Consider the following 288,358-nt stretch of genomic DNA (forward strand, 5'->3'; position numbering starts at 1 on the left):
AACCCCTCTCAATAAATATGTGAAGGGAATACACGCTCATTTTCAGGGGCACTGCAGTAATTCAACAACAGTTTCTTTGGCCCACCATATATATATCCATATGTGTGCATGTGTATATGCATATATATATATATAGATGGGTGTGCATGCATATAAACATACACATAAAGAAATATCTGTAAGACTTCTTGGGAAACAGAAAGATAAGGAGGCAGCAAAACATGAGGACCCTAAAGCCAGTACATAAAATAATTGCTTCTCTGAGAGCCTCCCTACATTTTTCCACAATAAAGTCAACACCACCATGGGCAGAAGAACCAGCTCAAAGCAGCAGTGAAACCCGCAACAGTGGAGCAGAGACAAACAACCGCAGACAGGGAAGTGAAATGCATAAGGCAAGCAGCAAACTGGCTTGTACACACTGCCATCAGGTATAGTGCAGGAATCAGAGCTCAGCTCCTGGTGTGCCCCTCGGACACAGCGCAGAGAGACAGGGAGCCTGGCACGGGTGGGAGACAGGGAAACTTCCTCTTCAGCTTCCAAAGAGTTACTGCACTCACAGGCAGGACAAAATGGTTTCCAAGATCATACAACTTGTTTGCTGTGGAGAAGGGGCCTCCTTTTTTTGAAGGAACACTTCAGAGGTGTGAGAGCAAGAAAACCACCATTTTCAGGAAAAAGAAGGATAGAAATGCTAATTATTTCCATGCTCCCCTCTTTCTACAGCACCCTCATAACCATCAGCTCCTCTTTAGCATCCCACTCTCCCCAGCTCCAAAAAGGTAATTCCAAAAGGTTATTCCTAGAGACAGCACGGTGTGTGTACACTGAATGAAGGCAATGCTGCATTCCTCCTGGGCAGATAAGGAGGTGAGGGGAGGAATTCTTTCCCCTGCGTGTCTGTGCATGACCCAGACCCAAAGAGCAGCAGTGTGCAACTGGCAGCTCCCCAGTTTAAAGTGTTTGAATGCAAGTCAAGGTGGCAGAAATGATCAGCCAAAAAGCTTCCCTGCAGCCAGCCCGTTCAGACCTCTGGGGCACAGCGAGAGCCCAGGGCACAGCCCCGTCTGAGGGGTTCCTGCCTGCTTGGGGACCTGGGTTTTACAGAGAGCTCAGGCTTTGAGTGCTGAAATATCTGACTCTGGGGTGCTCTGAAGAAAAACCCCCAACCTCAAGGTGTGCTGGGGTATGGGAATGTGAGCACGGGCCCACAAACACATGCATACACTTCCCTGACACGCTCTGCTCCCAACGATGGGAAGCCCACCACACATTCCTGCTTCTAGGGATGAGCAGGGATCAGCCATGCCTTGCTCACAACACACTGGATACTGGCTTAGGGAGCAAACACCCTCACTCACCATATTCCTGAGCCAGCAGTGACTGAACAGGAGATGCAGTGTATTGGCTGCCAATCAATTGATACACATCCAGCTCTTGTCACCTGCCCTTAGCCAGTCTTGCTGGTGCAGCTATACTGGCAAAACTCCCCACCACAGCAAAATCTACCGGTGGAATCACCACATCAGACAAGCAAAATCAGCTTTGTTTACCCAGTGCTTTTATACTGGTATAACTGGAAGGGATTTTGCAGTGAAGCAGAATGATTAAAATCAAACAAAGAAACAAATCTTTGTCATCAATGTCCTGTGCTGTGCAGCTGTTGACAGGGTGAGGTGTCTGATTTGAGGTCCTCTGGAAAGCAGGCACAAAGGACTGTTTAATTACTGGTTAAAAACTCCCAACTCTGGGGTGAAGTATACGTGGATCTCACTGTTCTTTGGCTGGGGTAAGCAATCAAAAATACTGTAGGCAGCTGGAAATGGAGGCAGAAAAGCAGAAGAGGGCTCTTAGCATGAGGCTTCACCCACTGTTACTCTGGGACTGATGTGAGTGGCCTCTGGCCTGGCGACCCTCTGAGCTGGGGATACACCTGTGCAGGCATGTTTGGTGTCTAACAGCCAGGTCAGAGACAGGAATTTCCCCTGTTTGCACCATTGCTTGAAATACCTGTTACAAAACTAGAGCATAAGAATCACTTTAGATGAGAATAGGAGCCCACCTAACACAGCATTCCATCTCTGATGGCCCAGGGAAAGAGTTAACAGGGTAAGCACAAAGCTGTCACTCCGTAGCACAGCCTTATTTTGCTTTTTTTAATGGTTTCCATTTGCAAATTGCCTATATAGTGCCTGTATGTCGAAATCAGAATTAAGCAGGGCCAAAAAAATGAAGCTTGAGGAGAGCTGAATTTCAGAAAGCTGATGCTGAGGTTCCTATTTTAAGTCCAGTCAGATTTAGGGCTGCCAATCAAAGGGTCACATTTGCCTTCAAAGGCTGCTGTGCTGTGAGGGATTTCCTGATGCTAAGCACCCTGGCTTAGCTGCCCATTGCTGCGGCAGGCAGAGACCAATCACGCCGACATATCAAATACCCAGCAGCTCAGTGCTCTTGTCTGGGGGATACAAAAAAATATTTGCCCTAATCTCATTTTCCAAGGGATGGTGCAGCCTCACAGTGCGGGAGATGCTCTCCAGAAGGTCCTTTCCCTGGGGTCCCTTGCTGGTCTCTGCAGCAGCATCTCTCCAGAGGTACCTCTCCACCTCAGCAGCCCACACATGAGGACACCGGAGGTGGTGAGGGACTGTGTTGTGTTTCCATGGTCCCACTCTCTCCAGGGAAGGTTTTTGATGAGCCAACACAGCTAAGGGGAAGGAGAAGGGTGAGTCCCTGCATGGGTGCCCCTGGGAAGGGGTGAGCCCAGCCTGGGGCAGCTGCAGCATCGAAGGAGCAAGTGGGGCAGAGATCTCCCCCATGCTTCCCCTCTCCTCCCATCACCTTGGCAAAGATTTTACAATTACTTTTATGAGTTGCCTCAAGGGAATAAAAAGATTAAGGCATGAGTAACAAAACCAGAGGCATGTGGAGTCTGGCTATGGCACTGGGACCAGCCCAGGCTCCCACCTGCACAAGGGGGGCTGCTTTGATGCCTGCAGCATGCAGGAACTCCCATTTGGATTACTGGAGACCATTTTCTCCAGGAATTTCGCCACACCTTATGCTCCCACCATGCTATCCTCCATTGCAAACCTGACCCCAGACAGGAGCACATCTCACCTTGTCTGCCCAGGGATTGCCAGCTTTTCTCAGCTCACAGTGTATGAGTAGCAGTGGCTACTCACAGGGAGAAAAAATGTTTTCAGAGGTGAGTTTTGGCACCCCACCCCTTCCCCAGTCGAGGGGAATTTTGGATTCTGATCTGGTTTCAAAGTCTGCACAACCAACCCCTTTACCAGAGCCAGCATTGCCCAGCTGCCTACAACAACACAGCCTGTGGGTGAAACCCACCTTTCTGGGTGGTATCAAATCCGTGTTAGAGGAACAGGCAGTCACAAAGAAGGAGATGAAATGTCTGTGGAGGAGATGTAGCACAGACAGGCCAGGGGAGGAGAAACTCCATGTTGGTCTCTTTGAAATACCTCATTTCACATGTAACTTTGGCATGGATGACCACCAAGCCTGCTTTGAGGAGCCAAAAATAATACGTGTATATCACACCTGTGAGAAAAACAGGCATCAACAAAGACTTCCCTGTACAGGTTGTGCTCCACTTGGGAACAACCTGTTCTGAGTGACTCCACATTCCAACCTCAGAAATCAGAAATTCCAGGTGCAGCTAGAACCTGCCCTTTCCAAACTGGGATTGGAGAGGTAAACCTGTCCACAGATCCTCCAGTCCAGCTCCCCATGCCTGCATGGATGGCCTGCTCGGAAGCATCAGTGTGGGCAGGGTGTGCAACACCTCCCTGCTGGTGTCTGAAATCAGAGTGCAGCAAGGGGCTCACCCACGGCCACAACTGGTGGGGAACAATCTGGTGGGGAGAGCATTCCAGGGTGCTGTGACAATCTATATTTATGGGAATACAATACCCACAGGAATACACTAGGGACTCTCCCAGCTGGCGGAAATGGGGCAGCTCCTGCAATTACACTTGACACAGGAGTGAGAGGATGCCAGCCAACACCTGCCCTGTGTTTGTACACCAGCACAATACAACAGCTGCTGTGTGCCCCCCACACCCCAGACCTCCTGGAAGGTAAATATACTGATATAGGATAACCCAAAATTCTCGGCAGATAGGGCACGCACTCAATGTCGTTGCTGGGCTCTGGAAATGACAGGCACAGGCACAGGGATTTGAAATAAGTTCCGTAGGATGGAGCTACCAAAACACTGATGCCCACAGGTATTTTCTTCTCTGAAAACTGCATCTCTTCTTTCTTTCCTTCAAGTGAGTGTTTTATTGCAAAAGCCTAGTGAAACTCTGAAATCCCACTTGAACGAACTCTAGGAAACAAAGCCACAACGTAGAAACAAACGCTAATTGCAAGAGCAGCGGAGGCATCTAACAAGCTGAGCAATGCCAAATTCCAGCCCAGGTGAGCTGCTCTGGGGCAGTGTGGGCACACACAACCCTGGCTGGTGCCTGTACAGGGCAGGAGCTGCTGTGGGTGGTGGAGGGGTTGCATGCAGATGTTATTCCAGTGTATGATCTGGAGAAATGAGACACACAGTAATTCAAGAACAGAGCAACCCTTTGGTATCCTAAGAGAGACCACACAGTCCCACACCGCCATGTAGGAGAGCTGGGCCCTGCCCTCAGCTCTGTGCTGGCTTTCTCTACAGTGCTGGCTCCCTCTGCTCATCTCCTGCACCACAGCCCCCTCCCCACCTCCCCAGCCCTGCCCCTCATCCCTCACCCCTGCTCCTGTGCCACAGTGTGTTAGGCAGGGAGGACTTTGCTCTCCTCAAAAGTGTGAGAGGTTATCTCACACAACCCCAAACAAAAGCTCACAAACTTTCACCTGAGTGTTTTTAATCACTGTTTTGATGATCAGTTTGTCCCCCATCCTCCTTTGCACCCTCCATCAGGTGTGAGAGGCAATCTTACCAAGCACCAGACCCTGTCCTGGTTTGAGATGATCAAGGGACCAGCTGCACAGTTATATTTAAAGAAAATGAGCAATAGAGAGAAATGGCCCAGGTTTCCTCTGAGCAGACGGATTCTGCCAAGTTACAGCACACGGCACTTAAACCACACAAAGCCCTGCTAAATTTAGTGAACTAGACTCAGTGAAAAGCCAGGTAAAACCACCAAAATACGTCCCCCTGTGAGGCATGACAGATACTGCCCAGATTTCCATGAGACAACAGCTAATTTAAAGCCAGAACTCATGCACAAAGATACCAAGATCTGCTGATTTCAGTGTGTACCTTCAGTGCAGTTTCAGGAGATGCATTTCACCAAGAAAAACTGGGATGAACTGAAAGAAAAAAACTCAACAAATGAAGGGTGAAACCATCAGGCATCCATGTCCTGCACCATGACGGCGTGGGAGTCCCTGCTGTTGGAACCGTGATATTGGTAGCAGAGCCCTGACCTGAGCACAGCAAAGCACCAAATGCTCCCACTTCAAAGCCAAGTTAAGAAACCAGCTCATTTGTTGGCTTTTATTGTGCTGCTATTACTTGTGTGGTGAATTCCAGGTAGGGAATGTAACAGCAGCCAGGCCAGGACTGCCTTGCTCATGTAAAGTTCAGGTGCAATGTGTAGCCCATAACGAAGAAGCCTGTGGAGTTCCACCCTGGGATCACTGCTGAGTCATGAGGGTTTGTGTGTGCAGACACAAGGTCAGACAACTGGCAGCGTTTGTCACCTTTGGGGAGAAGATGGATTTTTAGCCCAGATCTGGAGATGGTAAAAATACACCAGCCAAGTTTATTCCTGTTAGCAGCTGGCTTGGCTGTTGAAATCCTTGAATGGGGTGTTGGTTGCAAGTAGAGTGAGTTGTGCAGCTTTGTCTTCCAGATGGAACTCAGCAACCCAGATTCTCCATACCCATCCCCTCCCTGCCTCGCCCCAGAGGCTGGAAGGAAGAAAGAACAAGGGGAGGGGATGTACACAAAGGAATATCATGGAAGGAAAAGCACAGGAGCAGTGTACTTTGGTGGGTAGGGCACCAGCAGGGCTGGGTCGTTACTACATCTGCCAGCTGTCTGCCGTGTGACTTTGGGGGAAGTTGTGTCAATTCTGCACCTCACTCTTCCAGTCTGCACAAGTATTTAGATGACAGTATTTGCAAACTGAAGAACAAAAGTCCTATACACAACAGGCCTACTCAAGCCCGAGTAACTTGTGTGTATTCAGAAAATACACTGTTTTCTTTGGCTGCAGCTTTTAAACAAATGTAAAGCCCAAAGGTGTACACTGGTCTGTCAATCCTTGTAATGCTACACCACTGAAGTGTACAGTGGAGCGGAGAAGAGCATCCAAATACAATGGAGAGCCTAAAACTCCCCCACACTACACCAACCAGCAAGTGATCAGTGAGCAATCATGCAGCCTGGCTGTATGATTTGGGTCTGCTAGTATGCATCTATGAGAGAGTGACCTTAGGGGCAGGCATCTCTGAAGGTTTTTCAACAGCAGAGGCAGGCCCTGGCACAACAAATCAGTTACCAGCTCAGATTTGGCACTGTGGAGAAGATGGCAGCCGAGATACTACTAGGCAGGTGTACACATCTGCAGCAATGAACACAGGGAAGGCACTCAGACCCTGCCCTTCCTAAGACATGCTGTGCATTGCCTGGATCTCTTAGGGCACTGGTCCACCAAGACCAACACTACCTGCACTGACATACCCTCAAAAGAGCTGCAAATATGTCCCTGCTTTGCTGGAGTGAAGGCTGGGTAAAGGAGCAGCGAGTGCAGGGGTGCCCAAAGGCAGCCAGGAGTGAGCGTACGCTCAAGCAGCTCAGCCAAAACAGATCAATAGGCACTAAAACGGGAGAGCCGCAGTAAACAGAAAGCTGCTGAAAGGAATGGAATGTGCAAGTGAGCAGCTTTCCCCAAGATATGATCTGAATCAACCTGAAGCAGCCCCAGCCAGATGCACCATCTGCTCAGAGCATTCCACAAGGACATCGCGGTTGATGGTGTCAGAACCAGCAGACAGATCAAGAAGTGTTAATACAGAACATATCCCTGAGCCAGCTGGCAGGGAGAGATCATGGAAGACCTTCAAAAGGGCTGTCTAAGGAGTGTGCCTCCTGCTTGAGCCAGACTGGAATTTATCAGCGGCATCATATATGCAGAGGTGTGACTGTCACTATAATGCAATGGCTCTCCAGAGGGGAAAAAATGACAGGATGGACATCAGACAGCAGCTGAGAAGTCACCCAACAAAAGAGATGGCTGCTGTGAGACACAAGATGGGCCATCCCATTTCAGTGTTCTAACAAAGCCATCCAGCAGTACAAAATCCCTGGCAGAGGATATGGTTTCACAAGTATCATTGGTACACTTGCAAGCAGAAGGCCACTCAATCAGATGGTAAGGGTAGCAATGGATTCACATCACATTTCTAAAAGTTCACCTACTTGGTGTGATCTCCAGAGAATTCCCACGAGATGCAGGACATGGCCAATACAAACAGATGGCTCATGAGTAGTTCACAATCCAGGGGTGTTGTTCCATCTCACCATCTGCTGCCTCTCTCTGTAAGGCACAGGTTACCTCCACTTTTCTTTTCGTCTTCTCATCTCCTGCAACAACAGATGCCATTTCTGAGAGCTTGTGGGCAAACAATGCAGCTCCTCCTGGGCCTGTCACACAAAAGAGGCCATTGTGCTGCAGTGCCACAGCAACAAGGGCACACAGGACCAGCCAGCAGTGGGCTGGCACTGCCCACTCATCTGAGCCTCACCTCCCTGCACGCTGCTGCCAGCACAGGTTTGGACCATCACTCCCTTAGGAAACACCACACATGGAGCCCTGAGGATGGAATATAGAAGAGGCCTTGTCCTCACCCCAAGGACTGGGCAGTGTGTGTGACTCCCTCCCAGACACCCTCAGGTCGCTCAGCACTCTGTCCTCTGCCATTCCTCATGTGTCTGAGGTCCAGCAGACAGAAGAGCAGTCAGTACATCCCTACTGTTCACAGGGAAGGAATAGAGACCAGGGGATTTTCTCTTTGTACCTCAGCTCCTCTGCATGCTTCACACACCAGTGTGGTTGTCTGAGGTAAAGTGGGAAACGGGGAGCTGTATTACAAACCCAGTTCCTGAAGGATTTGGAAAGGGGACAGGCATGAATGGGGAAGGTCAGAATTAAATCTCTTTTCTTTATGGGATGGTTGTATCAGCAACAACATGGATAATGGCTGAAACAGGCAGCTCATGACATGTTTGCTGTATCTTAGGAGTAAGATGAGTCAGTGCAAGAAAAACAAACAAGCAAACAAACAAGCAAACAAACAAGCAAACAAAACAAGCAAACAAGCAAGGGCTGGAGGCCAACCAAGGGCTAATTAGCACTGTACAGCATTTGCCAGAAGAGCCCCCTGCTGAGCTACAGCTTCTCCTGGCAAAGGAAGCCATCAGTCTGTCCAGACAAATCACATCCCTCAGCAGCTCCCAAGCAGCAGAGGACCAAGAGGGCTCTCCCAGGGGTGCTCCTCTTGCTGCTCCCCAGGACACCCTCCACAGCACCCTGCAGGGCCAGGTGCCCTTTCTCCTTCACTCCCCTAAGACAAGGCCATGCTGTGAAAACACTTAGGCTGGAGAAACGCAGTTCACTGGAGGACAAACCTCTTGTGGCAATCTGGATTTTAAGAAAAAAATGTGGAAGTTTTACAGGTCTTCCTGGAAAAGTTGGAGTGTCATGAGCTGTTTGCAGCAGAGCCAGGGGACACCGAGGTGGCTCAGTGCCACCAAGTGCAGCCCTGCACAAGGGCTCAGCTGTACAACATCTTCATGCTTGGCTTGTTCAGCGGATCTCATTCATGTACAGAAACAAGGCAGGCCCTGGGAATACAGTGTATTTACTGTGTCTGAGGTGCGTTTTAAAAAGCTGGTTCCAACAGCATTAAAATTAAATAACTTGGCAGAGAGCCTATACTATTTCAAGACATAGCAAGACAGGAAGACGGTTCATACAATTATGTTGACAGTAAAATGCTGAACTGAATTATGACTTCAGCAATGATGACATATTTGTGATGATTAAATTAAAGATCTGCAGATAACAGGACATGGATAAACTGCTGGGTTCCCTGGACTCTCCCTCCTCTCCCCAAAGGAAAAAATCCTGCCACAAGCCTCAGTCAATCCTCTCCCAGTAATATTCAACTTCTCCACATAAATTTAACAAAGGAACAAGGAAGAAAAAAAAAATATGAGGAAATGAAGTTCATGTAAATTCTGTCAACATGGGCATCTTGGCCAAAGTGAGAGGTCCTGCAAGGGGGTGTTTTCCTTTTGCTGTGATGCAGAGCCACAAAGTATGGGCACAAAGGAGAGAGGATCCAACTAGACAACACAAAGCCACAGAGAATCAAGTGTCACCACTCCCAGAGAAGCTTGCTAGGTGACAAGTGCAGGAGGAGACTTTCTCCTGGAGGCTCACAGTACCTCACAAAATATATTAAATATAGTTTTGTGTCACCCCTCCTCTCTTTCACTGGCTACTTGTGTCGCACAAGTGCTAAGGACAGGCGTTGTTACTGCCCCAGGGTCTCCTGCACACATCGCTGCACACACTGCACCAGGCCTGCTCCTGCCCAGAAAACTTTGCCTTGCTTCTATTCCAAAATCCTAAGTGGGTTCACACAGAATTCCAGCCACCTTGGCCTGCTTTAATAGCTCCCTCCCCTCACACCCACCTCCTGGTCAGGGGGCAAAAGTGACTCTTTTCCACATCTATTCCCTTTCCTGGACCAATAATCTTCATTTGAGATCATATTGCCCTGGGAAACTGGAGCAGACAGCTTCCATCTAGATCTGGGTTACTGTGTCAGACAAAAACCACCAAGTATTTTGATCCAGAAGTTCTTGAAAACTCCGACAGCATGTTGGCAGTCTTACCAGAGTGAACAGAGTGACTGAAAAGCCTTTTGGAAGGGACCAATGGAGGTCTCTAGACCAAATCTCCTTGAAGCACGGCCACTGCCAACAGCAGATCAGGGTGTGTGTAGCTTCATCTAATTGAGCCTCAAAAGCCACCCTGGAGGGAGATTCCCTGACCTCTCTGGGCAACCTGTCCCAGTGCTGCACCAACCCTGTGGGAGAAGGGTTTCTCAATATCTAATCTGAACCTTGCAAGCTGCATTGTGTGACTCCTCGGTTTGTGAGCTGTCACTGATGGGAAGGAAGAGCCTGACTCCACCAACTCTGTAACTGCACTCCAGGAGCTATGGGATGTTGCTAGATTCCCCTCAGCCTCCTCTTGAACAGACTAAACAAGCCCCCTTTCCCCAGGTCCTGACCATATTGGTAGTTCCCTACTGGACCCCTTCCTCCTCCCCTCTCAACCCTCCCACGCTGGGGTCCCAGAACTGGATGTTACTGCAGTTATCATTGCACAGATCCTGAGTCCTGCCCATAGTCCAGCACTCAGCATTTCTGGAGCTGTGAAGCAGACTGATGCTGGGCAGTCTACCATGGAAAAATTCAGTCCAGCAGGACCATGGAAGAGGTGTTGCAGTGAACTACTGAGCAGTTCAGGGTGGAAAGAAACCATTCAATAACTTACAATAATGAGCATTAGTGAGCTGCCCAGTGTAAAACACGTGGGTCCAGGGTGCCAGCCCTGCTCAGGCTGCTGCACAGGGATGGCCATCTGCTACAATATTGAATGAAGTTTGTCCTGCCCTTCCCAGGGACTACCACACACCACCATGGGGCCCATCTTGCCTTGGGGAGCCTCAGGTAGTGCCTCTGTCTGGAGAAGGAGCAGGAAACTCTGATTTAGAAGCTTTCAAGATCGCTTCCTCCTTCAGATGAATTCTGTGCAAATGACATTATTGACACAACAAAGAGGCAGATCGCACTCGAGTAAATCATTCAGTTGCCCTCCCCACTTGGGCCTGAACACAAACATCGTAAAGCCTTTTCCTGGGACCCAACAAAAACAGAATAAAAGCAGCCTTGTAGTCAGGACACAAAACCACAGTTCCCCTCTCTTAAACCCTAACCCACAGTCCACATTCCCCTTCCCTCCTTACTTTCACAATCCCAAGAGGTGGGTTTGTCTGGCCTAAAAGGAAAAATTGAAAGCAAGTCTCTTACTTGATGCCAGACAGGGCTTGCCAAGAGACTACAATAGCAAGGGCAACCCCTATCATGGTGGAAGCAGTGCTACCCACGGGCCCTGTGTGTGCCCACCCTCGCAAGAAGGGTCTAGATCCAGGATGGATGAGTGCCTGTCTGAGGCCTTAGATCAGCTCCAGGGGTTAGGAGGGTTTCAGATACGCCCACACAATGTCTCCTGACAATTCCCACATGGCTTCTTGCTAAGCATAAGGGTTTCCTAGATCTCCCTTTCAAGAGACTTAACTCCCAGACACTATGGTTAGATGGTGGATGTTTAGGTTCCTTCTCAGAGCTCAACTCTTTCTCCTTGCAACTCTTCTATAAAAAGCCATAAGAAATAAATGAACACATAAAACCAAGAGAGTCATCATAATATAGGAACTTTACCTAGAAGAGAAAATCCTAGAAAACAGGAAGGATTCTAGGAGAGATGACTGTGTCAGCATAGCTGTGGGGAGATGCTGAAGGAAACCACACGCTCTAGCACTCGCAGGACCTGCTAAACACAACCCACATGAGCACCAAGAGAAACTCGTGACAGCTTCTTCCACTTGCACTTTGGACTACATTTATCACCAGAGAGTTTCCCCAACAAGCACCACACACTTTTGGCAGTATAGAATATTAAGGAATATGTGAGTGGCAGATGACTGAGGAAAAGCAGCAAAAGAGCAGGACTAGAACCTCTGTGCATCTGTCTGACCTGGCTCCAGAGGGTGAGAAGCTGTTTGGGAGAGATGGGAGGAAGAACGGTGAGAACCCAAAGACGTTCAGGATGCTGCAGGATACTACCAGGCAGAAACATGTTCAGAAGTCATCCACCATTACCACATGTCATCCCCTGCCCTCCTGGGCTGATTGCTCCTCACCAGAGGGACAAGAGGGCAGGCAGTGGGGCAGGCATACATCCCACTCCAACAAAAGGGCTCTTGTCTGGGGGAGTGCCACACCAGGACCAAAGGTCCTGTCTCCTTGCTCCATAAGGACCAGCATCAGCATCTGTGGGGACTCTCTCCCAGAGGATGCTGTGACCTGTTGATCTCTCCCAGCAGAAGCACACAGGGCCCTGCACTGGCCCAGTCCAGCCATGCTGTGTTCTGCTGTCCACGGGGGCTGGGCCCTGGCCCTGCAGTGGTCCCACTCCGCAGCCCCCATGCCCCAGGTCCCTGCCATGCCCACAGACAAGCCAGTCCTCCACTGTCAGCGAGGCGAGGCCCAGGCTGCTCCCAGGCTGCTGCAGGAGGCAGCTCAGCCCTACCTGCCCAGTCTGCGCTGGCTGAATGTCAAGCACTGGCAGGTAGGGACTTGCAGTGTTGCCTTTGCTTTCCATAATAAGAGTGCCCAGAGGATCTGTTTACACTGATGTCTAGGGTCAAGCCTGAGGGCTGACTCCACCCAGCTTAAGCCTACCTCAGAGCTTGTACTTGAAACCATCTGCTCTGTCCTTCCTGATCCTCCAGATGAGCTCTTCAAGGAATCAGTCCTGTTTCTCCTGGGCTTGTCTCTAATTACAGGTGTTAGAGACAGGAAGTGAGCTCTGCTCAAGACCAGGCAACTGGGGGTTTGGTGTTGGCCAACTGCTTAAGCCTACATCTTGTAGGGGGATGGTTTGATCCCAGGCATTCAGCATGGAGGTGTGGGATTAACAAGTTGATTTCTTCCCTGATCCTGAACTCTGTCCAGAAAGCCTCGAAGAGCAAAGCTCAGGGAGGTGTCAGAGTAGATGGCCAGCAGGGCAGGAGCTGGAGGTGTCTCTGAGGGCAAGCTTCACTGATTTCCCTTTACGGCCTGAAACAACATTCCTAACAAAGTTTGTACTACATACCCCTATAAGCCAGGGGTATTTTACAGACCACCTGGAGCAAGGGCCACCTTCTGCACCTTCTCCAGCATGTGCCTCTTGTGATACACTTAGGAAGCCACTGGTCACAACCCCAGAACTCTTGCTCCCCAACATCCAACTGAGGGCACAGCTGTCACATGAGCTTGCTGAGGGATCCAGGCAGCTCAGCAGCTCTGGGGACAAGCCACCCCACCCCTCACACAGCCCCAGCAGACTACACAGCACTCCTCTGAAAGGGCTGGAGGGAAGAAAACAAAGAACAGCCCGGGCAGAGTTGCCCACATTTTCAGTTGGTATGTTGTTTTTCAGACCTGCCCTCTAATTACAGTTTTAGGCCATGTATCATGGGGATTTTGATTTGACCCAGCAATGTGCACTAGGCTCTAGTGGATCTAGTCCTACCACTCTGCTCAGAACCCCCTGTATGTGCATGTGAGCAAACTTGGTGTTTGCTTTTCTATTAATTGCAAGGACACAGAAGCTACAGCTGTGCTCAGAAATTTTTACTGGAGTTTATGGAACATCGAGTAATCTCCAGAAGCCAATAAAATGGCTTCACCCCCAAAACTAGCCATTTCAGAGTCCAGTTAAACTGGATCCTGGAGTCTTCGCGTAAATGAACCCCTTCCCAACGTGCTCCATTAAACCAGCTGTGCTGCAGGGATACTGCTGCCCTTTCTCCAGACTTTAATAAAAACAAACCAACCCCCAAACCAGAATAAAGCACTTTTAATTCTCTATAAAAAATAACGTGGTTTAATATGAACTAGCATTTTTTCTCTTTTAAGTCACCCTGCAAAGCATAAATAGGAGCCTACATGGTGTTCCTGACTTACTCTGATTCCACTGTTCTTTCCTGAGCTTTTTTGCTTCTGTGATTTGTGACTAGTCAGGTGAGCTGGCTGCAGTGCCCTGTGCCTACTGACACAGGCAGAATCATGGGAGCAGCTGTCATTTCTTAACGATTTTGGAGGCACAGCACCTTCCCACCAGCTCTCAGCAGGTCCCTTCCATCGCCCTCCCGCAACAACTGAGAGGTGAGTGAAAGTACTGAGCAGCCTCACATGACCAAAAGTCAGCACATGGAAAACAGCAGGAAGACATTTTGCATTTTTCTGCAAACACCTCAGTCCCACTAAAGAAAAGACATGAAGAAAAATGACGATCTAAGCAGAGGAATTATGTTCTCCTCTGCAAGCTGTAATCCTGCATCATGTTCATGAGACTTGGGAACCCATCGAGCCTTTGGGAACAAGAAATCCAGACAGGTAACATTCGCTGGCCCTATCCAGACAGAATATGTCTACCCATCGTTTGCAGTATCTCTGAATGCGTTTGTTTCTGACACCCACAAGTAGCCCGAGTGACATTTACTGGGCCTGGCTTGCCAGCTCCACACTGGTCTCCCAGTGGAGCTGGAGGCAGCGTGTTCCCAGCCAGCTGCAGCCCCTTGCTCTGAGGCTGGCAGGGTTTAGCTGTGCACTGCCTGTGTCAGCAAGGTGTGAAGGAGCACCTTGTAGAGTTCATGCTTCTCTGTGCTCAAGTTCCAGAGCAATTTCTTAGTCCTAGTATTCAAAAATGTTATGCTCCTCTTAAACTGTGCTAAGCTTCTCCAGAAAGGACAAATACATCTGGAGAGGAGGAAATGATAGCACTCACCTGCTTGTTCAAATCTGCTTGCTAATCTTCCTTCACACAACCACCTATCAATGCCTTCCAGCACCACTTTAACGATGGCTCCTCACCAAAACGGATGCAAGGAGCTTTTGCAGAGGCTTAAGGGACTCAACCACAAGCATAAATTAAGTGAGCACTATGCCAAACAGATGAGCTGTGCAGCTCAGCAAGGCTAAAATCCACTACAAACTTAGAGTAGTTAAAAAACACCCTCTTCCATAGTACACAGCAGACCAAGCCCTCCGGTTCCTTTTTCCATACCACTAAAAGGACCCTGGGCTAGAGTGTCACCTCCTTGAAGAAACACCAGCCCAGAGCCAGAGTATGGCACAGTTAGGACAAGATCCACAAATATCTGTTGCTGTGGCCATGTCCCAGGTTGTTCATGGATACCTCCAGAAAACACATCTGTCCAATCTGAGGCATCCCCTGCAGCTGGATGAAACCCAGTACTTGTGCAAAACACAAAATGGGGTGCCAAGACTCTCAGTTGGTCTCTGCTTCTAAAATATTTCTCATTTTGACTTAGAAAAGACCAGCGTTTATCAAAATTGACCATAAAATATATTCTGTCATTGCTAAAAAGAATCTCACAAACTTCCCCTAGGGAACAGGACTTTTCCCCACCTACAGATACGTAATTTTTAATGTGAATGCAAACCTCTGAGGGACAGTGAAAGGGGGCATTTTCCAGAGCATTTCACAAAACACACAGGAGCAAAGTTCAGAGCCTGATTATGTACATGTTAATCTGATAAAAATAAAACCTGTGTCCTGTCAACAAACTTGGAGTGTCATTGCCAGAGGTACAGACTGGGAGTTACCCTGGGCACGCACTGCATGTCAGAAGAAATACTCTCTGAAGGGCACACACTTTAAAAGCTTTCAGCCCTGGTCAGGATTGTGTTTAAGGGGTTCAGTGCCTTCTCAAGCAAATGTACTTTAATGAGGATGCCTGTAAGGCATTTAGGAACTAATATAAATATCTTGCAGGGGAGGACTAGTGATACATGCATGCCTGTTACAAACATAGCATAAAGCCTATGATGAAGACAGCCCCACGATAAAGATAACTTTCAATTACCAAAAATATTAGAGAAATCAAATACAAGAGGCTTCCCTGGAAACACGATGAAACTGCTCCCTGAAGCACCACAGGCAGACTACTTTTTTTTATCCAACTGAAAAAAACCCCTCTATACTTGCTTCAGACAGTTATTCTCACCTCCCTGAAATAACTGCCACAAACGTAATGTGCCCAAGTGATGGTCTGTCTAACCTTGAAGGCACAGAATCCTGCCATAGTCACTGATGACAGAGCACAGGCTAAATGGCAGGAGCTGAAGCAGTTTGCAATGCTTTATGAGTTTAGGCATCTCTCTGTAGGAGCCCAACAGGTTGACAAGGTAAGAAATGTGGCACAGAAGGTTTTGCTGGGGCGATCCCCAGCATCACTCACTGTAAAGGAGAGGCTCTGCTCTCCTCTCTGCTTGCTCAGCACAGCCCCTCACCATTTGTTGCATTTGAAAATCACCGCCTCTGAAATGGCAGAAAGGCAAAGTACCTTTGACAGAAGGCTGGGCCCATCTTCTCAGGCAGAGGGGACCCCGAGCTTCCACAGGCAGCAAATGTAGTCTTGGGGCTCTTCAGTGAATGGACATAAGACCCTTTTGAATGCTACTCATTAGTGTTTTGGCTGGCATGAACTGTTCTTCTGTGCCCCAGCTGATGAACATTAGCACTGCTGCCAAGTCTGCTGATAAATAAATAAAGATAGGAAAAGCCTTATGGTTTTTGAAAAGGGCAGCAGGAACTCAGTGCTCAAGGCAGCAAACACAATTTGCAGTAAGAAACAGACTGGGGTCCAAGAGCAGCTCAGTGGTGATATTCAACCCTATTTTCCTCTTAAACATCAGCTATTAGCAGCAGAGAAATCGATGGCACTAAAGGGAGCTAGGATCAAGCTGATGTGGAATGCTGCAGACTTCTCCCAACTGCCTTCCTCATTTGCCTCATTTACCTACAGCCTCAGCTCTTCCAGCTCAAGCCTTGCTCCTCTCTTCCTCGGCTCTGCAAGCAGGACTAATTTTCATCAGTGACAAGGCAAGAGACTAATTACAGTACACATTTCATTTGTGAAGGGTCCCCAGGGAGAGGAGGAGGGGGAAGAAAGCTTTTTGCTTGCTCTGCCACCTAAACAGTTTGTATTTGTTAGTGTAGAAATAAGTATGATGACAGCGAGCTGATGCCTAAGGAGCAGCTCACCCATTAACCTCACATCCGCCACAGTTCACATCCACCACCATTTATATGCACCATTAATATTTATAAGGATGACGTGTCTTTTTGACAGGAACTTGTGCCTCCAGCGACAACAGATGTTATACCATTTATGAAAGAAACTACTCAAGCATTTCCAATGGACCTTGTGCATGCTCATCATGTCTTTATCCTGTGCCCTGATTATATTATCCATGCAGAGCCTGGGTCAGCTCCTGACTCCAGTCCAAGAACATGAATGGCAGCACATTTGCCTGTAGAGTACTCAAAAATGTTTTGAGTTTCATTATGTCTCTGTAAATGTTCTTCTGGGAGCCAGAGACTTTCCAAATGCACCTGACAACTCAAACACAAGTGTTTGAGGCCATTACGTGTCAGAAATGAGTATATGCCACTTACCTGGGCCTCCAAAACACATGGCACATAGCTGAGGCTGCAGGATGGCCTCCCACTGTTGCTTTTACCACTGTCATGGCAGCTGCATTAGTGATCATGCATCATCTAGAAAGAATTAAAGCCTGTTATTATACATTGTGTTATACTGCTCCACACACAGGCTTGCAGGAGAACATGTGCAGTGAGGCCCTGATGCCCTTACCTCTCCTGTAACTATGCTGTTCCTTGGCTAAACTGTAATTTATAGCTTGTATAGGAGCCTGTCTCTGGCAGGACAGAGCTCCCTGCTCTAGCAAAGGTTAAACTCCCACCCTTCAGGGAGGAGGAAGCAGTGTCCGTATACCTCCTCATCAGCAGGGAGCAGGATGGGCTTAACGTGGATAAAATACAGATAAGTTGAAGGGTTTAGTGAAATCTTCAGGAACCACCACTCATGGACAAGCACCGAGGTATTGGACAAGGTATCTAAGGAATGTTTTCTTTTACTAGATTGCAGTTGACATTTCCATTAAAATGCGTGAGGTTATCATGATTCGCTTCACCTGATGTGATGGAACTTGTTTAAAGTAGCACAAAAATGTCACATTGTCCCTGTGGGCTAGAGGAGATAGCCTGCAGTGACTTCCTCCTCCAGAATGGCAGCTCTAGCGATGCCCTGATATTTATGGCACATACATTTTTAATGCCCAGCACAAACAGCTCCAGCATTTGTCAACTCATTTGACCTGCAGCTTTTCAAAGAAAATACAAAAAGACATGGTGCAGAACAAGGGCCAGCAATGTGTACAATGCCTTGCCATCAGTACCCGCCCAGTCAGAACAGAAACCAGATGTTATAGCCATGGCCAACTCTCTCTGGCCTTTCTTAGCCAAGATTTGGTGCTGAATTCTCCTTGTGCATCCAGAAGTCCTCACCTTGTGCCTGCAGCTCCTCACTGCTCAAAACCTCAGATTGAGGCTTGTGAGAAATCATTGCTGTTCAGCAGCCACCACTTTCATCACCCAAGTCCCGACACATCTGAACCTTGACTGGGGTGAATTCGGGAGCTCCTTTGCTTCCCATTTTCCTACATTAACAATGCAGCATCTCTAACCCAAGTTAGCTCTGAAACACAACTGATACAAACACCTGCAGTAAAGAGGCCTGACAAGTTTGGGGACTGCACCTGCAGCCATGGCAGTGCAATGCCTCTTGTGTAAATGAGCAGGATTTACACCTGTGTTAACCCCACTGTTTGAGCACCTGAATACATGCGTGTTGTGGTTTTACCCCAGCCAGCAACCAGGCTCACCCACTTCCCCCCACCCCCATTCCAGGAAAAGCTGAAACAAGCTCACAAATGCTTGGAGTTCATCTTTTACCAACGATTACAGATATTGTGTGTTACTGCACATTTCACAAACGTGTGTGCATCTGTGTGTTTCTTTACACCTCTGACGACCTTATGTGCCTAGTTTTGGTTCAGAACAAAGACAGTTCCTTCAAAATTGTGACACCCATTATTTTGCTGCAGTTTGCACGCATACTATCCTGGTTTTCCCCTGCCAGTTAGGTAGGCTAAGTATGCATCAACCAGACGCAGAATGGTCACAGGTGTCTCTACTCGCTTAAATACAAAAATGTTCTGGCCTGGTCCAAACAGCATTTCTGCTTAGCCAGCATTAATTATATCATCAAAAAGAATGAGCTGGTTTCCACATTGTGTTACACAGAGAATTAGGCGCATCAAAAGTAGAAGGACAGATTTAGACACCCAGCCCCCAGTACATCCCACTCTGCTCCTGCCTGGTGCAGGGAAACTTGTCACCAACTGAACAGACTCTCTGACAAAACCCAAGCACTGATGCTTTAACATAAAAGGAAGAAACATACCAGAAACACCTTTCTGAAAATAACACTTCCTGTCCATTGCGATACAAAATGAAGAGTGGCCTGAGCTTTGGTCTCTAGCTAGAGATATCCCACGTACTGGCTCTATCCCTTATGCACTCCGTGATGGCCTTGGGAAGACAGTGCTGAATTTCTCTATCCCAGCTTGCTTTTCTGTCACACATGGATTAGCACAGTGCAGGCACGGAGGTTTATACGGCACTTTGAAGATGAAAAGGAGTGTTAAGCAACAGTGGGACTGCCAAAGTAAGAGCCACCCCGGCCTCTCCCAGAGCACGTGCCGGTACCCGCTGGGCCACGCGGGACTCACCAGGCACTGATCCAGGTGCGGATCCATAAAAACTAACGGAGTCCCGGGGCTCTGAGCAGCTGTGGGTGCTCCAACTCATGCCAGACCTCTCCGCAAAGAAAACCTCAGCGCCACCAAAGCCAGAGGGCTTTCCATGGCGAGACAAACGGCGAGGAAGCTGGGGCAAGAGGGGAACTATGCCGGACACGTAGAGGGAGGCGAGCGTGTGGCTCCGTGCCGGCAGTGCCGATTCAAGCGGGGGACGCGTCTCCCGTTTCTTCGGGCGGTAAAAATATGACATGCATTAGCGAGGAGAATAAAAGGAGGGAAACAAAGGAGCGGGAGCGAACACCTGTCGCTCTCCTCGGGGACGAGCCCTTAATGCTTTTATTTGCCTCAGTCTGCTGGGGGAACTGCAGCTGCCAACTGTCATCAGCATCAAGTTACCCGCACAAAGCTGGCCTGCCCGGCTCTTTCAGCCACGGGAGGCGGGCGGCTGCGGCGCGCCAGGGCCGGCACCGAGCACTCTGGGCCCAGCTGCCCGTGGCCACAAGGCAGGCAGCCCCCGGGGCACAGCTGCACCGGCGAGCAGCCATGGTACCTCGCACTGCCCTGCGACACGGCCAACACGAGCGCATCCTCCCGGGCTGGCATCCACACCCGGGCCCTGAGAGCCGCCCCATCCACTGGGATGGGGGCAGGACAAGCCCGGGTCCGTGGCCAGCCGTGCCTGCCTAGCCCCACGGGTTCTCGGTTACGGCTCAGACTGACTCTTTTTACGCCCAGGTCGGTGCTGACGCCCGGCTGTCCCCGCCGGCAGCTGGCCGGCCCCACTCTGCCCTCCGTTCCACGAACATCCCAGCCGCACACACGGGTATTCCAAGGCTCTGAACTCGTAGCGGGCGTTGGGGTTTGGGGTTCATGGGGGCTGAGTGACGTGCCCCACCGCCTCGGGGAGCCGCACGCTGCCGGCAGGGGCCCGTCCCGCTCCCAGCTCCCGGGCCGGGAGTCGCCGGGCGGTGGCGGGGCCGGGGCCGCTCCGCTCCAGCCGCCAGCGGCCCCGCCCCGCCGCAGACAAAGCGCGCGGCCGCCATTGGCCCGTTCGGCCAACGCTCGGCGCTGCCCGCGCGGCGCGGCCAATGGGCTCATTGACATGCAAATCGCGGGGTATAAAAAGGGCGGCGCGGGGCGGGAGTGGCGCGGAGCTGCCGGCGCGGAGCGGAACGAGCGGGGCAGCGCCGCGGCCATGGCGCCGGGCAAGGACCGCCCGCCGCGGGGCGAGGGCTGCGCGGAGCTCCGCGCTGACCGGAGGGTGAGCGGTGGGGGCGGCGGCGGGCGGGGCCGGGACGGGACGGGAGGGGTGGCGGGGCTGACGGCGCTGTTGTCCCCGCAGACGAGGAAGCCGCTGGTGGAGAAGAAGCGCCGGGCGCGCATCAACGAGAGCCTGCGGGAGCTGCGGCTGCTGCTGGCCGACAGCGAGGTGAGGCGGCGGCGAGGCGGGGCGGGGGCCGGCGGGGCCCGGGGCCGCGCTGACGGCCGCGGCGCCCCGGGTCAGTTTCAGGCGAAGCTGGAGAACGCGGAGGTGCTGGAGCGGACGGTGCGGCGGGTGCGGGCCGTGCTGGAGCGCCGCACCCGCGGTGAGTGCCGGCCCGGGGGGCGGCGGGGGGCGCCCGGCCCGGCCCGCGCCTCACCCGCGCCCCTCTCTGTCCCCCGCGGCGCAGGGGGCGGGCGGCGGCTCCTCGACGCCAGCGAGCGCTTCGCCGCTGGCTACATCCAGTGCATGCACGAGGTGCACACCTTCGTCTCCAGCTGCCCCGGCATCGACGCCACCACGGCCGCCGAGCTGCTTAACCACCTGCTGGAGTCCATGCCCCTCAACGAGGGCGGCTGCCCGGACTCGATCACGGACGTTTTGGGGGAGCCCGCCCTGGGCCCCTGGCCCGCCGGCGAGATGCTGGCCCTGCCGGCCGAAGCCCGCCCGGGCCTGGCTCTGCCTGCCCCGGCGCTCTCGCCCTCCCCCAGCGAAGAGACCTGCTCCGACTCGGACGAGGCGGAGGCCGAGCCGGGCCAGACCTCCACGGACGGACTGGACGCGTCCCAGACGCAGGGCCTGCCCTCGCCCGGCTCGCCCAAATCCATGTGGAGACCCTGGTAACAGAGGAGTGGAGGCAGACCTCGCACTGGGGGAGGGCAGGGTGCCCCCGCTGCAGCCGCACACGCGCGGCTGTGTGAGCGTGGCTGGGTGCTGTGTGTGCGTGCGCGGCTGGCAGCGCTCTGACTGGGGACTGCACCACGGGCACTCCGACGCTGTCACACCCTGACAGCCTAATAGCGAACGCGTTAACATTTCATCCGTGGGGGGGGCATTTTGTAACTTTAGGGGTTGTTTTTATGAGAGGATGGGGGGAGGAGGGAGTTGGTTTGTAGTAGCAAAGCTCTCTGGTGGAGGCATAGCAGTTATTTTATAACCCTGTCTCTTTCTTCTTGGCTCTTCGAAGTGGCCCAAATACCGCTACCCTTTTAAGAAAAAGCCCTTGTGCATTTTAAATCATGATGGTTAATTCCAGGAGAAGCTCAAGCTAAGTCTGCATGCACGGTTTTAAGTGTTCTAGTGATAGCACAAACCCCCCTGAAAGGTGGCGGTGGGGGTAGTATCTGTACCTGGTAGCAGTCTAAAGTCTCACTTTTAGGGGAGGGAAAGAAAACTAGAAAACTGGTGGAATTAGACAAATACTTTAAAAGATATTGGCGGCAGGGTGCCTCTTAGAAATGAGTGTCTTTATGCACATTTTGCTTTTAGCTCATTTGAGTTTATTGTGACTTTATGTATATTAGGGTGTCAAATGTTTTTTATTTTTAATCTTTAATAAAAAAACTGAATTCACAACATGGCATATACTGTGTAATGTGATGTGCTTCTAACTCATTTAAAAACATTAAAAATACAGCTCCTTCTTGTTGGCTCTTAACACCAGTGTCTGTATACCATGGAAACAAGGCTGGTAATTAAGCACTTAATGCTTGTACTAAGCATTGTTAACTTAAGTATTGGAATTCAAATATTTCTTTTGTTTAATTCTAGTAGACACTTAAGTTCATTGCATGAGCAAGGTCACACTCGTTAAGGTTGGTCTTAGGCCACAGATTTTGGGGCTGGTTGGTCTGGATGCCAGTCTCAAACCTACTCTACTTGATCTGCCATCTGAAGGCATTGCTCATACATGTACAGCCCTAGCATCAGAAGTGCTAGGCAAATCCTGTTCTGGGGCATAACTTCACAGGGGGGTGGCTTGGTTTTTGTTTTTTGTTGAGAGCAAAACAAGACTCCATTGAATAGAGTGTGCAGTGGATTTGGGAAGTGTTGTTTAATGTTTCTGGGGGCTTGGAGGGGGGACCCTCAGCATTCTTCTCCATGAGGTTTAACCCCTCCTGGTTCCTACTTTGGGGAGATGCCAGGTTATTTATGCTGCAATACAATACCTTTCAGAGAGCTGTCATTGTAAAGAGGAAAAAAAGGATTGTAAAGTGTCTTAATACATGGAAGTTCCCAAACCTAGAACAAGCAAGAAAGGAAGCAACCTAATTACCAAGGGACTGGACACGTACCTTTGTTAATAACCCCACAGATTAATAAAAATAGAAACTGAAGTACTGGCAAGGCCTTGCCTTTGTAATTTACTTTACCTGAGGTGTGTGTTCTTGCTCAAAGATGTCCATCAGAATGTTTGGTCCTCATCCCCTGTTGTGCTAAATTCCCTTTGAGCTGGGAGAAGAGGGGTAAAAACCAGCTGAGCAAGGGGAGGTGAGAGCTTCTGTAGTGACCTTTCTGCTTTAGGGAGGGAGGTTAGGGCTTTGAAGTGTAAATGAAGCTTGGGACACTTGCACTAAAACTAGCACCCCACACACCAGATGATCTCTTGGACTGAGGCTGCACTGCTCTAGCCCCAGCACAAGTCCAGGTTTATTTATATCGAGCTATTCCCCTCGGGTATCACATCTTGTTTGATACTTCACTCTCCCTGCTTAGCTCAGACCTCCTGTAACTCCAAGGTCAGTTCACGCACATCACCCTGTATTGTTACCCTGCTCAGCCAGAACCCCCCACTTTTAATGGCTGGAAAAGGCCCTTTCCATGAACGACCCTCTAGAGGGAGGTGAAGCCACAGCCCAGTTCCTTAACATGACCGAGCCTGTGGCTCACAACAGCACTCAGACACTGCCTTGAACTCACTGCCTTCAGCAGTGACATCCAGGGTTGATCCTGGGCCAGGGCAGCCGCTCTGGCCTCGCCACTGCTGCAGGAACACCAGAGGCAGCTTGGCTTGGCTTCATTTCCATGAGATGAAAGACCCTCGTGTTAGGGCTCCTGTGAAAGCAAGTGCAAATCCTGACACTTTGGTGACAGAAACAGAACCCAGCGTCAACATGAAAGTGCCAGCTTTGGTTACAGCAGGGACTGGGGGGGGGGGGGCAGCTTGAAGCAAAGTCATCTCTGCTCAGCACTGCAGGTATGGTGCTTACCTTGCCCTCTGCTGCCCTTGGAGAATGGCAGCCAAAGCTGGTCTTCCCAGGTACCTGCTGCCTCACCCATTCCTGCTTATGCTGCTGTCCTTCCCACACCCAGGGTAACCTTCCCAGGCTGGCTCCCTGCACATGGACCACACCGGCTGGAGACCTGGGCACACCCGTTCCCTCTGCTGCAGGAAGAATCAGGCAGCAGGGCTGTGAGGCCACCTGGACAGCTGCTTTCCCAAAGCTGAAATGGTTGGGAAGAGCAGAGGGAGTACAGGCCTTTCCCCTGAGCACTTACCAGTCCTCCACCGGCTGAAAAGAAAAGCCAGGTCAGAGAGTACTATTAGGAGTTTTTCAGTAGTGTCAAAAGCATTTTAGAAACGTGTTAGCAATATGCCTTTTTTTTCTAAATCCACAAATTAGGTTCACAGAAAGTTTACATCCTCTGATTAGGTGTTGCTGGATTTGTCCATTTGCATTTCTGTACCTTACTGCAAAGCTGTCAAATCTGACACTTCCCTGACAAAGGCAGGAAGAGGTGAGCATTTTGGGGGTGGGACTAGAGAAGGGGCAGTGTGGGGAAGGAAGGTTTCCAACAGCTCTGATGAAAAAACAGGGAAGCCTTTTCAAGTCCTTCTTTATAGAAACTGCCTTTATTCTTTTCCATTCCAAAGTAATACAAACAGACTGTCTGATCTGACAGTGCACTGCCTTGTAAAAGGAGAGAGAGGCAGCACTCTAACAGGACTCCTCTCGTTTGATATGCAGGTGAAGAATAATAGAAAGAAGGGCTCATTTTCCCCTCTCTTTGCATGTCAGTCACTCACACCTGTTACAGGGGGAAAATGCTCCTTGTTAGACCAGGTCAGCTGGGAGGACTTAGAGTTCAAATCTCCTCCCAGCCTCTTGGCAACGTGTACCAGGTCTTTCATCAGAGCCTCTAGCCAGGAGGCAAGATCAAGCTTTTAAAGCATACAAATCAACTTATATCTTCTTTCATCTCCCACTAGCAAGTATCCTGCAGCTCTCTGCAGTCTCCCTCTCCAAATAAATGTTTCAGTCTCTATTCCAATTAAAAGGACAGAAGAATAAAACCAGCCCAGGCCTCAGCAGCAGGTCTAGGGGATGCACAGACATCATGCAGCAAATCTCTGCTAAGCAGGCAGTTGGTTCCTGTGTGTAACACAGCTTACATTTCTTGCCACCCAAGATGCTGCTGTTAGCAGAACAGTATCAAACATCAAGGAGGATTTATTCCTATGAGAAGTGCTGGAATGAGTGTTGGTTAATCCTGGCACCCAGAGCCTTGCCATGTTATGGTAAACTCTGCCCAGAAAACAACCCTACATCCCCAAGGGGCCATCCACTCTTGACAGCTCCAGCTGTTGGAGCCCAGTTTCAGGATTTCCCGGTGTTTGGGCCCATGTCCAAGCACAGCTCTGCACACGCACAGAAGCAGCTCTCCAGTCCTGACTGCTCCTCTACCCTGCAGACACACAGGTTTTACAAATCCCGTGTTCAGCTGCTGGAACACACCCAAACTTGTGTCCAAGCCACTGCTCTTTTCTCTGGAGATGAAAACAACTGGGCTGAGCAGCACAACTCCTGTTCTCATCTTCCTCCACAGCAGAGCACAATGGTTTCACACACTAATCCAGCTCTCTTCACCAGAAGCCTACCCGTCCTCCTAAGAGATATTATCTTTTTTTTTTTTTTGCCTGAGATGCCTGGTTCCAAGTTGCATCCTCTAGCAACTTCCCGAGTCCACAGTTATCTAAATGGATAGTGTCACTAAATTGTCCACTTTGAGCTTCTCAGGCTTCTGCATGAGCTAAGCTAAAGAAAAAGCAAAGGGGGGAAAATTGTCTCTCTCCTTCCATGAGATTTTAGCTCCCTATACAACATTAGCATTTCATTATAGTTTTCAGCAAATGAAATTCATTGCACTGCATTTTAAGGAGGTTAAAAAAACCCCAAGCTGGTTCAGAAAACATTCAAACATGAAAATACACCTCACAGCCTGAGGCCTTAAGTTAATTTAGTTAAACAAGATGATGACTGAGGGTGATTTGATTAGTTATACTGCCTATGTTGCATTACACATGTTCTATAGCTCACTTACCAGGTGAGGAAGTCATGGCTTCAAAAAGTCTTTTAATCAAAACATAGAGCCTTAAGTGCCAAGACCCAGATGGTAGGTCAAGATTGTCTGAAATGAGAAGGAAAAAGATTGAAATTAGACACTAGAAGAAGTAATGTATTTCCTTTCTTTTAATGTCAAGTGAGACAGAATGTATTTCCAGAAGCAAATACAAGTTGCTTTGGTTACAAACAAAAACTACTTAGTAAAACAACAACATACAAGTAATTACATTAACTGATCCCTTCTGGCCTTAGATTTCTTAAGTGTAAAATTAACTCAATTTGCGGTTTTATAGTTTTTGCATTGGTCTCTGGCTAAAATATAAGTTAGAAAGCAAGGAGAGTTGTTTTCTTTGTATCTGAGAAAGCTCAGACCTAAGGCATCTTCAAACATGCATTCACGGGCCACTTCAGGAATTGCACAGATTCAGTCACCCCCAGCTGAACTCTGCAAAGCTCCTGCACCACTGAAGTACAAAGCAGAGGAGCCTAATTTAAAATCATCACCAGAGAGGCACAGCTTAAAGCATCCTTAAAATGATGTGCCTGTGCCCACTGAGTGGGAAGGGACATCGCTGGGCATCACCCAGAGCCAGTGTGCCCACTCAGGAGTTCCTGAATGGGTTTCAGCTTCTTGTGGCCCCTGTAGAAGCCTGGCTGTGTTTTGGGCTTTGCACCATCCATGACTGAGACACACACACAAATAAAACTTCAGCCTTCCAATCTTCCTAGCCTAAGCTAAGTTCACCAGAACCAGCCTGTGCTGAGCAAAGTCACTATGAAACCCCTTCCACGGTCACCACGCAACAGGTTTTGTAATCAATGTTCCACATACTGAGAAGGGGGGGAAGCCCAGAAGAGACACATCAACTCCATCAGCAGCCCCATCAAACTCTTCCACCAGTGAGGAGAGGTTGTTCACAGCCTCCACGTCTCATCAAGGACCGAATCACACAAGTTGAGCAAATTTGCCTCCTTTGGGCCTGCAAATGTTACTCGATGTTTACAACCACCCTTGGCAGCCTCATTACTCATGGCTGACCCCAACATTGATAATATCTACCTACACACTGCCACTTTCCAAAACAACATACTCAGATTCCTTTCCTGCTCATCAGATCCTCAGCAGATGCCAGCACAGTACCAGGAGCCTGAGACTACTTTACACCCATGAGCCTGGTCCAGATTCTCTCTGTCGTTCACAGGAGCAGATTAACTGGTCAGAAAAGGAGCATAATTGAATCCCCTCATCCATGCAGAGGGAGCACACAGCTTGTTACCAAAATCTAGGATTCTGGAGCAAATCTCTGCTGAGGAGCTGCTACTCCCCAAGCAGCTGCAAGCCTCCTACTCATTAATCCCTCAGTTGAACCAGCATTTCTTACTAAGCCAACACACGTTCTCATTGAAGTCCAAGACTCCTCAGGAGCCTTAGGGTACCTCTACAGAGTACCCAGGATGTCCTTTAGTTCCCAGTAAGCTTTATAGAAAGTGACACAGAATTTGGAAAGCTCCTGAATGCACTTAGTCTCAAAGAGAAGGTTTTAAGACCCAAAGGGCACAAGCACTCCCACACCACACCTGGTGGGCCTGGCACCCCCAGCAGGGCTGCACAGCTGCTGCTCTGCTATCTCACAGTGACCACAGTGGCTGCCACCAAGCACAGCCAGCCACGGTGACTCAGGAGCAGTGGGACACACTGCACTTTCAACTGCTGCAGGAAGCAGGAAAAATGATTCACATCCTTTCAGCCAGCGCCGAGCCGGAGCGTCGCTCCACAGCTACAAAACTCCAGTGGCAAAGGGAAAACACAGTGCAAAAACCCAAGTCCCTAATGCTGCTCTGTGCTTACTCAGGACTGAGTTCCTTCCCAGAAGCACCACTCCTCTCTCTATTGATGAAATTACAATCTACTCCCCGAACCCCTTTAAAAAAAAAGCAAACAAAAACCACCAACCAAATTCTTAATTGTCAGCTTTTTGCTAGAAGGTCTATTGGATGCATTTCCAGCAATATGTACCTGCTTGCTTTAACACCTTGGGATTTATTTATGTTTTTTAAAAGATGCAACAAAAACATCATGCTGATGTGCAAGTTGTTATAATCAGAGCCAATAACAGTTTGGTCTTGTTTAGTTCTATCGAGAGCTATACAAAGAAGGGAGAAATATTATCTCAGGGTTTCTTGAGGAGAAAGGTGATAAAACCAGAATTTACCAACAACTTCCATGTGTCTTTTATGGGTTTATACAGTCACACACCAATTTACAGCTGTTAAAATCAATAATTTCATAGTACAGAGAGGCAAAGGGCAAAGGAAAAAGGGAAGGGGACTAAAGAACTCTTATTTAGACTATGAGGGAGAATGAATCTGTAAGGCCAGAGCATCTGCTGACCTCTCAGAACTGTCAAATCTTCCCTAAAATCAAGCCTCTTACTGCCAGCCACAGGAATGACTGCTGTTGAATCAAGCCAATGTTTTCTTGCATTTAATTTGTATCGTACATTAAATTCAAGTAAGTACACTCAAAACAAGCAAAATCTTCTCAGTTTCCCAGGATGGAGTCTGCTGCCAGACACTCTTCCCTCCATTCTGTATTCAGGCAGTGTGACTTTAACCTCAGAATTACATTAATGGAGAACTGGTCACGTGTCTCTCAAGCTCGGAGTTTTACTGCCTAACTGGCCAATTCATCTGAAAAACCCTCCTCAAATTTTACATTCCCAAGTCTCCTATGACTTAAATATTATGAGACTCAGGTACTGGATGAATCACTAAGGTCTTACATGAAGAGCAAGTGTTGATGGGTGAATGACAGATGCATACACTCTACTTGTTCTCTTTGGTCACCCAAACAGATTAGTTAAATTCCACCCAACACTGAACATTTCAGAGAAGGGTTCTCCTTGGTCAGCCTAGCAATGACCACTCTGACTCAGCCACACAAATGCATTTAAAATTAATAGATGCAAATGACATAGGCCAGATGGAAAATGAAATATGCAAACAAACATAATCCATGTCATGCAAAATAAGTAGATCAGGAAAGAAAAAAAGTTACATATAGTCAAGCATTCTTTGGTTTGGTGTGGGTTTTCTGTTCTTCCCCTTCCCCTCCCAAACACAATGCTTGCATGCCTATTGCCTGCCCTAGGAAAATGGATCCCTGCAGCGCTGGCAATACCACGGGAATTCTCAGGTATTGGCTCCCTCCTTGAATACATTAGATTCCATGCCAGGTGCTCTTAGATCTTGTCTACACAAACAGGTGGACTCCCTGGTCTGGTAGTCCTGCTGTGACTTTTCCAGTGCAGCATTTGCACAGTCACTGAGCACATGGAGTGACACACAGGTCCTTGCCATGGGAACACAGCAATGGCTGGCCAAGCAAGAAGGGGTTTAGCCGTGGATCCCAGTTTGTTCCACCACTTCTGGGGAAACATACCAGTTTGTGAGAAAGTCTCCACCAAGTGTGCTGTCTTCACCTTTCCTTCATTTTTTGCTGGTGAGAAACCAAAACAAAACTGTTGCTCACACTACATCCCCCCCCTAGAAATGTAGCAGAATCCTACAGTGTAATGGGGAGATTTGGCTTTCTGGCCCAAATTAAAAGATTTTGACTTCTGGTCCTTTTTGATGCTGAAACACATGGGCCTTCAACCTTGCTCCATTTCCTGTTAGAATCTCAGTAATGGGCAGGGAAATGGGAACTGGTGGAGAACATGGAGAGAGCCTACCTGGTGCTTGGGGTTTGTTTTCTGCAGTGCTTGTAACCATGGCATCTGAGCAGCATGAAATCAAACACACCTTCAAAAGCGGAAGGGCTTCACTTCCCCTGTCCTTCCCCTGGAACAAAAGAGTATCATTTTATACATGTTTTGTACTTACTGGTGGTGTTGTCAGAGAACATTTGATATTAAGGAACCGTCTGGACAATGTTATTTTAGACATTTTTCTGAATAAATCTGCAAAGAGATTCAAGCAGCCCAATTACTTACTTGGGGGTTGGTTTTCAAAGCAACCAAATCTGAAGTGCCTGGACACACAGTTTTGATTTGACTCATGCTGCCTTAAAGTTCAGATCTGTACTGATCTGACAATGCAGCTTAGCACACAGCCCAGATGAACACAGCCCTTCGTGGGATTGGGTTCTGCAGCTGTAGCTTCTTTTACCAAAAGCTCTAAACTTTTCTCTGTCCTCCTTAAATTTTTTTGTTCTGATTTTTTGTCTAGACACAGGGCAATCCCAACTTTCCCTATTTTGACAGCTTTCTCATTTGTTATGGTCACAGATTATAGACACACACAGATTTAACCCTGTGTCCTTCTTTTCTGCCTGTACTTTAACAACTCCTCACTTCTATTCAATTAAACTGTTCCTGATGGTCCAAACATCCTCAGGCCTCAAGAGGGATTAATCTTTGTTTCTTTCTCAAATTCTCTCTGACAAGCACCCCTGTATCTCACCCAAAGAAAGAAAAATTGTATTTTGCTGTTGATAAAACCATTTTTTAAAAGGCAGCGTTAAGCAGTTTCAAAGAGGCAGTGCCCTTTGGAGCTGTGTTATTATCCTCTTCCTCCAATTCTTTCATGAAAGTCACAAACCAGAGTGCAACAACCCAAATGTTTCCAAGAGCAGCAAACTGCCACCTTCTATATATAGCCCAGGTGACACAGTTCAACCCCAGCCTTATCTAACAGCCTTAGCAGTACAGAAACACACAATGCTTGGAGGGCTGGGGATACATTTAATTACAGCAATTTACTCACAGTAAGTTTTGGCAACCAGCTTCAAGTCACCGCTATGTGTTGATAAAGCCTGCAGAATTTGGGGAAGGCTCTTGCATCCATACTCCTGGGAGTACCCCTGCAGAACAAATAGTACAGACCTCTCTCCCTCATACTCTCCTCTCAACTGAAAGACAAATTTTACATCTGAAAGTTTTATAAGTTTTCTTTGGAAATGCTTGAATAAGCAAGCTGGACTGTATAAATTATCGAGGTGACAAGTGCCACCTCCATTTATGGGCCCTTCTCAAACCAGATCAGTGCTGCACTTCCTGCCCCTGATTTACTGCCAGCTTATTCAGCCATGGAGTAGATTTACGGTGCCCAAGATACCCCAAACTCCCCTGCATGGCTGCAGTTTGTCCCCTCAGAAGGCACCGTGGGTAGCGTCAATGTTTGACAACTTCCTGAGCCTTTGGGCTCTTTGATCCTGTCAAATCCACCCAAACAGACTCTACCTGCAAAGCCACGCTTGTCAGTGTAATGAGTGAAAGGTAACACCATAAACTTCACAGGCCTATGAACACTAAATTAGGTGATAAAGGCAGTCATATATCACTTCATCAAACTAATTCTGTCAGTAAGTGAAACCTGTGAAACCATTTACAGTATGCAGTCTGCTTCAATTTATATCATTCTGCCATGAAATCGATGCGAGACTATAAATGGTTTTCTCAGATTGAGATATGGACACCTTTATCCTGGCTGTTAGCTAAGAGACTATCAGACCAAAAAAAAAAAAAAAAAAAAAAAAAGAAAAAGAAAAAAGAAAAAGCCAAACAAGCAAACAGATTTCCCTTAAAAATCCAAGCCAGAAATCCCTGAAAATTCTACTATTTAAATTTAAGACTTAAGCATCACCTCCTAATGGTAGAGCACACACAGGACAGGTATTTTAGGGAGACTGGTAAGACTAATAAAACAATGTTGTTCATATGCGTGTTCCTAATCAGGTCTTTATAGCTGAACTCCTTTAAATTCACTGCTCATGTAATGCAAGGTATTTATTGAAATATGAATATGAAATTCACTGCCTGACTACATCCAAAGCTTTAGAAGCCTTTATTGAAAAGAGTTTAGTAACCATCTTTTTGTATACTAAAAGACAATGGAAGCTAAAGACAACGGAAGAATTTCCTAGTTCTTTACATGATGTGGGAATCCTTCAGTATTGCCACGGGGCTTTGGCAGTTAAAAAATTTCAGCACAATTCTAAAATAAATGTATTTATACTTGGATTTGTCGCTAAAAGGAAGGGAGGCAAAAGAATTTCAAGGCAACCAAGAGTGAACAGAAGTTTTGCAGCCGTCAGCCGCCTGCAGGGATGTGGAGTTTAGGAAGAAGCGTGCATCTCCCTAGAAATCAGATCTGAACAGAAGGCTCTCCTGCCCGCCCCCCCCTCCCCTCCCGGCCCTGCTCTGAGCAGCTGGGACAAAGTCTTCCCTATTCACAGGCAGGCAGCAGCTCTTCAGAACACAAAAAAGGAGGAGGCTTGTAAAGACAACTGCGTATAGACACTGGAAATAACTCCCGATGGCCACATTCCTCCCATTGTCCCTGCTCCCCGCATTGTGTCACGCCATATGCTTTTTAAACGCACAAATTGCAATACAGAAGATGCTGCGTTTGGCCCCAGGCTGGGAACTGAGTCTCTGTACGAGGCCCTGAAGGCACAGGCAGAGCAGCATCAGAGCTGGGCTCCTTATTGAGCCCTCCACGACACTCTAAAGCTCTTCCTGCAGCCAGAGCCATTTCAGGTCATTCCTAGGTTTTCCATGCCCTGAGGCAGATATGTTTGGGGTTTTTTTAAACGCCATTATTTCCTGGAGAGATTTTTTTTTTTTTTTTAAAGTAAATTGAAACCCCATTTAGCCTAAACAGGAAGAGAAACTACACTAGAAGATAGCTATTCCATTGAACAATGAAAACTACAAAATGGTTCACTTACATACCATTTGATACTGAAATATACTGGTTGGTATAGTAAATTATACGTGTTCTCTCACCGCAAGAGAAAAATAACATGATTTTATTTCCTAGAATCCTGTACTGCTGCAGAAACAAACTATGTATTTTAGGACTCTAGAAGAAACAGTACCTCTGCATTGCAGGTACTGCTCAGCACGAAGTTACTACTCTGCAATCTAATTAACCATTTTCATCAGAAGCCTCTGGTTTTTTACCTAATTTAGAAATGCAACTAAACCATGAAAGAACAGTTTTCCAAAATATGTGAGGGCAGATCTGCCAGTATTCAAAATTGAGACTGAAAGTTAGAAGAGGTGAGAGAAGTTTATTAACACAAGCACAAAGAAAGTCCTGAGCCTAATTTATGCGTGCGTCAGCCTCAGTCTTTATATGCTCCCAACAAAACTGCAAACACTTAAAAGCTAGAGAGAGGCAGTCAGGAGGAACACGAGTCACAGCAAACAGAATGGACAGATGGCTCAGATTAAATCATTAGTGTAAATGCCTGTGTAACCCACACCACTTACCTGGAAGCTGAAAGAACCGAGTCCATCCCACCAGGCTCCACACAACTGAGCCGCTCCAGGCCCAGTGCTCCTCTACACCAGAGCAGGGGTAGGCACAGGCCACCCACCCAACCCTTCTTCTGCTTCCTACAGCTAAGCAAATTAAAGACTACAGCCAATTAGAGAAGTACATTTGCTAAATTTATCCAGTACCCTATGCAAAAAGGCCACAGATTTCCAAGGGAGTCATCTGGTGACAACAGAAGGGAAAGCAGTAGACCTCACCTTAGACAAGCATTAGTCAGATAGGTTCTTTAAAAAGGAAAAGCATAGCCAGTAAGTTCTTGGACAGAAGGAGAATTTTTGAAGCAGGCAGTGCAACAGCAACACAAGCAGTTTACTTTTAGACCACTGTAACAATTTAAAGAGAGTAATAAATTCAGTATATCCTGTTTTACTACAGACTGGAGAGCAAGAAGTACACCTTGACAAATCCTGGAATACCAGGAAATTTTAACCCACCCATGTATTTGTCTCCAAAACAAATGAAAACAAATGAAGTGCAAAGCAGTACATCCCCCTAAGGCTGAGGGTGTAGTGGCTGCCCCACCAAACCCTTCACCCCAGCTGCAGCAGGTGCTTGAGCTCTGGAGCACTGCTCATTTCCCCTTTCTGCACTACACAGACAGCATTGTACCCACCCCTGGACATCCATCAGCAATGCCACGGCACCTGCCTCAGGACACTGGGCCTCTTTCACAATGTGTCCTTCAGCTAAAAGGCATTTTCTCTCTAAGTGAGTGGCAAGTGTTTTCACACTTTGTATTATCCACTAAGGTTCAACACTATTCATGTGCTGCCACAGCAGCTTCTCTGTCTGCAACTACAGAGCCAGAAATACTGGAGAATGAAACTTCACCACACACACTGCTATTGCACAGAGCAGCCTGATGGAGCTCATGTTTTATCAGCAGATACCAAGAGAAATACCCATGATTAAGAGTTCAGCTGTCTCAGTTTCGACCCAGTCTTATGTTACTTTTCCACTTAGAAAGCCTGGAGAAGTTTGGTTTTAGTTTTTTGTTTGTTTGGTATTTTGTTTCAGGGAAGCACAGACAAAGCTGTTACACACCTTGTGTACCACCCCTAAAAATAAGGTCCTCTTCCACAGCCCCCAAGAAAAAGGAGCTTCTGAGCTGTTCATTGCCTTGTTCAATATACTGAATAAATTTCTTAAGCTCCTAAGCACTTGTGATCAATGAAACAGTGGAATTTCTGAAGTTACACCCACAAACCTTATTCTCCTTTAAGTCATCTGTTTGTTACTTTGCCACAAACATGCAACTCATTTCACCATGTTCTTTTTTGGGTCAGAGGCTTATCAATGCATTGGGTTCTTTCCACCCTTGCTAGAGACGAACTAAAAATCAAGGATCTTAATTCTCAGTAAGGACAGCACCTTTTTTCACCTCCAAATTCATGACAGCTGTTAAGTGGACTAAAATCTGATGCTTTCAGCAATCTGTTTCCCTTTTCCAAGGAGAGCTTATGTTTGCATTCACTGTCGTTGGGCCAACAGCTCTTCAGCATGAACTTTCTCATCATCTTATTTGAAATTCAAGCCACAGAGCTTTCACTTCACATCAAATAATGTCATAGCAAACTCAACAGCCCCAACATACAGGAAGCTGAATAAAGACAAACAGGGGTGGCAACGCTGCCAAAGATGATCCCAGGACACCAGTGACACCTAGGGGCTACTGAGGTGGGAGAAAACTCGGACAAAGGCTCCTCCCAAAAGCTCTGCAGTACAAGCCCTTGTCTCTGGGTGCAGAAGGCACCTCACCAGGGAGGAGTACCTGAATACCTGAAGTTACATTTAACTCGTACTCTTATTACATTTACAATTGAAATAAAAAATTACCAAAAGCAGAAGTACCTGGTAGTTTATCCCACCAGCAGCACCTCAGTTCTCCCAAGGTTCTGTATCAGTTACCAGAACTTGCATCCAAATGCCAGCACCTCCCAAGTGGCACAGGTACCCTGTTCACGTGGGTGACACTCAGGTTTGTAGTTCTGTCAAGAGCTTCATCAACACATCTCCCCTCCGCATGCTCACCTGAGCAAGGAACCGAGGTGCTGTTAGGACAAAAGTGTTCTCAGACATACACAGAACTGCCCACAAATTTAGGGTTAATTCAGAGGACTTCAAAGGCACTTGGATGATGTGTTGAACAAGCATGTTTTAAAATGCATGTCTTGGCAATTAAGTGCACACCACCACCATTCTCCCCTTGGTGTGAAGGCAATTCACCTGTGTGCCGACCTGTTTTGTGGCACCCAAACACCTTGATTTTGCAGCTTACAGAAGTATCTGGGTCTTTTATGACCAAATCAGGGCTCGTATTAGCTTGCTCTATTTAAAAATTCCACAAACCTCTCAAAACACAGCCATGGAGAAAAAGAGTTAATGAAGGTCTTATAACCCGAGTACCTTCTGAACAGGAGGAACAGTCCAACCCCTGAGCACCAGCACTGTTCCACTCACCAGAGAATTAAACATGAACAGGGAAGCACTCCAGCTTGAAAGGTTTCAGCAATCTTCAAAGACAACACCTCACACCTCAACAGAAGACTGATAATCACTGTACAGAGCAAATCCAAGGGCCATAACTGGAATTCTCTGCCCCTATGCTACCCCTGTAAAAGCTCAGGGGCTGCAGCTTTTTTTGTTCAGACACTGAACAAAGCAAAAAGGACAACAAAGGTGTCTTCTGGCAGATTTGAACAACACAGAGCTCAGCTGCACATGCTCTTCCAGGAAATTTGTACATGATTTCAGAACAACTTGTTAATATAAAGATTCAATCTTCCATGTGGCCACTAAACTTACAGGTCAGAAAAGCTGGCAGCAATTTCACTCCAGGACAGGAAGCCAGAGCTAACATCACTGCAAGCTCTAGAGTTTGAAATACCAGCTCACAAACCATCAAGTAAAGCACATATTCTGACTTCTTACTTGTAGTAGAAGCCTCAAGAAACAAAAAGGCAACTAAAAATATATCTGTTTTATTTACCAGTTTTCTAAAAAGCAAAGTCATAAAAATTAGTCACAAGTGGCAAAACCAAAATATATTGCACAGTGTACAGAAAACATTGTTGACATGTTGACAAAGTGTCATCACAAATAAATCATCTTACAACAGTTTGGAAAAATTACAGCTTCAGAATCTTATCTATAAATGGAGGCATGTAGATTTAAAGTTACAGGAAAATATTTTAATACCACCCTGTAAATGCAAACACTTTAAGGATGCAAGATTAAGTCCATAAGTAAGCACATCCACAAAATGCTCTAAATATACTTTTCTCTTCCTTTCACTAAGTTATGGTTACAAGATGGTCATTGAAAAAAAATAATAAAAGAAATTAGGACAATTTAAAAAAGACATGGGGAAAAAAGAAAGCATGCTAAAGCAAAGAAGTTCGAAGTGGTTGAGAAGTCTTTGAAAATTATTTGTATAATGATGATGCACTCCTTTTATATAAAGCTTTTATTTTTCCAAAACCCTGGTCCATGTTTGTGTTTCCATGTAAAAATGAAATATATTTAATATGTTGGTATAGCTGCACTGTTCCATTTATGATTAAAACACTTAATACATCGGACATGAACACCAACACTTGAAAATTTCTCATTCACTTTGTATTTACAAGTATTTACGTTTGACCTTGCTAAACTGTTAAAGACAGGCATCAGATCTTGCTGGGTAGTGCTTCACACTACATTTAAGATACTTACTTATTTTAAATTGTGATTCTGCTCGTTTCACAAGTTGACACACTTTGCTACCTGCAGAACCTGTCTCCAGTGCAAATTTCCTCCCGACTGTCCAATTAATAGCTAATTACTTGACACAAATTATTTCTTCTGCTAAGCGAATACCAGTCGCATTTGCGTGTTTTTGGTGTCAGATCTAACTTCACATCCTCTTTGTATACAAAGAGAAATATTTTTATAGAATGACAATAACCTTAAATTTCAGTGAATAGAAATGTTATCCTAATAAAAAAGGAAATGCTTCCCATGAAAAATATTTTACGACAAACATATCGAAGTTAACTGAATTAACTTTCGTCATTTTTCACCCCAAGACTTACAGCTGACATCTAGCAGTACAGCAACTAAATGTCCTTTAACTAACCAACGTATTAAAAGTTGTTCTCTCATGTTCTCTTCCCACATTCAACAGACATAAACAGCACAAGAACATAAAGTACACATATTCAAGTCAATACAATCTCAGAGGCGTTAAAATTAAATCTTCGACAGCAAAGGATTCCAGCCACACTAAATTTGAGATTATGTAATTCAAATAGAGTGAGTCAGCACTATTCTCAAAATCACTTCTTTTTTATAAGAACTATCTTCAAATGACAAGACACATCTAATCCTCCCTTGTCACATACAAATTTGATGTCTGTTTAGCCACACTGGAAAAACTGATGGCCAACCTCCTGACAGAACAAGTCAGAAATAAAGGTTAAAGCTACCCCAAGCTCTGTCTAACAGACACTGGAGCATATGCAGTCATCCTCTGTGACCTTGGTCTTTAAAATCTTTAAGCATAAGGATTTCTTGAGTACAAACCCTCAGAAATTACGCTTCAAGGTAATAAACAGTCCATCGTGTTGCAGTGTCCATTTAAATAAAAGGCTACAAAGTTGCCAGCACTCCTCTATACTTACACATCAACGTGTACTTTAACCCAAGACCATCTTACAAAATTAGCTCAATGTTTCTCTTAGAAAAAAAAAGTTCCTACATTCAAAACTAGAGGAGACAAACAAAGAGGATGGGATCAACTGGTATGAGAAGGGCAAGTGTGAATTGATTTCCTTGAAGGTTACTTCTTCTACTGTGCTGGACCACTTCAAATATTAAGAACAATGCTAAAGAGCCACTAAGCAAAATTGCTCAACAATTTATAATGCTGAATCATTACCAAAAGGAGATTTGAAGAACCGTATGCACGTAAGGATATTTTCAGCACTTATTAACCCACTCTACAAAAAACAGTAGGCATCAATGAAAGTTTCCATAGTTTGTAAAGAAATACTTGAGGCATATAAGTGCAAAATGAGTCTTTTAAAGAAAAGCTATACCATCTTCAACAATGTCCTTACTGGGAAGAGATTGCCACCATTTAAAAAGAGATTCATTCACAAATGACTCTTCTAGAGCAAGAAAAACACATTTGCTTTTATGAACTGTATTCATCTTGCTGGATAAAAGATTAAAACCTTTATGGATCCTTCACTGTCGTTTTGAAGCAACTGTCAAAACAACAGGCTCAAAGGCTATGTTTGTTCTTCACTGACTTGATTCAGGGAAACCAAGTTGTTTTCTCCACTATCTTCAATCATTTCATTAAGGTCCATTTCATGGATTTCTTCATCATATGATGTATAAAAATTGCTCTGTATATTGTCCTCACAAAAAATACATTCCTAAAAAGAAAAAAAAAACAAATAGAAGCACTCGTAAGTAAAATTTAAAAAAAGCTTTTCTAAGCAACAGTCCACCTGCAAGCAATCCTTGATTCCAAGAGAACCTTTCCACCTGTGCTGTAGCTATCAGATATATTTTAGTCCACAACTTTTCCACACACCATGATTTTATAAAGTGCAGTAAATCAGTGAAAGTACTTCAGGAACTCTGCTGGAAACAGTTGTGCCATAGATCACCAGGTGGGTGCTTGTAGGATCAGTGCTGCAGTAACATTAACATCACGATTAGGATTCCACTGCAATTCTGTCACACTGACTTTTGAAACACTCATGTGCAAAGAGAGCCTCTGTGTTTGACAGCTTTTGTGCAAAAAAGCCACAAATGACAGAAAGCTTAGGGATGAGAAAACACAGACAGGTATTTGGGTGTGAATAAGTAAAACACACAGACAACAAATAAAATTGCATGGATGCTTTTTTTGTTGGGTTTTTTCTTTTTTTTCCTTTCAAGCCATTAAACTACCTAGAAGAATCATGATCCTGAGAGAGAAGTCTGATAGGAAAAAGGACCAGTATATTGCCATTCATTTTGTACTTTGAAAACAACGGACATCCATTTCTGCACACAAACTAGAAATTTTTATGTAGTGAAGCTTCTGGCTGTGTTGCTAAAGCATTTCAAACAGATACACAGAAATTTAGAAAGAGGAAGGAAATTTCTTTCACTGTGTTCACCAGTACTTTAATTTCCTCCGTTGGAAAGAAGATTTATGCTAAATTGAATCAAGCTAGAAACCACCGCACAGAAGTTTGAATTTCCTTTTTTTCCTATGCATAATTAATTTCTTCTTTTTCCTATTCATAATTGACCAAGCTTTCACAGCAACAGGAAAGGAAGAGTCTAATATAGGCAGCTAATAATTTAAGCACTATTATACATGAAAAAGTAATTAACTCATTAAACTTACGGAATTAGCAACAGTTTTTGGCAGTCCACCTTGCTGGATCCATGGATGAACTTCAATAAGCTCTCTTTTTTGTTCTTCTGTAAATTTTGGCTGTAGTTTCTGCATTTGCTTTAATTTCTGCTTATCTTCTTTTAAAACTGTTTCCAAATCCCTAAAATAAAATGTATTTAGAAATTGAGCTTCAGCAGTTTCTGGGCTTCATGCCTATATGAGGTTACACAGTCAAATACTAACATTTTTAAAGACTATTTTTGTTCTAGAATGTTATGCTTAGAAATCTTATATTGGAAGAAAATTAAAAGTGATTATTCCAGCTGCTCTCTGCATTTGCAGACATCTCTGCTGGCTCACTGTCTTTTCAAATCCCTTTGGTGAGAACAGTTTTCTTAGAGCCACTCAGGCAGCACCACAAGTGAAACCAGCAAGAACTTTGGTTTCCCCCTGCTGCTGCAGGAAATTCCAAGTTCCCCTTCAGTGGGAGGACAGTGCAAAACAGACACTAGATGCACTGGAGATACTAAAGCAGGAGTAGTAAGATGTGTTTAAGAAGGTCACCAAGAATGAACTAAACTTTAGGAAACAGCTCTATTTCAGCAGCCAAAATTCTCTCTCTCTCCAAATGCCCTACCTCCACTCAGGAACTTAAAAAAACCCATCTCACAGCAACATTTATAGAGGAATGCAGCTTGTAAAAGATGACAATAGAAAGCAAGTTCCAAGAAATCTAAAATAATTTCTATTCCTTATAGGATACCCAAGAACAGGTTGGATTTACACTTCACTTCTTGGGGATCACACTCTGACAATGAGCTTCACTCTTCTTACCAAAATATCCTGTTCTTTGGCAGGCTTTGCTGCTTTTATGGGCTACTGGAATTCCTACCTATAGCTGTCAACACTTCAGACTACAAAAACTGAGAAATGTCAAAGTATTTTTAAAACTAAAAAAACCCCCTGAAGTTCTTACAGTGTATTCTCTCCTTTTCCCATCATGCCTGCACTTCTGTATTTTGAAAGCTTGTTTACCTTCCCTTTCAAAGGCTTTTTACTGAAACCTCCTATTCTTCTCAAAACACCATTCACTGCTCTCAAGAAATATAAACAAGTAGGTTGAAAAAAATAATCCACAGACTTGTCACCCCTTTTTCCCCTATATCTGCTCTTTGCTACTCAAGTAGCGAGTTTCTGATTTTTTAAAAAAGTTTATTTTATTAGAAGCCTTAGGATTTTTACCTTCTAATCCTTGTCCTAATTTATGAAGGAGAGTGAACATATGAAAGTTAACAACCCAGAAAAAAAATCCACAAGTCCAAGAGCAACATGTCACTGTATGTGGCACTCAAGGACAACAGCCAAGGACTAGAGATCTTCCAGGCCAGACCACACCTAGGTCTAAGCATATTCACCAGGGATTTCTAGGTAAGTAGTTACAAATCACTAGCTATGAAACAGCTTCCAAAAAATATGTACAGTTCATTTCAATTCAGGAAATTGACCTAAAAATACAGGTAATCCTAATTAAATGATTTTTCCTTCTTGAGAAGTTCCTGTGTAGTATATGAAACATATAAAGGAAGCAAGAATTTTTCTTGACACTGAGCTAAACATTAAAACCAGTTTACTTCTACTGAGAGAGATTCAGATACATCTTTCCTCCTGTACACTTTGGTTTCCCCAACATAAAGAATGTAGGAAGGACTGTGCCACTGAATTACCGTGAAGGGATCTGGTAAGTCATCATAACTGTGTCATCTGTGTTTGCCATCAACAGCCAGATTGGATCCTGCAGCACGTATTTGATGAAGTGCTCACTTTCTTCCATTTCTGTCTTCATTTTGGTTTTATGGTGATTCTCTGAGGAATCAATGCTCCCAAAGTATTTGCTGGTGTGACTAGTTTCACTGCTCCCTGTAAACAGAGATTTAACATTTCATTATAAATTGTCCAATACATAGATTATCTGAATGTTTTTGAGTACAGACAAGATTAAAGAGAACTGAATGTATAAATACAACCACTATTCTACTTTTTTTTAAACAGAGGGAACTTCCACCCTTGAGTAACTGCATTATCTTTTTAAAACTCAAATTCTCAAGTGAAGTCTCCATTAAATTTCAAGAGATAATTAGCTGACTTTAATTTAAAAGTTTTAAATGAACATGAAGGAGTATGGTCTTTTCATTATTCCTTCATACCTGCATAATATCTTAATGGCTGTTTTACATACACTTAGGAAAGGTTCTATTCTGTAAATCAAGCACAATAGCAAAACATTTGTGTAATGCAATAAGAAAGAAATTAAGAATAAACTATGCAATGAGGAGTAAAGAAAAAGATTTTCACTTGATGTTCATGGTGTTTGCAATACCTCACACTCCAACTCTTCTGAAAAGCCAGGAGAGTTCTGGCTGCCTGAGTTACCTGTTCTGCTCCCTGACATGCCACAGCCATTGGACCCAGAGCCCAGGGACTCAGCAGCTGCAGACACACCACTCCCTGAAGAGGCTGAGCCAGTGCCTGAACATGCATCTTCTTGGAGTAAAATGTCAAGCAGGACACTGGACATGGAGAGTTCATCACTATTTTGAGCATCCATTGGAGACTCAGCCTAGTGATAAGGAGAAAAAGTAAAATTAAAAAAACCCAAACACCAAAAATCAAAGCTATTTATTACTAAACGTAAATGATTAGTAATAAATCCATTTCATTTCATATTCTAATGTTTACATAGTTATTCAAAGACAGTCACCAATAACACATGCCAAGGAATAATGAAGTGGACTGACAGGCAGACAGGGGGTCCTTCAGCAAGACCAACTGAATTTCTCTTAAAAAAATTAATAATATAATTTCATGAGAAAGTAAGAAAGGTATTTTCTGTTCTCTTTTGACAGCACCTACTGTCCTGGACGAGTCAGATTTTACCCAAGCCACACACAACATACTAGCAATTGCTCCTACTATAATCTGCCTCAAAGAGATTTGCATCAACAGTCTCTCACTGTTCCACCTCTGTGAGATGAGAAGAAGAGAGTAGTAAGAAAATGTTCCCAGGTGCTTCCTAGGCAAGATCACTTATTTGTATATTTTTAAGAGAAGGAGCATTAACTACGGTAATTTTTAACCTAATCAAAACTTGACTGCAAGTCAGTTTGAAGATTAAATATTAGAAATTAAGGCTGACAGAACTTAGCAAAACATGTAATAATGAAAAGAATTTACTTTACCCTGAACACATTCCTGAATAATGGAAGGAGGCAGCCAAAAAAGATACGGAATGCAGCTCCATCCTATCAGTGACTGAGCATTTATAATGATACTCTATGGTGCCTTTAGAAAGCACAAATAATAGTTTACATATTTCTATCATGGAAACCTTTACAGACACATTACTCCATCTCAAGTTATTTGTTAAACTGATTTATCAAATTGAAATGAGCCAGGAAATAAAAAACTCCTGAAGTTACCAAATAGTTCAGCATAGCTTTAGTGCAACAAACAAAACAAAAATAAAGTTATGGTCTGCAAGAAATTATGAATTCTTCATTTACTTTAGTTGTTTGTTTGTAAACACAGATGTGATTTTAATTTAAATCAGCTTCTTTCAGACCATTTACAGATTGTTCTTCCCATGCACACAAATTCACTAGCACAAAAGTTTTTGCTAAATATAAAGTGCCCACATTATTTTACAGTTTATTTCAGTGGTTTTCAATGAGCTTATCCATATATTCTTACTTTTGTCAATGAAATGGAACAAAACTCTTTCAGGATATATTTCCAAGCTTCCTAGTGTAACTTGAGAAGAATGATGATGTAGATTTAATTTTTAAAGGTTAAGACAACTCTAATATTTGGACTTAATGTTTTTCTCAGTTTGCTGAAGTTTGCATTTACCAACTACAATTGCAAGTCCAGCTCCTGGCATTATATAACTTCTGTCTATCATTAACAAATAGGTCCTGGAAGTGAAAGGATTAAAAATGATGCAGCAGAGACAGGAGACGGGAGGTGTGATCCAGACTTACTGGTAAGGATTCCTTCCCGCTGCCGTTATCCGTTGTCATGATCTTGCCTATGCTTCCTTCCTCACTCAAAGCTCCGTGTAAACCCGCAGGAGCTCCACTCTCTGCAGTTTTTGTGGTTTCTTCCAGCTGTAGAAGATTCAGAGGAGAGCTGCACCTCGACTGAAACAGAGGTGGTGAAGCGTGGTCCTGAGGACCCACTGACTGTGGAGTGCAGGAACGGGAGGGGTCATTGCGTGGCTCTGCGACAGGAGCCTTTTCAGTCTCTGCTGGTGGATTGTAATGGAATGGCTGTGCTGGAAAAAACGCCTGTTGTGGGAAAGGGCTGGGTGCGGCAAAGGGGGGCTGCGCTGGAAACACCGTCTGTGAGGAGAACGCGGAATGGGCAGGGAAGCTGGGCTGACTGGGGTAAAGGGTTTGAGGTAAGTTATTGTTCATCTCTGGGTACACATAATTGGGGAGCACAAGAGCCACGACAGGGGTCATGAAGGGTGCAGAGAACTGGGATGGCTGCATAGGGCAAGTATTTCCAGAGTCCGGCAAGGGATTAAAACCAGAGAGTGAAGTTTCAGGAGCCGGTGGCACTGTCCCTGCTGCTGGAAAAACAGGAAGGGAATATGCAGGCATAACTGTGGGGAAAGACACTGCTGAGTAGCTTGCTTGGGACGTCTCTGATGGTGACCAAGCCGTAGCATTTAAACCTTGAAGAGGGAACCGATGGGGGAATTTAGCTCCAGAAGTTGTACTGTCTGAAGAATCCTGTGGTTTAATGCGCTTTGATTTCCTGTTCTTTCCACTTTTCTTCCAAGGCTGATCCATTCCAGAAGCGGCATTTCTTTGTCCACGGCCACCTGCAAAAGGAAAAGTTATAAGAAAGGTTATAAAAATATAGCTATACAGGACTTGTATAACCAATAAAATTAAAAAAATAAAGATAAAAATCTGAGAAAATGCTTAGCAGTGTCTGACTTCTGTTCCAAGTCAAGTCCAGACCGAAATGAGAACAAATTCAAATCATATCAAGCACTTCTGAAAATGTCACCCACAGCTCCTAGGCCCAATAAACAAAACAATCTCACTATTACTGCTAGTCTCTGCCATTTCCATCCTGCTGATCACATTATTAACTTAAAGGCACTCAGACCATTATCAAATTGTCTCACCAATTACACAACAGTGGAATGGGGAAAACTGGAAAACAAAGGAGCTCAAAACAAAACCACAAATCTGAACAAAAGACAAGATGGCAAGACAGAAGAAAAAGAAAAGTAAGGGAATATAAGCACAGATACAGTAAAGCAAATATGCTAAAGCAGGTTTTTTTGTCCCTTGAAAGAAGATGCATGACAGTAATAGTATAGAGAAAAGACAAAAATCAAAATATAAGTTACTAAAAGGTCCATTATGACACTAAAAGCAATATTCCACGTTAAATCTTCTAGCAAGATTTATCAGAAAATTTTTCTGTGGGTTTTGAAAATAGCATGCAACTATCACTGTTCACACTGGTCCCACAATACAACTAAAAATGGAAACGCCCTCCCAACAGGATTTACTTTCTATATAAATACAAGTCTTGTTGTGCAAACTATTGCCATACCACGTTCAGCAGGCCGTCCTTTTGGTTTATCTTGTAAGTAGTAATTGCAGTGTGATTGAAAAATATTAAATCTCTTGATTTCTTTAAACCTATTCAAGAAGCTCTGCTCCTCTTTTTGCGTATGCACTGCAAGGACCTCCTTTGTAAGTCCCAGTTTTTTAAATGGCTCCTTCTCTTGATTTATGTGTGCAGCGCTGGATGGAGGGGCAAGAAGTTGGCCATCTACGATTTCTGCTCCACTTGGACCATCTTCTATCATTTCTACAGGAATAGAAGGCAAAATACTCAAGATGAAGCAAAGAAAGCCCTATACATGCATTTTTAAGGTACTACAATTCTGCAATCATTTTGCTGCAAGTTTAAGATACACATTCCATCCCTATTTATTCCATTTCCCAAGACCATCTTAGCTGTAAGAAACTGCAAGTCACAAGCAGACATTAGCTGTTCACATGTCTGAAGTTTAAACTCGCTAGCAATTGCCATCTTGAAGAAAAAGTATTAGCAAAAGTCATACCTAATTCAGGCTGTGTTTTTTTGTCTCCAACGTGAACAATGGTACTACTGTAGCTGCACTGACTGGTGAGAGACACAACACTTTCAGGCTTGCCAGGTAAAGCCAAAGATGTTAAGTGAGCACCAACCACCGGGGGACCACTTGATTTACCAGATGCCTTCAGCACAGCAGGATCTGTTAAAAGAAATAAAGTTGCAGATTACTGAACATAAACAAGAGCAAATTCAAATTACATGCTGCTAGGGCTGCAAAACAGTAAAGGCCAAACTGTGCTTTACAAGACAAAAAAGTGAACTTTTTACTTTATACATTCCAGGAATAGAATGACTCTGGAGCAACCAAATGCAATCCTCTAAGCCCATGTACAGCCAAACCAAACCTTTTCAATGAAGGATATTTTCCCCTTTTTCTGGTTTTCACTCTTCTTTAATGGCACAGTTTTGGAAGAAATTTTCTAGCCTCTTCCAGTCCAAGAATAAGTTGCACCCAGCTCCCACAGTGTTGTACACAAATTTCTTTCATTAGCTGGTTACTCTAACAGCTTTGCTTTGAGCATCCACCTAAATTTAAAATTCTCTCCCCTGAAAGCTACACACAGTAATCCAGCAGAGGTCATACGAGTGCCTCACAAAACAGCATTAAAACATTCCACCTCTATAGGAATACTTCCATAACACATATTTAAAGATCTAAAATTTGCCTTTTTCCTGACTGGTGACTTCATCTTTCTCAGACAACAGGGCAACAAAGAGCTAGTGGCCCACATCATCTTCTGCCAACAAGAACCACAGAGACTCCAAATTACAGCATTTCAATCCCTTCTGCAGGACTCTTTGTTCCTGGTCTACTGATACCTTCTAATTTGATTCTAAAAGCTGCATTAGAACTTCTTTTTGAAGCTTGTCAAACCACCAAGATCATTCCCACAAGCAATTCTTGAGAAACTCCACTGGACACTCTCCCTTCAGCCTCATATAATGACAAGGTAGAATGAGCAAATCTCTCATTTGCATGCAGTTCTTTACCAATCTCACAATCCTTGTACTAACCAGTTACATTCTTCATTTAATTCCCCATCCAGACAAGGGACTATGTCGAATGCTACAACTAAGGCCTAAAAAATTACCTTTATGTTTCTGTCTGCAGCAGACTTTTTAGATAGCTTGCCTCAGTAATCCCCAGCTTTTTGTTTTCATAGATGAACACTGGGTTCTAACACCTCACAAAACACAGAACAGTCCAATGCTGCATTTTACCTTCTCTTCTTCATTTTTTTTTTAAACAGAAATGTAATATGCATATTTTTGTTGCAATTAATTAGCTGCTAGGTTCTTCAGCTGATTTTTCTTACAAGTCTTAACTGTGAAATAAACTTTCTACATTTGACAATGATTTGAGTACTGAAACTCAAAATCCTACTGTATTTTCTACAACAAAAATTAGTTCATTGCATCTACAATCCAGATATGCAATCAACTACTCAGTATTTTAATTGTAAGGAGGATATTAATGATGAAAGTTAAATCACCAACATCAAACACTGAGAAAGCAGCTATGAGGTCATGCCTAAGCTACACTTGTCATTGTTCTGCAAAGTAGCATCCAACTGCCTGCCAGCAAAACTCAGTCATGAAAAAGCTGTGATGTAGTTACCTCCCAATGGCTGGATAGCATTATCAGCTGCTTTTTGTTCATGAACTCCAGAACTCAGTGATGCAACACTTGTCGAAGGTTCACATTTTCTTTTTGCTGTACCAGGTACATTACAACTCTCCAAGTACCTAAAATACAATGATTTAAAAATATTAGACATACTAGTCTAATGTCCAAAGGTCAAGAGTAATTTACTCACTGGTTGCTTACCTGATGACACTGTCCAAACAGCTAATCTGTTGATAGGAATACACAGGTTGTTCTTTCCAAGCCAATTCTTCAGTAGTCACATTTTTTGGAGCAGCTGCTCCTGCAGTATCCTTTCCCCCTACATCTTTCACCTGACCACCAGGAGTATTTTGTTTTTCTGTGGAAAGAGATACTGCTATTATGCAATTAAGACATTAAATCCTTGCAAACTCCCCTAAAAGCAACAGTAGTAAAGGTTTTTCATTTCTACGTATTTAGCAGGTCACAAATTAACCACTGTAAAGCAAAAGATTTGTGCACTAATAGATGAATATTGTGCAAGTATTTTCCCGTCCTTATGGATTCTTGGAGTTAAAAGTTTAATTAGATTGCATATGGATCCAAAGGGAATAGACACTATGGCTGTATGAGAATATGTATCATTAAGGTTGAAACACACTCAGTATGAGGACAACTCTTGTGCCCACTTAAGACACTCGTGCCCACTTATTTCAAGACAACAGCTTTAGGCCATGCCTTAACTGTGTTACACCAATATTGATTCAGATATAGCCAAACACAATATTTTCCCAGGCACAGTAGAGAGACATGGGACAATATAATTTGAGTCGATAAAAATGCTGTCTTTATGCATTGATTAGAACTAAACTAGAAAAAGTCCTACTGTCACGTTATACAAGGCACCAGCACAAGAGACTAGTAACTGCTAATGTCTTACCTGCAAAAGACTCTTTCTTATAGTCCAGTTTTGCCTTACTGTCAGTGAAAATATGCTGTCCTTTATTTTTGACCTTACGGGCATACTGACAGACCTCCTGCAAGCAGTTTGGTAAGAACAGTTATTTCAAAGTTTTGACATAAAACATTATGCATAGTTGTTCCTCAGTAGACTAAATCTAACCTCAGTTAATCTCTATCTTGCAATTAGTTTGATCATAGGAGAAACATGAATGTATACAATTTTATTGTGCGGCTGCAAAAATTGGGAATTGGAAAGAGAAGAAATTTAAAGTATGTTTCTTGCAAACAGTTACTCTGTAGTTTGTTTAATCTGCTTGAATATCTTGGATAGGAGAATATAAAATATACATTACAAAGACAACTTAAAAAAAAACCTTAACCTATCACTTGGTAAAAAAATATTGGTGCTATGAAAGATAGTTTTTTTACTAGAAGTCTAACCAAGCACTGACAGGATGTTACAGAACTAGACTATAACAGCCTTCACTATCTGTGGAAGTAGTGAAGGAATGCCAGGCATCTATTTCCCTGTTCAATAAGAAATCCTGAGACCTCATCTGCTTATTCCACCAGTGTTTAAGAACAGAAAGCCAGGAAAGTGACCACCTTGGCAAGAGCAGGACTCTGCAAAGTCTGATCACAGAAGCACAAATCAGATTTGTGAGAATTAGCCTATAAGAAATACAACTTACCAAGTAAAATTTTTGGCTTTCAGAACTAAATCCAAAGTAGAGCTCTAAGCACAAACTAAAAAATTGGTTTATTCCATTCAATTTATTTCGTTCTATATACATGGTTTATTTTTGCAACATTAAAAGTGATCTGGGTCAAGCTATCCCCTGGTTATATAGGTATTACTGCATTTAATCTTCTTACTTTCATTTGGGAAAACAGGAATTACAGACTTTCCCCTCCCAAAACAAACTGCTCTCACATATCCAGCTGGTTTTCCCAGAAACACAGCATATAACATGTATCAGACATTAGATTAAGTAAACACACTACAGGTTTAAATTCTTCACAACACTGACTTTCATGCCTACAACTGTGCTTCAGTACCCTGAGGCTTCATCTACACCAGAAGTGTTTATTGCCTTAGACAAAAGGGTTTTTCTACGATCAATATAAAAGGAACATGGCATTTTCTTTATACTTTCTTCCATTTCCAATTTGAAACTGTTATTCTAAAAGTTAAAAATCCTCACTTTAACTAGTTTGTCTTGTGCCACACACTTGAACGAGAAAAACTCAAACCTACTGGTTTATCCTTATGAGTGTCTTCATTATTATTTCCTGTGCTGTCACTGGAGGATGCCACACTCATCAAGTGCTCATGTGAGCCATTGCTACCTAGACTTCCATAGCCACTGGATCCACTGTTGTGTACAGGCTGTGAAAACAACAACAAGAAAATACATATATATGTGTATACACACCACCCCCCCCGCCTCAGGACACCTGTAATTCCATATCAGGAAAAGAGATTTTATTTTACACTGGGTTTCTTGTTGCTTGGTTTTTTTGGGTTGTTTTTTGTTTGTTTCTCTGGAGTACTCCATAGCTACATGAAATTCTTAAGATTTCAACTGGAGCTTTAACATACTTCAGTAAGTCTTGTCTGGTAATCATGAGTGCAAGTAATTCCCAGGATTGTAGCCAAAAATTCCAGTACAGTAGAAGAAGCTAAGCAAAATGTCACACAAAGATAAACACCCTTTCCTCAGCAGGAAATGGAAAGGCTAACAGTAAAGCACTTGCAGTACCTGCAGTAAGAGCCGATAGATTTGCTCAGTGATCTCCTGAACACTGGGATGAAGGATTCTATCCTCTGTGTAGTTGGGAGCAGCAAAGACATCTTCATTTAAGGGACCCCTGCACAAACCAAACATAGACCAGCTCACTGCAAATGCAAGTGTTTCAATCCCAGAGAGATCACCACTTCAATTTACCACCTATATACCACAGAGAATCTAATGCTTATTCTGTCCCCTCCTGTCTTTCTTAAGGATCACTATGTAAACTTGAGGGAAGGGAAAACAAAAATATATTGACTTACGTCCTAACTTTGTGTCTTCCAATAATAAAAGAAACTTTTCGACTCCAAGGGTTGATGAAACTGGACCAGCTGGTGTCCATGGTGATATAATCTCCATTCCTAGTGCAAAACCTGATTGGTGAATAGTCAAAAGGCTGCCCTCCGTACTGAAGAACTGCAATGAAGGATTCAAACAGACATTTCACATTAATGGTTGCACAATTCTACTCAACAATTCAGGATTTTACAATGAACTGTACAGGAGGAAGATGCCACCTGAGGGATACACTGATACATTTAGAAATACTGAGCTATCAGAATAAGCCAATCTTCATAATTTACTGGACTATGGTCAAAAAAATCACCCTTAGAATACAACAAGCTAAAGAAGACTGAAGAAGCAGCTTCACAAACATTGCCAGAATGGCTCTTATTTTCTTCTCTATGAAATAAAAAATACTATAATTTAAGATATGACAACTTCTATCATGTCATTCTCAAGAAAATTTTCTTTATGTATGAAATATTAATTTATAGTCAATTTGTTTACAATAGATACATATGCTTCACAGAAGTTCAAAATTGAGTGATTTCTCATTTTCATGAATTTGCACTAAGAATCAAGTTGTGCAGTAAAAGATTCAGTATTTACTTGTGGAAAAAAAAATCAAAGTCACAATTAATTTTCTCCTACTACTTGTTGAGGTTTTTGTAGTCCTTATTATTAAGTTCTAGAAAAAAATTTGTATTTTTGCCACAATAAGAGGTTACATACTTTTTTTGTGAATTGCTAGCATTAAGGGTCTGTCATTTGGGTGAAGATGCACCAAGACTGGTGTTCCTATTAAATCCTGAGGTAGGTATCCCAACAGAGGTACTGCTCTGGAGAAAGAAAGACAAAGAAAAAATAATAAAAATCAAGTAGAATACATATGTATTTCATGTTTAAAACTTTTTCATTTTAAGTTAAGTTTTCTCTGCTGTTTTTCCTATAAAGAGAATGAATAATTTTAAGTTTACATTTGGTGAAAAAGCAGTGCCAACTTAACAACAGTAGTACACTTAGGGCAAGGGGGGCTTTGTTTGTTTCTGGGGTGGTGATTAGACCAAATCAAGGAGTCTGCTACAGCAGTTCTGTCTTTCCTTTGCTGTCTAACTTTAGAGGATAAATACTTACCCTAATTTTAAAAGAGCATTAATAAAGTTTAATCTTGTAAAACTCTCATGAAGGTAAATAGTACCCCAATCCCTTGGCTGTGAGCCATGGCTAAGGATCACAGGATTATTACAGCTGAACTAGCAACAGGGGAGCTGACCAGCACTCAAGACAACTTTCTCACAGGCAGGTTAAGAGTTCAACCCAGAGGAGCTGCATGGGAGCAAGCTTATTAACTAGAGAATTAAAAGCAATGTTACTGAATTCCTGCACGTTATCAATGACCACTTCTAGTGACGCATAAAACTAATTTATGTGACAAAATAATTTTTATTGATAGCTTCAAGCATTTGCATTAAGGATAAAGACTGAAAGTTCACAAAAGCCTCTTTGCACCTTACCATGCAGGTTAGCCACTGAAAAAAAACGTGCTTTGGAAAAAAATGTAGTAAGTCAATGCTAGTCAGTAATGTTTAAGTTGCCAGATGCCAGCAAGTCATCTTGTAAGCTCAAAACACTGTACACCTTCCCCCCAGCCCCACTCACTGACACAGCCCCGGGGTAGGGAGATACGCAGGTGTCTGAATAGCTTCAATGAAGAACTTAGCCCCAGTGCACCAGACAAGGGATCTGTGTCGTGTAGGAAGTCAAAAGCATTATGCAACAAATGCCTTCAACACTGCACTTCCAACAACCCACTGGAATTACATCAGCTCCCCAAAACATCAAACATACCCTTCCAGCAAAGAGGCTGAGAGGAGAAAGAGGATAGCAACTAATGCCTTATTATCAAAGCAATTAGTTTAATAATGAGTTTTAAAAGCTTGCAGATGAACTAAAGCAACAAAGCAGAAACTGGCATGAAACTCATACCAAATCATCTCACTTTGACACATTGACATTTAGAAGTGCTGCCAAGTTCAAAGCACATGAGAAAAGTTGTGCTGCTAGAGGACTTTACAATCTCAGTCAACTCCAAATGACTTCACTTAGGGCTTCATCAAGTAACATCATAAGAAGGTTTTGTTCAGCACTGTTCCTGTTCTTTGCCACCTGCTTTATGAAAGTCAGGGATCTAGAATGTGAGACTGAGCTGGGCTTGCCTGTTCTGATGAAAAGGAAACTAAAAGATGATCCAGGAGCTTCCCACACTGCTGGAAAGAGGAGTTACAAAAATGGAGTTAAATTTTCTTGATGGTGCCAGACAATAAAATTATGGGCAATGGTCCCAGACTGGAGTCTGGAAAGCTTATGCTGCATGCTACGAAAAGGTTTTTAACAGAGGAGTGCAAACACAGGAGGTTTCCCATACCAAGTCTCTGAAGGCTTTCAGGCATTATTGAGACAAGGCCAAAGCTGACCTTAGCCAGGACAAGGCAACAATTCTGTTTCAAGCAAAAGGATGGAACCAAGACCTCCCAGCAGTCCCTTCCAACCACCCTTTCTTTGCTCCTGTAATGCTGTATTTGAGAATGATGTCTCGGCATCATTATGCTTCCTCATAATGAGGAACTCATAAAAATTCAGAGGTTAAGCTAACAAATTAATTTTATGAATGCAAATGCATGTGTGGCATAAGAATGGCTAATGAGGAGATGCTGCAAGTTTAGTTTGTGTTTTATAGAATGACATTTAAAGTGCCAAAAAGACATGAATAAGAAATATCTTTATATTATTATTGTAAGTTACATACAAAACTGCTTTAAATTAATTTACAAAGATCACTCTGCTGTGAACTACTTACACCCATTATACACATGAAATATCAAATATATTAAAACAAATACATATGGGAATGACCCATTTAATTTCAAGAAAATATTTCTTTTTACTTAACATACTCTGTGCAGAGATCCACCTGCAGAGTTCAGACAAATAGGCATTTTTTCCAACCCGTGAACACGTACTGATTACAGAAATTAACTCTATTTTATGCAAGTCAAGCAACAGTTTCAGGGTTATATTATGAACAATGTGCAGTCAACAGCAGGTGCTCAGTTGCACATTTTTAAATATTAAGACTCTGCTTTCCCTAAGAATCTATTGCTTTGTGTATTCCACCAAACCCTGGAGAGCTTAAGAGCAATAAACTGCATATGCATGCCTTGGTAAACATTTATCTGGCTGCCAATGCTCTCAGGAGTTAAATAATTAAAAACAAAATCAACTACACAATCACGAGAACAGAAATAAATGACGCAAAGTCCTAACTTCAGACCAAGATGTAATCAACCCTCACTGGAAGTGTTAGAAAATGGTATTTGAGAACAAGTGGTAACATCAGACTGAGAGGAAAGAAGCTTCCACAGTATCCACAGGGAAGGTATTTACTGGAGTTGTTCCACTCAAGCCCAAGAATAAGGGCAAGGCTCTCCACTCAGTAATCTTGCCATTTCTGTGAAGTGACTACTGGAGATCACTGAGCTGTGGATGCACAGAGGAACAGAAGCTTTGCACTGCACCCTCAGCCTCTTTGAAAAGATAAACCCACTCTGCAGCTGGCTTGGAGCATGTGTGGGAATGAAAGAGAGAAAAATCCATGAAGAAGACAGAACTACAGTGGATTAAGCAGTTCTTTTATCAACTTCAGCTGTTTAGAGGGATTGTATAAATCACACCATGGAAAAACAGTTTGTCAGCATTGCACTGTCTATCCTACAGGAACTCAACTTAGCCACAACGTCTGCCTCTCCACAGATAAAACTGTCTCAGAAGTCAAACAGTATTCTTTTTACCTTGACTCCATCTTAGTTGAACATCCCAATAAACCTCCTTTCCCCAATCCCTTCTCTCTTCTGCTGCATTTAAAGGTTTTGCCAAGAATGAAATATTTTTTCTGAAACAAGATTTCCACACAAAAAATACCACAGAATCTCAAAATTGTCCATTATACTCCTACTCTGTCTGAAGACATCCCCCTCATCTCAACCTACAAAGGAAGTTTTAGCATTCTTAGAATGCTTAAAAACAAAGGGGAGAATCTCAGAAGTCAGATGTTACCATTGTAGCTATCTTAGTTTTTGCTAAGGAGGAAAAAAAATAAAATCAAAATGAAGTCCCATATATAGCCCAAATATCAGAAACCACCACAAAGAAAATACCAAGGAAAGAGGAAAAGAAAGGGGAAAGGCAGTGTTTTCAACTCAGGAGTAAGTGAATTCTCTTATCAAGTCTTCAAAATGCTACAATATTCCAAACTGCATCACTGTCCTTAAAAGCTTGTTGAGATTATCATCTTCCCCTCAGCCAAACATGCTCCTGACTCTGAAAGAGTAGCTTCTGTTCTTTCCACAGACCTTATGGCTCCATCACCTAAATATCCTTTGCAAGACTCCACCAAAAGCAGTCCAGAAGACTGACTGGCTGCTCATGGCTTGGACAGGTGCACACTTTCCTGGGTAAAAAACTGGCTGGATGGTCAGGCCCAGAGAGCGGGGGTGAAAGGAGTTACATTCAAGTGGTGGCTGCTACCAAGTGATGTTCCCCAGGGCTCAGGACTGGGTCCAGTTGTGTTTAATGTCTTTATCCATGATCTGGACAAGAGGATGGAGAGCACCCTCCATCAGTTTGCAGACAACAGCAAGTTGGGTGAGAGCATTGATTCTCCCAGGTAGTAAGTGATAGGACAAGAGGAAATGGCCTCAAATTACACCAGGGTAGGTTTAGACTGGGTATTAGGAAACACTTCTTCATAGAAAGGGTTGTCAAGGAACAGGCTGCCCACAGAAGTGGTGCAGTCACCATCCCCAGAGGTATTTAAAAAATGTGCAGATGAGGCATTTAGGGACAGGGTTGAGTGGTGGACTTGATCTCAGAAGTCTTTTGCAACCTAAATGATTCTATGAAAGCTTGGTTTAGACCTCAGCTCCTAAGTCTTTGTACATACATTAAGATCCCAGGTGATATTTCTGTTTCTAATTTAGAACGTAAATACTTACTCTAACCAGCTTTCATGACTGTCAAAGCAATGTGAAGTCTTCAGCCAGTGTAATTTGAACAGTTTTTATATACCTTTTTTTAAAAAAAAGATCTAATATTGCATTTAAAAGATGTACCTCTAGTTGTATCTGGGCCAGCGGAGAGTGACAGCAGCATACTTGTTGAATCACACTTAAAAACCCAAAACCTCACACCTAAGTGTCTCATACAGGTCATACTTGGCAGCACAGGAATTCTTTTGACCATGGGTTCATTGATTGAATTCATGTCCAGAATTTCCCCAGAGGGAAGGAAAGTGGAAGAACAAGTTGTTAGCAAGCACTTCAATACACTTAAATACTGGTGTAATGTGTTCTCATGCTTAGTTAAAATGGGGGGATGTACTTTTCTTAGGTTAAACACTCTTCAGCAGTTGCACAATTTTTTAACCCCACAAACACATCTTAAATACTACAAAGATATTGGATAGCTTGCTCAACAGAAAATTGAAAAATACTTTTTGTAAGTTACCTTTCATCTACATCCTGGAACAAACAGGTCGGTGTGTGTGTAGTCGTAAAAATTCTTTTGTCAGGAGGAATTCTGGGTGCTAAGAGAAAAATAAAAGCATATTAACTGGGGATTTTTCATATATAATACCTCAAGCTGCCAAAATTCTGGCCAAGAGCATACAGGAAAGCAGCTTGCTAGCTCACAGCATCTCAGCAAGGATAGAGAACAGAAACAATTCTCTTTCACTATAATAGAGCTTGAACAGCTCTTACTTTTAGGAAAGCAAACTAGTCTTTGTGCACTCAAGGATTACCTTCATAACCAGAATGGACTTTTTCTGCAAGCAACACACAGCAAAGCTGGTCTTCTGCTATTTCTGGATCTTGCACTTTGATAAGGTAAGGAGTCATCCGGAACGGGTGATAGCAAATCTCATTTTCACGCTCCTTGCCCGCACTAATAATTAAAGAGAGTTAATTATTTCAACAGATTCATCTTATGCTAAATAAAATTTTAATTTGTCCATTGTATTTCCCTCATGACACAAGAACTGCATATTAGCTACTAAAATAGCACCCAAGATCTTAGCTTTTTTTTTTTTTTTGTGGAAGAGAATCTAATTCTGATAATATCCTTTGCATACCAACTTCCATAAAGATTGTGCTGTCCTTTCTACTGCCCAAAACAAATATCCACAACAGCATTACATGGAAGTTTGATCGAAAAACCCAGCTCACGCAATAGATTAAGTTACTTTGTTGTCCTTCAGAGGGATGAATTTACAGGGCTTTTTTATGAAGACTGCTATATCCCCTCAGTTAACATAAAGATCATCTTTTTAATCAATATTTATTCCAGTTTAGAAGGAGTAAAGACTCAATATTTAATAACAGGTGTTTGCTTAACCAGAATGCAAACATAGTAATGAAAACAACCACCATTTACACAGTGACCAAAGAAAATCAGTTGTAATAAGTTTATAACAGCGGAGCTTTATAAAAGTAAAGCTTCTGAAACCAGTGTTAGTTGGATAAAAAAATGTCCAGTAACTCCAGGAGTACTTCTACAGTACATCCAATACAACACTCTGGAGCTCTGCATTACCTCCAATTCTTTTAAAGTTTATTCATACCTCAATAATAAGTATTCATTTATTCCAGAAGTAATTAAATAATTGGATCCGCTATTTTTGTTTCAGAAATGCTGCCAGAGAGGCAGTAAGCATCAAGAAATCAAATTGCACAAGAAAGAACATGAACTACGTTGCCAGCTTTGCCTAAATTAAAAAAAAAAAACAAACAACTAAAGATGAGTGATTGGGGGCAGGAAAAGAAGGAAGAAAACCAAACCCAAAGAATTGTGCCATTTATTAACTGCAAAAGAGACAAGTCAAGTTACCCTCAAGTATCTTCCCAGGGGATACTTGAGACAAATTTGAGACATTAATTTTTTAGAATGAAGGAGACTCTGAAGCAGGCGCCAAACAGAACAGCTCTATTTACATGAACCAAAGGCTTTCCAGAGCAGGAGGAGACACTGTATCACCTTCCTTTATGGCACAAAGGTCAATATTCACATGGATTAACTTCCAAGATGCAGCTTCCCAAAATGAGTTCAGTTTTCTCTGTAGCTCTACAGTTAATCAACTCAAGGATGTGCATATGTTTTGCTTTAAAATCACATTATGAAAAAGCATGAAACGTACATACCATATGGTTCTTATAAAAGTCTAATATTTATGTAATGCTTGGTTTCATAATGCAACACTAGGCTTTGTAATATTGTCTTACCTGATGCGACAGAAAAAAGATTTCTCTTCCATGCAATCCTGGGTGGAAGACTCTAGAAATATTAAGCATATTTCATACCAAGTTACAAACTACTAGAAGATTATGATATTTCGTACAAGAATTTTCCTTAGATAATAAAGGTTGAATTTTTTTAAGTTTATGTTCCCTGAAGTCTCCATATGTATTTGTTAAACAATGCACATCATAGGCAACTAAATCTGAACATCACTCAGATTCTGAGGCTGGCATGTGAGTCACAGCTCCTTTTATCACGTCTTTTTCCTAAACATATCTAAACAGCTCTCCAGTTTGAGCTGCTTACTCTTATCAACTCTTTCACAGTACTTTATACCAATGACCAAAAATGCTTGATTACCTATGACCCCAAAATTTGACCTTTTTCCTAGAAAGACACAAGGACAGTTCGATCACCAAATACACTTCCTACCATCCCTCTTCTCTCTTTTTTCTGAAGGCTTCTTCTCATGTTTTAAGCTTATTTCCCTCCTCTTCCAGAGTAGCCACTCACTGATTTCCAAGGGAAGCTCTGGCATTTCAAGGGCCTCCAGTGCACAATACCTTTGGATATTATATCGTAGGGCAGCTGATACACAAGAGAGTGTGCACAGTTCTACTTACTGCATTTCTTGAACTTGAAGCTATACACAAACATAATAGAGCTACAGAAAATGTTTCAAGAAAGTAAAACCAAAAAACCTCCTGCATAACTGAGTAATCAGGATTATATGGTCAGCATTTATCACTGACCCTTTTTTGAGCCAGAGGTTGCACTAGAGACCCCACAAGGTCCCTTTTGACCTGCTTTATGTATGCATTGCTTAGTACATGTTTATTGCTAATTGGTTTTTTTAGATTAAATATGGTTCACACCCTGGCTCAATGTCATAGATTTAGTATGCAATGGATTGGAATTTCAAACATTTAGAGCAGACTTGAATTTCAAGTGTTTATTTGAAATAGTTGGCAGATATTTCTCAATTACTAATGGCTGTAGGTACGTGAGTAAAACAATCCTACCACAAACAAATATCAAGTGCCCTGAGACATCTCATACTTCACCATTAATTATGCCTAATATAATTTTTCTAAGGCTGGAAGAAGAGAGCTATGATTACACTTGGTGAGTGCACAGTGATGGCAGCTGGAATACCTTTTTCTACACCGTAATCAAGGTGTCCAGTATTCAAATCATAACCATTTTAAAAGGAAGGAGACAGAGTAATGTCCCCTTTATACTTGAGGAAGAGAAAATGTGAAGAAAAATTGTTTTAATTTGATTGCTAGTAAAAGTGGAAAGTAAATTCACCATTCAGCATAAATTCCTACTTTGTTTTCTTTCACCAGCTGGCTGAAAGGGGCATGAGAACTGATAAACAATGACATTCAGAAGACTTTTGACCAACAGACAAATCCTGCTGATTTATAAAATAGATTTATACACCTAGTATTGTTCAGAGATGTTCTAATAATGCCCCTGTGTGCTATACCCTCAAAAAGTGATGGGGGGAAGGATGGAAGGACATTCCAAATCAGTGCAAGTATTTGCATTTGTATGACTGAAAGAAGGTCAGAGAAATATCTGCTGTTGAGACCACTCACCAGCTCTATTGCAAATATTCCATGATGGTAATCTGTATGGGGTGGTAGAAGTATAGAACACACTGACATCCTGAGGTGCCAAGAACTCCACAAATTTGGCATTTTTAAAATAACCCCTCTTGCAGCGGAGAATAGAAGCAGCTTGATCAGAGATGTACAAAATTTTCCCAGTTATCAAAGACACAGCTACAGCAAACATATCCTAAAAACAAAAATCTCAAATTATTTAGACAGTTTGAAACATTCTTCAGTGCAGCACATATTTCTGAGAAAAACATTTAAGATATAAAAACATTAGTAGGTTCAAAATGAGAATTAAGGAAATTTTATTTTATTACAGATGTAGTTCAACACAATGAATCTGCTTATGAAGTAGACACAGACAGAATACTTTCCAATTATGTAGTAAGAATAATACACTACTATTTATGGGTTACAAGCCCTAAATATCATTGTCTAAAGTTCCATGATGCAGAATGAATTTGCAAATTAAGAATTAATGACCTTCCAGCTATATAACTTCACCATTTTCCCTGTGCTTGTTACAGGTATGGTTTACATTCATGAAATTCAGCTGTTTGTAAGAGGTTGTGTTAGTTGGTCCATCCACTGAAACCACTTAGTAAAAAATAATGAGTACACAGGTGGGAAGAAGTCCCACACACTCCACTTGTATTGTTTCTCTTCCTGATGCAGAGGAGCTTCCTGCGTCACAACCCTTCGTGCTCCATTCACAAACCCTGTACAGGAACTTAAGAGCTGTCAGCAGAACACTGCTTTCACAAATGGATATTCAGATTAATTGAACAATGTTTATGATATTTGGCTGAATTTCTCAGTTGTACTCTACACTTCCTATTTATTTCACCTTGTGGGCAGCCTTTACTATTCATAGATTCAACAAAACCCACCTACTTCAACCTATGGAACATCCCCCACCATGCTCTTGTTTTAGAGAATTCAGAACTTCATACATTCAAACAGAGGTTTCAGTTTAAAAAAATAGTAGAAGGCAGTCTAATACACTTATATGCCATTATTTTTTGAAGGCTCCATAACTTATCCCTAAAATACTAGTAATATGGAAATAAATATAATTTAAAAAATCATTCAGATTATCATTTCACTGCTAGAACTACATTGATGGTCCTAGCTGTTCTTATCTCAATGAGAATACAGTATCACTGGATCCCACAGAAAGCCTTGGACCTGTTGCGAAGACCAGACAAATCCCACAGAAAAGGACAGAGTGATTCCAGTACTTTTGTCACTCTTCAGTCACACTAACACAAAGAACTGGTGAAACATCAAATAACCTCTAGTTATAAGAATAAGCTGAAGTGATTCACCATGTGCCTTGACTAAAATTTGGAAAAAGTTAACTCTCCAACTTTTGCAAGTGCACTAAAATGAAAACTAATGATATTTCACAGTGCTTTGTATCTCACGGATATTGGTATGTGTCACACCACGACCTCCAGGCACAAGGTACAATTCAGAGGATCAGGGAGTTCAAGACTACTTATTTCCCACCTAACTGACAGAAACAAATTGTATTTGTGAAGTCTGAAAAGGCTCAGTTTCTCCTCAACATCCCCTGGAAGGCAAAAGGCATTTTCTTCAGCTTTGTGGCCTAACTACCAACTCTTCCCTTGTAAAAAGAAGGCATGCCTGAAAATTCCAGTTCTAGAAAACATTTTCAATACACACTGCAGACTCAGGTCACCACACTCACCGCATTTTTCATGATGTATTCTGAAGTTATAGTCTCAACTTCTTCCACTGTGTAAGATGATACATTGAGACCAGCAGGTTGGGATTCATTAATCATCAACAACTGGTAATATTCTTCATTGGCTACATGAGAACAACAAACAATTTATAATCACGATTATCAATAAACACCCAGCCTAGAAGCAGTAAGCAGCAAAAACATTTTTTGGCATAAATGCAGAAGTTGGGAAGTCTAGGCACTATTCCACATACATCTTTTGCCTTGGTAGAGCTTCCTCATCAATAACTCAAATAAATGTGCACATCTTAGTATACCCATATATGAATGGTCACGAATTTCAGGCTGTTCGACAGTTCAAACAGTATGAAACTGTAAATTGTTTTCAAATTAATTTTCTAACTCAACCAAACAGTAGTAAAATATGAAGCCTCTAGAGAGCCGCTTTAACTCCCAAAGGAGCAAAAGTTAACAGAGCCAACAAGTAGGAATGACATGAAAATATCTGGTTAGAAAGGTTTTCAGACATAATACAGTTCTCTGTGTTATGCCAAGTTTATTTAAATTCCTGTTTTGAAAGTTTCACTTTAGCCAGGTTGGCATTAACTAGGCAGTATCACACTTGATTACCTTTAACTTGTTTAATGCTTTTAAGGGCATATTTCAATGTCGTTAGGACACTAGATTTGCCTTTGACTCTCTTCTCAGACGGAAGGTGAGCTTTCAGCTCCTGCAATGTTTTTAGCAATTCCTTTTGTGTTTTGGCTTTAGTGGACTGCTCACTACTGTAAGATGAAAAACAAAAAACAGAACATCACTTGAATGCCTGAAGTGACACATCATCCTCAAAGAAGCCCAAATGCACTCTGACACTTGTCATACACATCAATTTGTACCACTAGCCTCATTAACTTTTCCAGTACCCAGTAACAACTTTCAGAACTTATGGAAATTCTTACATTACCATTTAAAATGAAACATTTACCACCACCTGGAGTGTGATTGTAAAATGTACTCTTTATGTGCAACAGTACATATGCCCAAGCACCACAGAATTTCTTTTTTTCTCTTTGCCACAGTCTCCCTCCTCCCTTTTTAGTGGTATTTTCCTTAGTTCCTTTCAAAATGAAACTCAGAAATGTTCATGGACTTCAAAGGAGAGAAGCAGGAGGCCCATTCAAGTCTTCACCTCCTGTTCAAGCAGGTTCTCTTAAGAAAGGTCCCTGAAAAGGGAATGGCAGTGGGAGAGTATCAAGTTAACAAAACAAATGGAGAAATCCTTTGAATAACATATCCCAGCTAAGCATGGCAATACATTAAGTAAGATAAGGAAACTTTGACTAAATTTATAAGGAAAAGAATCAGAGGAGGCTGGAGACAGAAGCTGCATTCACAGTTCTCAGGTGCGTGTTCAGGAGAACTGTCTAAGTGTAGAAGGTGATACAGAGATTATCAGTGCCAATATCAGAAAGTTATCACCTTCCTTTACAGTTCCCGGTATCTCTCCCCATTATTGAGAGGTGCTGACACAATCCAAAAGGAAGACCAAAGGAGGTGAGGGAAGTGAGGGAGAGGATAGCAAAGATGGATGGCAGATGGGTAGGAAGGAGTTAAAATAATAAATCACCTTGGTTTTCACACTGGAGATTTTAAAAGCTGATCATTCACCATGATCAAGAGGATTACAGAGCTGTTCTTAAATCTTCCTGAAAATTTTTTCCCTTCCAAAGGGAGGTCTTCTCTTACCACCTGATTGTCATGGCTGGTAATCTGTAAGAAGTTACCCTAGGCACCACTGTAGAAACAATAATCTTGGCAACTGCACTGCCTGACTGAAGCGGTCAGTAAAGTGGCTTCAGCTTCCAAGTAATTTTCAAGAGGATTTCTGAACATTTTTCTGGGAAGTTTTAAGAGCTTGAAAAGGCAGATAAATCATCTGACAGGTGTTAGGTATATTTTACCAAAAATGGTTGCAAAGTGACAAAGCTGACTTGTACTAGAGAATACACATTGTTCTAGCTGACATCACAATGTACTATGAGAAACACAGTATTCATTTACTCACTGGTCATTTTGTACCAAGAAATAATGGCAAGGGATCAAACAAAAAGAGCATAGTACTCCCTTGGGAAACATTATGTTCATGCTGTATTAAAATCACGTGTACAATGTGGCTTGACAGTTTGGACAGCTGCAATCAAACAGGGCTTTGTTAACAGAGGTTCATAGAAGAACCCTCCATGCTGGCAGTAGGGAAAAAGAGAGAGAGGAAAGATTATGAAATAACTGAGCATATTGTTGGTTTGTACTCTCAGAGTACAGACTGCTCCATGAGAGTGGTCAGACTCTTCTGCAAGAAAAAAAACCTTTCCAAATTAGCCTACGGTAGCAGCAAATACAGAAGATGGACATTCTTGGAAAATAAGTTACTCAACTCCAAAATGTTTTTCCAGAGAGCAGTAGCATCAGGCACAGTAGGCAGCCACAGGGAAGGTGTGACTTGCAGAGGACAGAATAAGGAAGTTCTATAAAGATACGAGCTTTTCATCTTGCTTTTTGTGGACAGCAAACTGGAAAGGTACCTACAGATAGCAAACTAGAGCTGTTGGTTGGCACTGATACTGAATGCAAACCCCAGTAGTCTGAATCAAAGATTGAGCCTACAGAGATAAGTAGTTTATCAGACTACTTTAGTCTTCTCTTTAAAGAGCATTCTCTAGATATCTTCAGTCTCCCATTCCCAAAAGATTATCAGATTCTACCCTGTAACCCCCTAGCACTGTGCTTGATGGCTGGGGAGAACACTGTACCATCTGGATTCCTAATTATTTTGGAGCAGAGAGCTATTAATGAAATTTAAAACTGAAACGTCAAAAAAAATCCACTAAGTAACTCCCTCCGAGATCTTGCAAGTGAAGAGAAATGAATCAAGAGGAAACAAAGATTAAGAAATGCCTTTGGTTCACCCTTTCATACTAAGCAACATAAACTCTAGATCACAATTTCCAGTTGAAAATACAGCGTGGAACAAGCTCTCCAGGTGCCTGCAAGGCAGACACAGAAAATATGTTGAGCAAGCAACAAATGGTGCATAGGAGTAATTTTAATTTACTACTTTTCTAGGAACTGCATCAGGTAGAAACATGCTCAGGTAGGCAGGTCTCAGATATGGGTCTTAACATCACCATGCTCTAGCTAGATAGCCTTGATCTGCTCAGGACCAGGTTTTGATCTCCTGATCAGCTGACTTAAAAAAACAAGTACAGCAGGGCACTCCGAAGTATCTAAAGATGAGCCTTCAAGCTACCATGGTCCTCAAGGCTACCAGGGACAGAAGCAGAGTTCATACAGAGGGATTCCTGCAGCTGGTGTTTGTGTACCCTTTATCCTTACACCCTGGAGGCTTGAATCCCAGCAAATGGAACATAGGAGAGGCAGATGATACAGCTGCTGGACACCAGGAATAATCCAACTCAATGGTGAATTCTGATATTAACACACCACCAGGTTCAGATTAAATTCTGAAGAGTAAAAAATTTAAAAGCTACAAAACCCCACCATAACTGAAGCAACATTCAATGGGACTCACAAAAAAAAAATTACAGAGTTAAGCTACCAAATCAAAACAAAGTAACATGACTTTAAAGGTTACCACACAACTCACATGGAACAGCAACAAAAAGCTCTAATTTAATCAAGTGGTTAATACAACATGCTACTGATTATGGACAGGAAGAGAAGCAAAGACAGGATTTCTTGTGTAGTCATCCAGGTTGAGGCAAAACAAAACAAACAACCCAAAATATGACATTATCTCATTTTTAGCATTTAGCATACATGCAAATTACTGAAAAATATATGCCTATTCATTTACCTGCATCCACTGCTGGACTGATTGTGTTCAGAGTTTGCAATCATCAGACTAAACGCATTTGAGCTTGAACTAGAAAAAGGAAAGAAAAAAGATTAATATTTGGAAACCTAACAAACAACTTTTAGTTAATTTTAGCTTTTTATTTTCCTATTAATGACTGGCTACCTAAAAAAAACAAAACAAAACAAAACAAAACAACAAAAGACCTCAAAACCCCAACCTCAAATTTTAAAAGCTTCTGCATGGTACAACAAATGGGCACTAAAGCTGTAAACATTTGTCTAAGAAGCATAGAATACCTTCCTTGAGCTGGAAAGGACCCATAAGGATAACTGAGTCCTATCACTCTGGTCCTCACAGGACCACTAGGGAGGTGGCTCTTAATATAGCTTTGCTCTGTACAATAAACTATTATTTAAAAGATTAAAATAGCATGGTTGTATCGTCACACAAGAGTCAACTGACAGGTTTTGATATTCAACTACAGAAGTTGGTGTACAAGAAAATAAATAAATAAGGCAAGTTAAACACACAATGAGTAGAAAGATGCAAATGATGCTGACCATACAAACAGCAAAGACCTTTTCTTTATAAATTATATTACACAATTTGCATCACATGAGAGTACAACTTAAGTAGCACACCAGCTCTATGCTGAACAGGCTTTATATCTTAGTCATTATTCAGAAATATTGATTCAAATGAAAAAAGTCTTCAGGGGCAAAAATAAAAATGGAATGTATTTAATGATAGCTATTACCTTTTATGACAGTCTGAAGATTCCATGAGCATTGCTGAATCTTTCCCATTTTCATCAGATTCATGACCATGAGAGTCATGCCCACTTGAATAGTTTTCATTTGTGTCATTCCCACTGGAGTCATTTCCACTGGAATCATTTCCACTGGAATCATTTCCACTGGAGCCACTGCTCATTTCAATATCTTCCTGAAGAACTTCATGAGAGTGTTCAGGCTTTGCTTGAATTTCTGAATCTTCAGCAATCATCTGGCTATGGTTACTTGGAAGTCCAGAATAATCACTCATCTTCAGCTGCTCTTTTAAAGAGAATGACGGAGAAATGTTTCCACTGATACCAGGCTGCTGCTCAGGGTTCTGCTCCTCAGTGCTAGAGGAGAACCCCCAGAACTTGATAGAGTCCGTGGGACACTCATTAGAGACACTGTCAAGACCAAGAGCAAATCAAGCCATATTCAGAATTTTCCCTCTGTACAAGCTCTGTTTGGAAGTACAGATGCAAAAATCTGAGGAGGAAGGGAAGGAAGAAAAAAAATTACTTTCTTATTTGCCTTGCTGACAAACTGGAATTTGCACTGACTGAAGAAAGTAAAAATTGACATTCATGGTTAATATATTCAGCACTTAAATGGCGAAATGTTTCAGTTAAATTGAAAATCTCAAAATGTTTTATCATGAAAAGGGTGTTTCTTTTTTAGTAAAAACCCACACAAAAAGAAAGTTGCATAAACATGGAAAAACTCCTTAAAAGTTCACATATTCCCTTGTTTTCTATTTTCCTACTTAATACTTGACAGTATTGCTACCTAGATTTGGATAATATGATTTTCAGTGAAACCATTCCACTGCCTTTCAGTTTACCTTGATAAAGAAAATACTACATTCAGACATCTGGACGCTGCTTAATTGGTTTGGAGGAAATTTGGATTGTTTTTCTGTTTTATATTGGGGGTTTTTTAAATACACAGTTTTGGGGTTTTTTTTCTTTTAAGATCAGTTGGGAGGGAACACTGCTATACTCTTCATGTTTGTCTTCGTACAAAAGCCATGTAGGTAGGCAGACAGAACATACAGTAGGAACAGGGAAACTAAGAATACAAACACACTTACTTACCACCACCAAAAATTCTAAGGCATGAATAACCCCGAGAATAATTTTGTCTACTGATTACCACTAATTTGGGGGGGTATGATAAAAATTGCTTGGAAAAGTAAGGTTAAAACAAAAAAAAACCCCATATCCCTGCTTTTAAACCAAATTCTAATGCACCAGGCTCAAAAATCAAACTGTATACAGAGGTGAATCAAGGACAGACCAATACTGAAGTACCATCAAAAGAGAAGTACTGGAGAGCAGTTCAGCTTTATTTATTAAAAAATCGTATTTAATCTGAGTCACATCCTCATCCATTTCAGCAACTCTGAGACAACAATAGTGTAAAACTATGAACTAAGATTCTCTTTTGAGAATCTCTGTTGCTTTCAAGACAACAGAACAATGTGTGTTCCTTTCTCTTTGTTCCTTTAAAATATTCAAGATTACACTTATTAACTAATAAACCTCTGACTGGAATAACAGTCAATAAAAAAATTCACAACCAAGTTTTGTTAATATTAACTACAGCAGTTTTGTTTTAAACACAAATAAATAAATATTTATATTTTTAAGAAAGACTGTCATTGAAAACATTCACAATAGCAATTTAAAACACACTATGATTCAACTTCCCCCAAAGCAACACCACATGGAAGCTATTTTCTTACCCTCCTAACTGATGTTTTTCCAGATATTTTACTTTTTTTTTAGAGTTTTTCAGAAAACACTACTTGTCTCCTCATCAGGTCAAAATAATATGCAAGGTATCTGCTTTCATTTAAAAGTATAGTTTAAGGACATCCACTTAGGCTATCAGTAATGGTATAGAAATATAAATATTTTTTTTCCTTACGAGTTTATTCGCTAGTACTTTATTATAGGTGATAATAGAAAAACGCCTTTCAGTAGAGTAAAATATACTGACATTTCCCTCCCGCATGTATTCCCTTCAGGTACTTCAATCCAGATAAAACAGACATCCTGTTAGGCTGCTGTACTGAACACTACTATACAGGCACTGAATTACCCTTCAGTAGCTCTGACAGTTTTTTTCTGGACTAAGGTTAACCACTTTTGTCTTGAAAATTACATAACCAGACCATGCGATAAAAGAATATTTACTCTGAGACGAAACTGTAGGATTATGTCACAATGGCACATTCTCTGGTGGCCAATGATTAACTAGATCAGATAGCTCATCTCTAATTCAGTCTCTGCGATAGAGCAAGCTCACACTTCCCCTTGCCTTCCTTAGGAGACCTCTGAGTGGAGCTCCATCGGCTCTGGCCATGCACTGCCCACGAGCCTCAGTGCCCAGTGCTGCCCATGCCAGCGGCTGCAGAGGCATGGCCTGTGCTCAGCCACGCCTGGCTGGGTGTGAGAGGAACCAAAACCACCAAGGAGAGCCAAGATGGAATGTGGCACAGGGAATGCCTGCATGGGCAGCACATGAGACAAACCTCCTGTTACTGCACAGGTGAGGAGGGCTCTATAAATGTGTTGATCCATTTGCACCCAGGAGATGCTCTGAACACTACTGCAAGTGCTGTGTAAATCAGAGCATGTCTGGGTAAATAACTGAAGCCACTCTCAAAAGCCACTTCCCATGTGTCAGTTGTCTATTATTCCTCAGAGGACACTGTGGTTATAAAGCTCTATGGAGAATTAGTGAGTAAAGGTAATTAACCCCACCATGATTGAAATGAAGCTTTCAGAAAAAAGGCACTCACAGCATCACCTTAAAGGAGGTCTGAGGTGTACAAACTTAAGACAAGAGCTAAAATTTCTCATACTATATTCTGTGCCCAAGGTTGGAGTTTCTTCCTGTTTTCCTGACAAAATGCTACTTTGAAAGAGCTTTAGATACATGAGAAAAAATACTGCCCTGATCAAAACACCACTATCTGCTAGGAAATTATATGTTTTCTTTGGAGATAAGGGGAAAGAGCGCTCACAAAATAAAAAAAAAATTTAAAAATAACAACTTTGGGCTGCTGTATTTAATCCTATAAAGAAAACTATGTAAATCACTATTTATAGGTTTATAAACCTGAACTACCAGAAAACAGACTTTCAGCATAGCCCTAAGTTCTGTGAAGATAATTAGCCCAGTATATATCACAGTAATGTGGTTTTAGTAAAACTGTGCTATTTATAGGAAGAGCAATGACTGTGCCACAGCTTTCCTACTCTGATGTAAATATTTTGTGTTTTAGTCTTTAGGCACGAGAAACCTCTTCTCCTGAATTCTGAAGCCAGAGAGGATTACATGTGCTGTAGAATTTCCAGCTATGAGAGCTGTTCACAAACGTTTCTTTGACACAACCCTTCCTTATTTTCCCAAAGTCTTTTCTGCAATCCTTGGAAGTTTAAGGGGCAATGAAAATGTGCCATTGCTAGCATGTAGAGTCTTACAGTTTGAAATTCTGAGTTATTAAACCACTGGTGACTAATTTTCTCCACCTCCAAATATCATCTATTGTCTCATCTCCTCCCTTCTTTCCCTGACACCCAGGCTAGCTTCCGCCAAGTATTTGTAGGAAACTTCATCAGTGTTTCCTTAGATGGGAGACAATTGTTCCCTAAGTAAATAAATAAACAAATCTATATGCTATCCAATAACTTTTGAGGAATTTCTTGTAACTCCTGGAACAAGAGTTGATTGATTCAATGACAGTCAAGCTTTCAGGGTTTTAAAAAACATTTTTATTTTAAGCAGTGAGTACAGATTGAGAGAATTACCAACAGAAAAGAAAAAGATGCTGACCCTTAGGAGACACTACATGATTTTTTTTTTTTTTTCCTCTTGATACCTGGCAGAAATTTGTGTCAGGAAGCAATTCAGTCATGTCACTTCTGGTTCTAACTAACAACATGCCAGAGCTTCTGCAGCTTTGCCCACACCTAATAACTACATTAAAGTGACTACAATTTGGATCCCAAGTACAATCACACCACAAAAAAAAAAAAAAAAAAAAAAAAAAGAGTATTCAAGTAATGGAGAAAACACAAGCTTGTCATCTTTAAAGGTATGTTTCCAAATGAACTGGCTCAGCTTGAGCTGGAATGGGTTTTTTTGGCAAGACTGGAAGATTAACGTCACTGAAAGTCAGTCCTGCACAAAATTTCTTCTGTTTCAAAATCTCAAAAGCGTCAGTGCCAAAGGCACATACCAGAGTAAGGAATACAGAAGAGTAAAGAGGAAGGAACAAGAAAAATATTATGATAAACTTGCAAGAGCTTCTGAAGAAAAAGAAAGAGAGGCATTTCTAAAACAAGACTTTACTACTTTGGGGGAATCTTGGTGCTTTTTAAATTTATTATGCAATGTTAATATATGCCCTAACTTTGGAGACATTTTCTTAGAAGAAATTGGAATAACTGTGAAAAAAGCTCAGACTGGCAATAACCCTCCACCATGCTCTGCAATTTAGATAAGAAGTGATGCAGCTGGCTAGACTTCACTCTCAGCAGAGAAAGACCTTTAAGTGGAACATCTGCATGCAGGCACCAGCACTGTGCAAACACTTCAGGTGCACAGACGGTCAGACATCACAGAGAGATTAATTATCTTTGAAACTAATCTCAGGGAAAATAACATAATAAATTGCACATATTCATCCCACTCATATGCTTGAATAAATTCCCAATCACTAACCAAACAACACTGGAAGGCAAAAGCTTGCATGTTTTCCTTGTCTGAGGTTCTCTCCTGTTACCAGTTTGAGGAAGGCAATTACATCCCATCCCAAGTTCAGGAAGCGTCTGAACATGGAAACACAAAGAGCTCTTTTAGGTTTGATCTTGCAAGAAGCCAGGTTTTTCTTTATTTTTTTGTCCATCTTTCTAAACTTTTAACAGATATTGTCTATTTTGACTCTATAAATAAAAACTTTTAAAATATTAAATTGGCACCAGTTAAGCTTGATTTTAAGGGAACTGGCTCACAAAAAACCATTCTGTTCATTCTGGCAAAGACTAGAGCTTGCTAAGATCCTGATGCAGTGTGTGAAAGACACCATAATTCCACTGAGCACTAAAGACAAACATAGGCATTGACTTGCCAGGTTAGATATACAGCAAATGCCTTCTGGTTATTCATTACCCAGAGTTACTCCTTTATCCTGCAGTAAGACAAAGGAAACAGCCAGAATTTTAACACCACCAAAAAACCACACTAAAATATGTATAGACAAATGCTGAAAGAAGTAACTGAGCTTCTGCTTTTGAAAAACACCCTTAAGAAGGGTTGTAGAACACCAAGGAGGCAGATTTCTTCTGAAACCATAACTTTAAACCCAAAAATCTTGTTTCAGCAGAGATCTGGTTATATTCAGAGAATTGATTTTTCCAGATTTCTTTTCACACAAGAACTGTGTTTAGTACTGGCATATAAAGGATGAGAAACTAACAATCCAGAGTCAAAATCATCCAATTCAAGAACTGAGTAAGATCTAATGATTTGAGTCTAAATTTGCAACTACTATCAATTTACCAATATTCCCAACAAAGCAAGAGCCACAGTATAGTTTTTGACTACAGATACGTAAATATTCGGTACTATTAACTGTACTGGCACCTATGGGAGATGCTCCTAATGGTCAAGATTAAATTTTACTGAAGATCTCGTCAGCAAGAAGGGCTCCCACATGTCTTCTGGATTTTCGTTTTGCAAAATTACAAAAGTTTTCTTATTTAGATGACAAATAACTAGCAAGGGTTTATCATATCATGCAATTTCAGAGATAACTGAAAATTAATATCTACAATGAATGCATTCTCCCTGTGCAATTAGACAATAATTAAATGCTTGGTAGTCGAAAAATGTTACAAGAAAATGTTGGAAAACAAACAATAATCCAAAAAGTGACTTGTTCAACTGTGCAACTTCACCAACATTGAGAGCTTCATGTTTCCCTAGCACGAACAATTAACAGACTACCTTCACTAGGACATTTTCTAGGAAGAGGGGAAAGAAAAAGATGGCAATATTCTCAGACTATAAGAAACAATAACAAAGATGCTCAATAATTTCTTCCAAGATATTTTTACTAAAAAAAGAAAAGGAACTTTTCTACTAGATTACTTATCTCACTTCAAGTAATCATGAACAAGTTTTGCTCTTTTACTAAACAAGCAATGAGATGCAATTCAGTTTCCTACTTATGTCAATAAAATTATTAGTATACCACAAATGCTCCCATAAAATCTGAATTTCACAACTTTTTGATACAGATTCAACCTTCAGTTCGAGAAAACCCTGAACACAAGACTGTTATTTAGATAAGAGTTACTAATAGCTTTATACAGGTCATCCTCATTAACCACTGCTTTCAGCTGCCACTTTACAAAGGGAACTGATCAAGACACAGCCCTGTTCCAGAGCTGTCCAAGTGCCACCCTGAATTCACAGCAGCACCTATACAGGAGGAAGCTGGCATCAGATCAGGGCCCACAGTGACGATGCTTCCAACTAGATTGTTTCCTCACTGAGGAAACTCAAACCTGAATTTAAGAATAAGTATGGTTTTAGGCTAAAAATGTTTTAGCTTCAACTAAGGTAACTCCCACTTTATACCCAAAATATTGTTCAGAATTAATACATATATATGACTTTAAACTCCAGTTTAAAGATAACACAAACACAGAACAATATATTTTCTGCATAAGCTCTAGAGGGGCAGGAGGGGAATCATCTTTCTACTAGCATGAATCATAATAATTATGTGTGTTTCTTACCTGTTTTTTCTACGAAAAGGTGGCAAAAGTGTTTATCAAGCTCCCTCCCAGCTAGCATCAAAAGCATGAGGTGCCTAGGTCCAGAGTCTCCCACATGCATTTAATTCTTGTCTCATCCTCTTCTACTGGAAATCTTTGACCATTACAGAGTCCGGACACCTCTATAACTATAAAATATAAAAGAAATACCTGGGCCCCCCAACAGTGTCCTCTTCAAACAGATACCAGAGAGTTGCTCACAGCTATGTCACGCCTATGCAGATAAATGTTGGTTAAACATGAAACTGTCATACAGCAGAGAAACAAGACACAAATTTGCATTTTAAACACTTTTGCTCTGAAACAAGATCTTAAAGAGTTTAAAAGTAATAGCATCCTCTGGACTAGATAAAATAACCCTTCGGATTCACAATCAGAGTGGTATCATACTATGTACAGTCTGCATGGGCTGACACAGCCACTGAGAACACAGGGCTGGCCTCCCCAGTAGGGCACAGAGCCAAATGCCTGATGTGGTCAGCAGGAGCTCCAAGTGCTTATCAAGTTTGGTTACAATATCATTTTATGACCCTATATCACTTATAGGATTGGTAAGAGCATTAAAGATTTTACCTTTACAAAATTTCAGTTACAAAATTTCAATTCATATAATGGTTGAGATCAAAAGAGACTTCTGGAGGTACCTTGTCCAACTCTCTGTTCAGGCAGAGTCACCTAGAGCAGGCTGCTCAGGACCACCAACAGATGACTTTTGGGTATCTCCAAAAATGGATATTCCATAGTCTCTCTGGTCAATCTGTTCCAGTGCTCACTCACTCTCACAGTAAAAAAAGGTGGTTTTTTTTATGGTCAGAAGTCTGTACTAATGAAGTCCATTAACACTATTATTCTTCCTAATAAAAACAGTTTCTCAAGAGAGCCACTGGGAATTTTGATGAAAATTAAAAAAAACCTGAAAGTTCTTCTAGCAAGTCTAGGAAACTAAGTCTGTTGGTGCATGCCACTGCCATGTAGCACAAAGAAATGGTAGAATAGAAATCAGAAGTTCAGAAGACCAACATTTGTGTGGCAGACAATTACATCATTTTAAATGCTTCATCTGAATATGCAGAAGAAATGTTTGGAACAGTGTTCAAATCCCAAGCTAACCACTCTGGAAGACAGCCCATGCTAACATGCCTTAATTTAACATGCTGCACGTCTACCAACTGTTAAAAGTACATTTGTGTTGGCCAGACTAAAGGAAGAATTTATTCACAACATTCCATCCTGCATAACATTGTGAAGCCAATACAAGTTCTAAAATATTCGTATTATGATATAAATCTGTTTGTGTTGGCTCTTTAAATGTTTTGTTTCTGTTTTTATCATAAATTGATAATTCAGGATTTAAATTATAGGCTTTATCTCTGACCACAAGAAGCATTAGAAATTGCTGTATCCAGAACTACTTGCAGATTTCACAGTTTTTAGCCTGGACGTTGAAAATGTGGAATGTCTTTCAGCACCAGTTAAATCCTTGTTTAAAGACAGCTCTTGCAATTCCTTTACACTAACTCAACTCCCTGTAAAATTTTCAATTAAAAAAAGTAAAAGAGGTTTAAAAAAGTCTAGTATATATTTGAAGATATATTCACAGTAGCAGCATGTACCATTTTAATTGTGTATCATATTGGTTTCATATATTTAACACATTTAGGAAGACATTAAAACATTAAGTATAATCCTTGTAAACTACTAAAAATTCTCATGATAAGCTGTTCTACAATTTAAGGGAAAGTAAGACAAATTACACCAAAAGGATTTTTATCTGAAACAAAATGCCTGGTTTGAATGACTTGTATTTAAACAATCTGAACAGAATTAGGGGCAGCAAATTCTACTTGTTTTCGATTATTTTTCAGAGGAAATGTACAGGTGATTCAATATGCCCAAGACCCAAAGCACTAAAAGAGTTCATCTACAGCTGGCATCTCCAATAAGGTCTTTTCCACAGAAGAAAGTCTAATTTTTTCAGTTTACAAAGAAGACAGAACTTGTGACATTTCCTCATTTCCTCCCATACTGATATATATCTATTCTAAGCACAGAAGACTTCAAATATTATAAAAGAGTGAAAAACTTGCTGTAGGGAACACACCTGTGATACAGGATGCAAACCAAGTTGAACCAGGTTCACTTTCTGCAGAGAACTGAAGTCACACCTGCAGCATTGAAAAGAGAATGCCAGCTTTTAGAACCTATTCAGATCACATTTTCCAGCCATAGAAAACCAGGTTTGTTTGGGTTTTTTTCTCAATCATTTAGACTAAACAGACATTGTAGTGTTAATCCTCAAAATCTCAGTTACAATTCCATGGGTATTGCAATATTACAGTACTATCCAGATCAGCTATCTTTCCTGTCTAGGGCCAATACTGTCGCATCATCAGATCACATTTAATGAAAGCACATTATAAATTTTCATTGCATCACAGATTACATTCCTCCACCATTCTCTTTTAATTATGCTTCCTTTTTTTGCTCCAATAACCATCAACTTTTCTTCATTTTCAAAGCAGAGCACAACTGACCAAATAATACTGTTGGAAGCTATGACCTGCTTTTTTAAATTCAAGTTTAGGAGCACAATATTTTCCCTTTTCTTCCTGAGCTACCATCCTGATTATCTAAGTAACAGTAAGTACTTGGTTTTCTGGACCCCAAAATTTTCCTCATGATTGAAAGTTCCTTAACACCTGCAAGAGCAATCCAAAAAATGGAAGCTATTAATGAACATCTGCACAGCTCACAATGCAGACGCAGCACTTGATACTGACATTACACTAAATTTCAGTTCCATAAAGGTTTAGAGAAGCCACAGCATTTCCATGTACTTCATGATCTGTGCAACAGGTCTTCAGAAATGTAGAGCCCTGAAGATCTCTATTTTTGGGCATTCTGACACTACATCTCAAAGGAAGTACACAAAAGAGCAATAACAAAGTCACAGAGACACCTCCCACCCTCCCAAGTTCAGACTCATTAAGAAAGAACTGATATTACAAATCACTTTCTCAGGTACAGCATAAAACACTCACCTTAATGAATGTACTAATCATGATCTTTCCAAATCTCCAAGTGTCAACAACATATTCCTATTAAAAAAAAAAAAATCAAGTTTTATAAGCAAGAAAAAAATTATTGCAAAAGATAAATCAAGTCCATTTCATAATGCAATACAAGTCCAACCATGCAAAATATGTCTTCCACAGATGAAGAACAATTATAAAGACTACAATACAAGATGAGAGGAAATGCAAGAAATTTTACTGATAAAAGTATTTATTATTGTAATCTAACTTCTACATTGGTTCCTTGAGCAATGCACAGAATAACTATCCACTGAATTATCTTCCTTTTATAAACACAAGAAACCCCTCCAAATTCTCATTTCTGCCAGACCAGAAATAAAGTTTATTTTACCCTTTCAGGTAATTATGCCTCGTGCTATTAAACCCACCACCTGTGCTCAAGACTCCGTAGTGGATCTGAACTGATCATCCCGAAGAGCTAACAGAAACCACCTCTCAAATTCATTCTTTCACCTTGAACAAGAGACTTGGCCCACAGCCAAATTTAATTGCCAAGAGGTTGTGTATTTGCAATAAAAAAAAAGCAGCCTGTGCTGAGACATCTTGTAAAGACACTAAACACCATCTCCTTCACATGCCCCATGCTAATTTCTAGACATCCTTCCTTCCAGCTTCCAGTCTTTGAAAAAGTGCCTTCTTAAAGGTAAATAAAAATTACTTGTATGCAAGTGTGAATTTAAAAAAAACACCTTATTTTCTTTGTAACGAGAAAATGCTCTTCTCTTCCTGAGTGGAACTGGAGAGACAATTAAGCACAACATCCATAGCCAGAACTCTAATATTTGCATGTCAACTCTCACCCTTTTTGAAAAAAAGGACAAAAATTATACATTTGAGGTTGCCAAGTGTTGTCACAGAAGGGAGGGAAAAATTATCATGTCCCACCATGCAGTCATATATTTCACCTTTCTTATAGGTGAAACTGGATTTACAAGTATCTCAATACCATATATCAGCTTTAGTATTTGTTAACATCCTGTGGGATACACATCATAAGGTCACCCCAAGACACACCCCCATTAAGCAGTATATTTGTGTGTCTACTACTCCTCTCCTTTAAGAAAAAGGACACACTTTCACCATGGGGTATTACATTTACAGTAGCTCCAGGTTAATGCTACTCTTTAGACATTCCTGTTGTTCACATACAATTTGCTGTTCAAAATTTCAGTCAGAATGAAAGTCCCTTTCTGGAGAATACAGTGCCAAATAAATTCTTGTTCCCATCGCATCAATAATACACTCCAAAAAGCGCAGCAACCTAACAAACACGATGTACTTGTCCTAGGAGTTGGATGTATTACTGAAATAAGAGCTCAAGTCATGGAAGAACCCATGGCAGAGATGTAATTGAAATCAAGTAAGTGCTTTATATACTGAAGATATTTGTACAATTAAAGAAACTAAGCAGAAACATAAAAGTACATGTAATAAGGTCAAGCACAAAAACTGTACTAAAATACAAAAGCTGCAAGGAATAAGGAGGATAGGAAATGAAATCAAGAAAAAAGAAAAGTACTGGACATCCTCACCACTTCATCTTGTCTCCCTAAGCTTCAATTACAATAAATTGCAGGTGTTATTTAACAGTGAAGTGCCTCTGTTTCAGGACAGAATGTTAGAAAGGCAGTGTAGCTTTGGTTCTACTTTTTCAAAGTCAGTTCTACTTAAAAAAAGCCATCTATACAAGGAAATCTCAGCCCACCTCTAACTATTCCACCTATAAGAAAAATCAAGCATTAAGAATTACTGTGGTACCTCAAAAACAGGTGGACGCAAACTAAAGTCTTTCCCAGACATTTTAGCATACAGATGAGGTTTCTTTCCCAGCATCACATCCTGTCAGGATCAACACTGGTACTGCTTGCCCTGAACTTCCGCAGCCTGCTCACACCAGAATCCCCTCATCCTCTTGCCCCAAGAAATGTTTTCTGTGTATTTCAGTCCACTCGTGTAAACAGCATGTTGAGTCACTACCCCTTCAGCATCCTCAATAAAATTTTCCTTCCTATTGGCAGAAAATGAAGGAAAAATGAAAACCATATTCCATTATTATATATATTGAAGAAGGTACATTATGCTTCTGATTGTGTTCTACAAGCAAAGTTGTCTAAATCAGACTACCAAAAAACATCAGAGAAATCATAAGGCTCCTCTAGGACTACCACACACTACTTCAGCAGCAGTTCACCAGTAGCTGAGAACATCTGTACAAAAACTTCTTGACTTTACAAAACCTTTCACACACACAAATTCTCATAACATCCCTTATATAGGTGGATAAGCAGGAAAAACATGCACTTCAGAACCACTTCCTGTGCAACTTGCATGAAACTCAGTATATTGCTGCTGTCCCTTAGCAACTCCTCAAGAGGGACAGAGGACCAAGTAAGAGGATTCTGTACTGGTGCAAGTCCAGTGCAGGCATTCAGACAAAGACCCCATCTACACTTCAATGTAACCCTAGAAATACAAACCAGCGGCACAGAAGCCTGGCCTGCCCATGTCCCAGCACTGCTGGCAGGCAGAGTACAAGCAGGCTGCACAATCGTGCCTGGTGATGTACTAAGCCACTTTGCAGAGCATCAGATCACAGCATGGACACCCAGGCATGTGGAGTCCCATGTGTTCGGGTGCCTGCCTACTACACATGGCTGCTGGCTCCCTGGCAGCATGAACAGAACTGCTCAAAGAGTCACTTCAAAGCTCTCCACACGCTTTGCAGACATACTCAAATCATCTGACCCTTCTTCATTCTGGTCTTCCCTGCCATGCTGTTTCACAAAAGCAGCCCAGGGCCACAAGAAATCCCAGCAACAGGTAGCAAAACCATCACCCTCTGAAGTGTGGTTTTGACTGCTACCTTCTCATTTCCCATGTCCTTTAAACATACTTCACAGAAAGAAGGACGTTGCCTAAAACTAAAAAGAAACACCCTCATCCCCTCTCAAACAAAGCTCTAAGTGTCAGAAGGCAGAGCTGTTCTTCGCTAAGCAACAGTGTTACCAGTCTGACCCCGACAGCAGTGGTTAAGTTTAAGGCAGCAGTTCGAGCAGGAAAGCAGACGGACACTTTTTACACAGGACACAAAACAGCAGCTGCATTTCTTTCAAGACCAACATTTTCTGCATCCAACCTCATCCATAACCAAAAGAACAAGTAAGAGCCCTTTTGAGTAACACAATAGTATCACAAAGAATAATACAGGTATTGACTCCTTTGCTGTTCAGTGCTTGACAATCTAAGTTAACATAAAGAATATTTAAGCAGTTTCAAACTTGCACTACAGGGATATAACTGAATGTGGAAAGTATGAATGCAGTAAGACAATCCAGTTAAAAATCTCTATAATCCACCATCCTCACAGAGGAATTCTAGGCCATGCAATCAAAACCAGAGAAAAAAATTCCTTTTCAGAAACACCTGATTATCTAATAATTATGATGTGGTAATGTTAGGAGTACAATACAGTGTCTACAGGACATTCATGCCAACTATTACACAAGGCCTTGCTAAGAACATGACGTTCCTTTCAACACAGGCCAACCATAGCAACCCTATAGAAAACACTACAGTTGATCTAGACTAGTGATAATTTACTTGTTCTACTGGCTACTGGTAATCTTCTTGCTTTTAAACCACAAGAAATACACCTCATCCCATGGTAACTTGCTCATTTCCTTATACTTTGAGGGGTTAAAAAAAGATTTTCTGCTGTAAAGCATATTCTTATACTGTAAAGATGTTAGAGAAATAAGGGTGTGGCAAGAACCCAGGAAAAAGAAAACTGTTTATCAGTCTGTATCTAAGCCAAATACTTCCTGGTCATAATAAACGTCTGAAGTAGAAGAAACATCCAGAACTCTACTGCCAATCACTTTCGCCACTTCACTCTATTCTCATACTTTGAGACTAAACTCCATCAACATCTCAGTTTACTAAAGGCTTATTACTTTAAGAATGTATTGTTCAGGGAGAGGCTCGAGTAAGTTTATCAAATAAACTGTGCTGTTACAGACTTCAATCTTATGACTGGAGGAAGAAAAAGTAGAGAAGGTATTATGCCAAGAACATGCTGTCTCTTTAATGCCTCTCTGTGGAAATCCAAAATGAATAAGCGTAAACTGTAAAAATGAAGATCACTTAGATTTTCACAGACAGAATTTGTCTGCTAAAATAAATATAGGAAGTCTATAACAAGTCCCATCAACTGACAAATAAACAAAAATTCCAGCAAAACCATGCAGTCTTTGAATTATAAATTAAACCAAAAACTTGCCAAATCTGAAGATGTGCACAAAGGCCAAAAACCTGTTTTCCATGCCTTTGCCTTCTGAACTACATCAAGCCAAACCACTTCTTCACAGGACAGGCCATGTTCTTTCACAGCACAGTGTTTGACATTTATGACACCCAGCTAAAATATTTTCCTTTCACCTTGAAATGGCCAAAAACTCACCAAAACCTGAAGGGTATTACTTTTTTTCTTCTCTAGGCCAAAGGCCATCTCTTTTCCTCTATGCGTTACTAGTGAGGTAAGCAACCTCCACAGTCCAGAATCAGGACTCCACGCCTCAGGACAGTGTCGTCATCACAAGACTAACATCTAGCTTTGCATGGAGCGAGGACACAGTCCAGTTCTCCAGTGAAACTTCCTCACTTTGCAGAAATAATGCAAGTTTCAGAGACAAAGGCAAAACAGAAAGCTCACAAAAGCACACAAACATGTACAAGCATAAGCAAGAAGGAACTTGATGTTACAGTGCAACAATGTGGGCACTCTCCCTAACACCAATCAAACTGTGGCTGAAACAATACTGGCAACTCGGAAGGGTTTCTCACCATACTAATCAGGTTTTTACTGTACTTTTGACTTACTCTTACCACTAGAATCATTACAGAATTTCCACTTTTTTCCCTTTACTTGTGTTAACTGTTCAATCTCAGATGTCCAAGACAATAAATCTCAGACTCTTACATTTGGAAAAGATGCAAGCTTACAAGAAAGACGGACAAAGACTTTTTATCAGGGCATGTAGTGACAAGATGAGAGGCAATAGTTTGAAATTGCAAGAGGGTAGATGTAGATTGGACCTAGGCACGAAACAGTTGGACTTAATGATCTCAGAGGTCTTTTCCATACTTAATGAGTCTGTTTCTTCAAGATCCTTCAATGCACTGTCTCAGCCAAGTTACTTTTTCACTGGAATACACTTGCAAAGCACTATAGTTTCCAAGTACCTGAGACTTCATACCGACCTCCTGGGGGGCCTTTATAAGCTCCTATAGTGCACAGAGAAATGCTGTCCCTTATCCTACCCTATTATGAAAAGTCAAATGTAAAGCATCAGCCTGACTATTACTATGCTGCTCATCTATTTGCATGAAACTGTACTTACATAAAGTGTTTTGTAATCATGCATGTAATAGTATGCACCTATTGTGAATACATTGTGAACAGCAGTACAAGCACACCGTCTCAAGGAACAGAGTGTCCTTATAATTACAGGCAATACAAAAACCCAAACGGACAGCACCTGTTGCCTACTCTACCTGTAGCTCACGCATCTCAGTAGCGCTGAGATTCTGTTACTCACTGCCACACAGCTCCTCACGTAAAGCATCCCGCCCGGCCGGTGGGATCCAGCACTCTCCCCGCGCGGGGCGGGCGCGGAGTGGGGCCCGCGGTGCCGCTCACTGCCCCGGGACACGCGTGCTCTCCGTCGGTGTCCTCGGCTCCCTGTCCGCCCCCCACACTGACGTGGTCGCAGCCCGCGGCCAGCAGGGACGCCAGAGCAGAGCCCCGCCGGGGGACCGGTCCGGCCCCGCCGCCACCGGTGCCCGCCGCCTCCTCCTCCGCCCCGGGCCAGGGGCAGCGCCACCCCCTCTGCGCCCCAGCCCGTCCCCACGCGGCCGCCCCTCGGAGAGCCCAGCTGCCGTCCCAGCCCCCGTTGGGTGCGGGTGTGTGTCTGTACCCCCCACTCTCGGACGCTCTCCTGGTCCAAGGCGGGCGGGGGCCATGCCACACTCATCCCACACCCCGCCCCGGGGAGCGACTCACAGCCGGCCGCCGCTTCCCTCGCTGCGGTTTCACGGGGAGCGGGGGGGTGGGGGGGGCGTGTCACAGCCGCCGTTCAGAGGGAGCCCCATGCGCCCCCTCCCCAGCGGGCCGGGGGCGGCAGCCGGACGGACCCCGCGGCACAAGAGCGACCGGCGCGCCCATCGTCCTGGCAACGGGAGAGCCCCGCCGCGAGGGTTACGTAACCTCAGCCCGGCGGGCGGGGGAAGAGAGAAAGCCCCTGTGCCCCCCGCGGCCGCCGCTCGCCACCCTCTCCCGCCACTCCCCACCGGCCCCCCAGCCCCTTCTTGCCGCGGGGAGCGTGCCCGGCGGGCCCCGACTCACCGCGCACGACGCGTCCCACCAGCCCGGCGCGTCCCGGCTCGGGCTTCATACGGGCAGAAACGTGACCGGCCGTCGCGCGCCCGCCCCGCCCGCGCCCCCATTGGCCGCGCCTACGTGACGCCAGCGGGGCGCGCGGGCGGGGGCGGGGCGCGCGCCGCTCCCATTGGCCGCCCGGGCCGCCGCTCACTTTACATAAGCCTCACGTGTGGCACCATGTTTCCACCGACCGCCGCGGCCGCCTCCCGAGCCTGCCCCACCGCCGGCCCGCCCCTCCCCTCCCCCGCGCCGCCGCCAACGGAGCGCACTCACCGCCGGCCGCCGCGCTGCCTCCCGGCGAAGCCGCGGCAGCTCCGTTCTCCTCCACGCGCGCCCCCCGCCCGCTGCCACCACCGCTACGAGACCGCAGGGCCGGGGAGGATGGAGGGGGAGGGGCGGGGGGCAGAGGTCACGTGACGCCCCTGGGGAAGCGGCTCCTCCCCCGCCCGCTGGGAGCCGCGCGTGACGTGTCTCGCGCGCGCGCGCGAGGGGAGACCGTTGGCGGCCGGGCGCGCGTGCCGGGCCGGGCCGGGCGCGGCCCCCTCAGCGCGGCCCGGCGGCGGGAGAGCCCCGCGCTCCCGGACAGCGCCCGCGGAGGCGGCACCGCAGCCCTCGGGGGTGACTCTGCCGGCGCTGGGTTCGCTTACATAAGGCAGCAGCGCCCGTATCCCGTTTCCTGGTGCTGCCGCCCGCGCTGGGTGCACGCCCTGAAGTTTCGAAACTGACCCCGGGTACTGTTGAGGAGGCGCCGGGTCACAAAGCAAAGTGCAGCCGCATGAGAGCGTAAGGCTGGAGCTTTCTCCCGCACCGGCCGGCCAGCATCAGTCTGAATAACTACAACAATGATTAAGAATTTTTGAGCTCTTAAAGGTATGTTCTCAGGAACAGTAGATCCCGATACGGTAACATACGATTGCTTTCCATGCCAACTGTTTAAAGAAGTTTTTCATATTTATTAAAAATATTTGCTCCATCTGTTCAAGCAAAACATTCGGAGACCAGTGACGTTTCCCTCTTAGAGTAACAAAGGATTAAATAAATTCTTGTACATCAGTCACACAGGTTTTCACTCAGGCCCCTGCACCATCCATCCTACACTGGTGAGAGAAGCAGAGCTCTGAGTTGCTACTGTTCAGCAGTAGGATAACCCATTGCTAAACACTTCGGCTCTGGTCCAATCTCCACATCTTCCAAGGCTAAGCAGAGCAATCAGTAGCTGAGAATTTAATGTTACTTTATCCATATTCTGAGCTTTCTCTATCTGCACTATGGTATATGGCTTTGCAAAGAAGGAACTGAGAACGTGCGAAAGCACTTTCTGGTGCCAATGCCACATTCAGGCCTAACAGCATTTTACACTCACTGCATACATGCAGTTGCTCCATAGGATATAACACAGGACAGAGCCATCAGGGCTGCCACTGTTTATCTGCAAAATGAGGTTAATGCCGCTTCCCTCCCTCACTGTGGTGTTAAGGATAAGTCCATTAGGTACACAGATATTTATGCTCTGACTGTTACAGACACAGCCTGTGAGTGAAGGACTGTGGAGTATTTAACTGCTGGAGAGGGAAGGGGGTGGGCAGCGGAAGCATTAGGACCAGATTCTGCAACTGGATTTGTTGCAATGCACAAGTCAGCTTACCAGGATACCATTCTTAGTTTGCGCTCCTCTGAGGAGTCTAATTCTAAGATTAATCCTAATTAGGTAGTCTTTGTGTAGTTTGGTCAACTCGTTGTTAGGCTTTCACATCCAGAGTTTCATCATCTTTTTGTAAGTTCTCTGCTTTAGGGTTAAAGGGATGTAGAATAATATTCTTGGTTTCCATGGGATGTTGTTTTTCATGTTACGTGCCAAAAATATCCATCCCTGGCTGTGCGCTAAGGGCTGTGGTCTCTTACCACAGACTCAAACTAAGGCACTTCAAAGCAAAACCTTGAGGTCCACACTCTCCCCCCACCCCGTCAGAGTGCAGGCATGAGAAGGATGGCAAACTATTGCACTGTGTTAGAGCTGAATGAGTTTCCAGGACACACATTCCCCACTGCAGCAGAGCATGCCAGTCCTGGCAGGAAGAGAGCAGCCACTACCACCACCACAAATAACCAATACCTTTTCCACCCTAGTAACTACCAGAGGCGTTACTTGAGGTCTGCTTATTTTAAAGGATTACTAATCAGTTGTTTCAGTCAAGCTTATGGGAATAATTTTTAAGTTGTATTCGTACCACCTTTTAGCAGTTACAGCTTTATATTTAATGTACCAAAAACCAGGCTAAGCAGTGTTACTCAAAACGTGATTATGTACCCTGAGCAAGTTCAGTCCAAATTCTGCAGCTTCCAGAAAATTGGCTCAAGAGAAATCATGTGTGTAGATACAAATTAATCCAGACACCTCCAATTTGAAATAACAAGAACACAGGCACGTGGCTTCTAAAGCAGTGAATTTTGCTTTTGACTCATTGGCTCATCTGTTAAGGAACAAAGCAAAATAAAGTTGTTGCAAAATTTTACGGGTCCTACATGTTTGGCTTTAAGGTCACTCTGTCTGATAAGTAGTTATAGCATAAGAGTTTTTGTAGCAGCAGGAGTAAAATATGTATATGCACACACAAACAGTTCTAAAGAACACAAACATTGTAAGAAAAGCATTAAAATGGTTGTGGGTTTTTTCCCAGCTTTGTTTATTCTCTGTGTGTGTGTTCAGTTGTAACTCTTGGAGCATGGCGAGAACAAATCATTCATATATTAAGCAAGCCCTTTCTATGTGTGCCTCACGGTGTGACACACCAGGTCCCGCACTGGCACTCCTCCAAGGCGGCTCTGCCCTGGCGAGGTGGGGCACTGCTTTAAACGCTGCCCGGCTCCCTCGTGCGGTCTCGCCAGGAAAATGCTGCTCTTTGTGGGGTTTTTTTTATGGAATCCCTCTGCTTCTCAGACTTATATTAGTAGATTTTTAGCCACACATGTAAATGCCGAACCTTTTCGCAGCATACTTTAAAAAGTAGAATTTTTGCTTAACTGAAGCATTTCAGTCAATTCTCATAAGCAGCAACGTATTGATAGTATCTACCGTTTTGAGGGGGAAAAATCAAGTCTTTCAGTATGGAAAAATAATAATTTGAGACCATCTGAAAAACTACCTGAGTATTTCTTGCTTGGATTTGCTAAGGAAATAAGGCTTCTCTTTGTGAATAACTGTGCTTCCCTATCCACTTGTAGAAGTTGCCTCTTGCAAGTTATTCCACAGCACTGGCGGAACTGTATATTATTAAAAAGAAAAACAAAAATCAATACTTTACAGCTGGAGCCCACATCTAATTCTTCATTTCCTAGGTCTAATTACTCACCATTTACAGTGACGCTGACAGTCATTGATTCTTGCAAAGATCCGGAAAGGCTTTTTTTGCTAATGAGCAAAAGTCGTCACTCTTACTCTCTGTACAGACAAAGGAAAGGAAAAAACCCACTTTCCTCATTACCAGTAAATATATGAACAGGTTTTTCTAAAAGCATTGTAGACTGTAGGAACAAACACTAACAAATAGACAGCAATATCATACAGTTTTGAAAATGCTTTGATTAAAATGTTAAGGAATGTAAAAAACACGATAAAGAACTTAACTCAAGCAACAAGTTCCTGAAATGTGTTGCAGTTCAAAAGTCCTTTGCAGAAGTGTCTGCTTATCGCCAGACAGAAAACCTTCTCTAACAACTTCTGGAAAATGTAGTTTTTCATTCTGTCCCTATTCTTACTGTTTTCTAAGTATTCTTGTTAAATTCAGTTTCTGTTGGCAAATGCAGTGTAATTTTATATTCCAGATATCTTGAAAAGTGACACATGAAGGAGCCCTGAATTGTTCTTTTAGAAGAATACAAATGGAAGGGATGTATCTCACCACTGTACCTACATGTGCTTATCCTCAAGCCCATAGCATGATTTTAGAAGCAAACAGCTCAGAGCACTCCAGGTCTGAGATCTTGTTGTTTAGTGTGTATTAGCAACTCATTTACTGCAGTCAGCCTCACAGAAGGCTGACTGAAGAGAGCTTGAAATTGAATTCACAGTGCTGAAAAGGGTTTAAATCTTTCTGCATAACTCAGAGAGTGATAGTTTGTGATTTCACAGTCTACCTAAGGTGATCAAAGACCTTACACATCCACCAAAAGGAACAGTCCTACCACCTCCACTAAGTTAAAAATCAGTGATTATGCAACTGTACTGTTAGTCAGGTTAGGAAACCAATTTGACTGAAAATATCCCATGAAAGAAGTTTTCGATTGGATTACATCACAGCCGTGGGAGCACAAAAGCCAAACGAAAACAGGATCAAAGAACATATTTTGAGTTGGAGCGAGGATCCAAGACCAAGAGGAACATCAAATTACAGAGTTAGGCACTTAATATGAAATTGGCATGTCATTAGGTTAGCATAAGAGAGCTAATAAGAGATGCCAAGCAGAAAAGTGCATCCTCGTTCTTGCCTATTGTGTTGGATTTATACATCCTCTTCTGCCCTGAAAGAAAGCGATTACATCAGGTTGGGATTCACCATTCAAAACCATCCACACATTTATGCCAAAGACAGCTTTCACAGGGTTTCTGGGCTGATCTAACACTTCACTTTCATCAAGGGATTGGCACCACTGCCATCAAGTACTCATGTCTGTGTGGTCTTGACTATTCCTTTTCTCACTCTGCTACTTTCTTGTCCCCTCAGTGAGCCAGTTCAATTTGTTAATCTCTCAGAAAGCTCCCTGAGTTAGTTTCCTGCCTCTAAACTACTGAATCTGCTTCCTTGGTGAGAAAGTACATTCCCAAGTCCAGGTATGGCATGGACAGGGCATTGGAAAGCTCTTTTAAAGGTAATGAGACAGCAGAAAATATTCCCACAGCTTTTGATACCGGAAGCGCACTCCTTTCTGGATTAAATGTGCCCATATTTAGCAGGTGTTCTTGAGACATCCGAATTCCTCAACAGACATCTGAGCATCCAGGCCTGTGACATGGTGCTGGGCCTGTAACACGGTGTATTCCAACCCCTGACTCCCCTCTGGTTCCTAATGCATGCTCCTTGTATTGATTTAAACTCTGCATTTGCTGACCAGAGTCAGTTTACTGACCTCCATCACATTTATGATCTGGTTTTGGACTCACTGCTGTAGAGTGAAGTGTTACCGGTCTCTTACTAAGAGTGAGAGACACCTTCCTTTAAAAACAGAGTAGGGATAGGGAAACAAGATCTGGGTACTGACTTCCCCAGCAGTGAACATTTATGCAATTTTTATTAAGTAATCATTACATAAAATGTTGGATTACGTCTTGGCATGGGATTGGAGCTGGACTTGTTCATAGGTAAACCGACAATCACTGTGCAAGGGAGTCATGCTGCTGCTCTCAGCTACTGGGAATCTAGAGGCACCCTTCTTCCTTACTTTGTTTTCATTTTTAAGAAATATGATAACATTAACAGATTATAACAGAAACATTTGTAAGAAATTGGATGCTAAGTGGCAGAATCTGTTCCAGCACATCTACCGCCCTCCCTATCACAGTCACAGGCCTGACTTCAGCCAGACACTCAGCCATTCCTTCCACTAACAGTACTAATTATAGACCGGTGATTTGTAGTTGTTGAGGAAGGAAGAGCCAAATTTTAAATGGGAAAGAGTGTCTTTGTGTATAATTCTGGAGAGTGTCTCTTAATTAAAAACACTTCATTTTCAGATTGAGTTTCCCATTACTCCTCTGTGTCAATTAATTTTCCGGCTTTAGTTCACACTTGAGCTTTTGAACTGCTCATCGCTGCTACTGAAGTCAGTGGAAGCTTGGGTTTGTTTTCTGGAGAGGGTGTTTAGTGACTGGCTGAGTTTGCTTCAGGAAGAGAAGCCTAACGTACCTGGCCACACTACTGAAAACAAAGTAGGGATTTTAATAAGCCTTTCAGGCAGAAGTCCCTTGTACTAAGCCAATTCAAGAGACTTCAGTAAACAAAGTTTTACAGATGTGTCAATAAATAGAAGTTTCTGATAAGCAGTCAGAAAGTCTTTTGGTTTAATTCTAATAAATTAAAAGAGAAAGGACAGCTCGCTTTACACGCTGTCATTGAAACATAGAACCAGGGGGTGAAGGATTGATACAAAGTGTGTTTGGATAAATCCCTTTGATATAAACAGCTTTGGGAATTTGCACAAAAGAAGAGAGTAACTAAAGCAAAGAGGGCAGAAATCTTTCCTATCTTTGTGGATAATCTGGTATTTAATTGGTGTGAGCTTAGCTACAGTCTTTTACTAAGTGCAGCTCTAGGGAGAAAATCCTCAACTACCTTGTTTCCTAGGTATAACATTTCTTGAAAATTATGTGGCTGGAATATCCTTGGGATTTCTTTCCTATCTGTCAGTAGCCAATAAATTTAAAATTACTATGTGAATGGGGAGAGGCAAAACAAGCAGACAAAATCAAAACAATCACATGAGCCTTTTTACACAGAAACCCACTAAATATAGTACTCATTACCATAATGAGACATGTTCTATCCACTTGTAACATGTCATACTTCATTAGCAGTAGAAGAACTCTGGAAACTCAATGCTTCTGTTGTGTAACTACACAATTAAAAAAAAAAATAAATAAACAAGTAGTTTAAGCCAGTGAGTAGAAAAAAACCCAAACCAAACCCTTACATTTCTTAAAGGAGAGTGGTTAAAGGACATAAAAAGAAAGCAGGAATTAGTAATCCTAAGTAATATTAGCTAATTGTTGTTCATTAGAGGAAAGGCTGTGCTACAGGAAAGCAAAGGAACTATATTTGAGAAAAATGGAGTAGCTAGAACAAAACAGAAAGATGGAAGAGGTCTTACCTTGCCAAAAAAAGCAGAGCTGTGAGATATGCCTCCTATAGGCATTTATAAAAATGCTGTAGGGCTCATGGTTTCTTTGGGTCTGGATAGAAAACTAAGTGAGCATTGGGGTGTTTTTCTTTCTAGTGGGTCTAAAAAACATATCCAGCTGCCTTTCAGCCCTTTTATTGATATGGGTAATTTACAATTATCATTTAGTTTCCCCAGCCCTGCTCCCCTACTGTGCATTACTAACCAGCTGTTGTTGGTAACAATGCTGGTAGCTTTTGCTGCCTTCATTTAATGCTGAAGAAAGCAGTGCTTAGTTAGGAGACTGATTCCTCTCATGTAGCAATAGCAGTCTTGTTCTTTTTTAAATGAATACAGTGCAAGGAAGACAGTGACTTGAGGTAGCCTTGGAGTACACCTGCATTGTAGGGACAGCCTGTGAAGGCACATTCAAGCCAGCTTTAAAGTAGTGGCACTCCCTGGACAGGCACAGAGCTCAGTGGATGGAAAACCCACCCAAGGAGCCAAGTCAGTAGTGCTGAATTATTGAGCCTGTTCTGCTAGAGCCTTGCTCCAGCTGGGGAGCACACAGCAGTTTGGGCAGGCTGGGCTCCACTGCAGTCCTAACTCACGGTGCCTTACAGTTTGCTGAAGTGTTTCCTTGTGTGTTCCCCCACTCATGGGACTACTAGAAAGAGGAGAGTTTTCCTCTGCAGAAAGACTTTACACCTTTACTGTGTTTTAGTTTTCCTATGGTCCTATCTGAGATTCCCTATCAAGAGTTACCTAACTCTCGTTAAGAAGAGGGTTAAAAGCAGCGGGTGTTTTGACTAAACTTAACAGCTCCTATTTAAAGACTGGGCTAATCTACTTCAGCTGCATTTTGGCCTAGTAAGAGAGGATGTTGTGCTACTCTTCAAGGCACTTCAGAAAGCAAATCAGAAAAGATTTTAGATTTCACTGGAACCTAGTAACCAATGAATCAACTTTTCTTGTCATACACTGACTTACTACTGAGAAAACATTTCCTCAAGTTCTAAAATGCAATTAAAGTACATTATGTCCCTATCTATAAGCTATTACCTCACTACAAACTTGATCATTAGAACTTGGACTCGGGTCCCTCAGAAATACAAATCAGTGCCCAAGACCAGAGACATGGCACTTCCCACATCATGAGGCCGTTACACCACACCTCAAAATCTTGAGATGGAGAATCTTGCAATTCACACTGAGTTAATGTCAAATGTCAGTTACAGAAGCCAGCACTATTTGAACGATGTTTTTCCCAGCCATTTGTTGGATTACAGTACAATGACTTGTATAGGGAGACCATTAACAAAATATACTTGACAATTGCACTGAGCCCGTCCAAGAACAGCCGCTGCTACTGAAGTGAATGCATTTCATTGTTTCCAACTTGGGATGCTGCAGCAGTCAGGTAGTATGGGTCCACTACAATCAAAGTGAAACAATAGGAGAAGACCTAGTATGAGGACTTGTGTATTACATGTTCAAAAAGTACGTTACTATTTGCATACTTTAATAGCTTCATCTGAAACAAAGCCTCAGTTCCCCTTATATAGTCAAGATTCTTTCTTTGTTGTCAATGGCATTGGTGGAGTTAAGTTTTTATAATACCAAAAATACTTTACAAATAAAGCTCTAATTTTCAAAGTTTACCCTGATATATTGTAATTTCTATTGTCTACTTTGTCAAAAAGTTTTATCAAAGTGATAATTGATATAGTGCAAGGTGGAAAAGCAAAAACATACCAGGAATTAATTTCTTAGCCCATTGTTAAGAAAACTTGAGTGTCAAAGTTGAACACTCTTGTGTGTGAACTTACACAACCAAGCTTTGCTCATCAAACTAGACACAAATCTCCCTATTTTCAGAACCCTGTTCTCGTTTCAACACCATCATTATGATAATCATGGTTGATGGTCTCTGCAGCACACCAATATTTAGTATTTTTAAAGCTTTTTGGTTTTAAATCCAGGACATAGAACCGTTCATTCCTTAGTAATGGTATTAGTATTGTTAGTGTTGGCATGTCCGTATCTGCTGCTAGAGGTGATTACAGTGTGAGAGCTTGGACACCATCAGAGAAGATGAAATTGTTGTGGGGCTGTTGTTTCAAATGTGCTCCTGCAGCGCAGCAATGGGTGTGTGAGAACGCTGTGCAGAGCTCACTGAAGAACTCTTTGTTCTCCCTTCAGTTCTAGTTTACTGACTTTGGAGAAACCAGTTATTAAAAAGGAAGGTAGGGAATGTTCTTAAATGAGTCATGTTTGTTCTGTGACTGTCAGACTGCATCCATAACTGGTTCAGTAGCTCCATTCAACTGGTGAGGTCATTCCCATGCAGCACATGACACAGGGAGCCTTTGTACAGCTGCAGGCAACATGCTCCGGACTGGCTCGTGACTTTAGAGATCCCATGAAGGGATCAACAGGTATTTCTCCATGTTGATGCAGTATTTTATGATGCTTGCAAGAGCACAGGACGGGCCTAAAACACATAAGAAACTCACAGCCTTGTACTTGAAGACCAAGGTGCATTTATATTTTATACGTGTTTTTAAACAAGAATTGGAAGACTCTATTAATGATAAACAAGACAACATGATCAGTCAGCCTGAGCAACACCAAAACAGAGAATGTCAATGTTTAGGAAGCAGCCCTGGAAGCATCAGGATAATGCAAAGACCTTGATGGCTTAGTCCAAGTGTGCAACTTTTGTGGCTAGACACTAATCATGTGATTACTTTTTTCCATAGAGAAAGTGGGGAATTTAAGAATTAAATGAACTTACTTGAGAAGTAATAGCTATTGTAGACAGGAGGGAGAACAATATTTTGTTCAGCACCATGAAACAGAGAACAGGTGGGATGAAGCAGAGAGGAAGAATGAGACAAGGACAAACCCACAAAGAAAAATGCTGTTACGTTTGAAAACATTTGAGAAATTTGAAGCCTCGGCTGAAGAAACTGATGTACAAGAGGTGAAGAAGAGTTCTGAAAAACTATTAAAATGAATGCCAGTTACAGCAGAATGGCTGACCCAAGGGGTGGACATGATGCTTGGGGTGACCACCTAAAACAGAGACTAGACAAAATAAAAGAATAAAAGTAGGTATTTATTTGAAGGGCCTTCAGAGGTACACCCTGGGCAGTCAAAAGGCTACACCCAAGATGGACCTTGGGTCACGGGTTCTTCACACTTTTATAAGTTTGGTTCATTTGCATATCAGGGTTAATTCTCCAATTATAACCTCAGTTAATTATGTAATTACCCCAAGTTTGCCCCCTTTTTCAGAGGCTTTAGTTTGTACATTTTGGGGCCTGGTGTCCTTGAAGAGCAAACCTAGAGAGGCTTTGTTATGTCTAACCAGCATCAGAGAACAGCAGCTAACAGGCCACACAAAACTTCAGAGTTACACACTAAGCAGTACAGGATTTGAAAAATATAAAAGTTAAAACCTAAGGCATCATTCAGTGCAGTTTAATCCCATACAGACAAATTGTGACCAAATTTGTTTTGCATTTGAGATTGAGTCTGACCCTGTTAGCCTATGTTGGCATCATTTGTGAAATAAATTCACAAGAGCAGTAAGCGGTGACTGACAGTGCCCCTGCTGTCACAGGGCAGCGCTGCCTGCACTGGCTGCCACTGTTTGACATTCCCAGGCTGGGCACCATGGGGTGGTCGTGGCTCTGCTCACTGGATGCCTCCTGGGCCAGGCACAGAGTCACTTCAGGGAGCTGCAGCAGGCAGGTGGCTGCACTGCTGGACAGCTGAAACCAAAAAACATGGGGCTTTTGTTGTTTGGGGGTTTTTTTCCTCCATTAAGGCAGTTTTAAAAGCAAGACATTTCTTTTTAAATATTTACATATTTATCTATGGGAAAAGGAAGTTTAAAAGACAACCTGCTTTCTGGCATTGCAGATATATAGTGATGTGCCCATCCTTGTCAGCTTGTTTTAAGGGGCAGAGATAGTTCTGCAAATCTCTACAGAAAGCTTTCAGAGATTGTGCTATGGTCCACAAAGAGAAAACGATCAGGAATAGAAGCTGCTAGTTTGAGTGGATTGAATTTTGACTCCTCCCTCATGTCTGGGTCAAATAGGAGCAGACAGGTTATATGCTGAGGAACTCCTTTTTAATGATTATGTGCCTTTTGCTTCCTCTCTTTTTCAGGCATCACATCACATCACATATCACATCACATCACATCATCACATCATGATGTGTTGTACAAGGCTGAAGAAGTGTTCAGACTGAACTTAACTGTGTATTAATGATCTACCCAAAGGCCATTTTTAATAAAGTCCAGGCACAGGGATACCTTGTCTTAATGGCATCAGAAGACACTTCAATATCCTACATGAGAGCTGATAAATCTACATATAGGCAAGGGAAGCCCATAATGGGCACAGCACTACCACTTATACAGCCAAGCTTGGCTTTCTCACTCCGTACAGTTTCAAGTTCTAAGCTCAGCTGCAGAAAAAGATGTGGACTGGCTCTTTATCTATGTTAAAGGCAGGCCTTGAGGATACTTGTGCTTACAGCTATCCAAAGATGTCTTTTCTCCTTAACAAAGACTGTGATTTTTTTCATCTAGCTTCCAACCCTAGGCAGCCTGAAATAATAGTATTTTCAACAGGCATTCAAACAGAGCAGAGATACCTGAGTGGTCAAGAAATGCCTCAGCTGGTGAGTGCAGTAGGCAAGTTCTACTTTTAGTATAAAAAACCTCTGGGGGGAGAAAAAGTCATGCAAACCGTGAGATTTTGAGTAAAACAAAAGACTGAAATGAAACTGTTAGTTGATTTATAGGCAGTGTCTCAGGTCACCTAGCTGCCATCTGGCTGGGCACTGGATGTATCAATACGATTTGTTTTGGTGATAGAGGCAGGAGAATTCGGATCAAATTAATTCTTGAGGATATCGCTTGCTATTGATTCAACAATGATAATTTTGTTGGTCCTAAACTTGTAAAGATAAGAAAAAGAGATTAAAAAACCCAACAGGTGTAACAGGATGATTAGGATGACTGCCATGGGGGTTGGAGGGTAAAGGCACTTGTGAGAAATACTAATATGGTAGTAAGATATTTTCAGGTTGTCACAAACATTTGTGCCACCACATACAGCATTTGGCAAACCTTTACTTGGAGCAGAGAACTGAGAACTGCAATGGTCATAAGAGACAGAACTGGCAAGTGTGCATGGATGGACTGTCAGGATGACTAAGGAGGACATGGGCTAGTCAAACTGAAGAAAAACAGCAAACAGAAGAGTAAGAACTATACACTATGCCCAGATAGTAAGCAGAACAATAAAAAGATTTTTGAGCCAGCTCAGAAATTAAGCTCAGATAGAGCTTTCTAGAGGACTGAAGCAGGCCAAGAGCATGTGTGGTTATGAAATGATGACTGATAAGCAGGTAAAAGGATGGCAAAACTAATCCAGACAGTTCCTGGTGATAAAATGATTGAACTTTGTCACTGGAACTCATAGGTGTCTTCAAAGTGAGACATTAAAAGGAGATTAAAGTATTCTTTGCCAGTGCAATGTATGCATTGTAATTACTGGTTTACATTCCCAGATCCTCAATCACTATTAACCTCAGTGTTCCTTGGGGCATTACAGTTCCAGATGCTTGCTTTCTGCATCCTGTTCACAGCTGAACTGACTCACTGGATAGTCTGATCTGAGAAAAAAAAAATTCCTCGCTGTCTCCCTGGTCATTTGACTCAGACTAGTGAGAATTTTTGGTTTTCTCTCTTCTGTACCTTTCTTGAAACATTAGGAAGGAAGTTTAACAAAACCTGGATTGGTGCAGGGCTGTATGGTGCTGGCAACACCCCTGATCTAGCCAGCTCTTTCAGTGCACTGTCATTATGGATTACTACAGATTATATCACAGAAGCATGCACTGTATGGTATTGGGAAGCCTTTCCAGTTCCTGGTGAAACTGGACCATGGAGCAGGTGTTTTCTAGGCTAAGCCAGGGAAGATGTAAATAGCTTGATGTTGTATTGTACATTTCCTAATAAAAAGAACAACCTGCCAGTCATTAGGTAAGTACTAGAAGTCAAATTATCAAACCCACTGACTACATTCTGCAGAGTAAATCTGCTTTATGGCCAACAGAATGTAGAAACACCAGGCTTTACTTGCCTTTGTAAAGCAGTCAGCCAACAGCTGTTGAATTATAATTACACTGTTCAGATGATAAAGGAGAAGACAAGGGTGTTACTTCTGCAGAATCATTATAAAAACTGCCTTAAAAGTGTAATAAGTCTGTACCAGGAAATTCCCCTAGTAAAATGTTCTCTTCATGGTTACCTTGGCGCGGTAAGAGCTTTTGATTGGAGCTGCCCAACCACAGGCGGTGTTACAAGGTAATTTTCCCCTAGACTGAAAACTCCCGGGAAAGCAAAAAGAGCTGGCTTGGCTCTCTAGTAGTTACCACTGCCTTTCTTTCATATGGAACTCAAGCAGTTTGCCAACTTTTCTTCTCAGATTGCAGTTTTGACCATCTTTAGTCATGTGCGACTTTTTTTTAAATTTCAAAACTGTCAGGAGCACTTACAAGTATCGTATTCATTCACTTACCTTCAGGTACTTCAGCTTACAAAGCAAAGTGTGTAGGCAGTCACTTCAAGGATTGTTTTGTCTTTGAACTATCTGGTATTGACTTTCCAAAGCATGTGCATGTCCCAGGAGTTCGTCACCCCACATAGTTTAATAACCCCTAGGAAGCAGTTCTTCTTTCTGCTCCCTGAACTGTCATGAACTATGCAAATCTATCTGACCAGAATGAAAGATAGATTTTTCATATAATCTTACTGATTCTTCCATATCCATCTAAATATCTCCATTATTTTAAACATAACTTCATTTTCACTTGGTTTTGTCATTTTCTAGAATTCTGTGTAAGCTCAAAAGTCAGAAATTGGGATTTTTTTCAATAAAACTGAGCTAATTACGCAACCTTGCTGTAAGAGTGCTAGTGGAGCATCAGCCCATTGTGCTCTCTTAATAAGCCTCACTTTGGCTTTGATCAGCTTCCTGTGTTCTTTAATATCATGTTCACATGCACCAGTCAACATAATTCACTTTCTCACTTGGTCCTTATTTGCTATTTCACATAGACCAGAATGTGCAATGTATGAAATCAGTGATTGCTTTGTCCCAGCTCCTCCTTTTAGACTCAAAAGTGTCTTCAATTGATTGCCAGGTGCACTGAGTTACCAAGGACAAATCTATAGTTTTGCTAATAAAGAACCTTCATACAAAAAGGCATCTTGACATTACCTGGGTTTGGGGTGGGGAGAGACAATAATGTGCCTTTTATGTGTTCTGAGACCATTTGCAACAAAATTAGAGTTGTTGAATAATGCCCCAAGTGCATTGAAGGTGTGGAGCTACCTGGGAGTTACTGTGATGCTTATGCAATTTAAAATTTAGGTGTAGGCGCTAGGAAGGGGAGAAAAGCAGCTTCCAACTCTTGTCCCTTCAAAGGGCTTAATTGTTCATTAGGAATAACCATGGCAACAGTTACCATGCCCCATTAATCCATCACGCAAGTGGCCAGCACCAGCTGCTTCAAGTTAAGGCAGAAGAGGACCCTGCAAGAGAGTCTGTATTCCTCTCACTGAAAACCCTTCTTTCTTCATCTAAAAACTGTCCAACGTACACCAAATTGGTGAACTAAGAGTATATCATGGCATTGAGTTCCCCGAGTTAACCATGCCCTATTAAAGGAAAACCCATGTTACCATTAAGAAAATTAAGAATATGGTCAAATGCACTAAATACATTTTCTCATCTGCTCCTATTCACAATTTGTTAATGATTGTATATTTTTGTACAGGGTTCATTACTGTTTATACAACAGTGATGCTTTTTTTTTTTTCTATTACACTGAACATGTAAAAACTCAGTGTGAATTAGAAAATCTTCATTTCTAGAAGTCTCCCATACTTAACACAGAGAGGGAAAGCTGAAGCTGCTCAACTGTCCTTAAACTGTGTGTATTGGGAACAGAATGATACAAACCCAAACTTCTTAAAACAAGATTTATTGGCACAAACATACATGTTACAAATGTCTACGATATTCTTGGAAAATATGTTCACCACTTCAAAAAAATCACTGTTCACAAAAAAGTACAGTAATATCAAACTTTGTAAGTCATCACAATTTCAGCATCAAAATGCATGCATTCTATCATTTATAAATGAAATTCCACTGACCTCCAGGTAAAGCACTTTAAGAAATGTCCTGGTCTCCACAGCATTATTTTTCCTCTCCAGATGATAGTTCCAATAAGGTGCAAATGGATTGTTTTCTGTACAGGCACAAATCACAACTCCTTGCTCAGTACAGCTGAGTCTATGAGGTGGGAGATGCTATTCTCAGCACAGACTTTCAGGTCCTTTCTGAGTGTATTACTACATAGCTTAACACCACTGTGTGGCCCTTAAAAGAATGCAGTTAGACATTTGGTCTGGGGTTTGGGTTTTTAAAAGGGCAACTGAAAACTTACTTCTGATTATTCCGATCACAGGAAGTAAAGCTTGAAGAATTACAGGGAAAGAGGTAGAAGAAAGGTTTTTATTTTGCACTGCCATTCCATCAGCATTTGAATCAGGTGTGGTATTGCCAAGGTGACTTGTGAGGAGAAAGAGTAATCTCAGTAAATCCTCTTCTTTCTTTGGTGCCAGTCTAGTAACTGAATAGCCACTCAGGATTGTGTCACTGACCTCAGACAATACAGAACAAGACTTCACCAGATGTTCTGGACCTGATTCTATGCCTATTCCCAGTTTCACGGTCAGAGAAGTAGGCTTCACACACTCAGAGGAGAGAGAATGCATTGATATCCTCAGCATGATCACATCTGGCTTAGACCAATGGCAACAAGAAAGAAAAAATTTCTTGATGTCAGTGGAAGTCCTTTGAAAAAAGGGGGCTTGCACTTACTTCCACTAGATCTGAATTTTATTCTAATCAGATAAATGTACAACCAAAAAAAGGCAAAAACACAAACCACATGCACTTACAAAGGTGTTTCCTGCACTTTTATCAGCCTTGGCAGGGCATTGAACATACCCAATGACAGAATTTGTTGTGGAGTCACGGGCCTTGGAGATTTTCAGAACTCATCAAGACAATACCTGTACAACCTGATCCAACCTCAAAGGCAGCCCTACTTCGAGCAGGACATCAGACCCGGCAACCCCAGGGGTCCTTTTCTCCCTAATTTTTTTCTCATCCAGATGAAAGGTTTTTCCTCTTCTGAATTAGAACATATCAGGCCTGGATTTAGCAAGGACAAATGAGGGGTTTTTGTTGTGTTAAACAGAAAATAGAAATTCACTATATGCTTAGGTACATGTTGAAGTCACTTCCAGAACAGGGCACGCCTTGCTCCTCACTCCAGGCTGGCGAGTGTGAGATACTACAGTGCTGAAATGATTACATAAACACCTCCAGAGGCTGCTCTTCTGTGTTAAGACTCAAGCATAAGTCATTAAGGAAAATACTAATTAGCTGGCTATGAACTCATTTCCTGCAATGAGCATAACAAGTTTATAATAAGAGTTCATCTATTGCCACTTAGAGAACTTTTTATTTTGCAAAACAAACTAAAGGTTTGCTCACAGTAGATACTGGCTGTTTCATCTCTTTCATACTTGGAAGGAGAACATCTCACCTAAATGGCAAATGCCTGTCTACATATATAAGCACTTCCTTTGGAAAGGGGAAGGAAAAAAGAACAGGAGTTGTCAAATAAAAATTTAACCTCTACACAGTTGGTGCTTCCCCCTCAGAATGTATTTTTGCAACAGACAAAGCATGTTTTTAAGTCCCACTCTTGAGTAGGAGGTACTAATTTCTAATCTTTCAGTGATGCTGATAAACCTAATGTGAGTAATATTTTACCAGGTTTATGGCTGGGGGAGGGAGGACGTTTCATTTACAAGACATTTTCATGACAAGTAGTGTGCTATCTCTAACGTTTTATTGTGCAGACCTGTGAGTGTGTCATAGCAACATTAGCATTTTATTGTCTGGGGAAAAAGTAGATGGAACATAGATTGAAGCTAGCTTTTCTAATGAGAAAAAATATTATTTCATCTATAGTTAGGCTTTGAAAGCTAATTATTTCACAATTATTTTATAATTATTATTATATAATTACATTATTTGACTATTTTTATAGCTGGCAATTGCTTAAATAATACTTAAATGAGTAATGGTTAAACTCTATACCCATAGTCTTTACCGTACATTTCTACTTTTATTCAAAATATTTTTTCCCTTTGGGTTTCATGAAGGGTTGAACTTGCATTATTTGGTAGCTTGTTAGTGGCATGGTAGTCATGCTGATCACTGAAATTTGGTTCCAGCCAAGACTACTTTCATTAATAAAGAAATTTTAGCAAACTTTCAGATCAATACTATAAATATTAATAGCTAAACTTCTGAAAAAAATTATGCATTGTGTATCTATGAGTTTGTAGGTCCATTATATGCACTATCTCAATCCTTGATCTTACAAAGAAAATAATTGCAGCTGCCATTATTTAGTTTTACTTCAAACAAACCTGCAGTGTATCAGGGGGAGAAACTGATTTAATTCTTTTAAACTTTTCATTACAAAAAGCTCAAGCCACCACCATGTGTTCATATATATATATATATATATATGACAGGAATGTAATGGATTCAGGAAAGGGATTTTCCATCCTCACCTTAGACCATTTATAGGTGGAGAAGCACAGGTACTGGAGTGGATCAAGGGTAAACCAAATAATTATGCTGCATCATGAAGATTCCATTACTGAGACCAAACTGCTCTAGGACAAAGAGGACGTTCAGTCTTTATCTTTACTGCACCAGTCCTGATTTGTCTTAAGTCCTTGACCACTTCTGCAGCTGGCAGGAGCCCCATATCTTGGCATAGAATACCCCAAATGGTGCTCTCTGCAAAAAATGCTACACCAGCCTGCCTGCATATATCCGCCACATTGTCCAGGAAAAAAATCTACCATCTGTCATAGTTCATTTAAAGTATTTGAATTTAATAGACAAGCACTGCTTAATTTTAATATAAAAAAGGTGCTCTTAGGTAGAGCCACTTATAAAAAGGAGGTTACTGAATGTTAGTGATATTTCACTTGGACCATTTCCCAATTTACTATATTGTCATTAGCACAATATCCTTATTTGCTGTTTCTTCTCTTTCCAACAAAACTAATGGAATTACTGTTACAAGAACTGTTAAATAAGTTTAATTCAAATTCCAGTGTTACAATTTAAAGTCGTATAGCAAAAATGCTGTTGTTTAGCCTTCTTTTGGATCACATAATTTTGAACCAAATTAAGACCCAGGAGCCATATTCTGCCTCAGGTGTTCTCAACCACCTGCGAGAGTGGAGACTGGTTTGAGGAGAGCTGGGCATTATGGGGAGGAAGTTCTGCTTCACCCAAGGCCTGTCTGAGCTCTGGCTGAGGGCAACAGTAACACCATGGCAGGAGGCAGGGAGTCAACCGAGAGGGCAGAACAACGCTACCCCAATATACCGTGTTCCAAATACACTACCTCCAAAACCACAAAGGCTTTCTAAGAGAACAGAAAGAGACTTGAAGAATAATGGATAAGCCAGACACTGTGAGAAGAGCTAAAGAATGGAGAAGGTTTTTTCATAATTGTCTTTGTTGTTCTCTATGATATTTTCTCTTTGAGAACAAGTACTTTGCCCTTTTAAACTTATAGCACATGGCTTCTTTGGTTGAATAGAGTGTTACGTGCAAACCATGAGGCTGTATTCATGTTTGAAACCAGTGCAGGTTATGGTTTTTGCTTTGGAGAGTTAGCAGATGTGATACAGTCATGACAGAATGAGGTTACTGCAGGAATGACTCATTGTTGAATAATCAAGTGTTTGCTCCACCAAAACTGCATGTAACCAGACTGCCACAGTTCTTCTGCTTTATTCTAAGATGTAGCTTTTAAATGTCAGTGCACCAGGAAGGAAGGTAAACTCCTCGGGTGGCTGAGATCTCTTTTTATGCATGTGTTTAAAGGCAGAGAGTCTTCCAGTTCTCAATGGAGAAGAAAACTGCTGAGCACATCAATTGAGACATACATTAATGAACTAAGGAAGGGAAATTATCTGAAGAGGAAAACAAAATCCTTTCTTGAAGTGGAATAGAGAAGTATTTCTGAAGGAGACCAGACGGAGAAAGAACAACTGGTGTGAGGTTTGGTTGTTTCATACATCCTAATCTAGTATCCCTCCTGACAATAATGTTACCATTTGAGAAACCTTCAGGCAGTAATTTCTCTAGCTACAATTCTTTTTTTTCAAACTATTTTCTTCAGCCTTTTAAATTTTGCTTTTAAAGAAGCTAATTTGAGGGTGCTTTTGTTTTCTCTGGCTCAAATGTATCTTGTCTAGCAACAGGGACTTAAATGAGGTGAGGAAGAACTGGCTGGAAGAGCATCTCAGTCTTCTGACTACATAGAGGGCCCAAAGGTTATGATCTGTTAGAGATCTAAAGTTCAGGTCAGGATGCAAATCCAGATCATAGAGACTTTGAGACCTTTCTCATACTCACTGTGTACATTGGGAGGGACCCCAGTGCCTTACATGGCTGCTGGTTCAGCCCTCTTCCCTGTTTAAAGGGCAGGAGAAGCAGGGTTGAGATCTAAATCCTGGATCATACCCCAGTGCTCTTTAGGTTATTTGTGAAGGTCTCTCACCAACATGCAATCAAGGTGCTCTCATAAAAAAAATAATAGATCATACATATTCCCACTGTGTGGATAATCTGCCATGGAATAGAGAAAATTCACTCTGTAAAAGCATCAAAGAGCTGAGTAACATCGAGCTTCTAAAAGCTCCTGAAGTTTGAGTCTCCCATGGTAGTTGCACTTCTGAGAAGCAGACATCACCATTTTGCAGGTATGTTCTAATACCGATGCCAAGTCAAGAACTTGCTCTTAAGAGCTAAAATCCATTGTATTCAGACAAGAAGTAGTCCAGCTGCTCATAAAATTAAAGTTAGGTGAAGCCCTGTCAGAGGAGTAGTGACAGAGAAACAGTAGAATTTTAAAAGGTCTTGCTACTCAGACAAAAGCATAACAGATTTAGGCTGTTCTAATTCAATCCTTGCACAGACAATAATGTCCTGCTCTTCCATCACTGAGAGTGTTTAAGTCACTTATTGCAGATCACTATATAAAAAGAAAAAAGCCAAATATTTTACTTGCCTGAACTGTTCCCAGGGCTAACATCATGCAGGTTCCAACAAAAAGAAAGTGCCAGCTTTAAAAATCTACATTTCTAAATCATTCCTTGTCTTACAGACTCTAGGTTACATTCAGAATCTTGATCAAATTCTTCCATCCTCCTTCTAATAGTATTGGATCAGGTTTGACTATGTTGGATTGACTGTGCTGTTACATAATGTTGTCAACTGAAAATCAGGTCAAGTATGTCGTTAGGGCTTCCACACTAAGTTTTCCTGCCAAGTTATGTGCAACAATGTTTTCAGGTTTAAAGCCACATCTGTGTTACTGCAACGTGAGCTAAATTTGAGAGGAAGTGTAATGCCCAAGCAGGACCTCACTAGCCTGTTGATAGTGGGTGCAAATAACACTTGTTCAAGCTCAGAAGCTGATGTATGATCATTGACAAGCCAAGCAGCAGCTATGGTACAGGCACAGACCAGCTGTTAACCACTTCCTTTCAGCTATGCTCTGTGTGAAGGGCACCTCCTGCTATACAGCCTCTGAGAAGTACAGCTGTGGTCCAGAAAGCAGAGGAAGAGCTTCTTATAAGGATGGAATAGGCAGGTCTCAAACAACGTCTACTTCTGGATAAAGCTACCAAAAGCATTGTTTCCAGCCAGAAGAGTCTTCAGTTTGGTCCCCAAGGTGGCAGTCAGAAAGCAATGGCCTTGGAGTGCCCTGAGGATTTGCTACGGAGTCACTAAAGGGAAGCCCTTTTGTGATGTTTTACCAGCCCAAGGGAAGAGCCTAGGCAGCAGTCAGTGGTGCAAAGCAGGAGCTGAAATTCTAATCAGTGGTGACTGAACAAGAATGGCTTAACCTCTTCATGGACAATTTACAGGCAGGCAGTTGTAACTGTACGGACATTTAAAATGTAGAAGCAGCGAGTTGAATGCAATCAATCCTGGCTTCAACACAAATAAGATCTCCAACTGTGTTTATACAGATTGTCCTCTGCACCAGTCTGCACATATGTGATGCTGTTGCACAATCTATGACCCTGAACAGTTCGATATTACCATACTCTCCTTGCTGAAGATTTAACCCTCTGCAAGAGCAGTTGAGCTCTGGGTCTGTGCATCAGGGAAAGACACACTTGTTCATGCTTCCTGGGCTGAATTAGAAAAGTCACATGGTTTATCTTACCAATTACAACCAACTACCATGGCACAAGCAGGAGCAAACATTCAGCATTCACAAGCACACTGTGGGCAAACAACTTTGAAAAGTTAAGCATATTAATTTATCATATTTCATTACCACACAGGAGGAAATAGTCTCTTCACAAACATTCTACAACCCACTAGAAGGTAGATTTCTTAACTCTTCCTTGCAAAGTCTCACTAACATTTAGCAGTCACCCCCCCATTAGTTACAGTTTTGAGAGAGAATGGGTCCACATTCCACAAAGAACAATTTCTATTCTCCACTCTCACCTAAAGGTCCCACTTTGATTATTAACTTGCTTGAACTACATTAGCTGGGAGGATGTAAGCTTTGCATCCTCACAGCACTTTCACTACAGTTTCATTTGGGAGCTTTGCATGGTTGTAGCTAGAGGATTCAAACGATTTAATGTGTATTTGCAGTCCTATCAGCTGAGTACTCAGTTCAGCCTCTCAGAGGAGAAGGAACATCTACATTAAGGCTCAGTATCAGCATATCACCTTACTGATTGCACCACCTCCAGCGAAAGCTATCTTCATCTCATCAGTCTTTTCAGTCGAGAAGCTCTGTGAGGACACCACGCTCAACATGGGTGTGGGTGGCAGGGTCCCAATCTTAGGAGATAATTCTTTCATATCAGCTATCTAATTATCTTAGCAGTTTAAAAGGGTCCTGAAGATGGATGGCTTGTTCCTCTACCAGTGAAAGCTCCATTATACTTAGCACTCAGGTGTGTCACCTCATGGAGTCAGGCCTTTCATCATCCCTATGATTTTTGTCTGACCCATGAGGATTTCAGAATTGTTTATGTTCTCACCCAGCTGAAGGACTGAAGTGAACAGGGCATACCAGGGAGTCCAGGATCAAATTAGTAACTTTGAATATTCAGCTTCATTAAGACTGGAGCCACTTATGACTTAATGATATGAAGCAGTACGCATGACTATAAAGTAATAAATATTTAGGGGAGAATGTAACTGGAACCTTTCAATTGATCATTACTTATTCTCTCTGCAAAATTCTACTTCAGCACAATTTATATATAGATTCACAGCAACAAACTGGTCAGGGTATCCATTTTTTTAAATCTAAAACCATGTCAAGAGAGATACTCCACAGTGGGAATATTTACACTACTATTACCACTGTTTCTATTCCCTAATTAAATTGCAGACAAAAAACCCCAACCCACCAAATTATTATTTTTTAAATTCTATGAATTCTTTTTAGGAATTCTGAAGGAGTTATCCTAAAAAGATCCTTTTCTGAATTTCCTGGTTCAAAATGTGATTAATTCATTTTTAGTTTGGTTAAGGATGATTAAACTATTCACTGCTTTAAAAAGAAAGAAACAAGAAATTCGCAAGACCATACAAGAACTTTCTCTCAAGCCACAATATATAATTTCTTTTAATTACATCAAATGTTAGTCTAAATTAATTGAGTATAATAGGTATCTCAGCTGAGCACTTTATAAAGCTGACACTTTAGTTTATGAACTATCCACATGCACAAATTAAAATATATATTTTTAAAGCTTTTTAACACCACTACTTTGAACAGTGTTTCTCTTCCTTCCTCTTCTTCAGGAAAGCTTTGCTAGGCACCCTTCCGTTTCTCAGCCTCTCTCCACTGTTCCCCCCTACCTTCTTCCTGATTTTTGAATGATCCTCACAGCAGGGACCATTTCTGCAAACTGGTGCAGAGGCAGCTTCCTACAACAGAGCTGGAAAGCCGCAGACAGCACCAGTGCTGCTCATGTGCTTTAAGTTTGGGCCTAACTATTGTGGATTAGTATTCAAGAGATGTCCCATGAAACGTGACAAACAGTGTCTTGAGGTTTTAGCAAGAAACTGTTTCTGAGTAATTTGTGATGCCTGTATTACCACTTCTGCATTTCACCTGGCTTTTTCAGGACTGTGCTAGCTAATGCTTTTTGGTTGTCATACAACTTTTTTTCTTTCTGGCTTTTGTATTGAGGCCATCTTGGTTGTTCCAAACACCATTAGGTGTTTTCCATAAGGAAAAAATTAAATCCATAAAAGATGATAAACCAGTCTTATTTATTTTCTGTAGACAATGTTTTTAGACTTGGATTCTACATCTAATCTCAAAAAAATCTGTGTTTGGTTGGCTAAATGGAAATGTGATATCTTACATGAATACTTGTAGGTATCACTCTCTTCCTTCAATGGGAATAAGAGATACATCTGACAATGGATTTTGCCATCCAACTTTAGGAGCTCAGATTGAGAATTTTGGTCCTAATGTTTGCTGCAACCTTCGATTTGAGTCCAATCCACCTGACAGTGTCCCTTTAAACAGGAGCTTCCCCACAGCTGCATTCTCTGATTCGGAGATGTTTTAGGATGCTTTTCATATACTACAGTTTCTGAAGGTCAGTGCATACACATTTTAAGACACAGTGATTAGACAGTGTATGGAACTACTTGGCAGTATTTAGCTGGTACAGTTTCTTGTGGAAACAACAGAATTCCAAAATACACCACACTGAATGCTTATGGGTTATTACAAGCAAAAATCCCAAGACACCGGGAATTAAAAAGCGGAGTTCAACAAAGGAACACTGATATCGTCGGTTGATATGAACAAAGTTGTGCCAAGTCTTCCTTCTTTGCTTTTTCAAGTGGAGAAATAAACTGGGAAATGAAGCAGAAGGAAAGAAAGATTAAAAAAAGACAAAAACCAACAGTTATTACAGAGTTACTGTTGTGCTTTATCTTACAGAAGCGTGTGATGTCAGAGAATTGCAAACATCTTTAGCACATCTTAGCTGAAGGAGCATGACATGTCTTGCACACAGTATTCCTTTCTAGCAGACATGAGGATGGGTCCTCCTGTGTCAAATGGAATTTGGAGGGGAAACTGGAGTAGAAAGCAGGGGAGACTGTGGCTCAAATGAGAGAAAGGGCAAGGACTGACAGTGATGTTATCTGCTTTCCCCAGCTCCAGCAACACCTGCAAAGCCATGTGTTGTATTGCTTCCTCCAGCAGGCAGCTTGGGCCATTTCACCACCCATGGTAGCTTGCTGCTGTGAGGAATGGCTCAGCTTATCTGCATCTATAGCCACCCCTCATGGAGGGTATGATCTTGTTCCCATTCAAATCCCGGACTGGAAAAGTCATGCAGGCCTTGTGTCTAACAGCACTTGGATGCTTGATGTCTATAGGATTTAAACATATACTTGAGAGCTACTGTGAATAAATACAGCATTGAGATAAATACACAGGGTCCTTCCTGAAGCTGCAACCTTTAGGCACTTACTACAGAAGAATCAGCCTGAAAAAATTACTTGAACAACAGGTACACTTAAATCTCACTGACCTGGTACTAGATCTCACTATGGTGAGCCACGACCTGGGTTGAACAATATGGCACTCAAGTTTGTGATTAAATACCCTAAACTCAACCTAACCCGTGTCAAACTTGCAGTGTCTTTTTTTTTTAAACTTACCAGGACAGGCATTCAACACTTTAAACCACGAGTGAAACAATGTTCTACTTATATATGGTTCAGCCTTAACTTCTATGGAGGAGTTACAAACTATCTTGACCGCTTTTTACTTTCTTGTTAAGATCACATAATGCTCAATGAGGCGTATATACACAGCAATTAGTTCAATGGCTGCACATCTTCTTTTGTCTGGTTGCTGCAGAAGAAGGGCCGGTCTTTCTCTTGAAGCCCGTTGCCTTGAGTACCCAGTTAATATAGTTAATTAATATCTAACCATTTCCCATTCTTGCCGTCTCAGTGTTACGAAACCCTGGAATTATTCTGGGTCACGCTGGTGCCATGGTTCATAAGGCTAATAAACTGTCACATGTATCTCATTCCATTTAGTCATTTTTACAGGTGATCCTGTAAGCCTCCTTTACAGGAGCAACAGAGGAAAATGGAAACATGTTTAATATGAGGCATGTAATTTGAGAGCTGGGAATTAACTCACATCCATGGTCTAGCCTTCTGGTGAATCTCTTCTGGGTTACTACCTGGATTGCCCATCTGAAGAAATCTCCCTTTTAGGAGTTAATGCCATATTACAGTTATGTCACATAACAGCTGTTGCTAACATAGGGTTACATAAATGAAATGTTCAATTCCTGTCATTACAAGATCCCTGAGTCCCAAGCAGCACGACTGCTATTATTCATTCATAGCTAACTTTCCTACAACAACTGCATGGAATGAGATGATCTTCTGAGAAAAGAAATCAGTGAGACTTTGGGCCATCTTTTAACAACATTTGTGCATTCGAGATGCCAGAGGATCTTCAGAAACACTGACATCTCAAATTCTAGCTGATATGGTAGCAACTAGGCACCTACATGCTTTTAAAAATTCATCAGATGCCTGTTTGCCTGTGTGCCTTCACCCTCTTTTTATAGGCATGAGGTATTTCAAGAATTACTGTTCTTAGTAGAAAACACCAGGACTATGGCACTCATCATAATGAAAGGAAGATCTCTGAGACTGCATAAAAACTTACTTTAAACATAAAAAGGGAGAGTTTTTAATCCTAGGGAAAGTTATGTAACATGCTAATGTAAAAAACATTAAATGTCAACAAATTCTGCCAATATGTGTCCAGGGAGTTTGCAGTAATTCTCACTATAAAAGCATAACACTAGAAGGGAAATTTCACAAATTAATCAGTTCAAATATTTTATATCCTTTTTTTGTTGTTTTGGCTTTTAATATAGCAGCCATTCTTAAGTCACAAGCTATTGAGATTATAGATAAAAGAGAAAACGAATTACTCACTTATAATTATAATGAGAATGACTGCGCATACTACACCAAGGATGATCATCATCTATAAAAAGAAAGTTATAAGAAAGAAAAAGAGAAAGTCAGGTTTTCACATGAAAGACATTAACCCCTCAATTTTTTTGCTTTTACTTAGTGACTCATTCCTCATACTTTTAACTCTTGTAAAGACTCACTGCAACAGACTTGTTAAGGCCCCAAATTTAGTGTCAATTTTAAAACCAGCTGACCACCAACAATGGACATAGCCTCTTGTCAAAGCTAGCCAGTTCTTGCCTGTCAGCTAAAGATGCAGTGACCAACCTCAACCATTTCTAGCAATAAAGAAATAGTTAATTTCCAAAGTAAAACAACTCCAGTGGCTGGGGTCACCCATGGCCATGTACCACTTTATACCAGAGTCACTTGATCCCTTTTCCCCATGTTCCTGACGTCAGTGAAGAGGCAGCTAGAGATGTCTAAAGCCCAGCAGCTATTTGTGCTGCTTTGTATGCTTGCGTTGTTGGGAGAAGCAGCCCATGCTAGCCAGAACAGTTTCCAGCATGTTCTCCTGGAAATAGCTCATTGCAAAGCAGGAGTCTGCTCCCCCAGGAACAGGTAGAGCAGAGGCAGCTGTGCACAGATCACAGCAGCACTGAGCTGTGTGGCTCAGAGCCCCCACTTGAGACTCACTGAAAGCTAACGAGCCCTCCAGGGATGCTGCAGTCCAGTTGCCATTATTACCCCAGCGAGTAGTAAGACTGAAAAACAACAAACATGGGCATGTCAAATCAAGGCCTTCATTCCTCCTAACATGTGTCTGGAGGACAGAGCCAACCACTGGCTTGCAGGAGATTTTTTTTTTTTAATTTCTACCCTCTCTTTCCAGAGACTGGGAGCCAGAGGAAGGATGGGGAGATTGTTTGTCAGGATAAAGCAGGAAGGGACAATGAGGAAAGGAGAATGAGGGTAGGTTTGAAGGTCTAGTGTAGTGCAGATCATTCTGATGACTGCAGTCACATGGGTGAACGTAACTCAAAATCTGTGCTTGTAGCTCCCAAAAGTCCTGCTGCCTGCACTTCTAGGCATAAAAGAGGCCCAGAGGACCTACTCAGTTGAATTTCTAACCTAGATGCTTTTATTTCTGGAGTGTTTGTACATGTGGTTTACCCAGAATATTTTTTCTTGCTTTACATTTCATAGCACTGTGGATTGAAGAGACAAAGCAGACAACAGGCTAGCGAGGGATATATGTGGCATTCTCCCTTAGGAACAGGTGGTTTTATTTTGGGTGGACATAAGTAGTCAGCAGGAAAGTCGGTATTGAGAAATGGAAATGAAGCTGAACTTTTGGCATAGGGTTCATGTTGGCGGTGCATGAGTAGAAAGAAGCAAAGACGTGAGTCTTAGAAGAGTAAGAGGAAATGAAGTTTCTGGGTCCAAAATCCACAAATACTGGAGAAAGTCTGAAAAAGCAAAGGAGAGTGAGATTCCCTCTGCTCTTGGGAAAGGATTAGACTTTGAAGACAGCAGAGAAGGCAGCTGGTCAGTGAAAGTCCTGCTCTATCCTAACCAGCCCCTCTTTATAAAAGACTGTAATTTCCTCCCTTCTCACAGCAATTTGTGGAATCCAGTTTGGGGTATTTTTTATAGTTTACCATCCTGAAGGAAAATCAAAAGGCTGATGATCCCCACAAGAAAAAAGCTTCTTTTCTCCCATTGCTAGAGTTCACTGCACCTGACCAGGTTTTGCGATTCACACAGAGAACTGACATGAATCGACATGGAATGCCTTCCCATCCCTATTTGAAGGCACTGGTGAAGCACCAAAAATTGTATCGACATTTTACATGCTGCACAAATTATGGGTTCTGGTAAAGATCAAAGTTGCTTGACCTATGGAGTCTCAAGGTCAAGGCACCTCTTTCTTGCCTTGACAAGAAGAGATGACTCAGAGGTGCCATCCTGCAGGCAAAGTCCCACTAAATGCAAGTGAAAGCAATTCCTGCCATGAAGTGATTCTCAACAAGAATTTATATTCCTTACCTTGCAATTTTTCCACCAGTATTTCCTCTTCAGTTTGGCTGCACTGGTCTCAAACTGTGAGGCACCTGCTTGCAATGCATCTGCCCGGTTGTCAAGCTCCGACAGCTTCTGGTCTCTTTCCAGCACCTTATCCACGTTCATTCTAATGATGTCAACCACCTACAAAGGCACAGACGCATGTGAGACTCCTCACACAGGAAAGCTGAAGGACACCTGTCTGTTCACACCCTGAAATACCACACATCATCCTAAACTCAGCCATTTGCCATTATGATGTGTGATGGCATTACCTGGACTGTGCCTCAAAATCCCAGCCTATGGAAACACACCCAGTGAAAACAAGGTGAGCACAGCTGCACTGTGCTCAGGTGCTCTTAAAGGTAGAAAATAAAAAGACATCATGAAATACCATAGTTAGTTTTATTAAAGTTTTTGATTTCTTTTACATAGATACAAAAACCTGATGAAGATCTCTATACCACAATTTGATTGACATCACTAAGAACAAGCCATTATTTTCCTTATACTTTTAATATCTTCCTTACTTGAACTAGAGAAATTATCTTGATAAAGGCCACTCTAAAGGGAACTGTATGCATTTCCTCACCAAAGAATTTTCTCATTCTGCAGATCTTTTGGGCAAGATGACTTCTCAGCCATAATTTGAAGTCCTGCTTGAAACTGGAGGAGGAGAATGTTTTACCTGAGCAAATTCAGCCTGAAGAGTAGCAAAGTGTTCATGCCACCTTACTGCACAGCCAGTACACCACAGGTAAGGGCTGTTCATATATATATTTTATACATTGGGTAAGATGAAAATCCTCTCCCAGCAAGCCAATAACTAAATGGAAATCCTGTAGCAATTCACCTCTAACGCAAATGTCAGACAGTGTAACTACTTCAGTAATGCTGTGTCCAAGTTTTCTAGCAGTGAATGAGGCTGATGGTCTGTAAATTCTCATACTCTATAAAAAGGAATTCCATGTTATACATATTTAATAAGATTTAACTATTACCTGCAAAAATCCAGAATTATTTAAAAGATACATTATTCAAATACAGTGAGATAAAATTGGTAGTGAAAGAATCTTTAAAAGGACTGGTCTCAAAAGGTCAGAAGGTCTCAAAAGATTTGTTCCACTTGTCTACCAAACCTAAACCAAAATGAAATGTTTTGGTCGATTCAAATTTCTTACTTGCTTTTCCAACCCAAAACCTTCCAAGCATTTAACTTCATATAAAATAATAATAATTTTTAACAGTATTAATTTCTCAGCTACTATTTAATTGAGTTTTAACATGGTACAATGATTTGTAGTGAAAATTTTAAACTATTTGAAAATGCTGAAGCAAAATACTCTACTATTTCCTACCCATTCAGTTAAATTTTTATGGTTTTTTCCCCTCCAGAACTACTTACTGAATCTAACCTGGCTGCAGTGAACACTTGTTCCAGATGAGATTTCATTTTTGTCAAATAAATAAATGTTTTCCTGGGCCTTAGAAAATAAGCTCTACGACGTCTGGAGGAATCAGATGAGAAAACCCAATAGAGGTATACCTGAAATGCTATATGGACATTAGTCTAGCATTAAAAAGATCAGTGGTTTCATGCAGACCCAAGGCTTCCTGCGAAGCCGGGCTGGGGAGCGGCGCTGCCCGTGGCTCTGCTGCCACCTACGGGTGACTTCCCCGCACGGCACGGAAGGAAAACAGCCGGAAAAGGTCTGGGAGAAAGGTCAAAGCCACGCTCCCAGCCCGGATCCTTCGGTATTGCAAACCAGCGTCACCCCAGTGACCGCACAGTGCTGGAAGGGCCGGTTTGCCTCCCTCGGCCATTCTTATAATTGTGATTTCCCTGTTAAAAAGGACCTGCCGACCACGTGCTATCAACTCCAAACCCGTATCAACTGCAGCCTCTCTCTCAAATGGAAGGCAAACCCCCCACGAACCCTGAATTTCACCCACATAGTCCTCAAATCCAAGAGCTACTCATTGCCCCCTCACACTGGGCAAGAGTTCCTGCCAAACTTATGTCATCATCTTCACGAAAAGACAGATTTTCAAGTGTCCGAGTGAAAAGTGTCAGAATACAGAGTATCTTAAACACAAAGGAGGGCTTCACTATCCTCACTGATGCCATCTCTACTGATCTACTTGAAGAGCCCTATGTATCTGACAGGCATCGCTCATTTTTAGATCATAAAAAGCAATTATTTTTCATCTTTTAGGGACAGTTACTTTTGCTATCACTCACATAAACAATTACAGGACCACCATGATGTAACATGTTCAGGACAAGAAGGTTATTTCATTATTCTGACCCAAGACAAAAGCTAAAATGTAACATTTCTTTCCCCACTGGAAGAAATACTCCACTAATGTCAGTAAAGTTAGTGGGATGTGAAAATCAGAGATAAAGAGAGAACGTGGTCTAGACATTTCTGCAACCAGAGGATGTTGTGAACACATCCAAGCACCAACAATGGGGAAGACCAGAAAGTCACTGTTCCAGATTTTCAGCAAAGAAAAGGTTCTCAAAAAGACAAAGCCTATTTTGACAGGTGCATTTAACTCATCTTAAGAAATTCATGTGAGTTGGATATTTTGAGGTCTTCTCTACTGTCTTTAAAGCATGCCTGAAGCTTTTGAAAATAGAGGCCTTTATGCATGTAAGAACATATTTTCTAATGTGTATTTTATCAAATTGGCATTTAAGAATCACACAAGCTCTGCACACTTCACCATAGACAGTAAGCAATTAGTTACTTAAGTCTTTGGAGGGGTTTAACAATATTCTTTCCTTAATACCCAGCACACAAGTGCACACAGCAGGTGTGTAAGGACGCTACAGCTGCTACTGTCCTTCTGGTGTACTCAGGGACCGCACCCATGAGCAGTGGTGTGCTCACTACTACCATTCCCAAAACAGGTAGATGGACACTGGCATTACAGCCAAGGTGCAACAAGATTTTAAGGATCCAAGCTGGAACAGGCACCTGGTCCTCCAAGATCAAGAAAAGAAGTGGGGATTTGTTAAAGATGCTGTTATGACGTCATGTGTGGGAATAAGTTGTGATGATTAATCAATAGAGCTCTTGCTAATGAACACAGCCCTCAGCTGCTTAATTCTGATGGTTTTAATCTATCTATGAGAAGCTGATGGCCTGTCTCTGTGAAACAGTCTGCAAAATTAGCATCTAACCTTTAGGAGTGCAGGAACACACTAGAAAAGCTGCTTCCACTATGATATTTCCTCCTAACCAGACTGACTGGGAGGAATTCCTCAATTGGCACCAATGCCCACATTTAATCTGCCAAACTGTTACTGGTACAGGGATGTTTATATTCAGAATCCCTCTTGTACTGTCTGCCTCCTCATAACTGCCGTCCTTTGATAAATCTCATTTCCCAGATCCACGGCCTTCAGATGAGCAGGTGGGAACCTGGGGGAGGAAACCAACCACAGCAGCACCATTGTGGTGCACAACAGATCACTTGGAGCCACTTACCTCGTCCACCTGGGCTTGTGTCTGCTGCAGCCGCTTGTTGCTGGACACACTGGTAGCAGGAGGAGGCCCTGCAGCCGCTGCAGCACCGGTGGGACCTTGGGTAGAAGCTGGAACAGACCTAGATCAAAACCAGAGAACGTAAGTGACTGAAACTATCTTTATTTGCTCACTACCCCTTCTCTGGAACTAGTAGAAAGTACCTATCTCTTCAAAGAACTTTTCCATTGTTTCAACCCATGTTTTCCATTCCTGGATCACAACCCTACTATTCCATACCACAATCAGTTTTCACACTGTTTCTTGATAGGACTTTATCAAACTCTTCCACCTCCCTTGCTGCCTTTCTAAACAGCAAACAATTCAGATTATCTACCCTAAGTTAGGCCAATGGCCAAACGGATCACAGGCCTGACTAGCAGGGCAGAGCTTATGTCCCACTAAGGAAACACATTCTGCTCTGGGTACTCTGTGTTAACACAGTAAGAGCCAGGGCCGTGACCCTGTCTTCCTTCTCAGTGTGCTGAGTAAAGCACTGCCCTGCTCCTTGGTGTTTGGACTTAACCAAGTAAAGATAAACAGAAGGAGAGGAGAAAGACATGGAGGAGGAAGTGGGGGTGAGAATTGCACACAGCATGGGGTTAGTCATCGCTGGCATTCAGCAATGCTGAACCTCCCCACTGGTGGTCACCAAATGCCCCACCAGAGCAGCTTAAGCATCTGCCACAGACCCTAGATGAGTATTTGCAGCAATGCTGTAAATAGAGCCCTGATCTTCTGCACAGTAGTTCTTAAACTTCAACACTGGCTTTCTCCAGTTTGCTCTATAACAAAGGACAAAAGAAAGCGTCCTGAAAATCCAAGAACAGAGCTGGTCTGTCTCACAGTATGAGTTTGCACAGACAATCACCCTGCCAGCCTGAACAGGGTCCTTTAACCTTAGCCACTGATCCTTCACACCCATGCTTTAACCTGTGAAACCTCACCTTTTCTTTCAAGGGACCCCTCTCACTTATTCCCACAGGGAAATAAAACCCTTCCTGAAGCTGCAGAGGAAATCCCTAAGCATGTGAACTGAAAAATATCACAAATCCCACTCATGCATTACCAATGCCTTCCCACAGTGACAGACTGAGAGAACACAGTGTTTCTCTGTGAATCATTCCCTTCTACATCCTGGGGTCTGATTAATGCTGCTGGAATTATGGCCTCATTAATACACTGTCAAAACGCCTGGGGGCACTCAAGTTAGTTCCCCAAAGGTACCTTAAGCTGCAAAATTCAGTTTGACAGTATTGCCTGAGGGCTGAGATCCCTGTGGATAACACTGGCCCTCAGAAGCTCCCAGAGATGGAGCAGCTGTTTGCAGACCTGCAGCACTGCTGTAACTTACACTTCACTTTTTAACTGTGGGTGAGAATGTCATTAGCAAGCTTTAGCTGAAAGAAAAGAAACTGAGCCATGCACTGCTTGGTCATCCTTTGAGGACCTCACAGCCACAACTAACAACATAGAAAAACAGATGCTGCTGCCACCTGCAATGGAATCACTCCATCAATGGCCATGGGCCAGCATCCCAACAGGATTTATTCTGAGTTGTCACAAAGGATAAAAATCTGACTATAATGCACATCACACTCACACAACACAAAACAAGATCTCCCTGGAGCATCAACAGCTTCAAAGGGAGATCCTGGTACAACAACAGAGCCAAAATTGAAACTGTAAAATGTCTTTGCAGTTAAGGAAGTAAATAGGCATTTTCCCAATAGAGACAAGCAGAATTTTTTCTGTGGAAACACTGTGTTACTACTACAAACATTAAGAGAGTTTCTCTCTTGAGTTACACACTGTTAGAATCCCAGAGACTGCAGAAGGGGAGTATGTGAGAAGAGTTTTTCCCTGCCACATGTTTTGCTGTAAGCGTATCTTATAAATGCAGTGATGTTCTTGGTCAGAGCTACGAGAGAACTCCACAGTTTGGAGCTCTGCCATGTACCTTTCCTGCCTAGTAATTCTCATCTTTTTTTTGCACCTCCCAAGCTGTCCTTAAAATGACTTGACATACAGTAGACACTTTCAAGGTTGTTCTCTTCCAGCATTCTTGCTGCCATCTCATTTGGTTTCAGCTGCATTTTCTGGGGCTTCTCTGCTCCCTGTATAGGGGAGGAAAGGATGGGAAGAACAGGTGCTTTTACAGCTGCCCTGACCGTCCAGCAGGAGTTACTGCAACCACCAAAGAGAGATGACAATCTTTATGCTAAGGCACAGCAAGCTTGTAATTAACATACCCATCTTAATTTAATTACCTAAAATCTAATTCCAGAGTAACCAGAGCTGGGTGCTGCCTGCAGTGCAGAGCTACTCTTTCCAAACCTTTTGTCTCTGGAACTGTGCACTCCTTACACAGTTAGAGCAGCAGCCTCGGTCACGGCCTCGACAGTCAGATCACTGAGCTGCCCCAAGCAGAAGAACACTCACCCAAAGAGAGAGGGACAGCACAAGCTCCCAGACAGGCTCAACAAAGGCAGCCCCGAAGCTCATGGCTTTAATGCCACCAGCAGCCCTTGCAGGTTACCAAGGCAAGAGCCCTCTCCCATCATGAGGCAACACACAATATCAAAAACAAATACACAAGATACCTGCATCCCCTCCTGGCCTCCCAGGGCACTACAGAACAGGACAGAGGGGTCCCAGTGCTTCTGGCTCTGCCCTACCAGTGTGTGAGCCCTGTAGAAAGCATCCTGGCTGGGAAGAAGACAGCACCTCAGTGTGCTAATGTGGCTCCAGTCCCACAGAGCAGCCAGTAAGAGTTTGGTTTTGAACCTAAGATTTCTGGGAAAGAAGGGAACTGAAGGCCTGCATCACTTGAAAGCACAGACATTCTCTGTGGTATCATAGTGCAAAAATCCTAGAATTGAAGTCCATCCTCCATTTACATAATTCTTCCTGCATTTACATAATTCTTCCATTATTGCCTCTGTACCATGTCGTATCAGTTTATAATTTCTCAGAAGCGTTATTCAAAGAAATTTATGCAAAAATATTAGCACTATGTTGGAGAAGCCTCCTTTTGAAATACATGAAGCATCACAACTTTAAAATATAATTTTTCATGGTCTGGCATGATTTTGTGGAGCTACAAAAGAGTGAAAAATCCATATAAAAGCTCCACCACTAGGCCCCTAGCCATCAGACTTGTGTACTTTTTTTAGGAAAAGGAAAACAATTACCACTGGTGCTGAGAACCTCCATTCCCAAGAACAAGTCAAATTAATTCTGAAAGAGGAACAAAATTCTATTATTGCTGGTGAAAAAGGATATGAATCCCTAGCAAATACTCTTAAATGGAACCACTCTGTGACATCAGAGCACTGGAGTACACTCTGGGAGAGTGATGAGTACACTTACTTCGGGACAACTACACCACTTGCTTAGAGTGTCAGCAGCCAGGTCAGTCTTTATGTAACATCAGTTTCATCCCCACTCCCCACAAGCCAGATTTGGATCAGTTAGCACATGAGCAACCCAACAGACTGAAAGCACTGCAGGGTCTGTGTATGCAGCCACCTTGGAAGAAACATTCAGGGACTATCTGAGTGATTCAGCAAAATGGTCTCAACTGACTCAGACATCCTCAGTTCTTCTAGTTGGGCCTGAAACTGGTAGGTCAAATTCATGACTAAGAGATTTGTCATCTTGCTTAGATGTTTTGCAAGCAACTTGCAAAAGTTAGATCTGACAGTTAAAGGGAGCTGCAACTCTTAATTGAAAGAGAATTGGAGATATCCAGTGTTACTGTTTTGCATTTCAGCACTGGCTGAAGGAACACTAAGGATGATTGTGTATCTAATATTTTGGGAAACCATCTGACACACACTTTCATTTTTGTTCATATGTGTGAGCTACACAGCAGAATTTTTTCACTTTGTCAGGCTAGGGAAGGGAGATTCATGATGCAAATTCCAGGAGGACACCAGGCCACCACTGTGACTTGGTACAGTTTACATTAGAACCTCCAAGGCTGCTTTCAGCATCTTCTTTTATCCATCCAAAGTGCTTTTTAAAGCCTCCAACTATAGGACCTAATCCCTTCAAAGTCTTTATCCTAACAACACTGCAATAAGCTAAGGAAAAGCTATTATCCCCACATATGGCTGGGAAACAGGTACAGGGAGGTTAAGTGACTTGCTCCATGGTACAGAAAGCCTGTGGCAGAGCAGCCCAGCCCTCTTCATTGTCATCCTTCTGCTCCTCTCCAACTACTGACTCAAGTCAAAGCTCACAACCTATTTCTAATAGCAGGAGTTATTTTCTACCCCTCAGACTTAAACAGTGAGAAACACAGCTAAAGCTGACAGCACAAGGAAAGTGAGAATCACATCAGACAGCTTTAGGGGGTGTCAGCTGGCAGAGCTCAGGGGAGGGGCAGTGAACGTGCAGCAATGCAGCAGATTTGACTAATGATCCCTACCAAAAATGAAATGAAGCAGGCAACTTTTTAAGAACCCCAATCGGAGTCCTCTTTCCTCAAACCCTTTCCCTGTTGTTCAAATAAAACAAAATTGCACTGCCTCTCTTCCTACTTTTTTTTTTAACTGTTCAGGTATCATATTCGTGTAGTACATATTTACTGTTGTAACTTATGTATATTTAAGACACTCTTTTTCCATATGGACCCCTTCAAAAGGCACCTATCCATTTGGGTTTTGCTGTGTAAGTAGAGTCTGACAGTCTGTGATTTCAAAGGCATTTGAAAAATACACCAATTCCCTGCCCCCCCCCCCCTTAACTGTAAAATAAATCTGAACACTTCCATAGCTTTGTACTCTTGAGATTTAACTCTAAAACAATTATTAAAATTAGCTACAAATGCAAATTTATACACTACTTTAGTGGCTATGCATGTCAGTGAAGATTCTGGCCCAAAGAGTAACTGCAGAAACAAACCTATCTCACGTTGTTCCCAGTGCAGAGAATGTCCATCTGTGAATTGAGATGCACTGGAAAGCTTTGAGGCACGGAGGATCTCTAAGGAAATAAAGGAGCTCTATAGCCCTGGGGGGTTGCTGTTTCGGACTTGCTTTGTCTATTCCTATGCAGTAACAGCTAAACCAATTTTTCCACTGATAGTTTGCAGAGAGGGACTTTTACTGACAATACTTTGAGTCTTCTGCATTCTGGAGGAATTTGGAGGTTTCCAGCTTACTGTTAATCAGATGCTACCACATGGGATTTTTTTTCTGCAGGAGGTCAGTTTAGCCAACACTCACAAAAAAAGCTTTCTTACCAATCAGTGTGGCTATATGAGGTTTGACACAATCCTAACAAAATCCAGTCTAATAAATAGAGCAGACTAAAATTCTGTGCTTGTCTATTCACGTGTCATCTCTCAAAGAAATATATTTTTAAACTCCTTAAGATTTGAGCCTTCCAGACTCAAGTTCTTAGCTGTACAGACTTAACAACAGCATGGGCCTACCACAGTTGTGTGTGGACAGTCATGTTTCTCTTTGTGTCCAGGAAAGAGACATTAGTTATCCATCCCAGCACCTCCTACCGAGTTATTTGGTTTTGCCATAGTGAAATGGGATAGTGTCAAATGGCAGGTCCTGTTACTCTTTGAAAACCACACACTAATTCTGTCACGAGAGGTGTAGAGAAACTTAGAGCACCCCCATAAAATTAAGTGTTCTTCAGGTTCTCATTCTTCTTACAAGTAGACAGTGATGTTCTCTGCCTGCAAAAACTCTCCAGAAAGACAACCGTGGCTAGAGACTGTGACCTCCCACTTCTGAGATAATGCTCTCAGTAGGGTAATTTGCTTTTCAGTTCAGTTGCCCACTAATTATACGTATTTCAGATTTCTAGCTCATCTTCCCCCCTCCAGTTATTAACTAGCCTATTTTAATAGGCTACATTTATCCTTGTTTTCATTCTACTAATGTCACTTTCGCAGGGGAACAAAAAAAAGCTGCTCAATGGGAGTAAAGAAAGCCATGATATCATAAAACTGGTTAGGCTGAGGAGATAATTAGCTGATTGATGGAGGAGTATCACTGCTGGGCTGGTGGACATTTGCAGACTGTGGCTGGAGGGATTTTCAGACTACAGAAAAATGTAGAAAAATTAGCCCTCTGAGGTCTCACAGAGGGAGCAGATTTAGCTCTCAACAAGAGCAAACAGGCTTCCTTCACTTACAAGGCAAGCATCACTGCTTGAACAGAGATGTTGTTCTTAACTGTCCTTTTTCGTATCTGAGCCCTTCAGTATTCAGTAAAAATGTGACTATTGACAAGTAAATGGCTACAGACTTAAACTTAGACTCATTCCATTCTATGACTATCAAATTTCAAGTTATTCCTCATGCTATTTGTAATAACTGTGTAATGAGTAATAGTGAATCGGTGGTAGAATAAAACCCCACATATAAAAGAAATTAGCATTTGAGATGTCTTCATTTTGTGAAGAAAGTTCTGCTTTGAACACAGTTCTGTTCTCAAATGTGCTTTTCATGTATTACCAACAATATTCTACATGGACTCTCCCTTATTACCAAATATTTACTCTGATCACCAGCCAAAGGATAATACTCTGCATTTAATGTCCTGGGAACACATTTAATTAAATATTCCCACTAGTTTATTATGACTGCATTAACCATCTGGTGTGCTAAATATGCACACAGAGGAAAAGGAGAGGAACCCTAAGACATCATCTTTAATTTGATCAACACTTGTTAAGTTAGTAATGACCAACTGATTTATCTCTTCCAGTATCTTCTATTCAAGCCAAATAAATGTTGCTTACAAAACCACCAGCACCTGAATTCTAAATCCCGCCAGTTAGTCCAGCCAAATGATTTTTGTGACAAGCACAAGAATTTTCCAGAAAGAGTTACATTATTTCCATAATTTCCTCTAAATTATGGCCTTCACAACAACTAGTAGTGGTGACTCAGGTGGAGTTTCTGTTAGTCAGAAAAGTAACAGAAGGCAGGATTCCTCTTCCAAACTATCAACACCACAGAATTTTTTAGATCCTTCTTTCCTCTGGCTGTCATCTTTTGCAAAGTCCGTGGCTTAAGATAAAGTCAGCTCAATGCAGGGATGTTGCTTCATGTGTTAAGCTCTGCTCATGCTTTGCAGAGTAGTCCATGGATTTGCTTGAAGGACAATTAAGGGTTAGATGACTCAGGGTGTCAGCATTCACATTCTATATTCGCAAGTTAAAAACTCAGAACTACAGTATGGAAGCTAACCATCTAACATATCCTAGTCTTAAGTGGTCATTAATCCAAAAAAGCACCTGCACATACAAACCAGTTCTGCCATGCCTTTAGATCCCACTGGACTAGCCTCATCTTGACATTTAACCAGGCAAAAGTAGGGTTTAACAAAATTGTAGGGAACTAATGAGGCAGACAACCAAGCAGACAGTCGCCATTATAACCTGTAACCTATCTGACCCACTGAAAAGAGTTCAGTGTGCTACTTAAACTGCAATTAGGAACTGCACTGACCCAGACTAGACTAGCCAAGTCTCAGCTCTAACACACCGCGATGTGGGGTTTCATTTTTACACCACAGCACTTGCCTCTCCAAAAGCAGGGGCAGTGGAGAGAGTTCAAATCAGGTCACTGTGGGAAAAACTACCAGAGGGGAAGGCAGAGGTCCCTCGTTGTGAGCTGGCTGGCTCGTGGGGCAGCCCCAGGCACCTCGCTGCTGCTGGTGGTGAGACCTCTGCTCCCCTGCTGCCAACACGGCACCGGCACAGGAGCAGCGGGGACTTTGCCCTGACAAACCTCTGCATGAGACTGCCCAGATCTGAAGCTAATCTCAGACCAAACTACAGATATTGTTTCACAGCTACAAGGACTGCAAATTTATATACTTACATACAGAGCACTGAAGAAAACCCCAAACCAACTCTAAAGTAAATCTCCTTTTGAGGTAATTTCCATAGACTGACCTGTGACTTCAGCCAACTTTAGCCCCATACTGTGTGTTTTTTCTTAGAAAAGGGTTAATTCTCATTTGCTGGTATGAAACTAATTGTAATCTTTATACTACATAAGATTTTTTTTCATTAGAGAATGGAAGCAAATACAGGTGTAAGCAATAATAAAAAACCTTTCTCTTAATATTTATATGAACATTATATTATAAAAAGAAATGTAATTTATTGTTTTCTACATTTTGGTGTTTAAATTCATAATTTGCTTAATTTGCATCAGGCTGCTTTCAGATAGAAATTAATTTAGTAAAACATATGGAAATAATTTATGTGATATCTTCATAATAGTTAATAACTAAAATCTATCTTCAGTGCAATGTCTACACAGAAGAATACCAAAACACCGTATTGCACTAACATCAATTTTTAGAAGGACATGTTCCTAGGTAGTATTGATTGCACATTCTATTAATTCTTACAAGATTTCATAATTGGCAGGTTTCAGGCTCTTGAAATAATTTCTCTTCACTAGCTAAAAGAACACAAACTTCTTTTTTTCCTTTTTTAATTTTTTTGATGCTTTTCAACCTGTTAACCTTGAGTATCTGGGTTATGATGTGGGCTAAAGGCAATAAAACTGGCACAAAGATCAGGTCTGTGATCTAATTTTGTCTCAAAATGGTTACTATTTCAAGCCAGTTCAATATAGATTAAATCTTGTGTATGTAAATGAACACACTGTTACAAAAAAAATACCAGAATTTTCTTTTACAAAAGTTCTTTATGCTCCATTAGCCGCATATGTTCTTATGTTAATGTGGTTCATTTGAGCTGAAGTGGTCTTTAAATCCCTGAGAGCTCTTGACTTTGCAAGCTGCAATGGTAGCAACCTTTGCCACTTCAGTAACTTCAGTTACTTCAGTTCTGTCCTGCACACTGAGGTTACGCACCTGGAAAAATAACACAGACACTGACCATCACAGGAAGAGTTGCACTTTTCTCCCTAGAAAACTTTATTAAAGGAATTTTAGTTTATAAATGGGAAAGTGCTTTTACTGGGCATAAGAAGACACATCCCCCCCCAACTACAAAATGCCAACAAACCGAAGCAAAGAAGAGATTCAGCAGAGAAGTCAAATCCTGGATAACACAAAGCCTTTATTTTTCTTGCCCTAAGTTACTGATGGGAAATTAGGGAAAGAAAAAGCTGATAGCAAACAAACAACACTGGACTAAAGCATAAATCACTGCAGTATACCAGGCTGTGAGAGAGAGGAAGCCTAACGGAACAACGCTTTACTCAGTGCCTTGGTGAGATACATCTGAAACAACGCAAGAATAAAACAATGAATAGACTGAAAATGACTCAGTATCATTGCTGCCATTTCTTACTGGAAGATAAGAACTGCAATCTGCCTTGATAACAAACTGTAGGGCAAAGAGATAAATAGCAAACATATTGCTAGAGAAATGTTTCCAAAACTCAGGACTCTAAAGCTTGAGTACATTTAAAGAAGCCCAGTGATGTTAAATACCCTGGTCTGCCAGACCTTCCAGATTCACAACCCTGTTCTTTGAAGCTTCAGAGCAATCCCTAAGGACACAGTTTAATGGAAATGGCCAGCTCTATGCAAAGTCCCTATTTCTGAAGAGGTGCTGATGTGTTACATCATAGTTGGACATCGCCTGTGCTTCTCAAGCACAGGAGTAAGAGCATCCACTATTTCTAACTTTCTGTGTAGGCTTCCAGTTTCGTGGGATATACCCTAAGGAGTAAACAGGCAGCAGCTGGGCAGGGAGTGGGAGGGAAGGATCAGGGTAGAGTTTGACTCAGCTATCCCCTACTCACTGACTCATGTGCTGGTGCAGAAGAGACTGCTGTCATTTGCTGCTGGTTGTAGTCAGTTAAAAGTTAACTCTGAAACAGAGAAGCAAGGAGGGCTCTCAAAGGAGTAGTAAGACTGATAAGCTTTCCTTGCTTTTAAGTAATATTTACTTAAGAGTGAAGGATGTTTTTTGTGCCTGTCTTTTAAGAGACTCCAATTAATACCTAGGAGGCTTTGGGGCTTCCCATTTGCCTATACATTACTTCCCAGAATTGCTGATGCATTTTATAAGTAAATCAACTCTTAACATGTTTGTTTGTTTTTAAAGTCCCAGGAACAAGAAAACAGCTGAAAGAAAGTCACATTTCCACCAGCAGTGTTTTTGTAGCCTATCTATATATATGCCATTGCTGTTCAGTGACAGTTTCATCACAGCTAAACTTTATAGGGTAATTACCATCTCTACTTATATTAAAGCTTAATTACCAGGAGGCTTGTTAAGTTTAAATCTTGTCTAACTACTTGGCCAAGAAAAGTGCAGTGAATTATTTTATCTCACCTATTCAATACTTAAATAACAGTATGTGCAAGTGTTAGAGAACAGCAAAGGTATCTGCACAGAGAGCCAAACTTCCACCGTTATTTCTCCCAAATTGTCACGTTCAGTCCCTGAAGAGCTTCCATGAAGCGCAGCTATCATTCACAAGTGACAGTGTCCTATCACAGGCACTCCACCTTCCCACAGTGTTATGATTCACACACAATGTACCGTCTTCCCAGTTTCAACATCCATCAATTGCTAAAACTGCATTCCATTTAACCAATCAAATACATTAAAGCAATAAAGGGAAAGTTCTCATTTCAAGTTCTCATTGAATTAAAAAAAACGCCAAAAACACAGAACATTTTGAATACAACAAAACCAGATATTTAAAGACCTTTTAAAGAAGATTTTTGAGATTGTTTTGCCAAATAAATTGCTTGGTAAACTAATGTAAATTCAGTGAATACTTCCTAACAGAAAATTATGAACTATATTGAAACTTAAAATGTATAAAGTAAGATTGGTCTGTAAGATAACAGCCACCTCTCCTAAACTCCCTATGGATCCTCATGGGATCACCGAGAGCCTTGTAGTTTCTCCTTAGGCTAAGCTCCCACCTTTATTTTACCACCGATTTTTTTAATGACCATCTTTGCTTTACACAGAGACCTATGTTTAAATCACATTTCCAGAACCCCTAGTGTGATTTCTGAAGCTCGCAGGCATGCTCTGTGGATCAACCTGTACATTTGAAAAATGCTACAATCCAGAAATTGAACTTCAGTTTTGCTTTTTCTTCCCCCAATAAATCCATAAACATCTACTAATTCAGTAAAGACCAGCTTACTCTGGTTGTGCCTTTCAGTTTTGTAACATTCAAGAGACTGCCTTTTGCTATTTGTGAAAATGCCTGAACATTTTCATGCCTGAAAATCTACAGTGAGTTGCATCACTATAAGCAGTCCTTGGGGTTCTCTGGGTAAATGGAAACATTCTCCTCCATGTCTGCTGAAGGAGTATTTCTATTTTGCTTCCCATTCATCTGAAACTTGGAAGTTAATTACTTTTACAATACTTCAAAAGTAACCACTTGTTTCTCATCTCCTTCAGAAATAAAAAGTCATTGGAATTGTGAAGGAACATTTGGGATTTAAATTTATACTTTAAAAGTCAAAGACTTCATCAAAATTTGAATTGTCCATATGTTATTCAAGTGACAAGAAGAACTGCTGAGAGTCATACTTGGGACAAAACAACACATTTACAATCAACCATAAACTCCTGTTTTTATAAATAAAGAAGTCAGATGACTGAAGCATTCCCATAGTTAGCATTCCCTGCCCTCAAAACTACCCTTCAAGCTCTTTCAGTCTTTCCATCTGTGTTATATCCCTTGAAGGGCAAAGTATCCTGCTACTACAATTCTGATACAGATACATACTTCAGAAGCAAATGTTATTCATGCATTTTATTTCCATAAAAAAACTAAATAACTTCTACTATCTCAACTAAATATTGGGAATTACATCCACCTGTCCACAACAAATTCACCCTACCTACAGCAAGATTCAATGCACTGATAGAGTTATTACTTTTTTATTACTATTCCTTTTTGGCCTCTGTATCCTTGTGCAGCGGAGTCATCCCTCTGGGGCAGTGCTGTGGTGCACTGGCACAGCAGGTCTCAGACTCCCAGTTCTCCCAGCATTACTGGGAGCCCTGTGTATGGCACACCTGATGACAGGCAAACAGGGGAAGGAATGTGCAGGGCTGGAGCCAGTTCCCTAGGTAACCAAGCGATGTTTTAAAAGGGAAAGTGGTACCACTGATAAGTAAATAAATGCACACAATGAAGGCCCACACACATGACTAACTTTCCTAGATACCACGGACAATAGAGAATGGCAGAACGTGGAAATTCATGGATCTTGCACCTGTGAGGAAACAGACAAATTTCTCCCCAATGAGATGGTTAAGTAACACCCTCATTCACAAGTTCCTTGTAGGCAGCCAGAAGCACTCTGCCTCCCAGCCCTTTTCCTCTTACCTCACCATGACTTTCCCAACTCTCTTCCACATTACAAACAGCTCCTAAGCAACAGGAGGTTTGCAGAGAATGAGTCACTCTCCTGTGGCTGACAGGCTGAGTGCAGGATGGAGATTAGTGACCTGTCAATGCACAGCCCAGAGCCACTGTGCTTCCAGAAAGCCAGCATGGTCACTGCAGCAAAACTTGAAAAATGAGAAGTGCTTTAGAAGGATACAGTTGTAAGCCATGCCTTATAACTCTCACAGATCGTGTTGGCTTAGAAAGGAGACTGCTCTATGCTAGATGCACAGCTGACATGTCAGAAACCATTTCAGACCAATAAGGTACCTTAAAGTTAATTAAACAATAGTTAAATTAGATTTTATTTAGATGGTAATAGGAAATCATTAGGCTTTGGACTGACAGTAAAAATTTTGGGAACTAACCATGCAAGGTCAGTCAGCTCCCAATGTAAGCAACTGATTCTGACATAACTGGGAGTGTTTCTGGCAGAAAATTTCCTTCTGAATGAGGTTCTACTTTTCTTTCCCCAAACAGAACAATGGAAAAGAGAAAATTTATCTAAAAAAGGACTCAAGAGGTCATCTTGACCACTCCCTTATCTCCAGGGATGACTGACTGGTAATTCAGACCTGATACAGGTTTGTCTGCCTCAGCCTTGTCTGTTCTTTCCCCAGCAGTGTTTGTATCAGACATTTTGAGGCTCATTTAGCACTTTTAACTCATCCAAGCTCCTAAGGCACCAGACAGAGACATTAATCCTTGCAAGCATGCTTTGCAGTACTTAGTGCTAGGGCCCCTACTGAGGGTGCCCAAAGTGTATCTGCAGCACAGGCCCTTCAATCAGGAATCAGCTGAGAGACCACAGCATCCAGAAAAGAAAGAATTGTGACTTGTGAAGAGGAGGAATCTTGGTGCCTGCATGAAAGCCTTAAAATCAAGCTCTTTATTTTATCCATGAAGTCCTAGAGTGGCTGAATGTCCATAGAGAAATTCAATACAGAAATGAATATAAGTAATTTTCCTTGCTAGAGTATGGTAGAAACCACACCTGTTCTGGAGAAGTGTCCATGAAATCATTGGGAAAATACATTTTAACCTGTTCTAGGCTTATTCTCTTTATAACTGGGTTGATTCGATTCCCTAGTCTTAACTAAAACTAACTTGTTAAAAATAATTTAATAATATACTCATAAAAATCTTGACATTTGCAGTCTGTGACCTGCTGTCCATGAATATTTAAATTATTTAACTGAAACAAGTATTATCAGAAAGACAAACTACAGTGTTACTGGGAAAATAGATTTTGAAGTCAGATTCCAGCATTCAAATGGAGGAGAAAATTACAGAACTAGTCCAGCCTAGATGAACAGACCACATTTCCATTTTTTCCATGAGATTTTAAATAAAAACCATCAACATCTTATGAGTAATCCACTGAACAGAAGTTCTCAGAAATTACTTTCAAATGATTTTTAAAAAAAAAATTTAGATGATCAGACTTCTCATAGGCAATTCTGAATTGAAAAGTTAAATAAAAAACTGTGAAGTATTGATTCACTTCAAAATCATAGAAGTTACTATCACAAGACCTAGTTATGCTATTTAAGAACCTGAAGTAATTCCACAAATATGTAAGCATGAATATATGTGCATGTATATCTCAAAACCAGTAACCATCAGAGCTCAGGGAGATGTTAGACATTAGATTATTCTCCAATCTAGCAAACAAAACCATAATGATCTAGGATTAGTGGGTTATCAATTTAAATGGTTAACTGAAGGCTAAATTTCAATTTTAAAAACTTGAACATCAACACGCTAGTCCCTGCTATAATTCGAAAAACTTGTAATGCCTTAAAAAACTAAACTGTGAAATAATATATCTACACAGCACAATAAATCAGGATTTAATGCATTTTGGCCTTAGTCTGTGTTCCAAGCTGCAGTTCATTTGAAAAAAAAATCAATTTCTAGCTGAATTAATTTGATTTTTATCAATGGCTGCTAAATGAAATTCAGATGAAGTATATATTTGGTGATTATGCTAATCTCTCCACACACTAAATCCAGGTTATTCAAGTAAATGAAATGTAATCTGTAACTTGCAGAAAAAAACAATTCTGTTAACAATCTCACCTTCTGGATTGTTGCTAATTTTAAATGTTTTATTTTGCTCATACACTGTTTATATAGTCACTAAACACTAAGAGATTCTCAAATCCGTTAGGAGTTAAAAGAACAGCATTCAGTTTCCAGTAATGAACCAATAATTACCACAGTCTCACCAACATCATCCAACCAAGCAGGGTTAAAGCAAGTTATGTTTTACTTTGTGCTCACACAGGGGAGCAAACATGATGAAAAAATTTGATCCAACTTCTTTTATCAATGGAGCAACTGAATAGTTTCTTACTCCTCTCGTACTCTGCTATAATCTTCTCTGGATAAAGTTGCACCAAATTCACAGTTTCCCTCCAGTCAGTTTCCTGAGGAATCAGGACCTCACAAATATTAGAACAGTTGCAATAATTTTGTTGCATTCACATGCATTCCAGCAGCCACCAGATGTGATGCACCCCTGTGCCTATGTGGATTAATAGCAATACTTCCAGAAGCTTCAAACTAGCATAAAAGAACAGTTTCTAACTGGTTATTGATATCTTGACACCCCATAACCACATTCTATGGCAACTTTCCAGAGAACCTGCAGCTTACTTCCATATAGAACCTTCCTAAACCATACAAGAGCGATAAAGAACCTTCTAACACCATTTGTTAAACATTTTTTCTTATTAAGATTTTGACTAACATTTCATGGGATTCAAGAGATTTGAAGGGCCTGATTGTCTGAAAAGGACTCTTTTTCAGAAGTTTACAGTACTGCTTTGTACTGGGATTTTTGTTGTTGTTTTGGGGTTGGGGTTTGTTTTTTGTTTGGTTATTTTTTTGGTTGATTTGTTTTGTTTTGAAAGAACTTCAACTGGGCCTTCAATCTTAAACATGCAGAGTTTTACATCTGGGACTAATTACAGACATTATGTTACTCCCTACCTGATGGTTTGTGCAGGTAGTTCAGAGATTTTGCTTGAATTCAGTAATATTACTGTCCTACCATTGTAAAGGAAAAATGGCTCATCTGACACAGGTGTTTTCCTGGTGAGAAATGCCTTGATGAATTGCTTTTAATCTGAAGAACTTTCTAATCATGTAAATTCAGAGCATTCTGTCAGTGAGTAGCTCTGAATCACACATCTTTGGTTTAACTCATACAGAATAAGTGACAGCAACTTCAGCACCCTGTCATCACCTTAAGAAAGCAATTACAGTAAAATATTACTGTTACAACTCCACAGTGTATCAGGCAATGTCCAAGGGGATTTTAATAGTGGGGTACAGCTCCATCTTACCACTTTAGATATCCTCTGGTGCAACTGGAGACAACAGTCGATGTCCAAAAGGAAAGAATATTTTCATTTTATTATCATTTGTACGTTAGTTTGCTTAGAAATGAAATGCATCAAAGCAGGACAAATACTCAATCTACTGGCTTATTTATTTATAGAACAAACTCTCACGATATATTATCATACGTCTTCACTTTGTATACATTTCTGCCTTTTTTTGTGGTTAAGGTCCCCCAGGAGTTGTTACTGATACTGAGCCTTATCCCTTCTACTGGTCTAAAACATCAGCACTATTCAGAACTACTCCATTTATTCCCTGCTTTATGATGTTATAATTGTCAGCAAAAAGCAGCCTTTGCAGGCTATGTTATGAACTGTTCCATGCAGAACTAAACCAATAAACCCTTCATATCCAAAATTGCTACATCCCTCCCCGGTCACCAAAATACCTCCAGCTTACCTCCATTACCATCTTTCAAGACTTGCTAACATGAAATACTTCCAGTTCCTGCCACATTCACCAGCTCTCCTCCAGCCTTTCCCCCTCCAGGGCGCATCAGCACAGTTGGTGTGGTGAGGTCCCACCATCCCTGCACACAGCCAACCACAGCAACAAAAGGCTCCTGAGCTGCTTCTCCTCAGCTGGCAACAGTAACTGGGGCCTCAACTCCACCTCGCTACTGATTTTCCACAGCTTTTAAGGATTTGCATCTATGAGGTCTTTACCGCTCCATCAAGTTTAGCAAAATGGTAAAAAGGCAATCACACAAACTGTATTTCCTTGGAAAGGCTGGCCAAAGCCACTACCATTTAAAAGCCTTGCGTGCATCTCTTTTTAGCCTCTGCTCCTGCCTTTGTTACTCAGTTTTACGCCTTAGTCGTGCCAGTGTGCTCTCCAGTGGAGGACACTGTTCATTTTATGGAGAAGCAGCATAAGACATAAGTAGGCAATCATTCAGCTTCCAAAGAAGGTTGTGGCTTTGCTTTTCTACTGCATTCAGTCACTCAACTGCCCTGAATGGAATAACAACGTGAAAAGTGTGGGCTGTTTTGAAGGTACAAGTAAAGAATCCACCACAAATGTTTGTATTGATTTCAGTTCAGAAGAAAATTTAAAACACTTGCCTGAAAATCCAGATGTATGGCCACTGAATATGTAGTCCAAACACATTTCCATTAAAAAAAAAAAAAATCCTACTGGAAAAGCATGATGGAACAGTTCAATTCTAAATACACCAAGTATTTTGAATCTTCTTATAGAAGTCAATGCCAATTGACTTCCATTTCCACTACAGACTCACACAGTAAAACAGTAGCCAAAGAATATTTATTGGTTAATATGTAGGCAAGTACATACTCTTATGCTCAGTTTGATGATACGTTTTAAGGATTTAATTTTGAATTAATTTTCTAACACCTCTTTCGAAATCATACACTTGGGGGTACACAGGAAAACATGTAAAGACACCAACGGATTAACATGATTGATGTTTAGTTTCTGTAACTTAGCATTTAACGAGCCACTGATAACTTACTGTCTCCCAACCTTATGCATATCAGTCACTATTGTACTTGCTTCCTTCAGTTTTTAAAATCTTTTAAGCATTTTAAAATCCCTGGGGAAAACAGAAGTGGGTAGCTCATACACAAGAGATCTTTAATTAGAAAGAAAAGAAGGTTGGGGCTTCAGAGTCACTTCTCTTTGTAGCAGCTGAAGATCTGCCTCAGAACTTACACAGCAAACATACCAATCTTCAAGCACTGTTAGGAAGAGCTTTGCAATTTCTTAGGTCAGAGTAAGTGGTGTGAGGAAAAAGAGAAGCTGACAGAATGGAAAGAAATAGTGGAGAGAAAAAGAATCCTGAGCAATACCTTACTTGTAACATCATTTCTCCAGTTTCACCCCCCACAAACTCTTCTGTAGAAAACAAAGAGTGAGAACTAGTGACGGTTCACTTCATTCTTACCTGCAGATCCACCCAAAGAGAATTTCTTTAGGACAGCAGTTCAAAGCTAACCCACCTGCAGGCCCACACTGACTCAGTGCCACATCAGACTTCCCAGCCAGGCAAACGTGGAAGCTGAAGGTGGGTAGTTGTGCAACATGTTATATATGCTGTGCTGTGAGATGGGGACTCCTTGACTAAGAAACCTACACATAACTGACACAAACAGGCTCTAGAGGCAGACCAGGACACAAAACCCATAGCAAAAAAAAGCTACACAGATGTTTAAGAGCTTGTAATTGGGTGAAAGATAAGTAACATGAGCCTTTTGCGACAAGTTAAGAGGTTTACAGAAGAGTAAATTAGCTTAAAAAAATCAATTCATGATTTCCTTTAAATTTCATCTGTTACTGCCTGCTTGAGTTTGTTGTCTAAATTGAACAAATATTTCTGAGTTCTTTATTACAAAGAGTATTGGCTATGACGTCTGCCCCTTATTCAGTGCTTGAGTATTTTACACACTGCATTTTCTCCTGTTACATTCATGATACAGGCAGCCCAAATTTCAACCAACAGTTCATTTATTATTAGGGGAAATCCCTCACCCTCAGGCTTGTATGTTACATTTTTGAACTTGTGAATGTCTACTTCTCAACAAGATCAACCAGAGAGTAAATGTGCTTCTGCAATTAGTTCTTTATAGTGAGATTTACAGTGAGATTCTCAGTATTTCTTCGTTTGTAATCTTTGGAATTACTTAATTCCCATCCAATTAGGCACAAGTTCTGAACAATGAGACACCCTGACTCACAGTACCTAGAATGCAGATAAGCACCTCTTGTTTGTTTAGCTTGTTAGCTGTAGGGACAGGGAGCATCTCCTGCAATATTTGTACATGATCAAGTAGAGCAGAGACTCTGAACTCTACTGTTATACCAAACACTAACAGTTTTAATGTGGATCTGATGTTCCTTTCAAGCAAATATGGAAATTAAAGGAACACCCAAAGCTCTATCTCAGCCACACTAATCCTGTGAAAGCAGTGACTCACCTAGTAATGGCTTTCCATAAATTAGGCAGCTAAAAATGGGTAGGAAGCGTGAAACCATTAACAGTTCCTGTAGTGTAAATTCTCTCACTGCATGTGAAGAAAATCCATGGCAGTAAAAATAAGAGATGAAGGTGTCAGCACCCGTCATGTTTAGATATGCTGTTAATAATTCAAATCTTCCTCCCTTGGAGCGTATGGTTTCAGAATGAATCACTCTATTTCCTTTCTCTAATGAAAACTGAGGTTCTGTTACTTACTAATCCCATATGTTTTCTTCCCAACTATGAAAAGAGAAGAAGTCAATGTGGCCAGTTGCCTGTGTTGCCAGCACCCTGCCACAGTGGAACCCTCCGGCAGCAGTGTTGTGTATGCTGTCATCTTCCACCCCTCCACACTGCCAGGGAAATGATTGATGGTAAAATTGACAATACACAAAAGAAAAGCCACATAGAGCTGTGCAAAACAGGAAGAGATGGAAGAGAAGGAGTCACTGCACCTTTGGGAGTAGCACTCCTTTCTACCACACAGAGCAGCCCAGTTGCTCTGGGCCTGGCAGGAACAGTGTGCCAAAAGGCTGCCACTGTGATTGCTGCTTTGTACAAGTGCACCATGGTATAATAAAGGTTGAAAACTGAAATTTTAGGACTGGTATCTAAACTTCGCTGCTGAACTAAGATGACATGGTTATACAAAAAGCAAAAAAAAAAACCAAAAACCCAACCAAAAAACCCTAAAGTGGTGCCAGACATAACAAAGTGCACAATTTTCTCATGACACAGAAGACTATAACAGAACATTCTAGAAAAGGTGGGAACAGCATGGTCTCATACTGAGAGCTGGCAATAGCCTCAATACTGTAACAGTTCTTGACATATCGCCTCAGTCACTCAGTGGCAGCTGTCCAATTACTCCTGTCCAATTACTCGCTTGAAATTCTGTTGGCATCCTACTATCAAGAACTCTGAATATCAAATATTCAGCTCAAGGTATCTTATCTTCTCATTTCTAGAGTAACAATACTTTTCATCAAAACCATTTGTTCTATCCAATCCAGTGTTGCTGCATCTACTTCCCATAACTTCTTGGGTTTTGTCTATACTTTGCCAAACTAAACAAGATCTTAAGAGAATAGAAGATAGCAGTGCTTTGCTATTAATAGCTGAATTTTGCACACATGTTGCTCCATTCCTTCTGGACTACGCACCCACTGAGATCCATTCCTTTATGTAATTCCTTCTTGTCATAGGAATAGATGAGAGATTGCTCTTGCAGTTGCTCTTGCTTTAAAACAAGGAAAAATTTCTAGTTTAAAGTAACACTGTCTAACCAAAAGAAAGGCTTCCGATTTTATTTTTAACTAAGTTAATTTTATTTCATTTGAAGTTGCCTGCGAGCTGGAAGCAACACAAATCTTACATCAGTTTAGCCACTTCTTAGAACAGCAGAGGAGCACACACAAGGCACAGGCAGTATTAATGAGGAGCAAGGGCTGGGAGACCAGGATTTACCTGGGCCTTAATCTCTCTCTCACCCCATCCAGTAATAACACCCCTCCCACAGCATATGGTCCACAGGCAAAGCACTAAATGGGATGTGCTGATGAAGTGCACCCCAGTATTGTTCAGCTCTCCATCAGATTGTCCCTACAGAGGTGACCCACAGATATAAACATTCCTTCCTTACGGTCACTATACAAATCTACTGCCTTTATCAAAATAAACTTCTGGAGACAGAAAGACGAGAGATGCAGGTTGTTTCTTAAAAACTGAAAAGGCAAATGAGAAACTGACCCAAGACAGAGGGCAAGCAGGTGTTGCTAAGAAGCAGTAAACGTTGTTTAGACATGACTGTCAATAAAGGAAACAACCGGCAGGTTTGTGGAGATGCAACTGCTCCAACATTTGGAGCAATAAACCTGAGGGGCAAGCAGCAACACCTACAGATGGCTCTGTGTGGCTGAGTATCTCTCAGTAGATCCAGTGCTTTGTAGTTAGTGCAGGTGAACCTCCTCGTTCAGGTAAAGCACTGGCACAAACCCTTGGGACTTGTCCTTTGTGGTGAGACTCAGGGAAGGATGGGGGTCTAAATGGGAGAACTGAGGTGCAGCTTCTGCTCTGCCACAGAAGCCCAGCACAGCCTTGGACAAAGTCACTTGATCTCAGCTTCCTGAGGCATTTCAAAGGTCCGATTCCCACTGATGTGCCACTGAGAGGGAGATCTTTGAGGATCTGTCTTTGCTGCTCAGCGTTGCTTCCTGTTTCTGTATGACTGTGACACACCGAACGCTGCGGGGGTGAAGAAGGGCCATGGACACCTACAGCAGTGCAGATGATCTTTGCTAACAATAACCTGAACAAAAGTTTTTTTCCAGAGCTTTTCACCCATGAACATCTCCTATTTCACCATATGGGTTTCTGCCTTTTTTTCTGTGATAAGCTCCATATATTTTTGACCCTAGCAGGACCTACTCAGACTATTAAAGTGACTTTAAGAGTTATTACAGTTACATCAGTCTCTTGTCAGTCTGAGGGGATCTGTTTGCAGTACAAGGTGCATTAGGCTGTAGTCACCAGCACAGAGCACTGCAATAGAGCAGGAATTTAAGACTGCAGCTCCAAGGCTACCTTGACACCACATAAGTGGGGGCTGCAACAGACAGGAAAAAAGTCCCTATTCCCACTAATAACCCTTTAGCTACAACATATAATCTCAAGTACTTAGCAAGCCATCTAACTATCTTTTATCTCCAACAAAAAGCCCCACTCCTTCCTATTCCCCTCTTTTGTTTGAGCTTACTATTTTCTCCAGGTATTTTTTTACCTTGTCATAATCCATTAAATTCATATGCTTTGATCTTTCCATAGGAAATTTATTTTCTCTCTTCAAAGATCTTTTCTAGTCAGAAGGTATGTTCCCCAGTACACAGACTCTGTTCCATTCAGATGTCACAGCAAAATGCTTTTTTTTCCTGCCTTTTTTTCTTTTTTTTTTTTTAATTTTATGAACACTTAAGAAATCGAATTTCAAATTAGAACCAAGCCAGGCAAGTTTATTCCTGATGACACAAGATGTGGCCTCTGATGAAAAACCTAAAAGACACACATTGTGCACACACTGCTGGAGCAAATTCACTCCACCAGAAGGTTTTGTGAGGCGAAATAATTACAGGAAAGCAAAGATATTCAAAGGTCAGTCATAGATCAAAGGTGAGGAAAGGCAAAACAAGGAGCAGGGCAGAGATGATTATGATTTACCACAGTAACACCCTTTACATGTATCTCACTGGACCAGAACATCTTTCCTTATCCCAGTGTCATGTTATTAAAATGTGTTGCTCCCCTATTTCGCTCACCACTTCTCTGGTACTCAATATCATGTGTATCACAAACACCAGCACACTTGCAGGGCGGAAAATGAACTGCAGAAGCCACCACCCCGAAGCCACGTTCCCAGCCAAACAGTGGGTAAGGATTCTTGTAGGCTGGGTTTTATCCCAGCACTTTGGGAGAACAAACATTCAGGAAGAGGACCAGAGTCCTAACATCTTTCAAAACCTTGATTTCTGGAGCATTGCGATGGAGACACGATCCCACACTAACTCAGTTCTGCAAGATACTTTTGAAGGACATCAGCAAAGGGAAGACATTCATTAAAGCTCTGAGACAATCATTAGCACACAGGAGAACTACATAAATCATTTTTACTCATCTATGCTACTCAGCATAAACCAGGATGCTCTACTCTCTTAATTCCCATTGGCAGTTGTTCGTTCTGAGGGAAAATAATCCATAAAATATATTCTATACGGCTATATTTGCCTTAGTTTTCCAAGAAGATTTTAATTCTTCTTTGGTTCATTTGTCAGTGTTCATATTGTGTAAATCTGCACAGTGCTGAGGTTGCCAGTATTCCAAGAATCAATTTGCTTTACTTACATGTATATTACAGACTGGGGACAAGAAGGAAAGAGAAAGATGCTGGATGCATCCTCTTCTACCTAGTACAATATTATACAGCCTGTGACCTTCTTCTTTTATGAACAGGGCCAGTTCCTGTGCAGTCAGTAGCCACCCACTGTCCTTCTATGAAATATATTCTCAATTTCTCTGATGCTATAGACACAGAATAATTGTTCCTGGTTTGTTGCAATTAAACTTGCTACAAATGATACCTCCACATAGAGAGGATGAGCACCAGCAGCACATCCTGTGCAAAGCAAAGTACTCCTGACAAGAAACAAGTACTCTTCAAAGACAGATACCCAAACTGGGACAAGAGCCAATCCAGTGGACTGCAGATGAGGCCCCAAAAACAAGATGTTGAATTCCAGCATTTAAATTTGTCAAGCAACTTCTCCATTTTAGATATTCTAAACAATAAACAAAACAAATTGCCTATCCCAAAACAACCCATCTAAGGCACACACATAGAAAAACAACCAGCCTCTCAGGGCTTTATTTCTAAAGACAGAACAAAACACTGAATTGTCAAACAGAACATGCTTGAAATCATAATGCTCATATGTAAAATAGCTCTTGCACAGTATCATGGAAACTTCTAAATTGCGCTTTCTTTACATTTACACAAAGCAACTGTCATAAACATCAGCAATTTGAAAACAACATCTGCATGCTCCTGGGCAGAGGTTTTGTTCCTGTGCTGAACACCTTCTCACCTAAAATCTCACACTTCTTGTGGAGTGTTAACATCTTCTCTCCTAATCCTTGTCAGGTCAACTTGTCTTTTTGATCTCTGAGCTACACATCCTGAACCTTTATCTGGACATGCCCAAGAGCAAGTGCTGTGTAAAATCTGTTGTCCTTGGAAATACAAAATAAACCACATTCTGGAAAAGCAAAGGCTTCTCAAGAAGATCCCTGCTTTGGTTATATACAGTACCTGTAATATATAATTAAAGAAGTTTGGAGAGAAATAAAGCTTTGCTTAAAATTTCAAGTCTCCATTCTGAGACAGAATTGTGCTGTTAGGCCTGATGAAAGGTCACACCATCTCCCACATGCCTTGTACAAATGCTGAGGCACCTATGATGCTCTCATTTGAGATGTGAGGTTAAAGTAAAAGAAGTCTTGTCCATCATGACAATTCTCAGTTTTCTGTGCTGCTCCCCAGAAAAGGATTTACCAGGTTGGAGCTTGGAAGAACAGAACATGCAAAGGCTTTTCAGAAATTCGAATGTTCCATAAGAAAGAGTCAAGGCCCTCACCTCAATTCCTCACATATTCTAAATTAATTTTCTTCTGACCCCAGCCTACATCCAGTCTGTTCTGTGATGAAAGAATGAGCAGAGTTTGCCTAGTTTATTCCCTCAAAGAGACAACCAAGAAGAATAAATGCAGATTATTCTACTTTGACCAAATTAAAGGAAACTGTAGCTCAGAGCAGAGGGATTCCCTTTGTTTACCTGACAACACAAAGGAATTACTGCAATCCTGTCTCCTGTCACCACTGACAGGCTGTTGGATATGCTTCTGTTGCTACTCCCAAAATGCATGCTACCAACCCAGCAGAAATTCAAAGGAAGGCCATTTCCACAGGCTGGGAGCTGTCATTGATGCTTGCTGGTTGATGAATCTACAATCAACCTGTAATCAAGCCACCTCAGGAAGGGAAAAGTCTCAAATACAGACAGACAAGTCCCATTCAGCAGGGAAGTGGCAGGAGAAGGCAGGTTTTGAGACAGACCATCTGCAGGGACCCGTGACACAACAGAGAAGGGTGTTCAGCGTGTGAGTCACCGCCCAAGGCACCTGGCCACGGGGATTCTCTGTGTCTGTGCTGTCAAGAGACTGAAAGCTGCCTTGGAGTAGCAGCCTGCAAGAATAAACACCTAGATTTGTCTCCTTCATATACTCATCAAGCTGCTACCTCCTCTCTGTTACTCACAATACTTCCCCATGCCTTCCAAATAAGAAGAGATTCTCATTTTGCAGCCTAAATCCTAGATGATAATTTTTTTAAAAAGAGGATGCAATCTTTATGAAGTACCTTCCCTTGTCATTTACACGCAAAATCCCATCAGCAACCTGCACAATCAATTTCAGAGCAAAACAAAGATAACAGAAATAAACGTAAGCCATTGAGAAAAGTCCTTCCCAGTAGATGAGTTTTACAAATGGTTACATGTATCCAAACAGTGAAGCACACATACTCTGCTCCGCTTTGAGGAAACAGCTGCCTTTGCTGTAAATAGACAAGAAGTACTAGAACAGACCCAGAGACAAGCACCACCACCAAAGTACAAAAACAAAAAAGAAAAAAAGAAAAAAAAGAAAGAAAGAAAGAAAGAAAAAAAAAAAAAAGGTGAAGTTTTAAATTAAATGAACATTTGGCTAGTCACTATTTAGGTTTTGTTGAATGTTTAATATTTTGCAATATTTGGGGATTTTTCATGTTCACTCAGCAAAGTAAGTAATGCTTAATTCATTGGGAGTTACCTTCTGAACTACTCTTTGCTACTTTTTTGAACGTTTCCCTTCACGTTATGCAATGCTACTGCAGCATCTCAGAGTGAAAGTACCTTGCACAGAATGATTTAGCTCTGAGCTGAGCCTGATCCAGAGTCAGTAGCCATGTTGCCTCTGAGGACTTTGGATTTAACTTCCTACACAGATAGGACCCCTCTGGACCCCTGTCCCCTTGCTACATAGCACTTAATCTTCTAAGGGACTTAAGTACTAGCACCCATTCAGTGCAACCAAATGTATGATTTCTGGAGTTCTTTCACTTGATACAAGACCTACAGATTCCTCCAAGACTACAGCAAGTTACTCAGAAATCCTGGTACCCCTTGTTCACCGGCAGCACACAGGAACAAGGGTATTCTAGAGAGGAACTCTGCTCTGTGGGTTTCTTGTTTCCTTCTCCAAGGTGCAGGCCCTCTCTTGATTCTTAGACACAAACATTCTGAGTTGTTCTTTCTTCTGCCCAAATATATAGTGTTTGACTCTAACTGTTATGTTTTTCTCTAAGTGCCTCCTTTCTGCATGATGAGTTTCACCATCCAGGCTGCTCATGAAAGAGAAAGGGCTGGGAGAGGCAGATCAGGATTGAACAGGCTTTATTTCTAAAGCTGTGGTGGTGAAGGAGCTCTTGAGCAAACAGCTGCCTGGGAGTCAGCAACAAAAAAAATACCAACTTGCATAGTGCATAACTGGCTTTGCCAGGTGGGGGTTAAACAAGAAAAGCACCTGTCAGCTGTGATTTCTGTTAGGAGATCATCCTAATGCTAAGACATCTCGGTCTGCACAGAACTTAATCAAATCTGCTCATTCTCCCCTAGAGTCAAGTGCATAAAACTGATTGTCACTACAAGGGCAATGAACATGCTGATGGAAAGGTCTTTGCTTTAACGCTGCTGCTGCTGCTGAAGCCACGTATCAGTTACAAGGATGAAATACAAGAGACCATGTTGCTTCATGTACATGAAGCAGTAGAGACTGAGATGAAAAATGTGGCTCCTGTCAACATGCCAAGACATGTGGAGCATATTCTGCCTTTCCACTCCCTCTCCCCTGTCTCCCTAAAATGTTCAATGCAAAGAAAAAAGCATCAAGGTGTTAAGTGACTTGAAATATTTTTGTATTTATATCATCTAGTAAACAAAGTTGCTGAAAAATGTCACTGTTTGATCTTCATATGTGTGGGAGACAGTATCTCAGCTGTCAGGGAATGACTGTACAGCTCCCTGCTGGAAAGAAGAAGTCAAGCATTTCACAAGCAGACTTTTATAGCCTGGTGGGATCTCTGCTAAACACTTGGGATATCCAGACTGTCAATTGCTTCCAGGAAGATATCTGCTGATTCATCCTGGCAGTACCCACTCCCAAGCTGAGCTGTCCCCAGATCCCAATCAGCAGAAAGGCTCTCAACCGCAGCGCTGACACCAGCTCAGTGAATTCTGCCTTCATATCCTTGGGTGAGCTGATGGGCTGGAAGTCATCATCAAATCCCAGTCACCTTTTGAAGTGCAGGAAACAACCCAGTACCCAAAGCCTTCTGGAAGGACTGTTTTGTTACTCAGTGCACTTGTGATGGTTTTGGTGCCATTGATTAAAGCTCTTTATTCCTTTGCTTCCCTTCCCCTTTCCCCATCTGAATTGTCACCACGGGTGACAGCTGCTGGGTGCAGGTATTGTTTCTGTGCACACGCTGGAAGTGGATACTACTGGAGATTTGTGAAGGAAAGAGAAGGGGGAACCATTCTCTGTCACAGCTATCAGGAAACCTAGCTGCAGTTCAGAAAGCCTTCCCACAAGTCAGCCTAAAAGAGTGAGGGGGAGAGAGGGGGTGAGAGAGTTTTGTCTCTTCTTTTTAATGTTGTTCAGGATCACTGACAGCAGTAAGGAATGTATAGGCTTAGAATTCCCCTCTAAACTCCAAAATAAAGTACAAAACACTAGCCCATACATTAGTTGGTGGGTGCCAGCAGACCAGGTTTATCCTTTCAAGCAGCAGTGCCCTTTGCCTTACTGCAGCACACTGTAATTAAGGCCCTGCACAGGACCAGTCACTAGCATGATAAAGATGAGCTATTTTTGTATGTGAATTCAAATGAACAAATGCAATTTCTAACCATTAACCTCCTGAAGCAGATAACAAGTGGGTTTCGGGATAATTAATGATTTTCATAGTTTCTAGAAAAGCTTTATCAGGATCCTTATATCTCTAAAATGCTGACATTGCATGATCTGGGACCTCAGTTCTAAAAAGGCAACGAGTACAACACCCCCACCTCCTAGAGCCAGCACCCCTGACTTTCTGTGTGTGCTGGGGAGATGCTGAGAAGCCTAGGGAGCCAGTTCCCAAGACCTTTCCCTCATGGATGCACACCTGCTCTTACACAGGCTCCATACTTCAGCAAAGCTGAGTACTTTGGGTGGATCACTCACTGTGAAGGTTCAGAGATCGATTCCAGCAAGAAATGCAGTTTGCATGGCTCACTGGGAAAACTCACTCCTCACCTCTCCTCCAGAGGTACATGAAATCTAGTATGAGGAAGGAGATCTGGAGAGGCAGGGAAGGTGCTGGGCTAGGGATCCACCCTGCTTCTGACACCCAGAAACAAGAGGTGGCCAGCACGGGTATAAAGAGCCTGCTCTGCAGAGTGTGCCCACAGAGCTCCTGCACAGCTCCACAGACAGGGATCCACCTCCTCAGCCATGTGCTGACACACACAGCCCTTCGTGCCACTCCAACAGCCACCAGCTGGTAGACAAGCCAGGGATTAAACTCACCATTTCCAGAAGTTACAAACCCAGCTGCTAAAGCCACAGCTCTGTAGCAGTGGGTCACAACTCCTGCCTCGGCCAGCACACCACTCCTTGTCTGCTAAGGGCGACTCCTGCTGTGTGCTGCATGTGGCAGTGAGATTTCCATCTCCTCTGTTACAGATCTGAATGCTCTAACTGGATATAAGCACATACGGTTTTATTAAATTGATCACTCTGCACTACTGAGGCAGCATTTACAGGGGAACAGCACAATGGCTTTTTCCAGACTATCAAGGTCTTGTGAGACATGGTGTAGAGAGCTGGGAGCTGACACCAAGCTAGAGAAGATTGCACTGAAGATGAAAGATGAGAAAGCTCACTTGCAGAGAACCTGGGTTTTGTTCTCTGTGGGAGGAACAAGAACTTTTGCATTCAAGCCAAATTTAATAATGCATTCCAGTGATCTGCATTTTTCCAAGCTCCTGCATTCCCTTCCTGAATACCATATGTTTTCCCATTCTTTTAGAGGTATTTCTGTGGCATCCACTGCCAATGGGTTGAAAATCAAAGTGCTACCAAGTTATCTGGATGAAACATCAAGATCTTGAATGTTTGGGAAACAGCCAAATGTTAGTTTAATTAACTCGAACATATTCAATTTTGACTGACCTTTTCAAACAGAATCAGAGAAGCACTGAGGTTGGAAGCAACCTCTGGAGATCATCTAGTGCAACCATCTGTTCAAAGCAGAGCCCATTAGATGGGCTTGCTCAGGACACCATCCAGTCAGATCTTTTATTATCTCCCACAACAATTTTCAAAACATCTCTCCTGAAGACAGGCACTGCAGTCCTTCAAGAAGTTATTTCAACCCAAATTTTGCAACTTCATTTCCTAGAATGCAAAGATATCTTTTGATAATTTTGTAACAACACATTGTCCAGAATAGGAAGTAGGAAAAACCTTTTTGCTACAATGACTTCACTTTTAATACTGCTCACTTTTCAAATTTCAATGACCAATTAAAAATTTAAAATTTCAATATATAAATTCCCATCTGGACCTTGTGTAAGCATTTTAAAAGAAAATCAGCACCTATCCAGATCAAGCACTAAGAAGAGTTCAATACAACACTTATCACTGTGTATTTCTTCTCTTCAACTCTTTTCCAGATCACATAAGGAGTTTTGGAAACTCTATGGACACTTGCTTGCCTTGTCAGACTCCAGCACATGGAGATCATTTGATGAGACAGGACCCATCACAGTCTCTGGGGTGTTCCTACCACCCAGCAGTTCTGTTTCTGTCTCCAGCTACTTGCAAAGGCTGTTGCAATTGTGTGGTATCGACAGGTTTCAAAATAATGAAACCTCCAGTGAAGTTCACAGCATAGTCTCCTCACAAACACAAACTTTCAGCTCTCTGGTGCTTCCAAACAGGCAGTGACCACACACTGGAAACCATTCCAATACATTTACTGGTTTACACTGAAAGTGCACTGCAATAGATGAGAATGTACTTTAAAAAAACCCCAACAAATAACTGAACAAAGCACAAATCCTGAAACATTATGGGGTTTTTCTTCTAAAAGGTAATAATAGGAGAATCTCTATTTTCCAGAAGAGTTCTCTTTTGATGCTGTGATACTGAGTCCAGGTATAAGTTAAGACACCTGAAAAATTCAATTTTTCTCTCATTTATTCCAAAATATAAATACTTTTATTTTTCTTATTAAATTTTTCATCCAAAAAGGTCAAGGAACTGGATCACGTAATTCAGATCATTTGGTCAGGAACTTCCATTCTAATTATATCACCCAGTACAGAACCAACAAAACACTTGCAAAGGTACAGGCAGTTCTATTTCAATGAGTTACTTACTAATCTACACTGAAAAAACATAAGGTTGTTGTAGCTGAGCAGTTAAAAAAACCCTACCTTGCAATCATTTGATGGTTCTTCACTGAATAATGGAAAAGGGTTTAGAGTGCTCAACCACAGACACCAGGAAAAAAAAGGAATTGCACCATTAAAGAAACCCAGGCCAGTTAATTGCAGGTAATCGCTATGAATAATGACAGCAGAGAGTGCTGAATGATGTAGGAGAGAGAATATTCTGTCTCTGAGTTGTAATTGCTTAAAACAAACAGTTTGGTCAATCTGAACTTATTCGTGTCTGTGCTGCTCCCTCCGGAACTGTAAACATTTGGCTAAAGCTGTCAGGGAGCAGCTTCCATGTGTTCTGCATCCTACCAATGGTGGCAGAGGAGCCGTGCAAGGAGAGAGAGAACAGTGAATACATTGCTCTCCTCTCCTCAGCCCTGCCTGTTCATCCCCCCACCCAGGAACATTCTGTACACACGTGCACACAAACATGGCTTTGCCTGGTGCTCCACAGCCTAATCACTGATTCTTCAGGAAGACATTAATTATGTAAATAGCTCCTAAAAAAGGAGAAATGTTCCTTTGCCAGACCAATTCATCTTCGACTGCAGCCACCCTCAGTGTCCTGTGAGTCACTCCACAGCTGGAGCTACCTGTGCAAAATGCCTGGAAGTCAACTGGAACAAGTTATGGCTGATGCACAGCAGAATGAATGAGAGCTAAGAGACAGGGAAAGGGACCACCAAACTAAATGTATTTGGGTTTCATCTACTTCATATTAGCCTTTTTGGAAGAATGTTTATTAGGACACATAATCTTTGTCTGTACTTGTCATATATCATTCCCAGTAGCTCCCTTTCTGAGATTACTTTCTTAGCTGAGGCCCTCAAGACACCATGCAGTTTGATCTCTACACTTTCAAATACTCATCACCCAAATATCCAAAAGATTCATTACCTACTTGGGCCACCCTTTCTTCAAATGGCAAGTTGAGTGTATGAGGAATAACACTTCATGTGAGCTGGAAGCATTTATTTATACCACATTACATGAAGCTGATCTGTGCAGAATGCCACAAGAGAGCAAGTCGAGGGAAGCAAACAATGAATGAAACACGTATATCCCTCTGGTGGTGTCTCCAGGCAGCAGATGAAACAGCAGCTCTTAGTCCTAACGCCCTTACTAAGAGCTGTGAGCCTTAGAACCAGCAAACGAGTCAGCATAGAACTATGCTGAAAATGGGGTGTTTTCTACTTCTCAGCATCCTCTTCTCATGTACACAGCCCTGCTCCTCTGAGAACAGCCTGGTTATTTTCACTACAAGCTCCATTACATCCCTTAAATGAGAAGAGTGACCCACTCCTGCACAGCCCTGGTTGCAGGAAACAAGTACTACAAGAGTCTCAGACCATCAGTCCCTCTGGCTGACTGCAGGGAGGAGGAAGAATGTCAGCAAATGTCAATCCTGGCCTTGGCTTGTCTGGGTCTGAGGCAGCAGGCCACCAGGTATAAAATCCTGAGAGCTCCAGTGGACTCACATCTCCCTGCACAATGCTCTTGTGGAACATACTTCTAAGGGAACACAGACACTTACAGCATGGAACAGCTGCACCACTTAGAAAGTGTATCCCTCCATTTCATGCTTGTTGTACTTTCCTAGGACATGCACTAGCTGTATGCACTTTTGTAAGCCACTAAACTCCCTGAAAGCAGTGGATAAGGACTGTGAAGAGGATTATACTGAATCGTTTGTCTCTGCTGATCAGTACAAGAGAAGGGCAGGAAGATTTTGACAAGTTTTATAAAATTATGCCCACAAAAGCAGGGCTAAGTACTGCTCTACAAACAACAGGAGACAATAGTCACGACATTCTCCTCAGAGAAACTGAATAGACATTCAACCAGAACAGACTCATTACTACTGCTGGAACCATTTTAATCCCACCTGCCCCCTCCAGGATGGACTCCTTGCTGCTCTAAAACAGGCAGAAGGATATTTTTTTTAGGAAGCTCTAACTGCTACCCAAGGAATGAGATTCCAATTTTGCCCCAGGGAGAGCCAGGTGCTTTGCTTTGGTGCTTGTCTCACAAAAGTTGTCCCCTGCAATAGAGCACATTTGTATTGGATTAATGTAATCAAAGGCACCCTGCTGTCTGGTCACCGACCTGTCTGTAAACAACAGATGACGTGATGCCTTGAGCTGCTATTGTATATAATTACCTATTGAGTTGTGACCATTGTAAACTAAACAAATCCATAACTTCACCTGCTGCTGTTGGCCTGTTTTCCAGCAAGGAACAAAGCCTATAAGTGCCTCAACTTTGAGCACCATTTTGTCCTTCACTGCTTCTCACATCTCCTCCAAATGAGTTTGTGTGCTCTCCCTCACACCCAGAACAATTTTCCTAGCTGCACTGGCAAGGTCTAACCTTTCTCTGTTCTTGCTTTAAATCCCTTTTATATCCTTCTCCTTTCATCCAACCTTTTGATGTTACGGCTTCCTCTCCTCTGCCTGCATAAAGGTGAAAGTTGCCTGTTACCTGAATGTATCTCACCTGCCCTAGATTGTGCTCACTGTGATAGAGGCCACAGGGACAGATTCCCACCTGATGTGAATCATGCAGGTCTGCTGGGGAGATACACAAACATGGATCACAGAAAACACGGTGAATAAGAACACTGTTCTCTGGTTTCCAATACAAGAGTAAGATCAGGTGGAACCTGCTACCTGTCAGCTCAAAACCAACAGGAAGCTGCTTCCACGTGCTGTATTGTCCAGCTGCAGGGCTCCTCACCCCAGGACACTAAAAACTGAGCTACTGGACACCTTACTGAAAGAACAAAACCCCCTGGGAGCCATGAAATACAAAGAACTCTCCCCAGGTGTCTTCCTAAGTTGGAAACTGGAAAAGTATTCTGGGAATACCTCGGCATACCCACTGTACTCTTCCCTGAGCAAACCCTGCAAGCTGCTGTTGGGGACAGCACACTGGGGTAGGTGGAGCTGGCATCTGGCCCAGTGCTGATTTTTATCACAGCAGTTCACACCAGGGAAGACGCAGCACTGTGTGCGTGTCAGTGCGGGTCTGGACAGGCACGAGAGGAGCCTGATACTCCTGCAGGTGTAACAGCAGGAGAAGCGACCTCCAGAGAGTGTTTGGTGCTCACTAGCAAATGGCTCTGATAGCCAGTCAACTGCTGCAAGTCAGTAGCTAATAAACACTTACCTCTGTTGTTCATCAGTAACTCAGAAGTTACTGGGACATGACATTCATGGAGACTTTCAAAGAAAAGGTTCCATTACAATACCTGGCAATGAAACAGAAGCCAACTGACACTGCCAATGACAAGCTGCTTATTTGTTTTGGTTTTCTTTCGATTATCAAACTGAAAGTCTATTTGGCCAAATTAGACAAAACCTGCTTTCCCTTTTTCCTCTAATTTTTGTCAGAAGTCTGATGTAAAGCCTCTACAGAAGAAGTATAACCAAGTTATATTAATATCACCCTTTCTACTTCATTTACAAATGAAAACCTATATACGCCGACTGAAACACACACAGGTTATGTTAAACATTATCTGATTACTGCTTAGTGTCAGAACAGCTCAGATTGTATAAAACTGCAGCAGCAAGCTCATATTAATCATTGAAGAACAGCTCACAAACAAATAAAAATATTTGATGTAATCATCTGTTTCAATATAAACACAGCTAGGCAACAGGAGCCTTCAATGCACTGACTTTAAGTGATAGACTTCAGTGTTTGCATAAGGAATCTTCTTTTAGAAAGTTGTTTTTTTGACTTCCAAAGAGTTCCTTGCTTTGGAAATATTTTTGACGACATGAACAAAAGCTTCTTGTCTGAGATACTATATAAGAAATAGCACTGAAGACAAAAGCTAACATTTCAGAATATGTGATTGTAGACTCTATTTTGAAAATGCCTCCTGAAGAACAGTTAGTTATTGGAAATATTTTAAAAGTAATTTAATCACAGATTTCCAGGATAGTTTGCACTCCTCATGTTCTCTGAATCAACCAAGCTCCAGTTCTTACAAGATCACCCAGTACCAGCACCGATGACTGTTTTCAACATCTCCTTAGGCTCTCCCTTAAGGGTCACGGGGAATGAGCAATGAATTGAGGCAATAGTAAAATGATGCATTTAGCTGCCTGAATCCTTTTGTGAATGAAAAGGGGTGTGATCAATTCCTATTTACCTCAGCACACTTCTGGTTTCAGAATGGGCTTTGGGGGTTTCATCATTGCCTAGCAGAGAACGTTAATGCTTCCCTTAATGCTACATGCAAAAACTTGGATAGGTTTTAGGAGAGATGGGAACAGGAAGGAACAGATTACTATCAAGCACTGCTGACAGGAAGCCATTGGTACTGGAGAAGGTGAGGCTGGACTGATCAGACGGCAATCATCTGAGAGAGAACATTTCATCAAACAGCGAAAACAAGCAGGACCCATTTGCTGTGGAGCAGCAGCGCTGAGTGACTCATGCTATTGAACAATCCTGACTCGAACCTGTTGAAGATCTTGGCCCAGCCTTCCCTTTTCAGTATTAATCCGACTAGATACGTGTCAATAACCCCCTGGGCTGCTGCCTGGCAGCTGGATAACCAGCAGAGCAAGCCCATCTGGGCGCTCAGGTGCCCGGCAGCAGCAGCCCGGTCAGACCGGGCGGTGCTGCCGCAGGCTCCGAGCGCGGCACCTGCCGAGCCCCACGCCCTGCGAGCCGCCCCTCGGAGCCGCCCCGCGTCCATCCCCGCACCCCCGGGCGGCACAAGTTAAACCCCTGGGCTGCGGGAGCAACAGGGTGCCCGCGGTCCCCTGCGAGCCCGCAGCACTCCCGGGCCGGTACTCACATGGCGAGGGGCCGAGCGGGGTGCGCTGCCTCCCTCTCCAGCAAAGATGGCTTTCGGCTCCGCGCCTGCTGCCACCAGTCTCCTACTGTTGTAGGCACTGTTGTTGGGAGAGGAGGGGTAGGCACCGGCTACTGAGCATGCCTGCGCCTCACATCAGAGTAGGAAGCAGAGGCGAGGCACGGAGGTACCCCCTCCACACCCTCATGCCAGGCGGGAGCGAGTCCTGGTGTGACAGACGGGAAGGCAGCCTCCGGGTCCTGCCCGCATCCCGCCCCGCACCGAGCAGGGAAAGCCTGGGTGTGGTCACCGGAGCGGGCTCATTGCGGCTAGCAGGCTGGGAGGGGATTTAGGTGAAAACCATTGTCTGTTTCTCTAACCACCTTCTTTCTCCCTCTCCTCTCTAGAAAGAAAAAAATTTTAGAAGGGAGAGAATGGCGAAAGGTGCCGCTGTTTAGCCCCTGCTGTCATGGGTGAGTGCTTGTGAATGAAAACCTATAGCACAGAGCAAATCTAGAGACAGATAAGCTACTAGATCAACCACTGATTCTGGAAAGGTTGTGTCTCTCAGATGAAGTACAGCTCTTGCTTCTGGCTTAGATATCACCTCACACTCAACCTAAATCCAGGTATCCAACCTCACCCTTCATGAACATTAGCACTTCCCTTTCATGCCCCATCCCCCAGTACAGAACAAAACTTATTCTGAAGCAACACATGTTCCCTTGCATTCAAACCAAGGCCTTCACATACTCTAAACAGAGGTGAAGGAATAAGAAAGTCTGCATGGTTTTCCAAGAAGTGGCATTTAACATTGCTGTCCCAAATGATACCTTTTTCACTTGTAAGAAGATACTTCACCTGTCGCTGCCTTCACTAATTTTCCATGGATGTCAGTGGCAGCTAGCACTAGCCATTCAAACCAAGTATTTGGGTGAGGCAAGTAGCTTTTCTGAGTATCTAGACCTCAAATCTTGGGGTGCCTGTTGGAAATAAAGTGCAACAGTGTCAACAGACCAAATCTGTGTTTTCTGACGTGGAAATCTAAGAAAAGGTGAATTGTTCCTCAAAGCAACAGGCACCACAGTTACTGGGGGAGAGCAATGCATCAATCCTAATTTCTAAACTTGTTATCAGCCAGTTGAGTATTTTCATGGAGAATGTAGCCAGGGAATGTGACAACACCCAGAGCCCAGACATTAGGACACTCAGTTACTGCCCAAATACAGGCTCAGGTGTTATCACAGCCTGATTCAGATATAAGCCAGGGCCTGTCAGCTCTGAAGGGATCCAGCTCCTTGGGGAACTATGGAACTCCTCAGAGTGACTTAGTCACAAGAACCTCTCTCCCTTCTCCCTCTGCTGCCTGAGAGCTTGCTCACGGCATTAAAGACTCCTCATACCTCCTGCCACTGGAGGGTGATTCTGTCTCTTCTGCTGAAGCTAATTACCTGCATGAATGAATAAATGTCACTTAGGGCAGCACTTTAAGCCTGAGTTTTTTTGCTCACATATCACACTCATAAGACCCTTGCTCTGAGAAACTTTTCCTGATGGAAGCAGAAAACACTTCAAACTGTATTTTCTCTATGAAAAGATGGAGTTTCAAACAATTGGTATGCCCTCATGATAATTAGGAGATTCCCAACTACCTTTAAGCTTTATCCATCCACAGATTACTTAGCTCAGCACTTCTAATCTGGAATTCCTCCATAGCTCTTCCCTCCTGAGGGGAGTTTACTTTTCAGATGTCCTAGACAAAGATACATTTATATGATACCCTTACAGCACACAGCCACATCAGCACCCACACACAGGCTTGCACCAAACACAGGTATCACCTGCTACCATTATCACCTTAATCTTCAAACTCAAGCCTCATCTGAATACTGAGAAAGTGAGAAGTCATGCCTGGCTTGTGAGGCCAGGAGCTTCTAGGAGAGAGAGACCTTCTGCTAGATCTTTCTGCCCTTTCTGTGGTCTCACTTCAAGTCATTACTACAACTACATGGAGGGTGGAACAAGTACTGACTCTAGACCAAAGCTCACAAGACTCAAAAAAACCCCCCACAAGCCTGGAAGACTCCAAGCCCAGCATATTAAAATGTTTTATTATACAAACTATCCAGACCAAATGATACAGTGTTTGTGCTGACTCCATGGCAGCTTTATCCTGAGTGAAGGGGAACAGAAAATGCCCACACGAGCATAAAGGTGAAATGGCAGTCAGAAAAATTAGAGATCAGAAATTAGCAGAAGCGCTCCACTGCAGGGAAAATACCTCAGACCTTGTGAGCGTAGTGCAGAATGAGCTGAAGCTACATCAGTGCCCCACATCATATAGCCGTGGCTTCTTCCGGTGTGGTACCAGAGAGTTCTCAAAACCAAATTAAACATCACTGCAATATAGCTGCTAAAAAAATAATTTCCTACCAGCTAATGAGAGCATCACCATTCCAATCCAAGAAGGCTCATGATCCTGAAGAAAATCCACAGCTCACCTGGGGGACATTTTCCTTTAGCCCTACATTCCCTGGAGCTTGCAGACTATCATTAAAGGCTACCAGAGCCTTTGGTGTTGGAAGAGATGCAGAGACACCCTGTGGTGGCAAAAATAATACAACCAGAATTAGTTCAAACAGCTTAATTTCATTTAAGTCACAGAACTGAATCAGAAAATCTGCATCCCAGGGACACAGAAAAATTGTCCCCCAGTTGCTATTCAGGTACTTTCCTCTCTCCAGCTCTCCTTTCCTGTCTGGCATCTTTTGCTCTGTGTGTTTGCACAAAGATTTTACCTCTTACTCTGTTTGGTATAATAGTAACAGCTGAATCAGGGCTGGTGCAATTGGAGGAATGCCATAGAAATGCTCCATTTTTGGAAAATAGCTTCCTGCACCTTTAGCCTGCCCATCTTGGGTATGGAAAACAATCAGTCTGCTTTGTAAAATGGTGGTGGTGGTTTTTTACCCCATCCATAATTTGTATTTTGTACTGAAGCAAAATTTTGTATATGAAGGCAGTTTCAGAGCCACCAATACACTGCTTAGGATGTTCAAGAATGAAAGCCATCAACAACCATCATCAGTGGAAATCAATTCTGGCATCTGGAGTCTTGCAGGTACTAGACCTTGCTTATAATTAACTAGGGACAACCTGTAGATAGAACACCGAGGCCCCTGAAAATGTTATGTACTGCTGTTACATGATCTTCATCTGAAGGAAATGTATTTTCTCACAGATCTGCAAGTAGGATCCCCATTTGAAGAGTCATCATGTAATCTATAGGTTTATAAACTGCCCATATAATAGAGTAAATCTCAGGGCTAGCCACAATAACACTGGTATTGGTTATTTCGGCTCACAAAACAAAACACAGTGCTAAATAAGAAAGGTGAGAACAGTTAATTGGTTTACAGAAAGCAGTTGTAATTAAGTTTCACAAGATTTAAGCAGAAAAGAAATGCAAGCTAAATAAATCAATTATTCAAATGCTGTGTTTTCAAATCTTCTGATCTGGCAATGCATTTAAACAAAGTATAGGAGGAATTCCCCCCTAAATCATCAGAACTTATGACACTGGAAATTCAGCATAGCCAGACAAATTCATCTTTAAAAGAGAAGTTAAATACTATACATGTCCAAAGTACAAGTTTTCAAAAACTATGGTCTAAAAGGATTAAGAAAAGATCTATTCTAAGTATCTTCAATCCTTTGTCACCAAGTCTTACATGTTTATTTTCAATGCTTCATTTTCTTCTCTTGACTTTTTAGACAAGTGGAATTGGTAAGAACCTACCTTTGCAGCTCCCTCCTCAGAAGTAAGGCAGATGCCTGCCTGCCCAGCTGCTGATTTTATTAGCCACAGGTGGTCTGTTCTGCAGAGCTTCACCTCAGAACCACTGCATGCCTAAAATGGGTCTTGAATTTGCAGATTCTTTTGCCACAAATTAAAACATCAAGTCTGTAACTGTGGGGTGTGTAATTTTCTTTCACTCACAACTTCTCTTCATTCCTTCATAACATATTAGCTGCTTTAGTGATAGTTTACTTTTACAGGTCAGTGAACTGTTTGTAATTCCTTTTATAAATTGTCTTTTCTGCCATTTCAGTGAGAGATACAGGTCCAACATAGCTGGGTTCTGTTAAAACCCTAGGTGTCTCATTTCCAAGCCTGAGTAGCAAGGTGTGACACTCTGCGCTCCTTCAAGGTATTTACATTCCTCATTAATGGTATTAATGTATAATTTTGGTAAACATTTATAACACAATGAAAAACTTTGCAGGCGTGATCCTGCAAAGCATTTGCATAGTGAGGCCCAGTCCCTCCTGCCTGTGTGTATCCCTATGGTAAGAACTGGGTGTAGGAAACTCTACTTAAAAGGCTGTGAGGGGCTGAGGAGAGAGGAGGTACAAGGAGGGAAGAGAAGAGTAAAAGCAGAAGAGTTAAAAATGGTTGCCAGTTCTGTTTTTAAGCCTACAAACTTCCTGTGATTTGTTTTAGAAGATTTGTGGAAAATATTTGTAATGGGCAGGAACAAGACAACAGGGGAGGGGGTGAACATGACCCTCCAAGTCAAGCAACCAAAAGTTAATGCAATTACCAAATATCAAATGTAGAGCAGAGGGACTAATTTGATCAGAGAGGCCAAGAGGATAATTCTTGGAGACAAAGCATTGCAACGCGGAAATGCAGGCTAATCAACTGCTTTATCAAAAGAAAAAGGAAACAATTTCCAAGCCTTAACTAAAATCTGCAGTTGGTTCTTCATCTTTTTGGGGGTCTGGTTTTTGCCTAGCAGAGTTTGTTCCATCTCACATTTATTTCACTGCTTCTGTTCCCAGCACAAAGCTGTTTCCCTGGCTCCTGGCTCTTTGCTTGTATCAAACAAGCCGCCTCTACTCTTGGTTTAAGGAACCACTTAATCATGAAAGAGAGCATGCAAAGGGAAATATTCATTATATTTAATGTCCAAGCCTACTTTCCATAATTACATGGAAAAGAGCAAGAGTATCCAGAGTCACTTTGTGCCTGCAGGATTTTTCAGAGCAGGTATTTGCTTCATCTGATGGAAAGCGGCTGCTCACTGATCTCCACTGAACTCCTGCATGACCAGGACCCTCACACGTTTGTAGAGTAGCAGATCCGGACTTCACCAGGTACAACACAGCAAAGCAGAGGCTTTCAAACAGCTACTCAGACTTCTGTTTTCAGCTAAGCAGGTGCTGTTGTTATGACAGATAAAATGAGCTGGCACAAAGGGAAGAAGGAACTCACAGAAGAAAGCACAGGAGATGGGAAGCACGGCCGAAAAAAGCGAGACCGGCTGTTTAAGAAGAGATTTTCTCGACTGAGCCTCTTCTCTGGGTCTCCTAAGACTAAATTGTAAGTACATCCAAGGTTATATTTTGCATGCATTTTCAAATGTAGAAATTTTGTGCGTATTTCCAGAGCAGCTTTGGAAGAGCCACAGACACCTTGTTACCCTGCTGTATTAACTGTTTCACAAACAAGGAAACAGCCTCTAACAACTTGAGCTAAAAACTAGTCAGTCACTGGCAGCACTAGAGACGAAATTAACTTCTCTAAGTCTTGTGTGTCTGTGTGTTTGTCTTATATCCATTTCCCTATGCTTCCAGCAAGAGATTAGCAGGAGTAGCATCTCTGTTTTTCCAGGTACACACCAGCACTGCCAAGGGGACAACCCAGGACAGTTTCCAGCAATAACTTTGCTGCAGTTTTGGTTGCACCAAAGCTGTAACTCCAGGGTGCAGTGGAAAATGTCAGTGTATGGGCAGCAGCAAAAATCACTGTTCAACAAAGTTAATGATACTACATTTCTGAGAATTCATAATTAATGCTTGTGTTCCTGCAATAGTGCCTTTATACTTACTCTTTTCAGTTAGAAGGAGAAAAAGGGAAACAAAACAAAAAGACAAGCAAATAATAACTATTTTTTTTTTTAACCAAAGTAAGCAGAGGCAAAAGTGATTTTGAGCTTACTGCTTTGTGAATGTATAAGTTTTGAGTTATTGTAATCATTCTTATGGGATTTAAAATTCTCCTCTTGGGTCTTTCTCCTTGGTATTATTCTTCCTAAACATGAAGTAAATGGAGTGTATGCAACATGCTAAAATCAGGAGGGGTTTCCAAAAAGTGTCTTTTCTCATCCAAGAGCTGTTTTCCCTACAGATCTCCTAAAAGGAGTCTGTCTTTGGTAATTATCATGAAATTACCGTCTTAGCAGGAAGTGCACGCAAATCTCCACAATTACTCAGCTAACTGCATTAGGCTTGATATCCACAGCAGCTGGTTACAGGCTCCACAGGAGATTAAAATACACTAACAAGAAATGAACCTGAGAGCCAGATTTTTGATCTAATTGCAGCATAACTAATACCAAGGGCTTGGTTTGGGGATTTTTCTTGCTGTACTGCTGAGGAACTGGACTAGAAACATAGTCAAACATCCAAGAAGTAAATTACTGCTGTGAATGTTCTCTGTTGTTCATAATTTCACTGAAGAATGCATTCAGGAGGCAAACAAATACAACGGAAGCAGTAAAATCATGTTTTCTGAACATTGATCCTTATTTGTATGTGATAAATATGAATTTTCCTCAGTTTGAGCTAAAAGAAAAAAAAAAATTGAACAGTAATCTAGTAACCTCCCAAGGTACTCCCACATTAATGGGGAGAGAGTCAGCCTTCAGACTTTACTGGACGTATTTCTACAGACACACTGCATGGCAGTGGTTTTTAAATACATTCAAGCCAGCAGGGCTTGCAGAACTTTCACAGTGGTGTAGCCAAATCAGATCATCTCTACAATTCAGCACTGATTCGTGAGCTCTTGTAAGGGATTATGTAGGTAAAATAGAAGGGTATTTAATTTGATCAGGAGAGCTTTCCTTGCAGCTCTTCCATCTCTGTTCAAGGCCAGTGTAACACAGGGCTTATCTACTGGCCAGCATTAGTGTGCATTGCTAGTGCACACAAGTGGGAAAAGAACCTTTATGATGGTATAGGGAAGCACTAGGTCAGATACACAGAGCTGCATGGAATTTGTCTTCATGCAAACACGTGAGGCTCATGCCACAATCACGCACAGAAGAGTTGCATATTAAAGCTCCTACCCCGTTAGCTGACATCACTCTTTTACGGTTTTGTTTAAATGATGAAAATCCTTTAATAATTTTGTGTTCTAAAACTAATGGCTTGTCACTGCCACCACAGTACCAGAGCCAGACTCTCCTTTTTGCTCTCCATTCCTGTTTTTTTCAGGTGATCACACACGGGCACCCACTCCTAGTGTGTCACAGGTACAGCCTGTGGAAGAGTTCATAAATCACACACTAATTGCTTCTGCTGCCCTCATCCATCTAGGAAGTGCACGGGCTGAACTTGTCACCTCTCTTTGTGACTGTTCCAGCCCTCAGGGAAGAAGCCAGCTTTCTGAAGACAAGCGGAGGAGTTTACACAGGAAAGGTTCCAAGAGGCTGAAGCCAGCGCGGGAGGAAATGTGTTCCCTGAGGCAGCCGCACTCCGGGAAGATGTGTCCGAAATGCGAGATCCTCCTGTGCCGGAAATGCGGCACCCTGCACTCGCAGAGCGGCTTCATCGCCCACAGCCTGCTCGACCACTACGACACGGGAGGGGTCGCAGCCCTGCTCTGGTGACGGCTTTGGTGTGGGGGCCCTGCCAGTGCCTGACCACATCCCAAAGGCCAGAGCTGGGATCCATCAGCGTGACTGGATCCTGGGCCTGCGCAAGCTCTGCGCAGCCTCAGCCGCTCTGTAGTTCAGTCTGTATGTAGCAGATGCACTCATTTAACCAGCATAAACCTGGCAAACAAAGATCTGTAACCTAAACATTTCTCAGCTGTTAAGGACAGGGAATTGTTTCAGAAATATTCTCCAGAGCTTTCCTTTTCCTCTCAAGGAAACAAAGATTATCCCATTTAGCTGCAAAAGCAAGCATGACTCTTACATGCAGAGCCACTGGGTCTGCTTGCAATGCTTTTGTTTGCTTCAGTGTTGTTTGTGTTCTGGAATATTAAACGTTTTATTTTTAAATTAACTAGCTCAGAGATATGACTTTATGGGGGAGAGGGGCTTCTAAAAGCTGTCCTGGCCATAAGGATTGCAGATCACATCCAAATTCCCTCCTGGAATTTCCAAACTTTCACAGGATTTCAACATCTCACTTGTGATCCTGCACCTTGCCTTAAAAGGAGCAACAAAAATCACAATTCACAAAGTATTTAAGCCTTCTTTGTGTTCTTAAACCCAAACCTGTATTTTTAAGTAGTTCTTAAAACAGTGTAGTACAGCTCCAGATAAGGCCAAGGCTCTATGGTAGGGGTGGGTGGCATTAAGGTCCAGGCATATATAAGACACTTTACCACTGTGGAATTCCCAAGTACAGGTGAAGGGTGGAAGTAGCCTTTGGAACAGATTATCCCAAGTCTAGCAGCGTGCATCTTCTCCTCCCATGCCAACAGGCACAAATCTATACGCAGGATTAATTCCTTGCTCTTTTGTAGGGAACAGGCTAAACAGACTTAGTCTCCCACAGCCATTAATATTAAGGGTTCTTTTATTTAGCCAAGCAGAAGAACACAGGCTGGGACATTTGGACCTTTGTTTCATCTCTCCTTTTCCTAAATTCGAAAATAACAAGTCCTTAGGGAAAAGGGCTCTCTGTCCTTCCCACTCCTCTTTTGGAACTGTTCCATTTTTGTTCGAATTAATGTTTGGTAAGGTGACTGGAATCCAGATTTTTTTTTTCTATCCCTAGGGAATACTTTGACTGAGCTATGACATCTATTCTCATGCTTTTTTTCCACACCCCCCCCCCCCGGAAAAGAGTTCCAACAGGAAGAATTCAGAGCCACATGTACAACATTCCAGAGTATCCTGAACAGCAGTGCTCAGCTCCCTTTGTGGAATGTCAAACACTCCATGCTCCTCATGCAAGAGGTACAGAGACTATTTCAGAAACTAGACTGAGCTGCTGACAGCTCCCAGGGCAAAACCCATTAGGAATCTTATGTAGGAGGAAGTTTTAGGCAGGATTAACAAACTGGAATGAACTGCTACCAGGTTCCTCCCTTCTGCCCAGACTTCACTGGTTCTGCACACTGCTAGCAAGTACCCAGACTTCCTGCCCAAATTGAGACTTCTAAAGCCAAAAATTAGATCTTACGAACATCCTTGTGCTACAAGGGCCTTAATCCCTCCAAAACCACATTTCCATGGTGCTTGATTGCCACTTCCATTCATTTTAAAAAGCCAATTAGTGCCTGGCAAGCCAGAATTAACCTTTCACATTTCTCTGGGACTGCTGTTCCTAAACTGGGACCCTTCACAGCTTTCCCAAGAGTAAGCCACTCTTTAAGAAATACATATTCAACCCCATTCCTCTTCATCAAGCAATCCAGAGGACACTTCTCCAAATAATCACCTGAGGAAGAGCAAGGTGACAGACTGAAAGGATGAAGGACTAGCTCATCACAACAGCATTATTTTAAATGCTACAGTCCCATACAGTGAAATCAGTTCCAATAGGTCACATGACTGAGCCTTTATCTAAGTGTTCCAGAGGGGACAGAACAAGGAAAGTTCTATCAGCATCTGCTTGGTAGGGTTTCCTTTGTGGCTTGCTAAAGGACACAACAAGCTCCTCATGTGGGCTATTAGGCTGGAAAGGCACCCAAGTATCAGCAGTGTGCAAACCCAGCTCATTGAAGAGAAGCTCACTCTTGTCCTCGATGAATGCTGTTGTGCTGTGCTGTTTGAAGGACAGCTGCTAACACGGGCAGGGCGAATCAATGCCCTGCTCAGCACTGGCGCCAACACCTCCCCTCTTCTCTATCAGGCATGAAGTTGTATTTGGGGAGAATAACTACAACATTTTTGTTATGCACGTAGGTAGCATGAACAGTTTTGTACTTTTTTTCTCAGCAGCTGTTAAATTACTGCACCTTTCCTGCACTGGCTACCAAAATGTGCTGCAGTGATCTGCTTGGTACGGCGTTTGTTCCTACCATACCCAGGTTAATGTATGTGGCATTGAGGTCAGGCGATAGCACCACTACCTTGAGCTTAACCTGGCTTTTATCTCATCAGCCACTCCACAATGAGGCCCTTTTGTCTCTAAAAACCCCAGAGCTCCATGCAAACAGCGAGGCCCAACAGCAACAGGAAACTGTCCTCTCATACAGCAGCACCTATTGACACTCGTCCACCAGAACAGCTCACTCCCTCAGCTCTTGGCAGTGTCATGCCAGACAAGTCATTTTTAAAATTATGTTAGCAGAGGATTTCAGTCTTAGATTTTAAAGCTGGCTCAGACATATAATTACATTAATACACTATATTGTGAAAGAATAATAATAGAAATACTGATTACACATTTAAAAGATTTAGGCTTGAAACCATCCTACAGAATAAAGCTATGATATAGCCTGACATACCAATTATTAAGAGCCTCTACTATTTAATTATCTGATTCCAATAGCTTTGGGAGATTAAAGAGGAATATTGGACTCTATTATATTAAATACAGGAATGGGCTCTGTCCAAGGCATTTGCTAGAATGTGAGTGACTTGACAATCAACAACACCCCACTGCCAAAACCACCAATACAAGCATGAGAGGGAAAGGAAGCAACTCCACAGCTGAGGGGCAAATCCATGGGAGCACTTTCCCTGGAAATCCAAGACAGGACAAGCAGGAGTGTAAAAGCAGCAACTGTCACCATTTGTCACAAATGATTCAAGGTACAGAAAGCAAACCCATCAAGTAATCATGCGATCAATAATAAACCAGAACAAATAAAGATCATTTACACACTGCATATACCCAATTTCAGCTGTGGTTTTTAAAGCAGCCTAGGCAGCTTTCCCTTCTGCCAGATACAATGAAGGCCTTGAGAAAGAAAAGTCATTTTTCCAGTGGACAAAGAAAGGTAATTAACATGAAACCATGTGAACTGAAGGTTCAACACAATCTTTAAAGTCTCTTATTATAATCTGACCATTTGATGACTTCTGAATTCAGAAAATCGTCTAAAATAATGTTCCAAATCAGCTCAAATTAACCTGCCAATTTATTACTATAGCTGGATATTGGGAGGAAAGTACAGAAATAATCAATGGACTGATGTGCCAAATTCCAGTCTTCTCCTGGATGACAAACTGTCTCTCCTTTTACTTTTCACAAAGCAGTTTATTTATTTATTTATGTGTTTTCTGAATCAAAGTCTGTATGCCACAGGCTGTAGCAAGTATGATGAAAACCAGGGAAAGTGGTGATCTATTTACTAATATAATTCAGCAAACCAGGACTGTGCTCAAAACTTAACATGAAGGTATCACAATATCAGCTTTGGTGATGTGGTAAATGCTGCTTCCAGTCAGGTTCAGCCCTGAGAGGTCAGCCTGGAAAGCATCCCTGGGATCTCTTCTCAGCTATTTGAAGACCAAGATCAATTCACATGAGGAAAATGCATCGTCTTTGCTGCCAAACACCGAAAATAGACCATCTAACACTCTTTCTTTCCCCATTCTTGTTAATTAATTGCCAAGAGTAAACATAAAGAAAGACAACCAAACACAACACAGCCATTGAAGGGCTATTAACCAACACAAATACTGAGCAGAAGTAGCTTTTCCTAATAATCTCTAAGTATTCCTCCAAGAAGGGAGGCAATGGGATTTTCTCACCATCTCAAGTGCTTTTATAACCTGCATTAAAGTCGCACACAAAAAACCATCAAACACCACAAAACCTCTTTACTCTGTGCAGTAACCCTGGTGGTACTGAAGGCAGGGAAGGTGTTCCTGCATCTGGAGGTCACAGCTCTCACCTGCAGTTCTGCAGAGGGGAGCCTGAGGCACAGACTTGAACCACCTGTTCCAAGTCTCACAGGAAGCCTGGGGTGGAACACGGAACCAAGCTGCCATTTAGCTAAGGAAATAAAGATACCATCATGCTCCCTCCTATCAGATTCCACACACACCAGCCTCAGGCAGCCAAGGTGCACTTGCCAACTTCATCTCAAAGCTCTGGGAAAGCTGATGTCTCCCTCAACAAGACCAGAGATGTCCAAGTGCTCTGTCTCACAGAAAAATAAAATGTGTCCAGGAACAGTTCCTTATGCAGATTCACATGCTGTGAATTACCTGAGGATGAAATTACTTTTTTCAGAGCTATCACCTTCAACATAGTTTCTTTTTAACTTTCCTGCCATCTGCTATAGAAATAATAATAATAAAAAAAAAAGACATGGCACACTTCAAATGCTACTATATTGTATATAGAAAAACCAACCCTAAACCCACCAAAACCAACCCACATACCACTTGTTACTTTTAGAATATTCTAGAAGCACAAGTCTTTTCAGACAGATAAGCCCAAAGGGTGAGGACAAGAGAATCAATGCCCTCCACAGAATGCCACCCAGACTCCAGGTAAGTTCTAAATCTCTAAAAGAAACCAACAAAAATAAAACTCTCTCAACAAAGTAAAACCAACTTTAATTAAATTCCTACATAATCCAACATTTCTATGCAGAACAACTGTTTAGTCAAAAAGTAAATATATATGTTTAATTCTCTTTCAAATGTCCACAAGAATCAAGAGCTACCAGTGTTCCTTGGAGAACAAGCAGTAGTCAAAACCTCTCTTGCTGATGTTCAGGAACAGTTCGTTACATCTTTTAACCAGCAGTTCCCTATTGCACGTAACAAATTTGCTCTCCATTTAAGCACCTAAAAGCCTGATACCTCACTAAATAAATTAAAACAAATCCAGTTTCTTCAGCAACCATCTTCAACATATATATCTTGGTAAAGCAACATTACTGCAAGCTTTTAATAAATACAGAGAGAAGATCAATGACTTCGCATTGGTGTTCCGTGGAATGATCTTTTCCCATCAACACCTGCTTCTCCAAACAGTTGGGGTTTTTGGTATGTATGCTCTAAAAATCACTTTGTGTAGTATATTTAATAAAAACATCCCTTACATAAGTCAGTACATTTTGCAGGGAAGGACTCATCTGAGATATGAATTTCAGTGTAAGGCTGGCAAGAGCTTCTTGCTGAAACCAAACCAAATTGTGCCTCTCTGGGAGCTGAAGGCAAAGCCCCAGAGGCGGAGTGGAGACTGTAACCAACGAGGGATTCTCAGGCATGTTTGGAATTGACCTAACCTTCCTCATTCTGAAGGGCTTGTTCTGTGAGTTAAGTCAGAGGAACAAAATGGTGCAACCCTGAACATCTGGATGCTGCATCACTCTCAGAGGTCTCCCCAACCCTCCAAACACCCACCCTTTCCTTCGGCAGCAGCACGAGACATGAAGCAGCTCCCTGCAGTACAGTGATACCATGGTTGCTATTTACAGTAGAATTAATGCATCTGTGCCAGTAGGGCGGAGGTCATATGAAAAATATACACAATGCGCTCATTTTTAGCCAGATTAGGATATAAAAAAAAAATTTACTCTTCAAGTCCTAACTTTAAACAAAGAACAATTCTGTCAGAGGTCTTCAAACCTCCTGAGGATATGTTAGAGCACATTACCCTAACGTATAAAAACAAATATTTACACCTCCATAAAGTACCAAAGAATTTTTAAAAATGCCTAGTAGCTCTCAGCGTGCAAAGTCAGCAGGAACTGATTATCCAGGATGTTCACAAATTGTAGAGACAGTCTTGGAATCAAGCATTCAGAAGCAGAGTGCAAAAGACTCAGGAATTATTTCAGTCCGTTTGTTTTCATTGTTGTTTCCTTTCTTGTTTTGAATCAGTTCATAGAATCACAGAATGTGCTGAGTTGGAAGGGACCCATCAGGATCAGAGTCCATCTCCTGACCCTGTGTGGGGCCAAGAGAACCACCATGTGCCTGAGAGTGCTGTCCCAACGCTTCCTGAAGTTTTGTTGGTCCATATGACAGAAACCCTTCACAAACACTTATCAAGGTAACCTTCAGCTTAGTGCAAATGCCACAATCTTCTAGGACCTGTAATCTTTTCTAACAGTGTGAGCCATCCAGTTCACTTTAGTAGTCCAACTTTCCCGCAGAGCTTCATCAAACTTTTGCTTAAACTGTTTTAGTGCTTCTTCCTCACTCTTCCCTAAGGCAAGGGAGTCCTAAGACAACAGGAAAACAAGTACTGTTAGGAATTTTAAAAAACACAGTTAAAGCCTCCTTCACCTTTCAACACAAGCCACAGTCTGTTTTGTTCTGCTTTGACACTTTTTCACTTACTATTCATTGAGCAATACATCAGTTGGTTTAAATAATACATCTTTCTGGGTCTAAAGATAAAACTGAAAAAGAATGAAGCAAATAATTTTCACCTTTACAGGTCTATGCTTGTGCATGAGCCAAGATGTAAAATACCCCTGAGATGACCCCATTTAAGATGCAGAAATCCTGAACTCAGCCTTTGAGCACTAGGACTGACTACAGACCTTGTACTATAGAGCTGAAAAAGAAAGCTTTGAGGACCGTGTGGAAATCTTGACAGAAATGTTGTTTTCACAACTAAAATGTATTAATCTTGGAAGCAAAAATTCACATCCTGGAAAAATGCTGAGTCCTGCTGAGCCATAGATCTTACTTTACCTTGAGATACTGGATGTCCTTGACAGAGGTTAGCTCTGGCAGCCCTGCAGTCAGCATCAGTGCAAAGAGGGTAATAAATAGGTTCCCGTGCTTGCGCAGGATCAGGTAGGCTTCCTCACAATACTGCCGGAACCTGCGTCCAGCCCAGGCACATGCAAAGAGCACAACATGGGAGAGCTTACACAGATGGAAATGCGTGCTAGCACTGCCAGAATTTGTTATCAAAGACAGACTGTAGGAACACAGTAACAGAAAGGACAGAGATGTCTGCAGAACCTCCAGTGCATTCTCACAAATACATCCCATGTCTCCCCAACAAGCCCTTGGTACAAAACATCACAAGCTGTTCTTCAGAAAGAACAAAAGTGCCAGAGGTCATGGCAGTGTCCCATCTCCCTGAGAACTTAAGTGAAATGCTCTGATGATCCTATCGGGTGGGCTACAGTGGAACAGCCAAAGCTCTGTTGCAGTCCCTCTGCACCAATTCAGCCTTTCTCTAACCTCTGTCGTCTCTAATTCCTTCCATGGTCAAAACTGAACCCACTGCCAGGGCTGGTGGATCACAAGCATGTGGCTCCTTATGCCCAAGCATCCAAGCAAGGCCAGAATGGAGCAGCACAATGAATGTGCCCTGATGGACAGGAAGGGCAGAAAGGGAGCCTGTTCCTAAAGGCAGTGCTGCATCTTGCTTGAACAAGAGTCTGGCAGCCCTGCCTGGAGCCTAGAGCTGCTGAAGGCAGAGCTGAGCCCAGCAGAACCTGCTACCTCCTGCTGTGGGAGATCAAAAGCAACTGCAGAGCTGCAGCTTCTGGTTCTGAAATAATCTGTGGACATTAGAGCTCAGGGAGAGCAGCAGATAGTCCTGAAAATGCGTGTTGGCACACTTCCACACAAGTGCAAATGAGCAAACCAACCCCAGATAGGTTCTGGTATCCTGGAAATTATCATCTCAATTACCAATAGATCAAAATAACACTCACCGGCCAAATTTTTCAGTGTTCCCTGTTTTTCCTTGTTGAATAACATGAATGAAATCATAGGTGAGTATGAAAGGTACCCGTTCCCTTTTAATTCCAAACTTGGACTTAAAGTTTCCAAGAATATGACCAAAATCTATGTGAAAGAGCTAAAAAAAAAAAAAAAAAACCCAAAACAAGAGAAAATTAATTTCTGCAGCAAAATGTGTCACTTGTCTAATATTTCTACAGGATGCTGGTATCAAGAACAGTTAACTCCTAATGCAACTCTCTACAGCCTGTGCTTCCAACCCTTTGGGAGTATCTAATTCTAAAACATTTTAAGATTTAAAGTCAATGATAACATCCATGCTCTTATGAGTGACCACTGCAGCAAATCAATATGTGAAAGATTCTCTCAAGTCTAAGCTGCTGCTGCCATGAGACATCTTGTTGGCAGTATCAGACAAAAATGAGCCCAATGATGAGCCCACAAGGCTCAACATCATCATATCCAAGGCCTTCCTACACAAGGACAGAGCCAAAGGTAGCAGAGCTGAGTTAATCTGAAGGAGCCTATGGCCATTCCCCCTGTTAGAACTGAAGAGATAAGGGCATTCCAGCTTTCTTCCAGGAGGTACAAACTTAAAAGAATATTGCAAATATCTGTAAAACTCTCAATTTTATAACCCTTGCTAGTTTTCCAGGCAGAATAATTTCAGTTAAATCAGACAAGTTACAGTACAAAGTAACAATTAAGAAATTTATGTCTAAGAGCTCACCCAGGTTCTGAGTGCACAGCATGGTGCTGGTCCTGGGTTCCACACTGAGCATTTCTGCAGGGCTGAGTTGTAGAGACTCACTTCAGGGAAACCACACTGCTCCAAAATGCAATTCATGAATTTTTAAGGGCAGTCTTTTGTAAGATACTCTAAGACCACTTTTATTCAATAAATCTGAACCATTAAAAGGCTTCTTGGATATTCTGTAAAAACTCTACAGAACAGCCTCTCTCAGTACAGAATTGCTGATGGACCAGGCTTTGCTCTGCCCTTCCACCAGCATTGCATTCCCTTTCCTTGACGCTCTGCCCAACTCTCAGTGAACCCCAGACATCAGTTCTGACCATGTGCGGCTTTCATTTCACCAAGGCACTAAAGAAATTACAAGTTCTCAAGAGAACTCTTGTACACCAGAGATACCAAAGGCATTCTGCCTACGGAAGGGATTTTTACCTGCCCATTTTTCCTGACCATGATGTTGTCACTGTGTCTGTCACCAATTCCCAGTACATACGTAGCTACACAGTAGCCAGCACAAGACAGAGTAAATTCTTCAATGGCTCGATCCAAGTCCTCTCTGTAACCACGAAGAAAATTATATTAGTGCACACTGTTAGAATTCATGTCATGCCTTGGCCTCAAAAAGGATTTTTGCTTGTTTAAACCAGAAGCCCATTAGGATGCTGTAAAACCAGAATTATTTGAGAAACAAATACTGTAAAGGTAGCTATGGAGAATAAGCAATATGAAAGGCAACATCAAGGCTTGAAACTCACGTAGTTTTCTTGGGTTTGTTTGTGTTGCCAAATTTAATATAACTTACTCAACAGCACACAGCCAAAATGCTGCAAATGCTAGGCCCAAGGGCACCATGAATCTCAGTCAGAATTTGACACACTAGAAAAATAATTAGCAACAAACCACATCTTCCTCAACACTGAAAGAGAAACTTAAGAGGAATTTTGTAGCTTATACTATAGCTGAGAGAATAACTGTAGAAATTACCCTAAATTGTATTCCTTCAGCCAGTTCAAGAGCGCGTCCTTGTTGAAGGCAGCAGCTGCAGCAACATTGCTGCTGTTTAACTGAATGTCAGCAATGGTTTCTGAACTAGAAACAGCCTCTATAAGGCCAGAGTGATCTCCAGTTGCTAAACAGCCATATGGCAATATCCTGAAACAAAATACAGAATCATGTTAGAACTTAAAACAGCAAAATGTTTCTTTAGCGTATTCATTTTTTGGAGAAGCTGAATACTCATTTGAACAGGAAACTCTCTAAGGTTAATATACAGGAATTGCTTGTAAAGGCAAAAGACCAGCAATACATTTAAAGCATTCATTTTTCCAATTATGTACATATATGCAAACAAAGGAGACATTTTAAAAAGCCAAATTTTTCCTTTTTACTGGAACCCTGTTTCTTGTAATTTCCCAGGATGAGCCGCAGAGGGAGCCCTGTGCCTGCATTTGTGAATTCCTGCCCAGACAGACACTGACCTACTCCAGTTCTTTCCCGATAAATTATTGCTGGAAATGGAAAAGAGGATCTTATCCTTTTTCACTGTCTTCCTGCTTCAAATGAAAACGCTAGAAATCCTTCTAAATAGTAACATAAAGAATGCTTTCTGGCTTTTACTAAATTGAAGCATAGAAACCCAATGAAAAACAGGAATCTACCTCTTAACTTGCTTCGTATCTCAGAACACACCCGTGCATCTACATACTGTGGCCAGTGAAAATACCTCTTACCATCACTGCATTACAGTAAGACACAGTTAAAGACGTAAATTAAGGAGAGATGTGTCTAAATAGGTAAGTGTATTTTTTTCCAATACATTTCCTCACTCCACATGCTTAAAAAGCTAAACAGAATGGCAACATCCCATGAGATGGGAGCTCAGCATGTGCAATGGAAACTTACAGCAAACTTTTCAAAGTTTTCAAAGGCAATGCATCACAAATTGAGGTGTCTGTTCTTGTGCCAGGCAGCTCAGGCCAAGAATATTATCCCAATTGTGGTCATGGTCCATGTATAAGGAAATGGATACCCACAAAAATCTACACTGCAGTACACAAGGTATAGACCAGCACTCGCTGACTTACAGAGCTGTATAAAACAATTGCAGCACATATTAAAAATTTATGTGTGTGCCTTCAGACATACATATATATATACACACACACGTATATACATATAAAATACTGCTGGTGAAGCTGTCATTAGTATTAATATATAAAACAGATATTAAGTTTGATTGCTACAAAGCATAACCACATCTCTTAACTGACACAGCCTATTATCCCAAGCCATGGAATAAAAATAAATAAAATTCCATACAAAATTAAACACAACTTTTTGGCCTTAGAGCTATCAGGGAATGGAGCAGTTTCTCCACCTAAGGGATAACACAACTGAAGTGGTGCAAGTTAATATAGTCTGGGATTCTTCCCTACTGGCAACAAAGTGAACTGAAACCCAGATTCAACAGGGTATTTCAAGAGTGCTCAACTTCAAAACAACAACAGAAGTGCAGGCTTGGAACGCTCTTCCCGTTTCTATTCTGATCCCTTCCTAGTCCCAGCCCCGGTCCCTGGAGCAGCGGCTCTCCCAAGGAGCAGGAGGGTGCCTGGAATTGCCGCACACCAGCGCCCACGGCACGAGGAAGCTCTGCCCATCCTTATCACGACACCGCAAATGGGAGCCAAATCTCGCCAGGTTAAAGTGCACGCTGGCCTCCTTCCATGGCATTTCAACCCACTCCTCTCGCAGCTGAACTGGGCAAACGGCCAACAACTTCCCCTTCAAAAGCAAGCAATGATGAAAGCCTTCAGCCCCTTGAGGGCTGTGTGCTTACAACTGGAGGAAAAAACATCCTTGTCAGAGAGACAGTTTGACAGGAGTCAAGTTAGGGACAAATCCTCTGGGCCCTTTCCATCTCATCCTGGTCCTTCTGACTTCAACATCTGTCAGCAGGATATGTTCCCTGCTTTTTAAAGCCAGCAAAAGCCATGGACAGATCAATGCTGAAATCCTGGGCAGGACAGAAAATTCTCTTCACTCATTTTAAACTGTTCTTTATTTCTAGTGTTTAATTCTCCAAAGCAGTGCCCTTCCAAACACACAAGAAATACTGGTAATTTATCAACACACTCTCTGTAACTTCAGGTCCAATAGTTTAAAAATGATGACATTCTTAAGAGTTGTAACAAATACATTTTTCAGTATGTGTGTGAACTCTGAATTCATTCATACACAGCCATATAACCTCAGATCTCACACATGTAAGGGTGATGAAAATGAAAACCTACTACAGACAGGCACTGAAAAAAGTGTTTTGGAGAATGTCCTGCATCTGGTCAAAAAAGTAACCAAGTCTTAAATACTTTAATGACAATTTGCCACAGCAAAGGTGACTTGACATAGATCAAACTCCTCAAACTCATGATTTTCTGTTGCTGTTACTTTACTCCTTTCTCCACTAACGCAACTTTGATGCTGTAACACAGGTAAAGCAGCTCAAACACTTTCTGATGCAAGGTTTTTCCTGAGAGGTGCAGCACCACAGACCCCACAGCATCCTTGGGAAGACAGATGTTATGCTCCTCTGCTGTGACACGTATTTGTAATAGGCCATCTATTTCCTGCTCAATGTTCAGGTAAAAATTTGTCTTAGAAATTAAGGTGTGGGGATTAACTACATAATACACTTTTTGCTTTGGTCATTTCTCTCTGCTACTTGACTGATGTTTGAGGTGAACTGACCCACGGCAGACTCCTCTAAACGTCAGTGTTTGGGTGCTGGCCCTTGGTGCTCATGGCTGGCTCTGTTCTGGGAAGCAGATCCAACCTACACCCCAGGCTTTCCTCAGCTGTGCGCATACAGGGAGAGCCCAGGATGAAGGACCTACAGGAGCACATGGTTCCATCCCCCTGCACACACCCTCTGCCCTGTTTGTCACCCACATGACAAATTAGTTGACAGTTAAACAAACAAACAAACATTTCTCCTCCTTCAGCTCTCAAAATCAATATATATTTGGCGCTCCTCTCTAGAGCTGAGAAATCCCACTGGGAATATCGTGCTTGCTTTAGACACAGACTGAGCTAAGATTTCATTTTCAATCACTGCTAAAGAACTGAGTGTGGATTGCAGTGCAATTAGAAGGGAACTGATCCTGTCCCCAGCTCCTCAGCAGCGGTGCATTGGCTGCCATTTGATCCACGCCTCATGCAAGCTGTACAATCTGCTTGTGGCAAAACATGACTGATGGAGAGAGGCAACAGCAAGAACTTCTACCCTGACACTGCTGGCACAAGTGAGATGCCTTGCTTTTACCTGGGTGGAGTTACCAGGCTCTCTGTAGTGGAAAAAAGTTGAAAAGTGCAAAATCCATTGTGGATCCACAAATGGAAATAACTTCAGGGAAACTAAGGATGATACAGGGCAAGAAGCAAAGACTGCACTCATTGGTATGGGCATATGACACTTATTTTTCAGGAAAGCAGCTCTTTGACACTGCTTTTCCAGCAGAGACCATGCCTCTCACCCAAGCAAAAAGTAACCAGTGAGTCCTGACTCATGAACATCGCAGAGAACTCATCCCCACCACTGCTAGCTCATAGATTCTGGAGTTGTCTTTTCTTGAGAGATATACAGGCTATAAACATGGACATGACAAAGCCTCACCCTCATGGCTGTGCCCTCCTGCTCTGGGTGTTCAGAGTGCTGTTTTGTCCAATTCTGTTCCCAAGAAAGGTCATTTCAGAGCCTTCTCTTCGCAAGTGCCTGATTAATCTCTTTGACAGACATGGAATTGTAACCCTGCCTCAATCCCAGGATTTTATTTTATCATGGTAACTATGAGAGGATGAATGGAAGGAAGATGCTCCCAGTTAAGCAAATAAATGGAAAAGGCCAAATATAGAACTTCAATTCTCACTAGGAACTTCCCCTTTCTACTTTTTTCCTTCGCGGAGTTTTAAGAAAAATCTTGGACATCAGAGCTAATTTTTGGTTTTCCTTCGTTGCGTTTACAAAAAATGGCTTAGTCAGGAAAAGCATATTTGATGACTCTAATCACTATTCCTGTTTGCTAGGCACGGTGTGTGGCCCAGGCTGGAACCACAAACAGCTTCTGGGAAGGCAGCTACTAAAGAATGCCTCATCTGGGATTCCACAGCTGCCAGAGGCTGTCCTTGCCCCCAAATGCTGCATCAGTCTCCTCACAGACAATTTATAATGGCATAAATTACGTAAGGTTTCCTCAAGTCAGTGTTCAACTTCACACACACTCAACCACCTCATCGCAAATGTACATTTCCAGAAACAATTTGTAATTCATATTCCCACCTTTCCTTAAGCACTCAAAGTAACAAGTTGATATATTTACTTACCTGTGTTGATGTTACATGTCTTATGTAGTTCCCACTACTATGCTTGAACCATAAAAAATTTTTAAAGAGCTCCAAGAATCTAAATGAAGTATTTCAGTAATATTTAAATATAAGTACTTCTAGACTTGTAAACAACACTTAAAATTAAACAATGAGGATTACAGCTCTTGCACAGGCATACAAAATTTAATTTATGGCTAAAAATGCTTTATAATAATGACACACCCAGTACCTCCTTTAGGACTACCTTCCTAAAGTGCAACTAGAATTTGAGAATTGTATTACCTAAAACTGGTTCATAAATTTGGGTGGAAAAGGTTCCCATGTACTAGAGGGTTGTGCAATAACGCTGATACTGTTTCTCTTTGGAAAGCTCTAGTATTCCTTCAAAGATGTCATGTTTACCTTATGGAGCATATGAAGGTAAGAAAGCTGCTTTGCAAGAGACTTTGGAAGATACAAAGATATTTCTGGTTGGAAAAATGCATTCTAGCATTCCAACAGTGTTTTACCAACAAGAGAAAGTGACCTCAGAGCTGAAGATGTTCACAGTGGCTGGAAGTGCTGGTGTGAACAGCAATGAGAGCTCTGCTCACAGCAGGAAGGAAAGAAGGTAACGCTTCCCACACCCTGTTCACCTTGGCTGTGACAGCTGAAACCTCTAGGCACCTGGATAGATGTGTAGAAAGGGGACAGTAGGGAAGGCGCCTAAAAACAGGAAAGCTTTACTTCTAAAAGTAGCCCCTCCATCCAAACAAACCAGCCCTTGAGAGATCCTTACCGGAGATCCAGGCCAGCCTCTTTCCAAAGAACGTCCATCAAGCGCAGAATCTGGAGTGTCAACATGTCCTGTCGGAGATCTGCAATGAAAGGTGAAACCACTGCTTCAATTCCTCACAAACTTCCTCAAGTTTCCAAGGCCTTCAGAAAAAGGGATCTAAAAATACTCACCCAGCCTAAGGGTTAAAGTGGTATTAATCATAACTACACCATCCTGACTGGCAATGTCTGTGCTGTGAAACACAGTCAGAAGATGCCTAATTTGTTCACTGATGTCAGAGCAATCCATGTTTACATTATGGCAATACAGAATGATACAGCTTAAATGCAAGACTGAAGAAATGAAATGAAGAAAGAAAAGGAAAAATTTCAACTTTCTAGCATTGCTTACCATCACCATTTTTAAAAATGATCCCTACGAGATCTCCTCCAAACATCTTGTTGTTGTACACTATCCAGAGAGGCTTCATTTTAGAATCCATATATCTACACTTCTCAACACTAGAGGAAAACACAACAGAAGTTGTAGTCAAATAGGAATAATTCAACTGAAAAGATCTAAACATGGTTCGGAACATAAGAGAACATGTAGACTTCCAGTCTGGAAGTACTTAAATGCTCTCTCTGCTTTCATGCTGCTGCTGTGCCATGAGCACTCACCAAGCTATGAACACATTTGTTACATGTGGAATGTACTTGATATTGACTGGTGAATGTATCTCTATGTAAATCAAGCACCCTCATTTTCAGAGAAATTCGTTTTCTTTATATCCTTTCCCATCAATTTTTATACTTTATATTTAAGTGCTGTGAAAAGTTTTAGTGGCCTTTGTGCTTTTTGTTATAAACAGAAGCCAGGAATGCAGTCTAGTTCACTTTTAGGCTTACACTTAAATATATTTAGCCATGGTAATGCATTGACTAAGAGAGTATTAAGTTTCATGGTGGATCACAAAAATCTTCTAATTTAACTGATCTCTTAGCCTCAGGAAGATGCCCAGCAGACTCTGTCACTATAGGAAAAGTTCCCTGCGGCAGCACATGCGCTGAACAATGCAGCAAGAGGAAGTTCAGACACGGATGTGTTTCTGCTCTACTGTTTCCATGCAAAGCTACAGTGAAATTGTGCTCATTCTTCACTTACTGCAGTTCTGAAAGTATAACAGAAGGATTCAGAGGAGACTGGAGGTCAGAAAGGGCTTCTCTGTAAGCATTTTGTTTCAAACACGTATGCATTGCATCTTTTCCTTTTGCTTTGCTTTGCTTCATGGCATTCAGCTTAATTAGACTATTTAAAGTCTTCATTTTATTGAGGGCTTCCACCTAAAAGAGATATGTTATCATTAAGAGTTATTGCTCAGAGGTAATATAATGCAAAATCCCTTTTCACAACAAAACCAGGTATTAAATAATTTTGCAGCTTTTTAAAAATGGAAATAATGGATGGAAATTAAGTCACTCATGTTTCAGAAATATCATTTTCATAATTAACAGAGACACTGATGAGATGAAAGCTCCTAAGCTTTAAGTCACTTTTAAAAGCATGACTTAAAATTTCAAAAAAAAAAATGAATGAGGTATTTTAATGTATGACACATTAACACAAATTCTTTCTTCAAAGTACAGCTTTTAGTTCCCTATTTCAACAAAGCACATGAAAAAGGTGCCCCTAGGCATGTTGAAGGTAATAGAAATACTGATTATTTAGAGTTATATACTCTAATAAACTGAGACATTACTTGAGATGAGCTGTGGATGCAGATACTTCATTGTTCACATTAAGTTGCATCCAACAAGGCACGGCCATGTGACGACTTGCAGACAATTTTCACAGAGCAAAGTCTTACATGTTTGTCATTAAAATCCTGCTGAAGTCAGGCAGAAGACAGAAGCTGTAATTGACTAAGGTGTTCGAAATCATAGCATCTCAACTAAGCAAAAATCTTTACCTTAGAAATGTGTAAAAAGTCAAGGCAATTATTTGCAATAGTACAGGTGGGTTTAACACCTTTTCCCCCTCCTGTTTTGTAAAGTTTTTTACCGTTACAAAGTCTGTAAGGATTTTGGTGATGTAACTGATGATGTAAATGTTTAACACTGACAGAGCAAAGCCCTTTGGTACCAAACCTAGACAGCACATACAACAAATACAATTTCTACACCTAAGCAACTTTTTGACCAAATAGGTCTTACAACAATCAGCTGTGTTTGCACCAGCCTCAGTAACGTGCTGAGCAATACACAGATTCTCTAGCAAACAGCAGCAATGTAACAATTATGAAAGCTGTTTTCTATACAAGGAAGTTTCAGCCTAACTTACAAGGTGCTGAGTCAAAACTCACCCCTCCCACAGACTGAACCCTGTCAGGCAGGATGCTGTGGAAATTGTATGGAGTTTGATTATAAAACTGGGCAGTGGAGAGCTGCCAGGTCAGCCATCTGTCAAAACCAAAAACACTCTGCTTTTCCACTATTCTAGAAGCTGTACAAACATCAGTGACAAGGGAACAAAATGGAACCTGTGTTGTACAAACAGGAACTTTTTGAAGTATTTCTACTTTGAATTTCTTCCGTGTTTGCACAGTTGGGAATTTTTTTGCCCCTTCTTTGATTGTACTGACATTTGCTTCCTGTAAAGTGCACAAAAACTTTACTGACCTTACATCTATTGCTTAAAGCATTTCACTACCTACTCTTTTCATGATTTTGACAATGCTAACAAGCATACATGGAAGAGATAGTCTTTTCCATGTCCTGTGAGCTGCAGCAATAAAGAGCACAACAGAACATCCCTGTTCCACGTGCTCCCAAAGCACAGTTTCAACGCAGACATACACCATCATCAGTTAGTCATCCACTGAGTGAATCTCTGTGGCCTGATACAGTAAATACTTTAACTCCAAAGAGAGACCATTTTTCAAATATTTTTATGATCACAATCTAAATTAACTCACTAAAACTGCATTAGAGACTTCATGATTTGTGAGTGTCTCTTAATGATCTGCTGATACAATTATTAGTGCTTTTAAAAGCAAACCTCTCATGCTTACTAGGGCATTTAAAAGCAAACATATCTCTCCTTTGTTCTCTCTTTTTTTGCATGTGTGTGTAAATGACAGACCTATATTAACACTAAAATGAGTATTTGGGTGATTTGCAACACCTTTTAGCAAAAGCCAAAGCCACAGGAAGTAGTCCTGGAGTAATCTAGGTAAAATTTAGAACAAGCTACCCTTACTGGGGAAAAAACTTCAAATGCACAGAAGCCGTTCTTCAGTTAATCCAGAGAGTCTCTGTTGTATCCAGAATACACACACACGCACCGGAAGGTGCCTCATGTTTCAGAACACTGTAAAACCAGCTCTCTGAGGCCCCACAGCATTGGCTGCCTTCTGGGCCATAGAGGCTGCTCCATCATTCAGCCCTTTTAATTCCCTGTGTCACTCATGCCTCCTCCTCCTCACTGCCCAACTTTGTCAAGGTAGCCAATGCACCCCGCAGGAGCAATGGAATAAGGATGGGAGTTACAGGCTTGGATAGGTCAGGATGACAGGAAAGGGAAGTCCCTACCTGTTTAGCCAGCACCTTCATATGAGCCACACTTCCCCTGCAATAAGCTTCCAATATCAAACCGAACTGCACGGACACGGCGGGGATGTGAACCTCTGACCTGCAAGGGGAAAAGCTTCTCATCAGACCACAGCATTTACAGAACTGCGTTGTTCCAGTCATTAAAAAAAACAAAACAAACACAAAGGAACTCAAAACAAACATTAAAACACTTCATGGTCACACAGTTGAAACAAAAAGCCAGATCTCCTGAGAAATGCTAGAACCCTTCTGTGCTGAAGATGACGAGAACAGGCCAGTTTTGATGCAGGACCCTTGTTTCAAGGCCCAGGACTGCTCTGGAGGCAGCAGTGTTCATGCCAAGAGGTAGTGACTGAATACCTGTTTCAGAATCCCCTTTTATTCAGAGCAGCACTGAGAAGTCACTGAAGGGCTGATGTTAAACCACATGCTCTCCAATCTTTGTAAGGGAAAAACTCAATTTGCTTGAAGGAGAACACTTTGAAACAAACCACTGAACTTTACATCAGAGCTAATTACCCTCCAAAACATTTTCATGTAACACTTGCTCTTTTTAGCTAGAAATATTAAAATTAATTGTGCTCTAAAGACAGAATCAACCTATTTCAGTCCATTCTGCAAGGCTTCTGCCATTTATGAAACTGCTGACCAAAAGTAGCAAGAACACACAGAACAGCTTTTATTTTCTGTTAAACTTGCAACAATAATAATTTTTTCCCAACTGTGAGGTATAAATATTGTGATTTTACTGCACCCACAACCAAAACAAATACTAGGGGTATTTACAAACTTAACTCATCAGGTAGTCAGAGCTGAATGCAGTTCGGAATACTTTCATCAAAGGGTACATTACAGACCACTCTAATTTATTTTTAATGAGAGGTTTGATTTATAGATGCCAAAGATAAAGAAACAGAGGAGTTGTGGGGCACTATGATAATGGCTCATCTAGAAAAATCCTCAAGAAATCATATTTGAAAGTCCAATCAGGCTCAATAGTTTCAGAAAGACAAAAGGGAAAAACTCCTACCTCAGGTGCCAGAACAACATCTGTCCTATTCTCCTATTGCCAAGTGCTCTTTCCAGAAGAAACCTGGAAAGTGCACAATCCAGAAAAGGCTCATACTTCAGGACTTGCACAAGCTGGAGAAGATACTGAGAGAGCTCTTCATCACTAGAATGAGGTACATAAAAGCAGTTAGTAAGAGAGCAGCCAGATTAGTGATACTCCAGAAATTCAGGTGCATATGACAAACCCAACAATGACAGGATTTGGTTCAATAGCAAGAGTGTCTCCCAATTTTTCCATCATACAGAGAAGGACAACACATGACTTAGTGCAACTGCCAGATGGAAATAATTCCAGATGTATTCTTAGGATAGCCCAGCAGCTAAATTCCTTGCTTGGATTTGAAAGAAGTCAAACTAATTTATTTTTTTTACCCCAGAAGTCCATCCTTGACCATTAAAAATTAATCACTAAACTATTCACCAAAGAGAATTCAGAACTCAAGGACAGGAAATATGCAGTAATGATAATGTTACACAAGTCTTGCCCTAGGTTACTGTGGAGAGCAAATGAAATGCAGTAAGGGAAGAACTGCAGAGAACGAAGGCTTCTGTAAATCAAAACCAAATCAGTAATTTTCTCATTATTTATTACATGCTGCAGCTTACATTCCTATTAAATGATACAGCCAATCCCTGCCACAGAGTGGAAGTGGCTGGGTGTCAGGTTTTACAGTATTTGACTATAGGAATACTTCTCCCTTCGTTATTAAAATGTTTCTCTCACAGTTTCTCATTCTCCTTTGCCCAAGAAAGGGATGAACACCCAATCCTTTCTGGGACAAAGGTGCACTGGTGTTCTCCTTGCAACATGGAAAATAATCATCATTTTCTACAAGGTGTCAGAATAAGGTGGTTTTATTTAGCTGCCAATAAGCCTATCTAGAAATTTGACTGCTTGATTTGGCCACCTATTCATGGCAGACAGTGTGTTTAGATCTTTCCTCTTGGGGCTGTTTTATCCTGTGAACAAAGAGAATGCAGTTTTGTGCCCCAGAAACCCTTACCTACCTCATCTGTCTCAAACAACCCACTGCATATTCTCTGACATACTGGTCAGGGTAATTGAAATCCAGCAGCTCCAAAGCCTCTCTGGGCAGCAGCTTGGGCCAGATCTGCAGGAGAGCCTGAAGCTGTTACAAAGAGAAGGTGACAGGTAAGGACACAGGTGGGTCTCACTGCCCATAAAGGCACTCAAATCAACAGAAGATGGTGACCAGCTACCATGAGGGGGTGGGTAGAAAGGAGAGAAATAATTTGGGGTAACTGGGCCCACTTCTGATTAAGTTTCTCACTCTTTAAAATGATGCAGATTATTTTTAGTCTGAAAAACCTGTTTCTTCACACACAATGCACAGTAAACAAAAATTAAGTACCAGATATGTATGGTTTAAAACCAGACATTCAATAAAAATAAGATGTCTTGTAAGTGCTCTCATAAATATATAGCCATTTTGGTATCAGTTGAAGTTTTCTACTAAGGATAAAAAAAATGTTTTTGTTGAGAGAGATCTTTCTTTACTAAAATTATTTGTCCACCTCAACTGATGGAGCCTTTTTGCACATTCACTGTGAATAGTAATGAGCTTAAATTGTGGAAAAAAAAAATCAGGTTAGATACTAAAACAAATAAAGAATCCCTATATTGATGACAGTAATGTGCTGGAAAAAATTACGGAATACAGTGATGCATCATTTTGGACAACCAAAAAGAGCAACATTTAGAGGTCTCACAAAATAAACTGGTTTTATTGCATTGTTATGAAGCTCACAGCTACCTGCTGTGAGTGTTTTTAATAATATGTATAGAGTTGTATCACTGAAACAGTGCACTATGACTTCAAATAGACACTTTTAATACGCGTTTTATTAATATAAATGCAGTGTATCAACAGCACAAGATTTTTCTTTCTGTAGGAACAAGTCATAACTCATGATAATAATACCCTTTCCTACAAATTAGATAACACAGATTATTTCATATTTAAATAGCAACTTACAAAATCTGAATAATTAAGATCTTTATTCCCCTGATTTCATAATGACTTTACAACAGTGAAAAACCTGTATGTCTACTTTATGTCACACATCAACTCATGCTTCCAGTTCAAGTATGACAAACATGAGTTCACATTCTCAGCCCACATTTAACAGGCATGTTCATAACACTATTTATACACCTTGGGGCCAGATTCTGAATTGATTCATCAATTTTGTGAAATCCAGAAGACAAGAAATGGGCAGAGATAAATCACAGTACAAAGCCAGTGGCTGTGCTGCAACTCCAGAAGTGGAGGAAAGGATCAACTAAACTGATTCCATGGACAAAGAGAGGTATGAACAATTCATAATGATATAAAGTAAAACTACAGGTGTTCTAAACATAGATGTCACATTCCCACAGAAAAATACACTCAAAAATACACTCCAAAATCTGTTAACCCAGCAAGGGTCAATGATGCCAGTCCTGATGTCAAGGACTGCAGCCACCAACATTTTCACAGCAGGAACACTGGCACTGAAACTCTGCAAGAAATACTAAGATCACACACTTAATACACAAGGCAGACACTGAAAATGCAAACAGCAGCTCTGCTTGTCAGACACAGTCACAGACTCCCAAAAAAGACTATCAGAATTTCTACAAAATCTACTTTAAATCAGGTGCAGAAATCAGCAAAAATATAAAAACATTTTGTTAGTACTGAATGATTGAAATGAATGGAGAACCCGAAATAGTCTGAAAAGATGAGCTCAAGTGGCCCCACATGCCTCATATATCAGGCAATGAAAGTCATGGTCCACAGCATGTACATTTACTGGGAAGATGATTTGAAAATACAGAGCTCCTCCCTTTGCTGAAATTATTGCAGAGGTGGTTACGATGAGAATGAACAATGCATGTTTCAGAGAAAACTCAAATTCGGCCTTGGTGTATCAATATTTTCTTCTAAGAAATAACCACAATTTCTTCCCTAACAAGACAGGTTTACTATATGAGACAATACAATTAAGCAGAGGCCAGTATTTTTATTCCAGTTATTTCAAGTATTTCAGTTGTCCTTTCTCTACTTCACATTAATTATGGTGTCACTTCACTGAAAGCAAGTGGATTTTTTAAAAATTTCTTTTAATTTTTTTTTATAATTTTGCTCTGAGAATAAATACTGCCTGTGAATTCTCCTAACGAGTTCTGCCACCCTGCTACTGTGCTGAGCAGGGAGGTTATGGCAGCAGTAAGGACAATTCCTTCTGTTCAACCATTTTACTAGAATCCTGCATATCCAACAAGAGCTTGGATGAGATCTGCATGGTAAATAATTCAAGAAAGCTGCTTGAATCCACTGGACATAACTTCATGGACCACTGAACTAACGGATTAAAGACAGCCTACAATCAAATACGAGAGTCTATTTCTAAAAGAGCCTTACTATTTTTAAGCTGCATTAATAAAAACAGGAGTATAGTTATTAGGTCCATTTGCTTACAAACAGCTGGTATTTGCTTTTTCTTATAAACAGCTGGTGTTTGATTGCTTCTTTGGGTTTTGTTGTTTTGTTGTATTGTGTTTGGGGTTTTTTAAACTTTTTGCTAGAAGTGTCAAGACTTTTACTGAAATACATCTAAAAATGGGCATTAAAACAACTTCTGGTACAACAGTGTGCACATTGTAGCAGACAACTACAGCTAGTACAACAAATACTTAATTTTAATGGGAAGTAAATTATGAGTTCTGTTAATTTTGGAATTCCTAAAATTCATGAGGCTGTCTTGCCTTACCTGAAAAGGTAAATCATTAGGAGTACTTACATGTCTACATACTACAGAAATATTCAGTATGTTTAAGGGAAGATCTCATTTTTCAGAGACTCTCCTTGCTGCCAAAACCAATATTATAAACTGCACTACTGTCTATAGATAAGCAAACGTAAATACTATATTCCTTCCAGAAAATACACAGTAACAAGACAACAACATATCTTCAGCCATCTGTTTAAATAAAAAGATTTATGCATATATAATATTTAATGTTCCCAAATTTAAAGGACTTTGAACTGTCAGCTAATATCCATACTCCAAATAACTTTTCAAAACTGCCACCAAGGGCCCTATTTCAAAGCCCCAGCACTCAGAATGCCTTTTCCTTCACATATTTTACAGAGCAAAGAGGTACCTGCTTATATTTCTACAGTTCTGATTTCCAGAAGACTTTTAATAATGAACAATAAATTCAGAAGCACGTAATGGAATTACTAAGGAACAGGATCTTGCACATGAAAGAATACAAGTGAGCAAGGAATGTTCCATTTTATTAGTGTAACATTCATGGCATGGACAAGGAGCTAGGATGAAATTCCATTCATTTTTAGAGGTTCACAGAACATATACATCTAGCTGGTAGGAAGGATGTTGCAGAAAATGAACTCTGCTGGAGCAAACTAAGATTCTGACTGACTAGATAATCACAAAAATCACACGATGGATAGACAGAAGGTGAATTTTCATGGAGTGGCTTCCTTTTCTTCCAAGAACATGTAGCTTGTAACAGGTGAAGATCAGAATACTAAGGCACAATAGAATTTTATATCATCAATCATAACCTTTCACAGCAAATGCTTTTTAGCTCTAAGTTTATAAGAAATGAAAAAAGTTAGTTTAAAATTTTTAAAATGAGACTCAGGGCAAGACATAAATATTATCTCAGTGTAGTGGTCTGCAAGAAGCTGAGCATCATTTAAACCTGAATTCTGTCAGGAAGACCAAAACAACACCTGGGTTCATCCCTTGCAGTGAGTGCTGTGCTTGTTAACTTTGGCCAGACTTTTTAGTTTGGCCCAAACTTCTCTGTACACAATCTGACTGAAACATTTCAATACCAATCCAGAAACCTGTTATTTTATTACTTTTAAATCAGTCTATCAAGCAGGGATGGTCTTACTATGAGCTCATATAATTTTTCCTGAATTAAAGTTCAACCTATTCCTAAAAAGTGTCCCAAAAGTTGGATTCTATTTGGGTAAATACAGCAGCAAAAGGTTATTTCATTACACCAACTTCTTTACAGTGTAGTGAAATAACCTTGTGCATCATTTGCTGTACAGCAAACAAATGAAACAATTTTACTGAAAATGCACCTTATATCACAGCACCAGCCTCACTTCCTTAAAAGTTACTTTAAAGAGACTCTATTTGGTTAAACAGCCACAGGATGAGAATGATGTGTTTCCTAGCACTGGTGGGTATCACATCTCTTTGAAAAACCATCTGTCTGCCTCAATGAGGTTTAATTACTCAGTCTGAGACGTGGCTTTTATAGTGTTTGAGCAGCTTAATTTTCACAAGAAGTTTTATTTCAGATCTTGATTTACAAACCTTTTTTTTAGAATAGCCTTGCTGTGAGGGTGGTCGAACACTGGACTTTGTTGCCCAGAGACTGTGGAGATACTCCCATCTCAGCTGGACACAGCCCAGCTCAGGCTGACTGTGCTCAAGCACAGGGCTACACTGGAAGAGTCTGTGAAATTCTTGCTTTTAAGATCAAATTTGAGCACGAGATTTTTAAATTAGTCTGTATAAATATCCACTGTGCTTTTCTCATCATTCAGAGGACCTCTGAATTGCATTTTGGTCCTGGTTTTTGGGGTTTTTTTTGAGAGAGTAAGCTCTTCTTTACGTGTCCAGGCCACAGAAGTCAGACACTAAACTCCAGTTTACACAACAGCACCACTTCAAACTGGTTACACTTGGGAAAGAAATCCTATTTACTGATGATTTAAATCAAGCATTTCTCCCCACCATCATTGTCTTTTCCCTTACCTGAGCAACGTCTTCAAGTTTGTTCCACTTTAAAGAGAGCAGCAGTTTTGGCAATGATTGTGGGAAATTTTCTCGACAGTCATAGCGCAAAGTCCAAATGAGATCCATTTCATTTTCACAAAGCTGGGATAAAGGATCTCTTTCCATTATATCTTTTAGCACAACATAAAACTTCTTACCACCTCGACCCTAGGAAATGAGAAATGTATAATGTTGTAATAAATTCAGTAGGATTCTTGTATGGTAGCTCCAATACCAGCCACCATATAGCAGAAAGAACATCAGAAAAAAACTCATGAAACACAGGGAAATTACTACTGTGCTTTTCTTTCAGATTCCTTACTGTAGGCACTGTAAGTAACAGATTCCCAATTCAGTGTGCAGAACTTTCTGAAAAAATAACTAAACTTTAGAGTTAAGAACACTAGATGGCAATATTTCTGTTTTCCAACTCCAAGATGGAGCACTTTCATTTAGGATGCATATATTTTCTTGTGTTTTTCAAATGAGCAAATCTAAATACATGTATAATTATTTCTTTTAATTAGAAACAAAAAAATACTTTTGCAACCATCAAAAGAAAACACATTTGCCAAGTAGACAGACACTTATTTTGGTCTTCTAGTCCTAAATTGTTTTCCAGATCTAACGTAAATCTTAGCTGTGTTTCAAATCCAGAGTATGTAAAGCTTTTTGAAAAAAAAATAGACAAGTCCAAAATATATTGGAAAAAGCAGATATATATCTGAATTTTAAAGCAGCTCATCGAAGTGAATTATATAAGAAAACAGAGCCAGTAGAATTGCTATTTGAGCAGTTGACTTATTTATTTCTAGATTGATGCAGAAGATGAGAACCAAAAAACGACACAAAAATAATTTTTAAATAGTCTGTAGATGATGCTCACCGCCATTGCAGCATTGTCACTGTTTCTTGCAATCTCAGCTGCCTTTTCAAGTATCTGCAAGAAGTTGGTTTTAAATACATTAGATTTAAACCCAAATCTGACTGCATTGAAAGAATAAGCATTACAGAAATGAGGCAGATAAGGAAATTTTTCTCTCTTTTAGACAGTTTTGTGTATTCAGTGGTATAACACGGACTTCTGTGCTGTGTCCCTTTTCTCATCTACAGGACTAGGGAGATCAGGAGTAGCAGTGCTCATGATGACCTCAATTATTTCCTTTTTCCTCACTTCTGGGCTAAATTAAACAGTCTTTCTGATGACAGCTTGCTTTCTGTTTCTGCATTTCCTCCTTATTTTTTGCCACAGCAAACCAATTCCTCAACTCTAAGTTATCCTTTGCTTTCTCACCTCTACTTGCGCAGTTTTCAAGGGCACTGTTTCCATGCTCACAGATCCATACTTCTAGCCCTCAATTCCAGTAAGAATCCACAAGCCCAGTCCTTTCACCATGTTCTCAGATTGCCCATATGATCTCAATCAGTGTGTCCAGGTACTTCTCTAGATCTTAGATCTTCCTTCCTTTTTTTCCCTTTTGAACATTTTACTTGGTTTTGGAAGTCCATGCAATAACCCATAATGGAGAATTAAGTCTAGAAGTAAATGCAGTTCTTCAAAGTGCATTCTGCACATTACTACAACCAAGCCAGGTGTTACAACGGTGCCTGCCTGGGCCAATTGGCCCAGCTGAATTGGTCAGGTATGTCTATCTACAGCTGTCAGATGCTGCTGCTTTGAGGAACAAATCATAAAATAAAATCTCAATAAAGAAAAACGTCTAAGGAACTACACCACCTCCTTTTCCTGAGAGCTCTCCCTCTCCCATTACCCAGGAATACAACAGCACCCCCAGGTCCAGCAAGACTTGTGTTCTCTTTATTCAGACAATATGAGAAACAACAAAAGACTACAATTATCAGAGCATAAATACCCAGCAGCTAAAATCCTTAGAAAGGTATCCTAACTTGTTTTATTTCTTTTCTCTGTATGAAACTCTCATTAATATCATGTATTACATCTACTACTTGGCCACAAAGCTTATTTACTTATTGTGTGTGAAAACATGCATAAACAAAACCACAGTGTCCCAATTCTATGTTTGATTCTTGCCTCCCCGTGCTTTTCAGAGTTACTCTGTCTGCAAATAAACTTTCAAAGTCTTTGCAAGTCCAGCTTTGTTCAGGTGAACCCTGAGCCCCACGATGTGCCTGCAGCACTGGCCATGGACCAGGCCAACACATGGCTCCTGTCTCAGACAGTTTCTTATCCATGGTCTAGGCACTTTTGCTCCCTCAGCCCCAAATAGCTCCTTGCTGTGCAAGCAGGTTGATGATATGATCAAAAAGATTCATCTATTTTAGCACATTATGTTTCTTAAAAACAAAAATCTGGCATCTCATTCTTTGTTTTCTTGGCAGAAACAAGCCAACACTGGGAAAATGAAGAGCAGCCATAGAGCAAGCAAGTCTCAGCTGGACCATTGTGAGAGACAGATCCTCAGCTGATGTAATTCAAGCAGCTACAGCGTCACTCCTCATTCAATAGAACCTTCAGCAAGAGAATTTTTAGGAGAGTGAGTCGAATGAAATTAAAAGTTACAAGGGATGAAGACCATTAGACACTACCTTAATGTCACTACACCGTCTGTCTCACTCAGTAAATCTATTTGCTGCATTCTATTGGCTGCATTCAGTCCACGGTTTTAACTTACTGAGAACTTGGTATTGCAGGGACAAATAAAGGAAACACCAGAGATAGAACAAATATGTGATTACTAAAGAAACACACTTTTACTTAGCCTGTCTGTAATATGTACAGCAAATTTTTTCTTTAGAAATTAAATACATATAAGTGCAATGAGCAAAAACTTAAAGCATTACAAATAAAGCAATACCAAAACTGACTAAAATATGTTCACTATAAAGTGTTAACTGGTCACCCTTAAATAAGGCAGCAATTGGGCAGTACTGGTTTAGCTCTTGCTGCATTTCCAGTGCTGTTTTAATAAAAGAAAAAGTACTGTGCTGACAAGGAATGGGAAACACTATCAACACAAACTCAAACAAAAAGCCCCCTATTTTGTTATTCAATTTCGTTTTTATGAACATTAAACCCCAAATCTGCCTTTGATCAAGATGATAAAACTTGGTAATTTCAGTCTTTTTGTTCATCCCCCCCCCAAAAAAATTGCAGACTAATGTGCATATGATTTAAGCCTTCCTTTTACAATGCATCATTAGCAGTCTGTTTTAAGACATTTTATTGCTTGTTTCCTGGTCTTAGCTTTTTCTGCTGGTTTCTGAACAACTTTCCATCTATCCTTCACACTACAGACATAACCATGTGTATTCCAAATATACACTTCCTTTCTAGACAGATTCTTGTCTTCTTCTGTAGAAGACTGCAGGGCAACTTCAGTGGATTCAGTCCAAGAGCTGACCTTCAGAAATCCCTTTGCACACAGTATTAAGAGTCCATTTATCCTCTAAAGGACTTGAGCTCATAGGGCAGTGTCCCAAAGAGTGGGTAACACACATTTGTACCAAGAAAGAACAGATCTTTATAGATCACAGGCAAGCACAGTTTGAAGGTTTCCAGAATAGCAGATAAATTTAGCTTTTTCTAAGATCATTCATATGGGAAACTGATTTGCTTTTGACCTTCAAGAGACCATGTACAGACCACTTTTAAAAGTGTACATCTTCAAAATAGACCCTGAAGTCAAGCACCGCCACTCACACGGTGCAAGTTTAACAAACTGCAGTATGGTGACTAACAGGCAGGAAAAGGGGAATTCACTGGGAAAGGCAGTGTTGAAAGGAAAGAAGAAACAGCTATTTCCACATAAGCATTCATGACTGCTCTTTAGGTCACACCTTACCTTATCAAGGGAGGGTAATTAATAGGCTGTTTTGAATATTCCTGAAATCTAATGTGCAAAGCTGTTGCATTTTCAGTGTAAGGGTTAGTCTGGACTGTTCCCATGGGATTCAACATTTCTTCAAGTTCATCTGAGACACAGACAGAACAGTTACTATTACAGGCCAGGCAGGCATTAAAATTTTAGAAATCTGAAAGGCAAAGATGCAGTAAGAAATCACTTACTTGTAAAATGAACAGAGCACATTTTGCTGCACAGCACTTCTAGCACAATGCTCTGTATTTCCAGCATAAACCGCCTCCTACACTCCCAAATGTTGGATTATCACCCAATGAGAAACTGATTTTCTTAAGTAAACATAACAGTCAAGGGAAGCTGAGCTATCCCTACACTGAAACAAATCCCAGTAAGATCTGCAGCTTCTGCAAAGCAGGACACACCCTCAGGCTGGTACAGGTTTCCTCAGGACGGGATGAGGAGTGACATGGAGGCTCCAGACACTCTCACTAATTGATATCAGTATCAGGGAAGAAGACAAAAATCTAATTCACAATTCTTGCTGATGCAAATGTTATCACTTACATTATAACTGATCAATTTAATTTGGGGTGCATAGCAGAGGGACCAAATGAAACCTAAACTGCACCTTAAAAGCAAGTAACACTAGATATAAACATGCAATTTATTTTATGTGGTTTTTCTTCCACAACAGATGAAATTTTTAGAACACTACTTCCAAGCAGACCCTTGCTCTTCCTCTTTCCTGACAAAGAATACTTTCAGGAAAGAGATTAAAATGTTATCTATTTATCCACATTAAAAATATAAGTAATGAAGAGATTATTACAGGAGAATTGAACATGCATACAGTAAATGTTCTGCTATTGGATCCCCCACTCTCCCATACTTAAAGTCCAAATCTGAAAAGCTAGGGTTTACCAGGAAATGATGACCAGCTGTGCAGTACCAGTTCTCCGTTCTTCAAGTGTCCTTTATAATCAAACACCATGGTATTTACCCAGGCTACAGGATAATGCTGTCAAAGGAAAGAGTTTTTACATGGAAACTAAGATGCCAGCAAATATTACTACACAGAAAACACTACAATATACATAAAATTGAGAGGGTGGCTTGGGTTTTTTTTTCAAATGGTGATACCTTTCAGAAAAGCAACTAAACACTGAGAAGTATCAAAAGTTTTCATACCAAGATACGCAATTTTTAATACGTACGCTCTTTTTAATACCTTTTCTTTTTCATTTTGTGTTCTTGAGCACTAAAGTGAGGACAAGGAAAGATTTCTGGATGCTCATTTTGATATAATTAGGAGGTTACTCGAGAAAAACAAATTAAATAATTACCACTTTTCCTGCTTTCCTAATGGTTTGGTATTTAGAAGGATTCATTGCCTTGGTGGACTTCTTAGTTTTCATCTTATCCATGACAGCATAAACAGCAAAGCAGAGCCTTGCCATCCTTGGCAGATCACAGACATTGATTTCAAACTCCAGCACTTCATTCCAAACGTGGTCACTTCTCCCAGATATTTCTGTGCTTACAGTTGTTTTACAAAGGAGCTCTGTACCATGGAAAAGACCAGCCCTAACATGAACCTGCCATAAAGAAATGAGATATTTTAAGCTTGTCACAGAACCTACAGAACTCTGTAGAGAGTAATATGCAGAACATATATATACAGAAATTTCATCAAACAAACAACTAAGTAGAATGCAGAAGACTGATTTTCTGAATACAAATTAAAATCTCCAGGTAGAACCAATTTGTGCTTCTAAATGAGGAACATTTGGGGTTTTTTTCAGCTTAAGAAAAAACTAATTTTTTACTTAAACTATTTCTAAAATTGTATAGAGGGAACACTGTTGGCCCACATCAGGAATCACCTGTAATAATAATGACAATGTACATGATTTCCAGGATTTGTTTTGTCTTTAGTACCCAGAAACCAACAAAACTGGGTAGCTTGAACAATGAAAATAAGGATCAGGAAAGGAGAAGGACAACTAGACAAAGAAGCTGGAGTTAGTGGCACTGAAATTAAACTCATTACAGGTCAATGCTAAGATGTGGCTTATTTCTTCATTTCTGTTTAATAATACATATACACAGAAAACTGCAGAGTGAAATGTGCCAACTTCTTTCAGGTGGCCTTCCAAAATACCAGTGTGAGAGAGAGGCAGAGAGAGAGAGAGAAAAACCCAGAAATGTAATCTTTTGGTCAACAACAAATGGAAGTTCACAATTTTAAATGTTAAATGTGTAAAAGTGATCTGATGTTTCAGGTTCCCTCTGCTCCTTAATCAACCTTCCCAACATTCCTTTGAAGTTATCATACTATTTCTGAACACTACAAAGGAAAGAGAGACATATTAAATTTGAAACAGGTTTTGGGTAAAAAAATAATTAGCCTGTTCATGTACGGGATTGGATCCCAATTTTTTTCTTTTTATTCTGACATGCCCCTTTTACTAATGAAATGGTGTGTACTGATGGGGTGGCCAAAGACCAAGACAAAAGAAAAGCAATTTTCAATGTCATGTATTTGGAAAATTGGGTGTTGGACTGCTGGGTGAGGTCACTTGTGCCCCAGGTGAATGTCCCCAACCCAGCTCACATTGGGGCAGTGCTACCCAGCTGACAAATGTTTTGTTCCCCATTACAAACACTGCATTTGTGAACCTTGGTGGTGGTTTCAGCAAAAATGGATGAATATTGGCCTGATCCAAAGCACAGTGGGGCTAAAGGAACAATGGCAGTGAATTAAACAGCCTTAGAATCAGGACTGGAAAACAAATAACTTCTCAATAATGACAATTTTGTAACACTGTAGACAGACAACGGAGGGAAACATGCACAGGTTTGCAGGGTCACTACATCCACTCTCATTCTAGGTTACCCACAGAACTTCTAATTTTTCAAGACTAAAAAGCATTCAAAATACTAAATAACATTGAGATGGTGCCCACAGGTGCCAATACAAAAGAACTGCCCATTTTTCCTGTTTCTTTGCAAGCTTAGAAAATACTTTGACTGTTTCTCCCCTAAAAGCATACTGAAATTAACCAAAAGTCACTTTTCTAAGCATTAAAAAATCACCTTAGAAACTCCTGATAGCTATGCTGCTTCCAGAATCCACCATCTCTTTTATCTTTCCTTTTAAAAACTTAAGTCTACAGAACAGAGTTAAGAAGATATTGGAACTAGCTAAATAATGGTTTAGACAAAGAAGGGGGAACCATCTGGTTTTGCAGCCATCCATTTCCACAATCACAGTGTCTCAGGTAGTAAAATGTAACTATGGCTCATTTATCTGTGTAGTAAAATGTAGGATCACTAATTTACAACGAGGTTGTAACAATAGTTTTCAATGAAAAAAAATGCACCAATTATCCTGAATAAAGCATGAAACAGCAAATATCAATGGTTAACTGGGTATCTTCCTTATCTACAATAGGGGTTACACAATTTACTGATTGCTAAACAAAATAAAGGAGTTTAATGTTGTTCTACCTCACAAGCAAGTGTTGTGTAAAGCATTAAAGTAGCTGTGCAATAAATTCCCATGTGTTAACAACTTGTGGTCTGTACAACAGTCAGTAGCCCAGTCATGTATATTTTTACAGGAAATGATACTCCAGCTTTCTTTCTTTGTGTTCCTCATGTGTAGAAAATAAAAGACAGATTGTATAGAAGCACACAGTCCAAGTTCAAATATACAGAATATATTCAGGACTACAAAAATACTCATGTTGCACTTTAAAACATTTAATATTTAATTTATTTGTGTCAGGTATTTATGACAGCCTATTTTAAATAAGCTCTTTTCACACCACTATCAGCACTTTACAGATGCCATGTTTTAAGAAATCAAGTACCAATGAACACCTATGTCATACTGCCACAATTACTGCAGTGTTCCAATGCACATATCTAACTTCAGGCAATAAAGGAATACTTCAGCAGTAAAGCCAGATTTTGACCAATGCAACCAATGCAACTGGGAATAAATAAAAATGCTTATTACACTTCTGCTGCACTGAAATCTGTATAATTTTGAGTTCACTTAGCATTGAAAATCATTAAAATGATAAACAGAATGTCTTCTGATACTAGACATAGTTACTTACTTTGGCATTTTCTTCTGTGTTTAGTTTATTACCCTTTAATAGAATAATCTTGAAAGGGTTGGAAATATCCCACACACTCTGAGAAAAGACACAAAGATACAAGTTCATTCTTCACCACTGTAACATTCTAACCTATTTCATAAGCTAAGCATTTTAAGAAAAAGTCACAAAAACAAACCAAAAAATGCATTTTAAAAAATATAAATTTGAAATCCTAAAAGATAAATTAGTTATCACAGCTACAAGAGGAGACAAAGTAAAAACTCAGCTGAGAGCGAGCTGGAGATGAGAACATACATCATGTACTACCTGCTGACAATTCAGAATAACCCTTCAAATTTGTTGTTCATTCTGAATAACTGCGGAGTGTGTAATAGAGCAAAGACCTGTCCACATTTCTTAGAGTGACAGTACACAGGCTATAGCTGTGCAGTAAGGCCACAGGTTTAGCAGTAAAGGAAGCACCAGGTTATAAGAAAGTCAGCTGTATATTATGGCAAAAGTTGCCATCAGCGCAGCAGCAATGCCATGCAGGATGTCTGGGCTAATACAAGAGATCCCAGCCACTCCTGCCCAAGGGAATGAAGCCAATGCACAGCAGTGGAGCTGGAGAATCCAGTTCTCTGCAGTAACTTCTCCAGCTGCTGCTGACGGATTATTCCTGCTCCTCTGGGTTGTGATTAAAAGTAGAATCCATAGCAATGGAAGAGGGGCGCAGGAAGGAGAAAAGGAGGATGGATGAGGTGAGGGAAGGTAAGAAGTTTCCAAAAAGCCTCAAGGTCTGATGTTTCTGAGGTAAATCTCCCAAGCAACAGGAGGCTCTGAGTTGACCCAGGTGACCTACACTGGAATATAGCGGTCACAGCACAAATCCCAGGCACTGTGATTTATATTCTACGAGTCATTGTTCCCTTTGGGTATCAGACATTCTCCCCATGAACTTACAGTTGTTGCTCTTGTTTTTTTTGGTGGCAGAGGAAGAGGAAGGTTGGAGGATTTTCGGTTTATGGCAGCTTCTATGGCAATCATCTCCTGCTCACACATCTTCTTTATGGTGCAACACTCCACCAGGGTCAGCTGGGGAAGAGTCCTGTTCATCACGCAGTTGCGGATATACTGAAAACCCACGGAAAACAGTTGTTACCAGCCAGCAGACTATTTCTACAGCAACTTTCAAACTAAAGAAACAAAGAATTCATTACAGAGATACAAAGGGAATGGTGCACATGTGTTTTACAATTGCAGAGGGCTGCAGACATGAGGAGGGAGGTGCTACTCTTCAGTAATGGGATGCGAGGAAGCGCCTCTGGCCAAGGCAGCAGAGAATTGTTACACCAAGTTCCAAAAAACTTCATGTACCTGGAACTGAATTAATGGGTGATCACCAAAGACATATTCTAGCCTTCCACTAACTTGCAGCACATAGTCAGCAGGATCAACTTCCTCATCTTCTTTTCCATGGATAGTCAAACGTTTTCGGATTGCCAGCTCATTCAGCTTGATGGGATTCATGTTAGGAGACACCTGAAAACTAAATACATCCTAACAAAACACAAACAGGAACATTGAAGGTCAAACTTGTCATAGTCAGACACACAAGGCTAAAATTGCAGCACACATAATAAAACAGGTAGAAAAAAATAACTGTTAAATCCAGACTATTTTAACAGTTAAAGTCTGTATCTTCAGGGCAATCAAAATAATAGACACCCTAAAAGCTGTAAGATGTTAATTCCCAAACTTTTATATTATCAGAAGTACATTTAAAAACATAGGTCTTTATTTGATTTAGCAGTGATTTAAAGACTAGAGCAATGTATTGATCTAGAAGGCTGTATTTTGGAACGCTGAATGAGAGAGACAATAAATCATGATATATTTCAAAGTATTTAGCAGTACTTAGATTGTTAATTTTCATCCTTCTGGCCACTAGCAAGTTATCCTCTTTCTAAGTATCACTGAACTCAGAAGAAAAAGCTTCAAGTAAGAAAGTAGAAGAAGCTGTGAATGTGATTTATGTAGAAAACCACCACCACACTGGGAGGAGAGCAGAAAACAGAGTAGCAGCCAACACTGTAGCATTCTGACCCAAACAGGAAAGACTGCATTTTTAAAGAAATGTTTAAATCAAAACCCTTAGAGGCTGTCAACCTATTTCCAAAGTATCTCTAATTTTAATGTGTTCTAAAAAGATAAAGGTAAGAAGTTAACTCTCTTTTGTAAATTAAAAAGAAGGTTTAAATTAATTTCAAGTTTCCTAAAGTAAAAGATCTTCTGTGAAATCCTTCATCTCCCTTCATCTACTGCATTATGCTTTGCACAGGTTTATTTGCAAAGGTTGATTCAGGAGGTCCTGTGGTTTTGTTGTTTTAAGTTTCACTATTTTTTATTTACACACCCAGTTCTGAAAATGTGAGCATCCTAAACCCAGTAGTTGACAAATGGGAAGTGTTGTCTGCTTACATTCTTTTGACTTGTGCTTTATTTATACAGACTGGTAAGAAGCCAAGCTGCCCCAACGGAACAAGTAAACTCTGCAGAGTGACGCTAAATTAATTCTGTATTTTCTCAGTTTCTGCCTGGTTCACAACAGCTTCCCCCTTTCAGAAAGCTGACGCAGTGTGAAGGCTTTCTTCTCCTGCCATAACTGGGAGTGAGTAGACAGGGAATAACACTTTTTCTTCCCAGGAAGCTGGTACTTTCTGACAGCTGCCTTGTTTCCCAGATGTAGAGCTTAACAGATGTGTCACAGAGATGGGGATCAGTCTCTCCCTGCTCCAGAGACAAACCATGTAGCCTCTTACAGCTCACCCACACCTTCTAGACAAAAAGTATTTTAATATTTCTTTCTCTCAATCTTGCAGCTGAAAGAATTGACAGAACAGTCCCCACACCTTCCTATTTAATTCTCCTGGGATGACTCCAATACTCAGTGCAAATATTAAAGTCTGGAACAGAGTTTGCTGCTCTAAAAAGCAGATCAGATTTGAACTGTTAATAGCACTGAAGGTCAGAGCTGGCAGCAGAAGCATTTGAAACATCTGAAATGTCAGCAGCCTAAGGTATTACAGTGGCAGGCAAATACATTCTGCACCAGCATGAACTTTTGCACTGCTTTTGTACTGTCAGCATATGCATATAGACACAGTATTTAATCAAGAGCTGACAAACACACAGAATCTCACTCCTGGACAACTACAAGTTCTCTGTTAAGCTGAAGAGGATTGGAAAAAGTTTTGTCATAAAACACCTATGCATCCAACATCAGCTGGTGTTACTGGTGCCCAAATTTAGCTTTCAGCTCTACATTTAGTGTTTCCAGAGGCAGATGTGTGTACCATTTTAAACCTTTAAAGTTTAAAAGGATAGTACTAGAAATAATTCAGCTTTGTAACTAAAATCATCTGAATCATTAGAAAATCAACATCTTGCACCTGGGTCAAAATGACACCAAAATCTAGCCTGATGTATTTACACACTGGTAAGATTTTTAAGGTTTCCAATGCTGATCATTCATGGTTATCCAAAAGAACAGAGTGCAAAAAATGGTAATGGGAATACTGGACTCAAGCAAGAGTCACAGCAACTTCAACATCATAAAAACTCATGCTAAAATATTTCAGGATTTCCTGGTAGAAACTAAAGGGGGTTTTATTTTAAAAATAAACTATGGTTTTGCTAGCCTAAAACAAAAAGCTAAATCTCAGTGTTTTAGTTTTCTACTTGCATTTCTAGTTAAGGGAATACTAATTCTTCCTTTTTAGAATTTATTTCTCAATCTTATTAGCAGATCAACCCCAAAGATGCTCAGTGAGTCACTTACAGAGAAGTGTGTTGAATATGGTGCCTCCCAATTACCAGCAATCTCTGATGAACTGAGCTTAAAACTGAATGTAAGTGAAGCAACACAGGAACAGTTGGCAAAAAAAAGTCCTGACAACTTTGAACCATGTTTTACATTTAAACAAACGTGAAATAATATAGAAGATACAAGTTGTACATTTTGCCTTTAGAAGTTGAACTGTAATTAGACTTTAGAAGCTCCATTCTGAACCATAGGCTCACATCCTCACTTTCTTTCAAGAGTCAAGTATCCTGGTGAAAGACTTTACTTTTTAAAGCTAACACCATAATGTAAGTATTCTATGTCACTTATATCCTTGAGCAATCCCATGTTAATTCAGTCCTGGATCAAGAACAGCTCATGAAACATGAGGAGCAACCATTCCTACCTGACAGTTATCAAAATGAACAGCCACTACAAGGTTTCCACTATAGAGTTTATCTTGGAAGCTCTCTGGGATTACAGGCTCTTGCTCTGGTGGGTAAGTGTGCTTCAACCAGTCCATCCAGGAGAGACCCACAAGTGACTGAATCTTTTCCTCACTGATTCTCCGCATTTTAGCTCGGAAGTCGTTCACTTCAGGATCTTGTAAGGCATCGAACTCATGGAGACCTGAAAGAATTCAAGGAAGCAAAAGGATACACGGGGCCCACATATCCCATTCAAATCGTTACTGTCTTTAAGTTAAGGTGACATAGGTGGTTTCCTTCAGCCATCCCATCCAAAATGGGTACTCAAAGTTGAGTTGGGTTCTACATTGTCCTGTACATCAGTGGACTTCCAAAGTTCCTTACACAATTCCCATGCAACCTGACATGAGTGTTTATTTTAAACACTAAGAACCAATGTATCTCTTAGTTACTATGAGGCAGAAAATCCAACCTTACCCTGATTTCAAGGTAGTTTGGAAAGTTTTAAGTCTCTCCTCACAAGAGCAAATTAAAGAAAAGCACAATAAATGCATCATAAAGACCACAGAGCAGAAGTGCTTGCAAGCTATGGGGGTTTTTAATCCCCCAGAAAGATGACATCGTCCCTTTTGTATTTAAAAGTCAAAAAAGAAAATCATCTACTCAAATCAAAATGACATGACTGAAATTTCTACCAATACAAGACCAGTAGTTACTTTTCCAAAACATGTAATGAAAGAATACACAGGGCAAGTCCTGCCTGACCAACCTGGTGGCCTTCTACGATTGAGAGGCTACATCAGTGGACAAAGGAATGGCTGTGGATGCCACCTACGTGGACTTCTGTAAGGCCTTATAATGTCCTTCTCCCTAAATTGGAAAGAGATGTTTTTGATGGTGGACTGTCCAATGGATGTGAAATTGGTTGGATGGTCACATCCAGAGGGTCATGGTCAATGTCTGAGAGTCCCAATGGACACGAGTGACAAGCAGTGTCCCTCAGGGTGCATTGGGACCAGTATTATTTAATAGCTTCATTAATGACAGACAGAGGGAGTGGGGGCCCCCTCAGCAGATTTGCAGACGACACCAAGCTGAGTGGTGTGGTGACACACCCAAAGGATGGGATGCCATCCAGAGGGACCTGGACAAGCTCAAGAAGTGGGCACGTGGGAATCCCACTGAGGTTCAACAAGACCAAATGCAAGGTCCTGCACCTGGGTCAGGGCAACCTCCAGTATCACCACAGGCTGGGGGATGAGCAGATGGGCAGCAGCCCTGCCCAGAAGGATTTGGGGGGGCTGGTGGATGAGCTGGACATGACCTGGCCATGAGCACTCAGAGCCCAGAAAGCCAAACGTGTCCTGGGCTGCATCACAAACAGTGAAGGCAGGTGGGCAAGGGAGAGGATTCTGTCCCTCTGTTCTGCTCTGGTGAGACCCCATCTGCAGTGCTGCACCCAGCTCTGGGGTCCCCAACATAAAGGGGGCATGGACCTTCTGGAGAGAGCCCAGAGGAGGCCACAGAGAGGCTCAGAGGGCTGGAGCATCTCTGCAATAGAGACAGGCTGAGAGAGGTAGGGTTGTTCAGCCTGAAGAAAAGCAAGCTCTAGGGAGTTTTTAAATTAAGAGGATAGGTTTAGATTAGATGTAAGGAAGAAATTTTTTACAAGGAGGGTGGTGAGGCACTGGCACCAATTGCCTAGAGAGGTGGTGGATGCCCCATCCTGGACATGTTCAAGGTCAGATTGGACAGGGCTCTGAGCAACCTGATCTAGTTAAATATGTCCCAGCCCACGGCAGGGGGGGTGGAACGAGATGACCTTTAAAAGGTCCCTTTCAACCCAAACCATCCCATGTTTCTATGATACAATGGAAAGCTGTGACTTTTTGGTACTTCAGGATGTGTAGGGCCTGCAATTGTCTTTATCTTTACTCCTGAACTTTGAAGGACATTGTCCAAATCACACAAGCACCTCTTGAGAATAAAGCACTAAGTTTAGAAGCTCAGACAGGAACACATTTTTTTTTCCTGCTAAGGTACAGAACAGGGGCTGCATAAGGCAGGGTCTCACACAGCTCTAATAAGCCAAATATTCAATCACAGAATGTGAATCTCTCTGAGTCTGTCAGAATCTGTCTGAATGGTTAACTGACAACTGTTCCCATTGTCAGCTCTAACAAATAGGCAGACAGTGTACTGCTGAAATCTAAACAAAACCTGCAGTCTTTATAAGAGACCTAACAATGGCTCATTGTTTTAAAACAAGAGATATGACCTCATATGACCCTGTCAATTTTGATTGTATAACCAAGCAGAGTAGATTTAAAAGCTGAAAATTCTGAAATAACATCAAGAATAAGTTACTGTGAAACCTTTAAAAATAGCTTTTCATTGTTTGATGAAAATTAGTGTCACAATTGAGAGTAAAAACAAGAATCATTGTTAATCAACTCAGACACCTCGTATAATAAAATCACAATAATTTCTAGTTCCTTTTGAGTATCCAGTTTGCTGGTAGGTTATTTCTGGTAACACTGTTCAAGGATTATGCTTTTCTTCACTTAGTAATAACAATAATATATATTTTCTCCTCATCTACAAAATAAAATTTGCTCTTGATTGATGTAGTAATACAATACAATGATGAAATGCAATACAGAAAGTAGCTTTAAACAGCTTTCATGTGTTTCATCTTGAGTATTTCAATTCTTTACAACTATATCAATATTTGTTTGACAAAGGGAAATATTGAATTTTTAATACTTTTTTTTTTTTTTAAATCTACTACCTGCCCAATTAAGACCCTCATACACAACAAAGTTTAACCTCATTTCTAAAAGAAATCAAATGGAATTACCTTTGCCTATAAGGACACCTATTTTGGAATCCAACTTTTCTCCTGGATCACAGTTCCTTGTCACTAGTTTAAGGACAGGGAGAAAGGGTCTAACATCACAAAGCCTCCGTGTTTCATCCTCTAATTCTTCATGTACGGCAGTCTGATTCACACATGAGAACATGTAAGAGTCAATCTCCATAAGGAGATGAAAGAGTGGATAGGAATGTGCCTGCTTCCATAACAGCTGCAATGAAAATAAAGAAATAAATGAAAAAAACACCAGAAAACAGGGACATATCTTAAGGCACTGAAGGTAACATTCATTTCCATTTATGTTCCCAAAAAATATTAAAGAAACATGTTTGCTAACTTGGAGAATTTTTATCACTATATATCATTATATGTTTACTTTGACTCGCTTTCAGTCTCTATCTTGAGTGATTTCCAGGACAGACCTCTGTAGTTAGGATCAGCATTCCTTTTCTTTGGAAAACAGCTGAATATCAATAGTACCTGTTTATGGCATGTTAAGTTTCCATGTGCCACAAGCATCGAGAAAACCAGACAGCTTAGTTCAAGTCCCTTACTGCTGCTATTTACACATTTGTTTTTAAATTCTTTATCACTTGAAATCACTTATTATATTAGGAGTAGGTTAGTCTGTGTTGTAATTCATTCACTACTTAACTCCTCAGTAATTTTTCCAAATGTCCTCACATGGCCATTATCTGATCAAAGGTCAGTAGATTGTTTTTTAGTGTCTGTGGTCACTTCCTTATATTCTCCCCTTCCTTTGATTTGGATATTCCCTCACATTTTAAGTGATGATCCAATTTGTACAAAACCTTTAAGAAGTGGCAGTCACAGTTTTTAAAGCAATTCTCTTTGGTGTCAGTCAACAGAAGCAAGAGCCCAATCTGTGACTTCTGTACTAAAAATCTAATCAGACACACTAATCAGAGAAATGTTAGATCAGCAAACAATGGATTACTGATGTGTTAGAAAAAGGTTTAGAGCAGCAATACAGTGTTATTATAGAACTATTAGAATAATCTCTGCTGAACTGTAACTATCAGCAAGAAGCCACTTTCCACACCTTGCCATCTGCCCAAACCCAGGGCTACCCCCACATACACACACTTCTTTATCAGTCAGTCTGCTGTGCACGTGCCTTCAGTACCTTATTTTTATGCCTGCTAAAATTCATTACTTGATTTGCCAGAGGGCATGTCAAAATCAGAAACAGCCCTCATTCCAAACTTAAGTTAACTGCCCATTTGGTATTACCTGTTTAATCTGAGATATGGTGGCATCTCGAGGGACATCCAGGTTGATGTAGATTCCAGTGGGCAACAGGAAGTCCACAGATACTGAGCCATCAGCACCAATCTGTGAATCCACTGCCCAGATGTCAAGGCTGTCTGTCACGGCAGGAGGCATTATGGAATCTCAATAATATCATAACCACATGGCCTTAGGGGAAAAAAAACCCTAAAATTCAGTATACTTAACCTTCTATAATTAGACACACATTTTAAAGTCCTTGGAAAGTTTACATAAGCCTGCTTTGAGCAGCTCAGCTTACAACTCTGGGGTCTCAAATGCCAGTATTGCAAACACATAAGCATAGTTCTTACTCATGAATGTCATTTAATATAATAAAAGTATTTACCTGGCAAAGGGCTATTGTTGAGATGTTTATATCATTAAAACTAAGTAATAAGAGAAAAAACTAATTAGCGGTTAGCTGCAACAAAGTTCGAAATTAATTTCAAGTTTTCTCTAAACCTTTTCCAGTGTAAAACACAACCAAAGTAAACTTCTTGGATGAAGCATGGCAATATTTCATATGAAAACTCATTATCAGTTTCATTATTTTATTTTTTGCAAATTTCCTGTTAGTTGTCCACAAATGTGGCCAGTGACATATTGAACTTGAAAGTCTGTATTAACAGCAGGAAAAATTTCTTCAACTCTACTAGAAAGTGACATTTTCCTCTAAAGACACTAACCTCAATTTGTTTTCACCCTTAGAGAATGACCATCCTCTATGAACTCCACCCACTGCAGGGTAGGAGGAAACCCTATCTGTGATCTCCTTCAGCTCACTACACTGGCTTCCTGACTGCTTGTCCTCTGTGTTTCAGGACATTTTTATTTATTCTTAATGCTACCACCAGTTTTTCTAACCTTCCAAGTCATCTTTTTTGATTACCACTCTCTAAAGCTGAATTTTCCCTTCAGCCACAGCTCACGTAATCATGTACCTTCCTCCTCATCCAGACAATGCTCTTCAGCTGACAAAGGGATGGCATTGTAAAACACTATTGTAAAGCACTTTAGTAGACAAGTTACCCCTACATCTTCCAAATTATTGTTGGCCAGCATGAGGTGTGGGAAATCACCATTTGTAACAGTATGTCAGAATGTGCAACTCCACTTACAGCTTTCCAATATTTTAATTGGGAATTCCCTTCCCTACAATGGATAATAGATGGTGCCAGCAGCACACAAATCAACTTGCCAGTTCAAAGCTGCCTCAGGTATTTGACAACACACTCCAGTCCCACCTCCAACTGCCACATAAATACACTGAATAACAAGACCGAAATCATTCCAACACCTTTCCATTTGGCCTTAGCAAAGCTTCGAGGACCAGCACAAGCTGCCAACACATCTTGTAACTGCAATAATACATGGATCACTTCATATTTTGTTTGTTCTAAATAAAAATATAGCAGAGTTTTCATTAATGCTAAATAAAACACCTCTAAATTTCAGAAAGCGTAAATACATAAGGAAATGTATTTTTCCTCAATAGAAGCAACAGTTAGGGAGCTCCTACCATCATCACTACCAAATAATAGTTTTACCACCATTCTGTCCATGTTTTCCTCCAAGAAAGTCCGCTACACCGACCAGATTGAATTAAAAAAAAAAGACTAGGAGATGGGGGTGTGGTACAAGTAACAAATCAGATATGAAGGTATTTCATATGAATTACCACAGTTTACAAATCCATCCATTCATTGTTGGATGTGAGAAGTTTAGCATGGGGTGTGAGCTCTAAGCTGTCTAAAGGAAAGAAATAAAATGTTACCCCATCATTACACCCAGTACAGACTACATTACTGGAATAACACAACATCTACCCAAAAAACAACTCTAGACAAAATGTGTAATTCCTCATCACCAATCAGTATATTTTCAATGAGCTACTATTTTAATGGGATACTATTCATTTGCCTCCATCCAGTTACTTGTACACATAAAATCCTGGTTGCAACTCTGTTGTAACTGAAATTAGTAATCAGCAAAAAATAATAATACTATACATCTTTCATACTTGGATGCATACACGTTTTCAGTTATTTTGTGTGGTCATGAAGGTAAAATAAAGAGGTATTTCCATTAGAAAGCATTACTTGGACAGGTACAGCAGCAAGGAAATCTGTTTTATGTAGTTATTCTGTATACAGTTCATTCCTGCTTTAATTCAGCATGTCTTTTCTATTTTCATCCTCTTTCAGATGTTTTTCACAGTTGCAGTTGTTGAAACCACTTTAGTGCATCAATAAGAGTTTAAAATATTCAAAGAAACAAGACTTAAAAATGCTGCTCCAGACACCACAACACAGAGAGTCATAAAGTTCTTGTAAGATACTTGTTTATAATTATAGATTTCCAACACAGACACCAGAATCTTTTAAAATTCCATTTGCATTTTCAATTTAAAAGGGAAGAGAAGCCAATCTGAGCATGCTGAGAAGCTATTCTTGCTTTCAGGCACTTACTTAATATTTCCTTCCTCAAGGAAGCAGGTCAGTGTGTTTTGCAGCCAGCACCCTGTTTCTGCCCCAAGAGCTGACATCACAGGGGCCAAGACAGAACCAGTTTTTATCCTGAGAAACACAAGATGGCCAACCCACAGCAGCTCTGGAGATGAGTCACGGCCCCAAACTGTGACATGTGTGGTGGCACTGGTGACTAACTAACAGTATCACATCTAGGAACTGAAACAAAGGCAAAAAGCCATCTGGATTGGGAGCAACAACACCAGAGACATTTTAAACAACTTCCAGCTAAAGGAAAAAAACCAACAATTAAAATAATAATAAAGAGCTATTTCAGGCTGTTAACCTCATAGCTATTCCTGCCCACTGTCACAGTAACAACAACTTCACATACAAAAGAAGGAAGTAATTAAACCAGCACTTAACCTTGGCTACTCAAATGTCTAATCAATGACTTTGAATTTCACAGGAGCAAAGCCCAGTACAAAATGCTTTTCTAAGTTACAGGTAGTATTGACAGACAGCATTCAAACCTTCCCATGTAAAGTGTAAATTTTCTCTAAGCTTTAACCTGCAAATTTCAGATTCATATATATGTGTGTGCCCACACACTCACTCACTTAATCAATTTGTATTTTAATATATCAGCAGTTCTGCCAGAGCTGCTTATACTAATGGAAAGAAGTCAAACACAGATGAGTAAAACATCTGCATAACAAGAAATTTTAACACTCATCTTGGTATTTATTTATATAACGTACACAAAGAAGAAGCCCTAGAAAAAGATTTCTCAATTGGGTGCTGCTGTTTTGGTTTTTAAAGGACTTGCCATCTCTAGGCAGACAAAAGAATTTGCTCTGGTGCTAATAGCCTTATTCCTGAAGCCAAAAGACCTTACAGATTTCTCCTCACTTCCCAACAAAAGTACATCTCATCATTTAACCAACAAGACCACTGGGAAAGGAAAAAAGGAAAAAACAAAGACAAAAAAGGGCTACCAGAAGCAGGCTGCTTCTTCCTTGATTTCTAAAATAGTTTAAGGACAGATGACAGTCAAAAGTAAGCAACACATTTTTATGTGAATTACAGCCATTCATGTTTTCCCCCTAACCAAAACAGAACTAGAATCATACATCCTGGGCTATACAGAGTAGGTATAAAACTAGCTTGGAAAAAAAAATGTAGGCAACACTTCCACAGCAAGTGTTGGCCACCAGCAGAACCACTGGAACAGTTAACAAAACCCAGGCATTCAGAACATTCCCAGGCTTATTCTTTAGACTAAAGGATCAGTAGGATTTCAGAAGCTGTGGTTACAAATTGGAGCTGTGTTCTCTTACTAAACCACCCACCCATTTTCCGGAGGGCAGGCAAGACTATCTTGTGTCAAGCTCAAATCCATGGTGACTACTTCAGGACGTCACTGAGAGCCCAGGACCACCCAGCTGCAAAGGCTTCACTCCACTGTGGAAAGAGCTGGTGAAATCAGTTTTACCCCTGTTGGGTAGTTAACTGGCATATGTACAGGAATTAAATCCAGGAGGTGCAAAGATCTGACGTGAAACAGTACCGACCAAGAAGATACAAAGGGTAAGCATGAGAGAGAGTTTGTAAGGTTATCCTGAAATTAAGAGCTGCCCAAGAATATGCTCAGAGAGAGCCTGTCTGGAGCACTGCAAAAAATGAGACATGGAGTAACAATGCAATGAACTCTCCTTTGAAAATAATTGATATCAGCAAAAGACTTAGACATTAAAAAAAGACCAAATCCACTTGAATTGTCATCAACACTAAGCATTTATCTGCATCAGATAAGTTCTTCTAAAACCAACTTTTTGAAGAATGCAGCAATTATGAAAACTCATGCTGTCATTAAATCCTTTACTTGTGAACTCACCACAAATCCCCTATCACTCATCCTTTGAGGTCTGTTTCTGTTGTTAAAAGAACATCTACGTAAAATCCAATGCAACATTCAGTGTTTTATCTTGAACTATAATCCAGAAGAATACTAATAAAACACAAGTAAAAGTAGCTGCAAAGAAGGTGATAATACTAAACACACGTATAATGCAGTGTTAGAGGAAAATTTTGATGTCCTGTTATCTCTCATAGCATTTATTCTCTTGAGCACAAAGAAAATCTTGTCTTTGGAAAAGTCTTGAGAAGAGCTATCTTACATCTGAAATGATGTCACCCACCTCTGAAATGTGGTCAGAGTTCTCTCGGGGTGAAATCAGTATGCTGTCATCCCAAACAGATGGCAAAAATCTGGAGGGGAGGGTTACTTATCTATTAAAAAGTAATTTTCCTTAAGAAATAAGTTCCTTTTATACCACCTCTTCTAAACACAGGTGCATTTTAGGGGCACATAAATATCTACAGCTCATCAAGTTAAATATAAAGCTGGATTTACTTTTTTTTCACTAAAGCCATGAATATTTACATAAAGGACATATCAGAAGCTAACTTGTTTTGGATATGCAAAAACTAAAGGCACTGCGCTTATCCAGATTTTTGCTTTATGTAATAAGTTGTTACAACTGTTGAGCACCACATCCAAGACAACCACCACTGTGATCAATACAGCTCTTTATCTACTGCTTGCTCTGTCATGTGGCAGTCAAGGGGCTAAAAAAAAAAAGTCTTGCAGTAGTGAAAAGGGCCACCCCATTCAGACACACAAGAACACTGTTTAAACAGTATCTTACTGTCCAGAACAGACGAGATGACAATCTGACCACAGTCATTTTCTAGGAAACAGCAGCAGCATATCACGTAGTCTAAGTAGGAGAAACACTAAGCACTTACACAACACAATCATTGTAATCGTTTTTCTAGCTACGTAAACATATAGTACTATAAAAAGATGAGCAAGCTATAAATGAAATATTTGAGAACAAACAAGGGAAAAAAGCCTCGTAGAAAGATGGAAAAGGAGTCTGAACATGCAAGAAGACTTATGTCCTTTGAAACTTACAAAGCCTTTAGAAAAAAGTTTTAAAAAAACATTGAAAACATTTCTTCTGAAGACATTTAAGACAAATATATGCGTTAGATCAGTGCCAGTTCATGGCTCTGTAGAACTACATCCTCTTCTGCTCCTCAGTCTGTACCAGATTCCCGGGAGCTGTTCCACAGCCCAGGGCAGTGTCCAAGAGCTGCCCGGGACTGCCACAGGCTGTGACAGAGGCACTTCGGGCACCAGCTCAGCCCTCTCCACTCATCAGTCCTGTTCCATCTCCTCATTGCTCCTGTTCCATCCCCTCATCCGACCTGTTCACCCTCTGGCAGCGGGCGCAGGGTGACATCAGGGTTAATGAGGAATTACAGCCGACATTTGGTTTAAAGGTTTAACGTGACAAGAGCAAGCACCACCTATGCCAAGCAGTGCATGTGCTACTAAGAACTGTATTTTCTATCCACCCCTCCGAGGTCATGCAGGACCAATAGTGACCCTCTTAAAACCAGCACCCAATGCACTGACAACTCAAATGCGTGCCACTGCTGACCATGGAAACCACTGCAGACCGTGCCATGGGAATTCTTATTTAGCCCTAAAGAGTGAACCCACTTAAGGTTCCAGCCTTCTACAGTTGCATAGGTGAATTTCCATCCAAACTGCTTCCAAATCTAAAAATAAAATACAATCAACTTGATGATAAATACAAATGCCTAAATCAGCTCTTTCCACTCCACGAATGTCATGGGTATCTATCTACAATAGCAAAGATTTTAAGAATTCAAGACATCTACAAAGTAGCCTGGAAAGTTATTTTTAAAGATCATGTGGTACTATAAATATTTCCCAGCAGTTTAGTTCAACTGCCACATGAGCTGGCCCTATGGAATGGAAAATTAAATGTCCGTTTAGTCAGGGTTCCTCCAGAAATCAGAACAAAAATATCACCATTTAGTTTTCTAAAAATATCTATGTATAGAAAACATAAAAGGCCTTTTTCAAAGGCCACATTCCCTCACAGTGCTCACACTGGTACCAAGAGTGGTCTCTCAGCCATCAAGTCCAGATTCTCTCATTCTCCTCATGAAATACAGCTAATTTTCCACAAACAAAGATAATTTCATTAGGGTTTTTTATCTCAGATCCCTGATTATCTTGCCTGTTCATCTCCTGTAGCTTTATTCCTCTGGTGAACCCATACCATTATGCACCAAGCTTTTAAAACTGAAGTCAGGATTTCAAACCCACAATGAATGTAGGTTCTGCTCTGATATTAATGCATCTAAATAAAAGTGGCCCAGTTTTCAAGAAATGCTGAGCACCTGAATTTGTAATTGACTTACACAGGACTTAGAAATATGAAAAAAATGCAGACATGTTAGCTGGTTTCAAATTAAAATTTAATTTAAGTAACTTCATTTGAACAGATGGTTAGGTTAGATTAACTCTAGTCTTCCCTTTTTACGAAAATTATTCTACAATTCAATGAAAGCATAGTTTTAAAACTAGCTGTGAATGAGATTGTCTTCAGATTTTTTTTTTTCCTGGAAAACAAGTCTACATGTAGAGAACGACACTACTAAAATGGTATTCCAGACTCAGAAGACTTACAGATTTGGCTTGAACAATGAGGATAGAAGGAAAATCTTACTTCCTGTTACTTTATATGCAGGCAAATACACACATTTGCTGTTCCCTTCAAAGAATATTCATGATGAACTGAGTAAGTGAATATAACTTAAGTCCCAGGCTTCTGATAGACTTCTGACAATTCACAGGCAGCACATAATTCATAATGAAGACAAAACAGTAACATATCAGCTTCTCACAGCTAATTCACAGCCAACCTCCACGCTACCTTGAAATTATTGCATAGATACATTAAATATAAATAAAGAGTTTCAGGCCATCCTTTTGAATTGTGCAAGTGAGTTGTAGGGAGAAGAAAAACTCCTTTCACATTTCGATATTACTGTGTGAAATTGTCTTAAGAAGCATCCAGTCACTCAATCGCATTGAAGCTGGGGACACTATGAGAAAACATTCCCTTTCAGCTCACTGGAATGCAGTTCTGCATGATTGAGAAGGGAGGGAATATAAAGGAATGGAAGAAAACAGCAGATTAGAAAAGCACTGTCATATGAGTAACAGTTAATTTGACACCTTGACCAACAGAGTCAGGGGGACAAGAAGTAAAAGCGTTCAAAGGAAAAAAAGCCCAGGCCAATTATTCAGTATTCTATGTCAACTGGGCTGTGAGAAAACATCTGGTAGAGTCACCTTTAGAAGCATTTCTAAACAGCTCTCTCAGATATTTTGGAAAATTTTCAATAGCAGCAGGCAGAGTAGGCCCTGACACGAGGGGCAATGCATTCAGTATAGCACACTCCAGGACAGAAAGGTGAGACTAAAGATTTGGGCAAAGATTAGAGCTGGTGAGTTCACAACCTGGATAACTCCCTTTGGCACTGCAGAGCACTGTAGATACTTTATGGACTAGAGGGAGGCTAGCATGAAATGTTAGGGTATGTTGAGTTCCAAGAATAGACTAAGCATTTAAATGATGGCATGCTCACATGGATATTTTAAACAAACAAACAAAACCAAGCTTAACAAAAAAGGTGAATGGAGGGGGCACAAGGGAAGAAGGAGGACTGGACGGTCAGACTGAATGGGAAAGGAGGAGAAGAGGTGACCCATAGCCCAGAACAAAGATGTCAGTTTAACACAGGCAAGTCAGGCTGCTTCCATAAAGCTGCACCAGTGCTTGTGCCAGCACGGTGAGGGTGCAGGGAGAAGCAAGAGCAGTGATAGAGTGGCAGTTTCTCGCAGCCTCAGGGCTGGCTGGCCACTTGACAGCTCTTAACATCATTTCAAAAAATGTAGGCAAAACTACAGCCTTAAGGCCTGGCTTTCTGACAGTCCAAGCTATTATTAGAACTATCATGCAATCTCTCTGTCATGAATCTGAAAAGATGCATTAATAATCTGTGCTTTTATTGATTTATTGTACTAAGTAAACTGTAGGTGCCCTGTCCCCCCATTGTTAAACGAGAATTGTACCAGACTTCTTTGTCTGACAACAAAACTAGGAAATAATAAACCAGTATTAGTTCTGCTCTCTGGTATTTCCTTGCCTGCTCTACCACTCAAAAAAATTTTTTTATTCCCCTGTAAACACAAAGGAAACATTCCACTTAGAAGATATTTAAATATATAAATAGTTACTATATAAATAAATGTTATAAATTTTACTATATATATTATATATAATTTTAATTTAATAACTATATAATTTTATATAGTTACTATATAATAAATAAATGTAAATTCCTCTCTTTTGGAATTGTACAAATGGACCTACAACATCAAATCTCACCAGCAGCCAACTGTTTCCTTCAGCTATTAAGATGTTACATCTAGATGACATGCTACTATAAGGAAAAAAAGTTAAAACAGAAACTAAGGTTTTCCTGTAAGTAGATACCTCTTCACACAGGGACTAAAAGATTCACCTTTTAATTATTTCTCGTATTTTGATCAAAACCTCTAAGAAAGAGGGTTGTTCTCCAGCAGACAGATTGCATGGATCTACAGAGAGGTGAACCAGTGAAGCAATTAAAACCAGTTGAATATTAATGAGTGAAATTTACACCTACAAGGAGGCCACACAGACCAAAACACAGAGCTATCACACGAGCAGACTGTGCTTAAGTCTCATACAGAGATGCCACGGATCCTACAAGGTAGAAAGATGCCCTTTAATGGAAAAAAATATAAATTTTACATGCTTCATCAGGCCAGACATTCTTCCTGATTGGGTCTGTTTCTTACATAATCTAGTCTGGATTTTTGCAGTTATTTTTCTTCCAGCACCAGCTTCAACACCCCTATCACACAGATTCAGAGGTGGCTGTTCACAGCCATTTGTTACATGGACAGGACTGTTCAATGCTGACCAAGCACTGAAGAAAATCAAACAATTCAACTCTAATGCAAATATTTAGATGTATTTTATGTACCTTTTTCATGACACTCATTTATGAAGACAAGTTGAAATACAATGCCATTTGGTAGAAAAACACAATCCTAAAAATCCCACACAATTGACACTGTTGTCACAAAGTTAAAGGTAACAAAGACAAAAGTAGCCCGGGCCATTCATCATAAGGACCAAAAATATTCAAGATTATGTAGGAATTACAGACTATTTAGCCCGAAAAGGACCTCTGGGAGTCAGCTGGTCCCAAGATTAGGTCCAACATTGAAGTTAAAGCATGTTTCTTAGGAGTGTGCACACATAATTTTGCAAGACTCCATGGATGGAGGCTCCACAGTATCCCAGAAATGCAGCTACCCTTGGAGCCTTCAGCATCCCTTCAGCGGTCAGTCCTTGGCTGACTGCTCCTGGAGTTACTTTTCTCCAGCTGAGAGATTCAGCATCTGCTTCTAAGACTTCATGAGAACTCCACCTGGCTTTTTAACTGTGAATAGAGATTCACAGTTTGCTACTGTGATTCACAAAATTTGCTACTCAAACTTTATTTTAATGCTCTTAGTACTTAAAAAATTCCAATTGCAAAATACCTTGCGATGATTGAAATGCACACAAATACACACAAATGTCCAACTAAAAACAACAACAAAAAAAAGGGTTCTGAAACATTTCCCCAAAAAGGAAAAATCAGAATCAATTTTAAGTTGTAACAATGGAATTCTCTGAGTCTCTTAAAAAAAAGAGGGGGGAAGGAAGAAGCACAAGTTTACTGATTAGTGAACACCTGAGCAAGTTTTGTGTCTGGTATAAGCCTAAATACAACGATTTAAAATTACTAAAGCTGTCTCCAGTAGACAGTCTTCATTTTACTTGTTTGGAGAGCTCAGTTTCAACTTTATTGTCTATCTGTTTTGGTAACTTGATTACTAGAGTCAAGAATTAACTTGTCAAACTAAGTGTGCAAGCAGCAAATAGGTTGGTTTGTTTGTTTGTATTGGGACATTGTGAACAGGTACCTGTATTTCTACTGTGTAGTCTAGTAAGGCAGTAAAAGACAAATAACTCCACATAATACAGCTCCTGAGAACTTCAGGGGTCATAATTCAGAATCAGGTGCTACAAGAATGCTGCACATGAGTATTTATCAGTCACTTGACATATGGCCTAGATCAGAAACTGATGCAAATTTAAATATGCTGACTAAAAACTGTAGCATTTCTTTTAAGTACTTAGAGAAAGGGAACTAACACACATCAACTTCTTTAAATCCACATTTAATTGAAAATTTTATGGTGTTTTTTTTTAAGAGAGGAAATCAATCAATCCAAACATGTTATTCTGCCAGTTAAAAACACTTTGCTAAAAACACCAAGTATGAAAAGCTTTTCTTGTCTGATTAGGTTCCACAGACGTTTTTCTACCAAATTATGACACCCTATACACATCCGTGTTTAAAGAAGAAGCTAAGAGGAGTCATTTCCTCTTGGTAATAAAGCAATATGCCAAAATATACTTCTTGTAAGTTAAAAACACTTCTCAGCCCCTTCAGTTCTAATGGCCAGATATTTTTCATTCCCAACCAGGCATTCAAGAGTATTTCCAGTGACTCCTGCAGAATTACATTCACATAATCCCACAGCATGAACAAAATGCATCAGACATAGGCAGTTTTTTCCCAGTTTCTAAGGAGAATATGTTTTAGAATCTGACAATCCAATACAAAGTGATAGAAAAATAATTACACTTCTCATCTCAAGCACATGAAATAGACAGAAATTAAGCATTACACTGTATCAGTATGTAAATGTTTATTTATCTGGTAGCAAAAGGTGCAATCCTTTTGTGCAAGGTGCAAGTCCCTGCATTAGGTAGAGAGGCTTCTTTTATCATCCATGACATGTGTCAGCCCAGAATTCACAAAACCTAGAAGTGAACTACAAACAGTGAAGAAAAGATGTATCCGAGATTCATAAATTGAAAACCTGAGCAAGTTTGATGAATGATGGAGCTACAATACAGGATAAATAATAGCGACAACAAAAATATTAAAGTCACTCAGAAGAGCCATGACTGGAGAGCAACAGACAAAAAAGAAGTGTATTTTCAAATTCCCTGGAAAATACAAGCAGTGCTTTAATTTTTGCCGGCAAAGAGGGGCTTATATGCAATCACATCTATACCACACAACTCCCTGGTCAAAATCATGGCCAGCATACACAGCAGCCAAGAGAAAAATCTGAACCCCATTAAAATTTCACAAGATACAACTACTTCCAACATGGAAGATGGTTCAGTGGGAACCTATGAGTCCATCAGCAGCCAATCAACTGAAATGAGCACGGACCCACCCATTTATTTTCTTAATGTAACTACAACAAAGTTAAACACAATAAAAGCCTAATAGCCATGCTGACTTTACAAGCAAAAGATAATAGAAAACAAGCCAAAAAAACCCCAGTCCTGTAATACTTACTCCAATGAACTTTTCCTGTTTCAGTCTGACTGTGTAGTGAAGATACTTTTATTAAACATTTTCTTCCTATTACTCTTGTTTTTTCAGAAGATTCCACAAGATGACCTCAATGTGATCTAAAAAAAGCAAAACACAACATGATGTAACTGACCAAATGAGAAAAATCAGTAATTTTTATTTGGTTTAAAAGCTGCAACAACTTTTTGTGCAGAAATACCTAATTAATCACACTATTTTTTATTGTCTTCAAATACTACAGCACCACATTCAGATTACACAATCTAACAGTTAAAAGAATGTCAAATCCACAAACGCCCTGCTACCAGAAAGGGAAAAAAGGAAGGAATAATTAGAATATGCCATTTATTCTAATAAGTAGTATGATAGTGAATTAGTCAAAAACCTTTTTAACTGCTACAAATATTTTCAAATTTTTGTGCACTCAGTTTGAATCAGACCAGCAGATGTCCATTGCAGTTAAAGACAAAAAAAAGGGAGACAGAGTTGCCTTCATTATCTTAAGCACATTTTCTTTTTTTCCTCCGGGCTGTAAGCTGATTTTGGTGAAGGTTTTTTGTTTGTTTGGGCAGGGGGCAGTGGGAGGGAGGTTGGTGACATTTTTTTAAGAGTGTAATATTATCTGTTGTTCTACTATGGAGAATTTGAGTTGATGACACAAGTGATCCCATCTTCCTAGTCATAGAGTTCAACATGTGAAAGGTTCAGTAGGTCTCTGACCAACAAACACCCTGCTGATGTACAGGGCCAAACATCTCCACAGAGCCAAGACATCATCCTCATTAGCTCCACCTTGCAAATCAAGCTCTCAATAAACAAAAACTACTTAAATCCCCCTTGAGCCAAAGCAGTGCTATCAGTTTGCTCTGATGTTATCTACAGGTTTGTAGGCCAAGCCACAAAGCACAAGACATGTAACTACACTGCACTTCCCATAAACAATTATTTTTCTAAACCACACCAAGTAAGTCCCACTGTGCTTGTAAGAACTCAAAGCAGTACAGTGACCAGGAGGGAAGGTGGGCTGTCATTGCCCCTGTCCCACACAGAGCAGGATTTCTCTGGGAATTGGCACGTAGAGCCCTCTGAAGCAACTTGGATTCTTCAGTGGCTTTGAGGGATAAATTCTTACTGTTCCACCTGCTTAAGCCTGGAAAAAAGTTAAGTTACTGCTCCATGCACAACTTTTTGAAAACAACCTTATGGTGCAGAAAGGTGTCATAAAGGACATCTTTGTCCCAAAATGGGTTTTCACCTGGTATGCAATAAGCCAATTCACACACATTGAGTTATTTGATTTATTTAGAGGCATGAGCTAGTCCAGAAACTTCTCATAATTAATGTCTAGGAGCCTACAGCAGGGAACACACACACAAAAAAGACTAGAGAAAAATGAAGACAGCGTTATATGATTTAGAAATTGCAAGGACAAAGCAATTGTGTGAATCTCACAGAACCAAGGCTGAACTACCAGCCTGGAATTCATGTTTTACAGCCACGTCAATATTTGTGCTTGTGGAATCAGAAAAATCTGAATCAAAAGCTACCAGCCAGCAGGCAGGATCTTAGGAGGGGGTGTGAAATGCATCCTACTCTAGCTAACAGGCATGACAACAGAACTTCTACCCAAGGAAGAAATCTTGCATGACCTGTGGCCCCTCAAACAAGGGGCACAGTGTGTGACTGAAGTACCATACCCCGTGGCAGGAGCAGGATACTATTTGACTGAAAGCTGGATATCCCAAACTTCTAGAGGTCAATGGCTAACCAGACACATGATAACAAATCAGATGGTGGGAGCCCAGAAACTATCCAGGGTCTATAAACTGTACAGCTTAAACAAACCAGTGCACTGTGAATAGCTCCTATTACAGTTCCTATGTTCACCCCAGTCTCTCACTTCCCTACAGCTCCATGTCCTGTTTACCCTCTTTTCCCACAGCACTTTGTGTCTCTGCAGCTCAGACACAACATTGACAACAGGCCTCCTGCTGGTCCTCTACAACCAACTGTGGGGGATCAGCCAGTCCTCGAGATCTTAAACCACTTCTAAAGCACACAGGCAAACCCCCCCCCTACTATATTCAAGCATGAGAAACAAACCCTTCATTAGAGGACAAGGGTGTGCAGCCTTATTTTTCTCACCAACCAACCCTTCCCGTTTTTCAGAGCAGCAGAGCAGGGGTTAAGAGAGGTGGTATCGCTGGACTGCAGATCACACCATGGGCAGCCAGGACACCTTCCACCTTCAAACAAGTGGAGAATTTTCCAAAGGCTGGTGACTGTATCACCCAACAGACAGAGTACAAACTCTGCTGGCCTTTTATCGACCATGAACAGCCATTGAGGACTCCAACTATGTAAGAAACATGCCAGCATGATCTTTGGGAACTGCATAAAGATCAGAAAGACTTAAAGGAACTGCCTCACAAACTGGACTCTCTAATGATGACATCTTTGTCCCCACTGCACCTCTCTGGGGAACATGGGAAAAGAGAACTGGCAGTTGGACATTACAAGCCACCCCTTTCTGGGTCTGTTGGGTGTGAGCTCAGCGAAAAACACACCACCAAACCACCTTGGACCCACACCCATATGACTTCTTCTGACAGTACCCACCAAGGACCCAACAGAAATCCTTTTCCATTCCAGCTTGTAACTTCTGCATGAGAAACTGCATTTGGCGAAATAATTCTTTTCATGAATCCTTTAATTACATCCTCATTACATAGATACTGATTTGATGTAAATTGTAACTTGTTTTTTCTAAAATATTAACAATCTTATGAGGCAATTCAGCAATCATAAAATTGTGTGGTGGCAATCAAAATGCCTGTGACAATACAGTAAAACTTTTTACAGTTCTCCACCTACACTCTATACTTCCCTATGTCCACAGAAACACTTATGAATATATGACCAAAAAAAATTACATCACAAGGAAAGAAAGGGGGAAGAGCTACAAGAAACTTTTGCCAAGTACTCTTGTGTGGCATCTAATGTTCGAGAAAAACAATTACAAGCCAAGGAAACAGGCCACTCACAAAGAGAAAAGGAAAACTAGAAGAAAAAAAAGAATCATTCATAAGCAATGTAAGATGCTACATAGAAATTACTGGGCTAATTGTGGCCCGATTGTCTTCTGCTCTATAACAATTTCTAGGCCCATCAGACAGGCTGCTCTGTCAATTCTTCCAGAGTACACAAAAAATCCATTTGTTGGAGAGGATGCTCCAGGTTTACTTCAGGATAAGGAACTCTGAGTGGGTTGAATACATCATATAGCCGTTTCTTGGGTATCTTCTCTGTAATTAAACCTCTTACTCTGGAAGAAAGCACTGCAAAAGACACCAGGAGAGCACTAGCAGATGTTTAGGACAGCAATACACACAGAAGCACACAGCTGGGGTATTAAAGCTTTTGGTTCACAGCTTTGGTCACCTCAAAGCTGTCTTGAGCATTTCATGCTCTCAAATAGTCCTAAAGACTGGACAAGTGAATATCACACTAAATTAGCTGCTGTAGCAATGAAGAAACTCACCATTTTGGAGTCGGAGGAAAAAAAACCCCAAAAGAAACATCAGTAAATACACTAAATATCTTCAACTTAAAAAAATATTGAAACATATAAAGCAACTCAGTCTTCCTCAGTCTTAAGTTCCAACAACAATAGACATAAAATTCTTCAAGAACATTCACTGTCAGTAATTAAGCCATTACAACTCAAATCCAGGAGCTTAAACAGTGAGCAAAAGAGAAACTCGCAGCAGTGTACATCTGCCTAAACGACAGCAACTTCCAGCTTCTACACGCTGCATACCTGAGTGCACAGGCTAAAAAAGCAGGTTAAAGCCTAGATCTGAAAAAACTATTTCTTACATATTACCTAGAGTTGTGTGGAAGATGATCCAGATGGCAGAGCTCTACATAAGCACCATCCTGACAGTGCAGCACCCAGAGTCTCTTCAACAGCACAAACCAGTTTTGACCTTTTAAAGGTGGCACTTATTTCTGCAGTAATATCAAAAGACAAAATACTTACTGACAATGGACAGCACACTGTTACACACAGAACAGCATTCTTCTTTGTGTTCTACTTTCCCAGGTGTTGGTGCTTGGTCAGAAACCAATAATATCCTTTAAAAAGCCTCAGACTTCTCTGAAATGTGAAGCCCACCTATCTTGCACAAAATCTTTTAACCAAAACTGAACAGGCAAAGAGCTAAAAGTTCTCATTGCACAAGAACAGCCACAGAAAAAGAAAAAAAAAAGGCAGAGACAGAAATTGCAGAACACCAAATGAGTTCAAAACACACATCTATGTCAGAACTGTAAGTCAGTTTACAGCCTTTCTTATTCCTGAAGATGGGCGAAAGAAAGATCGTTTAGCATTTTCTTGCATAACTAAAAATATAGGTCAATATTATTCTTTAAGTTAAACAGATAACAGTTAAAAACATGATTTAAAGCTAAATTCAGTTATGTCTTCATCAAGAAGAACTTGATACCATAATTACATTTATCCAGTGGGTGATTGAAGGCAGGAGCCCTGTATCCCAGTACAATGAATCACAGTGTGAGGAAGCCTTGTTCACTCCTCCCAGAGAGCTGCCTCACTAAGTCCTGGCTCACTTCTGTGAAATCCCCTTCAGTGCCCAATAGGCTTGGTTAAAACAAATTATACTCACGCAAGCACAGAGTAATGTGATTCAAAATGAATCATTTTTTTTACTTGGTTACACAAGCTGCTGAGTTTCTTTCAGGAGCTGCAAGACAGTATCAAAAAGATCTTGCAAGTTTTCACCAACTCTTTATTTTGAACATAGTGATTTTTTAACTGGGTGTCAGTTACTGACATTTGAATTTATCTGGTGGTGGGGGGGTAGGGTGTGTCCCTCTTTCACAGTGATGTATCCTGCCTGATGGTGTTCAAGGTTAAGTAACCCAGTAACCCTCCTACTAATTGTATCTTAGAACTCGATCTGATTGGAGCTGTGAGGTGAATAACAATCTTTTTGTCCTTACAATAAAGTCAAACTTAAGAGCAAAAGACTGTGGGCACTTATGAATGTATGACCCTGGAAAATGAAGGACTTACCATTAAAGGAGCAAGAAACAGATAGTTCCAGATGGGAAGGACTCACCTGCACTATTCAGGATCAACAAACAGAAACCTAAACAAAAATAATTTATTTTTATTTTCCCAGAACGATTCAGCTGTTTTTTTCCTGCTCTGTCACTTTCAAAAGAAATGCCTCTGGGCAAAGCAGAAGAGGAACACATCACTGTTAAAGAAGCTTAACAAAAAAAGGCTCGTAGACAGCAAATTTTCCTCTCACACTCTGTCTGGCAGCCAGTCATTCTCTGATCTGAGGGCAGTGTGCTGAGATCGAGACTGGCAAAGTCTCTGCTATGGGAGACCCTGCAAACGCCCTCAGCAGTCGAGGGCTGGCTGCCAGTGCCGATCACTTCTAATGACAAGCGCAGACTAAGAAAACATCCTAGGAGAGGTTCTGGGCTGGAAGATGTGCTCTGTCTGGTACTCTACGGTTCAAAAAGCACAAAGTTCAAGTTTGCATGTGACCATCTTATAAAAACAGCAGTGTTTTTATGGTTTCAGATGACTCACAAACAAGTGCTTAGATTTGCTTTATATTGCTTTACAAACATGGAGTCAAGTGAGCAACACTTTCCAGCTCATTTCCAGTTCCGATCCAACACAGGGCACAAGTGATTACCCAGCTGGCTCAGCAGCTCCAAAGCTGGTGACAAAGAATTGAATAGTTTAGACTGAACAGACTCATCCATGTGAAGATGTAACTCCTCCCAGGGCCCACAGATCACTTTCACCTCCAGGCCAGTGTTGCAGCTTTTCTAAATCTGGCTCATTACATGTGGCTTACAGACATGAAGAACTGGAAGCCATGGTCACAGAGCAGTGCTCCTCTTCCAAGAAATCGTCGTCTACACGTGCATGTGCACAGACACAGAGTGTGAGGCCCAAAGGCTTGAACTGAGCTAGCCTAACCACTGAGCAGCAGTTTAGGCAGGTGTAGACAAACCCAGCACCCTGCACAAGCCCTTGTGGCATCTACAGAGATGTTTGCAGGAGTCAATGAACCCCCAACCAGCCTGTCTGCAATCCCTGCACACCCTCAGCAGCCCTGCCACTCAAATTCAGCTTTCTGAATCCTACAACAGGTTGCAAGCAATAATAACATTTGATTCTGCATGGATTTTCACTACATCTAGAGCAGTATTTGAGGACAGAAATTTCAGGGGCAAGGGCAGGGGCATTAATTGCCAGCAGCACAGCAATTCCTGTACCTGTTTCTTTGGTCTTCTAACACAACACAATAATGTCCCATACTTTTGTTTTGTAACCTGTGACTGAATCTAGAGTTATTTACTGGGCAGAGCACAAGGACTTGCTCTAGAACAAAACTACCCCCACACCATCATTTTTAATAAAGAAATCTTATATTCATTTAATGAGACATTTTCAAGCATTCTAAAGTTTATGAAGTCCTTCATGATTTCTCTCTGGTTGCCTTAAACTCTGAAAGGCCCAAGGTGCATAAGCAGTGACTAAGCATTTCCTCTGAATTCAGGAACACCTGAACACAGCCCTTACTGTTGATGCATTTTCTATTCACTAGTGTGTCACAGATATAAAAACACTGAAAAACCCCTACTTGTTCCACCCAAAAGTTACTAAATGAATAAATATTTACCTGCACTTTAAACAGAGAAATAAAGCAGTGAGTCTTCATCCTGTTTCTGCGAAGATCCCATCACAATTACTTAGTTACTTGTAATGTTATTAGTAGGACTACTTGTGATTTCTATTTCTTGTGATCTGCGTAGTCCGTTTTCTTCACTACTTTCATGTCCCCATGTTTCACTTCCCAATTACATCCTGTGAAATGCCTAATATGGTGAAACTATTCAAATGTACTTCTATTTTGTTCACAAATTCTGCTTTTTGTTGTGCTCATATTTGAATTTATATAAATGAGAACACAGAGTTAAAAAGCAAGACTGAACAATTTTTCAGTAATTAATTATTATGAGCCATTTTGTGAAGGTATTGCCCATCCTGCTCCAGGCATCACTTGAAAAACTTCATTCTTTATGATTAAAATAAACTCCCAAGTGTGGATTGCAAGAGACTATGAACCAACACAGCAGTGTCTACCTAAGTGTATTTTAAAGACATCGTGCTGCAGTCCAACTTGCCATTTGATTACAAATACTGCCACATGACAAATAACAACAGTATCCCATCACTAGCATCAGGTATACAGTAAATACTATCTGAAACTAGAAGCAATCACTAAGAATAGTTCCTGTGCTGAAGGAGGAAAAATACAGGCATCTAATAAATACAGTTTACCTCCAGCTATTTCCAACACTCAAAAGCAAATCTATTAAGTTCTTTTAGATAATAAAAGTGTGCATTTTAAACAGCTCTTGCTCCCCACTCCCTCCTCTTTCAGGTAGTGAGGCCTCATAGAAAAAATATTTTAAATATGAAGCATAATTTCAGCATGACAATTTATAATACTATGTAATTTAAGAACCCCAAATTTGCACTAATCCCAGGCTAAAAGCAAGGGAGTGCTTGGTTTCAAAAACAAACAAACAAAAAAAACAAACATGAAAAAAACAAACAAAAAAAACACCCCAAACCCACCAAAACCAAAAACACACCACAAACACAAAAGACAATCCTCCTCTCATCAAACCAACAGTTCAAATCTGAATTTGGATCCAAAAGTCATATTTGAATAGTATTCACGTATTTTACAGGGTCTTTAGACATAGCATCTAAAATTACAGAATACTTGATGTAAAAACAACCTAACCAACCTAAAACCTTCTATTTTGATCAGCTGCAAGGCTCAGCACAGTAATGCAGACGACATGGCGTTTTCTGGCTTCCTTCACTAATGAAAAGGTTTCAGTCCATTAACCAACTACCTGTTCTACAGGCTTACTTCTGAGAGAAGTAAAAGCGGTTTGTGGCGTGAGGAGCACTTCAGTGAGAAATTCCCTTCCACATACTGAGACGGAACAGAGCCTGAGCAGTGCTGGAGCTGTGGCTGGCCCCAAGAACCCTTCCAGAGCATTACCCTGTACATTCGCCTCAGAGAGTTTCACACAAAGAGCAGCAATGCTGTGACCCTGTGACAGCAGCACTGGCAGAACACAGAAATACTTGGGGAGTAAAGTTCCTCAGAAAGAGGGCAGCATGCCTGGCAGTTCTCTGGCACAGGGGAGTGACTTCCTACCTTCAGTACCGTAGGTGCTGCAGTGAATAGCACTGCTCTGACCAGAGTAAAGATACTTCTACACTCAGTGGGATCAAGTTGCAAAGCAATTTCTGACACTGAGACAAATCATGAAGAACAAGATGCAAAGAATAAAATACAACCCTCTTAAGTTTGTGTAACATCTCAAAACCACCAGACTAAAGAACGTGACAAAGGCTGCACTGAAAATGGCACACTGTCTGACATTTTCCCATGCAAGGTGTGGAAGGATGGAGGAGAGGCAGCAGATACATCGTAGACAATGTATTTATCCTCCTGCTACCACTAAATTATGACACCAGCATTTACACCACTTTCTGGCAATAGGCATCTAAAACCCACCCTCTCCTTGATAAATGAACACGAGCTCCTTCTTTTCCCAGAGCTGATCACTGGAGACTTTCTTTTGACAACTTCACTGCATTCTGCACCCCAGCCTACTGCTTCACCTCCAAACTGCAGGAGCAGGTGGATACAAGGGATGTAAACCTGGGCACACAGAAGAACTGCTGGAGCAGCAGCATCTGTATTTTAGAAAGCAATTATTAAAATATGACAAAATCAGGCACCAAGAAAGTGACTCTTGCAACTGAAAACAAGGGCTTTTCAGTTTTCACACAAACAATGATGGCTTGACCAAGATAGAAATTCCTCAACACCACACTTGACTGCAGAAGAGTTACTTTCAAAGGAAAACCTCAAAAAGTATTTCCCTAAACTCCTTTCAAATTTTCTCCCAGGATAAGTGAGAAAGAAAACAAAGCCCCTCTAAATCCTATTTTACTTCTCACCAGTACATGGCAAGTAAAAAAGTACATCATAGAACAACAGAAAATTTAACAACAAACCATTTCATTTGCCACCACACAACAATAAATCTTTCTTCAGGTTAACTGGGTCTGTTAATCACCAATGTGTAGATGCTTGAGCCAAACGTTTCAGGAGTCCTGCCATTTCTGAAGAACCCCTCTTGCATAAGGGGTCTAACCACTGCCTCTTTCTCAAGAAAATGGTCATTACATAGGTAGAAACCCTTACTACTGCACAAATAGAGCTGAAAACCACCCAAAGAGTAGCATGCTACTTTCCTGGCCAACAAGTCCCAGTTAAATCAACAATGAAAAAGCAACTTAGGGCATCAAGAGAATGGAAAACTTTCACAGTAATTGGTATATATTGTCTGGGTCTTCCAAGAGTTATCAGCACAGCACACACAGCCTGCATCTCGGATTCTCCTGAGGCAATAACCCCAGGAATTCACCCCTAAGCAGTGATATACCAGAATTTTAAAAACCGGCAAGTAGTGATGGGAAGACAAAAGGAGCCACCAAATGCTGAAGGCCTCTATAAATCTTGTAGTTGCACACAATTAAACTTGACAAGTTATCAAGCTACAAATAAATCTGAAAATTCAGCTGTGGTTTGTGAAATTCACATTAAAAAGAAAGTAACTTGAGGATACTAAAATCATGAGCTGCAGAGATAGACTAAGGCAAGAATTGCTCTGCCTTCTCATAAAATTTACCTAGAAGTTAACTGGAACAGGAATAACTCAGAGAAAACAGCTATAAATAGAAAGGGGTTAATCATTCAAATTTCTATTCCCATGACAAGAATACGCTAAAGACTCTTACTTTTTAATCTTATGATAGGATGCTTTAGAAATACTTTAGTTGCTGCACTATAGTCTGCCTCTACCTACTTTTTAAAAATAATTTCTCCTTTATTTTTTTAAATGCAATAAAGGAGATTTTCTTTCAACAGAAACATTTTCACCGACAGTAGACAAGGTGAGCCTGTGCATCAGCTGGAACAATTATATGTGGTCACTTAAACGGATCTTTTTTTAATGGGGCCACTTAAAAATACATTTACCTTTTCTCCATCCTAATATACAGCACATAAAACTTATTTGTTATCAATTTCAACTATTAGAGCTGCTACAAAGTATTTTTCAATTAAGTGTTTGCATTTATCCTAAAGTAGAAGAGAAAGCTAGAACCATTAAGGTTGGAAAAGATCTCTAAGATTATCGAGTCCAACTGTTCCCCCAGCGCTGCCAAACCCATCACTAAGCCCTGTCCCTAAGCATCACATCCATTATATTGGTTCAAGGACAAACACAAGTTTACCATGCAAAGACACCAAAGAAAGAAAAACTGCCTCATCCTCAATGCACAGATAAAAACACACCAGGATAACCAAACGTCTCCGAACTCACAAGCAGCCTGTGACACACTTGGAAATAGAATCTAATTATTACAACTCGCCAGCCAGTGCTTTACTCACAGTATTTCTCACCCAAGTAAATTAATGTTGAAGCTTTTAAGTTAAACCAAATGGAGTACAAGAAACAGAGAGAAGTTCTTTATTTAAAATGTAGAAACAGATAAGGACTTCTGTCATTTTGTGGTGACCAGCAAATTGAATATAAAGTGAGGTGTAATCCAGCATATTTGCAGAGGCAGAAATTAGAACAGCACCAAATATATGCATTCAACTTCGAAAGATGCAGAGCTGCTACAGATCTTCATTGACTACTCATTACAAGAAATTGTGAGGGAAAGACTTGATTGTGGTCTTAACATTACTTCCAACTTTTTAAGTTACCTCCTCTCCTTCTTGCCAAACTTGCTTTTATTGAAGAACTCTACTAAACAGCCTTTCCTTTTTATGCAGTACTTTTCTGCTCTTCCCTATCACTGCAACTCTTCATGCACTAGATTTATTTACAGCACCCAGAGGAAATAGAAGTTACCAGTTATCAAAACAGACTGCAGAATGTAAATAAACAATTGTTATGCATTTGTGCTAGCTGGACTCTAAAAACTTGTGCAGAGTGGCATTGAGTATCAAAAAAAAGGTATCCTAAAAATTAAAGCAGCAATTCAGTAAACAAAATGTTGCTGTTGTTTTTATTACTCAGATAAAAATAGAGTTAGGTCATTAGTCTGAGCTTCCTAAAATTTTCAACATAGCTAGAGGTCACCTAATTAAATAAACATTTTTATTAAAAAAATATATTATTTCTCTGCATTATTATCACTAGTAGTAAATGTAAAAAAGTACCTCTGAAGTGCTGGGGAAGTAAAACTGGCCTAGCATGAAGACTCTCAGTATTCTACACATCTGAAGAGTGGTATCTCTAAACACATGGGAAATTCTGCAATTGTTTGCACATAGCTTGTAAAAGCTTATAAACATAATAAAATTATTTAAAGTTAGATATGTAATTGGATGCAGATTATCAGTATATTATAAAGTGGGTTTTTTATTTTTAATAAAATATAAAAGTACTTTTGTCAAAAGCATTGGATCTGTCTTACATGGATAACAAAGAAGCAGAACAGTATTAGCTACCAAGCACAGATAATCAGTCCCTCCTCACTTTTATTATTAACAACAGAAAGGAAAGTCTCTTTTTTTTGCTAGCAAGTTTTGTGCCAAAAATTAATATACCATTTGCTGCTGACAATCTGCCAGACTAATGATGTTTTTCTTCACTCAAGAGGGTTCAGAAACTACTACTCACTTTCCAGTCAGCATTCATCACAGATTCCCAAATACAGTCCTCCCATGAAAAGAAAAACAAGACAGCTCTTCTACAGACACACACACACCTCTTCACACTTAAGTCATTACTACAAATAAATAATTTAAAACACTTCAGCAGCAGTAGACAAGTGTTCTTCACCTCCTGCTATTGTGGCTCAATCCTACATCATGGTGTACATGATACTTTCACTTAAACCTGGCATAAGACAGAATAAAATCATAAATTCATTTAGGTTGGAAAAGACCTTAGAGGGTGAGTCCTTTAACCCAGTGCTGCCAAGCTCAGCACTAAACCATGGCCCCGAGTGCCACATCTGCACATCTTTTAAATACGTCTGGGGATAGTGAGTGCACCACTTCCCTGGGCAGCCCATTTCAATGCTAGATAATGCTCTTGGTGAAGAAATTTTTCCTAATATCCAATCTAAATCTCCCCTGGTGCAGCTGAGGCAGTTTCCTCTCATCCTATTACTTGGTACTTGGGAAAAGGCTGACCTTCACCTGGCTATAACCTGCTTTCAGGTTGTTGTAAAGCTCCACTACTGTAAAATTGTAAAGCTAGTTGTGGATGCCCCATCCCTGGAAGTTTTCAAGGCGAGGTTATACGGGGCATGGAGCAACCTGGCATAGTGGAAGGTGTCCCTTCCCATGGCAGGGGAGTGGAACTGGGTGATCTTTAAGGTCTCTTCCCACCCAAATAATTTTATGATTCTACATTTCAAATTTTATTTCCTACTATGTTTGGACTCATTTTTGGGGATTCAGTCTTTTCCATCTCCATTAATCAGTACCAGGACACCACTGTGTCTGCTCACATTCTGATGCTGCCATTACATGTGCCCATGTGGACGGCACACACACATATGCACTGTCTCTCTTTCACTGCTGTCTATACACCAAGTACTAACTCTTCTTTGTTTAGAGGATCCCTGGTTATGACTTGGACAATCCTCCTTAAATATCTTGTGTCTGCATCCTTAGCAGGGCATACAGATAACCAAATAGTAAATTCAGAAAATCCTTCCCTCTATCAGCTGAAACAAAGTAAGACACTCAGCACTAAAGGTCAGAAATACAAATACTGCAAGCCTACATGATTTTCATACCCCAATATACAATGTGTGTTGTGGTGTGAAAATCCCAAAGGCCTTGCCTTCCTCAGCAACACCTATTTAAGTCAAAAAGGGAACTGAAAAAAAAAACAACCACAAAAAAAACCCCAAACACAAAATAACCATCCCAACACCAGCAAAGAGTAAATAATACCAGCCAGCTATAAGCACCAAAATGTAGAGGACCCAAAGTAGGCCTCCAGTCCCATGATTTCTCCCAGGCCAGCCCCCACACTTCCCTGTGTGCCTCCAGCCCCCCACTGCCCAGCCCTTGGCACAGCAGTCCCCTCCTTTACCGCACCTCATCTGTGACTAATGGTTTCCTTCCCTCCACAGTTGTCACCAGAGTCCTTCCTTCTGGAGATTCTGTTTTACAGAATATTATACATAGTAAAGCATGAGTTATTTCTAGCACACACCCTCAGGACAGGACTTCACAGGTACTGTAAGCAACACTGGCCTATGACTCCAAAAACTGGCAGTGTAAAAAGACAAGACACTTAACGGGTAAGACTCACATATGGTTAACACACAGGTCCTTAAATTCTTTGGGGGTTGGGAGGGAAATAATGGGGCATCTGGGGAGAAGCACTAACCCAAGAGTAGTAAACTTAGTGATACACTGTATGAAGAAAAGAAAAAAAAAAGTAAAAAAACCCAGGAATACTGAAAGGTAGATGAAGTGGAAAAAAGTACAGGCAAAAGGACCAAAGTACTCTTCAAAACCAGAAAAGGAATTTGAGACGTGAAGCCAAGCAGGAAGGGGATTCAGTGCCCAACGAAATTTTTAAATAACATTTTGTGTGCTTCTTTCTGCCATGTCAACTTTGTACTTAGCTTTTTGAGTTTCTACTGGAAACATTGACCTTTATTCACCCGGTTCTCCCCTGGAGCTGTGTCTGTACAAATGGTTTGTATACACCAACTACAGACCAACCTGCAGCCTTCTGGAGGACACAATACTAAATAGCAATGCTCACACCACTGACTGAAAACCATCCTTCTGCAGTACTCTAAAGCAGGTTTTTTGGCTGTTATTTGTAGTGACACAAATGTAATCAGTTTTTTAAATCACGTACGCTTCATATTCTTCTGTTATGAACATTCTATACTCATAAACATCAAATTATTAACTGAAAATAACAGCATATTTCAAAATGTTACCTTTCCTTGTTAAAAAATAAAATGACGCAACAATATCAAAATTAATCTCTCAAGCACCTTATTTATCAAAGATAAAAAAGGTATTACTCAAGAGCTGGCTCCCGTAAGAACCTCAAGCACTGAAAAATGTTGCCAGTTATTCTGTTTTCTAGAGACTTTGTACAATGTTCTCCAAACCACCTACCTACTCTGGTTTTTAAACTGCTTCTAGTACTCTGTAGCTGCATACAAGCACTGGTCTTCCACATTAAATCTGTCACAAAACCACTTGAAAGCAGGACTCTGAGCCTCTTACAATGTCAGGTTAATGGTAAAGAATACCAGCTACTGCACAGTCCACATAACAGCTTTCACAAGCAACTGGCTATTCTTACGCTTATTTTTAAATTATTTCATTGCCCTGTCAAGATACTTTCTGTGCACACAAAGGACTTTCAGAAACACTAAGAATTAGCAAACACTTCATAGCAACACTGTACCATAAAACTAAATGCACAGCAATATTCTTATGAATTCTTATTAACAGACAACATTCACCACAGAACCTCACATGACTTCCACAAAACTGTTTATCTACCTCTGCCAGCCACATGAGCTCTTGCCCACACGCTGCCAGCTGATGCCAACTCAAAACTTACATCCTCTAATTAATCTTTGAATTCTCTCATGGAGTTTTTTTTTTAATCCAGTGGATATATGGTGCCTGGGGGCAAGGAGAGGGCAGGAATGACCTAAAATGAGAGCAGACAGTGCAAACTCCCAATGGACTACACATTACTTAAAACTGTCCATTGGTTCCAAATTAATGCCTCTGCTTTCTGCTTTGCATACAAGAAATATGGGGGGGAAAGCTGCAGAAGAGCACTGTGAAAAGAAATTTTAAATCAACCTAAACCTTTAGTGGCCCCCAAAAGGGAACCCAAAAAGACAACAATGAGAACACACTGCTTACCTGTGTCTCATAAAAAGAAATTAGAAATCACAGTGCCGTCACTGTTCCCCTCTTACAAGTAAACTCATGCAAAGACAAAACATAACATCACATACCAGCACAAAAATTAAGCCCACCAACACAGACTTTATTCCCAATCATCATCGTTTCTGGAAAAGCAGGAACAAAAATGTATTTATACAGCCAGTAGTAAAGTACTAAAAGATCATTTATCAATCTAATATGGGAAGTAAAACTGTTCAGCATTACAGCAACACATAAAGCTGAGCTACACAAGCATAAAACTAGACATCAATACCTCTTATGGAGATGCTTTAGGATATTTTGACACTGCTATTTTGATGAATTCACAAAGCTATTCTAAAAAAATCAGAGTAACTACAGCAAATAAAAGCAAGATATTCTAGAAACAGAAAAGTACCCTTTACAATTCAATTTCATAGCAAAAATTCAATGCAACACTACTTATAAAAAATACACAAGTTTAACAATCTTGAAAAATACAAAAGTAAGCTGCAAGTAGCAAATTTACATACTTTGTGTCAGGAGGAAGTTACAGTACTCCTAATTCTTATGCTCTTTTAAAAAAAGTAAATACTAAACATACTTCTATATACGTAGATGTAGCTCCAAAGACACAAAATTACTCCTGAGTTCAACTGATTCACAATTTTAAATCAAGAGCACCTAAGGTAAGAAATAGATACAGCTGCCCTCCTCCCTTTTTAATGAACTGAAAAAGGTTTGGCCAACAGCCAAAGCTGGGAAGCAGCAAAGGTAGCCCAGGACAGCCTGGATCCTCTATGTGTGTACAACCAGTTTTCTGAAAGGCTGTGCCCTGTAGCAGGATAGCAATTAACCCCTGGCTACCTAAAAGAAGACAAAATCAAACCAAGTAACAATGCACACACACACACAATTTATCAGTGGGGAAGTAGAACTGCCCCATCCCACTTCTCAAAGGAAGTTGGTTTTGACACCTCGGTGTTACTCTGTGTTTCTTTAATCTTCTGAAGCCAGTATGTAAATTCAATTATGTTGGTACCTACACATCCACAAGCATTTGCACATGAGGGCCTCCTATGCAGCTCCTAATGTATGTAAATGAAACCGCATTCCTGAATTTATTTCCACCAAAGGCTGAGATAAATAGATTTCCCCATGTAAATCTGATAGACTAAAACAGATTGACCAATGTCGCTTACACAGTACCTGATACTTCAGGTACTATCCAGATACATACAACCTTCACCTTGACAGTTCTCTGAATTGTGATTATTTCAAAGGTTACCTGCTGTTAATTCTGGATTGTAAGTACACACCTTACCAACCCAAAGTAAAACTGCTTGCTTACTAGTTACTACTAAAATTAATTACAAAAAAAAACCAGGTTAAATTTCTAACACAAGATGATCTTTGCCCCCAGATCTGATTTAGTTATCAAAACAAATCACACAAACTTTCCCAGGTGAGTGACTGTAAGAATTTGCAGCACTGCCACAAAACAAATTGGTTTATGCACTCAGGCATTAATACTGAAGTCCTGGCCTCCATGATTCAAAGTCCTCATACTTTGAGGCAAACGATTTGAGATGTAGTGTGTAACACCATGTGTGTCAGCCTAAGGGTATTGGTTTGAGGAAATCATATAATTACTAAAAAAAGCCAAAAACAAAAAACCCCACCAAAATAAACAGGCAAGCTTTTCTACACAACTGTGTAAATAATGCTTATTTCAGATTTTTCTGTCCTGGACTGCTTCCACAGAAACTGCCAGTTGGAAAAGAGGGTGAACTTAGTGGTCTGCTGCTCCCAAGAGTGGCAGGTCAGAAAGTCCACCTAAACCAAAGCAGCCCTGTGGCCTTTAAATAAATAGAGTGCCACATTCTACAGCCCAACAACCCCTATACTTATTTTCAGGTGAGTTAACTGATGGCAACTTGTAAAGAACCAAGGGCAACACTTCCATGTCTATCTTCAGATCTGTGAAAAAGCACTTAAACTACTTGAACTGTGTGCCCTGGTCACTGAAACACAACAGCAGCTAAAACACCAGCCTGCATTTCCACCCAACTTCTAAATAACGACATTCTTTCCTCTGCACCCTTCTCATATATATAGCATTCTAACAGCTTGAATTTCTACTGGATTTTGGGTTTAAATTATTTGCAAAATAGAGCATATAAAGACATAAGCAAACTTTAAAATGAAAGGAGTAGTGGAACAGGACACATTCTCTCTTCACTACATCACAAAAATCAAAGAAAGATTTTTTTTTTTTTTTTAAGAAGGCTTTCCCACACTAGAATTTGGAGTTCTGCCAAAAGTCCATAGACAATTGGAGAACCAGTGAATTCATAACATCAGATATTCCAAGGAAGTGAAACCTGGCTTAACAGAAGTGATTTTTACTCAAGAAAAATAGATACTTAAATAGACAAACAACAAAAATATTTTAAGACCGCGTATGGAGAAGGTCTCTTTTATTAAAAAAAAAAAAAAAGCCAACAAAAACAACCACGCAAAAAAACCAAAAAAAAAACCAAACCCAAAATATTTAATCAATGTCAAAAACCCCACTTAAGCATGTTTCCAAGGCAATCCACATCAAAACATTCCTGATGTTACCAATATCCCTGATATTCTTTTAAAAAAGGCCAGTAAACCAGTTACCAAAGAATTTTTGTTCAGTAATCCCTTCCTGAATCCCCATTCTCCTGAAAAGCACTGCTTGATGGCATGAAATTCCCAAGGCCTGGAAAACCACCATCAGTCTGAACTGAAGCTTCTAGATCAAAGTTTCCAAGTGACCTGGTGATTGATTCCCCAGCCACCTTAATGCATTCCACTAGACTTCACAAACCTTTGCCAAGCATATGGGTGTTCAATATTCCTTTATATGCAATTTTCCTAAAAGCAAGCATGTTACAAAGTTTTACTCCACCTCTTAATTAATCTTTGAAGGCATACAGCTGTGGGAGTCTCAGCTAATACTGCAAAACACAGGCCAATCAAATTTCTCCAACATCCTTCATGCATTCATCTCACTTCAAACCCTGAACTATGGTCCTAAAAACATAAATAATATGTTGCTGGGGTTTCTAGTAATTCCCAGCTTCAGGAACTTCCTAAGCCTAAATGAAGTTCAATATCAATAGAATAATGGCAGCACGGACTTAGTACATAACATTTACAGTTATGGCTACAGTTGTCCATTCCAAATGAATAAAATTTGTCAGTGTATCTAGCAACAAGAAAAGACTGTAAGTGCATAAAGTTCCGGGGAAAAAAAACCAAACCAAAACAAACAAAAAAAACCCCTACACTCCAATAAAAACTAAGCTTTCCAGATTTTGGAAAGTATCCAGCATGAGTCTAAGCACACATGTGTTGGAGCTAGACAAACCAGCGAATCTGGCATGAAAGGTTTCCGTTTCTCTTTCAGGAACTCTTTGGGACTAATGAAGATTTATTTCCCCCTTCCACAGAAGCAGCTCCTCGTCTATGGAAGTTCACTTGTCTGTTACGAGAGCACACGATGACAGACAGCGGAGCCAAAGCCATCGTTCTGTGCGCCGCCCGCGCCGCGCTGCACAGCGCGCGAGCAGCTGACTGGAAACACATTTCCGAAATACTGCTTTGTCATACAAATTCCTGCGGTTCCGAAGGAAAACAACGCCCAGAAAGCCAGCTGAAAACAACTAGGAGTATCCAGTAATTGAAACGCCACTTAAAATTCACAGAGGAATCACCAAGAGTTCTCAGCTGGGGGGGGGGGGGGGGGGGGAAAAATAGAAAAAAAACCACCAGGCACAGCGCAAAGCTTGTCCGGCGAACGCTCGCGGGGGAGCAGGCGCAGCGCACCCAGGGACTGTCCAGCCCCTCCGGAGTGCCGCCGAGCCCCCGGGCAGCGGAAGGGGCCGGGGCTGTGCCGCTCGCCCCGCGCTGCCCCGCGGCGGGAGGGCTCTCCCGGGCTGGACGGGCCGCCGCGGGCCCCAGACCGGGACGGAGCGGAGCGCGCCAGGCACTTGTTGCGGGGCCGTTCCCGCCGCGGTCGCGCACAAAGGCTCCGCCCGCCCCACTGAGCTGAGCCGAGCCCTGCCGGCCGCCGCCCGCCCCGGGCCCCTTTCCGCTGCCAAACGGCCGCGTCCCGCCGAAACCTTCCCCCGCGCGGGGAGGGGGCAGAGCCGCCCGCGCGGTTGAGCAACTGCCGTGTCGCAACCGGAGCGGTGCCCTCTTCTGCGCAGCTCGGCGCCGCGGGGCGGGGAGGCACCGCCAGCAGCGAGGTGGCGGCCGAGAGGAGGCACCGCCGCAGCCCACACCGACACGAAGCGGGTGCCCGCCGCTCCGTCCCGTCCCGCTCGGAGCGGAGCCCGGGCACAGCCAGCCCCGCACTCCCCGCACGCTCACCTGCCCGGGCAGCGGCCGCCGCCGTGTCCCGCGCCTCCCCAGCCAGCGCGGCGGCGCTGGCGCCAGCGGGGAGCGCTCCCTCGGCCGCCACCGGCACCGGCCGCTGCGCTCCGCCGGGGTTACCAAGGCGATGGCTTCACCCTCGGGCCGGCACCGCCAACCCGGGCAAGGCTTTCGCTATCAAACCGCGGGTGGCGGCCAATGGCGCGGCGCGTCCCGCCCCTCCGGGCGCTCCCCTTCCCCGGGAGGGACGGAGTTGGCCGCGCCTCTGACCGGCGCTGGCGGCGAGGAGGGTGGGGGTCGCCTTTTCCCCCGCGCCGTCGCGGGCCGGGCCGCGGAGCCTCTGGCGAGACCTCCCTTGGCGCTCCAGCAGCGCACGGCGGCCGCCGCCCGGCCCCGCGGACAGACGCGCAGTTCCACTTTCCCCCTTGTCTGGCGCTCCCCGGGCGCGTCTCGCACTCGTAGCGCCCCGGAAAGCCGCTACCGCACCCCCGGCCAGCCCTTCCCGCGGCCGGGCTCGGACTGCCGGCAAGGGCAGCAGCCCATTGGCACGCTGGAAAGGCTCTTCCTAGAGCAGCTTTCCCGAAGCGGCTTTCGGAAATCGTTATAGAAGCTTATTGCCTTGCCAAGGATTTCAGTGATACATCCTCATTTCAAGAGTCTTGGTGCTGAGCTGTAAGGAATAATTGCATGGAAACTAGTACCTATAAAATGGGGTTTTCTGAGGCTTAAAAGAAGCAATCAAAGAAAGGCAAAGTAGATGTAACCGGTAATGAAACAACTTTTGCATGCAGCGGGCCCGTCCCCACCCACTGAAATCAGCAGCAACATTCCTGCCGCCTTTAATGAACATGGGGCGAGGCGTAGCACATCCTTGTCCACAAAGAGTATGATCATATTATGCATATTTTAACATCCCTATGCTAATAATCATGCTGTACCATTAGGCTTGTCTATTTTAGTCTGTTCATTTTTCCAGTTATTCCAGTTTTGAAAATAGATGGATGGATTTACTTCCTCCACTTACCAATTCTCTAGGCACTAAAAATCCATTAAATTTGGATTAGAAAATATCTAGGAAACGCTTTGTTGTTTTTTCCAAACCACCCAACCAACCACAACATGGATTAACTGGAAATCTATGGGAAGGACAATCATCTCCCCTATTACTTCAGCAAATGGGATTTTTGCATGTATGGTGATCATGCAAATCTCAGTGGAAGGGCAGAAGTTAATGAGAAATCTTGCCTACCGTGTGTCAGTTGCCTTCACAGCCTGTCTGTTGTATGTATCAATTAACAACTCCCTTTCCTGCTTTTAACCAATTCCTTAAGTCTGCTCAGTACCACAGGCATTGCTCCTGAACATCATGCTACTTCTTCACACCACAGAGTATAGTAACAACACTTGACTTCCCTTCTTCCTGTAAGGAAAAAAAAAAAAAAAAAGCCAGTAGATTTCAAACGAAACTGAAAATTTATCAGGCAAATACAAATGGATCCTGTTCTACATAAGATTTAGTTCAGCATGTTGCACCACTTGTTTCTTCTGTTTCAAGTTTACATTACAACTGAAACATATTTCTGAAGAAATAAGGTATTAATGAAATCCAGTAGTGTAAAAAGTCCCAGATATGCAGTTTTTCAAATCATTCTGATACTTGTGGTTTTGACGTTAAATATTCCAGATAGTCTTGGCTTAGATACTGAAACCTTGGCTCAGTAGCTGGCCTCACTGATGACAAATGGGTTTGTGACAGGAAAGGCCTGATAATGTTTTTTTAAAAAGAGCTATTTACTCTGGATCTTGCAACATTAGGTGATTTTTCTGCAGGATCCAGTGCAGTCTTTGCAAAGCATAAGCCAAGTATGATGTGTGTGACTTACTGGACTGATCAAAGGGCTACAATCCAGAGGATTAAAAATCTGTTAACTGTACTGCCATCTTTTCAATTGAATAATGATGTCTTGAAGTGTCTATCATGCATAAAGCCCCAAGCACTTTAAAACTGTCTTGTATAGCCAATTTCTATGTCTGTGAATCGACTTCAATAAAACCTGACCACACCGAGTTTTTCTCCAGGATTGTAATCCCCAATTTCCACTTTCCATTTTCTGTTTTATGGCTCCAAATACAATATCAGTATAGAGCAGGAGAAATAAAGAGATCTTAATCAGTAGTTATTAACATATTTCAGATTATAGTTGATCAACTTGCATGATATTCATGTTCTTGTCACACATGGAGTTGTTACAGACAGTGTGTGCGATATGGATAAGGAACTTGCCTTGAAATATCTTAAAGAAACATTTTTATACCCTATGTGGCATGGAAAAAACCCCACCAGACTTTAAATATAATTTTAATTTTCAATTTCCTTATCTTTATCCTTATCTTCCCACCCCCCCTCACAAACAACAAATGTTCTATTATTCTGCCCCCCAGGCTATTGTTACATGTGTTCTCAGAATAACAAAAGGGTTTTGTCTAAAAGGACTGTATCTCAGTCATGTCTTTGCATGTGAAACAGCTGTACACCTAGGGCACATTCTTGGTTGCTTGAAAATGTGAAATGTGTCATTTTCAGTATTTTGGGTTTACACTATTTGAATCCTGTGTCCCTGCAATGATCAAAAGAAAGGAACTAAGTTGTCTCTGCAAACACCACAGAACCCTGGCAGCAGACCCAGACATTAAAAAAAGGCAAGTGGAAATGCCATGTTAAGGATGTTTGGCCTGAAGCAGAAAAAGCTGTTCTGAAAAAAACTGAAGTTATTAAATCTAAAGGACAATGATCCAGAACACAGCAAAATACTGGGCAGGAGATGCTTAGCAAGAATTCATTAAAAATTTAAACACTTATAGCAACTTGCTACTGTCTGATACTGTGATACAATGGCAACATCTACAAACCAAATGAGCTTTGGGTAGTTAATGCACAGGAAAGTTTTCTGGTGAATACAGAATGACAGGAGAATTTCTCATCAGTAATTCTTTTATTTAAAAAAAAAGAAGTTATATTCAAAACTATGTGAGCAATAGCAGAGAGAATAATGGTCACTTCACACTGCATGGGCATCCCTTTGTCAGCTTGCTGCCTACTGCTATCCAATAAAAGGCTTCAGAACATCTTGTGTATGACAAATAACATGTCACTCTCCTCAGCAGTCACTAGAGGAAAGCCAGTTTTCTTTATAACATTCAAAAAATAGCTTATCTGTTAACAAAACTTTCATCTCCACTTTGAAGTCCCTCCTTCATCTATACTAGAAAAAATGTCCCCTATTGCCTAAAGTAGCAGGTTGTTACCATTTGGAAGACAGAGTCATTAGTCACTGAAATTAAGAAGTGTTAAACAAGTGAATAATATTGGTTGTGACTATTTCAAACCATGTGTTTAGTACAATAAATCACAAGAATCAGGTTTAACTGTCAAAGTTTATATTTAATCTCCTGTAGGGGAAATACTAAGAGATTCCCAATACATGATTTCATGCCCTAGGTTAAAGTACTGCAGCACATATAAATGATATGACAGAGAAGATAAGGTATGTGGGTAGCATGGTCCTGTAACAGCTTCAGCTGATAAATAAAAGCTGGCATGCTGGCCTGGACCTCCCCCATCTCTGCAGTTGTTAGACAGCCCAGTCTGTGAATCCAAGCTGGCCATTGCCACCAGGGCCTCTCAGGGTGCATCAAGATGTGCTAATGGCACAGTGAAGAACTCGGTACGACACACCACCTCAATGTTGTGAGCAGGACATTCCCCCAGAGGTGCTCTGGACAGTGCTTTGGTCCCTGTGCCTGTGTTTGCACCAGCATGGGTGTCTATAATAAGCTTCCCTTTGTGTCTCACACTGACTCCGGGGAAGGGGGAGGCAGCAGCAGCAAATGGCCTGAGTGACGTTCAGTACCAGACTGCAAATGCAGATGTCAGACAAAACGGATGCTGAGTTTGGCTAATGAAGCAACAGCCTGCAGCAAGAACAAGCAGCTTTAAACAGTGCTTTACTAAACCAAGTTATTTAACATGAGTAAAATTCAGTAGGAAAGTTTTCTGAGAACCTCGAGCGTATGCACAGGAACTAGAGAGGCAAACCCCTCTGACAGCTGCAGCAGCCCCTCAAATAGCCAGCAGCACTAATACCCAATTGGGGACCATCCTGGAACTTCACTGTTCTGTTCCCCCTACTGAATTCCATGTCTGAGGCCTCTCATTTTAAAATTTCAAGCCTACTTAAATGACACAGAGCCATTTGAAATAGAGGGCCTCCTTCTCAACCTCCCTGACCTCCCTGGCTGCTGTACCACGCCAGAATCACCAGCACGTCAGCTGATGCACCCATCAGGGCAGACATAGCCCTGCTGTAAACTGGTGGACTCAGCTCTTTCTCCTTTTCCCCTCTCAGACAAGCTGTGAGCTGGTGTGCAGCAGCAGGTCCAAGCTGGAGGGAGACCTTACCCCACCAAAGCTCTCCTGGAGCCCTGGCTGTGCTGGTGATCCCATAGAGCACAACTACTTCCCTTGGGCTCTCTAAACCTGGGCTCTGGGCTGGGGAACTGGACAGTCCCTTTGCACTGAGGCTACAGCTCTGCCAGGAGGAGTTGGAAGCTGATCCCCCTATCCCACCATGTAAATCCACAGCCAGAAGGCACATTGTCGCATTGCTTCCAAAGCACAGAAACTCCATGGGCAGGAGCTCTTAGGCAGGCACTTCTAAATGGTGGCATTTTGATCAATTTATGCAAATTCTATTGTAATAAAGCAGCAATTTTTTAATAGCACTAATCTGTAGAGAAACTGACTGAAAATACTTATTGTCACTAATTCCATAATATAGCCAGTGTATATTTTTCTGCATCTGTTCTGGTTTCTGGGTATGGTCACACTTTACAAGACAGCTTTTTCATGAGGTATGTAGACCTCCACCTGTATCAGCAAGTGAAGTTAAAAAAAAAATACTCAGAATGAGGAAGAGTAAGGCCTTTACAACAATCAACAGCATCCTGAAGTGGTCAACTGACTTTCCTGCTACATTCTCTCTTTATATACAAATAACTCTACATAGTCTTTCATTTTTCCAGTTTCCTAACACAGACTTTGTAAAAATAGTTCCACCAATACAAAACAAATTCTTTCATCCAAAAGGCCAATGCCTAATAGAACAGGACTTCTGTCCACATGTAACCTCACATCCCACACAGGCAAGTCTCCCACCAGCTATCATTTCCTCTGCTTACTTTATGGGTCTGAATTTGTAACCAATATTAACATTTTCTTGACTAGATTGTTAGAATTGTCAGTTTTTAGATGAGGCACCAAGTTCCCTTGTGTTATTTCTACTGACTTTTCTAATCAAATACAAAGATCCCATGACACATTTTGACAAAAAGTAGGGCACAGCCAGCTTATTTATTCTTTTACTAAAAATAGGCTTCAGTGTCCAGCAGGTTGTAATGCGAGACAGCACTTCAAGCGTAACAGCTGCTCTACCTGCCTTGATACATCTGTGTTACCAGCCCCTCTTTGCAATCTGCTAATTACCAAAATCGAAACATCAGGCTTCACAAGGACTTTAAGTAGTTCCCTTTTGTTAAAATGCTTACTACAATTAGGCTATCCAACAATTGGAAAAGCAATAAAATATCTTCTCATCCTTACAGGAGGAGCTTCTGACACCCTTCCAAGCACAGCACAGCATGTTTTACATCCCTTGGGTTAATGGCATATTACTATTCTCAGCCAGAGGCAAAGACTAGAAAGAGATTCATTACAGGAAATCCGTCTCTCTCTCAGCTTCTTTGCATACTTATTTTCTAGCTGGCCTTTTTGTTAAGGCAATTCTGATAACAGAGCAGATGTGACAACTGTGAAAACAAGTAATGATCAGGAATGTTATTGAGTCTGTCACACTTTTTAATGACTGTGGATACGAAACACTATTATTTCAGAATTTCACCTTGAGGAGACTTTCAACTGATGTTTTGCCAAGTTTGCTTAGAGAAGATCATTGTCCAACCACAGTGGCGTTAACCACGGTTAGCAAGACTTTATTTTGTCAGATCTGACACAAGAGAGAAAACACAGTCTTCATCCCTCAAAGTACACTGATGTAGTTATCCTTTGGGTCAAAAACATCTACTGACCTGCAGTGCACAGTGGGCATCACCTCAGAATTTGGCCATGTGACATTTGCAAACCATGAAAGACTTGCTGCAATGCAAATCTTGCTTTATCTCACACGGGTTATACGTGATGTACAAACCAAAGAAACAGATGAAAGCAAATGTGATATATTGCTGGTACAATAAGACACGGGTACTGCGTTAACATTTCAGTAGCCCATGGAAAACATGATCAAAACAATAATTTCATTGCTTATCACTACTATACCTACATAGCAGGGCAAACTAAAAAGTGAAATTTTAAAAATCCATAAGCACAAGAAAAATGACAAATACTACATACATCGTCATTCCTCAAAAATACCAATTCTAACTACAAACGGACTATTATTCTATATTTAATCTCTATTTAAAATTTCAGATTCTGACTTCTTCCCTCTGGTGTCTATGTTGTAATCTTAATACTACTGATGAGTTTCTATTTTTAAAATGACTACCAAAAATACACATATCTAGCAGATAGGCTTTCAAAAGGCATTTACAGATGTCTTATTAGAGATGTTTCAAGTCTAATACTAATTTGTGTACAACTAATTTCAATGTTTATTTTTCTATAAAACTGTCCTACACTAAATGAGTGCAAACAGAGTCACAAGCACACACCGAAATCGGTGAGAAGCAAGAATGTTTGGTTCTCTGCTGCAGCAGACAGAAATAATTTCATCTCACAGTTCTACTAAACTTCCGATAATCCAGAGCCATGAGTCCCATCCTCAGAAAAAAGCAGCACTCTGACACACTTCAGAGCAGCGCCCACCAAGTGTTATTAACGGGCACTGCACAACCCATGCAGGAGAGATTCCTGGAATACTCCTAAAATGCCAGTACATTTTTTGAAGCAGTACTCAGACAGCCTTTTGTTGCTAGACAATCCAGTCACCCTGAAGCAGGAAGACTCATGTTATTTCTAGGAATTATATTTTAGACAGTTTCTTCGAGCTACATATGCATCATCTTAGTTTTTAGTCCACTAGAGCTAACATTACTAAGCCTGGCAAGATGCCATCACAAAAAAAAAAAAATTGTTGCAGTGTAAGAATACAAGTATATTATTATTATTATTATTATTCCTTTCTAAACTAGAAATTAAGCCTGCCTTACTATTTTGGAAACTCCAGGCTTTGTGCTAGATCACTTTTAACAAAGTTTCCAGGTATTGATTAACCAAAACAAAAACCGTGTTTCACCCACTCTGCCTGGGAATCTATCACAACAAGTAGAAAGTGTCATTTATATGACTCATATGCCTTCAGATTAAACAACTATGCAAACGATTCCAAATCTTTGTTTATCACAGCTTTGTCAGCAAAACAAAATCATTCAGCAGGTGAATCATGAAATTACTGTCTGTGTGGATGAGGGAAGCAGATATGCCATCTTAACTTCACACTTCCCAATCTATTTCTCCTTCTCATCTCCTTCACTGTATGACTGCAGCACTGTTCATACAAGCAGAACTCCCCTTGCCTTTTCCTCAACACAGCCCATTTGGCTGCAGTTCAGAAAGTCCTTTAGGCACATCAGGAAAACTGAAGCTTGAGTGGCTTGCTCAGGAGAGAGCACTTGCTGCCTCCCTCTGAGAGGGAAAGTGGGCTTTCATTTCCAGGATGAAAAGTGCATCCATTTAAATGGCTCCACCATTCAGTGTGCAGCTCCTCTGCTTGAAGAGGGCTCACAGGGGGCTTTTGTGTCAATTCTGTTCTACACTGGAGAAAGACCGACAGGGTGTCAGTGCTCAGAGAAGGAGTAGCCATCTGGACAAGGTTAGGTCACCTTCACTAGAGAGCACATTCCAGGAGCTCATAAAAATGTGGCTCAAGAACACATTTTCTATTCCTGGAATGTATCTCATTGCCAAAGAAGGTAGCTACAAGCAGGAAAATATTCCATGGGGAGCAAACAAATTCTCCTGCCAAAGCCATTCCTCCCTGCTCCACCCCAGCTGATATTACAAAAGTTGAATAATGCATGTCAAGGTATTAAGTAACATGTAAACACTTCCAGTAAATGTTTCTGCTGCAAGCCTTAGCTTAACTGGTGTTGTTTCCCTCCTGTGATAATGGAAAAACATCTTCCTCAGTTCTTCACCACTTAAAGCTTAATATTAATGAAGCACTTCCCACCAAACACTGACTGGAATCTTCCTCTCACCCCATCTCCAAGGTAGATTTTAAACCCCTTGAAAACTTACTTAATGAAGTCTCACTCAGAGATGGCCTTGTCTGAAAGCCTCTGATTACCTTACAGCCTATGCAGTGGGGAAACCTGATGTCTCAGAAGTATTATAGTTCTGGTAATACTCTTAATAACAGATGACAAAATTCCAATGGAAGCAAGTTGGGGGTTTTCTCCTACCACCAAGGATGTTTTATACGAGCCTTGTCTTCCCACCATGCATTGCCCAACAGTATTCCCCACCCCAATTTTGAGAATATGTGTTTTCACATTTTTTCCCAAGGGGAGCCACAGTTCTTTTCAATCTGGTAGAGGAAATCTCCTTGGAATTTAGTGTCACTTTAGGCATGCCCACTGCTTGCACAGCACATGCCAGTAACTCCTTCTGCTTTACTGTCTGGGACACTCCACAACAGGGCAAATGCAGTTCTGAGCCAATTAACCAAAAGAGGACTTGGTTAATCACATCACTGGGATGAAGACGGGCTCTTGAGTCACCTCCATGAGACTGAGAATCATTAGTCCCAAGGGAGAACTGCCCAAGGAAATTTCTGGGATTTTCCACTGGCATGTGTACTTTCATGAGGGTTTTTTGTAGGAGAGACTGACCTAGGGTCAAGTATCCAAGGAACTTCCAGGGAACACCACTCTGAAGAATGCCCGGGCAATAAGTTTGAGAAGAGCTGTTAAGTAAGAAGGTAACATCATGCATTTTCTATAACTTTTTCCAAGCATAAATTATTTCATTTGATGTCTGTTAACTGCACAGGGCTGAGAGTTGTGGTTTGAGTTGGATTGTTTCCCTTCCATAGTTGTTTTCCTGGCAATTGAACTTGCAGCCCAGCTGAGGATGTGACACCAGCAGCACTAAACACTACTTAGATCCAAGGGTCTAAGTCACTGCAATTGCTAAGAAATATGCTCCTGTTTGGGCAATAAATAGAAAGCAGAAATAAAAGTGAGCAACCTCCTCCAAGTCTTGTCCTGCCCCCTGCTTACAGCAGCAGCCTTTTGTCCCTGATCTCCCACATCTGGAAGAGAAGTAATGGGTTAGTGATACTGAACGTCACAGCTCCCAACACCAAGGCCTCCCACCTCTGTATGACAACTGCAACACTGGTACCAGTGACTGTTCAAAGACTAAAAAGCACAGGAGAACTGAAATGACACCCCCTATGGCAAAATCAGATCACAATCCCATGTTGTGTACATCTCATTAACTGATACGGGATTATTTTTTTGTCTGGGCTGATCAGGACAGGCACAAAGCAAAACCCATGCCAGAAGGAGCCTGTCCTGCTCAGAAGATAGTTCAGAAGATCATTAATGACTGCATTACAGGTATCACAGGAATGCCAGTGCTCAGTAATGAGTGTTTTGAAGAAGGGTTTCTGAATGCTACTCCCTGCTGCTTTTCCCCTACAGAAGAACTATTGGAAAGACCAAACCATCCACAAACACCTTTGGAGAAAGCTTTGGCCAGCTGCTACTGCTTTCCTAAGAAAGGGTAACTTACTGCAGTCTTCATTCTTCTTTATACTGTGAAATAACCTGTTTTGATGAAAGACTAATAAAACTACTGATTTCCAGACTTCTAAAAATGTTAGGGCTAAGTGGACTCTCAGAAAGACCAGTGGTTTCTAGACTTTTAAAGGCCTGAAAAGTTCACCTGAAAAGCTGTTTATCTTTCAGTCAGGGCACTGGGGGTGTTAAAGCTCAGGTATAAATTCCCTATTCAGAGAGGAATGAGATGACAGCAAAGGACATGCATTTGCACTGTCCTTTTTTCCCTCCACCCACACACCACCACCTGCAAAGCAGAATAGTGTTCCCCAGCTCTTGCCTGGATCCCTCTCCACAGGGGCAGGGGAACAGGCAGGCACATGCCACAGCCTCCACACCAGCAGCACAGGAGATAAAGCAGGACACAGTGCCACAGAGCGAGGAGGGGCTTTCCTGAGGGGGCTTGTTGGTGCGCACATTGCACACACCTAGAGATGTGTATAATCCACACCTCCTGCAACTTCACAGCAATTTGGCTTTCTAGCTCTCAATACATGCAAGAAATGACAGACCTCAGCCTGTCACCCACCATAAGCTTGTGGTTATAAAGCAGTGTCTGGCAGCACCAGTCTCCTAGCCCTCTCTGCAGAGTCCTTATCCCACAGGGAGTTGGGAGCACACTCATCCAGCAGGAAGGCCAAGACTGGATGGTAATGACAGCCTGTACACATTTGGCATATGGAAATGTTTACACACCTGACTACACATAGATCTGTATCCTTATTACTGTGTGCTAAATCACAGAGCTTGGAGCAGAAGACTTAGGCAGACCTGTTTCAGCTGCAGTGATCCATCCAGACCTTACACTCCAGTGAGCTGCTAAGGCAGAGCTGTGATATAATGCCATTAAAGGAGAGCCTGGTGCCTTTAACCATCCCACACAAATCCAACAGCATTTCTAGTGCCCCCATATAATGGACATCAACACTGAATCATTGAAACTGAAACTTCAAGTACATCCTTACCATTTCATTCAACTATATTTAGAATTCCTTTTGTCAAGTACAATTTTCAGTTATGGTGACTCAGTTACGATGAGGACTAGACAGGTGCTTCAAAACAGCAAAAAAGTACCAAGTAGCATCTCTCAAGCACCTTTGTTCTCAAGCACCATAAACAACAGAGCAAATACCTGGAGCAGTCACAATACAGAAAAAGAAATCTTCTCTACATCCCAGTGGAAAAAGTCTCAATGATATAGCACCTGTAAACTTATAAACCATCCTATGCTAATTCCTTCATATATTAGATCCAAAACAACCTTTTAAAACACTATCGTTAAACATTAGTGTTTTCCTTTGATAATTTAACTTAAAGATGCATATTTAACCTTTAAATCTTGACTCTTATGCTAAATATTCCTTTGAGAAAAAGTCTGAATAAAGTATTAGAGAGATGCACACTTCACCTCTTTTAATCTCAGTCACATCTTAAACTACCATTATTACAGATATATGTTAAAAAGAAATACATGCAGATATGAAAAACAAGGTCCTGTTACAGCATGTCAGGTTTTCTATCAAAGAACATGCCATGACACTTTGTGGCTTAATCATTTTCAAACCTGAGAATTGATGATGCTCAGCTAAATTATCCATAAAATAAACCTTGAAAAATAGCATGATTATGTTTTGCTGTTTTCTCTCCTTCGCCCACGACAACAGCTGGGGGAACAGTCGTGCAGTTCTACAGTGGCTTGGCCATATGAACTCTATTAAGAAACTGATTATTTCAAGTTGTTAAAGATCAGGTGATAACCTCCCTCAAAAGATGAAAAAATGTCAACAGACCCTAATTAGTATCTGATAGAAGTGGGGCTGTTGCACTGTGTAAACCCTGAATTAGAATGATAATGCAGGGAGACTCAACAAAAGCAGCTTTGTGTTTCTCCTTGCAGCCGGTAACAGCTCCTGCAGGGGCTGCCCCTTCCAGCACTGCCACTTCCAGCATGTGGAATTCTGCAGGAGTGGAACACTGGTTATTCCACACCCTGCTCAGATATACCTGGCAAGTGCTTCTATAGCGTAGTTTAAAAGAACAAACTCGTGTCCCATGCTACACATCTTTTCTGGTACAAAGAATTTTTAAATAAATCCTTCTGGGCTAACTGACTAAATCAGCCCCCTGGTAAGGTAACTCTTACCAAACACACCTATTCAGTGCACCTGTGGCATTGCCTCAGCTGTTCTGCCATTGCTCCTCCCTGGCTTTACACCAAAAATGTGCTCTCCACCTGCATTTAGGACTGATGGGAATGTGCTGTTCCAGGTGACACACAGCCGAGTCACTCTGTAGCAAACACCTGCTCTGCACACAAGGGACTGGCTTTGCCTTCTCCAAACGCTGGCACCCAAACACACCAGGGTTAGACTCGAGGCTGCAGAAGGCACAAGGCTACAAATGAATGACTGCATGGCAAGTTTACTGCCAGCTCCAAGTTACTGTGGTTGCTTCCTTCAGGTTCTCTGACAAACACTGAGTATCTTAATTAGCAATCTGCCTTTTTAATGCCCAGAAAATCACACTATGTTTTGTACTCTGGGTCTGTAGTGGCTGATCCCACATACCCACACATGTAACCTTACACACAGGAAAAATTCTGCTGAGTCCAGCACTCTTTCCAAGCCAGTCTGCTCCCTAGCATATGTCAGCTTCTGTACATTTTGCCCTTTTCCAATTCATCCCATCTGTTTATGGTCTTTCCATCTAGTTAAATATGATTTTCCAAGGTTTCCAATTCATCGTTTTCCTTTCTTTTTTTTTTCCTACATGATGTCCAGTTAATGATATTAAAGGGAAATTTATTAAAGAACTATCTTATTTTTTCCACATTTTTTCTCCAAATTGGCTGTGACCTTTGCAAAGGTATTTAGTAGAGGCCTGTCATTTACCAGATTATTTTTCCACTTTTTGTCAGAGTGAATTTTGAAATCATTATCAAATTATTTTTGTTACATCAAATTTAAAAAATGTTCTCTAGCTAAGCTGACATATTTTAGTCTAATTCCTTAAAACTGCATGAGATTAAGTACACAGTAGAAAAAATCCACAAAAGTCTGGTTTGTGGCCAAAATTCCACCTTGACATAAAACAGAAGGGGGAGAAAATTTAAATCTCTTGAATAGTATTTCCCAAGTGTTTATTAAGAATTACTTTCTTTCTTAGTCTCAAATCCACATAGTCTCAAGTCAACAATGCCACATCTGGGCTTGATGAGATCTGTTGAAAATCTGTTAGGACAACACCTCATTCTGCTGCCCTGCCGTCTCCAGTAGGTTACACATCCATGGCACACGCAGACCAAATTGTTTATTTCTCACAGCTCTCATTAACCTCTGACTGCTGTGTTGGTTTCGGATGCCAGGTTGGAATCAGGAGACCAGTTCAAATATCCTCTTACAGTTGCTGCTAAATCGTAACTATTTGAAAAGATTGAGTATGACAGGTCAGAGAGAGGAACAAAGAGTTTTATTCAGGGAGAATCTTACTAGCCTTCAAAGCAAGTCATATGAGAAATATATGAATACATATGTTTTTATAGCTTGTGCCTAAATTAGAAACAAGATCAGAAATCTCAATGTCCCTCATGAACTCCTTCCTGTTTCACCATGGTCTTCTATTCATTTTGGATGATACACTGTCCCCTTTATTCTTCTTCCTCCTCTTATCCCTTCTTGTCCCTTGTCACCCCACTTTGCACATCCTACTTCATGACTTTGTGTTCACTTGTAACCTTATGTTGGATTCAGAGATGCAACACTCCAAGATCTGTCACTCTGGAAATCTGGGAATTGCCAGCCGTGAATTTCCCATCTTGCCTCCCCCAAAGAAGCAAAGTGAGCACAAAGGCAGACTCTATCCCTCCTTAACAAGTGATATTCAAATATACTTCACAACAAGGTAAGAAACAAGCCCTTTAATGCGGTAGATGTGAATGAGAAAAACTGTCAAAGCAAAATTCTCTAGGAAAAAGGCCATTTCCTCACCTTCTGGCTGTTGGAACTAGATGAGGATAAGCTAAGCGGGTGAGGCAGAAGTCCATGCCATTTGACCACCTCAACATGGGGAAAGAAAAAAGGGAAAAAAAGAGAAAAAAAGACAGAAAAAAAATGAAAACTGTTTCCACATGAATCCTTAGGGCCATCCAAACTGGGAAGGTATGTTAGAAACCACTTCTGCTTGCTGGATTAAGGTTTCAAAGTCAACCGGGGCAATTATTTTTGGAGATACAGTAAAATACAGATAGTGCCTTTTGACTCAAAAAGAAGAGATAATGAGAGCAAGAGACAAACTTTTGGTTGGACAAAAAGCTCTTCCTACAAGAACAACCACCCCTAAAAGAGGTAAAGAGAGCAACAGCAACTACTCAGATTTACACTGATGTAACAGAACAAAATTGAAACCATCTCTAACTGGTACCAATTGCTACATTTGTAGGTCTAAACAAGCTTACAGCCTCAGAAGACTGCAATCTCCCACACAGGAAAGGAAAATCGTTTCTTTTAGAGGAACTCAGAATTGCTCAACTCTAATTAATCTTTTAAAACAGGAAATCCCTGCCAGCACAGGTGGAACTGTAACACACGGGCTGTGCAGCTGGGGAACATGAAACATACAACTTCTGTGCTCCTGTCTCACCCACCAAAAACAGAGTAAGTAAAACAGACAGCTGAGGAATCTGAAAAGAAGAATGCAAGTAAGAAAACTGAAAGAAGAATTTAAGAAGTCACTTGGTCATTCCTAAGAAAATTCCCTACAATGTCAAGGATGGTTTGAGCCCCTCTGAGGAAGCTGCCATCACTGAGAGCCGAGTTTAGGGCAAAGGAAACTCATATTAATCTGTATTTTAGGAAACAAAGTTGAGAGGACACTTTGCTGCCTTCGGACATGATCTGCACTCCTGAAAGAGCCCTGCAATGTGCATGGACAAGTCCAGCTTCTCTCAGCCGTCCCTTTGTTCTCTGTAATTGCTATGTTTAAATACAGTTTACACTGTTATTCACTGGACCACATCACAAAAGATGAATGTCAGGATAGACGTTTCTTTGCCATTGAAATGTTACTTGAGTTAAAAGCAAGACAAGAAATAGGCATTTCTTTATGGTATTTACTTGTCTGCAGCATAATTGTGGAGGCATGTAGAAAAGAGAGATATAACCAATTATTTACATCGCTACACATTTCTGTCTGCCTAATTGAAGCCAACAGACTTAGGGACAGGTGGAGATGACACAGGTCATCACTGCTTGTAGGGTATGCCCTGCACTCTGCTCTGAGCACTAGGGCTGTGCTTAAGTTCAGCTTAGGATAAACAGTATTTTTCATGACAGCTTATTTTAGTTTAGTTTAGTTTTTAAACAACCTGGTCTAGTGAAAGTGCCCCTGCCCATGGCTGGGGGGGTGGAACTAGATGATCTCTAAGGTTCTACAAGGCCCCTTCCATCCCAGACCATTCTGTGATGCGATGATTGTATGACAGCAAGCACCACAAGGCCATCTGTATCAGAAGAAAGACACAGGGCAGATTTCAGAGAAACTAAATAAAAATTGTGTTTTCATTCAAATGAAATCAACTAACACAAACAGTAGCACCAAAGCTTTGTTTAGACCAGAGAAGTTCAGCAAGCCACTGATGAAAGAGTAAGGTAAGGGTGGGATACTGCAATATGTTTTCACCAGAAGAGCAGTGCTCTCACTATAAAATAGCCTGAGTACTTCTAACCATAGGAAGTGGCCCTCACTCATCTGATGTGCCAGACCAAGAGGGTAATAACCAAAACCAGATTAATTTTGTTTAACTACAAATATACCCTCAATACACTTGCTCACTGGGAGAAAAGATAAATAGACTTACTATTAATAAAAATAACACTGGGGGAGCATGACACTTTTTTTTCTTTCCTACACACACACAAGTTCTCTCTATTTAGACTATTAGAAGGCTAACTTTTCTCACACATACATTTCAATCAATATAGTAGGTATTTGCATTGTTATGTTACTTTCTCATGAATTTATGTTTTATTGCTCCATTTCCAAAAGCCACTGAGCCCACAGGACACAGCTGTAGCCAATATAGTGTTGTACTGCACAGCAAAGGCATGCTTGGAAATGACCTGAACACATGCAATGGAGGCAGTAAAATGAGCAAGATTACTCAGCTGGTCCGTCATTTAAGCCTGGATACTATGTTCCAGCAAGAAAGTAACATATATTCTCCAGAACAGATGTCAATCAAAGCCACAGAACCTCAGTTGCTCACAATTCAATGCTTACATGCACCTTGCCAATACCATGTCAGAGCTGTGAGTAACCTGACACAGGAGGCTGCAGGTAGATCAGAAGTGCAAGCTGGTCCAAAATGTACACATGCCCTTCATTAGCCTTACATTCATTCTCAGTCTGACCTCTGTGATTCAGAGTGCTACACTCAATCTTGAAGGTAAATATATAGGAACAACTGAAAACTATTTTCATCCTGGCCTATTAGTGAAGGGAAGTGTTTAATTGAAGAAGACAAAGATTATCCTGTGATTTAGTGTGCCTCCTCTTAAGATGGACAGGTAAAATGCAGAATTTAACATAAGGTAACTGCAAAACTGAGATAATGACATGATGTTTTGCTTTTTACAAGATAAAAGGAAAACCCTGGTTGCTATATTAGGAGGGGAAATGATTTTAAATAAATATCTTAACTTCCTGGCAAGTTACAAGGTTTAAGTCAGCTCTAAAATGAATTTGTGTCAGCTGGAATAAGGCATCTATGTGAAAGATTAATAATAATGAAAACCAACCACTTAAAAAAGTTGAAGTAATGCTTGTTGAATTTATCATCACCTGTAGGACTGGTTATGTTAATAATCCTTCATGTTATGCCAAGTAGACTGAAAATAATTAATAGCTCACAACCTTCCCACGGAAGTTTCAGTGCCAATGTTGTTTTGACTGATGAGAATAAATACAAAGTATAATCCCAAATATTCACACCTTCAACATGAATTCCTTATATCCGAGCAACTTCCGTGAAAAGTAATAAGAAATCTAACAGTCCAGCATTACCCTGTCAAGGGCAACTGAGTTCCTGGATCACAGACTCAGTGGGGAATTTCAGTCTCACTGTTCACAACTCTTTAATGAAGTCCACTCTGCTCATGGAGAAGCTGATTCGATGTGTGCACTCAGGGGTTCCACTACTGAGCTCTGCTGAGCCACCACAAACACTTGGGAGGCAGTGAGTGAGAACCGGGGCACTACCAAAGCTTAGCTGATTGTGCTGCTTCAGGGGGTGCTGTTAAATCCTGAAGGCTCTTTGTCTCACGGGCAAGCTCTTTCCTCCTCGTCTGAAGCAGCTGTGAGACAATGTTCCCCTGGTAATATGCCTCAAGCCAGCTGTAAGGAATGTCTGCAAGGACACAGCACTGTGAGAGAGGATGGAGAGGAAGAGAAGGAAGTGGAGAATAAAGCAAAAGATGGAAGGGAGGAAGGTCAGAAGGTTGTTTATATGCTTACAAAATCTCTAAAATAAAGTCACACCCCAAAGAGATGCAGGTGGCAAACTGATCTCATTAGAAAAACCACAATGGTTCAGAGACAAGGTTCATTTCTGCCAGGATCCTGTTTCCAGTACTGCTCATACCCAGATGTTGCAGAGGAAGGTTCCCAGCCACACTCTTTGACAGACTTCAATGTGATTACTGAAGGACAAGCCAGAAATATTTGGCTAAAATTCATTGCCAAGTTAGAGAAATACTAAACAAGGAAGAAATAAGATCCACTATTTAGAACAGGGCATCCTTGGTTAATCAAGTTTAGAACCTGCTCATGGTATTTTTCCTTGGAAACAGCACTTGGTGCAGCATACAGCATCCCCGCAGAACTCCCAGGTCCAAAAAACTCTCATATGTGCCTTAAAAGTGTGAGAAATAAACCTGGCTACTCACTGCTCTGTTAGCCTAGGAACTAGGCAACTAGTGTACAAACAGCACCAAATCCACCAAGGCATGAAAGGACTGCTATATCCACCTACACCATGCAGACTTTTGGGCAAAGCAGAAAGATTTACAGAGGCCACCTGCCCTTAGGGAACAAAGTGCCCCACCAGGATGACGTGGCAGTCAGTGTTTCACTTATGGATGCTGTCAAGGCAAGAAATGGACAAGACTGACTGCACTCATTCATCATCTCTCCATTAATACTGGATCTCGGGAACTGCTGCCCAGGGCTAGTCAAAAAACTCCCTTCATGATGCTTTTCTACTGAAAATTGTGGCTTTCTCCTGGGAAAAAAAGGAAAGCTTTCCATTAAAGGCCCTCACTCTGTCTAGTATTTAACTTCTAAAAACACCAAGACCTCCGATCTTTTTGTTTTCAACAAAAACTTGTTTTTGAAGTGGTGCCTCACCGGAGCTGTGGTTCAGTTGCCAGAGCACACCTCCCACAAGGTGTGAGATCACTCAGAGGGGAGGTGATGACACAACTGTGGAGATGCAGCCTGGCCAGGAAAGCCAGGCTGCAGCTGAGTCAAAGCTGTCAATCAAAAGGTATTCACAATTTTAGGAAGTCTACTGCAAATGTTGACAAAAGTGCTTTGCTTTAAATTTTTCTGCAAAATAATATATTTGGTGATCATGTCTGTTCCTCACCATTTCTGGGCACTCCTGAAGCTGCCACTCATAAAAGTGGAGTCAATTACAGCAGGACACTGGAGGCTCAAAGAAGAGCAGCCACAGCCCACCACTGCCAGGCTCTTTCCATGCTTGGAAATTGCAAGTAGTTTGCTGCTCCTTCTCTATTTCTTCCCCTCCTCAAGCATCTCAGCTCCAGTATCTGTCCATACATTGCCAAAAGGGACTGAGCTCCCAGGGAATGCTCTGACAATGTCAAAGATTAACTCAAAGATCTTCATGTTTAATGTACAAAAACTCTTGCTGGAACACTGCATTTAAGCCTTTAATATAGACTCTGATCCGAGGGCAACGGACAACCCTAATAGGAAAACCTAGTGCCCCGGCAGCTGTCTGAGCTCTCTTACGGGATGTGAAGTCTCCAAGAAGCAACCCAAGAGCACACAGGCATTTGCAATCAAGGCTCCACTCTTATCAGACCCCTCCCAGTCTGCTCAAGCTTTAACAGATCACTGACCTCCCTCGTGTTACAATTGCCAGTAAAATACAATAGCCTGAAACTGAAAACACCTCCAGTCCACCAAGAACCCACTCTGAAGGACAAACTCACTGATAATGCTGAGACCAGCTCATAGGATGAGACACTGATTGTTTCAGTGCTCTAAGTGAGCAGCTTAATTGGAATAGAAAAACAGGGTGATGAATCAGAGCTAAGGAAAGCACCTTGCTGAGGAAGACAGACAACATCAGTGCTTTACATCATTAAAAAATTTTTGAGGTTGCTGTTTAGGACAGCACACGTGGAAAACATTTCAGGAAAAAAAGATGAGATGTTGTTTAATTGGTAAATTCTTGCCATTAACACCCTAAACGGTCTGACACATGCTGGCGGGTAGGAGGTGTCAGCCTCAGACACGCTGCCAGCCACACTTCCCCACTCCCAGCAGCTGCCAGACCTTGCTGAGGTTTGAAAGTTTCCCAACTGGAGGCCCTCTTCCCTTTGCTTTCTGGTAAATTAGCCAATGTAGGCACATCTCCTTGGTGGGTTCGATTTTCTTTTCTTTTCTTTTCTTTTCTTTTCTTTTCTTTTCTTTTCTTTTCTTTTCTTTTCTTTTCTTTTCTTTTCCTTTCCTTTTCTTTTCCTTTTCTTTTCTTTTCCTTTTCTTTTCTTTCTTCTGCTTCTCTTTTTTTCTCCCGGTTTCTTTTTGATGCAGTAGCATCTGATTTTATTCAATCCTAACCCCTCTTCTCATCTCCTCCCTCCCGAAAAGGGACAGAGACTCCAGAAGCACCCTAGAGCGTGGGGATTCACCTAGGACTGGGAAGCCGCTCAGCCAGCCACCACTGCAGTGGGACTGGGGAGTTTTTCACAGCATGAAAAGCTCCAGCAGCGAGAGGGAGGGGACCGCGCCCGAGTCCCCGCCGCCAGGAGCCGGCGAGGAGCGGTCAGTGAGCAGGAGCGGGAGGGGCTCACTCTCGCCCCGCAGCCGCCGGTGCCTGGCAGAGCTCCGGCGGTGTCGGTCCCTCGGGCAGTGCTGGAGAGCGCTCAGCCGGGGGATCCCGGCCCGCTCCGGCCGCGGGCAGAGCCGCCCGCTCCGCCGGGGCTCCCGGTCCTGGGAAAGGGTCGGGAGATGTCAGAAAAGAAGCAAAGCAAAAACGCGACCCGCAGTCCTACCCGGCTGTGCCTCCCGCAGCCTCGCACCGACAGGGCGTCCGCGGCACCGGCTGCCCCAACCCGCCCCGCCCCAGGCCGGCCACCGCCTCTTCCTCCTCCTCTGCCGCGGCCCGGCCCCGAGCAAGGCACAGTGACACCGGCAGGGTGTTTGGCGCTGGCTGTCCTGGGCCGCAGTGGGGCTCCCACGCCCTGCTCCCCACCCACTGCCGCCGGGACAGTTCCTTTTGCCCCCAGGCACTGGCACTTCCCGAGGCACCGCTGTCCACCGGCCACTACCACGCACAGCCTGCCACTGCCACCACCACTGCCACACGCAGCCTGTCAGCCTGCCGCCACTACTGCCACTGCCACGCACAGCCTGCCACCACCACTGCAACGCACAGCTTGGCAGTGCCCCAGAGCTACACTGTACCTTTGCCCCGGGCAGAAGAGCAGCCAGCCCCCTCAGTTTACAAGCATAATCTTTTCAGCCATGACTTTGCTCTTGGTAGTGAAATACTGAGTCACGCCAAATGTTACCCAGCTGTTCCTTTATCTCCTTCTCTGAGGAAAGGTGATTACTGCAATAAAATCTGCTGTTTTGTTTCATGCCAGCCTCCAGTTGTCTCAGAGGAACTGCCTGGAAAGCACCAGGTAACATGTGGGGGGATGCAGGGCCCAGGTCTGCCACAGCCAACTGAGGGCACTGCTTCCTTGCCATCCCTCACCTCCTCCTCCCAGCCAGCTCCCAGGATGGCCTTCAGCCAGCCAGCCACCCACGGGGCCTGCCTTCTTCACAAACATCACACATGCCACAGGCCTCCACCTACCACAGAAACTCCGGCAGAAACCCCTGCCAGCCCCTCAGGCTGACACAGGGCATCCCACAAGCACACCCTGCAAGACCAGGGGATATTCTGCCTTGCCTGAGCCAGCCCAGCACTAATGCACAGCAGAAACCAGCTGCCCACAGCCCACACAGACATCTGTCTGGCCTCCAACCAAAAAAAGGCCTTCACTCTCCTCTGCAGCAGCATGTTGTGTCAACCTTCCCTGAAGTTTGGGCCACTGCTTGGGAGATGGTGTTCTAATAAGTCAAAAACTGTAACTTCAGGTGTAGTGGTGACAGATGTGCAAATCCAGTCATCACATCTGGCAATGTGTCAGGTGGTAAAGCACAAAACTCTGCTCTTGCAGGCTACAGCTTTGATTTGGTGGGAAGGCCAGGGTATCTGCCAGCAAACATAAGACAACTAGAAAGCTAAAAGGGGAACAGTAAGCAGACCCCACAGAACGAGTGGCCTCAATTGCTGAACTAAAAGCAAACGTGGTCTCTAAGAAAAGCCTGAATCCAAAAAATGCCCTAGCAGGAGGCCTGAAACATCCCACAGGGCAAGCTGAACCTCATATTCCTGTTTTATTGTATTCCTTAAGCAGCAAGAGTGGTGTTCAGCAGCAGAACTTGAGTTAATGATCTCTAGTAAATTGTAGTACTTGCAGAAAGGTTTAATGAGAATTTTCAAACCTACGAAGTTGGAATATATGCTAAAAGCCTGGCAACATTATATTTTTGAAGCCTGACATTCTTTTAATGCATGGTATGGGCAATAGATTGCAATGAACAACAGCAACTGCAGACCCTCTCCTACAGCTGTGCTGGCCACAGATAAGGTTCTGAGCAAGGCAGGAAAACCAATGTCACAGAACAAAGGAACCTGAAGTGCCCTCCACCTGGAATTTCCTTTCCCAGGCTCCTCTCTATGCGCATGGGTTTGCTTTGGGGATCCTCAGTGCCAGATCTCTTCCCTGCCCCTGTCCTCTGGAATGAGCAAAGCTGTCCCTCCTCAACGACACAGAACAAAATCCAGGTAGCAGCAGTTCCTTGCCATTTCTAGCAGGGTGCTGGTTCCCCTCCCCTTGGACAAGCATCTGTGCCTACCAGTTACATCAGCATATTGCAACATCACCCTCACATATGGAGAAGTGCTTGGGGCACTCTGTACACACGGCTTCCACCTGGAGTCACAGAAACTGTAAAGTCAGAGTTCAGTCACAATTTTATCTGGCATAAACCCACACCACAGGAAGACACCCCCTTCCCTTGCCCACTCATGGTAGTCTCTCCATCACCCCCACCTTCCCACCACTGCAAGCTTCTTTGCCACTGGACATACAGGATGAGTGAGCTTATCCAGGCTAAAACACAGTGGTTGGCTTCTTTTCCCAATGTACTTGTGACTTCTTAACAACTGCCTTCCTCGAGCAAAAAGGATATATCCACTTGATTTTTTTCAGAACAGAAGGGACAGTACTCACTTCTGTATCTAGAAGTAGTTGTTTAATAATCTAAATGGAGGCATCTATCCAGGCACCTGTCCTAGCACCTATATGAATCAATGGCAGATGTGATGAAAACCTAAGCAGCTGAGAAGGAGCAACTAGGAAAAACAGAACCTTAGGGAAGTGTTTTCCACCAGTAACTCTCAGTGACTGTTGGTGCTTTTGAGTTTATATCTGCATCAGAATTGACAGATTTGCAGGCATAGTTCTCCATGACTGACATTTGCCAGCACTTTATCAGTAGCTTCTATGGCATCTGTAGGTTAAACCCTGCTTAGAAAGGACTCTACTTCCTTTGGATGCTCTGGTATGACCATCTACGTCAAGGGAGCTAATATGTCAAATCTCAGAGAACAATGAGCATCAAGGCACTGCTGGCTCTAATTCTTCACTGAGTTAGTTCCCTGAGATAGTTCCTTAATCCAAATTTCCAATTTCCTCCCACAGAGCATGGCTAATACTTCACTTTTTCCACCCTCCACCAGCCATCCCTGTACAGGTGATGCTGTCCAAGTAAGGCTGTTCCATATGCACTGAACACAGCTGTGGCACCTAAGCATTGCCTGAACGGGTAAAAATAGGTACCAAGGTACTGCAGAGACAAACCTGACTTGCTTAGTTTCGTGCCCTTGCCATGAAGAAATCTTGTTTTGCATGTCCACTACCACAGCTGGATTTTTCAGCCTGCAGACAGCTTGTCTGCCTGGCCTAACTTACATACTCCTGGCCACAGTTTCATCTCACCTTATCAGTGTACTCAGCATTCTTCAGATCCTGACAACCCATGCCCCTCCCTCGCTGCTTCCCAGGATCCCTTTGTATTCTTGTCATTATCTAGTGTTGCCTTTTATACTTCTTGCTTTTTCTTTGTACTATCATTTCTCACCAAACACCTTGAGAAGGGTGAGTTTCCTGGAAAAAGGCTTACGGAAAAGATCTTGCCTCCCTATCTGAGCAAGCAAGGGAGCCAGGAGGTATTTACATATTTTCTGATAAGCAGTGAGAATGTTCTGATGGTCCTGTGAAGTCCACAAGGAATTGGCTTTGTGCTATTCTGCATTTTCTGCTTGTCTATGCTTGCCCAATTCTAATGAACTAGCAGTATTAAACATATTTTACATATTGTTATAACATTATTTGGAGGAGAAAACAGTATCAGCATCTTGAATTTAGTCATTAAAGAGATGATATTGGCAATACTTAGCATTTAAAAACATGAAAATCACTTTTAAAGTATGATTTTTTTCTTATTAATTATAAGTTAATTTCTGCTTACAGTATTAGGTTACTGCTGCATCTAATTTCTAATTTTTTTCGTGCAACCATTAGGGTAAAAATTATATTTTATTATCTATTATTAATTTAAATTCTTTACTTTTTTAATAAGGACTAAAACTGGGGGGGTATTGAGGTTTTTGCAGTTGACATTTTCTTTTCTTAACATAACTTTAAAGATCTGGAGCCTTACAAGAAAACCCCAGATGCACACAAAGTGCTAAGACTGATGCCTGGCAATAGCACCAAGAGCTTTCGCTGCCCTGGCACGGGGTAACTGTGGGAATGGGGGTGCTCAGCATTTTGCTTTCACAAAAGACGAGAAGCAGCCTCAAACTGCCCATTCTCATACAGCAGCAGCACAGCAGCGACCCTCAGGTAGTGAGCAGCCCTGTAGGAAGTGTAAAGAGTAACCCATGAGCTGACCCAGGCCAGCAAAGGGACAGAGGTGTCAGGCTGAGAGGCAGAGCTGCCACTGCTCCCCAGGGCTGCTTGGTCTGCAGTCCCCCGTGGCAATCACAAGTCCTGGATAAGGAAATGCAGGGGAAAACTTGTACATCACTCTGAAACATTTCCCTGTCAGTAAGTGATCTTTGCGTGTTATGAATGCGGCAGATTTCTGAGTATTTCTTGCTCTGTAGCTAAGAAATAAGAAAGGCTGGGCTATGAGGTAACTGACTACCAGGAGAGAACTGTTTGCTGTCAACAACATGCATGACCACTTCTGAAAACACAGCTGAAACTCTCCTGGGGGCAGATCCTGAGATTGTAACTGTTTTCACTCGGACCATATTCAAATCAGCCTGTACTGACAACAAACAAAATGAAAGCTAAGCCAAGCCACAGTCTTGGGAGGAGAAGATGCAAGTGGCTGTGAGAAGAGAGCACACAAGCTGCCCCTGCAGGGGCTGCCGGCTGCTGTCAGGGACCGCCTCGTTGCTCTGGTGGGAACTCTCCTGTTCCCACTACTTTTGTTCTTTAATTTTTCATTAGCTACTCGACCTGTTATGACTTTCAAAGTGGTTAATTCAAAGTTTCATCTTACTCACAGCACTTATCAAGCCCTAGCACTTGGCAAATACTTCTAACACACCTGCTTTGAACCTTGCTTTAGATTACAATATAAAAAACTACCCATTTGGTGAACTAAAGTTGATTGGTCACCTGTCAGCCCCTGACAGCCACACCCATCCTGTCTTTGACAGTCACCTGTTGCAGCATCTGCTGCAAGCAGAATAAAGGAATATCTATTAATTTTTGCCTCTCTTAATGGTTTCAATCAAATCCTGTGACGGTCAAAATTGCTTCGTTTTGAAAAGGCTTTTCTGTAGGTGCACTTTGGGCACAACACTGACTTTAAAGCAATACAGACACACCGTTTGCAAAAAAACCCCCATCCACACAGGGAGAAATCAGGCAGCAGGCTTCCTTCCAAGGAGCAAATTCCAGCATCCCAACCCATATGAGTTTGACCCTAATGTAGCACCTTGAAGACACAAGTAGAGGCCTAAAACACACAGCTCCACACATCCACTTGCTGCCATACCAGATCTCAGTCCACACACTTACATGTGAAAATCTCTCTTAACTTGGTTTTTGAAGAGTTGTACTCATTCTCATTTTGGTAATCTGCTGATGGCAGCAGCGCAAGTTCTGCGTACAATACTTTATTCAGCTAAACATTACTGAGCTGCTCCTTAATCTTGTTGTGCCTTATAAACCGTGTGGCTGCTAGGCAGGAGGAGCGAGTTGTGGGGAAAATAACATTTCAGTGCACCAGGTACTGCCCAAGTGCATCGGAAATAATCCCTCCTGTACCACGGGCCTCGCCGTCTGAGAGGCAGCATTGCACTCACAGCCCTGCTGACAGCCTTGACCTTGAAACGGTCCTGAAAGCAGGGCTGCAGAGGAAGAAGCAGCAGGACATTTGCAAGTAGCTGCACTCAGGCGGAAAGACAAGCCCGCGGCACGTCTGCCACGGGATCGCTGCCGCAGTCAAGCGCGGCCCCTCCGGGAGCCGCTCACCGGGGCTGTCTGGCGTGGCCGCTCACCTCCCCACGACCCGGGGCTGTCTGGCGTGGCCGCTCACCTCCCCACGACCCGGGGCTGTCTGGCGTGGCCGCTCACCTCCCCGCGACCCGCGGCTCGGCCAAGCAGCACCGGCTCTGCGGAGAACACACCGAGCACTGTGGACTCCCTGCACACAGCGCCAGCCGGCCACTCACCTGGGAGCCTTCTGTGCACAGGGCCCACACTCTGCCAGGATCAGCGTTTTCTTGAGGCACAATGGCAGCCATCCTGACAGATGCTAACAAGATGTTTCCCTGGGAAAAACAAAGATGCTTGTGGAGTTTACTTGAAGAGGATCATTGTCTGCAAAGTCACTGCAATGCTTTATAGAGTCCCTGGGATAGTTTTATACTCATTCATTATAAGATCTACCAACTGCTACAAAATAGCAAGGGCTGCAATAACAGCATTACACATTAAGGATGGCTTTAATTATGTACACAATATCTATGCAAATGGCAGATAGCATCTTCTGCATGAAAGGGTTGGTTTGTTTGCTTCTTATCCTCACAGTATGGAATCTTAGTGCTTCTTATGATGCAATATTAATTTGGTTAGACTTAATTTAATTGCTTTGGTTGGTAATTAAATTAACATGTCTTAAATTAAAATAACCAGTATCATCATGAAGTATTTCTGTCACAGTGGCTCCTAAAACATTTCGGTCAGGACTAGATCCCTATTGTTCAAGAGGCTGTGAAAAAAAAAATGCGTAAGAAAACGGGGCCAGACAAACCCATCTGCTTCTTAATGTGAGGAGGCCACTGCTGAATGGCAGGCACCTGGCACAGTACAGGTACCTCTCCAGCACCAAAAGCAACATTTTTCTCAATCTCATCCTAGTTTGAATAACTTGACCTGAGTGTCATGTCCAACATTACACCATAAACCACTAAAGCAGTGCTTGTTTCACCGCTTTTCTTTAGCTGTTTCAGTGTGTTTGGTTAAACCCTCAAGCACCAGAGAGCAAGTTCATAGTGATGATTGTCCTAGACACCCCAAGTCACTGAGAGGTAAAGTAACTTGACCAAGGTAGTGGTTAACTCAGTAGCTTACCCTTATTTGTACTGCTGCTGTAACTGTGCTGAGAAGTTGGGCTCCTGTTTGAGCAGGAGTAAACAGATGAGGCCCTTGTTTAGTCACTGGCACAGTCAAAAGAACTCCAACATCCTGCCAATGTCAATGATGCTGAAGGCACAGCACACCAGGTAATTGGGGTCTTTGACTTTTCTGCAGGAGCAGCTTCCCCTGACGTGGTCTGGCCAACCAGGTTTTTGAGGCAAAAAGCAACCATTTGCTCCAGATTAACACAACACTCATGGAATTACACTGTTTGCTTGACTATGGTTATTGCAGAATATCATGCACAAGGTACAATGTTACACATACACTGAAAAACCAGAACCAACCCCACAGATTGCAAGGACAAAGGTTACCAACACATCTTCAGCTTAGTCCTCTCCAGGCCATGTGGCACAGTCTTGATTCCTTATTTCTCCTGCATTAATTCATCAGTGAAGCTCGAGCCCACTCTCTCCCTTGCAGCTCTCAGGAAGAGATTGCTTCCAGACTCTCTCTTTCAGCTGGATGACAAGGGAAATATTCAGTGTGGGCCAGGAGAACACATACCCCACAGTGAGTTACACAACCAGTTGTGAGACAGTACTGGAATGTCAGCAAACAGGATCTTTGGGTCTAGCTCCAGATCTGGAGGCAGAGAGCAGCCTAAGTCATCATCAAGAGGCCCCATCACACCAGCAGGTAGATTTACTTTGAAAGGTGATATGGCAAAGCAGATGAGCCTTGCTGCTTTATAGGCCAGGGCTCCATTCCCAGCTCTGTACACAGCCTGCAAACTGCAGTTTATCTGCAAAACAGGTGGATGACCACTGCCTCCCAACAGGAAGGATAACTGGCTTAAAGGAGTGCATGTGCTAACTGCAGCAATGGAGCACGTGGGATTAGACATCACAGACTTCTGGGCAGCAGTAAACAGCATTGTGACTGTGTCTAACTTCTCCCCCTGCACTTACCCTTCCCTTGTCATTGTGTGGGCTGGCAGGCTTGCCAAATGTGTCAGAGCCACATGAAATGCATGACACTTGTGACCCTGTCCTCGTGGCTCCTAGGCTGACGGTCAAGTCTGAGACACAGACTAACCCAAAAGGAAATGAAGAAGGTCCTACCCAGACCATAAAGGACTGCAGGACCAGTCTCAATGTGTTTGTTTATTCTGCAATTTTAAGATGGAAAGAACCCCTGTAATAACAACCAAGCTTTTGAATTCTGTGCTATGTATAGCAATTCTCTTATATGTGAGCTCTGCATGTGCTTGTTGATGTCAATGCCCTGTAACCAAGAGCCACTGCTGCCTATCACACACAAGTCCTCATTATGTTGCATAACAAATTACCTTTGTTGCCTAACAGAATGGCACAGTAGATTTTGTTGTTGCCTCGTGTAAACTTTAGTCTTGCGAATTCCATTTTGCACTGACGCATTGCTTCTGCCTGACAAGTGCTTTATTTCTGTTGTCAAGCAGCGAGCTTCATGATATGCAGGCGGCCACAGAGCCTGAAAAACAAGTTCAGAAATACATAAATACGCCACCACTATGTCTGCAAAACAATTGGCCACGTGGATCCTGACTGCTGCGTAACACTGGGCTTAGAGGCTGCAGCTACGCATCCTGGGAGGCAGCACCGCTGCATATTCATCCCTCATGGTCATCTGATGTTTTCAGTTACAAGGAAAAACAGGAGCATAAAGAAACAAAGAAAGTGGCAGAACAGCAAAGGAATTTTAAACTGACAAAGGATTCACAGTGTTGGCATTTTAAAGCTATACTGCTGCCTTTTTAATGGATTTATCCAACTGCATTACATTGTCTCTTGTTTTCAGTGTTTAAGTACTGTTTCTAACTAAAAACATTAGTTACAATGTTCATCTACTAAAAGAACAAAGTGTGAAAATATTAACAAATTCATCTGTATGATTACAAAATGTTAAACCTCACTAGACACTCCTGAGTCTTCCTTCTTTATATAATGTTCAGCACATATTTCAGGAGAAGGAAAACATTTACTGCCAGGATTCAAACAGTGTTTCCTTTCTTTAAACGTTTTAGTTGGCAGCTTTTTCTGTTGGCATGTGACCAATACTCTGGATAAGTGGGAAAATAGCCGTGATATCTACAGGCCAGATTTTGCCACTTCTTAAAATGAGTAATGCTATCTTATTTTTGTATGTCCTGGCCATACCCTCTACTCAGAGCACTACTGGAAACTCACTGATAGCTGCTCCCTGCTTTCCCTGGACAAAATCCAAAGAGGAAGAAAATCTAGTCATTACAATGGCAAACTTCAATAAAGTCTGAGAGTTGGCCTGTTGGGGTAACCCTAAATAAGGCTAACAAAATCTGGATGCTTGCTTATTTAAAAATGCACGTTTTGCCATCCCCTCCTAGTCCTTTGAGAAATGTATGTTCCAATCTCCAATACACACTTATCTCCCATGTACTCTCCAAATTTTTTAGGTGCTTTAGCTCCAAATTTGCTTTTAGGTGCAAATTTTCATCAGTGCTCCTGTCATCCCATCTCTTCCATGGCCAAGCAACAGTCATCAAATAAATCATTGGAGACATTATTGGACAATGGGTGAATGAATTACTGCTGAAGGATTGGGTTTTGCCTCTATTTACTGGTTGTAGTTAGAAACACTCGAAGCCAAATTTCAATTACAGGGATAAAATAAAGGCCAGCTGAGTCTGGGCACTTAAAGAGATAATTGTACTTCAGTAAAGCACTAAGGCATAGTTGTTTTCAGACATTGCTTCTCACAGCTAATGGTGCTGGGACAAAATCTACCTGGGTATTACTGCAAACAGGTTTGGAGAGCCGTCATGGGAATGAGTATGGTCAATGAAGGCAACAGGGTGCCTGGGATGCTTGAGGTACAGGACAGCAAAACAAAAAAATCTCTGTACGAACCTGAGGTATGTGAGCACTCTACAGCTGTAATTATGTTGTTATTATAACAACTACTCTTTAGCTTGTGGAAAAATATCGTGAGCAGTGTTAAGTAGAAGGAAGGGAGATTACAGCCCTGCCTCCTTCAGAGTAAAACACCAGCCCTGAAGCTGTCGGTTTCTTCATCTTCACAATATGCCTATGACACAGGGCCTGGGAAACTTCAAATGATGGCTGAAAGACCAGGATTTCCCAGGAGAGAGAACAAGTGAGTCAAAGAAGACCTGATAGAAGCATTCAATACGGGAGATAGGAGCTTGGCTCTTTCCTGTCCTGATGTTTGAACACAGGGATATGAAAGGAAATGGAAAGGGTAGAAAACTCAAATCTGAAGAAAAGAAATACCTTTTCACAGCAAAATTTAAAGTGAATCTATAGAAAGTCTGCACATTAACAAGAGTAGACAGTAACCCAAGTCCTGTTTATGCTCCACATGTTTTGCCACTAACATGTATTGTTTAAGTCCTGCTGTAAGCTCTGGGCTGACTGATTACCCTCTTTTAATAATACAAGAACAATATTACTTCAATGCAATTTGAAAGGCAACATTTTAAATTATAAAATCCTTTTCTACACAGCACATAGTTAACCTATGGAACCCTTTTCCACAAGATTTCAACTGAGCTGAGACTCCTCCAAAAAGAATTGTACGTGTATTTATTAGCTGGCCCGATTCCACTTGGGGCAAGGGTAGTAAACATTCAATTGGGTAGTTGTAAATGATCCTTTTTAAATCCCCGTGGAGAGCATGCCAGCTGCCCTAAGGACCTCAGGCTTGGGAATGATACACCCAGGGGGCAGGAATTTTCCAGGGCTGCACTTTAACACTCGACTTCTCCTCAACAAGAGATGGAGCAGAAAGCTCAGCTCCACTGCAGTTGGCAACAGCGCCCTCGGGACCTGATCCGCAGCCCTGGCAGTGGGTGTGCACAGGTAACAGAGGGTGGGCACAGGTAACAGAGTGACCACTGACCACACACCTGGCCATTGCTGAGGCTTCTTCACACCTGCCGAGCTCACCGAGTGTTCGGATTCGCAGTGTTCTTGTCGTTCAGCAACTCCAGCAGAGTCAGAGCCCCTGCATAGCCGACACTTCACAAACACAGATCTGCTGAGACCGAAATCCTGACCATGCCTTTGTTACTTCCGTGCCGGCAAAGCCACCGCTTCACCCGGCTCCGGCGGGGAGGAACGGGCGCGGGGGCATCGGGCCGGCAGACGGTGCAGCCCGTGCGCCCGGACCGGGCTCCCCGGCGCTTCCCCGGGTTCCTTCGGGCTCCCCGGCGCTTCCCCGGGTTCCTTCGGGCTCTCCGGCCCAGCGCCGGCCGCGGGCGTCGGCACCACCCTCAGGGGACCCCGCCGCGCCCCATGGCGACACCTGGCGGCGGCGGCCGGGAGTGGCGGCTCGGTCACACCGGGATGGGCTCGGTCACACCGCGCCGGGGACAGCTCGGTCACACCGGGATGGGCTCGGTCACACCGGGATGGGCTCGGTCACACCGCGCCGGGGACAGTTCGGTCACACCGGGATGGGCTCGGTCACACCGGGATGGGCTCGGTCACACCGCGCCGGGGACAGCTCGGTCACACCGGGATGGGCTCGGTCACACCGGGATGGGCTCGGTCACACCGCGCCGGGGACAGCTCGGTCACACCGGGATGGGCTCGGTCACACCGGGATGGGCTCGGTCACACCGCGCCGGGGACAGCTCGGTCACACCAGGATGGGCTCGGTCACACCGGGATGGGCTCGGTCACACCGCGCCGGGGACAGCTCGGTCACACCGGGATGGGCTCGGTCACACCGCGCTGGGGACGCGGGGCTCCGTTCTTCCAGCAGCCTTAAAGCTAACACTCCACCTGGGGAGGCCAGACTGGCTACAACTCCTCTGCAGCACTGTCCCAGTTTGCGTCTCAGGGACAGGGGTATTGGGATGTGCCCAGACCTCAGGAGGGGACAAAGCAGAGCCTGGGCAGAAGCAGAGAAATGAACCTAGAAAGGAAAGGTAACATCCAAAGAAGCTGATTGAGGAGAAGTACCAGAGAAGAGGGGAAGAAAGATTTTATCGGTTTTGCCTCTGCAATTCATCTCCGCTTTTTAGGACACAACTACTCTCCCCACACAAATCTACCAGCTTCTGCATCTTTTGTAGAGGGGTTTCTTCACCTCTAGACAGAGCTCAAGTTCTCTTGGGGCAAGTTAAGCATTAGGCCCATCTCCCAAGACCCATCTTCCATGTCAAAAAGCAGCCGAGGCTGCTGGCTCCTCGCCACTCCAGCAACATGGCAGTTCCCTCCAGGTCTCCCAGGCAGATCCATAGTGACAAGGCAGGTCTGGGACCAGGCCACAATGTCCATCTGTGGGTTGGGGGTCCAGAATTGACACAGCTGTGACCATGGCTGGAGCTGTCATATAGCTCAGGTCAAGACTGAAGGCTCCAGGGTGAGCAGAAAGAGGCTCCTGAGCCATGGGCAGAGGTGTGGGTGGAGGGCCCAGGGGAGGCTGTTTAGGCTGATTGGGGCCTATTGGTGCCCTCAGGGCCCTGACACACGAGAGACACACACCTGAACTGACTAAAGGCTTGTGGTGACTCCAGAGACCTCACTATGTAGGCAAGGAGGGATCTAACAGAAAACTGCTGAACGAGCATGGGGAGAGATCGTGCTGATGTGCAGTAGCAAGACAAGGCTGTATCAGGATGCTGCCAGGTCTCATCAGTAAAAGCCTGGTTTACCTAAAAATAGCCCTTCTGAAGCCACCAGCCAAAAGGCCATCATGCATAGCTGAGGAGACAAGATGAAGGAACAACATATTTTCAGAATAACTGAAATTAAATCAAAAATTAAATTAAATTAAATTTGATTAAAATCAAACACACTATTTCAATATTTTACAGTGCCATCTGTGATCCCACAATTATGCAGGGTTTGGAGAAGCAGCTACAAGTTTCCACAGTTTTCAGTTCCTTTTCAAAACTGACTCCGTGCATTTGCAGCCTGAAGTTTCAAGACAGCTCAAGCTTCACTGTGCTGGGTTTCCTCAGCCTCAACCCCTCTGGAAAATGTTCCGTGTACACATTGCATCTCTCCAGATTTTCTCCTTATTCCAAATCGGCAAGTACATTCCATTCTCCTAATGCACACTTACAAGATGTGCTGAAATGTCAGATGCTAAACGGTACAAAAAAGCACTTTTGCACGTTCCTGTTGATGTGCAATATAACAGAGAAGGCAGAAATTGATTTAACATCTGTTGATTTATTAGATCTGAGTACTCTCCTCCTTTCATCTGGCAGCAGCAGAGCCATTAACATTGCCACAGCTTCTTCAGAGCTTGCAGCAGAGCACTATACACACCTTGAGAACGGTCCCATTTCTGCAGGATTTTGATCACGTCTCACTCTATCCAAATGAGAGCTGCCGGAGGAGAGGGATTATAGGAAGGTGAACCCAGCAGAGAGGAGTGGGCAGGCAGGTAATGCCCCTGCTGTGGGGAGGAAGCAGGGGTGAGGCTAGAAAGCTTCCTACCGCCGTAGCTATTGTGTCCCTGCTTCCTCTGCCGTACAGGCAGGGAAACCATCGCTGACGCAGCCCTGGGACGGGGCTCACACAGCGGCACTGCAGGGCTCTCCAACCCGATCAGAATCGGCTCTTGACAAGGAGTATTGCTGAGTCATTCCAATGGAAGTGATACAGGGTCGTTCCTCGTGGTTGGTATCGTTTCTCATGCAGCTAAAAACAGCCAGCTGGCAATATTCCTTCTGCACATTTGAATTAGAAAACTCAACTCAGCCAAAAACGTTGAGATAACAAGATTTTTTTCCTGCTTCTGGATGGGAAACAATATTTTGACATATTAAGAGACTTCAAAATGAAAAAAAATCAAGGTTTTGTTCTGATAAATTTAATTTTCTCAGGGAGTGGAGGGCCAGGGAATCGCTTTGTTAAAATTTCCCAGTCAGCTTGAAGAATAAGGATATGACCTTGTAGAAGTCAACTGTGACATGAATATTTTCTCATAACAGAAGACACAACCACTACTTTACTGTGGATCGAGTAATGTGGCTGGTATGTTGAACACTGTCCAAAGGAGAAAACATGTATTCAAGTGCATCTTGTCCAAAGCTCCACATAAAGGCAGCACAGGTGAGAGCTCAATGTCCTTGCCCCACCTCTGGTCCTGCCCTGCCCTTCCAAGAAGAGAGTTGGAGCTTTCTTCGAATTAGGGACACAGCTTGCCTCCTCCTAGAGAACATTTAAGAGAGGAATAGCTGTCACATGCTCTTGCATTGTTAGCACAGCTGGCTGGTGCATTGGCATTTGTCAAATGTCCTCCAGATTGGCCATTGCTCCCTTCCCTTCCAAGGGCATGGGCACAAATCCACTCTGAGCATCTATCAGGCGGCTACAGCAGCTGTCAAAACCCTTAGGCTGAAATAGTTGTGAGGACAAATTTGTTTGGAATCAAATTAGAACCTCACCATGGGATAAGCATCAGGTTAAGCTGAACCACCTCAGGAGCATCCTTTAAACAAGCAGTCCTCAGTTCTCCTTTTCTGCTGCCAGGAAGCCTCTTGACTTCAGCGAATTACTTCACCCAAATACGCTCATATTTTCCTAATATTGAAATGATAAACTGCCAGAGCAGCTAAATATAGGAACAAAATAAACTAACTGCAGGAGAAATAAAAGCTTATTTTGTGTCTCTTTTGATGTTGTTAGTAATATTTCTTTCCTTTTTCTAAAGTACCTTGCTGAGATGGAAAAAAAAAATCCTAGTTGCCAAATCTGTATTTAATCTGATGTTTCTTTCTATATACTTTTTACATATTCTTTTCTTTTTTTCAGTCAAGGTTCCTATGTAAATGCAAGTTCTCCACAATGTCCCAGACAAAATATATGCTGTATTAGTGGGAGCTAATCTCTTTGGTACTTGAGGAGCAAGTCTCAAGGGATTTTTCTTCAGCAGAAACTCTGTCATACCATGAGCACTAACAAATACTGCAATTCATGCCTCCATACTTTGTGTATAAAATTTAAACTTCTCATAGCTGCATTTCTGGCTGTGATCCCCACGGAGATGTTGCTGACAATTCCCACCTCATGAAGAAGGGAAATGTCCAGCCATAGCTGGGACTTGCGTGGCTCCTGGGGAATGTGCAGCAGCTGAGCAGCCTCTGGTGCTGCCTGGAGCTGCATCTCAGCAGTGCTGCAGCTGCAGTGCCTGATTGCTCCAAAAAAACACTTAGTTCAGGATCAATCCTTCCAGCTGCAGCATTAAACCACTGGTGACCTGAAACCAGGGCATAGCACGAACAGCCCTGCAGCATTTGCCTCCCTCTGCCTGTGTTAAATGCAGCTAACTTTTGCCATCTTCTGGAGGAAAGGAAAAAAATTAGGGTACTCAGTCATATTTGTGCTTTATCAAACTTGAGACATTAAGTAATCTAGGTTTTTGCTATTCTTACAAAGATCACTAAGTGTGTAGAATTTTTAAGGAGCTTTTAACTATTTCATCCCCAATTCTCCAATGCGGCTCTGATTCTGCCTCAGACTCTAGAGGCCTCATGTCCATCAGAAAGACTCCCAAGGTACGCATGACATATGTGGGGTTTCCTGACAAGTTCTTTTCAGCATTGCAGCCTGCTGAAAAGAACTGCTCAGTACCAGACCAGTGGTGCATTTCCCCTTGACTGAAACAAAAATCTCCTTCACAGGAGAGCTGCGCTTTCCCGTGGACAGTGAACTCACTTCCTTCTGTTTTGTTTATAGCCCTATGTGAGGTTTTTCCTCTTCCATTTGCTTTTCCAAAAGCAGTAAGACAATAAGACATTGTTAAGTGTTAAACATCCATGTTTCTGTTTCTTGTCTTCGTCACAGGATTATTAGAACGATGAGAAATGAAACAGGGAAATGATATGGGAGAATGGCAAAATTTAGCTCAGATTTTTACACAAACCAGCAGAAAAGACATTCAGAAATAGTCCAGTAATGGCCAGAGGCCATTTTGGTTTTAGAAGAATTACAGATTAACCATGTACTGTTAAGGAACCCGGGATCCATGCTTAAACTAGAACACCTGAAAAAGGTGAACAATGCCAACTGTGACAGGGCATAGGAGTGAAGCATGCAGGTCACTAACAAAATGCTGAAATGCCACTTCCAACAGCACCACGAAATAAAGTATCCATCACTGAACCACAAAATCCTTGGACTCCTCATAAAGTGGCCCTCCCTGGAGGGACAAGGGATAAACACAATCATGGGAGGACCTGAGGACACCTATGGAGAAGAGGAAACTCTCCACAGTGTGCGGGAGAAAACTAAAGGAGTCTGACCTTCCTCAGCTTGGGGAGAATGTCTAAGGCAAGACAAACTGGAGCTGGAATGGCACACCCAAAACTAGGGATCGGTGCGAGCCCAGGAGCTGGCTGTAAGGATACAGGCATGAGACATACAGCAACAAACCTATCAGTGGGCAAGAAAGGAAACTTTGCACCATCCTCAACACCCTAAATGTGGTGGGTGCCACAGTTTCACCTCGAGCAAGAGAAGGGCACATGCAGGGACCCTGGGCAGCTTTGAAATGAACCTCATGTTCAGAAAAGAAGATCCAGAAAATGCATATTTGGTTTAATGAGGAGAGTCAGCCCAATGCATGGACAGACAGATGCAGGAGGTTTGGGAGCACACCCACTGCAGCAGGCATCAGCAATTGCTTGGGATCCCCAGCTGGCTAGAGAAATGCATGTCACACCCAAGCCAGAAACCTCATCTATTGCCTCTGTCTCCCCAAGACAGCCTTGCTGAAGCCACATGGATGGGCAATCCAGTTTAGCTTGCTGAGTGTGTTATTCCCCACACAATAACAGAGCACAATTTACTGGCCATGAGCATAAACACTCTCAGTCAAAGATATGCCACTGATGGTCCCAGTAGTGCCCAAGTCAAAGGTAGAAGATGATGATACAGTAAGAAAGGGCCTATCTTAAAGAAGGCAGAGAGATTGTGGTCAATATTTAGCATTGTTGAATTATCAAATAGATAATTTCAAGATCACTCAATGACTCTTTCAGCCCTAAAAAGCATGAAAAGTTATGCTGTTTTACTAGCAGCTTGCATGCACAGGAACAGACAAGGCAAAAACAATGACACTAATTCAACAACAAAACAGTTGATATATTTTGGATCAGTCAGTGCAAAATGAAAATGTTGCCATGAGTATCAACAGGAGGAAACAGCAATTGCAAACAACTGTGATATCTAAGTGGACAGCCCCAAAGTTGGGGGCTGCAGGACAGAGGAGCCAGAACCCCCATTTCCAGCTCTTAGAAGGCAGGACAGAAAAAACCAGCAAACTGAAACAGAAAGTCCTGGCTCACAGCACTGCATGGAAAAAGGCATTACTGCTGCTGGAATTGTGGCAGCGTGGGAAAACTGAGAATATGGGGAACAGTGGGAGATCCCCAGGAAGACTGAAATTTCTGTGTCATTTTTTGTATGTAATTACATGGACACACACATATATATCTATAACTATGGAAAAAAACCCCTCCCACGCACTTTCAATACATAAGTAGTAACCTTCATGCTACAGGCTTAGTTTTTCTACAGTAAAAGCTGAGAGATGACACAATAAAGTGTCATTATTTTTCTTGCTGCTCTCCTTCTCTTTCCTATCTCATCTCCATCTTTCATGTTTTTCTTTCTCGTTAATTTCACTTCTTTCTTTCCCCCTTCTATTCCTCACTCTCCCTACCCCCCCATACTAGCATTTCATCCCTCCACTCATTCTTTTCCTGCCACTTCTGCTCTTCTGTCTTCTTTCCAGTCATTCATTTCTTTCATACTGAATTAACTCTATCCCCGGTCTATGAATCCTGACAATCTATCTGGTTTTAATTGTTGCATTAAACTTAGCTGGACATTTCAGAGAGCCGTGTACATTTAAACTGAGGACGTTTTCAAAGTCTTCATAATTCAACTTGATTCCATGTATTTGATACAAGAGCCATATGTTTTTGTGGATCACATATTGTTTCGCACATGTGAATACTTAAGGAGCAGACCTGGATTCGGGTATCAATTGCTTTTGCTTTCTGAGCTGTCAAGTAATTTTGGGCTGTGTAATAGCATTGATACTTTGAAACATGCAGAGATATTCTCCACACTTCTAAAAATACTCTTTAAATGTAACAAATGAGAGCTCACAATGCTGACTGGGCTGTGCTTGGCACCCTTTCACGGGTGAAAAAGAAGGCCTCACATGCAGCTCCTGGTCAGGGCTGGTAGGGTTTGAGCAGCATCGAGGCCACATTGCTTCTTCATCACCATCAGCCTTGTTAATGGCCTATCACAGATGCTGCCAGTGCTTTTAAGGTTTTTGATTCATCCCAACAGACTCCCTAGAAATGATCAATTAATCTACTGCATCCTCAGAGTGGATCTAGTAGCCTTTACTCAGATAAAACTCCCGGGCCTCATCCTGGTGCCAAGCCTATAAAGAAGGGGAGAAAAGAGGGAGAACATCATAATGGATTCTGGCAAAGGCATGTAAGAATTGACATTTCCTTTTCAGCAGCTAACTCAGTAAAACCAAATGTTAAATCCTACCCTAGGTGTGGGTGTCCCTGGCACATCTTTGTATTGAATGTGGGCATCTCCAAGGGGAAGTGGACAGAGACTAGGAATGATCTAAACAGAGGGGAAAAGTTCTCACACTGATTCAATTAGAGCAGTAGATGTTGTAATATAGCTTCAAGGGATAACCGAAACTTTTGGAGAGTGCTTCCTTTTTTTTTTTTTCCCTTTTTCTTTCCTTTAGCTGCTGCCACATGGAGCTCATTTCACATTTCAACTATAATGTAAGTGATACAGAAAAACAGTTCTCGCATTGTGTCAGATCCACTGGTGCTGAATCCACAGGCACCCTCCTTCAAGGAGTCTGAGAATACAGCTGCGCTCGGAGGTTTACCTTTTCTAGCCTACTCCTGCCACACCTGGGCTTTTTCAGTGGGTGAGTTCTATTTCTGACTGCCAGCCAGAAAATACTGACTGACCACCAGAAAACAATCCATCTCACTCAGTTCTCTGGGAAAAAGCACAAAAGTTAAATCATGACAGGTGTTCTGTACTACAGTGAAGTGAGGCACAGGACAAAGAAAAAAGTGCTATTAACTGACTATGTCAAGAGAAATCCAGAGTAACACCATGAGGGTGCACTGACTTCATTACTACTGTGCTGATTTGCACCAGGGAAGCATCAGTCCTGGCAAGTTCTCTGGGAGCAGGGCGCCCTTCAGTCTGTGATAGCCAACAGTCTGGAAACATCACAGGAGTATTTTGACTGGGGGCTCTCAGGAGCTGGGGCTGCTTTGTATGCTGTGGTATTGCAGAAACACCTCAATCTTGCTTGAACAGTAAAACAAATACAACCATAGCTACAAAGATAAACCACAAAAAAAAAAAAAAAAAAAAAAAAGCCCACTCCTGGAATTCCCAATGCAAGGTGAGCACCTTTCTCCCAGAAATAGCCAGCACCTCATCTTCCCACTGCACTGGCTCAAGCTGTGGGTGCTCAGCGAGCCCAGAATTCAGCTCTGCTCTAGTCTTTGTCGGCTCAGAAGTTGAAAGATTAAAGAAAAAACAACCCTAGAAATCAAGGCAGGTAAGTTTGGTCACTGAGGAGAGCTGCTCTAGCTCAGTCCTTCCCACTCAGACTCTCATCCTGGCACATTGACACTGCAACACTGAACGGGACAGTGGCTTCACCACAGCCAGGCTGAGCAGCCAAAGGGGAGAATTTATTTTCAGCCTGTATTTCTGTGTTGGCAACGGATATCACAGCTCATCCTCCAGCTGGGCTGGCTGCTGAGACACAAGGATCGGAGTAATCTTTGTGATTTTCCTCGGCCACTTCAGACCAGGGGCCATGGGGAATCCCCTGCAGTCACACTGCCCCACACAAATCCCCCTGCCCAGCCCCAGTGCAGAACTGAAACAGGGAAAGGCCACTGCCAGGTCACAGTGAGGGAGCTCACGGCAGCACAGAGAATCCAGGACTTCCTTCTGTCTGCAGCACCATTTCACTGGTCCTTACATTTCTCTAGGATCCACTGCACTTCAGTTTCTTTAGCAAACCCTGTTTCTCCTCATACTTTCTAAATAGTCAGTTCTTTTTCAAATAAAGGGCAACAGCTGATCATATAAAGAATATTAGAATTCATGTAGGATCTAATAAATTGTGAGCACCTTAAACTCCGTGACATTGGGAACTACAGAACTTGGTGATTTTGTTGCATAAATTACAAACTGCTGCTATAAACTAGCAACAATCCTATGTCCATGCATTAACAGATGTGAGTAATGTAGGAAAAGGGATATTTCCTTAGCCCATACCCTTTTCTTTTTTTCTCATTTCACATTTTGCAATTACAAATGTCCATGTCTGATCAAGATCGATGGACTACACAGTAATTTTTTTTGCATCTGAGTAGTATAAAACAAAGGTTTACTACCAAAAATGTCAGTAAGTGTGTACACACACATTTTCTGTATTTATAAAGTCTCAGTTGCTAAATAAGGATTTTATCCTGCATGTATCTACAGGAAAATTTAGCTATGAAGAACCTTCTGGTTCTCCTAACCAAGTGCTGCTTTCCACAACACTTTTTTAAAATTTGTACAGGGCCACACTCCAAAACACAAGAACTCAGAATGATTTGTTACATGAAGGAAATTTTCCTTAAAGGAGAGATCAGCGGTTAAAAATACGTAACACCAGAGCAATGGCAAAAGCCTGCTGTCAGGAGCGGTGTCTGCAGCCCCCGTGGTAAAAGCGAGAGAAGGAGAGCAGCAGCGAAGGGAAAAGAAGAATCCGCGAGGGGAATGCAGCCGGCAAAAGCAGAAATGTGCAACTGCGTATTTGTAGAGCAGGAATTCCCCACATTGCAAGACCGCACGAAGAACGTCCCGCAGGCTGGGAAACACCTCCCGCCCCCGTGGCTCTTCTGGGCGTTTTCTGGCACTCGGACGCTGCTGCGGCGGGAAGCGCGGAGCCCCCGCGGCCGGGGGGACACGGGAGCCGCTCCGCGGGCGGTGCGGGCGGTGCGGGGCCGGCAGAGGGCAGCGCCGGGCCGGGCCGGGGCTCGGGAGCTGCCCCGCACCGGCCCAACTGCAACTACTTAGGGTGTGCTCCTGCTTCAAACTCCGAAACGTGTCATGTGCAACATCAGAAAGGCGCACTGGTGAACTCCCCGCCTCTAATGGGAAACACTTGAGAGTTCTACCAAATCTGTCACTTTTTAAATGAAAACATGAAAAGGAGCTGAGATAAAACAAAACAACAGGGAAAAAAAAAAAGTTGGAATCATGCACTTTGATTCCGATACTGAAAAATTTTCCTCAAGGAATGGAAAAACTGATGAGAAAAAAAAAAAAAAAAAAAGACAAACCAAAATCTTCTGGTGCTTGCAGCAACCGGAGCAGACATTGTTCCCTATAATCCCCTCGGTCCCTTCTCGCTTCGGGAAGGGAAAACAAAAAAAAACCAACCCAAACCCTTCTGTGATGGCTCTTAGAGATTTTGGGACCTTAAGATGTTTAAACAAGTGGTTCTTATTTCTGTTCCAAGGCAACTGGTGACTGTCCCAGACAACACTGGCTGCTCTGGACTGAACGGAACGGTGGTTTATCAAAAAAGGCGGAACCAAGAGGCGTCCAAAGCGAACTCGTTGATTTTGGGGAAAGAGTAGGTCAAGAGGACTGCTCCCTGGGACTGGAGCTACAACAGGCCGGGCAGGAGGCTGCTCTACAGGAGATATCATCAGGGATGTGTATTTTAAAAAGCGTTACTGCTAACTTTTTTAATTTCCCGTTTCTTTTTTTTTTTTTTGAAAACGTCCCCGTATCTCGGAGGCTTCATAGGAACCAGAAAAGCAACTTGTAAGGCCGGGAACTGAGAGGCCGTCCCTTCCACTGTCCCTGCCCCTGCTCTTGCCCCTGCCCTGCCTATCCGGCAGGGCGGCCGCTGCCCCGCGCCCTCCCGCCGCTCCCTGGGAACATCAGATCCATCGCAGGATCTAATGAGGACATGGATTGAAGCCCCTCGAAAGCCCCTCTCCCACTGGTACTAGCGGGGATCCCCGGGGCCGTTCCCGGACTCAGGGTGCGAGTCCCTCCTGCCCCCGCCTGGGGCTGCTTTGAGGGCAGAAGGGGCTGGCAGCAGCTCCCCGCAGCGCCCGGCGGGTACGGCCCCAGAATCTTGGTGAAAACGCATCAAGGCAGAACTCCGGCTGCCCACACCTCAGGCTCCTGCAACCTGCTTTTCCCCGAAACGCCTGCCGGCCTCACCCCGCGCCCGGGGGGTGTTTTAGTAGCCAGGCAGCCAGCGGCGGTGAACATTTCTCGGGATTTCGTTGTCCGGGCTGTGCGAGCCGTTACCGGCGCCGCTTCTGATTCTGCGCTGGGGCTGCCAGCAGCTCCTCGGCGGGGCTGGATGCGGGGCTGAATGCGGGGTTGGATGCGGGGCTGGATGCGGGGCTGAATGTGGGGTTGGATGCGGGGCGGCCTTCGCGCTGCAAGAACCACGTGTACCCGAGCGCGGGGAGCAGCCGAGAGCCACGTACCAGATGCCGCAGACGTTGTCGCTGATAAGCACCAAGCGATATCACCTCCAAAGCAAGGAGCAGAGGAAGCGCAGTCAACGTGTGTCTGATTCTGATACTTTTTTTTTTCTGAACATCTTGTTAAAAGCAACACCTGAAAAAAAAAAAAAAAAAAAAAAAGAGATCAGTAGCGAGTGACTCTCTTTCGTTTCTTCCCCCTTTTGATAACTTAGAACATTACGTCTCGTGTTGTGCTCAGCTTCGCCCTGTACTTTATTGATTGTTTGGGTTTTCAAGGAACAAAACGATAGTAGCGAAAAGAATCACAGTTATCGCCGGGAAAAACCCAGGGAAACCGGCGACATACCTTAAACAACCCGTCAGTAACCCTTCTCTGTGGCGGGGCCGGCAGCGTGCCTCCAGATCCGCACCTTTGCAAGGACTGCTTGCCTGAAGAAGTGGAAGCTACCCCGACAACCCACAAATCCCGAACCTCTCCCAGAGCCCATTTACCGAAGCCCCGCGGTTTTTCTTCAGACGCCCCTGCCCCAGCCAAGCGCCAGATGCCCATCCGTTGTCAGTGACATGTCCCTCGAGGGCCAGCCCGCGGGTCGGGGCCACCCCGTGCCTGCATTCACCCCGTGCTGGCTCTTGTCATCGAAAATCATAACTGTGAACGAGAAAGGTGAAATTCCGCCCCGTTATTTCGTGATCTCTCCGAATTATTCATGTGGGGTGGGAGAAAAAATCCTTTTGGAGAGAGAAAGACATTAAACGAAAGTAGGCGAACAATTCAACTGCCAGCAAAACCGTAGGGTTTACAGGGACCAGCTGGGAAGCCAGGAGATTCCGCCGCTGTCAGGAGCCACCTGTGTGCCCGCATCCGCATGTGCCCTCAGGGCAAATCGAGTTTGGCACCTCCGGCACGGCAGGGCAGGGTGGCGTTCCTCCTGCCGTCATTTTATAACAGGAAAAGGCCTTATACAGCTCGCAAACCCTCTCTCAAAGGCAGAGCAGGGAGAGCCGGTGTTTCACTTTAAAATAGCACCTGATGAGATTTCTCAGGGTATTTGCTCAGAGAGAGCAAGGCTCTCCTTCCCTGCCAACGTGCTCCTGATCTGTGGTCCTCGAGTGCCTGTTTCCGGGACACCGAGCAGGTCCCCGCAGCGGGGGCGGGCGGGGTCCCGCGGGGCGCAGCCCTGCCCGGTGCCCGCCGCCCAGCGCCGTGTGCCTGGGGCGGGAACAAGCACGAGGTTTTGTCTAAAGCCGAATTCGTCTTCAGGAAACATGCAGCTGATTTTGAACGAATTCCCACCAGCCCACCAAGTCCTGCAGCTGCTTGTTTGGCCAATAAAACCCCATGTGGTTTCTAAACTTACGGAAAGAAAAAGGAAAAAGATGTCCATCCAAGTAAACTATAAGTGAAAACTCATTGATTACCTCCGCCTTTCTGTCTCTGATTTGATTAATCATTTGCCATCATGCTTTCCGAGTCACTTCTGTGTTGGTTTCCCTCTGCCTGAATCCTGTAAGACTTTTCCAGAAGGGCGGCTGTGATGTTGAGACCAACATACAGTAAACAACCACAAGAAGCAGAGCGAATGTTTTCAATATAGCTCGAGGACTAAAATAAACTCATTGGATTAGGCCAGCCCGAGCGATTGTTTTGGTGAACGCTTCCCAGGCCCGCTGCTGAGCACATCCCCAAGGGCTACCTGGGGCGGGCGGCGGTGCCGCGGCGGCCCCGGGCGGCGGAGCGGGCGGCGGGCGGGCGCCGAGCCCCACCGGGAGGAGCTCCCCTGCCCTCCCGCCTGGCCTGTGCGGGGGCGCATCCCTGCTGCGGGGCGGATGTTACATCGCCGCAGAGCAGAGCCTGCCAGGGCGGCGATGCCCCGCAGACCCAGGGACGAGCTACTGGGGAATTTCGCATAGGTGGATGGAGAAGTCGCAGGGGACCTGCAGAGCCGGGAGCCCCGCCTGAGGCCCCTCTCCCTGCTCACCTCCCGGCCGCCACGGTGTGCCCAGGGCTGCGGGCGTCGCTCCGGGGCTCAACGTTGGGCTCAGGGCTCTGCAGCGCTTCTCGGGACTCTCCAGCCTGGTTATCCCGACCCCGCCCGAAGCCGCTACAGTGCCGAGCTTTTTAGCTCTTGCAGTATTTTTTTTCACCCTCTTGTATTGCCCAAAGCACCACGCCGGCTGCCCGTGCCCGCCTGCACGGAGCTGGTCCCCCGCGTTTGAGGTTGGCCGGCCTCCCCTGCGAGCGGGCAGCAGCGAACCCCGCAGGGCGGGCCGAAACCCAGAGCGGGGGGAACGGGGGTCCCCGGTGCCTGCCCGCCGCCCGCCCCGTCGAGCCGCCCTCCGGCCGCACAGGCCGGGACGGGCCCGAGCCGGGGCCGGAGCTCGCCGCGCTGCCGACCGTCACACACGCAGAGCGGAGATTTTTTAAGTAACAAATGTACTTTTTTATTTTTGAAACAAAAATATCATTTTCGGTTTAACAATAGCCGGATCTCGCTGAATAAAGCCTTTGCATATTTTCCTGTTTTAATTGGTTGTATAATAAACAGTCCTGACCCCGCACTCTCTTTTCAATGAGTTCAGGGTGAAACGCGGACCATGGGACTGGAAATGACTTTTTCACCACTTAAAACACGGACAAGAATACCAGGAATCAGGCGGTATTAAACAGCCGCTCTGGCCGGGGCGGGAGGGGGGCGCAAGGTAAGAGCTCTGTGTGTGTCTCCTCATGGAGCTTGGCTCTGCCCTGCCTGCAGCCACCGCCACCGTCGCCTACTCGGTCCCGGCACGAGAGAGGAGCGGGACAAAGCCCACGGGGTCCCTCAGCACCTCGCTGCCGGGCTCCTGTCTCCACGCTCCCGCCGGCCCGCAGGCAGAGGGCACCCGTGCCGTGCCGTGCCGTGCCGTGCTGTGCCGTGCCGCCGGGGAGCGCTCCCGGCGCCCAGGGCTTTGGCACCTTCCGAGCCCGGCCAGGGCTTCAAAGGACCTTTGTGGCCTGCGCAAAGGACCGGAGAGGAAGAGAAAGCTGCGGTCGCAAAACATTCCCCGGAGCTGGCACTGCCCCGGGTGCTGGAGCAGCAGAGGGGCGCTGGGAGTCCGCTCAGCCTCGGGGATCCAACTCTGTCCTTCCCCGACAGAGGCAGACTGCTTCCACGCCCGCTCCGGCAGGGAGAAAACACCCCTCGCTCTTCTGCTTTCATCTCTCGCCAGCGTTGCATAAACCCGGGGCCGCTCCGAAAGGGCAGCTGCGGCGGCTCAGCAGCCCTGAGCCCCCCTTCCCTGGCTCTGGCCCCCGGAGCAGCCCCGCGGCGGGCGGCGGCCCCGGGACCGGAGGAGGCTCTGCGCCAAGGTGCTGTCCCGGGGAGCGCGTCCCGCTCCGTGGTGCATTCCTCCTGCCGTCATTTATATAACGGGGAAAGACCTTACACAACGCGCAAACCCAGGGCTTGCCAAGAGTACGGCGCTCGGCCGCCTGATTTTGTAAGGGGCCGGCGGGGCTGGGCGGCGGCGCGGCCGGGGACAGGTGGGAGCCGCGGGAGGAGGTGACGCGGCGGCCCGGGGCAAGGGAATGCTGAGGTACCGTGGGCACCCCTTGGTCCTCTGGCGGTGTTCGTCCCCACGGAGCTGACTGCAAAGGGGTCTGTACAGACCCCTGCTCCCGCTCAGCCCCTGCCGTCCCAAGTTCCACTGTCCCGGGGTGCGGCCCGATCCTACACATCACCCGGACTGCCCAGCGGGCTGGGCGCGGGCCCGCGGGGAGGCAGAGCTCGTACGGGATATGCGGTCCCTGCGGGACGGCGCCTAGGTGCTCGGCAGCGCACAGCACGGTTCGCGGCGGCTCCCCAGGGGCCGGTGCCCGCTGCCCAGGCAAGCACCAGCATGCAGGGAGATGACGGCCGCCCCCCTCCCGAGGCCGGCGGGACTGAACGGGAGGCCCGGCCGCTCCCGGCAGTGGCAGAGGCCGAGCTGCTGCCGGCAGGACCAGCCCTGCCTCGGGCCGCCGCCCGACAGCACCCGGCGAGCGCGGCCAGGCCAGCCCGGGACGGCGGCCGGGCTCTCGCCGTGATTTCCCTGCGAGTTTACATTCAGTGCAGTCTCTGTTTATAAAACACAGAAAACGATCGTGAAAACATCCTACAGCCGCCCGGGAGCGGCGCGGGGGGCCCGGGGCGAAGGAGAGCAGAGCCCGGGCCGGGCACAGGGAGCCCGGCAGACGGACAAGCCCCCAGCCTGGCAGGGAGAGCGGCCTCACGGCCCTGCCGGCCTGCTTCTCTCCCAAACACGCGGTTCCCTGCCTCTCTCTATGGGTTCAACCGGTCGCTGGTGAAGCACAGTGGGACCTGGGTGGACACCGCTCGGGAACTGGAATAGCCCCAGGGGCCGCACGTCCCTGCCCGGTCCCGGCCTGCTGCCTCCTCTCCCTGCACCTGGCATGGTCAGGTATAGCTTCACTCAAAGCTGGCGAGCCCCACTGGTTCCCGGGAGTGTGCCAAAGGCGCTTCAGCCTTTGCTTCAGGCCAAGAGATGGCAAAGCCCAGGAAGGAGCCCAGGGAGGCGCCGGTGGGTCTGTGCGGGGGTCCGGGAAGGTGGTCCCGCCCTCCCTTCGCCCCGTGCCCACCTCCGGTGGCGGGAGTTTCCCTTGTGGCCTCAAGTACCCCGGAGGAAAGTAGCGGTATTCGCAGTACCTATCTAATAAGGAACAAGCAGCCAAGGCCTTGAGCCCTCCGGTGGAAAGCTGCGATCCTCGGTGCCTGTGAGCGGTGCTACCTCGCCCCTCCACCGCCCGCTCCCACGCGAGGGCCCCGGGCAGGTCAGAGGCACAGAGGAGCGCGTCGCTCCCGCAGAGCCACAGCTGGCAACGGCGTGAGTCCCGGCCGTGTCCCATGCGCTCTGGCATCCCCGCTTCGGCCTTCGGCCTCCCGTTACATCGGTGTTCGTGCAGAGGCCAGGCTCGGTTCGCCCCTCCCTGTGCCCGGGGCAGCCACTCGGCCCCCAGCTCCCGTGCCCCGCTTTCTGCACCCCTTGTGCGTCTCTGTCCGCCCGGGAGCGGAGCCCCTCGGCCGCACCAACGCTCCCAGCGCCCTCCCGCCCTCCCCGCCTGGGGAGCGGGGCCAGAGGGCACAGCAGGGCCTCCGCGATGGCCCGGCGGGTTCCCCGGAGCCCTTCTGGCCTGGCCGTGCCCGCCGAGCGGCGGAGAGGCGACCAGTCTCCACGTCTCCCAGTGCTTTCTGTGGCTGGGCTGGAGGCTGCCGCTTCCTGCCGTGCAGGGAAGCAGGCCCTGACAGAAAGGGAGAGCGTCAGGCAGCCGGGCAAGGGCAAGTGCCAGGCCCCTGGCAGCGGGCGCGGAGTGCTCAGCCCCGTTACCGGATTTCACCCCTGGCAGCCGTGTCCGGGGCAGCGAGCTGCCCGCGCGGCCCGGGAAGCGAACGCCAGCATCCCCGCTGCTGCCGCGGAGCTGCAGGCCTGGCCCAGGCCGGAGTCTAAGGGGGACCCACTACATGCCGGGCCGGCACCGGGCGGGGGTCGTCCTGCCTGACCCATCCTCTCCTGACCCCCAGGCGCCCGCGCAAGGGCCGCTGCCTACGAGGACGGGCGGGTTTAGAAGCGAGGCTCAGGCCGCTGCCGCAGCCACCGGCCCGGCGAGGAAAGAGACACCCGCCTGCGGCTCCCGGCTCCGTCACCGGCCCGGGCCCGGACGGGGCCGGGCTCGGGGCGACACGGGACCGCTCTTCTCCTTCCAGGACCACGGCTCCGAGCACGCGGGGAAGAAACGAAAGCGGAGCCAGGGTCCGGCACAGCCCCAGGCACTGCCCGGAGGCCTCTGCCGCCGGCACCCCGGGCCAGGCACACGGGCGAGGTGCCGGCAGCCTCCCGCGTCCCAGAGCGGAGGCGCTCCCAGGCCCGCCCGCCCCGCACGCCCGCGGAACCAACGCAACGGTCCCCGCACCTTCTCGGCCGCCGCCGAGACAGCCCCGAGCCCCCGGAGCTCTCCGCCGGTGCCTGACGGAGCCGATGGAGTGCCCAGCACTGCCCGCGGGTTCCCGCAGCCGAGCGGCCGTGCGATGCACCGGGGAGCGCTGCAGCTGCGGGCCGGGAGCGCTGCCCGCAGCCCGGAGCGGCCCCGGCACACAGCGCCCGCCCCGTTCTCCGCTGCCTCTTCCCGATCCCGAGCGCGGAGGAGCGGAGTGAAATAAAACGATATGGAAAGAAGGAAAGGCATTTTATTGGAGACTTTACAATGCTAGAAAGTACAATGAAAGTGCTAGTTCATTCTAGAAAAGTTGGTCCCAAAATGGTACTATGCCACAGCATCTATCAGTTTACACAAACATTTACAAAATCGCTATGAACTGGCCCCTGTTTTAAAATCGCTATTTTTTTTCCCCCACATGAATCTATGTAAAATTGAAGGATCAAAATCTTTTAAGAAAAAGGGTAAGCATTCAAAAGCAGAACCTACCGGAAAATCCATTTTGGGCCAGGTTTGGGGGCAAAAAACCTGAAGATAGTTTAAACTTTCATTATTAATAATAATATGCACACGGAAAAATATTCCAATTTACAGGAAAGCACCTCTTTTTTTTTTTTTTTAATAACATCAAAATATTTTTTTAGACATGTATAAAATTACTTTTACGACCTCAGAGGACATTGTCTCCTTTAAAAATATATTTACCACTGCCGAAATGTTTCACGAGTGACCCTGGCGGGTTTTGTTTGTTGGTTTCTATTAACCAGCAATATCGCACATCTGCTGTTACAGCAGTCCCCACGTTAAGTACTATTTTAACGAAAAGCCACAGCTCGGAAGAAGCGCAGTGCTTTGCAGAGCGAGGAAGAAGACAGAGGGGATGAAGAGAAGAAGGAGGACGAACACCGCGGGCACACAGTACTGTCTAGGCCCCGCCAGCCTCGCACCGCACGCGTGAAAACGCCTCCGCTATTTACAGACTCCACTTTACTCTCCCCATGGCTGAGCCCGAAAAGATTACGGCCGAATTACAAAGGAGCATAATTTTGAGGGCTGAACAGCCAATTTTTAATTAGATGCTTCCCCCCCCAAAAAAACAACAAAAACAAAAAACAAAAACGAAACCAAACAAACCCAAAACAAAAAAACCCCACCAAACCCAACAAGTCACAAACACACACACACACGAGCGGAGAAACTCCCGGTGAATCCCCGCTCGCCCGGAGACAGGCGGCCCAGCCGCCGCTGCCCGGCGCAGCCCCGCGGGGAAGCCCCCACACTTACACTGCCTTCTTCTCACGGAGGGACGGCTCCTACACTGACACTACACGCGGGGCAAGGCTGCTATTTCCCCACCGCGAGAGTTTGGGCACAGAGAGAGGGAAGTCCGTGGCTAGAGACGAGGAGGAGAGACACGGAGCGCAGGGGAACGCGGCGGGGCAGGAGAGGGGCAGCGGGGCCGGTGCATTTCTGTGACGGCGGCTGGCCGGAGCCTCCCTAGATGTCTATGCGGGAGTGCAGGGTGCTGTGTTTGCTGTCGTGCTCCCAGTAAGAACAGTGCATCATGGACAGCTCGGCGGGCTGACGGGCGCAGGCAAACTGGAGGCCGGCTCCGTTTGCCGCCGGGGCCGCGGGCGGCGCGGGGCTGGCCGGGCTGAGCTGCTGGGGATGGTGGGCGTGCGGGTGGTGGTGGTGGTGGCCCATGCCGTTGTAGGAGTTCACCATGCTGGGCAGCGCCATGCTCTGCACCCGCGAGTAGGGGCTGTAGGATGCCGGGCCCGAGAGTCCTTTCACATTGACGGGGCTGACGTTCCCACCAGACATCTGGCAGGACGTGTAGGGCATGGGCGCGGGGGGCTGCGCCAGCGGCCACGAGTTGTTCATGAAGGTGGACTGCAAGTACTTGGGCGGGGACAGGTAGCCGTAGCTGTCGGGGCTGAAGAGGGTCTTGCCAGGCTGGAAGTGGGTCGGAGGCGGCCGGAAAGGCCGTTTCATCCTTCGTCTCCTGCGGTAGTTGCCCTTCTCGAACATGTCCTCGCAGGCGGGGTCCAGGGTCCAGTAGTTGCCCTTGCGCTCGCCGCCGCCCTCCCGGGGCACCTTGATGAAGCACTCGTTGAGGCTGAGGTTGTGGCGGATGCTGTTCTGCCAGCCTTTCTTGTTCTTCTCGTAGAAAGGGAACTTGCTGATGATGTACTGGTAGATCCCGGACAGCGTCAGCCTCTTCTCCGCACTCTCCCGAATGGCCATGGCAATCAGGGCCACGTAGGAATAGGGGGGCTTCTGCGAGGGGTCCGGCTTCTCGGGGCCCTTGTCTGCGCTCAGGTCCTCCTTGCCCCGATCCGGCTCCTTGCTGCCGCTGGTGTCATGAGCCAGCAGCGCCACCGTGTCCTCCTCGCCGTCCGGATAGTTGCTCATCATGGTGCCCCGCGCCCGCCGCCCGGCGCAGCGCCGCGCGGTGCGGAGCGCTGCCCGCTGCACGGAGCCCGCTGCTGGCGGCCGTCCCGCTCCGCGCTCGCCGAGACGGGGCTGAAGCCGGAGTCGAAGCCGGGACCCGGACGGAGATCGGGAGGCGCCTCTCGCGGCGCCGCTGATCCGTGCAGCACGGCGGCGGCGGCGTCCCTGCCCCCGCGGGCTCCGCTCCCCTCTGCCGCGGCGGCCGGGCTCTTTTCTGATTTGTATGGGCCCGGCCGAGTTCCGCTTTCGTCAGGAGCCCGCTCCCCTATCGCCGCCGAGCCGCTGGGCACGGCCGAGTTCACCCTGCAGTCACGGCGCCGCGCTCAGCCCCGCGCACACGCGGCCCGACGTGGCCCCGCGGAGCGGCGCGGAACCGCCCCGGCTCAGCCGCGCCGCCGGGGGCGGGGGGAGGCGGGGGGCGGTGTCCGGGGGGCGCTGGGCGAGCCTCTGCCACCCACCCCGGAGCCCGCCGGGGCCCGCGGCGCTGCGCTCCCCTCCCGCCCGGCGCGGGGTCGCGCTGGAGGCGCTGGGTGCGAAGGGGTGTGCCCGCGGCGCTCGCCCTGCCACGGCGGCTTGTCACACGTCCAGCCGCACACGCGGTCGCGTTTATATGTCTTGGCCGCGGGCCCCGCCAACCGATCGCGCCCGAGGAGCACAAGGAGGCTGTTGCCGCTCCCTGCAAGTCGATTCTTGCAACTCTTATTTGTAGGAGGCAGAAAGAAAAAGGTGTCGGGTGGCCCCTTCTCCCTCCCCGCAAAGTACACTCTGGCCCCCAGCGCGGCTGCGGGGCTGACAGGCGCCTCAAGGGCCGGGGCAGGGTGGCGAGTCGGGGGATGACACGCTGGGCAGCTTTCCTGCTCCTTCGCCTGGAGAGCTTCGGCTTATTTCACACGGTTCCTGGAGTAGCGTATGTGGCACCGACATTCCCCTCTCCTTCCCCTTTCTTGCCTTCAGGTAGAGCCTCCCCGAGCAGCAAACAGGCAGTGTCAGCTGGCCCGAGCACAAGAGCTGTCGTGTTGTAACAAACCACTGCCACGGGGCTGCTCAGGCACGGGTGCAGCGGCGTGCAGGCGACACTTTGCACTGGTTTCAGCCCTATCCCGGGAGCGGGGCAGACCGGCCCTGTTTGACCCCCGAGCCTTTCCACCAGACAAGGAGCCCGCCGGCAGCCGCAAGAAGCGGGCCGAACTCCGCAGGGCCGGGTCCACCTGCGCTGCCCGGCCGCGGCCTCGCTGGGCCCCGGGGCGCGGCGCTGCAGTGAGCCCGCTGCTGCCGGCACGGCTCCGCAGGACCTGGCCTCCCCGCCCATACTCAAGCACAATTCGGGCTGGCCAGAAGCGGCCCTGGGAGCAGCTGCACGCTCACCTCGGCGCCCGCAGCTCTGCCGGCCGGCAGCTCATGGCCCTCAGACTCGCTCCTGCCTTTCTTGCACGTGAACCGCCTCGCACGATGTTCCCTGTCCTGATGATTTTAAGTTCGACATCAATTCTCGTAACCAAGCGTGAACCCGGGGGGCTGGCAGCTCCCGAACGTGCATGCCCGGGGCAGCCGGCATCTCCCGTCGGGGCGCCCAGGGCTTCGGTGGCCCATGCGCGGGTTTCTAGTTCCTCTGTCCGGCCACGGGTCCCTGCTCCCCTACCCGAGACAGACTAATTGCGGGTAAAGGCAGTCGAAGATATAGAAATGTATTTTAACCGAGAAATAAATTAGGTCTTCGAGGAACTATTAGATTTATATAGATATATAAATATATAAAATTACATATTTCTATATGTCTTGATTAAAACACGTTTCTGCATCTTCGCCTAGAGCTATATAACGAATCCCTTATCTCCTGTCGGCGGAGGAATGTATGCCCCAAAACCCGGGCTACATGATTTCGGTCACAGAAAGGAGGCCCGTCTATTTCCGCACCCAGCCGCGGAGCAGCGCACGCCGCCCCCAGGCACCCCCCCTAACGCGCACAAACGAAACGGCGAAGGGATGAGGCCCACAGGAGAGACCCTCTCCAGGGTTCCTCTCCCTGGGCAGCCCCTGGCGGCTCCCCGGCGGCTCGCTCCGCGCAGGGCGACGCAGCAGCCGGAGCCAGCTGTGCCCCGCCGTCGGGGCCGGGGCTGCCGGGCTCCCCAGGGCCGGGGCGAGCTTCTTTCTGCCGGCCACCCATGCTGCTCCCGGCGCTCCCCCTCGCAGGCATTTCCGCGGTGAGGGCCGGTGCAGGTGTAACAGCACTGCTGCGTGTGTCATCACCTCCGCCAAATGGCACATTCCTCCCTTCTCACTCCTAAGCCGGGCGCGTAACTCCTTAGCATGGCTCGCTTGCTCTCAAAGGACATTTCACATCCGAGGGTCTTGTTTGGTTTTTTTTGACAGCCCCACCAAAGGGGATTTCGGATGAACACCAGGGCAGGAGCTCAGCCCAGCGCTAGGAGCGGCGATCGGGCCGAGCAGCAAAGGTGAGCGCGCAGCCCCGTGTGCGGCTATTGGAACGTTTGACACAAGGGCAGGCAGTGGCTGTCGGCCTCTCCCCTCTCCTAATTAAGCCCTTTTTGGGACATGAAAGAACTACCTGAAAACGTAGGAACACGCCCCTGGCAGCTGCACACTGTAGCTGCGGTTAATCGGAGAGCTGAGGGTTTATCGGCACCCACAGAAATGTCGCAGCGAGGGGAATGCAAGTAACGGGAATGGGCAGCCAGCAGAGGAGAGCGGAGAGCCCTTTCCGGGAGAAGGAGCGGGGATCCCGGCACGGCCCCGGGGAGCGGCCCGATCTGTCGGTGCGCTCGGCTGAGCCCGCGCCCCGCCCGCCGCCGCTCCCGGGGCCGGGCAGCAGTCGGACAAACCCGGAGAAGGCGAGAGCAGAAGGAGCCAGCGGAGCCGCTCCCGGCCCGGTCCTGCAGCCGCTCGCGGGGGTAGAGGAAGCAGGAGGGGAATTAGCCATGGAGGGGGGCTCACGGTGCCGATGCCCGTATCCCGGCTTGCTGCGGCGGCACGCTGACGGGCGGCGGGGAAAGGGCTCTCACTTTCTTCACACGAGGGCAGAACAGCCCCGGCCACAGCCCGGCTCCGGTGCAGGGAAGCTGGGAGGGAGGCGGGCAGAGCGGGACTCAGTCCCGGCCGCGCAACCCCGCTAAGAGGCGACCCGAGAGACGCTGCAAACTGGGGATTCGCCGCTACCGAGCCGGACCGGGTCCTCCTTCCCGAATAGAGCACGAGAGCCCCCGCTGCGGCCCCGGCAGCGCTGAGCCCGTTCGCGCGGGTGGAAGCGCCGAGCGGAGCGGGGCACGGCGAGCGGCGGGAGTCTCCGCCGCGGGGACACGGGGCACGGCGCCACCCCCACGTCTGGCCCCGGCAGCCCGGACGAGGATTCCCACGAAAGCCGTGCCTTCAGCTGAAGCGCTGATAAGACTCGAGTAGCCCGAGTGGTTTGGGGTTTTTTTTCTACTCACCGTCTTCAGGCAGCACAACCTGGAAGGTCTGGGGTCGGTTTGTTTGAAAATGCGGCAGCCTTCCTCTCCCAAAGGTTGTTTTTCTTCCTCTCCTCTTGGCGAGAAAACGTGTCCGGCGGGGAGCGCCGGTCCGCCCCTGGCTCGGAGAGTCCCGCTCCCGTTCGGCCAGCGCAGCCGCCGCCTGAAGGCATCGGGGCAGGGCTCTCGCCTCCCGCATCGAGACCCAGAAGGGGACAGGCGGCACAGCCCCGTTGTCAGTCCTGTGGCTCCTGCTCCGTTCTGCTGTCCCGCCGCGCCTCGGCTCCCGGGGACGAACATACGGTTGGTGCCCTGTAAGGACGCACCTTTCGGGACCGCTCGAGCCCGCAGCACACTGGGGCCGTACCTACACTAACCCGCACTAATTCGGTTCACGTAGCAACGACACGGTCACGGATGTAAAAGCGGCCCCAGGTGCGCCTTGTTCCGAGTCCCGTTTCCCTGAGGAACGGGATCGGCCGCGGCGCGGGGCTCCGGGAGCCGGGCAGGGCTGGGCGCTCTCGGTCCCCGCTCCGTCCCCCCAGCAGTTCTCCTTCCCTCGGCACAGCCCGCAAAGCGACCGGGACAGGGCAGTCACCAGGCTACCGTTTCAAGTATTCCTAGTTTATTCCTTCTTCTTCTTCTTTTTTTTTTTTTTTTTTTTTAATCTTGTTTTCCCAGGTACTACTGGTCTTTAAGATCGTGGAGTATTTCTCCCCAAAACAAACCCAGGAAAAATAGGCTACACGTTAAACGCGGCATGCGCGGGTCTGTCTCGCACCACGGCGCTCATGAGAGTTAACGAAATATACTGCGGGAAATAAAATATTCTGGCCTCAATGAAAATTCATCAAATTTAATCTATTAAAAGGCTGAGACGGGGGCGTTTTCCTGCGTTACCGACGCGCGGGAGCTCCGTGTCCCCGCGGGTGGAGGGAGCGGAGGTGCCCCGGGACGCGGCAGCTCCAGTCCCGGAGCCCGCAGGCAGCTCGGGCCGGGCCGGGCCGGGCCGGGCCGTGTCCGCAGCCGCCCCGCTTCCTTTCCAGAGCCCGTTTCGCTCTCTTTCTAAATGACAACAAGAGGCAGGGCTCGAATCCGGAGGTGTTTTTATCGGCACAGCACCGACTACCAGGAATAAAACCTTTCCTCAACGCAACCATTATGTGAGACGAAACTGCGTGCGTGTCACTACCTTTAGACCCTAAGCTCTGGCTTGAAAAAGCTTGCAGTTTCAAAATCTCACCTCTCACTTGGCCTGCAAATCACCTCGCTCATCTAGGGACACCACAAACACACACAATTCCACTTTCCCCTCTGTTCAGAATTCCCAGCAGCACAGTCCTGAACATTTCATAAATGCTCTTTAATTACATTACTCAGTGTGTAATGCCAGAACAAGGAAATATTCACCTGGAAAGTGTCTTCTTCTGCATGAATGAGTCTCATTGTCAAAACCCGGAGCATATATAGGTGTGTATATGTTTTGCAGTGGAGAATTTAGTTTCTCATTTATGCTGTACAGCTAAAAATTTTGGTAGCTTTAGGCTTGTTTTTACAAGCTCCCAGCTGTACAAGGATTTCTGTTTTTACAGGAAAAAACTAAGCAATGCATAGACCATGATGGCTGTACATCCATAATGTGAGCTTCATGAGGAACAGAGCAACTTTATTATAATCTGGACTGAAATCACATTGAATAAAAGCCCATCTAACAGAGCCTGAGGGGAAGAGTCACAAATGGGCTCAATTCTCTACTAAATCCAATGGGAGTAAAAGATTTTAGGATCAGGAGAGCAGATTTCCCCCTTCAGCTGATACTACGAAGATATTTTCATGATCCCATTTAATTTTGAGCCTGTTCCTGTTGCCTTGATATCAAAGAAATCTATCTCACGAGAAAAGACAGCCATAGCCCTTTTCCCTCATCTAATCCTGCTTCCTATCTCTCTTCTACTCAGCTTCTCTTCTGTAGCCTGAGCCTGAGTCTTCACTACAGTATATTTGTTTATGCTTAGAGAACAGGCCTACAAGAAAACAAACTCTGTATTTCACTCCACCATTTGGTAGTTCCTTTCTTTCATCTGAAAACACAGCCTTTCTTGAATTCACACAACCGGTTACATGATGAAATGCAAACAGTTTCTTGTGGTATTAAATGGCAGCCCACAGCAGAGTTCAGGTTGGCTGTTATGGATTCGCTAGTTACGGCTCTGCAGGATAATCCTGTGTTACTGCCATCCTGCAGTTAGTGGCCTACAGCAATGCTGCCGAATGCTGCAAATAAAAACAAACAAGGCAGCCTCTGCTTTTTAGACAGAGTAGAAATTATGTCTTTTTAGGAAGCTTGAAGCAAAGATCGTTTGTATCAGTCTGACAACCTCAAAAGCAAGCTGCTCTTTCTAGCACTTCAAAATTGATGCTTATTTTTTCTACAAAGCATGGGGAGGGGGAAAGAAAAAGAAGGATGAAAAACCCAAACAATACAAGTCCACTCATGTCCAGATCACCCTGAAGCTGCAAATTAATAGCATTGTACAACAAAATTAGAGCCAAAGCAGGTGTCTCCCATTGTTGCTGCAGAGATACATGGCTTAACAGATTGTTTTTAGGTAATAAAAAATTCTGCGTGCTTTTTTAGACCATTTGAAAAAGTGCTTAGCTAAGTATTCAAGCAAGGAAAACTATAAAAATTTCAGATTTTTTTGAAAAAAAGAGACTTCAAGAAAAATTCTTCTAACCAACCTACAGACTTCAAAGAAAATTTGTTTTCTATTACTTCTCTGAGAATGTGGGTCCCAAACTATAGCCATGATGCTCTCTGAACTCATATAATCTACCCAAGTCTGTTTGCATAAAGGGTCTATTACTGCATTGAAGCAACAATATTTGAAAAAGTTATTCCGGTTAGAAGTTGAAATGCCTAAATTTAGGAGACAGAGATCCACCACCACAGTATAACAACGTAAGTGGATTGTTAGTGATGGGGAGAAGAGCAGTTCCTCACCTGATACAACTTTGCTGACAAAGGCCCTTTTAGAGAGACAGTTGTACTAGCACAGTTTCAGTCTGGAGAGCTGGTACCACAGGCTTGGGGCTGAAGTAAGCTCTGGCACTTGACTGTTACTTAGCTGTGTCCATTCTGGAAGCAATTTGCTGTGGGAGTTTTTGGGGATACTCCTGCTCAGTCTTGTGCCAGAGGCTTCCAGTCCTACAACAGACCCGGCCAACTGGGGACATGCTTGCACATGTTTGCAGCTCTGGTGATTTTAGTTTGAGTGAGCAGCTTGTGCTGACTCACTCAGACCACTGAATTTGGGCAGCATGTCTGTGTACTGAGAATTCAAGTTTTATTAGCAGCTCCTTGAGAATTTGTGTGAGGCATGGCCAGTGCTCTCTGTCCACTCTCTGCAGGCTCCTGCAGAGGAGGTGCTGCCCTGGGTGCAAAGACAGACAGACACATAAAAGCCATGCATATATTCAGACTTTGCCATGTACAGTATGACCACATATGTCATGCTCTTCTTCTATTTCTGAGCAATGCAGAAGCAGTTGAACCTGGTTAGAACTAAGTAGCCATGTCCCAAGGCCTTCCAGAACTTGCAGAAGGGGCTACATCAGCCAGGAATAGGTTACTTTTGTTTTACATAGTCAGTCCACATCTGGAATTGGTGTATATATTACCTACCTAAACAATTTGTGAATAACTCTCTATACACATGGGCTTCTCCCCACCTGCTTGTTGAACAGAAGCCCTGGCTGCAACACCCAGAGAACACCCTGCCAGATCCAGAGGGCAGAGTTACGGTAAGGGAGGACTACCACACCCTACAAAAAGCACCTACCTCCTCTTAAAAACCTGAAGGGTTCAGGAGGAGTCCGTGGCATCACCTGCATGAACTGCACCTGTAAAGCTCCCCAGTCTGAGTGGGGACAAGCTATTCCCTCCCACATCTAGCTGTGCCTCTACCAAGTACATGCTGCACTTAAAAACAATTAGAAGCACAAGTTTGTTTCCTTTCAAAATGTAACTACTGTGCTTCTACAAAGATTATAAGATTTCAAGATAAATAACTAGGTTTGATCTGAGAACAAATCTGTTTTGTTGGATCAAACCACATGCCATCTCTAGAGAATTAGGTTAAAAGTGATGTGATGGAAGAA

General features: G+C 42.8%; 5 protein-coding genes and 3 long non-coding RNA genes across 17 annotated transcripts; 2 read left to right on the top strand and 6 right to left on the bottom strand.

Moving 5' to 3' along the window:
- Positions 1–20,681: 20,681 nt before the first annotated feature.
- On the top strand, positions 20,682–22,422 carry HES6 (hes family bHLH transcription factor 6). Of its 3 annotated transcripts, XM_032120131.1 has the most exons (4): positions 20,721–20,840; positions 20,922–21,008; positions 21,084–21,165; positions 21,250–21,778. In XM_032120131.1, the coding sequence occupies exons 1-4, from the start codon at positions 20,775–20,777 to the stop codon at positions 21,681–21,683; spliced, it is 669 nt and encodes a 222-aa protein (XP_031976022.1). In that variant the 5' UTR covers positions 20,721–20,774; the 3' UTR covers positions 21,684–21,778. The 3 variants fall into 3 exon arrangements, with proteins under 3 accessions (XP_031976019.1, XP_031976022.1, XP_031976020.1); XM_032120128.1 differs by having other exon boundaries at positions 20,682–20,840; positions 21,084–21,778; XM_032120129.1 differs by lacking the exon at positions 21,084–21,165 and having other exon boundaries at positions 21,250–22,422.
- Positions 22,423–24,695: 2,273 nt separating this feature from the next.
- Positions 24,696–34,201, bottom strand: LOC116449124. Its single transcript, XR_004242245.1, has 4 exons — positions 33,466–34,201; positions 29,920–30,028; positions 26,163–26,249; positions 24,696–24,869 (listed from the first exon to the last, which is right to left on the bottom strand). It is a non-coding gene; the product is annotated as an uncharacterized LOC116449124 (long non-coding RNA).
- Positions 34,202–36,497: 2,296 nt separating this feature from the next.
- Positions 36,498–82,850, bottom strand: PER2 (period circadian regulator 2). 5 transcript variants are annotated; one of them, XM_032120260.1, is made up of 26 exons: positions 82,439–82,521; positions 75,982–76,038; positions 75,042–75,105; positions 72,902–73,062; positions 66,068–66,572; positions 65,308–65,376; positions 62,064–62,218; positions 61,437–61,558; positions 59,702–59,903; positions 58,082–58,133; positions 56,605–56,747; positions 56,310–56,388; positions 51,480–51,586; positions 50,726–50,879; positions 50,433–50,541; positions 49,928–50,059; positions 48,647–48,743; positions 47,929–48,085; positions 47,719–47,846; positions 46,066–46,239; positions 45,549–45,809; positions 43,952–44,799; positions 42,345–42,531; positions 41,639–41,831; positions 39,924–40,074; positions 36,498–38,955 (listed from the first exon to the last, which is right to left on the bottom strand). In XM_032120260.1, exons 5-26 carry the CDS (start codon positions 66,352–66,354, stop codon positions 38,806–38,808), a joined length of 3,957 nt encoding a protein of 1,318 aa, XP_031976151.1. In that variant the 5' UTR covers positions 66,355–66,572; positions 72,902–73,062; positions 75,042–75,105; positions 75,982–76,038; positions 82,439–82,521; the 3' UTR covers positions 36,498–38,805. The 5 variants fall into 5 exon arrangements, with proteins under 5 accessions (XP_031976151.1, XP_031976152.1, XP_031976153.1 ...); XM_032120261.1 differs by having other exon boundaries at positions 72,902–73,068; XM_032120262.1 differs by lacking the exon at positions 72,902–73,062 and adding an exon at positions 73,091–73,154.
- Positions 82,851–83,041: 191 nt separating this feature from the next.
- LOC116448755 lies at positions 83,042–133,529 on the top strand. Of its 3 annotated transcripts, none has more exons than XR_004242104.1 (4): positions 83,042–83,344; positions 111,259–111,400; positions 114,044–114,278; positions 133,209–133,529. It is a non-coding gene; the product is annotated as an uncharacterized LOC116448755 (long non-coding RNA). The 3 variants fall into 3 exon arrangements; XR_004242106.1 differs by lacking the exon at positions 133,209–133,529 and adding an exon at positions 117,353–118,617; XR_004242105.1 differs by lacking the exon at positions 133,209–133,529 and having other exon boundaries at positions 114,044–118,617.
- Positions 97,405–149,187, bottom strand: LOC116448754 (vesicle-associated membrane protein 2-like). 2 transcript variants are annotated; one of them, XM_032119652.1, is made up of 5 exons: positions 148,907–149,186; positions 114,141–114,258; positions 110,629–110,787; positions 108,598–108,649; positions 97,405–106,473 (listed from the first exon to the last, which is right to left on the bottom strand). In XM_032119652.1, coding segments are annotated over exons 1-5 (348 nt in total). In that variant the 5' UTR covers positions 148,909–149,186; the 3' UTR covers positions 97,405–106,456. The 2 variants fall into 2 exon arrangements, with proteins under 2 accessions (XP_031975543.1, XP_031975541.1); XM_032119650.1 differs by lacking the exon at positions 108,598–108,649 and having other exon boundaries at positions 148,907–149,187.
- A 12,235-nt stretch (positions 149,188–161,422) lies between these two features.
- On the bottom strand, positions 161,423–217,902 carry PIK3CB (phosphatidylinositol-4,5-bisphosphate 3-kinase catalytic subunit beta). Its single transcript, XM_032119254.1, is given in 26 exon segments — positions 161,423–163,064; positions 163,543–163,675; positions 164,523–164,668; positions 165,734–165,857; positions 166,286–166,453; positions 171,459–171,537; positions 171,849–171,958; positions 172,602–172,780; positions 175,028–175,127; positions 176,079–176,222; positions 177,128–177,249; positions 181,934–182,122; positions 182,841–182,894; positions 185,772–185,908; positions 186,718–186,814; positions 187,140–187,391; positions 189,924–190,001; positions 190,869–191,039; positions 191,283–191,465; positions 194,156–194,379; positions 197,038–197,263; positions 198,307–198,492; positions 210,246–210,361; positions 214,150–214,274; positions 215,362–215,437; positions 216,998–217,902. Coding segments are annotated over 22 exon segments (3,207 nt in total). The 5' UTR covers positions 198,460–198,492; positions 210,246–210,361; positions 214,150–214,274; positions 215,362–215,437; positions 216,998–217,902; the 3' UTR covers positions 161,423–162,926.
- Positions 217,903–267,476: 49,574 nt separating this feature from the next.
- On the bottom strand, positions 267,477–272,436 carry LOC116448612. Its single transcript, XR_004242062.1, has 2 exons — positions 272,312–272,436; positions 267,477–268,182 (listed from the first exon to the last, which is right to left on the bottom strand). It is a non-coding gene; the product is annotated as an uncharacterized LOC116448612 (long non-coding RNA).
- Positions 272,437–278,509: 6,073 nt separating this feature from the next.
- On the bottom strand, positions 278,510–281,030 carry FOXL2 (forkhead box L2). The gene has a single exon (XM_032120211.1). It carries the CDS (start codon positions 280,695–280,697, stop codon positions 279,777–279,779), a length of 921 nt encoding a protein of 306 aa, XP_031976102.1. The 5' UTR covers positions 280,698–281,030; the 3' UTR covers positions 278,510–279,776.
- Between the last annotated feature and the right edge of the window lie 7,328 nt (positions 281,031–288,358).

Source organism: Corvus moneduloides, chromosome 10 (assembly GCF_009650955.1).
Source record: "Corvus moneduloides isolate bCorMon1 chromosome 10, bCorMon1.pri, whole genome shotgun sequence".
Classification (NCBI taxonomy): domain Eukaryota; kingdom Metazoa; phylum Chordata; class Aves; order Passeriformes; family Corvidae; genus Corvus; species Corvus moneduloides.

What these genes read in the sequence shown, in the direction of transcription:
- HES6 (XM_032120128.1), top strand. Translation starts at nt 20,682, where the DNA reads ATGCAAATCGCGGGGTATAAAAAGGGCGGCGCGGGGCGGGAGTGGCGC. An exon ending in AGCTCCGCGCTGACCGGAGG is followed by an intron (nt 20,841 to 20,921) that starts GTGAGCGGTGGG and finishes TTGTCCCCGCAG; the next exon opens with ACGAGGAAGCCGCTGGTGGA. An exon ending in TGCTGCTGGCCGACAGCGAG is followed by an intron (nt 21,009 to 21,083) that starts GTGAGGCGGCGG and finishes GCCCCGGGTCAG; the next exon opens with TTTCAGGCGAAGCTGGAGAA.
- PER2 (XM_032120258.1), bottom strand. Translation starts at nt 66,354, where the DNA reads ATGAGTGATTATTCTGGACTTCCAAGTAACCATAGCCAGATGATTGCT. An exon ending in AAGCATTAAACAAGTTAAAG is followed by an intron (nt 61,559 to 62,063) that starts GTAATCAAGTGT and finishes GTTCTCATGTAG; the next exon opens with CCAATGAAGAATATTACCAG. An exon ending in ACACTCATAAGGATAAACCA is followed by an intron (nt 48,744 to 49,927) that starts GTAGGTTTGAGT and finishes AACTGCTTGCAG; the next exon opens with GAGGTCTGTCAGTATGCCCG.
- LOC116448754 (XM_032119650.1), bottom strand. An exon ending in CACAAGCCCAGGTGGACGAG is followed by an intron (nt 110,788 to 114,140) that starts GTAAGTGGCTCC and finishes GTGCCTTTGTAG; the next exon opens with GTGGTTGACATCATTAGAAT. An exon ending in ACTGGTGGAAAAATTGCAAG is followed by an intron (nt 106,474 to 110,628) that starts GTAAGGAATATA and finishes TTCATTTCCCAG; the next exon opens with TTTATTTCTCCACTTGAAAA.
- FOXL2 (XM_032120211.1), bottom strand. Translation starts at nt 280,697, where the DNA reads ATGATGAGCAACTATCCGGACGGCGAGGAGGACACGGTGGCGCTGCTG.